Source organism: Neoarius graeffei, chromosome 9 (genome assembly GCF_027579695.1).
Source record: "Neoarius graeffei isolate fNeoGra1 chromosome 9, fNeoGra1.pri, whole genome shotgun sequence".
Classification (NCBI taxonomy): Eukaryota; Metazoa; Chordata; class Actinopteri; order Siluriformes; family Ariidae; genus Neoarius; species Neoarius graeffei.
The window spans coordinates 15,907,078-16,188,580 of record NC_083577.1 but is presented as its reverse complement, the minus strand read 5'-3'; the positions used below and the strand labels follow the sequence as shown (position 1 = coordinate 16,188,580).

Genomic DNA, 281,503 nt, shown 5'->3' with positions numbered 1-281,503 from the left:
TAGGATGCATTGACATGTAGGACAGTTTATCAGAACATCTGCCCCTCCAACCTCACAGCACGGCAAAAAAAATAAAAATACAAAAAATAAAAAAAACCCTCCTGAACAGAAACGGTAGCCTATAAAGCTGAAATAAATGTATTATTTTTTTTTAATCAAGTCATCTTATATTGTCATTTGTAACTTACGCTACAAGCCCCATATTTGCAACATGTTGGGCCACGCCCCCATCAACAGCGCAAGACACAAACCAACGTGTCTGCATTCGGATAGCGCTTCAATGGAGACTAGCAGCTAACCACTGGATACCGCTGTAACTAACAGGTGAGTAAGTTGGTGACACTTGAAAGGATCATTGAAATGATAAGATCATATAGTTATCTTCACACTCAATTTAATGTGTAAGAATGTGTCGACATTGAGGAAATGTGGCAGAGTGAGTTGAGTTAGGCGGCCGCTGTTTTTTTGCAAACTTGTAAGATTATCTCTGGCTAGCGAGCTAGCTCCAGCTAGTTAGCTTAAGTTCATTCCCAGGTGTCACTTAGTCATAGATAACACACTGTCGCTAGTTTACACTTGAAATTGAAATAAAAGCAGTCTATAGTTAATGTTGTGTAAAACTTTTCTTTAAAGATGACACAATGAAAAGGATAAGTGCCTCAGAGGGAGACAGGAAAATCCATGCTTTTTTTGCTAGCATGCGCACGAGAGACCCACAAGCAGCAACTAGCACGACAGAATGTCGCAGAAAGAGATGTAAGGGAAACAGAAGGAGCTAATGGAGAAAGCAGAACAGGGGCAGAAAGGGAAGAAGCCAGTGAATGTTCAGGAGACAAGTTGTCAGAGACAGAGCAGGAGGAGGAGATTGATTCTGGGAGAAGAGAATTGAATGATAAACAAGTCTGCCCTCCAGGTGAGTGGTTATCAGTAGCTGAAGAATGGGACAGGGTCAGTCGGGTTATGGCAAACAAATAATTTTAAGGCTGGCCATATAATAAACATATATTTATTCAATCTGTAAAATGTTAATGATTGCATGTTTAGTCTTAAAAAACAACAAAAGAACAACATGTAATTGGAAGTGGATAGCATTTATGTTAAAAGCTGATACTAATGGGATTCTCTGGTGTTTTACAGACATTTCCAAGTCCGGGGTGAAACTCCAACGCAACCTCAACTCAATTTCCCCAAGACACTCCAGGGAGATCGAAACAGGAGCGTCAAGAGTGAGTGGTATGCAGTCCACCCTGGTTGGAATATTCCATAAGTGAAGACTCTACCTTTTGCTATGCTTGCAGGCATTTCAGTTTACCTGGCCATGTTGAGTCTACATTTACTTCAGGTTCAGGTTTCAAAAACTGGAAAAAAAAAAAAGCTGCCTATACAGACGGAGGGTATGCTGCACATAGTACATCTGAGCATCACAAGAATGCCATGCTAGAATGGAAAGAACACCAAATCGCAGAAAAAAATCAGTGATCTCTAATGGGACAATTAAATAAAGAGTACAACAAAACTGTAGAAGAGAACAGGTGGTACATCAAAACTCTTGTTGAAGTGGTTCTTCATTGTGCAACCGAGAACATTGCTCTGCGAGGGCATCGTGAATCTGTGGCCTCAAGCAGGAAAGGGAACTTTTTGGGTATGTTGAATATCATAGCAAACCATGATGAAAAGATTTTTAAAAAGATGGATGGTCCCAGAAATGCTAAATATACAAGTCCTGACATACAAAATGAGATTTTGTCATGCTTAGCAGAGATGGTGCGCACATCAATAATAAAAGAAGTCAAGGAAAGTGGTTCTTTTAGCATACTTGTGGATGAGACTAAAGACAAAAAAATGGAACAAATGTCTTTTGTTTTGAGATACTATTACAATGGTGAAATCCTTGAAAGTTTTTTGGAATTCGAGGTAGCAGAGAAGCTAGATGCGGAGAGCTTGACAAAAAAAATAATTCACCTCTTGTCAAGATATGGTCTAGAATATAAGAGTAACCTTGTTGGGCAGTCTTATGACGGGGCTGCAGTCATGAGTGGCAAGCACAGCGGTGTGCAGGCCCGAATTAAGGAAGTAGCAAAGCTGGCTTTCTACATTCACTGTAATGCGCATTGCCTTAATCTGGTGCTTATGGACACTGTGAGAGGGATCCCAGAGGTTGAATGCTTATTTTCCTTGTTAAAACAGCTGTACATCTATATGTCTGGATCTGCAGTGCATCCCAAATGGTTACAGGTGCAACAGGAGATGTATACAGGTGCACCCAGAGAGTCGCAAGTGTTGAGTGACACACGGTGGGCCTCCAGATATTATGCCTGCCGTAATTTGTGGGATAGGTTGCCAGCAGTTGTAAAAGTGCTTGAGGAACTGGGTGATGAGAACAGTGGCGAGAGGTCAGTAGGTGCTAGAGGCCTTTTGCCTCAGACTGATTTCCAATTCATTGTATTTCTTGCCATATTTAAGAAACTTCTGGGAGATGCAAAATTACTGTCAGACATGCTCCAGTCTTCCTCTCTTGATTTGGCCAAAGCAGTGGATCTTGTGGAGGCACTTATTAGTACTTTTGAATCTGACAGGAGTGAGCAGGTGTTTGGTGATTTGTGGGTGTGGCAGCGGGGGCGTGGTCAAGCGCCGGTCTGTGACAGGAGGGCGGAGTTGGGGAAGGTAAGTGGCAGAATCGCTACACCTGAGTGTGATTAACCTATGTTTTGTGTGTGTTCTCCCCAGTAAACTGCGCCCTACTTAAGGAGGGACAGTGAGAGCGGAGGGGAGCATTGAGAGGAGACTACAGTCTGCGTGTCCGCGAGTCAGTCTCCGGATGTTTAAATTAAATGTTAGACTGAAAAGTTTGGCAATAAAAAGCCGTTGTGCATCCTGATCTCTGTCCTGCCGTCTTCTGTGCTCCACCCACACATTGAACTCGCTACAGTGGTGCTGAAACCTGGGAAGGTGGAGCACCGGTCCCGCAGCCCCATGGAATCCTCCCCGTTCGTGGACTTGGTCCACGCCCTCGCCACGGCTCAGCAGAGCCAGCACCAGGCACTCGTCATGCTCCGGAAGGAGCAGGAACGCCGCTTCGAAGCCCTGGTGCTGGCTCAGCAGGAAGACCGAGAGGCGTTCCGGTGCCTCCTCGCGTCGGCGGGGTCCACCAGCGCCCCGGCCGCGGGCCCATCTCCCATCACCTTGACTAAGATGGGCCCGCAGGACGACCCCGAGGCGTTCATCGCATTATTCAAGCAGGTCGCCGAAGCCTCGGGGTGGCCGATGGAGCAGCGCGCGGCGCGCCTCCTCCCCCTCCTGACGGGAGAGGCGCAGTTAGCCGCACTACAGCTCCCTGCCGACCACCGGCTGGCCTACGCCGACCTTCGCCGGGCTGTCCTCCAGCGCGTGGGGCACACGCCGGAGCAGCAGCGCCAGCGCTTCCGCGCGCTGTGGATGGAAGAAGTCGGCAGCCCGTTCGCGTTCGGCCAGCAGCTCCGGGACGCCTGCTGGCGGTGGCTGAGGGCCGAAGATCACGACGCCGAGGGAATCATCGACCAGGTGGCGCTGGAACAGTTCATCGCCCGCCTGCCCGCCGGAACCGCGGAGTGGGTCCAGTGCCACCACCCGGCGTCGCTGGATCAGGCCATAGGACTGGCGGAGGATCATCTGGCGGCTGTCCTGGCGGCAGGACAACGGATGGCATCATCATCTCTCTCCTCTTCTCTCTCTCTCTTCCCCCTCCTCCCGTGTCCCGTCCTCGCCCCATTCCCCCACCACGGAGGCGGGGGCCGGCTCCACCCCAGCCGGCCCGCCGCACCCGTGGTGCCCTCCCGTTTCTCCCTTCTGTGTCTGTCTCTCCCCCCCTCAGGTGAGTGACCCTCAATCCACAGCTGCAGAGGGGAGGCCCGGGCCGGTTTGCTGGCGTTGCGGGGAACCGGGCCACCTGCAGCAACAGTGTGCCGCGATGGAGGTGGGGGCGGTGGTGCGGATCCCCGATGCGCCAGAGGCTGCCCTCGATCAGGCCGGAGCGTATCGCATACCGGTAAGTGTACAAGGGGCGACATATCAGGCGTTGGTGGATTAGGGTTGCAATCAGACCTCGATCCGCCAAAGCCTGGTGCAAGACGAGGCATTGGGGGGAGCACAAGGGGTGAAGGTGTTGTGTGTGCACAGGGATATTCACTACTACCCGTTGGTGTCGGTCCACATACATTTCAGAGGGGACAAATCCATAGTGAAGGCGGCGGTTAATCCTCGCCTTACCCACTCTTTGATCTTGGGGACTGATTGGCCGGGATTTCGAGGGTTGATGGCACGCCTAGTAAAGAGTGGGTCCTGCCGGTTATCAGGGGAGGGTCCCGGTGTCGCTTTGGCTTTTGCGGTCGCAGAGCCGTCTACGTCATCTCCGCGACAGAGTGAGGAGCCCCCGGCCCCTCCTCTTTCTACTGGGGAATCCCTCACGGATTTCCCACTGGAACAATCGCGAGACGAAACTCTGCGACACGCGTTTGACCAAGTGAGTGTAATCGATGGTCAAACGCTCCAGCCGAACGCCACCCCGCCCTTCCCCTATTTTTCCATTTTAAAGGATAGGTTATACCAAGTGACGCAGGACACTCAGACGAAGGAGCGTGTCACCCAGTTGACACCCAGTCGAGCTCCAAAGAGCCGCCGGGAATTGGTATTCCAGGCGGCTCACTTTAATCCCATGGCGGGACACCTCAGGCAGGATAAAACACTCGCCCGGATAATGGCCCGATTCTATTGGCCGGGGATTCGCGGTGACGTCCGTAAGTGGTGTACGGCGTGCCTCAAATGCCAGTTGGTAAATCCAGCGGCCATTCCAAAAGCGCCCTTGCGCCCCCTACCATTAATCGAGACCCTGTTTGAAAGAATTGGGATGGATCTCATCGGGCCATTAGATCGGTCAACACGAGGGTACCGCTTTATATTGGTTCTGGTGGACTATGCAACGCGATACCCGGAAGCAGTGCCTCTTCGCAATATCTCCGCACGTAGTATTGCAGAGGCCCTCTTCCACATCATCTCCCGGGTCGGAATCCCGAAAGAGATTCTGACTGACCAAGGCACCTCGTTTATGTCACGAACACTGGCCGAACTGTATGGGCTACTGGGTATTAAGCCGATCCGCACCAGCGTGTATCACCCACAGACGGACGGTTTAGTCGAACGGTTCAATTGCACCCTCAAGAATATTATCAAAAAATTCGTAAGTGAGGACGCACGTAACTGGGATAAGTGGTTCGAACCCTTGTTGTTTGCAGTGCGAGAGGTCCCCCAAGCCTCCACGGGGTTCTCCCCGTTTGAATTATTGTATGGGCGTAAGCCGCGCGGCATCTTAGATGTACTGCAGGAAAATTGGGAGGAGGGACCTTCACAGAGCAAAAATGAAATTCAATACGTTATGGATCTGCGCTCAAAACTCCACACGCTCACCCACCAAACTCAGGAGAATTTGCAGCAGGCCCAGGAACAGCAAACCCGCCTGTACAACAAGGGCACGCGCCTTAGAGAGTTCACTCCGGGAGATAAGGTACTCGTCCTGTTGCCCACGTCGAGCTCCAAATTAATCGCCAAGTGGCAAGGGCCCTTTGAGGTCACACGGCGAGTCGGGGACATCGACTATGAGGTGAGGCAAATGGACAGGGAGGGGGCGCTACAGATCTACCACCTCAATCTGCTAAAGCTCTGGAATGAGGAGGTCCCCGTGGCGTTGGTGTCGGTAGTTCCGGAGAAGGCGGAGCTGGGGCCGGAGGTCCAAAAAGGGTCATTGGCATCTCGCACCTCTCCGGTCCCCTGTGGAGACCACCTCTCCCCGACCCAACTCACGGAGGTCGCCCAGTTGCAGGCCGAGTTTTCGGATGTGTTCTCGCCCCTGCCCGGTCGCACCAACCTCATAGAACACCACATAGAGACGCCCCCGGGGGTGGTAGTGCGTAGCCGTCCTTATAGATTACCCGAACACAAAAAAAAGGTGGTTCGGGAAGAATTTCAGGCCATGCTCGAAATGGGCATCGTCGAGGAGTCCCACAGTGACTGGAGCAGCCCGGTGGTCTTGGTCCCCAAGGCCGATGGCTCGGTCCGGTTCTGTGTGGACTATAGAAAAGTCAACGCGGTGTCTAAATTTGACGCGTACCCAATGCCTCGTATTGACGAGCTGCTCGATCGACTAGGCACGGCTCGCTTTTACTCGACACTGGATTTGACGAAGGGATATTGGCAGATCCCCTTGACTCCATTATCCCGGGAAAAAACGGCCTTTTCCACACCGTTCGGCTTACACCAGTTCGTCACACTTCCGTTTGGGCTGTTTGGGGCGCCCGCTACGTTTCAGCGGCTGATGGACCGGGTCCTCCGGCTCCACGCCACCTATGCGGCCACGTACTTAGATGACATCATCATTTATAGTAATGACTGGCAGCGGCACCTGCAACACCTGAGGGCCGTCCTTAGGTCGCTGAGGCGGGCGGGGCTCACTGCCAACCCGAAGAAGTGTGCGATTGGGTGGGTGGAAGTACGGTATCTGGGCTTCCACTTGGGTAACGGGCAGGTGCGTCCCCAAATTAATAAGATGGCAGAGATTGCGGCCTGCCCGAGGCCCAAGACCAGGGGTGAGACAGTTCCTGGGGCTGGCTGGCTATTATCGTAGGTTCATACCTAATTATTCGAACGTCACCAGCCCGCTGACTGACCTCACTAAAAAGGGGGCGCCAGATCCGGTCCAGTGGACGGAGCAGTGCCAGCGGGCTCTCTCTGAGGTAAAGGCTGCACTGTGTGGGGGGCCACTTTTGCACTCCCCTGACTTCTCTCTCCCCTTTTTGTTACAGACGGATGTGTCGGACAGAGGGCTGGGGGCCGTTTTGTCCCAGCAGGTGGGGGGAGAGGATCGCCCAGTATTATACATCAGCCGAAAGCTGTCAGTGCGTGAGGGGCGCTACAGCACCATTGAGAAAGAGTGCCTGGCGATCAAGTGGGCGGTCCTTGCCCTCCGTTACTACCTGCTGGGGCGCTCTTTCACCCTCTGTTCGGACCACGCGCCCCTCCACTGGCTCCACCACATGAAGGATGCCAACGCGCGGATCACCCGTTGGTATCTAGCGCTCCAACCTTTCAACTTCAAGGTGGTCCACAGGCCGGGGGCGCAGATGGTCGTGGCGGACTTCCTCTCCCGTCAAGGGGGGGGGGAGTCGGCCGCGGGCCGGACGGGCGCCCGGCCTGAGTCGGGCAGTGGGGGTATGTGGCAGCGGGGGCGTGGTCAAGCACCGGTCTGTGACAGGAGGGCGGAGTCGGGGAAGGTAAGTGGCAGAATCGCTACACCTGAGTGTGATTAACCTATGTTTTGTGTGTGTTCTCCCCAGTAAACCACGCCCTACTTAAGGAGGGAGAGTGAGAGCGGAGGGGAGCATTGAGAGGAGACTACAGTCTGTGTGTGCGCGAGTCAGTCTCCGGATGTTTAAATTAAATGTTAGACTGAAAAGTTTGGCAATAAAAAGCCGTTGTGCATCCTGATCTCTGTCCTGCCGTCTTCTGTGCTCCACCCACACATTGAACTCGCTACAGTGGGACACTGTTTTGGAGCTTGCAAAGCAATGTGATGTCTCTATAGACACTGCTCCAAAACGCAAGAGAACATTAAGTTCAAAGCTACAGGGATACCATGTTCTGTCTACTGTGGGCAGCCAAGAAACAGGCAATGGCAAAGATTATTACAGGACAGGAATCTTTAATCTGGTTTTGGACCGAATGCTCAGTGAGCTCAGGAACAGATTCTCCAATCAGAATTGTGACATAATGCGTGGAATACAAGCTTTAAATCCAAGTAGCAAAAGCTTCTGTGACAAAGATAGCCTTTTTGCATTTGCCAAATTGTATGGGTGTGACCTTGTCGACCTTGAGCATGAGCTCTACCAAATTAAAAGAGTTTTAGATCGTAAGGTAAAACAAGGGATGCAGAGACCACCTACAATTGTAGACCTGGCAGCTTTTATTGAACCATACCAGGAGGTCTTTGATGTTTTCTCCAGGCTTTGTAAAATTGCACTGGCAATACCTGTCAGCACAGCTGCTTGTGAATGCAGTTTTTCCTGCTTGAAGCTTGTCAAAACACACCTGAGAACTACAACGGGAGAGGATAGGCTGAGTGATCTTGGGGTGTTGAGCATAGAACACAGGAGGGCAGCGTCTTTAAATTTAGATGAGTTTGTTGATCGATTTGCTAGAAATCATCACAACCGTAGAACACAGCTGCTGTAAACTAACAGCTAAGTAACCAGCATCTGTTTGTTATATCTGCCAGTTCTGGATCATAAACAGCCTCAACAATAAAGAGGTAGTGATATTGTTCATCTTACATCTTTAGTTTTTCCTAGAGTGTATTATGGGACATGGGTATTGCAATGTTAATACATGTCTGTTCTATTTAGACATATCTAGATTCCTATTTAATACTGTAGCAAAATTAACCAGGAATAAGTCCACTATAGACACATGCACACCTGCAGTATGTAGTAGCAACGACTTCATGAATTTTTTTAATGACAAAATTGAGAATATCCAACAAAAAATTCAAACTACTAATTTAAGGTCAGACAATGAAAGTGACCTTGTAGTTAACTATATAACTGTATCAGATCATCAGTTAGAATGTTTTACTCCCCTTAAAGAAACTGAATTACTTTCATTAATCTCAGATTTATTTTATTTCACACACACCATTATTTAACTTTCAATTGCACGTAATGAAAAAAATTTAACAGCATGGAGAAAAGGGTCCCCAAGTGAAGCTAAGAATAAGCTTATAAGCTGGGGCCCATGGTACAGTAAGTAATAGGTATTACAGCAAAGAAAAATAGTCAGGCATACAATATGCAAAACAGTTATGACAACCTGCATTTAGTCATCACCATACAACATATCTAGGTCCATAAGACATTTGGCACAATTATGAAATACAAAACCATCCACATACACCCACAACCACACCCACAACATATACACACAGGCACACAGATACACATTCACATGCACACACACAGACACTCAACCCAGCTAACCATGGAAGAGGAAATTTTAGCTATAGGTTTGTAATAGATGACTAAGAAGATGTTTTTTGAAGTTGGAGATAGATGGCATCACCTTCAAAGCTTCATCAATTTTGTTCCAAATCTGTGGCCCCCTATCTCGGCATCAAAAGCCTCAACTTGCGTACTAGATCCCTATGTCTATTCAAACAGATAATACCTGAAGTAATTGAACCGCTTCTAAAAATAATAAATTCTTCTCTTACAATTGGCTATGTACCCAAATCCTTTAAACTAGCAGTTATCAAACCCCTGATTAAAAAACCTGACCTTGATCCCTGTCAGCTGTCCAATTATTGGCCAATATCAAACCTCCCCTTTATCTCCAAGATCCTTGAAAAAGCTGTGGCACAACAGTTATGCTTATATTTACATAGGAATAACATCCATGAAATGTATCAGTCAGGATTTACACCTCATCATAGCACAGAGACAGCACTGGTTAAAGTAGTAAACGACCTACTGTTGGCGTCTGATCAGGGCTGTGTCTCGCTACTTGTGTTGCTTGACCTTAGTGCAGCATTTGATACCATTGATCATTGCAGCATTTGATACCACTGATACCATTGACCATTCCATTCTTCTGGATAGACTAGAAAATGTTGTGGGAGTTAAGGGAATGGCCCTCTCCTGGCTCAGGTCTTATTTAACTGATCGTTATCAGTATGTTGATATAAATGGTGATATTTCTAGACGTACTGAGGTAAAGTTTGGTGTTCCACAAGGTTCTGTCTTGGGTCCACTGCTTTTTTCTTTATATATGTTACCTCTGGGTGATATTATTCGTAAACATTGTATTAGTTTCCACTGTTATGCTGATGACACACAGTTGTATGTCTCTGCAAAACCTGATGAGAGACAGCAGCTTTATAGAATTGAGGAATGTGTTAAGGACATTAGATACTGGATGCTTATTAATTTCCTTCTGCTTAACTCTGACAAGACTGAAGTACTTGTACTAGGACCACATACAGCTAGAAGTAAGTTTTCTGATTACACAGTGACTCTGTATGGCCTTTCTGTTTCTTCACGTGCAGCAGTAAAAGACCTCGGAGTGATTATTGACCCCAGTCTTTCATTCGAAACTCACATTGATAACATCACCTGGATAGCTTTCTTTCATCTCAGAAATATTGCTAAGATAAGAAATGTAATGTCATTACATGACGCGGAAAAACTAGTCCATGCTTTCGTTACCTCCAGGTTGGATTATTGTAATGCCTTACTGTCTGGATGTTCCAATAAGTGCATAAACAAGCTCCAGTTAGTTCAAAATACAGCAGCAAGAGTCCTTACTAGAACTAGAAAATATGACCACATCACGCCTGTCTTATCCACACTGCATTGGCTCCCAATCAAATTTCGTATTGATTATAAAATACTACTATTGACCTTTAAAGCACTAAATGGTCTCGCACCACAGTACCTGAGTGAACTTCTGCTCCTCTATGACCCGTCACGCCTACTTAGATCAAAAGGTGCAGGCTATCTGCTGGTACCTCGTATAGTGAAGGCTACATGAGGGGGCAGAGCCTTTTCTTACAAAGCTCCACAGTTATGGAACAGCCTTCCAAGTAGAGCCCTGCACTCCCGCGGGACCCGACGCAAAGCAGTGCGGCGCGGGACAAATTTTGAAAGCTCATTGCGGGCGCGGGCAGGAGGGGGAGTGCACAATGCGGGCGGGAGAGGTGATAAGCTGCAATCCCGCTAACTAAAAACATGTTTAAAATAAAATTTATAAGTTATTAATTTATGTCTATCGTATATAATTTGTGCTGGATATTTTATTTGGCATTAATAAAAACATTTTAAGATGCCTAAATTTGCAGATGTGGTCTAATCTCGCGTACGTTTCCGATTCCTTTCCGCTCTTCTGTGTTTGAGATCTCCGATCATGGCAGAAGAGCAGAGCTCCTCTAGTGAAGCTAACAGTGCTTCAGAAGTAAGTGCTGCTTTAAAAAGAGGTACATTTACCGTTAAAAAGTCAAGAGTATTAGTCCTAAGTATTAAAAAGTATTAAAAAAAAAGTATTAACTAGTATTAAAAAGGACTGTGTATCGCACAGATTGTTCAATTTAAAGCTAGAAATAGACAATGTATAATCTGAGGAGCTGGTTGTGGTTGCGCAGCACTTCATATGAGAGGAGAATGAAATTGCGGTTGGAATCATAACGCCACAGACTCGGAAGTGGGAGTGCGCAAAGCGAGAGCTGTCAATCAAAGCGAGAGCTGTCAATCATGAGCGCATGCAGTGCTCAACTTGGAATGTGTCAGCAGAATGTCAGAGTCTAAACAATAAATTTACAATAAATGAAGGATCGGTCAGTGGAGAGCTCAACTAAGCTCAGCATGTTTAATTCCCCAAGCTAATGACAAGAACTTTCGTGAGAAATAACGCGAACGTTCGCATCACGCGGGATTTGCGGGCGGGAGCGGGACAAAATATGGCAGGCGCGGGCGGGAGCGAGACTGAAAATCATAATTCTTTGCGGGAGCGGGCGGGAGCGGGACTGCACAATGCGGGAGCGGGACTGAAAATTCTGTCCCACGCAGACCTCTACTTCCAAGTAATGTTCGGGAATCAGACACAGTCTCAGCATTTAAGTCTAGGCTGAAAACATATCTGTTTAGTCAAGCCTTTTGTTAATGGTGTTTATGAGGTAAAGGTGTAGATCTAGAGGGTCCTCAGACATAGAGTGTTTTGGTAAACTGGGATGTATGGATGCTGTCAGTCCCCACTCGCTTGTTCACTCGAGTTTGTTGACGGTGTAGTGGCTGGCTGCTTTATGTCCCGGGGCTCCCTCATGCCTGTTACCTTCTGGCTCTCCCCTTTTAGTTATGCTGTCATAGTTAGTTGCCGGAGTCCCTGCTTGTACTCAGTGCAATATGTATACTGTTCCTACTTATTCAGGTGACATTGGGCATACCTAACAACCCGTGTTTCCCCCCCAAAAAAAAAATCTGTCCGTCTGAGTTACATGGAGTCAACAGGAAATCTTTTGGTGGAGAAGGTGGAGACCTCGACTAGCTATCGTAGCCTGCAGGGAATCAGCCGTCAGACATTCTGTCGCATGTTCCAGACCTGGTGAAATGTAACTGTAACTCAGAGGGACAGATTGGGGAGGGAGGGAGAGAGAGAAAACACAGGTTGTTAGGTATGCAGACAATTGTCTTGGCCAGCCCTAAGGGTCCCATCTGCGTCTCATCATTGCTGAGGAGTGTGCTCCCATCACCCAATCAAGCATCCAGCCAGAGCAGGTCATGATATTTTTTAACCATATTAACATGCCATTGTTGTGTATTATGCCTGATGTCAAGACTCTCGTCTCTGCGAGCCTACCACACAGATTTAATATTTGTGTCATTTTTAGGGCATACCTAACAACCTGTGTTTTCTCTCTCTCCCTCCCTCCCCAATCTGTCCCTCTGAGTTACATGTTGGTCCTGGGACTGAGATGCTGGCCTCTTCTGCCCCTCGGACCTGCTTGATCCATCCTGGTGCCCTGTGTCTGTTCGGAGTTTTATCGCATCGCTCCTGTGGAGGACTGCCCCATGAGGACAGTTGAGGGTTACACCTGGAGGATGCTCTGGACTCTTACAGTAATGCTTTTATGGCTGAGGACTACAGTTGACTTGCTAACTTTAGGACTGCAGTTGTCATGAACAGTTTTGCACTCAAGTTTCCATCAATGAAGAGTTACAACATCAACGAAACTGTCTTCATGTTAAAACTATTAACGTTATAGTCATGCTGTCTGTTGTTGCCCAAATGAGGATGGGTTCCCTTTTTAGTCTGGTTCCTCTCGAGGTTTCTTCCTCATGTCGTCTGAGGGAGTTTTTCCTTGCTACCGTTGCCACAGGCTTGCTCATTGGGGATAGATTAGGGACAAAATTAGCTCATGTTTTAAGTCGTTCAAATTCTGTAAAGCTGCTTTGCGACAATGTTTATTGTTAAAAGCGCTATACAAATAAACTTGACTTGATATCTGGTCAGCTTCCCAGACACACACTCTCAGATATGTTCTCAAGAATAACAAATAAGCTAAGAAACACAAAAGACAATTATGTAAAATTATTTACATGGATCTATCTACTCGCGCTCTCTCTCACACACACACAGAGTGCCCCTTCTAGACCTGGTTTGTCAGTGCTCTGTTTTCATTCAGCACCACAATCTGTTTGATGTAGTAAGCTAGTGATATTGTTCACTGTTTGTAGTGATACTGTTCAATGTACATTGTACATATTGTTGTTTTTCTTTATGTATTATGGGACATGTGTGTGATATATGTTTTTGCTTTTCTCTCCCTTTATATATACATATGTACATATATGTATATATTATCGCAAATGAATGGAATATTGCACTTAAAATGCTACAGTTTACCTAAATAAATTATCACCTAAAATGACAATTCATATTGTGTCTTTCTGTCATTTGCACTAAAAACATCCCCATCTCATGTTAAGGTCCCAAACCCCCTCACATAATCATGACACATCGCACTCACACATTATCTAAGCACCCATTCCAATAACATGGGATTATCAATCAGACATCATTAGTGTCCATAAGAAGGTTCAATCCATTGTTTATGGCTAGATGAGCCGTTAGAAAACTGCTGCTCTGAGTGATGCAGTGTGTGAGTTTTAAAATAGTAGTTTTTGGCAATCAAGTGCCACCCCAAATAAAAGACAGGCCAGAGCTGGCCACCCCAGAAATAATGTCCTTGCTACGCCCCTGGGTAAAGGACCTCGGTATCAAGTCTCTGCCGAATTAATCCTGTATTGTTTTTGCCTATGCAAGTATGGTTTTTTTTAAAGCTTTTCATTAGCGTCTTTACAACGAAGTGCTGCAAGTTGAAGTGTAAACAAACAGTTTGCTTGATTCTCACTTGTTTTCGCGCTCATCTCTCAAGTAAATCATTCACAAAGATCAGAAATCCCTTTAAAGACCTGGATCTTAGTTAAACAAGACAGAGAAGTGATCATGGCGCATTGTAACTGTATGGCTGGGTAAGAATTTTGTCGCAACCTTCATGCGTATGAACTTTGTGAGGAGTAAACAAAGAAACAGCTGGGGACTTTAGCACTTCGTGACTAAAAAAGTACCATAAAATAACGACACACAGCAAGAAAAGTACTTGGAAAACACTAACGACATAGTTGAGAGGGATACACAAACCTTTCACAAAGTGATCACTGCAAACTTGAGCATGCTTTGACTCGGCTCCCTTCGATTTCAGAGAGAGGTTCAAAAGCCACCTTTCTTGACGTCTTGTGAAATCCTGTGTTCGTTCACCCTTTTTTATTAGTTCACAGGAAACCCTGAAGAAACTTTTATCAGTTTTGTGATTTGGTCAATTTGAACAACCTAAAACATAAGGCATTTTTCATGCGAGCAAGGCACTTTCCTTGTACAAACGCTTTGTCAGCTGAGCTTTGGTAGACCACCAGCTAAAGTTTTGAATAACTAATGAGGCGGATATGTCGTTACATGAAACCCAGCAATAGACTTCTTCTTCTGTCAGGTTTTATGGCAGTTTACAAGCAAAGTGTATTACCACCATCTACTGGACTGAGGTGCAATCAAATGGAGGTCATTTCAAAGAAAAATTGAATAAAAAGGAAAAACACAAAACAACAAACTAAATCCTATTTGCTAATTTTGTTTCTTTAATAAATGTTATCATAGCATAAGTGATGTTTTCTAATCTAGGCTCACCTAATAAGGTGTCTAAAGAAAAGGCTTTCTTGACTGCGTTCACTTCCCTCTTCAGTTTTTCTCGTTGTCTGTAGAATTTTAAGCACCTTAAAAGAACATGATCTACATCCTCTCTCACTCCACAAAGTTCACATTTTCCAGATGGATGTTTGTTTACAACATACACACACACACATATATATATATACAGTATATATACACACACACACACACACACACACATATATATATATATATATATATATATATATGTGTGTGTGTATATATATATATATATATATATGTGTGTGTGTGTGTGTGTGTGTATACACACACACATACACTGTGTTCCAAATTATTATGCAACAAGTGTTTAAGAGTGGTAAGGTAAGATATTTTTTGTTTGTCAGTTAAACTCATGAATGGTAATGTGTATCAGGGCTCTGTATATCACTGAAACCAATTGAAGACACCTGTGCTAATTAGTTTGGCAGGTGAGTCCAATTAAAGGGGAAACTACTAAAGAAGGTTGTCCCACATTATTAAGCAGGCTACCATTTTCAACCAAAATGGGCAAGAAAAAGGACCTGTCGGCTGCTGAAAAGCAACAAATAGTTGAATGTTTGGGTCAAGGCATGGCAACAATCAAAATTGCCAAGAGACTTCATCGCGATCATCGCACTATCAAGAAGTATGTAGCTGATTCAGAGCACACACGTGTGCATGCTGATAATGGAAAATCCAGGACTCTTTCCTACAGGCAAATACGTTGGATCAAAAGAGCAGCTGTAAAAATGCCCTGTCATAGCAGCAGACAAGTTTTTGAAGCTGCTGGTGCCTCCAACATGCCCCGAACAACAAGATGCAGGGTCCTCCAGGGTTTTGCAGTGGTGCGTAAGCCATCGTTTCGACCTCCCCTATCCATTGGACACAAGCAGAAACGGCTCCAGTGGGCCAGGCAATACATGAAGACTGACTTCAAAACTGTTCTGTTCACCGATGAATGTCATGCAACCCTCGATGGTCCAGATGGATAGAGTGGTGGATGGTTGGTTGACGGCCACCCCATGCAAACAAGGCTACAGCACCAACAAGGAGGTGGTGGAGTGATGTTTTGGGCTGGAATCATGGGGAGAGAGATTGTCGGCCCTTTTAGGATCCCTGACGGTGTGAAGATGACATCCATAACGTATGTGGAGTTCCTCAAAGAACACTTCCTGCCATGGTTCAAAAGGAAGAATCATGCTTTTCGAAACAAGATCATTTTCATGCATGACAATGCACCATGTCATGCTGCAAAGAATACATCTGCATCTCTGGCTGCAATGGGCATCAAAGGAGACAAACTTATGGTGTGGCCCCCATCCTCCCCTGACCTCAACTCTATTGAGAACCTTTGGAGCATCATCAAGAGAAGTGTTTATGATGGTGGGAGGCAGTTCACATCTCAACAGCAGCTCTGGGAGGCTATTCTGTCCTCATGCAAGGCAGTTCCAGCAGATACTATCCAAAAACTGACAAATTCAATGGATGGAAGACTTGAGAAGGTCCTTTTCAACAAGGGGTCCTATGTTCAGATGTGACTTCACTTGTGATAATGTTTTGATTTAAATTGCGTTTGATTTCAGTTACATTTCAGTTAGTCATGACCTGCTAATGTTTCTAATTTCACACATGACCATTTTTTGTTCTTTATGACAATAAAATGTTTGGAAACTCAATTGTGCGTAATAATTTGGAACATGCATTTTGGGTGCATTTGTGTTTTTTATTTCTTAAAAATTTACTGTTATTATTGGGAGGTTCGTTCAAAAACATTTGAATTGTACTCTAATGGTTGATGACTGGAAAATCATGATGACTCCCATTAATATAGGTAATTTAGGAAAATCTGAGAAAATATGATTTGCATAATAATTTGGAACACAGTGTATATACACACACACACACATATATATATATATATACACACACATATACACACACACACACACACACATATATATATATATATATATATATATATATATATATATATATATACACACACATATATATACACACATATATATATATACACATATATATATTAGTGCTGTCAAAAATGTCGCGTTATTAACGCGTTAACTTGACTCAATTTTAACGGCAATAATTTTTTTATCGCGAGATTAACGCTCTGTGACATGATGTAGGTTTTTCATAAGCTTTTGAAACTGCCAGGAACTTGGAACAGAGACTTTGCTTAGAAAAACGATAGCGGCTAGACTGTAATGCCATGCCCCGCACAGCCAGAGTCCTCTGCCCTCCCCCCAAAGAACCAGCGCGGGCAAGGCGCGCTCGCCCTGCGCCTCTGGACGAAGAGCCACGGTGCTCGGCTTAGGTTTCGTTTTCCCATCGGCGGCTCCAGCCCGACTTTGCAGTGGCTGTGACAAGACGTGTTATGCTCTGCAATAAAAAAAAAACATTGGTACAACCAGTGTTCGAACTATGCCGATATTTTCGGGGGGGTCCCTTTTTTTCCCTTCGGGGTGTGTGTGCTTGCACTTGTATCAGAGCGCGGATCTCCATCGCGCGCTCTGAGACAAGCGCGCGCTCCATCGCGGATCTCCATCGCACAGATCTCCACTGTTGGCACACTTCCTTTCTACTAGTTTGTGTCCCCAACCTGGCAGCAGCAGTCGTTGTCATATCGGTTTATTTTATCTTTGATGTAAACACAACACTTCGGATATGCAAATGCTTCCCGTTACACACGATTGCTATGTCAATAAACATCATTTTGCCAATATTTTAGAGACCATCCAACATTTCCCAAATCATGTTTTCAAGGGATCTCATGTCTGTTTCAGGGGATCTCGGATCCCCTGAGTACCCCCGTAGTTCGAACGGTGAGCAAGCCCATTCACTTTTTTATGCTGATAAGAGAATTACAATGGTTTTTCATGTGACAAAAATGTGTGATTAAATTGCGATTAATCGCGAGTTAACTATGACAGTTGTGACATTAATCGCGATTAAATATTTTAATCGCTTGACAGCACTAATATATATATATATATATATATATATATATATATATATATATGTGTGTGTGTGTGTGTGTGTGTTACTTACCAGCTGGGTGGTCCGTATCGTGAAATACCGTGACCGAGTCAGTATTCAAGGCCGAGGTCACGGTATTTTACCATACAGACCGACCTTAAACTGGTAAATAATTTTTTTTCTTTACCAAATTCTAACAGAAAACGAGAGCGCCCGAAAGGGAAAGCCGAGCTGAACCGGCATTTTGAGTCCTCATTCATGGCTGTAATGCAAATTGCTTCCTCCTCAGTATACAAGTGCACTTCCATGGCAGGAAAAACTACATTTTGCCGCCTATGTAGTCCCCTATTTATACAAAATTGAGTCATTCAGGATTCAGACATGTTTTTGCTCGACCAAAGTTTTACTGTATTATGACCTTTATATTGCATAAATAAAGCCATTTGGTGAAACTTTGAAGAAGATATTGTACTGGTTTAAAGTTTTTACCTAACGTAATATTATGTATTAGGATAACATGGTCCAAAATGGGCCTCATTAACAAATGGCATCAAACTGTTGGCAAGTTAGAGGTTTTCAGCTTTCTCCTGAAATGTTTTCTTTATTATTTTCTTCCTCAGGGTAGTAAAACTCGCTTTCGCTGTGAACACTGTAGTTATCACTATCCTTGATGTAAAATTAATGCTATTTTGAATCCTCATTCACGACTGTAATGCAAATTGCTTTCTCCCCAGTATACAAGTGCACTTCCATGGCAGGAAAAAAAAAAACTACATTTTGCCGCCTATGTAGTCCCCTATTTATACAAAATTGAGTCATTCAGGATTCAGCCATGTTTTTGCTCAACCAAAGTTTTACTGTATTATGACCTTTATATTGCATAAATAAAGCAATTTGGTGAAACTTTGAAGAAGAGATTGTACTGGTTTAAAGTTTTTACCTAACGTAATATTATGTATTAGGATAACATGGTCCAAAATGGGCCTCATTAACTAATGGCATCAAACTGTTAGCAAGTTAGAGGTTTTTAGCTTTCTCCTGAAATGTTTTCTTTAATTTTTTCTTCCTCAGGGTAGTAAAACTCGCTTTCGCTGTGAACACTGTCGTTATCACTATCCATGATGTAAAATTAATGCTATTTTGAATCCTCATTCACGGCTGTAATGCAAATTGCTTTCTCCCCAGTATACAAGTGCACTTCCATGGCAGGAAAAAAACTACATTTTGCCGCCTATGTATTCCCTTATTTATACAAATGGGAGTCATTCAGGATTCAGCCATGTTTTTGCTCGGTGTTAGCAGATTACAGGTTTTTAGCTTTCTCGTAAAATGTTTTATTTCTTTTCCTCAGGATAATAAAACTCGCTTTCGCTGTGAAGACTGTCGTTATCGCTATCCATGCTGTAAAATTAATGCTATTCTCCTGAGAAATGCTGGCAAAAAATTATAAGATTTTTGATAATTTTATAAATAAATCTTTTTTTATAAGATAAATGTTGACAAAAAATGCTACTATGTTTGTTGTTGTGAACGAACGAGTCGCCAGAGGTCCATAACCTGGGGTCTGTAACTGGGGTCCGTACCGTAGGATATGGACCTGCTCGCCAGCCAATCAGAGCGCAGGATTTGGACTGCGAAAAAAATAAAAGCTGTTATTTAATCCAGTATGGCCTATTCTCTTGTAAACCAAACCTCCTCCTGTCTGTTTGGGTAACTAGATTTGCTTCTTGAGATATCTTTTTGTATATTATATAAGTGTCTACCTTTCTTCTCCTTATCCCATTCAGCTTGCTATATTATGCTAACTTTATGTTTAATGAGTACCTTAACTTCTGATCTACTGAGTGGAATACTTAACTGAACCTCCTCTTCTTTGGTTGTCTCTTTTGCCAGCTTGTCTACTTCCTCATTACCACCAACTCCTTTATGGGCTGGAACCCATACAAACTGGACTGATATTCCCTGTTGACTGATTGCAAATAAGATATTATTAATTTCATTCAATAAGTCCTGTGGGCATGATGATTCTCTACTTTGAATGGATGTGAGAGAGGACATAGAATAAGAACAAATAACTGCTTTAGGGGGCCTAGCCTCTTCTATCCACTGTAATGCAATAATAATGGCTGTCATCTCATCTCATTATCTCTAGCCGCTTTATCCTGTTCTACAGGGTCGCAGGCAAGCTGGAGCCTATCCCAGCTGACTACAGGCGAAAGGCGGGGTATACCCTGGACAAGTCACCAGGTTAATGGCTGTCATTTCAACTGCAAATATGGACAGATTATCTGATGTCTTTTTAATAGAGATTTTGTAATCAGGGATATAAACTGCAATACCTGTTTTACCCTCTGAATCTTTAGATGCATCTGTATAAACCTGTGTTGTATTATAGTACCTACTTCCTAAATATTGCTCTACGTTCTGATACACTCCTCCAGATTTAACTATCTCTTTGGTTTCCATGATCACCTTAGGGGAGCAAAACAACCAAGGTGGAGTTGTTACCAGGGGCACAATCTTGCTACAAATGCTACATCTATTCCCAATTGATTTTGCTAATTTGTTACCATCCCATCCAAAGCTACAAATCTGGGATCTACCATACTCCCAACACTCATTGAGAACTTTTTTAGTAGGGTGTGATGCCTCATGTCCATTTAAATAATCCAGTAAGCCATACTCAACTTAAGACGTCTGAGGCTTAAGGGCATTTCTCCTGATTCTACTTGAATGCTGGTATGGAAGAAGTTCTAAATGCACCACAACATATCCTCAGACTTTTAGCCTGCATTCTATTGTGTTCATTAAGCAATGTCTTAGATGCTGAAAGATACGCAGTACAGCCTTAATCTAAGGCTACGTTCACACTGCAGGCTGAAGTGACTCAAATCCGATCTTTTCGCCCATATGTGACCTGTATCCGATCTTTTATTGACAATATGAACGACACAGATCCGATTTTTTCAAATCCGACCCAGGCCGTTTGGATATGTGGTCCTAATTCCGATTCCTATCTGCTCTTTTCATATGCGACTTCAGTCTGAACCGCCAGGTCGCATTCATCCGACTTACATGTCATCAACAAGCCACAAACGTCACTATTCTGCGCTGAAGTAGGCGGCGGGTCTCTCAAAAAAAGTTACAACAACATGGCGCATAATCACGGGCGCAGATAGAGGGGGGGACGGGTGGGATTCGTCCCACCCAGATTTAAATTCACTTCGTTCGGTTCCCCCCACTTATAGGGAGGAAAAAACGTCTATGCTGTCTTTCTTTGCATAAGGCAAACCTCACGGAAAAATCAAAAGACTAATTACCATTCGGTTTATTGAGGTGCACAGCAGTGTATACATAGTTGCAACAACTCACATAAAACAAAACAAAGACTGATATTCGGTTGGTTGAGCTGCGCAGACTGCACAGGTTGTGAGCTCGAGCTTGGTTGCTATGGTAACCCACAACAAGTTTGACAGGCATATCGGGGTTGGGGTTGGTTTGCTGGCAGCTTTGTCCCCCCCAGTTTTTTGTCCCCCCCAGTTCAAAAAACGTATCTGCGCCCCTGCGCATGACATCAATGCGAGGGACGCTTCGGGCTGTGAAGGTTCTGAATCTTCTCAATGGAAGGACGCAGAGGTTAGGGAGCTGATTTCCATTTGGGGGGATGCAGCTATTCAAGCTAGATTGGATGGGTCATACCGCAACCGGGCCGTTTGACTTCCGTAAACACTGGCCATGCTCACTGCGTGTGACGTCGTCGTATCCTGCAATGCGCATGCGGAACACTTTTAGGTCGTTTTTCGTTCATACTGAGGATCACATACAAGTCGCATATATTTGTTAATGTGAACGACCTCACAAAAAAATCGGATTTCACAAAAAAATCGGAATTGAGCATTAAGCCTTGCAGTGTGAACGTAGCGTAAAACTGATCTTATCAGTGCAATATACATTCTTTTAAGGGACATCCCTGAGGCTCCCCAGTTGTATCCTGATAAACATTTCAAAACATTAATGCCCTTTTTGCATTTCTCAATTATTTTCTGAATATGTTCCTTAAATGTTAACTTGACATCAAACCAAACTTCCAGGTACCTAACAATATTAACTTGCTCTAAGGACTGGTTATACAACTTAAGCTCTAGTGTGGGACTTACTCTTTTCTTTGAGAAACAAATAAATTGAGTCTTTTCTACAGACAAATGAAAACCCCACTCACATGCCCATTTTCCTACCTTGTTGATAGCTAATTGCATTTTAGTTCTAGTATTATCAATATTTCGTCCTTTTATCCACAAAGCTCCATCAGCAGCATATAATGCTCTATTGATTCTAATGTCATCTATTTTATTAAAAACATCATTAATCATAATGTTAAACAGTACTGGACTGCATACACTACCCTGAGGTGTTCCATTTTCTATTGAATAGATGTTAGAGAAGTTAACGCCAACTCTTACTTCTATTGTTCTATCCTTTAGGAAGTCTCTAATCCAGTTAAACATCTTGCCACCAATACCTATCCTATTCAGCTTAATTAACAACCCATCCTTCCATAGCATATCATATGCTTTCTCCAAGTCAAAGAATGTTGCTAAAAATGATTCTTTATTGACTTCTGCTTTCCTTATTTCATTTTCTAAACATACAATAGTGTCCATTGTAGTACATCCACTACGGAACCCACTCTGGTATGGGGAGACAAGACCTCTTTTTTCAATTTCATACACTAGCCTTCTTGTGATCATTCTTTCCATAATCTTACATAAATTAGATGTTAATGCTATTGGCCTATAACTTTTAATTTCAGTTTTATCCTTCCCTGGTTTTCCAATCAGAACCATTACAGAATGTTTCCAACACAAAGGCAATTTACCTTGCTCCCAAATCTTATTAAAAAGACTTAAAATTACATATTTAGCCACGTCATTGACTTCATTAATCATTTTATAACATATATCATCTTTCCCTGGTGACGTGTTCCTAACCCCATTTAACGCTCTCCTAAGCTCAAATAATGTAAAATCCTTATCAAGTACACTCACTTACATTGCCTTGAAAAAGTATTCATACCCCTTGAACTTTTTCACATTTTTCCACCTTTCAACCACGAACTTAAAAGTTTTTATTGAGATTTTATGTGATAGACCAACACAGAGTAGCACATAATTGTGAAGTGAAATGAAAATGATAAATGGTCTTCAAAATTTTAAACAAATAAAAATCTGAAAAATGTGGTGTGCATTAGTATTCAGCCCCCTGTACTCTGATACCTCTAAATACAATCCAGTGCAATCAATTGCCTTCAGAAGTCATCTAATTAGTTAATAGAGTCCTACTGTGTGTAATTTACTCTCAGCATAAATACACTTGTTCTGTGAAGGCCTCAGTGGTTTGTTAGAGAACACTGAAGAACAAACAGCATCATGAAGACCAAAGAACTCACCAGACAGGTCAGGGATAAAGTTCTGGAGAAGTTTAAAGCAGGGTTAGGTTATAAAAAAATATCCCAAGCTCTGAACATCTCAAGAAGCACTGTTCAATCCATCATTCAAAAATGGAAAAAGTATGGCACAACTGCAAACCTACCAAGACATGGCCGTCCACCTAAACTGACAGAGCGAGCAAGGAGAGCACTGGTCAGAGAAGCAGCCAAGAGGCCCATGATCACTCTGGAGGAGCTGCAGAAATCCACAGCTCAGGTGGGAGAATCTGTGCACAGGACAACTATAAGTCGTACACTCCACAAATCTGGCCTATTTGGAAGAGTGGCAAGAAGAAAGCCATTGTTGAAAGACAGACATAAGAAGCCATGTAGGGGACACAGCAAACATGTGGAAGAAGGTGCTTTGGTCAGATGAGACCAAAGTTGAACTTTTTGGCCTAAATGCAAAGCGCTATGTGTGGCGGAAAACTAACAGTGCTCATCACCCTGCACACACCATCCCCACTGTGAAACATGGTGGTGGTAGCATCATGCTATGGGGATGCTTTTCTTCAGCAGGGATAGGGAAGCTGGTCAGAGTTGATGGGAAGATGGATGGAGCTAAATACAGGGCAATCCTGGAAGAAAACCTGTTGGAGGCTGCAAAAGACTTGAGACTGGGAAGGAGATTCACCTTCCAACAAGACAATGACCCTAAACATACAGCCAGAGCTACAATGGAATGGTTTAGATCAAAGAATATTCATGTGTTAGAATGGCCCAGTCAAAGTCCAGACTTAAATTCCATTGAGCATCTGTGGCAAGACTTGAAAATTGCTGTTCACAGACACTCTCCATCCAATCTGGCTGAGCTTGAGGTATTCTGCAAAGAAGAATGGGCAAAAATTTCAGTGTCTAGATGTGCAAAGCTGGTAGAGACATACCACAAAAGACTTGCAGCTGTAATTGCAGCAAAAGGTGGCTCTACAAAGTATTGATGCAGGGGGGCTGAATACTAATGCACACCACATTTTTCAGATTTTTATTTGTTTAAAATTTTGAAGACCATTTATCATTTTCGCTTCACTTCACAATTATGTGCTGCTCAGGTGGCTAAGGCGCCATACCATAAATCTGGGGACCCGGGTTCGATTCCGACCTGATGTCATTTCCTGCTCCCTCCCTGTCTCTCTCTCCCACTCACTTCCTGTCCTGTCTCTACACTGTCCTATCCAATAAAGGTGAAAAAAGCCCAAAAAAATCTCCACACAATATTAACTTTCCATTTATCCCCTCACACATACCATCTAGCATCTCTCTAAAGATTCTTTTACCAGGGTTATAAAAGTTGATAATTTTAATCTTAGTTTTACCTACCCAAATCTCAACCAGAATTGCTTCAACCTCTTTATCTATATTTAAAGCTCTGTAATTAATCCCCTGCTGAATAAATGTGGCCACTCCACCTCCTGCAGTATCCCTGTCTTTACGCACTGCTACGTATCCATATATTATTAAATCAAGTGATGGTTTTAACCAGGTTTCCTGTATACAGATAATGTTTGGTTTAACAACTTGTTCCTCAATAAAGTGTTTTAGTTCCTGACCATTAGCAATTAAGCTCCTGGCATTCCACTGTAGAATAGATAAAGTCATTATTAACTACCACATGGTGCTTGATTATCAGATACCCCTAATACCATATTGTGAATGGAATCAACTGACAATTCATGAATCTCTAGATACTTTTCCGCTGATTTTTTAATTATTTTAATTCTATCAATTCTACTTGCTACTTGGGCTGAGCAATTAACTACTTCCACCATAAAAGCAATGAATTTTTTCTTATCCACAATTAAAGTCTACTCAGTTACTTTACAGCATTTCAAGTCAAGTTTATTTGTATAGCGCTTTTAACAATAAACATTGTCGCAAAGCAGCTTTACAGAATTTAAATGACTTAAAATATGAGCTCATTTTATCCCTAATCTATCACCAATGAGCACGCCTGTGGCGATGGTGGCAAAGAAAAACTCCCTCAGACGACATGAGAAAGAAACCTCGAGAGGAACCAGACTCAAAAGGGAACCCATCCCCATCCGGGCAACAACAGACAACATGACGATAACATTAACAGGCCACATTTCAGAATCGTTTGAGTTTGACTAGGGGGTAAAACTACAGGAGTCATACCTACTTTAACCCTTGATTTTCTTTGTCAGCCTTTTTAATGGCTTCAGCATAAATAACGCTCTCTTTCACCTTAACATTTTGCACTTGAATTGCTCTCTTATGCATCTCGCACCCTTTATAGGCCGCACTGTGTTCACCTCCACAGTTACAGCACTTGATTTTTGTTCCTTCCTCACATTTACCATATTCATGTTTGCCTCCACATCTAGTACACCTAGGTTTTGACTTGCACACAGAAGAAATGTGCCCATATCACTGACATTTAAAGCATCTAATTGGTGGGGGGATATAAGGCCTCGTCATATAACTTACATATCCAATCATGATCCGCTCAGGCATCATAACCTCATCCAACACTAACAAGACAGACAAACTTGGTCCTTTAGTTCCATTCCTAAGTACTAGCAAACGTTTGACTTTGTTGATTTTAACTCCTTTAACATTCCTTTTAATATCGTCCTCTAACAAGTCAGTCGATACACCTGATATCACCGCCATTACTTTACCTCTTTCTTCCCAGTCTTGGGCTTTAACGTTTTTCCCCAGTAAAGTTTTAAGCTTCATTAATTCCATTCTCCGATCTTTATCTTGACAAACAACTAACAGGTTACCATCTTTTCATGTTCTAACGGAGCGAACTTCACCTACTTGTCTATAAATGGCTTCACTTTCAATGGGTTTAGTATACAAGGGGTTTGAAATCGGATCACAACTTTAACATCAGTCCTCGATCTTTTCACTTTATCTTGTTGAGCTTTCACCTTTCTTTTCTTCGATGTTCTTTGAACCAAATTCCATTTACCTGACTTACCTTCACCTTCACTTATAGTACTCCCACTGTCATTCTCTTCTGAAAACTCCTCCAAATCATTAGTTTCACACTCATCTAGAACTCCTTTCAATCCATGATCGCACCCCAGTCCACCAAACACCAGTTGCAATAAATCTGGCAGGTTTTTCGCATTCCCGCTAGCCACGCAGCAACGCCACCCACCTCCCCAGCAATAGGCTGCTTCTTCTTCTTCTGTCAGGTTTTATGGCAGTTTACAGGCAAAGTGTATTACCACCATCTACTGGACATATTCATGGTCGCCTCCACATTTAGCACACCTAAGTTTTGACTCCATCTACTGGGCTGAGGTGTGATCCAAGGGATATTAAATCACAGATCTCATCTCATCTCATTATCTCTAGCCGCTTTATCCTGTTCTACAGGGTCGTAGGCAAGCTGGAGCCTATCCCAGCTGACTACGGGCGAAAGGCAGGGTACACCCTGGACAAGTCGCTAGGTCATCACAGGGCTGACACAGAGACACAGACAGCCATTCACACTCACACCTACGGTCAATTTAGAGTCACCAGTTAACCTAACCTGCATGTCTTTGGACTGTGGGGGAAACCGGAGCACCCGGAGGAAACCCACACGGACACGGGGAGAACATGCAAACTCCACACAGAAAGGCCCTCGCCGGCCACAGGGCTCAAACCCGGACCTTCTTCCTCATCTCTCTTTCAGTAGAAGACTGTCTGCAGTGTAAAAGAACATGCTCCACTTTTTCCATTTCTCCACAGTGTGCACAGGCCCCAGACTGATGTTTCTCTATGGTATACAACCCACAATTTAGACTTGTGTGCCCAATCTTCAGCCTAGTCATCCATACCTCCTCCTGCCATTTCAGTTCACCACTCCTTCTTATTATTACCTCCTGTGGCAGTTCGTATAAGTGGGAGGAGCACAGAAGGACGGGAAGCCAGGATTAAGTTAAAAAAACTCTTTTATTTTGCACTTTTCAGTCGCAATATAACTCTCCCAGCCACACACACACGCACACGCACAAGTCGTCTGGTTGGGGAGAGAGCTCTCCCTCTGCTCTCGCTCTCTCTTTAAATAGGGCGCAGTCACTGGGGAAGACACACAAACACACGTTAATAGACCTCAGGTGCAGTGATTCTGCCACTTACCTTCCCTGACTCCACCCTCCAGTCACAGACCGACGCTTGACCACGCCCCCGCTGCCACATACCCCCACCGCCTGACTCAGGCCGGGCGGCTGTCCGGCCTGCAGCCGACTCCCTTGACAGGAGAGGAAGTCTGCCACGACCATCTGCGCCCCCGGCCTGTGGATCACCTTGAAATTAAAGGGTTGGAGTGCCAGATACCAATGGGTGATCCGCGCGTTGGCATCCTTCATGCGGTGGAGCCACTGGAGGGGCATGTGGTCCGAACAGAGGGTGAAAGGGCGTCCCAGCAGGTAGTAGTGGAGGGTGAGGACCGCCCACTTGATCGCGAGGCACTCTTTTTCGATGGTGCTGTAGCGCCCCTCATGTACCGACAGCTTCCTGCTCCACCTCCTGGGACAAAACAGCCCCCAGCCCCCTGTCTGACCCATCTGTCTGTAACATAAAGGGGAGAGAAAAGTCAGGGGAGTGTAACAGTGGCCTCCCACACAGTGCAGCCTTCACCTCAGAGAAAGCCCGCTGGCATTGCTCCATCCACTGGACCGGATCTGGTGCCCCCTTTTTAGTGAGATCAGTCAGTGGGCTGGTGACGTCCGAATAATTAGGTATAAACCTACGATAATAGCCAGCCAGCCCCAGGAACTGTCTCACCACCTTTTTGGTTTTGGGCCTCAGGCAGGCCGCAATTGCTGCTGTCTTGTTAATTTGGGGACGCACCTGCCCATTGCCCAAGTGAAAGCCCAGATACCGTACTTCCACCCACCCAATTGCACACTTCTTCGGGTTGGCTGTGAGACCCGCTCGCCTCAGCGACCTAAGGACGGCCCTCAGGTGTTGCAGGTGCCGCGGCCAGTCATTATCTATAGTAATGATATCATCGAGGTACGCGGCCGCATAGGTGGCATGGGGGCAGAGGACCCTATCCATCAGCCACTGGAACATAGTGGGCACCCCAAACAGCCCAAAAGGAAGTGTGACAAACTGGTGTAAGCCAAACGGTGTGGAAAAGGCCGTTTTTTCTTGGGATAATGGAGTCAAGGGGATCTGCCAATAACCCTTTGTCAAATCCAGTGTCGAGTAAAAGCGAGCCGTGCCTGGTCGATCGAGCAACTCATCAATACGAGGCATTGGGTACACGTCAAATTTAGACACCACGTTGACTTTTCTATAGTCTACACAGAACCGGAACGACCCGTCGGCCTTGGGTACCAAGACCACCAGGCTGCTCCAGTCACTGTGGGACTCCTTGACGATGCCCATTTCAAGCATGGCCTCGAGTTCTTCCCGAATCACTTTTTTCTTGTGGGTAGCCTATAAGGGTGGTTGCGCACTACCACCCCCGGGGGCGTCTCAGTGTGGTGCTCTATGAGGTCAGTGCGGCCGGGCAGGGGTGAGAACACGTCCGAAAACTCGGTCTGCAACTGGGCAACCGCGAGTTGGGTCGGGGAGAGGTGGTCTCCACAGGGGACCGGAGAGGTACGTGATGCCAATGCTCCCTTTTGAACCTCCGGCCCCAGCTCCACCTTCTCCGGAACCACCGACACCAACGCCACGGGGACCTCCTCATTCCAGAGTTTGAGCAGATTGAGGTGGTAAATCTGTAGCGCCCCACCCCTGTCCGTTTGCCTTACCTCGTAGTCGACGTCCCCGACTCGCCGTGTGACCTCAAAGGGTCCTTGCCACTTGGCGATCAATTTGGAGCTTGATGTGGGCAACAGTACGAGTACTTTATCTCCCGGTGCGAACTCCCTAAGGCAAGTACCCCTGTTGAACAGGCGGGTTTGCCGTTCTTGGGCCTGCCGCAAATTCTCCTGGGTTAGGTGTGTGAGTGTGTGGAGTTTTGTGCGCAGGTCAATAACGTAGTGAATTTCATTTTTACTTGGTGAAGGTCCCTCTTCCCAATTTTCTCGCAGCACATCTAGAATGCCGCGCGGCTTATGCCCATATAACAATTCGAACTGGGAGAACCCCGTGGAGGCTTGTGGGACCTCTCGCACTGCAAATAACAAGGGTTCAAGCCATTTATCCCAATTGCGTGCGTCCTCGCTTACGAATTTTTTAATTATATTTTTGAAGGTGCGATTGAACCGTTCAACTAAACCATCCGTTTGTGGGTGATAAATACTGGTGCGGATTGGCTTAATTCCTAATAACCCATACAGTTCATTCAGTGTACATGACATAAACGAGGTGCCTTGGTCAGTCAGAATCTCTTTCGGGATTCCAACTCGGGAGATGACACGGAAGAGCGCTTCTGCAATACTGCATGCTGAGATATTGCGAAGAGGCACTGCTTCCGGGTATCGTGTTGCATAGTCCACCAGAACTAAAATAAAGCGGTACCCTCGTGTTGACCGATCTAATGGCCCGACGAGATCCATCCTAATTCTTTCGAACAGGGTCTCGATTAATGGGAGATGGCGCAAAGGCGCTTTTGGAATGGCTGCTGGATTTACTAACTGGCATTCGCGGCACGCCGTACACCACCTACGGACATTGCCGCGAATCCATAGCCAAGAGTACCGGGCCATTATTCGGGCTAGTGTCTTATCCTGCCCTAAGTGTCCAGCCATGGGATTAAAGTGAGCTGCCTGGAATACCAATTCCTGGCAGCTCTTTGGAATCAAAATCTACGTGACTTGCTCTTTAGTCTGAGTGTCCTGCGTCACTTGGTATAATCTATCCTTCATAATAGAAAAATAGGGGAAGGACGGAGTGGCGTTTGGCTGGAGCGTTTGACCATCGATTACTCTCACTTGGTCAAACACATGCTGCAGAGTCTCGTCTCGCGACTGCTCTAACGGGAAATCCGCAAGGGATTCCCCAAGAGAGGGAGGAGGAGCCTGCTGCTCCTCACTCTGACGCGGAGATAACATAGACGGCTCTGTGACAGCTGCTCCCACCAAGGCGACACCGGGACCTCCCCCTGCTGAACTACGGCAGGACCCACTCTTCACTAAATGGCTCATTAACTCCCCGAATCCCAGCCAGTCAGTCCCCAAAATTATCGAGTGGGTGAGGCGAGGATTAACCACTGCCTTTACTCTAAATTTTTTCCCCTCAGAAAAGAATGTGGACCGACACTAAAGGGTAGCTGTGAACATCCCTGTGCACACACAACACCTTCACCCCCTGTGCTCCCCCCAATGCCTCGTCTTGCACCAGGTTTTGGTGAATTGAGGTCTGATTACAGCCAGAGTCCACCAACACCTGATATGTATCCCCTTGGATACTCACCGGTATGCGATACGCTCCAGCCCGATCGAGGGCGGCTCCTGACGCGTCGGGGATCCGAACCACCGCGCCCACTTCCATTGCTGAGCACTACTATTGGAGGTGGCCCGGCTCTCTCCGCAGCACCAGCAAACCGGCTCGGGCTTCCTCTCTGCACCGGCGCTCTGGGGCTCACTCACCTGGTGGGGGGGAAGAGACAGACACAGAAGGGAAAAACAGGAGGGCACCGCGGGTGCGATGGGCTGGCTGGGGTGGGGCCAGCCCCCGTCTCCGTGGTGGGGGAACGGGGCGAGGAGGGAAGAAGAGGATGTCCGCTGTCCTGCCATTGGAACAGCCGCCAAATGGTCCTCCGCCAGCTCGATGGCCTGATCCAGCGACGCCGGGCAGTGGCACTGGACCCACTCCACAGTCCCCTTTGGTAGGCGGGCAATGAACTGCTCCAGTACCACCTGATCGGTGACTCCCTCAGCGTCGCAGTTGTTGGCCCTCAACCACTGCCAGCAGGCGTCCCGGAGCTACTGGCCAAACGCAAACGGCCGGCCGACTTCCTCCAGGCGCAGAACGCGGAAGTTCTGTTGCTGCTGTTCGGGGGTGCGCCCCACCCGCTGGAGGATGGCCTGGCGGAGGTCCGCGTAGACCAGCCGGCGATTGGCGGGGAGCTGTAGCGTGGCCAGCTGCGCCTCACCCGTTAGCAGGGGGAGGAGGCGCGCCACGCACTGTTCCACCGGCCAGCCCGAGGCCTCTGCCGCCTGCTCGAAGAGCGTGAGGAAGGCCTCGGGGTCGTCATGCGGGCCCATCTTAGTTAGGGTGAGGGGAGAAGGGCCCGTGGCGGCGGTGGTGGTGGACCCCGCCGACGCGAGGAGGTGCCGGAACGCCTGACGATCTTCCTGCTGCACCAACACCAGGGCCTCGAACCGGTGCTCTTGCTCCTTCCGGAGGACGACTAGCGCCTGGTGCTGGCTCTGCTGGGCCGTGGCGAGGGCGTGGACCAGGTCTGCGAAGGGGGAGGACTCCATGGGGCTGTTCTTTTCCTGTGTGCTGTTCCCGGGTTTCGGCACCACTGTGGCAGTTCGTATGAGTGGGAGGAGCACAGAAGGACGGCAGGCCAGGATTAAGTTAAAAAAAACTCTTTTATTTTGCACTTTTCAGTCGCAATATAACTCTCCCAGCCACACACACACACACACACACACACACACACACACACACACACACACACAAGTTGTCTGGTTGGGGAGAGAGCTCTCCCTCTGCTCTCGCTCTCTCTTTAAATAGGGCACGGTCACTGGGGAAGACACACAAACACACATTAATAGACCTCAGGTGCAGTGATTCTGCCACTTACCTTCCCTGACTCCACCCTCCGGTCACAGACTGATGCTTGACCACACCCCCGCTGCCACGCCTCCTTTTGTAAATTATACAGATGTCTTCCTTTCTCCTCTGTATTCCATCTATCCTGCCATATTCTATTGATGTTGTCTTTAATTATTACTTTAATTTCTGCTTTACTTAATGGAACCTTAAGTTCAACCTCACTTGCCTTGGTGGCTTCTTTAGCCAGTCTGTCCACCCTTTCATTTCCCTCAACCCCCTTATGTGCTGGAACCCATGTGAACTGAATAAGTAGCTTTTGCTGATTTATATTAAATATGAGGTGATTTATTTCATCTAAGAGGTCTGCATGTGGATTTTCCGCTTTGGATACTAGTTAAGGAAGACATTGAATCTGAACAGATGACTGCTTTACTAGGCTTCACCTCCTCCACCCACTGCAGGGCCAGTATGATAGCCATCATTTCTGCTGAGAAAACTGACAGATGATCTGACGTCCTTTTTTGATATTAATATTGTAGCTGGGGATATGTACTGCTGCTCCTGTTTTACCAGTTTCGTCTTTTGAAGCATCTGTATATATCTGTGTTGTATCATCGTACATTATTTCTAAATACTGCTGTACATTCTGATAAACACCTCTAGATTTTACTATCTTCTTTTTTTCCATGTTTACAACAGGGAAACAGAATAACCAAGGGGGAATGATTGACCTTACTATTGTTTTACCGAATGGAATGTTGTTGATCCCCACTTGATTTGCCTGCTGATTACCATCCCACCCAAAGCTACGTATGAGGTGACCATACTCCCAGCATTCCGAGTACCTGTTTGGTCGGGTGATTGTCCTCATGACCCTGTAGATTAAGCCAATAGGATACTGATAATTTCAGCCGCCTGAGGTCCAGTGGCATCTCCCCTGTTTCCACCTGAAGTGCTGGGATTGGAGAGGTTCTGAAGGCACCACAGCATATATGAAGGGCTTTGGCTTGTATCCTGTTCAGCTCTGATAAGGAAAACTTAGCTGCTGAATTATAAACTATACATCCATAATCCAAGACTGGTCGAACTAAAGCCCTATATATTCTTTTCAAGGATATGCTTGATGCCCCCCATTCATTTCCTGTTAAGCATTTCAAAATGTTAATACTCTTCTTACACTTATCAATAATCTTCTGTATGTGTACTTTAAAAGAAAGTTTAACATCAAACCATACACCTAGGTATCTTAAATTATCCACTTGCTTGAGTGGCTGCCCATATAGTCTGAGGTCCATTGTAGGGTTAGCTCTTTTTTTTGAAAAACAGATAACTTGTGTCTTCTCAACAGACAAATGAAACACCCACTCATGTGACCATCTTTCGACCTTGTTTATTGCTGCTTGCATTCTGTTCCTCAAATTATTAGTATTTTGGCATCTCACCCACAGTGCCCCATTATCTGCATAAAGTGCTTCACTGATTCTGGAGTCTATGTTGTTAAAAACACCATTAATCATTATATTAAACAGTATGGGTCTGCATACACTTCCCTGCGGGGTACCATTCTCTACAGTGTAAATATTTGAATGGTTTACTCCAACTCTTACCTTTATTGTTCCATTCTTTAAAAAATCCCTAATCCAATTGAACATTTTACTGTTTATTCCCATTTTATTCAATTTAAATAAAAGACCCTCTTTCCAGAGCATATCATATGCTTTTTCAATGTTGAAAAACGTTGCTAAGACCTTGTTTACTTGAGCTTTCCCAATTTCATTTTCCAGACAGACTATTGGGTCCATAGTTGTATGACCATTTCTAAATCCACTCTGATGAGGAGAAAGAAGACCTCTTTTTTCTATCTCGTATACCAATCACTTAGTTATCATCCTTTCCATTAACTTGCATAAGTTGGATGCTAAAGCTATAGGCCTATAGCTTTTGACCTCTACCTTATCCTTACCTGGCTTAGCTACTGGTACAGCTATTGAGTGTTTCCAGCTAGCGGGCAGCCTACCTTGTTCCCGAACTTTATTATATACGGTAACTTTAAAACCACTTTTTTAGCCACATCACATAACTGGTGAATCATCTTTTAGCATATTCCGTCTTTACCTGGAGATGTATTCTTAACACCTATGATTGCTCTCTTCAGTTCAAACAATGTAAAGTTTTTATCAAGGGCACTCTCACTTACGTCTTTCCTTCCCAGTATGTTACCATTATCCTCAATCTTTTTTGTTCTCCATAATAACTCTTAATTTGATAAGTTTTGAGAGCTATGTACCTTAACAAAAGCCCTAGCAAGCATCTCTGCTTTTTCTTCATTAGTTACTGCTTCGCCATCATTGTCTTTAATTACTGGTAAAGAGAGATCCCTTCGTATTCCTCCCATCTTTCTAATCATTCCCCATACCTCAGTAACCTTTATTTCTGCCCCAATAGTACTACAGAAATTCCTCCAGTATTTCTTTTTGGTTTCTCTTATGACTCTTTTAACTTTAGACCGTGCTTTTTTATGAGATATCGAGTTATTAAGGGGTGGCACAGTGGTATAGTGGTTAGCGCTGTCGCCTCACAGCAAGAAGGTCCGGGTTTGAGCCCCGTGGCCGGCGAGGGCCTTTCTGTGCGGAGTTTGCATGTTCTCCCCGTGTCCGCGTGGGTTTCCTCCAGGTGCTCCGGTTTCCCCCACAGTCCAGAGACATGCAGGTTAGGTTAACTGGTGACTCTAAATTGACCATAGGTGTGAATGTAAGTGTGAATGGTTGTCTGTGTCTATGTGTCAGCCCTGTGATGACCTGGCGATTTGTCCAGGGTGTACCCCACCTTTCGCCTGTAGTCAGCTGGGATAGGCTCCAGCTTGCCTGCGACCTTGTAGAACAGGATAAAGCAGCTAGAGATAATGAGATGAGATCAAGTTATTAAAAGAATGATTTGTTTTCACCATTCTAAATGCTTTATTTCTGGCTTTGACTGCTTCTTTACATTCGTCTGTCCACCATGGAACCATTTTCTTTTCCCTTATCCCAGAAGATTTGCCTATAGCCTCCTCTGCTGATTCATACATTATTTTTGTAATTATAGAGTTTAACTCTTCAATATCATCACTTAAATTTGACATAATCTCCATAAATTTACCACTTGCTCTCATATTATAAAGTCCTCAGTTGGCCTCTCTCATTTTCCATCTAGGGTACCAATTTTCTTCCAAACTTGCATCTTGTTTTTGTATCTTGGTCCAAATAGGGTAGTGATTGCTTCCTAATGGAGTATTGTTAAAAACTTCCCACTGACTGGTTCCTGCTATTTGTTCTGATGATAATATAGTAAGGTCAATGGCTGATTCTGCTCCATGAACTACATCAAATCTGGTGCCTCTTCCATCATTTAAACAGACTAGTTCGTGATCATCCATAAATTCCTCAATTGTACTCCCATTTTCATCCGTTCGTATGCTTCGCCATAGTGCATTATGTGCATTGAAGTCTCAACAAAAAATAATTTTACCATTTCCCTCCTCACAGATGTTTTCAAGCATCTCTCTTGTTATTGTTTGGCAGGGGTTATAGAAATTAATTATTTTAAACTTAGATTTACCAACCCATACTTCAACCACAATCACTTCAATTCCTTTATTTATATTTAGAGCCAGGCGGCACGGTGGTGTAGTGGTTAGCGCTGTCACCTCACAGCAAGAAGGTCCGGGTTCGAGCCCCGTGGCCGGCGAGGGCCTTTCTGTGCAGAGTTTGCATGTTCTCCCCGTGTCTGCGTGGGTTTCCTCCGGGTGCTCTGGTTTCCCCCACAGTCCAAAGACATGCAGGTTAGGTTAACTGGTGACTCTAAATTGACCGTAGGTGTGAATGTGAGTGTGAATGGTTGTCTGTGTCTGTGTGTCAGCCCTGTGATGACCTGGCAACTTGTCCAGGGTGTACCCTGCCTTTCGCCCGTAGTCAGCTGGGATAGGCTCCAGCTTGCCTGCGACCCTGTAGAACAGGATAAAGCGGCTAGAGATAATGAGAGATGAGATGAGATATTTAGAGCCCCTATAATTAAGACCTTGTTGAATAAATGTGGCTACTCCTCCCCCTATTCCTGGGTTTCTATCCTTGCGTACTGCTATATATCCATAGGGGAGAGCGGGGTAAGATGAGCCACTTTTTACATTTTTCATCATAACTACATATTAAAGCCATTTTTGCTTCCAGTCTACACACCATACCAAATTTCAAAGTGTACTGTTACTATCTGAGCAAAACATAATTGATAAGCTCTTATGGTTAGAGTGATATTACCTCTTGAAAAAAAAATGTCAAGTGGCTCAACTTACCCCATGCACGGGGTAAGATGAGCCACTGTGTGGGGTAAATTGAGCCAACACAAAACATGTTAGGTTAACAAAGTAAACAACTTTTATTATTAGAAATGCAATCAGTGAATCAAGTCAAGTCAATCAAGTGGGGGATAGGGCCGTTGCATAGAGAAGGGGGGATGAAGAGAGAGGTGATAGAACGAGATGGGATAGGGAGGGATAGATAGATGGATAGAGAGAGAGATATGCGTAGATAGATAGAAAGAGGGATGGTTAGAGAGGGAATGAGAGATATACTATATTATAGAAATTACTAAAACAGTAGAACAGTGCCAAAAAATCTTATTTCTTTCAGTAGGTTAAAACATTGCTAAAACATGCAGCAATCATTCCATCAATCATTTCATCATTATTCAATGTTCCAAGCGTTCAAATTGCAAGGGAATACCATTTGCCTCTCCCTCCGTGCTGTCCCACCAACAGTAAAGGGGCGGGGCAATTTTTTCACAATATCCTGTCTTGACAGGACAGCCTCATCTTTCTCTTTGAAGACAAAGGTTGGCTTTCTTGCAGAGCCATGGCATGACCGGCTTCTTTTGAGAAATCTTGCCTCTATTTCGAAGACATCCAATTTGATTATCTGGCCAATGAAGAAATGCACTTTCTTCTTCCCCGTGAATTTTGCCACAACATAATCCCCCACATCTAACAACTGGTCTTCCTCATCTGATGTCATATATATATGTTGTTGTCATATATGACCAGTAAATGTGAAAACTTAAGTGTCATCCATATTGGGTAAGCTCAGCCACCAATGGGGTAAGTTGAGCCAGTGGCTCAACTTGCCCCACATCTAATGGCTCGTCTTACCCCGTGGCCACCATTTTGTAGAAAAATGCTAATAAAGGGGATTAGGCTAATCAAAATTATTTTTATTAGCATTCATATCATAGCTTAGAAAGCCACTAACTTAACCCTAATGTGTCTAAATATTATTCTACTTTTGTCTTCTCTAAATCATCTTCACTGTGGACAAACATGGAATTGACTTAGAAAGCACAAAAACACATTTTTATAAATATCCCCCTCACCTAGTTTGACATGTGGTGCTCCTCTCCACAAGTGTAAGTAAATGGCCACGCCCCCCTTTGAATGTGGTCACATGGTCACATTTGTTTACTGTTTCTTAGAAACAGGGGGTGGCTCATCTTACCCTCTGGCTCATCTTACCCCGCTCTCCCCTAAATAATAAAATCAAGTGATGGTTTTAACCAGGTTTCTTGAACACAAATAATGCTTGGTTTAATATACTGCTTTTCAATAAAATAAAAGCACAATTTTATTCATCACACACTTGTGAAATTTCCTCTCTGCATTTAACCCATCTGAAGCAGTGAACACACACATGTACACACACATGAGCAATGAGCACACACACATAGCAGTGAGCAGACACACTAACAGCACCCAGGGAGCAGTTGGGAGTTAGATGCTTCGCTCAAGTGCACCTCAGCCCAAGGCCGTCCCATATTAACCTAACCGCATGTCTTTGAACTGTGGGGGAAACCGGAGCACCCGGAGGAAACCCACGCAGACTCAGGGAGAACATGCAAACTCCACACAGAAAAGCCCTCGCCAGCCGCTGGGTTCAAACCCAGAACCTTCCTGCTGTGAGGTGACCGTGCTAACCACTTACACCACCGTGCCACCCAATGTTTAAAGTCTTGTCCATTAGCAATTAAGCTCCTGGCATTCCACTGTAATATGGACAGTACCATCAAACTCCACCACCACATGATTGCTGACTTTCAAACATCCCTGCGATTAATACTGCATTGGTTGACTCAAATGATAGTTTCTCTATCTCAAGGTACTTTTCTGCTGCTTTTGTGATGATCTTGATTCTCTCTGTTCTGCTGTCTGTCTGTGCTGAGCAATTAATAACTTCCACTATAAAAGCAACAAATTTCTTCTTCTCTACAATCAAGGTATCTTCAAAGATTTTGCAGTTCAAAGGTTGTGCAACTATTTGAGCTGAAGGTTGAGACACAGAAACTGCTTTAGCATTAGGGCATCCTTTACTATCTACCTTTTTGATTGCATCAGCATAGGTAAGTTTCTCCTTCACCCTTACATTTTGAATCTGCACTGCTCTTTTATGTGCCTCACATCCTTTATAAGCAGCACTGTGTTCTCCTCCACATTTACAACACTTTATTTTAGTTCCTTCGGCACATTTGCCACAATCATGCTCCCCTCTGCACTTAGCACACCAGGCTTTAGCCCTACAGGCTGCAGCAATATGCCCAAACCTTTGGCATTTAAAACACCTTGTTGGTGGAGGAATGTATGGCCGTACTAAGTAACTAACTTACCCAATCTTAACCCTTTCAGGTAATCTATCCTTGTCCAGAGATAGCATAACCGACATACTTGGACCTTTAACTCCATCTCTTGTAATAGGCAATCGTTTTACTTTGGTTACTCGAACCCCTCTCACATTAACTCTGATCTTGTTAGGGTTTTGCTGGGATTCGAACCTGGTTCGTTGGTGTGATAATCCAGCAAACCCCCACTAGGCCACCAGGGGGATGACTCAAATGCAGAGGCGTGAGGCGGAAGTAGAAAAAGAATCAAAAGGTTTATTTAAACTATATACACTATATACAGGGCAAAACAAAAGACAAAAAAAAAACCAAAGAGTATAATCCAAAAGAAAAGCAAAGTGCAAAAATTCAAAAGCTAAGAAGATCAAAAAACACAGTACAAAGGAAACTGGAGATAAACATAACAGCACAAAGACTCCGTGACAAGAGGACTGAACTCAGGGGTATAAATAGACAAACTAATTAAGGACACAGGTGAAGATAATTAGGCAATTAACACAAACACAAAACACAGGAACAGTGGCGGCCTCTAGAGGCCAAAATAAACACGACATGAAAAGGAAATAACAGCGGCCTCTAGAGGCCAAAACAGTCCTAGTCCTAACAGGACCCCCCCTCTAGGAGCGTCTCCTGACGTTCCCAGGGCGATCCGGATGGGCCGAATGGAAGTCCCGACATAGTTCTTTATCAAGGACATCCCGAGCAGGAACCCAGCAGCGCTCCTCAGGACCATAGCCCTCCCAGTCCACCAGATATTGCAACCCGCCGCGGACCCGGCGGGAGTCAAGCAGGCGATTCACAGTGAACACAGTCTGCCCCTGGAAGATGCGGGGGGGTGGGGGGTTCCTAGGGGCAGGGGCATACGTAGACATCAGTACGGGCCGTAACAGGGAAACATGGAAAGTGGGGTTGATCCTCAGAGTCCGGGGCAACTGGAGCCGGTAGGAGACAGGGTTCACCCTGCGCACCACCTTGAAGGGGCCAATGTAGCGAGGAGCAAGCTTGCGGTTCTCCACCCGCAGTGGAAGGTCCTTAGTGGACAGCCAAACACGCTGCCCAGGGCGGAAAGCGTGTGCAGGTCTTCTATGGCGGTTGGCCTGAGTCTGGTTGGTTCTGGAGGTCTGTATGAGGGTCTTCCTGACCTTGCTCCAGGTCTTGCGACACCGTCTCACATATTGGTTGACCGAGGGCACCCCCGCGTCCTCCTCCTGGTCCGGGAACAGAGGTGGCTGGAACCCGAATTGGCAATGGAATGGCGACAGCTTGGTGGCCGATGACTGCAGGGTGTTGTGGGCGTACTCCGCCCATGGCAGCCAGGTGCTCCACGATGTCGGGTTATCCATAGCCAGGCCTCGCAGGGTGGTTTCCAGGTCCTGGTTGAGCCTCTCCGTCTGACCATTGGACTGTGGGTGAAACCCAGAGGAGAGGCTGGCAGTGGCTCCGATGACCTTGCAGAACCCGTGCCACACTCGGGAGGAGAACTGGGGCCCTCGGTCTGAGACGATGTCCTGTGGAAGACCAAAGACTCGGAAGACATGATTAAACAAAAGTTTCGCAGTTTCAAGAGCAGAGGGGAGTTTGCACAGTGGTATGAAGCGGCAGGCCTTGGAGAATCTGTCAACTAAGACCAAAATGACCGTGTTACCTTGTGACTCAGGGAGACCCGTGATAAAGTCGACTGCCACGTGGGACCAGGGACGCCGGGGAATGGTCAGAGGATGCAGGAGACCCTGGGGACGCTGTCGTGGGTTCTTGGTTCTGGTGTAGACCTCACAGGACAGGACAAATGACCTTACTTCCTTCTCCATGTTAGGCCACCAGAAGCGTCTTTTCAGGAAGTCCAGGGTCCTCCGAGCTCCCGGGTGGGCGGTGAGAGGGGAAGAGTGACCCCACTGGAGAACCTTGGCCCGGGCTTGATGTGGGACGTACAAGAGGCCTGGTGGCCCCGTCCCAGGACCGGGGTCCTGGCGTTGGGCTCGTCGGACAGCCTCCTCAATACCCCAGCGGACAGGGGCCACAATCCGGGACACAGGGATAATAGGCCCGACTTCATTCTCCCTGTTAGTGGCAGAGAACAGTCTGGACAGTGCGTCAGGTTTGGTGTTCTTGGAGCCGGGGCGGTATGAGAGGGTGAAGTCAAACCGACTGAAAAACAGGGCCCACCTAGCCTGTCGAGGGTTCAGTCTCTTGGCTTGCTGGAGGTACTCCAGGTTCTTGTGGTCAGTCCAAACCAGGAATGGATGTTGTGCTCCCTCCAGCCAGTGCCTCCACTCCTCAAGGGCCAGTTTGACCGCTAGCAGTTCTCGATCCCCCACATCGTACCGGGACTCAGCAGGACTCAGGCGGTGGGAGAAGTAAGCGCAGGGGTGCAGCTTTCCTTCCGAACGTTGAGAGAGCACCGCGCCGACACCACTGTCCGAGGCGTCCACCTCCACGATGAATGGTTGGGAGGTGTCCGGGAGAACCAGAATGGGTGCCGTGCAGAAGCGGTCCTTGAGGTCTTTGAACGCCTTTTCTGCCTGAGGAGACCAGCCATAAGATCCACCTGTCCCTTTAGTGAGGTCTGACATGGGTGCTGCCACAGAACTGAAGTTCCTGATGAACTTGCGGTAGAAGTTAGCGAATCCTAAGAACCGCTGAACCTCCTTAACGGACTTGGGAGTAGGCCAATCCCGGACGGCCAGGGTCTTGGCAGGGTCCATTTGGAGTTGGCCTGTCCGTACAATAAATCCCAGAAAGGAGACCTCGGGAACATGAAATTCGCATTTCTGGGCCTTGGCGAACAGATTGTTCTGTAGCAGCCTCTGGAGAACCTGGCGGACATGGTGGCGGTGCTCCTGCACGGTCTTGGAAAAGATAAGGATGTCGTCGAGGTAGACAAAAACGTATAGGTTAATCATGTCCCTTAAGACGTCGTTGATTAGGGCCTGAAAAACAGCTGGTGCGTTGGTGAGTCCGAAGGGCATCACCTGGTATTCGTAGTGCCCAGACGGGGTGTTAAAGGCAGTCTTCCACTCGTCTCCCTGTCGGATACGGATGAGGTGGTATGCGTTCCGTAGGTCCAACTTGGTGAAGACGGTGGCGCCTTGGAGCAGGTCGAAAGCTGTGGACATCAGCGGAAGGGGATATCGGTTGCGCACAGTGATCTTATTCAGGCCCCTGTAATCAATACATGGTCGGAGCCCCCCATCCTTCTTGCCGACAAAGAAGAAGCCGGCTCCAGCAGGTGAAGTGGAGGGTCGAATAAACCCAGAGACCAGGGCATCTTTGAGGTATTCCTCCATGGCCTTGCGTTCTGGCTGAGAGAGTGAAAACAGTCTGCCACGAGGAGGGGTAGTCCCAGGGAGCAAGTCGATGGCACAGTCGTAGGCCCGGTGCGGAGGAAGAACGGCGGCCCTGCTCTTGCTGAATACCTCCTTGAGATCCCAGTACTCTGTGGGAACTTGAGATAACTCGGTGAGATCAGGGGGCTCGGCAGGAGACACAGGAGAGCTAGAGAGCAGACAAGAGGCATGGCATGCAGGGCCCCATTCCACAACCTGGCTTGTTACCCAGTCTATGCGAGGGTTGTGGCGAGTAAGCCAAGGAAGGCCTAGAATAACTGGGAACTCAGGTGAAGGAATCAGGTGCAGGGATATTTCTTCCTTGTGACCTTGAGACTGGAGGAAGACTGGAGAAGTAACTTGGGTGACTCTTCCATCACCTAACGCTTGGCCATCGAGGGCAGACACAGACAGAGGGACTTCAAGAGGTGCAGTAGGTATATTGATGCTTTGGGCGAAGTGAATATCCATAAAGTTCCCAGCTGCCCCTGAGTCTATCAAAGCTTGACAAGAGTGGACAGACTCACCCCAGGAGATGGAGACTGGGATGTAGATTCCTTGGCCAGGGAGTCCGGGAGAGAGGGTAGGCCCCGTCACAACCCTCCCTCGGCTGGACGGGGCGGTCCTTTTCCCAAGAGTTCGGGACATGATGCTCGGAAGTGACCAGGCTTGCCACAGTAGATGCAGCACTTGTCCCTCCTTCTGCGCTCCCTCTCAGATGCGGAGAGGCGAGTACGACCCACTTGCATGGGTTCTGGACAGTCACTGAAGGAGGTAGACGGTCTCCAGGTAGAGGTAGGGAGGCTGGGGGGGCTCAAGGCTTGGTGGCGTTCTCTCATCCTGTTGTCCAGACGAATAGCATGTGAGATGAGGGTTTCGAGGTCACTTGGGCATCCAATAGAGGCCAGACCGTCCTTGATGGGGTCAGACAGACCATGGTGGAAGGCTGACACCAGGGCAGTCTCGTTCCATCCACTTACTGCTGCGAGTGTTCGGAACGAGATGGCGTAATCTGCGACGCTTCCTCCTTGCCGGATGGACATGAGCTTTCGGGCTGCGTCGGTACTGATGTCTGCCTGATCGAAGACCCGAAGCATCTCTTCAGAAAACAGCTGGAAATCAAAGCACTCAGGTCCCTGTCTTTGCCAGATAGCAGTAGCCCAGGCTCGCGCCTTACCAGCTAATAAGGTGATCACAAAGGCAATCTTGCGGCGATCCGTAGTGTAGGTGGTAGGCTGAAGCTCAAAGGTGAGTTGACACTGGGTAAGGAACTCTCGGCACTCACTGTGCTTGCCGTCATACCTCTGTGGTGCAGGAAGGCTGGGTTCGCGAGGTGAAGAAGGCAGCATTGCAGGAGGCACTGGAGCAGGAGTGGGAGCTGGAGCAGGAGTGGGAGCTGGATCAGGAGCAGGAACTGGATCAGGAGCAGGAGATGCAGGCAGAGATGTCAGCTGTGCCAGGGTTTTCCCAATTTGCTGAAGCAGTTCCTCGTGGCGAGCGAGGGCCTCACGTTGGCTGGTGAGCGTACGTCCATGAGCGTCCATGGTCGCTCCGAAGCGTGTCAAAGCTGCCATAATTCCCTGAAGGTTGGCCGGGTAGACAGTTGAAGCAGCCTCTGCTGAGTCGGTCATGACGGAGTCTTTCTGTTAGGGTTTTGCTGGGATTCGAACCTGGTTCGTTGGTGTGATAATCCAGCAAACCCCCACTAGGCCACCAGGGGGATGACTCAAATGCAGAGGCGTGAGGCGGAAGTAGAAAAAGAATCAAAAGGTTTATTTAAACTATATACACTATATACAGGGCAAAACAAAAGACAAAAAAAAAAACCAAAGAGTATAATCCAAAAGAAAAGCAAAGTGCAAAAATTCAAAAGCTAAGAAGATCAAAAAACACAGTACAAAGGAAACTGGAGATAAACATAACAGCACAAAGACTCCGTGACAAGAGGACTGAACTCAGGGGTATAAATAGACAAACTAATTAAGGACACAGGTGAAGATAATTAGGCAATTAACACAAACACAAAACACAGGAACAGTGGCGGCCTCTAGAGGCCAAAATAAACACGACATGAAAAGGAAATAACAGCGGCCTCTAGAGGCCAAAACAGTCCTAGTCCTAACAGATCTGTTCTTCAGTCAATTCTGTGGATACTCCAGAAATTACACCCATAGTCTTTCACATTTCCTCCCACACTTGTGGCTTGATCGCAGGCCTAGTTAATTTCTGACAATCCAGAGCCAAGGCCAGGGAGCAGACGAACAGGCTAAACCGACTGTCTGCTAGCTGCACAGAGTCGTCACTCAGGGCCCACTACATCGAGACTGTGTCTGTTCCCCGAGCTCAACAAAAAGGTAGAAATTTTCAGAGAGTTTGTTCCAGTAACCTAATCAATATAAAATTAGATCAGACTGACTGTACAGCTGCTGCCAGCACCTTTGATCTAAAGGTGGGGCTATTAAATATTAGATCTCTTACATCTAAAGCGCTAATGGTTAATGAACTCATTACTGATCAGGAGTTTAATGTACTGTGTTTAACAGAAACATGGATTAAGCCAAATGAATATATAGCATTAAATGAAGCGAGTCCTCCTGGATACAGTTATATACACCAGCCTCGTCTAACTGGCAGAGGAGGAGGCGTCGCGGTTATTTATAACGATTATCTAGGTGTAACACACAAACCTGGTTATAAATTTAATACATTTGAAGTTCTTCATACTCATATAATGTATGTAGCCTCGAAAAATAAGTCTACCCAGTTAATTCCATTGCTTATTATTTACAGGCCCCCGGGGCCATATTCTGAGTTTCTTTCTGAATTTGCAGATTTTATCTCAGATTTGGTTATTTCCTTAGACAAAGCTTTAGTTGTCGGAGATTAATATTCACTTCGATAACCCAGAAGACCCTTTAAAAACAGTGTTTGTGTCCATCTTAGATTCAGTCGGGATTAAGCAGAATGTCATAGGACCGACCCATAATGGTGGTCACACCCTTGATCTAATACTAACATTCAGATTAAACGTAGACAATATAGTCATACTTCCAGAGTCTGAAGTTATCTCAGATCATTGTCTCATCTCATTCAAAATATGTCTGAGTAATAATATATGCACCTCACCATGCTACTGTATTAAACGTACTTTCACGTCAACTACTGCACAGAGCTTTATAAATGATCTCCCAGAGCTGTCAACTTTGATTGGGTCACTGTCAGCCCCTGCAGAACTTGATCAGGCAACTGAATGCTTAGAGTCAACATTCCGCCATACTTTAGATAATGTAGCTCCTCTAAAAAGGAAAATGGTCAGAGACAAAAAATTAGCACCCTGGTATAATGATGACACTCGCACATTAAAACAGACCACTCGAAAATTGGAACGTAAATGGCGTCAAACAAAATTGGTAGTGTTCAAATTAGCTTGGAAGGAGAGCTTCCTGAAGTATAGAAAAGCTCTTAGTGCTGCGAGATCAACATATTTCTCCTCCCTAATAGAAGATAACAAAAATAATCCTAGATTCCTATTTAATACTGTAGCAAAATTAACCAGGAATAAGTCCACTATCAACACATGCACACCTGCAGTATGTAGTAGCAACGACTTCATGAATTTTTTTAATGACAAAATTGAGAATATCCGACAAAAAATTCAAACTACTAATTTAAGGTTAGACAATGAAAGTGACCTTGTAGTTAACAATATAACTGTATCAGATCATCAGTTAGAATGTTTTACTCCCCTAAAAGAAACTGAATTACTTTCATTAATCTCTACATCAAAAGCCTCAACTTGCGTACTAGATCCCTTACCGACACATCTATTCAAACAGATAATGCCTGGAGTAATTGAACCGCTTCTAAAAATAATAAATTCTTCTCTTATGATTGGCTATGTACCCAAATCCTTTAAACTAGCAGTTATCAAACTCCTGATTAAAAAACCTGACCTTGATCCCTGTCAGCTGTCCAATTATCGGCCAATATCAAACCTCCCCTTTATCTCCAAGATCCTTGAAAAAGCTGTGGCACAGCAGTTATGCTCATATTTACATAGGAATAACATCCATGAAATGTATCAGTCAGGATTTAGACCTCATCATAGCACAGAGACAGCACTGGTTAAAGTAGTAAACGACCTACTGTTGGCGTCTGATCAGGGCTGTGTCTCACTACTTGTGTTGCTTGACCTTAGTGCAGCATTTGATACCATTGATCATTCCATTCTTCTGGATAGACTAGAAAATGTTGTGGGAGTTAAGGGAATGGCCCTCTCCTGGCTCAGGTCTTATCTAACTGATCGTTATCAGTATGTTGATATAAATGGTGATATTTCTAGACGTACCGAGGTAAAGTTTGGTGTTCCACAAGGTTCTGTCTTGGGTCCACTGCTTTTTTCTCTATATATGTTACCTCTGGGCGATATTATTCGTAAACATTGTATTAGTTTCCACTGTTATGCTGATGACACACAGTTGTATGTCTCTGCAAAACCTGATGAGAGACACCAGCTTAATAAAATTGAGGAATGTGTTAAGGACATTAGACACTGGATGCTTATAAATTTCCTTCTGCTTAACTCTGACAAGACTGAAGTACTTGTGCTAGGACCACATACAGCTAGAAGTAAGTTTTCTGATTACACAGTAACTCTGGATGGCCTTTCTGTTTCTTCACGTGCAGCAGTAAAAGACCTCGGAGTGATTATTGACCCCAGTCTTTCATTCGAAACTCACATTGATAACATCACCCGGATAGCTTTCTTTCATCTCAGAAATATTGCAAAGATAAGAAATTTAATGTCATTGCATGATGCAGAAAAACTAGTCCATGCTTTCGTTACCTCCAGGTTGGATTATTGTAATGCCTTACTGTCTGGATGTTCCAATAAGTGCATAAACAAGCTCCAGTTAGTTCAAAATGCCGCAGCAAGAGTCCTTACTAGAACTAGAAAATATGACCACATCACACCTGTCTTATCCACACTGCATTGGCTCCCAATCAAATTTCGTATTGATTATAAAATACTACTATTGACCTTTAATACTAAATGGTCTCGCACCACAGTACCTGAGTGAACTTCTGCTCCTCTATGACCCGCCACGCCTACTTAGATCAAAAGGTGCAGGCTATCTGCTGGTACCTCGTATAGTGAAGGCTACATCAGGGGGCAGAGCCTTTTCTTACAAAGCCCCACTGTTATGGAACAGCCTTCCAAGTAATGTTCGGGAATCAGACACAGTCTCAGCATTTAAGTCTAGGCTGAAAACATATCTGTTTAGTCAAGCCTTTTGTTAATGGTGTTTATGAGGTAAAGGAGTAGATCTGGAGGGTCCTCAGACATAGAGTGTTTTGGTAAACTGGGATGTATGGATGCTGTCAGTCCCCACTCGCTTGCTCACTCGAGTTTGTTGACGGTGTAGTGGCTGGCTGCTTTATGTCCCGGGGCTCCCTCATGCCTGTGTTACCTTCTGGCTCTCTCCTTTTAGTTATGCTGTCATAGTTAGTTGCCGGAGTCCCTGCTTGTACTCGGTGCAATATGTATACTGTTCCTACTTATTCAGGTGACATTGGGCATACCTAACCACCTGTGTTTTCTTTCTCTCCCCCCCACCCCAAATCTGTCCCTCTGAGTTACATGGAGTCAACAGGAAATCTTTTGGTGGAGACGGTGGGGACCTCGACTGGCTATCGTAGCCTGCAGGGAATCGGCCGTCAGACATTCTGTCGCATGTCCCAGACCCGGTGAAATGTAACTGAATTGTCTTGGCCAGGCCTAAGGGTCCCATCTGCATCTCATCATTGCTGAGGAGTGTGCTCCCATCACCCAATCAAGCATCCAGCCAGAGCAGGTCATGATATATTTTTTACCATATTAACATGCCATTGTGTGTTATGCCTGATGTAAAGACTCTCGTCTCTGCGAGCCTACCACACAGATTTAATACTTGTCATTTTTAGGGCATACCTAACAACGTGTTTTCTTTCTCTCTCTCTCTCCCCCCCCCATCTGTCCCTCTGAGTTACATGTTGATCCTGGGATTGAGATGCTGGCCTCTTCTGCCCCTCGGACCTGCTTGATCCATCCTGGTGCCCTGTGTCTGGTCGGAGTTTTATCGCCCCACTCCTGTGAAGGACGGCCCCATGAGGACAGTTGAGGGTTATATCTGTTAAAACTGTTAATATTATAGTTAGGCTGTCTGTTGTTGCCCAAATGAGGATGGGTTCCCTTTTGAGTCTGGTTCCTCTCGAGGTTTCTTCCTCATGTCGTCTGAGGGAGTTTTTCCTTGCCACCGTCGCCACAGGCTTGCTCATTGGGGATAGATTAGGGATAAAATTAGCTCATGTTTTAAGTCGTTCAAATTCTGTAAAGCTGCTTTGCGACAATGTTTATTGTTAAAAGCGCTGTACAAATAAACTTGATTTGATTTGATTTTCCAAATAATGTCTTACACATCATTAGCCGGGCAGCACGGTGGTGTTAGCGCTGTTGCCTCACAGCAAGAAGGTCTGGGTTCGAGCCCCGTGGCCGGCGAGGGCCTTTCTGTGCGGAGTTTGCATGTTCTCCCCGTGTCCGCGTGGGTTTCCTCCGGGTGCTCCTGTTTCCCCCACAGTCCAAAGACATGCAGGTTAGGTTAACTGGTGACTCTAAATTGACCGTAGGTGTGAATGTGAGTGTGAATGGTTGTCTGTGTCAGCCTTGTGATGACCTGGCGACTTGTCCAGGGTGTACCCCGCCTTTCGCCCATAAATCAAATCAAGTTTATTTGTACAGCGCTTTTAACAATAAACATTGTCGCAAAGCAGCTTTACAGAATTTGAACGACTTAAAACATGAGCTAATTTTATCCCTAATCTATCCCCAATGAGCAAGCCTGTGGCGACGGTGGCAAGGAAAAACTCCCTCAGACGACATGAGGAAGAAACCTCGAGAGGAACCAGACTCAAAAGGGAACCCATCCTCATTTGGGCAACAACAGACAGCCTGACTATAATATTAACATAGTCAGCTGGGATAGGCTCCAGCTTGCCTGCGACCCTGTAGAACAGGATAAAGCGGCTAGAAATAATGAGATGAGATGAGACATCATTAGCCCCTGCTGCTGGTTTTTATCCCTACATACAGTCATCAAGTTGCCATCTCTTAAGGTTTTGACCATATGTACCTCGCCTACTAGCTTGTAAACAGCCTCGCTGACTTTTAAAGGATTCAGAATACACAGGGATTGGAATCTAAGTATTGCTTTAATTTCATTTCCTTTACTTTCCTCTCTCCTCTCTTCATCAGGTTCTATTATATAGGTTCTAGTTCTTTCCTTTTCTTGCTCCCTCGGTTGATCGTCTGCCATTCTCCTGTGTGTGTAATTCTCTCACTATGATCATTGCTTAGATCTAAATCATCGGCATCGTCTGCCTCCTTAAACTCTTCCATCTCACTTCCTGTGAATCCCGGCTCACACCCTGTGAGGGACCAGGTGGCCACTTCACTCGCAGGATGCCGATATGGTTGGAAGTCAGGGGTACAAGGAGTAAAACAAGGTGTCCAAAATCGCAAAAATAGGTTTCAAAAATAGGCGTTTTTTTAATTTATAAATGCACTTTCCACCAGCAAACCAAAATGTCCAAAAATAATAAAGCTCGGGAAGTATTTAAAATAACAATACAAAAATACTAAACACAAAATCAAAACACTAGGCTTCAAAATCACTTGGCGACAAGCCTACACAGCTCTCGCCGGTAAACAGCTCCTCCCTACACACCCCCCAACTGCAAAATGAGCGGAGTTTAAATACACCCATCCATTCCCTCAAAATTGGACCAATCATTGAGTAATAGGATGATTGGCCCATATCACTCTAACTGACAGGTAAATACACTCAGTTAAACAAAATCTAACACATACAAAACAATACCATATAACCCAAACATAAACCACACACATTATAAACATTATTTACAAATGTGGTACATATTTTGACACACCAGAAAAGACTACAAACACAACATGCACTTTCACACCCCCTTCACAAACATTTCCCCCCTTACCCAGAGTCACGATGATTGGAGAAATACTACCAATGCGGCGCACGCTTCCGTTTGGCAGTACAGCTATGGTGACAGAGCACGGAGGAAACATGAGGCGAGTATGGCGTTTGTGCACATGAATGAACCGGAGATTTAGACGGCTATATGGGTGTAAAGTGTTGCATGAGAGTGGGTACCTCACCCTAATGCCGGAGATGTTAGACTAAATGCTTGGCACAGAGATATCTGTGTTATGGCTGGTTTGTTTGTTAGCGCGACAAGTGCTAATTGTTTTTAATGACAGGGGTAACGCAACATGATGAACAATGAGTTTGGGAACACATACCTGAGGGTTGTAGGTCAACTGGAGACAACTTTCATGCTGCAAATAGTGTAGGCAAACTTTAAAGGCTGTGTGTATGCGGGTAGCATGTGTGTAATGTGCGTGTGTATGCATGCGTGCAGGCGCTCAATGTCTCTCGTAGCCTCTCCTTGTCTCGCGGTGCTACTGTGATACACACAGTTAATTAAAGAAGGAAAAAGTCCACAAATGTCCATAATTCACCATAAAATCATATAAAATCTATAAAACACTATAAAACAACCATAAAAACAACAACAATCTATAAAACAAGCATAAAATCTATAAAACACTACACTCGTGAGAAGGGCAGAGCTACCCTTCTCACGAGAGCTACACATTTCCCCCCCCCTCTGCAGTCTCGGAACCAGGGGTGGAGAGACAGGCCCTCTGCCTCTGGAATCACCCACACGGGTGACGGGACAGGAAATCAGCCACAGTGTTGTACTTGCCAGTACGGTACTTCACTGTGAACCGGTATGGCTGCAATGCCAAAAACCAGCGAGTAATCCTTGCGTTTGTGTCTTTCATGCGCCCAAGCCATTGCAAGGCGTGATGATCAGTCTCAAGCGTGAAGTGCCCACCAAGCAGATAATACCTGAACGAATCAAGAGCATATTTCACTGCCAGGCACTCTAGCTCCACTGCAGCATACCTGGTTTCTCTTGGAAACAATTTGCGGCTAATAAAAGCCACTGGTCGTTGGTCCTCCCCCTCACCCTGGAGAAGGACTGCACCAATACCGACACCCGAGGCATCAGTATGTACAGTGAAAGGCTTGGTGAAGTCGGGACTCTGCAGCACTGGACCCCTACACAGAGCCCCCTTTAAATCCACAAAAGCCCTCTCCTGATCCTCCCCCCACTGCACTTGAAGGTTGCTGCCCTTCCGGGTCAGGTTAGTGAGGGGAACAGCCCGACTGGCAAAATCCAGAATGAACTTCCTGTAGCAGCCCACCAGGCCTAAGAATGACCTGACGTCCTTCTTCGTCCGAGGTCTTGGGCAGTTCTGCACAGCCTCCACCTTGTCCTGTTGTGGCCGGATGACTCCCCGGCCCAACACATGCCCCAAGTAGCGCACCTCGTCCTTGGCAATGGCGCACTTCCGGGGATGGATGGTGAGGCCTGCCTGCTTAATCCTGTGAAGTACCTCCTCCAGATGTTCCAGGTCAGGGGTCGGCAACCTTTTTGCCATGTAGTGCCAATTAGAAATTTTCTTGTTAGTTAGTGTGCCATTCAAATAGGTGTTGTTAACTATGTGTAATTAGACACCACACATTTTAGACGGATACGGATATTTAATGCATTGAGCAAATGTAAAACACCACTGCACTTGTTTTATGCCATTAACCTCACACACAAGGTTTAAGAATACCCCCCCCCACACACATTGGATAACAACATTGCAAGCAGCTTATACAAATTCACAAAATAACATCCAAAATCTTTCAGTAGGTAACAGGCCCAAGTTATTCACAATAAAGACATAGCAGCCTAATGGAAATGGAACTGATGAATAATAAAACTACAGAAAAAAAAATTAAATAATGAGTGTCAGAGAACATTGACAAGTAGCCTACATAAAGTGGCTTAACAATAAACTGCAAATTTGAAGTAGCCTTGTTACAAAATAAATGTTTTGCCTATCAGTCAATGTGATCCCTGGCCCTGCTTCCCCTTACTTAGCTCCGAGATGTGGGGATGGTAATTGGTCACTTTGAGTTGGACGCATGCTTCTGAATGGCCCGTTGTCAGATGACTTTGGGAGGGGCAAAGTACATTCTTCATGTGCGAAAATATCTGTTCACACAGATATGTTGATCCGAACACTGACAATAAAGCCAGTGCGATATTGCGAAGACAGTTGAACTTTTCGGGTAAAGATGCCCAGCAGGATTCATTGGCTTTAAACAGCAGAGCTCCTCTCTCACAGTCACATCACAATATCTTGCCATCACTGCCAAACGTGCCACATCATTCACATCTATGCTTTTGTCAAGCACAATGCTAAATACCGCTGCATCTTTTATGCCAGTTATTTGCTGCACCCTTACGTTTTCTGCCATTTCACCAATTCGTCGCTCAACAGTTCTGGCTGATATGAGCATGTCTTTTATTCTTGATTTTATTGTCTCTTTATTTGGCAGCCCCTCAAAAAGACTATCCGAGCCGGAGAGAAAGGCCTCCTTAATGTATTCACCGTCTGTGAATGGCTTTCCATGTTTAGCTATGCAGTGAGAATTCTGAAGCAAAGACTTATAAAGTGTGGGCTTGCTTCCCATATCTGCACACTGCGCGTGAGATTGATTCATCCCTATCTGCCTGATCTTTGAAAGTCTTTTCGTGCTTTGCCTCGAAATGACGTTTAACACTGGATGTTTGACACATAACAGTTTCAAAACATAACGTGCACACAGCACAGTCCCTCTGAGAAACGAACCCATAGTCTTTGGTCCACAAGGAGAGGAAAGCCCGAACTGTCGGCTTCTTTGCCACCTTAGCGCAACTGCTGCATCAAGTGGGCCCATCTCGTGAGAAATATGGGGAGGGGGCAGTGTTGCCAGATTGGGCAGTTTTAAGTGCATTTTGACGGGTTTTGAATATATTTTGGGCTGGAAAACGTCAGCAGAATCTGGCAACACTGGGAGGGGGGCAATATATTGTTGTGTAGTCATGCTAAAAGAGCAGGCTCACCATGCAACAGCCAATGACAGTTCAAGATGACGTTTGAACATTTTTAATGTGTTGAATAATTAGGTTTGTGTATCATCGTCAGTGTGCCACCGGAAATTCCTCGGTGTGCCAGTTGTGGCATGTGTGCCTAGGGTTGCCGACCCCTGTTCCAGGTGTTCCGTCCAGGTGGCACTATAGACCATAATGTCGTCCAAATAGGCTGCTGCAAACGACTCTGTACCTGAGAGCACAATGTCCATAAGCCTCTGGAAAGTGGCTGGAGCCCCCTGCAGCCCAAAAGGCATAACATTGAAATGGAACAATCCTTGGGGAGTACGAAATGCTGTGTAGGGCTTGGTCTCTTCTGTCAAGGGAACTTGCCAATAGCCCTTACATAAGTCCAGGGTTGTGATGTAAGTGGCCTTTCTCACCCGCTCTATTAAATCCTCTAGACGTGGCATGGGGTATGCATCAAATTTCGACTGGGCGTTAACCTGCCGAAAGTCAATACAGAATCTCAGTGAGCCGTCTTTCTTGGGAACCAGCACCACGGGGTTACTCCACTCACTGGTTGATCTCTCAATCACCCCCAGTGCCAGCATATCCTCCACCTCAGCCCTGAGGGAAGGCAGCAGACGCTCTGGCACACGATACATTCACTGTCGCACCGGGGTTGTGTCATTCAAAGTGACGGAGTGCTCCACCACTGTGGTGAAACCTGGCCCCTCCTGGAACAGGTCTGGTGGGATGATCTTAGCCAGCTCTGCTTGCTGCTGTGAGGACAAGTGTGACACATCCAGGGCCATAGCTGGTTGGCTGCTAGGGAAGAACTGCTCCAGTCTATTGTCTTCCTGCACCACTGTCTGCACCCTGAGCTGTAATCCTGGGGTAGCTGTTGACTCCTTCCATTCTTTCAGCAGGTTCACATGGAAGGTCTGCCTTGGCTTCCTCCTCCCTGGTAGCTCAATCTCATATGTTGCTGGACCCATCTGCCGGACAACCCTGTACGGGCCTTGCCACTTGGCCAACAGCTTGCTCTCTGACGTGGGCAGAAGAAGCAGCACTTTCTGCCCAGGCACTAGAGTCCTCTGCCTGGCCGTCTGGTCGTACCAGGTCTTCTGCCTGGTCTGTGACTTCTCCATGTTAGTCTGCACAAGCTCAGTCATCTGCTCCATCTTCTCCCTCATCTTGAGGACATGTGCCAAAATTGACTGAGTATCTGCAGTCTGAGGACCCTCCCAGGCCTCCCTCAGCACGTCCAGAGGCCCCCCTCACTGGCCAGCCAAACAGCAGTTCAAATGGCGAGAAGCCAGTAGACACCTGGGGTATCTCCCTGTATGCAAAAAGGAGGTAGGGCAGCCAACGGTCCCAGTCCTTTCTGGTCTCAACAACAAACTTCCTTAACATGTTTTTCAAAGTTTGGTTAAAACGTTCAACAAGGCCATTGGTCTGAGGGTGGTAGGGGGTGGTCTTAATGCCCTTAATGCCTAACACACCATAAACCTGCTTCAAGCTTTTGGAGAGGAAAGCTGTGCCCTGATCAGTTATTATCTCTTTCGGGATGCCTACATGGGAAAATAACTGCAGTAAAGCCTGTGCAATGGGTCTTGCAGATATCTTGCGAAGTGGGAATGCCTCAGGGTATCTGGTTGCATAGTTGCACACCACTAGAATGTATTTAAAACCAGTCTGTGTTTGTTCTAGGGGGCCTACAATGTCCATGGCTATGCGTGTGAACGGTACATCAATACAAGGAAGTGGCTGAAGGGGGTAAGGGCTAGCTTTGTGCTTACTGGTGACCTGACACACTGAGAAAGCTTGGCAAAACTCCTGCACCTCTTTGTACATCCCTGGCCAGAAAAATCTTGCTACAATGTGAGCATATGTTTTCTGGAGACCAAGGTGACCTGCCCAGGGAATGCTGTGCCCCATGGCTAACACCTTGCTACGTAGCTGTGTGGGTACTACCAGCTGCTCTTCTCTGCCCCCCTCTGGCTGATGGTAGAGTATTCCCCCTCTTAGGACATACCCCTCCCCAGCTAAAGTAGGTGGAACCCCTGTCTTGACCCCATCTTCCTCAATGACTTTCTCAAAAGCCTTCTTAAGTGACCCATCCTCCTGCTGCAACTGTTTAATGTCAGTTATCAATTCCTCCCAGTCTTCATCTGGCTGAGTGATCTGCATTTCTTTGATTCTTTTAACAGTGCCCTCTAGCCTGTCCTGCCGTCTCTGTTGCCGGGACTTTCTGAGTCTACCCCTACTAACACACTCCACATCACTGCTAGCAAAAGGTAACTCATGTAACATGTTAGCACCATTTTGCTCTGCACTTCCTGTAACTGTCTGGGACCTGGTTATTACCATGTTAACCACTCTACTGGACTGTATGAGCTCTGGCAACACTAACACATCCTGACCAATTAACACTGGGTGACTCAACCTTTCTACCACCCCAATTGTCAACTGATAAATCTGACCATTAACTTCAAGGTACACCTCTGCTGCTGGGTAATCATGGGCATCTCCATTAACACAAACAATAGAAACCTTACTACCAGGTAACAGGTTTCGCCTCTCTACCAGGTGTGGCTGTACTAGTGTCTGGTTGCTCCCCGTGTCCAACACTGCCATGGCCTCCTTCCCATTAACCAAAACCTGCACTGTCTGCAACCTCCCCAGGACCCCCACTGTTTCCCCCTCTGGACGCAGAAGACAGCTATAACTAGCTCCTTTGGGTTTTCAGGCTGGACAGTCACGCATAATGTGTCCCCCCTTATTACAGTGATAACACACTATCAAGGTGGATGCTCTGGGACCAACAGGGTAACTCTGGGTAGGTGCTCTAGGACCTATGGGATAACTAGGCCTTATGGGGAGAGTACCGTCTCTAGGGCGACTGCTAGGCTGATGACCACCACCCTGACCAAAACCATCAGACCTACCTCTGGCCGCTGGTCTGCTGTCATGGTTCAGGCGAAAGCTGGTGTGTCTCTGCTGAGCTGCCACACAGTCCTCAACCAATTCCGCCGCCCTCTGGCCACTCTTTGGGTGACATTCCTTGACCCACACTCTGATATCCGGGGCCAAGGTGCGCAGATACTGTTCCAGTATCATCTCCTCACAGATTTCTTCAACCGACTTAATCGCTGGTCTAATCCATTTATGGAACAGATCTTTCAGTCGGTTGTAGAGCTCTCTAGGTGTCTCACCGGGCTTTATGTCAGGCTCTTGGAACAGGCGTCGGTATGTCTCCTCATTAATTTCATATTTTTGCAGGATGGCTTCTCTCACCTGATCATAATTCATGGCGCAGTCAGAGTCCATTGCCACATATGCCGCCCTGGCTTTCCCTGTAAGGTGGGGGACCAGAATCACCGCCCATGCATCTCTTGGCCAATGTTACGCCCATGCTAGCCGCTCAAATGTAGTAAGATATTGCTCAATGTCCTCCCCTTCCTCCAGTTTAGGGATGGCGTGCCTGGACCACTCAGGTACTGCTGCCGCCGATGCCACTCCCCCGGATGACTGGAGTGGTAGTGTCACTGACGCTGATGGTGCTGCCACCGCTGCTGCCCCTGATGGTGGTGTTGCCACCGCTGCCGCTGGTGGTGATACTGGTGCTGCTGCTACTGCTGCTGCCGGTGGTGGTGGTGGTGCTGCTGCTGCCACCACCGATGGTGGTGGTGCTGCTGCCGCAGCTGGTGGTGGTGCCCGCTTCTCTGCTTCGAAGTCATCGCGGAGCTGGTTCAACTGGACCTGGATGTCCCTCCAGCGCTGCTCTTGTTTGAAGGCCTCCCTTTCCTGGTTCTGCAATGACCACTCCAGGAGCCGTTGCAGAGCAGCCAGCTCTGACTCCTGCGTATGACTCCCACCTGGATCCATGGCTCCAGTGTCCTCATGGTCCTCTGCTGGATCTGCATCCTTGTCCAGGTCATCTCTAATCAGTCGGTGGTAGGCCATCTCTTGCCTTGTCAAATACCACTTCCCCTTTGACTCCAGTGTCTCTTGGGGTTTGAAACCACTTCAGGACACCAAATGTGAGGGACCAGGTGGCTACCTCACTCGCAGGATGCCGATACAGTTGGAAGTCAGGGGTACAAGGAGTAAAACAAGGTGTCCAAAATCGCAAAAATAGGTTTCAAAAATAGGCTTTTTTATTTATTTATAAATGCACTTTCCACCAGCAAACCAAAATGTCCAAAAATAATAAAGCTCGGGAAGTATTTAAAATAACAATACAAAAATACTAAACACAAAATCAAAATACTAGGCTTCAAAATCACTTGGCGACAAGCCTACACAGCTCTCTCCGGTAAACAGCTCCTCCCTACACACACCCCAACTGCAAAATGAGTGGAGTTTAAAGGATATGGGACATGAAACATAAAAGCACGCTATATCAGTTTCTTTCCATTAAAAATATGAATTAATTGCATCAACAAATACAAAATCATCTATTAAATTCAGCAAAATCGTTATATTCGTGATGATTATATGGCATTTCTGCTCTACTTCCGATATGCATTTTTTGCAACCGGAAGAGCCGCTGTCACGTGATCATACATCACAAAAACTTTCGGGTACAGCACAAGCGGGTAGATGAATGGAGAAGTGGATGACAAGAAAATTGTTTTTATAGTCTTTAAAGTACATTGGACATCATACATTGGACATCATGGTGTATTGTGCTGCTTATGGTTGCAATAATTCCAATGGGAAATGCCCTGGAGTAAGTTTTTTTGCATTCCCCAAGGACCCGAAGCTGAGGAAAGTGTGGGCTCACCTGCGCATGCGCAGTAGGCTTCGTGCATGCGCAGTAGGCTTGGTAGGACAACTTTACAGAACACCTGTTGAAAAAAACTTTGCACCTACTGTTTCCCACAAACTGTATTCGGACCATTTCACTGAGGATTCTTTCAACATTAATACTCAGGTACTGAGCGATATTAATTCATGAAACAGGAAGCATAAGGATGAGAAAAAAAAAACAGTTCAAATCGGGAAGCCGCGCACACCTGCGCCAGGCTGCACAAATGCGCGCAGCTTCCCGACCCAAACCACCTCTCTCTCATCCTTACACTTCGTGCCTCATGAACCAACATCGCTATTTTTTTTTTTTAATCGGATCTGCGCGATTCAGCTGTGGAAAAGGCGGCATCCGCCGAAAGGTGCGCTGTTTGCATCCCTGCACGGAGGCCAGGGGACAGGGCAGGAATATTTTTGTTGATATGAGTGATTCGGTGCGATTTCGCGACCCCCCTGTTGAAGACCTCTGCGCTAAGCGACTGAAAGCCGAGGTAAGGATTAGTATTATAATTTTGGGTGTATCAATTATTGATTATCATAATTCTGACTCGTTTTGCCATTTTGAATGTTTTCATCTCGGACTCTGGAAGCATTGTATCTCAATCAATCTCGAAAAATATCAGCAAAAAAAAAAAACTAGCTTGCAACGGACTTTAGCTAGATCTATGATGAACTTTCAATGTATGATACAAAAATAATACTTCTTTCAACAGATCATTAGCCTTTGAGCAGAATTGTTTTTAACTTACCAGGAAGTGTTATCGAGCCGACCGATTTCAGTTTCATGAGGGCTGAATGAACTCTCACTCTCAGAATCATCTGACCCGTCAGAGTAAAGACAAGATCCATGTTCATGTGAATTTCCAGCTATCGGTTCGAATTGATAGGGTCTAACTTCACATCTCTGTGAAACATCGGGAATATCACTGTCGATGGTGTCCATTTCGGTAACCTGTTTACATTAGATTCCCAAGCGCTGGCTCCTTGGAAAGTTTTTGTGACGTCACGGGTCACGTGACCACCTAGCTCATTAACGAATCCTTGTTTTACGCTGATGTATAGAAAAAGTTGAATAATGTGATGATTTTCACATTTTTGATGCCCTGCAGTGATTTAGATGGCATTTCTTATGTCCTTTATACATAATTATGCCCAGGTAAAAATCCATGTCCCATATCCTTTAAATACACCCATCCATTCCCTCAAAATTGGACCAATTATTGAGTAATAGGATGATTGGCCCATACCACTCTAACTGACAGGTAAATACACTCAGTTAAACAAAATCCAACACATACAAAACAATATCATATAACCCAAACATAAACCACACAAAATTTAAACACTATTTACAAACGTGATACATATTTTGACACACCAGAAAAGACTACAAACACAACATGCACTTTCACACCCCCTTCACAAACATTTCCCCCCTTACCCAAAGTCACGATGATTGGAGAAATACTACCAATGCGGCGCACGCTTCCGTTTGGCAGTACAGCTATGGTGACAGAGCACGGAGGAAACATGAGGCGAGTATGGCGTTTGTGCACATGAATGAACCGGAGATTTAGACGGCTATATGGGTGTAAAGTGTTGCATGAGAGTGGGTACCTCACCCTAATGCCGGAGATGTTAGACTAAATGCTTGGCACAGAGATATCTGTGTTATGGCTGGTTTGTTTGTTAGCGCGACAAGCGCTAATTGTTTTTAATGATGGGGGTAACGCAACATGATGAACAATGAGTTTGGAAACACATACCTGAGGGCTGTGGGTCAACTGGAGACAACTTTCATGCTGCAAATAGTGTAGGCAAACTTTAAAGGCTGTATGTGGGTAGCATGTGTGTAGTGTGCGTGTGTATGCATGCGTGCAGGCGCTCAATGTCTCTCGTAGCCCCTCCTTGTCTCGCGGTGCTACTGTGATACACACAGTTAATCGAAGGAAAAAGTCCACAAATGTTCATAATTCATATATAAACACCATAAAATCTATAAAACACTACACTCGTGAGAAGGGCAGAGCTACCTTCTCACACACCCCCAGCCCTCTCCGGTCCCGAGAGTCGAGTCCAGAAAAATCATTCAATTTATCGAGTTCAAAAAAAGTTTTCAAAAAGCCAAACCGCACGCGCTACACGGAGGACCGTGTCGATCATCCAATCACCTCGCGTCACTAGTTTGCCCAGCAATAGGCTATGACAGGGCTTTTCAAAGTGTGGGGTGCGCCTCCCCTAGGGGGCGCCAGAGTTCTTCAGGGGGGGCGCAACGTGAGGAAAAATAAACCAGAATAAGTTACTATTGCGGACATTTAGCGAACTTCAGCTAGCCTTTGCCAGAGACAAAATGGATCGATTTTTAGTACCTAAAGCTACAGTGAGTGAGGAGACAGAGTCTGGGCCAAGCAAAAAAAGAAGGAAGTATGACTATGATTATTTAAAGTTTGGATTTTCATGGACTGGATCTGAAGATGCTCCACTGCCACAGTCAGTGCGTTTACATGCACATAGAGAAAATTGAATTTCTGCCGTAGCTCGACTGAAATCGAAGTTCTAAATGCCATAGAAACACCTTAGCTCGGCTGAAATCGAACCGAACTGGATTTCTTGTAATCGAGCTACGCGACCTAGATTATGCGATTGTAGCCGAGCTACTTAGTGCATGTAAACCCTATCGAGCTACGTAGTCGAGCTACTTACAGTACTTCAGCACTGCCCCTTCCGGAAGTGATGAGACCACAAGCGGGAAACACAACAGCCTCGGTCGGCATGACAACAGTGGTAGAAACGTGCACTTCTGGAGCAATGAGGAGATAGAGTTCATGCTCATTCAGCTTAAGGAGTTGAATATATATATATATATATATATATATATATATATATATATATATATATATATATATATATATCAATGTTGCTGTCAGTGCTTAATATGTGAAGTGGGAGGTCCCGGAACGCAGGAGGTGGGTGGGTCCGGCGACTCAAAAAAAAAAAGGCGGGGGTTGGTTTACTATAACTTTACGCACACATGCCTATTGTGTGTAAAAAAAAAAAAAAATAATATCAGACATTATGATCTTAGAAAACGCTTTAGTGATGAACAGTTACAGACTAATATGTCGTGATATTATGTTATAAAATATTTTTTTTTTTATTAGGCTATATATTAAATTATATATTAAATTTATCTTCTAGGGTGGCACGGTGGTGTAGTGGTTAGCGCTGTTGCCTCAGCAAGAAGGTCCGGGTTCGAGCCCCGTGGCCGGCGAGGGCCTTTCTGTGTGGAGTTTGCATGTTCTCCCCGTGTCCGTGTGGGTTTCCTCCGGGTGCTCCAGTTTCCCCCACAGTCCAAAGACATGCAGGTTAGGTTAACTGGTGACTCTAAATTGACCGTAGGTGTGAATGTGAGTGTGAATGGTTGTCTGTGTCTATGTGTCAGCCCTGTGATGACCTGGCGACTTGTCCAGGGTGTACCCCGCCTTTCGCCCGTAGTCAGCTGGGATAGGCTCCAGCTTGCCTGCGACCCTGTAGAACAGGATAAAGCGGCTAGAGATAATGAGATGAGATGAGATTTATCTTCTAAAATAACAGACTGTACTCATATCACAACCGGTTTATTTCACCATTGGAGATCAGATCACACAAGACATGAGTTAAATGACTCATTTTAATGATTTAAGTAGGGTATTTAAGAGCAGTACCAGCAGGCCTTTGTGGCTCAGGTGGATAAGGTGCCATACCATAAATCCGGGGACCCAGGTTCGATTCCAACCTGCAGTCATTTTCCGAGCCCTCCCTGTTTTTCTCCTGCTCATTTCCTGTCTCTACACTGTCCTATCCAATAAAGGTGGAAAAAGCCCAAAAAAGAGAATAATTTAAAAGCAGTGCCAGCAAACATAAGTGCAATCAATTCAAGTAATAGTTAAGAAATAAAGGGTTTACAAAACAAGTTGGAGAATTCATTTAAAAAATTTTAGTAAGCTTTCTTGTTTTTTTGCCATTTTTTCCACAGCGCAAGCTAACGGCTACAAAAAACCCGGTGTTCTATTGAGTGGAAGTATACACCCCATGTCCCTCCCTCTTCCCCTTTCGCATAGATTTTGTGGATGTCATAGGAGAGAAATCAACAACAGATATCAAAATCAAAACCGAACACTCAACAAATTTTTATTTACTTATTTAATTTATTGTTTGATTTTTTTCCCTTTGTGATGGTCACGGAGGTGATCTGATCCATTTAAATAGTTGCCGGAACCAGTGGCGGCTGCTGGTTTTTAAAACAGGGGAAGCCCATTTTACGCATTCATCGTAAAACCTGTAGGCCGGATATCAAAGCATAGAAAGGTGTGCCCCATTAGCATAGTGAACTAGACAACCCCACCTAGTGGCAGAAAGTATTTTTGCTTGTACATTTCATGTTATAGTCTGGCTTGCCAGGCTAGTGCCTCATATCCTTAATCAAAAATATCAAACATCCAAAAATCACTGGCTATTCAACGAAGAGCCTTGAACATCATACCCTGATATGCAACACAGAGTCTTTAACACAACACCCAGCTGTGCAACACATCCTTGAACATCTTCTGCAACACAGTCTGGAAATTCATAACCAGGTAGGCTATGCAACACACAGAACCTTGAATATTATACCCAGGCATAACCTATAACACAGAGCCAACCATGCTCTTAACATTACTGAACAATATACACACTTCAGATTCATGAACATTATATGATGCACACTATTTAGGCTATACACAAATTCTGCCCTCCGCTCCTTTTCCAGAAAATGGTCTGTGACCCCAGACAGCTAAGTCTTGCACATGAAGTGACATGCTCATTGCTCATTTCATGCCTTTTGCAAGCCGTTTTGAAATTCACCAGGTCCCCAAACCCATCTTTTGACCAAACTAAATTTCCCTGAGAGGGCTTCATCAAAAGACATGGCCAACAGTACATTTTATTAGTCACAGGAGACCCAGTCAACCAGTTCACATTTTCATACCAAGACACCTGAAAAGACCTGTTATGACCTGCTGATTTTTGAATGAGATTAAGCTTGGGCTTTGGTCTGCCTTGCTCTTTAATTCTCACTTTCTCCTCATATGGCAGAGTGTCAAAACGTTTTGACAAAAGCATGTCCATGACGTTTGCCATTATAGCAGCTAGCACTGCAGATCCCAATAAGGCTCAAGCTAGCCTACAACCACGTTGATTGAACTACAAATGAAATAAACGAGTGAATTCACGAATGATCAAACTGATAGAATGGATGAAAGTTAACGGAGCACAACGAGTAATATTTACATTTATTTACAGAGTAATGTACAGAGACATCAATGAGAATAAACGTTTATATGAAAAGAAATTCGGACAGCACTTTGGCACACGACTACACTTTCTTGACATCTGCTAGGGACTGACTGATCATGCTTCCGTGTTCCTCGCCGATGCCGAAGTACCGCCCTCCTCATGTCTTTCAAACACCACCTCCAATAATTCTTTATCAGCCCAGCTTCTGGCCCTCCCAATGTCTCGTTTACCCCCAGAGATACCCGGCTTCCCCGGAAGTGATGATTTTGTCGATTTTAACCAATAACAACTAGCCGAAATTGGCTGTTCAGAGCCATCTCGTAGACTGCAACGGATACCCGGCTGCCAGTCCATAGAGCCAATTGAAATAAGAAAGGTTACAGCCTGGCAGCAAAGGTGATTCTCGTAGCGAACTGCAAGTTCGTCAGACATAAGTCAAATAAGTTACAGGATGACATAGGGATAGTTATGAACGTAAATACAATCTTGGGCATATATTATGTTATGCAAGTTATTGTTTTAATGAGAATTCAATGTCGTAGACGCCGCAGTTTGGGGAGAGAATTTTAGGGGAAGTTTGGCTTCCCTTGTTGTCTCTGAGAAATCGCCCCTGGCCGGAACACCGAAAGAAATGAAAATAGCTGCCGGATCCGACAACGGAGGTTACGGATCTTGTTCCGTCATGTTCCGGCTCAAATTAAGCCCTGGTTGCTGTCCTCATCGTCGTTCTTCTTGTGAACACGGAACTGATAACTTTGTTTATACTCTTGAATAGCTCTTCTTCATGACGACAACCGGAAGTGTACCAACACGATGGGGCGTGTAGCGCCACCTGTGGCTCGGGTGCACAATGTACCTCACACAATAGCTCGATTTCCTTGTGTGCATGTAGGATTGGATTTCTCTGGCACCCCTGCTGGGACCCTTAGCTCGATTACCGACAGTAGCTCGATTTGGATGTGCATGTAAACGCACTGAGTGTGTTGTCCGCCAAGAGGTGCTAGCTAACGATGCTATGAGATGTTTAAAATGTGTAAAACAAGATGTTTTTTTTAAAAAAGCACAGATGTTTAAAATATGTAAAAAAAAAAAAAAAGATGTTTTAAAAAGCACAGATGTTTAAAATGTGTAAAAAAGTTTTTAAAAAAGCACAGATGTTTAAAATGTGTAAAACAAGATGTTTAAAAAAGCAGATGTTTAAAATGTGTAAAAAAGATGTTTTAAAAAAGCACAGATGTTTTAAATGTGTAAAAAGATGCTTTCAAAAAGCACAGATGTTTAAAATGTGTAAAAGAAAAAAAATAAAAATGTGTACAACAACCATTTTTTAAAATACGAAGGGAACATTAAGTATAGCAACAACAAAAATTGTAAGGGGGGCGCTGTTGTTTATTTGCTCTCTGAGGGGGGGCTGACTCTCCTACACTTTGAAAACCCCTGGGCTATGAGCTCTCCAGATTTTATATCGAGCTCAGTAGTCTATAACCGCTTTAGTCACACCATCACTAGGTGGCGGTAACGCGCCAGTAGTTGCTTCTCTAACCATCAGAAAACATTGTAGAAAAAAAAGCCGCTGCTCGTTTGAACACCTTCATCCGACTGAGCTAATCATCAAATTAACATATGCTATTCTGCAGTAGCGCCTTCTGAGGAAGACCTTGCTCTGCTTTAAAACTTGAGGTGAGTTCAAGTGAATTTGCGTGGCCAATCCTAAATGGATCTTCACAGTTTAAGTGCACTGCATACAGTATGAAATAATACGGTGTACACGTTAGGTAGTACACTATTTATGCAATAAGGAGAGATTTGTAATTTGGCCTTAGCAATGTGTTTGGTGTGACGAATCTGTTTTTGTACGTTTTAAATGTTTAAATTATTTTAACTTGTTCTAATGCTGCCTTCACGTGCTAGTCGGAAGGTCCTGCGTCCCAGCTGTGAAGTCGGAATTACGAGTATGTTATGTTGAAGTGCTTTGTTGTCATAGCGAAATGACAAATGGCGGACGCGAGATTCCTTCTTATCTGTTTCTTGAGGAAATCATATTTTGATTCCGTAGCCCACGTGCTACATGAGGATAAGGATGCAAGAAAACGCACACGGTAAGTAATGCATGTAAATATTTTGAAAAGACAGAATGAATCGAGTCCCAAATCGGATATTAGTGTGCAAAAGGGACCTGTTGGCCTTCTGTACCTGATATAACGTTATGGCTATTATATTGTCTTTATTATTTATTAACACACAGGTAAGATGTGCTACAGTTTGTCGCCTACTGTATGAGGTATGTGTTATTTCCATAGACTAAAAATAATGGACAAAACCTCTGTGGCGTCACTCAGAATTTCTGAAGAGCGGGTTTGAAGCTCAAATAAGGAGGCTACGGGCGCCGCCATGTTGGTCGCGCCTAGTCCATAAATGAAGGAAGGGGCGGGGAGAGTGAAGCCTGGCCGTTGGAATAGTACGGCTGGAACACGCCTATTAACCTCGAAGTTAACAAGCTACTGGCTAAACAAGCTGCTCCAGAAGATACAGACCGTAACCTCAATGGCTAGTTTACAAAGACATACATGTCAATCAAACCTGTATAACCAACCTCCAAAATCCGTATTTCCCTTATAAAATCCGTATAAGATGCAAATTAAAATAATTTACCTAAAATTTGAATGATAATTATATCCCAGTTACTTTTTATTCAATATTAATAACAATAAACCTTCAGAATGAATACAAAGCTCCAATGTTTGACAAAAACACAAAGTGTCACTCTAATGTTCTGAATTGTACTCCATGACAGCTTTTTTTAGCAGTCTGCACCAATACCTCACTAGGCTGCATGTCACAGCAAGTGTCTGTGTTGATCTTGCCGGAGTGCCCATTCAGAATCTTTTCAGTTGCTATTGAAAGTTGCTCAGGTGGAAATACGCGTTTCAAACAAAATGTTACCGTACTTCCCGGTTGGCGGGATTCTCGCTATGCGGTGTGCGCATGATCAGAAGTGGAACGAAGTCTCGCTACCACAAGATAACGTGCGATTTCATAAGACTCTTTACTGGCTGTCAGTGCTTTGTGTGGTGTACAGTACGTTTGTAAATGTTATGCGCTCTATCATCGTGGGAATTGATTATAGCTCTAAATAAATATTGAAGTTTTTTTACAGAATCCGTATAACTTTATTTGTACGCCTGTATACTACGTTTATTGAATCAAATCCGTATAAAATACGGACATTCCGTATAGGTTTACATGTATGCAAAGGGGAAAAAAATCACCGGGCGTGTAACCATCCGATAACATATTTGATCAGGGAGTGTCGTCTTTTAGGCACTCAAGCTGTCAGTCTGAGCCTAATTTACTGAAGGGGAGACCCCGGTAAACATCAGCAGTGACATCAAATATTGAAAGGTAAGTACAATGTAATAAAGCAAATTAACTTGCAGGTGTAGTAGTGTGTAAAATGGGCCTTTTCCACTACCCTTTTTCAGCTCACTTCAGCCCAACACGGCTTGCGTTTCGACTACCTCAGAGCAGCACGACTGAGCTCACTTCAGCCTTACTCAGCACCCAAAACTCGCACGGTTTAGGAGTGGGGCTGAAGTGAGCCCAACCGAGCCAAGTGGGGCTAGGGGCATGAGGAGACACTCCCCTGCAGGGTTAGATCTTAACGCTAGCCCGTGGCTAGTGCAGATAGCCACGGGCTAGTGCAAAATCTCTGCTACTAGCCCGTGTTGGCTAGTGCAATAACTTGACATGGGTGTGGCCATCTTGAATCACGCAAAATCTGATACAAAATCTTTTAGCTCATTCTATTTATTGTACATGGTGTAATGCATTGTTGCTGAACGTTACTGTCACAGTTCATTGACACAGGTTGTAACTGTGTACCATGATGAGTGCCTAATTTGCCAGACCTACCACAAGGTGGCACCACCATTCAGCACATTTAATATTCTGTAAGAGTAGGTGGCAGGGCAGTGGGGGCTGATGTCAGCCATGTTTGAAAAGTTTTGAGATGTGAGTAAGAGGAGATTTGCACTGAATTTGCAAGACAGCATAGTTTTTAACTGGCCTATCCATATGGCCAGTGATTCTGAGTGAATGAAGCATAACCTTGTGAGTATGAAAATTCAAGATGACTCCAAATCAGTCAGTTTTTAGAATTGAAATACGTCACATTGTGCTTGTATGGCAAAGCATTAATGCCATAACATACAATTTAAAGCAATGTATTGTTATCAGTAGTTTATCATTTTGTATTTTGAAGAGTGCATTCACAATGTTTGCTCACTTGTAATTTCATTAATTTGCAGGAATGGAACAGAATTTTTTAAAATTGTGGCTGTTAAATTTTAGTTATTTTATTTTATTACCTATAAATTGTCAGTATATTATGAGCATAGAGGTAAATATCAAAGTTGATATGCCTGATATGCCTGACATGTTAAGGCCAGCTTTCTTTACCAGATTTTTTGTTGTTAATTTACTGCAGTTTTGGTTCCAGGTCCACCACTAGCCAATGCGCATAGAGCAAATAAAGTCTGAATAAAGCAGAATTGTGTTGTCATCCTCTACACACAACAGTTGCAGCATGTGGCTTAAATTGAATTGGGCTTAAAATAGCGGGCTAGTGCAACACACTGCGGGCTAGTGCAATTTGCAAGCCACTAGCCCGGCTGGCTAGTGCAGAAAAACCTTAAGATCTAACCCTGCCCTGTGCACTGATTGGTGAGGAGGAGTGTCCTCACATGCCCCCACACGCCCCGCGAGCACGCTGGGATCTGTAAACCTGGAAGAAGAAGAATTACGACAAAGAAGAAGAAGATCAGAAAACTAGAAGATGGAAGACCAACCCAACTCCATGTCTTCCATGTTTATTGTTTACTATCCGGGTCGTGAGACTACCGCTTAAAGGTCACTGATGTCACTGTTTGCGCCGCCTAACGACATCACGTGACGTCCACCCACTTTCGCTAACTCCACCCAATGTGTCCACCCACGTGTTGAGACCTAAGTATGTGTTTATTATTATTTGTAAGGTAATCAGTTGCAGTAAATGGGTAACCTAAATGTTTTCAGTTTTGGGGTTTAACAAGGGGTTAATGTGGTGACGTCACCAGCAGGGCGAGAGATATAGTGGTTGCCGTGGAGACGAGTCGGGGGGCTCGAGCTGGTGAAGTGAAGTGAAGAGTTGACATCGGTTTTTTTTTTCTTGCGAAGTGAAGTTGTTTGTTTTGTTTGACTAACTCTAAAACGCCGTGGCAAATAAAGTTGCCCATGAAAAGAAGGCCTGCCGTGTCCGTGTGATGTCAAGGGGGCAACATAAAACTGGTGTTCCCGCCCGGTTTGGAGTTTGTGAAGCAAGCAAGCAACGGTAGAATTCTAACCTACGAACCAACTGTCACCGGCTATCCAGCGGTAACCCACTGCAGTGCCCGAAGTGAATGCGACAGTGAAGGTAAACGTTTTCTATCATGTCCAAAGCACAATGAATGTCACCCGAGTGGGAGAAGGTTGTTAGGGATATTGAAGAAAAGTTGTTAACACTGTCAGCATCGGATTTGAATGACATCTGCACAGCACTCGGTTTGACAGTGGATGAGAATGACAAGGAGCTACCTCGTAAACTGAGGAGATTTATTCTCCAGTATTTAGAAGGAGATGATGTTGTTTCTCGAGAAGATGAAGGCATGTCTGTGTTATTGGACTTAAATGACAAAATTGGCGATCTCACAGGAATAAATAGTCACGCGAATGAACAAGTAGCTGTTCAGTGGGAAACACAAGCGGCAGGCGATGCTAACGTCAGAACTGCTAAGAATAACAACACTCATTCGAGCGCAGTTGTACCGAAAGCCACTGAAATACCCGCTCAAAGTGTCTCATTCGCCCATCCCATGTACCGGAGGGACTTAAAAATAATCGGACAGATAGGAGAACCAAACCAGAGTGATAAATTAACATACAGCAGTCTGGAAAGGCAAATTCAGAGGGCACTGAGAAAAGGCTATGACGAAGGTGAAGTTGTTGAAGCCGTCATTCAAGCGATTGTCCCAGGAACGCGACTAAAAAGTTATCTTGAAAGCAGAATTGATTTGACATTAGAAGCATTAAAGGCGTCACGCAGTGGCGATAAAAGTCGCATTATTCTGCACCAGAATGCTTTCGAGATTCGAAATAAATTGACCGTCGATTTTTCAAAAGCTTCCCGCGGTTGTAATCGGTCCTTATTTGATCATGCCCATCACTTGAAATTTTCCGCGTTCGCAGTGCCCCCTCTTGGTCAATGGAACAGCTGCGTGACGTCATACCAGTAACCACTCGGTGCAGTTGCAATGACGGACACACCAGAAAATAGGAGCGATGCTGAGGAAATTAGCTTTGATTTTACCGATACAGAAGAAGAAAATGGCCCACTTCGCCCGGCGAAGGTCCGCGTAGGCCAGCCGGCGGGGAGTTATAGCGTGGCCAGCTGCGCCTCTCCCGTCAGGAGGGGGAGGAGGCGCGCCGCGCGCTGCTCCATCGGCCACCCCGAGGCTTCGGCGACCTGCTCGAACAATGTGAGAAACGCCTCGGGGTCGTCCTGCGGGCCCATCTTGGTCACGGTGAGGGGAGACGGGCCCGCGGCCGGGGCGCTGGTGGACCCCGCCGACGCGAGGAGATGCCGGAACGCCTCGCGATCTTCCTGCTGGGCCAGCACCAGGGCTTCGAAGCGCCGCTCTTGCTCCTTTCGGAGCGTGACGAGCGCCTGGTGCTGGCTTTGCTGAGCCGTGGCGAGGGCGTGGACCAGGTCCGCGAACGGGGAGGATTCCATGGGGCTGCGAGGTTGGTGCTCCACCTTGTCCCGGGTTTTGGCACCACTGTAGAGCTCTCTGAAGTGTGGGTGGAGCACAGAGGACGCCAGGACAACGCTTCAGATGCAAATAGGCTTTTTTATTGCCAGACTTTTCAGTATAACCGCCAGTTTTAATCTGATAGTGAAACACACACGCACTGTGTTCTTGTCCTGGGATGAGCTCTTCTCTACTCCCCCTCTGCCTCCTTAAATAGGGCGCGGTGACTGGGAAAACACAGGTTAATTACCGTCAGGTGTAATGATTCTGCCACTCACCTTCCCTGGCTCCGCCTTTCTGTCACAGACCGGCGCTTGACCACGCCCCTGCTGCCACCGTGTGTTTTAAAAAAAAATAATTTTTTTCTATCAATACCTAGCCATGACCTTGAAATCAGATCCATTGATAACAGTCACAAATAGCGTTCAGTGTTCGTTGTTACAGCCAAACAATACACCGATTAGGCATTTTGTATCACAGAATATTAATACATCATTTCATAGTGTTTTGAGTGTTCAAAACTATCCACAAACTGAATAAATCCACAAAATCCGCAATGTAAACAACTCTGGTAAACGCACGCTATAGAGAAAACATGGGGACAGGCCAGCATCACCCAAGGGAGGTTACTGGTATGACGTCACACACAAGTTGACCTAGTTAACGGCTGGCTGCCTAAATTTGGCTGTGCGCGTCAACTTTAAATGCTTGTAGCGGGCGCATCGTGACACTGAGATCGCGGGAAACCGAGGGGCTTGAATAACCCACCAAACCCGACATTTTGACACATGATATAGCCTGATCGCTGAAATTACCGCACGACGCCTTTAAGACAAATCCTACGAACCCATTACATTGAGAAAGACGCCACTGAGTTATATCACTCCCTCACACGCGCTGCGCAGGAGCCAAGAGAAACACCCATTCAGTTTTTAATGCGCGCTATGGACCTGAGACAACAAACTGTCTTTGCCTCCGAGAGAGTCCGATCTGGTTTGAAATACAGCCCAGAACTAATTCAAAATCAGTTCCTCCAAACAGTTCTCACTGGCCTTCATGATGACACCATCCAAACTGACATGAAACCATACTTACAAGACCCAAATGTTACAGATGAGTCACTACTGGAGAAAATTACTGCTACCTTCAACCTAGAAAGCGAACGGAAAAATAAGCTGTCAGTAATGTCAAAATCAAAACCAATTAGAGTTACTGCTATAAGTGAGGAGAATGATGACATAGACGGAGAAAGCTGTGCACACAGTTCACACAGTAAGAGCAAGCAATGTAGAACGGTGAAACGAGATACACTAATGGAAAAAGTTGACCAAGGAAATAAGGCTATATGTGAAGCTATACAGAATCTCACCACTCAAATTGCCAGTCTTCAGCAGACCCCCAGGTCCCAGCAAGCAAGAGTGAGTGAACAGCCAAGTCAAAGATATCCACCACAGGCTAGAAATACAAACAGTAGACGATGTCAACAATGTCAAGTGTCTAATCCAGATGGGCAGTGTAATCACTGTTTCAAGTGTGGCAGCACAGAACACTGGGCACCAGGTTGCCGTCAGAGAAATGTGACAGCGAACACTAGCAAGATCGAAATCCAGTCTCAGCCAAGCCAGGTAGACCTGTTCAGCCTTGAAGCACCCCTCACTGGTAAGCAGAGACAAACAGCTAAGCTGGTAGGAAAGCGATGCCTGGTTCGTGCGTCCTTAGGGGGCGTGAACACTACTGTACTGTGGGACACCGGCTCTCAAGTGTTAATAGTGGGAACGAACTGGAGGAAGATACACCTGCCCAATGCTGTGGTGAGACCAGTGACGGAGCTTCTGGAGGAAGGAGCGTTGCACCTCTCAGCTGCCAATGGCACAAGCATTCCCTACGAAGGATGGATGGAAGCTGAATTCACGCTGTCGAAGAACGCTGTTGCTGGAATGAGTGAACAGCCTGTCCGTGTCCCAATCCTAGTTGCCAGTGGTGACATTGAACGCCCCATCATCGGCTTTAATGTGATTGAAGAACTAGCACTGAGAAATGACTCACGTGAAGACAGCATTCCACCAGCCCACATGGTTAAGAACTTGTGCTCAGCGCTAGAGGTAGGCCACAAAACGGCCAGAGCTGTGTTGACTGTGTTAAAGAAACAGAAGCCAGACATTCAGCCTCACATAGCCAAAGTAGGCAGGAATCCAGCGACCATCCCCCAAAACACAGCAATCACAGTGCATTGTAGCTGGTTGGGTCAGAGTGCATCAGGCACACACCAGGTAGTGTTGGAGCCACACCACGAAACACCATGGCCAGCAGGCCTCACCATCAAAGATCAGTTAATCCAGCTGACTCCTGAAGATTATGGCAAAGTTGCAGTGACAGTTGAGAATACAACTAACCATGACATCACACTCCACAGTCGCACTACATTGGGCTGGTTACACAGCGTCGATGCCGTCTACCCACTGCAGACAAAGTCTGTTGTCGATGTCACCCCTCAGCCAACACACTGTAGTGCCTCTTCGCCTGGCCCACAGTTCAATCAGACGACACGAGCAGAGTGCTGGGACCCACCAGTGGACCTGAGTCACCTGACGGCTGACCAACAGCGGCAAGTGAAGCAAATGCTCAGGGAGGAATGTAATGTGTTTGCAAAAGATGAATGGGATACAGGATGCATAAAAGACCTTGAAATGGAGATACAGCTTAAAGACAATGTGCCTGTGCAAAGAACATACAATGCAATCCCTAAACATCTATACCAGGAAGTGAAAACACACATACAAGACCTACTTACCAGGGGATGGATCCAGAAATCGTGTTCCTCATACTCCTCGCCTGTGGTATGTGTCAGGAAGAAAGATGGTGGTCTTCGGCTGTGTGTCGACTACAGGTTGCTGAACGGGAAGATGTTACCTGGCAGGCACCCAATCCCAAGAATACAGGAGATCCTGGAGAACCTGGGAGGAAATTCTTGGTTCACGGTGTTGGACCAGGGGAAGGCATATCATCAGGGCTTCATGAGCGAGAAGAGCAGACCATGTACAGCATTCGTGACACCATGGGGGCTCTATGAATGGCTGAGAATCCCTTTCGGCCTCACCAATGCGCCAGCAGCTTTCCAACGCTACATGGAGGGATGCCTAGGTGACCTCAGAGATGAAGTTTGTGTGCCATATTTGGACGATGTATTGGTCTTCAGCTCAAGCTTTGAACAACACGTCCAAAATGTCCAAAAAGTTCTGCAGAGGCAAAGAGAATGTGGCATAAAGCTGAGACCGAAGAAATGTGACTTCTTCAAGCGTGAGGTCTGTTATGTGGGCCGAGTCATCTCTGCAGAGGGATACCAGATGAACCCCAAAGAGGTAGAGGCAGTGCAGGCGCTGAAGCATGAGACACCAGCTACTGTGAGAGAGGTGAGAAAGCTGATGGGTTTTCTGAGTTACTACAGAGCCTATATCAAAGACTTTTCACGCATAGCCAAACCCCTCTATGACCTGCTAGCTAAGCCCAAGTCAGAACAGAAGCAGGGCCCAAAGAGTAAGGGGGGCAGCCGCAAGCCAGCACAGCTGTCACCGTCCCACCCAGTACAGTAGTTACCAGTTCACAGAGAGATCATGAACAGACTTGTAGATCAGCTGACCAACCCACCAGTAATGGCATATCCAGATTTAGAGAAGCCCTTTGTGCTGCATGTCGATGCGTCAGAAGACGGCCTAGGTGCAGTGCTGTACCAGCGTCAGGAGGGTGTTCTGAGAGTCATAGGATATGGGTCACGAACATTGTCAACTGCAGAGAGGAACTACAACTTACATTCTGGCAAGCTGGAGTTTCTGGCACTCAAATGGGCTATAACTGAGCGCTTTCGTGACTACCTGTTTCATGCCCCCCACTTCACAGTGTACAGTGACAACAACCCCTTGACATATGTCACAAAGTCAGCGAAACTCAATGCAGCTGGACACCGCTGGGTGGCAGAGTTGGCAGACTACAGATTCACCATCAAGTACAGGCCCGGGTCAGTGAATCGAGACGCTGATTTCCTGTCCAGAAGAGTAAAGCCCATTGAAGAAGTCATGAGAGAATGTACAGAGGAATGCCAACAGGATGCCATCGAGTGTGTAGGAGAAGCTGCGGAGCGAGAGGAAACAGGGGGAGTTACCTGGATCTCAGCTGTCACCTGTAATGAAGATGTGCTGTCAGAAGTGTGTAATATCTCAGAGTCCATCCAGCCCCTGGCAATTAAAGACATCAGAGAGGCCCAGCAGGCAGACCCAGTCATCAGCAGAGTGTTGGCGCTGAAAAGAACACATGCCCATTTAAGACACAGAGAAAAGACGGCAGAAAGTGAGACCGTCAGACACCTTCTCAGAGAGTGGCCCCGCCTGCAGGTGGATGGAGATTGAATCCTCAGGAGGGAGACAACAAGAAGAAAACAGCTGGTTGTTCCTGATTCCCTAAAGGCCATGGTCTACAAACACCTGCACGAGGACATGGGACACTTAGGCGCAGATCGAATGGTTGCTCTTGCAAGAGAACGCTTCTTCTGGCCTAAAATGAGACAGGAAATGGAACTGTATGTCACACAGGCATGTCGCTGTATAAAAAGGAAGAAACCAAACCGAATAACGAGAACGCCTATACAAAGCATTGAGACATCTGCACCTTTTGAAATGATCTCCATTGACTACCTGCACCTTGACAAGTGTAAAGGAGGCGAAGAGTACATACTCGTAGTAGTGGACCACTTCACAAAGTACGCACAGGCCTATGCAACAAGGGATAAGTCTGGGAAGACGGCAGCGAGAAAACTGTTCGACGACTTCATCATGCGATTCGGCTTCCCGTCGAAGATCCATCATGACCAAGGAAGAGAGTTTGAAAATGCACTGTTTCGTAAGCTGCAAGACTACTGTGGTATTAGCCATTCTCGCACATCCCCATACCACCCACAAGCCAACCCTGCAGAGCGTTTCAACAGAACTCTGCTGAGTATGCTGCGCACGCTTGAAGAGTCCCAGAAGTCAAGGTGGAAGGAACATCTGAACAAAGTGGTGCATGCATACAACTCGACTGTGCATGATGCGACAGGGTTTTCCCCATACTTCCTGCTCTTTGGGCGCGAGCCAACCTTACCTGTTGACCTGATGTTCCCACAGGGAGGAGACGGAATGACCCAGTCTCACACAGGCTATGCAGAGAAGTGGAGAGAGGTCATGCAAGAGGCTTACGCCATTGCGATGCAGAACATGCAGAAAAGTGCAAGAAGAGGTCCGGAGAATTACAACCGACGTACATGGAGTTCTACCCTTCAACCAGGTGACCATGTACTGGTGAGAAACTTCACACAAAGAGGGGGCCCTGGGAAACTCCGCAGCTACTGGGAAGATGCTGTTCATGTTGTCAAGGAAAGAAAAGGCCCTGAGAGTCCAGTGTATGTAGTCGAACCACTGCAAGGAACGGGAAAAAGACGAGTGCTACATCGTAACCTACTCCTACCATGTCCTTACCTTGTCGAGGGTCCTGAAGTGTGTGAACATAACCTGCAACAGAAAAACAGTAAAGACAAACCAAGACATAGAACAAGAAGACATCAAACAAAACCTGACACTTACCAAACAGAGACAGAAAGTTCCAGTGAAGAAGAGTACCACCTGTGGACAGCAGACAGACATGTCAATCTATCCCTCAATGCAGAAGCAGAAGAATTCCAGCCGAGGAGGGAAATGCTGAGAGGGGAACCCAGCGTGGCGTTCATGCCCGAGGAGCAACCCCAAGTGGAGCAGATGGAGGAGAGACATGGCACGGAGAGGGAGACTGAAGGCCCAGCTGCGGAACCCGACAGTGAGTGAAGTGATGCTGAGGCGTGGGGGGACAGGCCAAGGAGGACCAGGCAGCCCAGGCGTTTTTACACGTATGACCGGCTAGGCGAGCCAACCACCCGGCAGTTGAATGCCATCCCCGTCAGCGTGAGCAGCTCAGGTGCCAGGCCCAGAGTGAGCAGCCGAGGCTATGACGTCCCTGCCAGACCATCATTTATGTATCCTTTTCAGTTCTAAGTAGACTTAGAAGACACACTTAAATCAGTTCAATGTTTATTTTGTAGATATTGCACATTCTTGATAGTATATTACAGACATCACAGTTCACACATATTAACACACATCACCAAACACAACAGGAATTCTGAACAGTTACTTCAGTAATTAACAGAGTGAAGGGCTTGTCATTATTAGTGCAGTATAGTATTGAAGTAGTTACAGCAGTGTAATACAGTTTAAGATGCATAAAGTTGGGTGTAGATGGTAATTTCCTTGTCCCATTGTGAAGATCGGGGGACCCACCAACACCTCAATGGACTACTCCCCTGATAAGACACAAGGAACTATGAACACTTAGTGTGTGTGTTGCAATAAGAGACTTGGCTTTGCCATGAGAGACTGTGTTTTGCCATGAAAGATTTGACTTTTGCCACAGGAGATGAACAGAAAAATGACAGAGACATTAAAACAGCCTAACTACCTTGCAGTTTGAAATTGTGTGTGTGTGTGTGTGTGTGTGTGTGTGAATGTGTCCGATAGCTTTGTTTACCTTTTTCCAGAATGTTATGTTAAAATGTTCTGCCAACATTTTTTTTTTAGTGGGGGAGGGTGTTGAGACCTAAGTATGTGTTTATTATTATTTGTAAGGTAATCAGTTGCAGTAAATGGGTAACCTAAATGTTTTCAGTTTTGGGGTTTAACAAGGGGTTAATGTGGTGACGTCACCAGCAGGGCGAGAGATATAGTGGTTGCCGTGGAGACGAGTCGGGGGGCTCGAGCTGGTGAAGTGAAGTGAAGAGTTGACATCGTTTTTTTTTTTCTTGCGAAGTGAAGTTGTTTGTTTTGTTTGACTAACTCTAAAACGCCGTGGCAAATAAAGTTGCTCATGAAAAGAAGGCCTGCCGTGTCCGTGTGATGTCAAGGGGGCAACACACTTCCAGCCAGCACGGTTCAGCGCGGTTGTAGTCGAAATGCAACCCCAACAGCCCCACTCAGCTCGACAGCCCAACTCAGCACCGCACGGCTCAGCCCAACTCAGCCGTGTTGGTAGTGGAAAAGCCCCAAAAGTTGTTTGCATGGAAAAGCTCTGAGACGAAATGTTGAAGGACCTGAAGGGAGCAGTTCATGTGAAGAAACCCATCAACATCCCAGAGTTGAAGCTGTTCTGTACGGAGGAATGGGCTAAAATTCCTCCAAGCTGGTGTGCAGGACTGATCAACAGTTACCGAAAACATTTACAGGGGTGATAGCGTTCCGGCGCCGCACCGGATTTCCGGCGTACCGTGGCTGGGGAAAAAAAAAATCTAGTTTGCCCATTGTCCTGTGTCATTCTGAGATGCGCAGATAGACAGTAAAGGGAATTCACATGATATGGAACTAGTGGGAAAAAAGTGCCGGCACGGCACGTCACGGTCTAATTCGTGCCGTGACGGCACTTTTTTCCCACTAGTTCCATATCATGCGAATTCCCTTTACTGTCTATCTGCACATCTCAGAATGACACAGGACAATGGGCGAACTAGATTTTTTTTTTTTCCCCAGCCACGGTACGCCGGAAATCCGGCGCGGCGCCGGAACGCTATCACCCCTGCATTTAGTTGCAGTTATTGCTGCACGGGGGGTCCCACATCAGATACTGAAAGCAAAGGTTCACATACTTTTGCCACTCACAGATATGTAATATTGGCTCATTTTCCTCAATAAATAAATGACCAAGTACACGGAGTGCAGAATTATTAGGCAAGTTGTATTTTTGAGGATTAGTTTTATTATTGAACAACAACTATGTTCTCAATCAAACAAAAAAACTCATAAATATCAAAGCTGAATATGTATGGAAGTTAGAGTGGGGTGTTTTTAGTTTTGGCCATTTTAGGAGAATATGTATGTGTTCAGGTAACTTTCACTGTGCAGAATTATTAGGCAACTTAATAAAAACCAAATATGTAGCCATTTCACTTATTTATTTTCACCAGGTACACTGATATGACAACTCCAGATTTGCAAATAAACATATCTGACATTCAAACACAAAACAAAAACAAATCAGTGACCAATATAGCCACCCTTCTTCATGAGGACACTCAAAAGCCTTCCATCCATAGATTCTGTCAATTTCTTTATCTGTTCACAACCAACATTGTGTGCAGCAGCAACCACGGCCTCCCAGACGCTGTTCAGAGAGGTGTACTGTTTTCCCTCTTTGTAGACCTCACGTTTTATAATGGACCACAGGTTCTCTATGGGGTTTAGGTCAGGTGAACAAGGGGGCCATGTCATTATTTTTTTCACCTTTCAGACCTTTACTGGCTAGCCATGCAGTGGAGTATTTGGACGCATGAGATGGAGCGTTATCCTGCATGAAAATCATGTTCTTCTTGAAAGATGCTGACTTTTTCCTATACCACTGCTTGAAGGTTTCTTCCAGGAACTGGCAGTAGGTCTGGGAGTTGAGTTTGAGTCCATCCTCAACTCGAAAAGGTCCAACAAGCTCGTCTTTGATGATACCAGCCCATAGCAGTACTCCACCTCCACCTTGCTGGCGTCTGAGTCGGAGTGGAGCTCTGTGCCCATTACTGATCCAGCCACAGGCCCATTCATCTGGCCCATCAAAAGTCACTCTCATCTCATCAGACCACAGCACCTTAGAAAAATCAGTCTTAAGATATTTCTTGGCCCAGTCTTGACGTTTTATCTTGTGTGCCTTACTCAGTGGTAGTCGTTTTTCAGCCTTCCTTACCTTGGCCATGTCCCTCAGTATTGCACACCTTGTACTCTTTGACACTCCAGGAATATTGCAACTCTGGAATATGGCAGAACTGGATGCTAATGGCTGCTTGTTAGCTTCACGCTTGATTTTCCGCAGATCATGTGCAGTTATTTTGCGCCTTTTTTTTCCCCACACGCTTCTTTCGACCCTGTTGACTATTTGCAATGAAACACTTGATTGTTCGGTGATCACGTTTCAACATCTTCGCAATTTCAAGAGTGCTGCATCCGTCTGCAAGACATCTCACAATTTTATACTTTTCAAAGTCTATCAGATCTCTCTTCTGACCCATTTTGCCAGAGGAAAAGAGGTTGCCTAATAATTATGCACACCTGATATAGGGTGTTGATGTCATTAGACCACACCCCCTCTCATTACACAGATGCACAGCACCTGATATACTTAATTGGTAGTAGGCTTTCAAGCCTAAACAGCTTGGAGTGGGACAACATGCATTAAAAGGATGTTGTGGTCAAAATACTCACTTGCCTAATAATTCTGCACTCAGTGTATAATTTGTCTCATTTGTTTAAGGGCAATTCCATGTAAATGTCAACCTCACCATGCAAAAATAAAGCAACATGTAATACATCAAAACCACTCCCAGAGATATCACCTAGGCCTGTATTTTACAGATGTGAATAAGTTGAACCAATTTGTAACCAACCTAATATGTCACTGTCAGTCTTTTTCTTATAATGTAAAACCCAAGCTAAAATCAACTATGATCATGTACAATTCTATATTATTGCCACAAGCCACAGAAATGTATGCTAAAATCCACAAAACAGCAAAGCAATAGCCATCCTAAATATTATTTAAGAACTTTGATAGTTTTAGCTGATATTTAGAGAGTTTTTCAAAGGGTTATGGTGGTTAAATTGCTGATTTTCTAAACATATGCCATGTCTATTTCAGACGCGTCACATCCATAACGGAATTTCGTCACATCCATAACGCTGACTTTTCCTTCCGAAACTCTGCATGAAATACAAAATATTTTAAACAAAGATTTTTTTAATATTCACCTTGGACCCCTCTATCAAATGGATATCTCCATTTCGACATTAGGTTTACAATTTCACAGAGTTTGATAAAAACGTACAGTCACCCAAGAAAAGTGATACTTTTTCTGTCACATCCATAACGCATCTTTTATTGGCATTTTCTGGCATGCCCTAGATGTACTATGGGAATTGTTCTTGTTCTATCACTTCTCCAGTATGGTACAGCCTTAAAATATGCAACACCTGTTTAAATACTGGGAGACAATAAAACATGCACTGGGTCATTTGTTGCCATTTTGAGTTCAAGTGTCACGTCCATAACGCTGGAATTGCTCTTAACTGGGTTCTCTTTATCTACTTTTAAGACTTGTGTGAAAATCTGATGATGTTTTAGGTCATGTTGATGCAGAAATATAGAAAATTCTAAAGGGTTCACAAACTTTCAAGCACCACTGTATATGAAAATGTTAAATATATAGGCAATAAGAAACAACTTGCATTAAGTCACAGAAGTATTCCTTGTCTTTGAAGTTTGACATGCAGAAAAATATTCAGTATTGCAACACTGTGCTGCATCATTTTCTAGCCATGGACTGGAAAACCCAAAATTAAAATCTCAAGTGCTGACAAACTTAAGTCAGAATTTTGTGACATTTTCTGATCGATGCAGGTCTGTTGTTGCGGAGTTGAGTGACCTTTGGCATGGCCAGATTTTCAAAGGAAATTACCAACAAATTCAGCCAGGTTGTTCATCAGATGCAGGGCTCTACACTAACTTTTTTTTTTTTCAGGAGCACACGTGCTCCTCATCTCATCTCATTATCTCTAGCCGCTTTATCCTACAAGGCAAGCTGGAGCCTATCCCAGCTGACTACGGGCGAAAGGCGGGGTACACCCTGGACAAGTTGACAGGTCATCACAGGGCTGACACATAGACACAGACAACCATTCACACTCACATTCACACCTACGGTCAATTTAGAGTCACCAGTTAACCTAACCTGCATGTCTTTGGACTGTGGGGGAAACCGGAGCACCCGGAGGAAACCCACGCGGACACGGGGAGAACATGCAAACTCCGCACAGAAAGGCCCTCGCCGGCCACGGGGCTCGAACCCGGACCTTCTTGCCGTGAGGCGACAGCGCTAACCACTACACCACCATGCGGCCACACATGCTCCCAAGTTAAAAATTTTAGGAGCACAGGGAAAAAAATGGGGGCACAAGTAGGTTTTCATTTTAAAGGTTTATTGCAGCGCACACCTTAGACACACCAACACATAAAACGCAAAATTCAATTATGAATGAATGAATGAATAAACAAATGAATAACGAACAACTGAATGAATGAACAAACAGTAGCTAAACAGAGAGCAGAGCTAACAACATCATCAAGGACAGCTTCCACCCTGGCTCTGAGTTCTTTGACTTGCTGCCCTCAGGCAGGCGTTACAGGTGCATCAAAGCAAGGACCAACCAACTCAAAAACAGTTTTTTTCCCCACAGGCCATAACCACCTTGAACAATTAGCCTTTTTCACATTATGTCACTTGCAGGGGAACTCGTATCCGTTTTCAGCCTTTTGAATGGAAGAAGAGGTATATGGCGGCAACACATGTTAACAAAACTGTGTCATTCACAGATAAGACTGATAATAATATTGTGCATTGTTGTTTATCACTACGTATTGTTAGCGACCATTCCAGTCACCTATCTGCCTTGTTTTGGAAAGGAAGTTTACTGACTTTCTATTGTTGCTACTTGTTAGCCAGCAGATTAGCATGCCGCCTCTTCCATTTAAAAGGCTGAAAACGGATGTGAGGTTCTTCTGCAAGTGACGTAATGTGAAAAAGGCTAATTACATGCACTGACTGATGCCACTTCTGGCAGGTGCAACAATGCACCAACAAGGACCTAAAAGGGCAATATTCTCACACTTAGCTGATACAGTGCAATACTTATTACAGTGACCTCACAGAGCAACTTTTTAGTTTTTATAGCTTTTGTATATTTTATATTTATATTTCTACACTTTTACATCCATACCCAATACAGTGCAATATCCTGAGTTTTGTAGCTGAACTGAGTTTCTATAACTAATGTGCAATTAACATCTGCAACTCAACACGCCCAGTTGTATATATATTCTTTGTTTTTCTGCTGTGTTGTGACATGCACCATTTGTATATACTGTATATTATTTGTTTTTCTGCTGTGTTGTATGTTCCCATCTAAATGTTTGCACTGGGGTGTGTGCTTTCCATCTCATTATATAATTTTCCCGCACCTTCTCCCATCGTTCTAGCTTTCTTCACTACACTTTCTTCCTCGTCCGTTCTTTTATTCTTGTTTCCACCATCATTGCTTTTAAAAAACGCCGTTATTCTCTGCATAGCGAATATATTTCTCAGCTCGGTCCGAACCAGCTCTCAGTTATCTCTCAGTTGAATGATCTGATGAATCCCTAAAAAGCACTTTTCCCACCTAATGCCACACCCACAACATACAACCGTGGGAAAGAGGGGCAATCACAGAAAGATGGGGCAGAACAGCAAAAAAAAGTAACTTTTTCACTCCCCCCCCCCCCCCCCCCCCCCCCCCATGGCTGCCATGGGAACCACCGCAGGTGCAAGACAGGGGCAATGCACGCACACAACACTGAACACACACACAATAATACAGGCCGTTACTCGTTACACTATATTAGGTAGGGTATCCAGCGCTGGATTTACATACTTTGCAGTTTAATGTTTGATACATTTTAGAATGTTAAACTCGTCGCGTCTGTGCTCAGTGCTTTCCTAAATTGTCGGCCGCAAGAAGCCCTCGCATGAATGCGCGTTTTGGTTTTTTTTCGTCGTTCGCATGCTGAAAAATTCGCTCGCAAATGCGAGTGAAACGTGGGCACTGTACAGCCCTGATCAGATGCTCACCAAATAAACATTAAAGGAATAGAAAATGTAAAATAAATATATGCATGGGTTGGTAGCTTGTAATATTGAGAGCCCGTAAGAAAAGTTTCAGGTATGTTTGACCTAAGAAAGTTGTGAGTGTTTTTCACTTCAGATTTTCATTTCTGTTGACCAGGTTTCTGCCACGGAAGAGGCCCGAGTGAGTGAAAAAAGTGGAGGAAGTGTACAAAAACCTGCAGAGTGCTGTAAGTGATTCAAATGGCTATTTACTTCTGAGATACAGCAAGTGTACTACATAGGGTGCAAATTATAGTAGTGTAACTGTAGTGCAGTACATGGGGTGTGAATTATAGTGGTGTACTGTAACTGTAGTGCTCTACAAAGGGAGTTAAAGGAATAGAAAATGCAAAGTAAATACGTGCATGGGTTGGTAGCTTGTAATATTGAGAGCCCCTAAGGAAAGTTTCAGGCATGTTTGGCCATTTATAAGAAAGTTGTGAGCGGTTTTGTATCGCTGCACTAATGCCACCAGGAGGCTGCCATGTTGCCTGTTGGAAGGGCAGTGCGTGACGTCATTTGGGCGCAAGGCTGAGTGTGTACTGAAGGGCCAAAGCGAAAGGTCTACTAAGGTGACAATGTCGTGGGGTATTTTTTCCCCCCTCCTCTCCACTATACATCTGAAATGGTTTATTAATGAGCTACAAACCTGAACTCTACCTGTAAACTATGTTATGTATCTATGTTTTACTACTCATTAGCATGCTCTTGACTCACTCATGAAAAACTTCAAGACTTCCCCAGGCTAGCCTACCATAATTACTGTAGTAGGCAGTCCAACCCCTGAGGCAACACAGAAAGAGGGTAAACAAACACTGCTTTACTATACAGGATTCATGTGAACATTACAGCAGGATGCACTTGTACGGAAAAAGGTGGAAATATTGCCAGAAACACCCGAGCTGCTGGTATGGTATGGATTTATTTGGTAAAATTCATACATGTAAAAGATGCACGATAAATGGCACCAAGGACAACACAAAGTATAAAATGCACTTATTTCCAATGTGGTCCCCTTGATGACAGCAGAAAACAATAAAATATAAGAGACAATAATAAATTGACAAAATTGTATAAACAATGATGAAAGTCATAAACAAAAAAAATATACTAACTGTAATTATCACAGAGTATAACTAGATTACGGAAATGGCACCAAAATGATTAAAAATTAGTTATATACACACACAACTGGGTTTAGAATTTACTCCATAAAAACTGTTTCACCTGTTTCTTAAAATTATCACGTGTTTGACTAGATTGCAGTGATTGAGGTCGGCTGTTCCACAAACAAATTCCTGTATACCTAAAAGAACTCCGAATGGTTTCCGTAAAGTGTGATGTCACTTACAATATACGGCAAAATTTGACAAAATGGACCATAGTGCCAATGACATTTCCTCGAGTATTTCGGACAATGACACGAATAACGATGATCATGAAAAATAAGCATTACCATGTCAATTAGATGCACACAAGTGAACAATGTTTATAGGGTTGTTTTAGTTAGTAATTACTGAGGCTTTTCTGACAACACTGAATCAAGGCAAGACACCCAACAAACATCAGGCTGGTTAACTGCATCAGCAATTATTACGTTTATGCCCAAAGGAACTCAAAATAACATCACGCTTAATAAAAAGTTAGGGAAGCCATAAAAAGTGTTTTCTTACCCTTGGAACTTTTGCGGACAACTGACCATGTTGTTTCGTTTGTCTTGTCCTCTTTTTGGCCGAAGATTGTGGATCTGGATTCAGCGCTGGTTTGTACAGTGTTCCTAATGCTGGTGCATCCGAGTTGTTTGAGTGAAACAATTTTCTTCAAAATGTTCCAAGCACACAAGCTGCGCAAAACAGTGTTTGTTTACCCTCTTTCTGCGTTGTTGTGCATGTTGGACACACTACTACGGTAATTACAGTAGGCTAGCCTGGTGACGATGAGGAAGTTTTTCATGAATGAGTCGAGAGCATGCTAACGAGCCCTTATGCTGCCAGGAACGTGTAGAAACTCACACACTTGCCTCTTCAACGTATTTAGGTAAGTCATTGTATGCAGATCTGTTTATAGGTTGTCTAGCAAGGTTACAGTCCGCAGAATGAGGCTGTCATGGCAGCACTACTTGTACCGAGGATATAAATATGGAAAGTTACCTCCTGCATTCAGTCACATAGAAATGCATCAGCTGTTCACTCTTCCCTTGCTGTTTATCAGTGACATCAATATTATCTTTCCCCCTCCACTTTTTTGTTAGAGAAATGGAATTTTGATTTTTTTTTTCATATAAACTTTTAATGAAATCATCTCCAGCCAGGGGCAGCTTCAAGTCTTACTCGCTATACAGAGCTTCTGTGTCTTGCGCTCAAAAATGATGTCAGAGCACTCCCGGAAACGATCGGGGGGGGGGGGGGGGGGATTTTTCTGATTGGTTAAAATATTTGCAATGGCAGCCTCCATGAAATCGTCCATTCTGCATAGAAACTTGACTTTTGGAGATGGATATCTTAGTTGTGTGAGCTCCATATTTTCAATTATTCACATGAATCGTTAGTTTATATCATCTTTCTTCATAACTATTTTAAAAATGGGTTTTCTTTTTTTTTTATTAAGTACATAAAATATAGGGTTGAATGCTATTCATCTCATCTCATTATCTCTAGCCGCTTTAACCTGTTCTACAGGGTCGCAGGCAAGCTGGAGCCTAGCCCAGCTGACTATGGGCGAAAGGCGGGGTAAACCCTGGACAAGTTGCCAGGTCATCACAGGGCTGACACAGACAACCATTCACACTCACATTCACACCTACGACCGTCACGAGAGTCACCAGTTAACCTAACCTGCATGTCTTTGGACTGTGGGGGAAACCGGAGCACCTGGAGGAAACCCACGCGGACACAGGGAGAACACGTAAACTCTGCACAGAAAGGCCCTCGCCGGCCACGGGGCTTGAACCCGGACCTTCTTGCTGTGAGGCGACAGCGCTAACCACTACACCACCGTGCCGCCCCAATGCTATTGATGGGATAGAAATGTTTTTTGCTTTTCTTGAATGTGAGCTGTTTGAAAATAAAAAAATGGCATTGTTTACAAATGCATGTTAAAATTCAAGTCCTAGATTTGGTGATGCCATTTGAAGTTATTTCATAGGGGAGCTCCATGAATAATGATAAATCATTTCATTTGGGAAGAATCAAGCTACAATGTAAAAATTAAAATCATGAACAAAATTTATTCATTTTGAGCAAGTATTTATTCATGGAAATGGTAGGTTTCTAAGGTTTTTATAGAACTGCACAGGTAAAATATCTAGATAAATATTTACTGAATACAAGTATAAATTTAGCCGCAAGCAGCGATGAGGGGCCCTCACACCTCCGGGTCCATGACCTGTCACGTTTGCTCATCAAACAATGCCTGGGTATCTGATGTATGCACCACCAGTGATGAATTTTTTGGCAGTGGAGTCATTACTGTCCATGTGGAAATGGTGGTGCTGTACCAGAGGGTCACTTTGGGCATGTGCTGATCATCAGGACCATTATATCCTATAACCTGTGAAGTTTGAGCCATATTAGGCAATGCATATCGAATTTATGACACTCTTCCGGTTTGTGTGGTGTCACATATAAATTTATTGGTTTGCCATTTCAACATCTTGCATGGTATCACAAATCCCTTCAGGCAATGCATGGTGAATTTTTGACACACTTCCTGTTTGCATGGTGAAACATATAAATGTATTGTTTCGCCATTTCAACATCTTGCAAGAGATCACAAATCCCTTTGCAATTTAATATCAGCATCGTGACATCCTATACACCAAATATTGTATGAACACTCCAAACTGCCTTGGAGGAGTACGTCAAAATGTAATGTGTCAAAACGCACAAAACAAAAATAACTCCCTTCCTGTTGAGTATGGCTGATGCAATGTACATTGCAATTTTGTTCGTCTAAGGGCACTCCACACACCTACCAAATTTGACACAGATAGGTGAAACTATATACCAGGGAGGAGTCTCAATGACTTATGGGGGCTCTGTGGAGTCCCCCGGACACAACCGGTGCCATGCCTCTATCCCTGAGTAGTGGTGGCCAGTACTGATGTGTGTACAAAATTTCATGAGTTAATTTTTCAGCAATGGAGTCATTACTGTCTTGGTCCAAAACCAGAGGGTCAGTTTGGGCATGTGGATGTCCTCAGAACCATTATGGTTTATAATTTGTGAAGTTTTAGATATATCGGGCAATGCACAATGAATTTATGACACACTTTGCGTGGCATAACACACATTTATTGGCTTGCCATTTCAATAAATCTTGCATGATGATGCAAGATATTGCAAATCCCTTTCCAGTTTACCATCTGCAACATCTTGACATCACGTATACCAAATATGGCATGAATCCAACAAACTGCCGAGGAGGAGTACGTTAAAATGTAACGTGTGAATGCAAAAAAAAACTCACTTCCTGTTGAGTATAGCTAATGCAATGTATAGGCTATTGAATTTTTATTTGTCTTGGCAAGGCAAGTTTATTTACATAGCGCTGTGGCAGTTCCTATGTATGGGCGGAGCACAGAAGACAGCAGGCCAGAACTGAGTTCCCAAAACTCTTATTTTCAGCTTTTCAGCTTATTTAAACACAGACACACGCACACACATCAGCCGTCTGGTTCGGGAGAGCGCCCCTTGGCTCTCGCTCTCCCTCCTTAAGTAGGGCACGGTCACTGGGAAGACACACAAACACAGGTTAATTGCTCTCAGGTGTAGTGATTCTGCCACTTACCTTCCCTGACTCCGCCCTCTTGTCACAGACCGATGCTTGACCACGCCGCCACTGCCACATATCCCCCACCGCCTGACTTAGGCAGGGCGGCCGTCCGGCCTGCAGCCGACTCCCCCCCACCCCACCCCTTGACGGGAGAGGAAGTCCGCCACGACCATCTGTGCCCCCGGCCTGTGGACCACCTCGAAATTAAAGGGTTGGAGTGCCAGATACCAATGGGTGATCCGCGCGTTGGCATCCTTCATGCGGTGGAGCCACTGGAAGGGCGCGTGGTCTGAACAGAGGGTGAAAGGGCACCCCAGCAGGTAGTACCGGAGGGCAAGGACCGCCCACTTGATGGCCAGACACTCTTTCTCTATGGTGCTGTAGCGCCCCTCACTCACCGACAGCTTCCTGCTGATGTACAGGACAGGGCGGTCCTCCCCCTCCACCTCCTGGGACAAAACCGCCCCCAGCCCTCTGTCTGATGCATCAGTCTGCAACACAAAGGGGAGAGAAAAGTCAGGGGAGTGTAAAAGTGGCCCCCCACACAGTGCAGCCTTTACCTCAGAAAAAGCCCGCTGGCATTGCTCCGTCCACTGGACCGGATCTGGTGCCCCCTTTTTAGTGAGGTCAGTCAGCGGGCTGGTGACGTCCGAATAATTAGGTATAAACCTACGATAATAGCCAGCCAGCCCCAGGAACTGTCTCACCCCCTTTTTGGTCTTGGGCCTCGGGCAGGCCGCAATTGCTGCGGTCTTGTTAATTTGAGGACGCACCTGCCCGTTGCCCAAGTGGAAGCCCAGATACCGTACTTCCACCCGCCCAATTACACACTTCTTTGGGTTGGCTGTGAGACCCGCTCGCCTCAGCAACCTAAGGACGGACCTTAGGTGTTCAAGGTGCCTCGGCCAGTCATTACTAATATATGATGTCGTCGAGGTAGGCGGCCGCATAGGTGGCATGGGGGCGGAGGACCCTGTCCATCAGCCGCTGAAATGTAGCGGGCTCCCCAAACAGCCCAAACGGAAGTGTGACGAATTGGTGTAAACCAAATGGTGTGGAAAAGGCCGTTTTTTCTCGGGATAGTGGAGTCAAGGGGATCTGCCAATATCCCTTCGTCAAATCCAGTGTCGAATAAAAGCGAGCCGTGCTGAGTCGATCGAGCAACTCATCAATACGAGGCATTGGGTACGCATCGAATTTAGACAGTGCGTTGACTTTTCTATAGTCCACACAGAACCGGACCGACCCGTCGGCCTTGGGTACCAAGACCACCGGGCTGCTCCAGTCACTGTAAGACTCCTCGACGATGCCCATTTCGAGCATGGTCTCAAGTTCTTCCCGAGCCACCTTTTCTTTTTGTGTTCGGGTAGCCTGTAAGGGCGGCTACACACTACCAAATCAAATCAAATCAAGTTTATTTGTACAGCGCTTTTAACAAACATTGTCGCAAAGCAGCTTTACAGAATTTGAACGACTTAAAACATGAGCTAATTTTATCCCTAATCTATCCCCAATGAGCAAGCCTTGGCGACGGTGGCAAGGAAAAACTCCCTCAGACGACATGAGGAAGAAACCTCGAGAGGAACCAGACTCAAAAGGGGTCCTTTTCAGACACTACCACCCCCGGGGGCGTCTCTATGTGGTGCTCTATGAGGTTAGTGCGACCGGGCAGGGGCGAGAACACATCCGAAAACTCGGTCTGCAACTGGGCGACCTCCGTGAGTTGGGTCGGGGAGAGGTGGTCTCCACAGGGGACTTGAGAGGTACGTGATGCCAATGCCCCTTTTTGAACCTCCGGCCCCAGCTCCACCTTCTCCGGAACCACCGACACCAACGCCACGGGGACCTCCTCATTCCAGAGTTTAAGCAGATTGAGGTGGTAAATCTGTAGCGCCCCACCCCTGTCCGTTCGCCTCACCTCGTAGTCGACGTCCCCGACTCGCCGTGTGACCTCAAAGGGTCCTTGCCACTTGGCGATCAATTTGGAGCTCGACGTGGGCAACAGTACGAGTACCTTATCTCCCGGTGTGAACTCCCTAAGGCGCGTACCCTTGTTGTACAGGCGGGCTTGCCGTTCTTGGGCCTGCCGCAAATTCTCCTGGGTTAGGTGGGTGAGGGTGTGGAGTTTTGCGCGCAGGTCCATAACGTATTGGATTTCATTTTTGCTTTGTGAAGGTCCCTCCTCCCAATTTTTCGGCAGCACGTCTAGAATGCCGCGCGGCTTACGCCCATATAATAATTCGAACGGGGAGAACCCCGTGGAGGCTTGGGGGACCTCTCGCACTGAAAACAGCAAGGGCTCGAGCCACTTATCCCAATTACATACGTCCTCACTTACGAACTTTTTAATTATATTCTTGAGGGTGCGATTGAACCGTTCCACTAAACCATCCGTTTGTGGGTGATACACGTTGGTGCGGATCGGCTTAATCCCCAATAACCCATACAGTTTGTGCAGTGTCCGTGACATAAACGTGGTGCCTTGATCAGTCAGAATCTCTTTCGGGATTCCGACTCGGGAGATAACACGGAAGAGCGCCTCCGCAATACTGCGTGCTGAGATATTGCGCAGAGGCACTGCTTCCGGGTATCGCGTTGCATAGTCCACCAGAACTAATATAAAGCGGTACCCTCGTGCTGACCGATCTATTGGCCCGATGAGATCCATCCCAACTCTTTCAAACGGGGTCTTGATTAATGGAAGAGGGCGCAAAGGCGCTTTTGGAATGGCCGCTGAATTCACTAACTGGCATTCGCGGCACGCCGTACACCACCTACGGACATCCCTGCGAATCCCCGGCCAATAGAATCGGGCTATTATACGGGCTAGTATCTTATCCTGCCCCAGGTGTCCAGCCATGGGATTAAAGTGAGCCGCCTGGAATACCAATTCCCGGCGGCTCTTTGGAATTAAAAGCTGCGTGACTCGCTCTTTAGTTTGAGTGTCCTGCATCACTCGGTATAATCTATCCTTCATAATCGCGAAGTAGGGGAAGGACGAGGTGGTGTTCGGCTGGAGCGTTTGACCATTGATTACTCTCACTTGGTCAAACGCATGTCGCAGAGTCTTGTCTTGCGACTGCTCTAATGGGAAATCTGCGAGGGATTCCCCAAGAGAGAGAGGAGGGGCCGGCGGCTCCTCACTCTGACGCGGAGATGACGTAGACGGCTCTGTGACAGCTGCTCCCGCCAAAGCGACACCGGGACCTCCCCCTGTTAAATGGCAGGACCCACTCTCTACTAAGTGTGTCATTAAACCCTGAAATCCCGGCCAATCAGTCCCCAAAATTAAGGAGTGGGTAAGGCGAGGATTAACCGCCGCCTTCACTATAAATTTTTCCCCCCGGAAAAAAATGTGGACTGACACCAAAGGGTAGCTGTGAACGTCCCCGTGCGCACACAACACCTTCACCACCTGTGCACCCCCCAATGCCTCGTGTTGCACCAGGCTTTGGTGAATTGAGGTCTGATTACAACCAGAATCCACCAACACTTGATATACTATTCAAAAAAAGTAGGGGATATTTTATTTTGAGATCCAAATTTTCACATATACAAAGGGATACAAAAGCATGTTGTATAGTTCCTTACTGAGGAAGCATTTCCAAAGAAATTCATCACCCAAACACATCAATGACACTCTCATGATCAGCACGGGATGCTAGTGATGATCAAGGGGGTCGTGCCACAAATTTGCATGACTCTGAATTGGAAGGTTAGAGCCACTCCAAAGGAAGATTTTGAAGAGAAAGCATCAGATTATCAGTGGTTGAAGTCGTTAATTAAACAGAGACCATGCGCCGTCTAACACAGGATGAGAGGTTACGTGCCCTTGGCATGCTACAAGTTGGCACAAGACAGGTCGTTGTGGCAAGAGCATTGAATGTTTCCTAGTCTGTCATCAGCAGATTATGGTCCAGACATCGTGCTACAGGGTCTGTTCAGGAAAGACCACGATCCGGTCGACCAAGGGAAACAACTCCGGCTCAGGACAGATTCATCCGCACTATTGCCTTGAGAAATCATATGGTAACAACAAATCAGATAAGGTCTCAACTTCGAAGGGATACTGGCTTGGTAGTGAGTGGCCAGACCATCAGGAATCGACTGCACAGATTTCACTTACACGCCCGACATCCTCGTGTCATTCCCTGTTTGAGGGATCGTCACATTAGGGCCAGACTCCAATGGTGTCGTCATCATCAACGCTGGGATAATCGCCGATGGAACCACGTAATGTTCTCAGATGAGTCGAGGTTCACTGTGGACTTCCTGGACAGACGCAGGAGGGTTTGGCGCCGACGTAACGAACGTTTCCATGACGTTAACGTCATTAGACATGATCCATATGGGGGTGGCTCTGTAATGGTGTGGGGAAGCATCACTGCTGCCGGCAGAACAGACTTGCATGTTGTTGCTGGACGTGTCACAGGGCAGTACTACCGGGACAACATCTTGGCACCCCATGTTGTGCCGTTTGCACGTCGTTATGGCCGCCGTTTCATTTTCCAAGATGACAATGCCAAATGTCATAGGGCCAGGATCATTACAGATTACCTCCAGCAGCAGAATATCACCAGATTACCATGGCCAGCACTCAGTCTGGACCTTTCCCCCATCGAGCATGTCTGGGACATGCTTGGACAGCGGCTACGCCAACGTCAACAACCTCCTGCCAATGTCCAAGAACTTGCTGCAGCATTGCAACAGGAATGGAATAACATTCCCCAAAATGACCTGGGACGTCTCGTTAGGAGTATGCCACGCCGAGGGGGTTTTACCCGCTACTGACTCGGTTTCAAAATGGTGGTAAATTTGCTGTGTGACCCTGTGTTTGTGTTGACCCTTATTCTGGAGAATCTGTCCTTTACTGACTGTACACAGGGTTTCGAATAAATTGACAAATGTTTCCTTAATGTTTTTCTGTCATTTGTTTCCTTCCTGACCTCATGATCTGCATTTAATTCTACTTGTAAATCCAATATCCCCTACTTTTTTTTTGAATAGTATATGTATCCCCTTGGATACTCACCAGTATGCGATACGCTCCGGCCCAATCGAGGGCGGCTTCTGGCGCGTCGGGGATCCGAACCACCGCGCCCACCTCCATTACCGTGCACTGCTGTTGGAGGTGGCCCAGTTCCCCTCAGCGCCAGCAAACCGGCCCGGGCTTCCTCTCTGCACCGGTGTTCTCGGGCTCACTCACCTGGGGGGGGGGGGGGGGGGGGGGGGGAGAGAGACAGACACAGAAGGTCGAAACGGGAGGGCACCGCGGGTGCGGCGGGCCGGCTGGGGTGGCGCCGGCCCCCGCCTCCGCGGTGGGGGAATGGGGCGAGGACAGGACACAGAAGGAGGGGGGGAGAGAAGAGAAGAGACTGTCTGCTGTCCTGCCGCCGGAACAGCCGCCAAATGGTCCTCTGCCAGCTCGATGGCCTGATCCAGCGACGCCGGGCGGTGGCACTGGACCCACTCCACGGTTCCTGTGGGCAAGCCCACGATGAACTGCTCCAGCACCACCTGATCGACGATCTCCTCGGTATCGCAGTTGTTGGCCCTCACCCACTGCCAGCAGGCGTCCCGGAGTTGCTGGCCAAACGCGAACGGGCGGCCGACTTCCTCCAAGCGCAGAGCGCGGAAGCGCTGGCGCTGCTGTTCGGCGGTGCGCCCCACACGCTGGAGGATAGCCCAGCGAAGGTCCACGTAGGCCAGCCGGCGATCGGCGGGGAGCTGTAGCGCGGCCAGCTGCGCCTTCCCCGTTAGCAGGGGGAGGAGGCGTGCCGTGCACTGATCCATCGGCCACCCCGAGGTCTCCGCGACTTGCTCAAAGAGCGTGATGAAAGCCTCGGGGTCATCCTGCGGGCCCATCTTTGTCAGGGTGAGGGGGGACAGGCCCGCGGTGGAAGCGTTGATTGTCCCCGCCGACGTGAGGAGGTGCCGGAACGCCTGTCGGTTCTCTTGCTGGGCCAACACCAGGGCCTCGAAGCGCTGCTCCTGCTCCTTACGGAGCGTGACGAGCGCCTGGTGCTGGCTTTGCTGGGCCGTGGCGAGGGCGTGGACCAGGTTGGCGAACGGGGAAGACTCCATGGGGCGGTTCGGCGTTCTGTGCTCCAGATCCCGGGTTTCAGCACCACTGTGGCAGTTCCTATGTATGGGCGGAGCACAGAAGACGGCAGGCCAGAACTGAGTTCCCAAAACTCCTTTTTATTTTCAGCTTTTCAGCTTATTTAAACACACTCAGACGCACGCGCACACACATCAGCCGTCTGGTTCGGGAGAGCGCCCCTCTGCTCTCGCTCTCCCTCCTTAAGTAGGGCACGGTCACTGGGAAGACACACAAACACAGGTTAATTGCTCTCAGGTGTAGTGATTTCTGCCACTTACCTTCCCTGACTCTGCCCTCCTGTCACAGACCGGCGCTTGACCACGCCCCCGCTGCCACAAGCGCATTTCATACACAGTGTCAGTTCAATGTTGCTTTACAGAAGTAAAAGCAAAACAGTAAGCAATAGAAAATAAAATTACATAAAATAAAGGGGGAAGAAGAGAGAAAAAAATAAGAATTAAACAATAGTAGAAATAAAATAATAAAATGAAGTAAAAGTTCAGTAAAAAACAGCAGAATAAAAGAATAAAAGTTAAGTAAAGTTTACAACATGCAGAGACTGTAAAAGTTAAGTAAAATTTAAAACATGTAAAGATGATATTTATCAGTTAGCAGAAAACATCTGAAAACAGCTTGGTCTTTAATGTAGATTTAAAGCTGCCAACAGCAGGAGCATTTTTAATTCTTTGGACACACAAAATTTGACCCAGATAGGTGAAACTATATATACCAGGCAGAAGTCTTAATGACGTGAGGGTGCTATGGAGTCCCACAGACACACCTGGGGACACGCCTCTGTCCCTGAGTAATGATGGCCGGTACTGAGGTGTCTACCAAATTTCATGAGTTTTAATTTTTTGGCAATGGAGCCATTACTATCCATGTTCAAACAGTGGCAGAGGGTCACTTTGGGCATGTGGATATCATCAGAACAATTATATCCTATAACCTGTGAAGTTTTAGCCATATTAGGCAATGCGTATCGAGTTTATGACGCTCTTCCTGTTTGTGCGGTGTCACCATATAAATTTATTGGTTTGCCATTTCAACATCTTGCATGGTATCACAAATCCCTTCCCAATTTAAAATCTGCAACATATTGACTTCATGTGCTGTATACCAAATATGGCATGAATCCAACAAACCGCCTAGGAAGAGTATATCAAAATGTAACATGTTTTGCAGTGGAGTCATTACTGTCCATGTCCAAATGGTGGCGCTGTACTAGAGGGTCACTTTAGGCATAGGGATATCATCAGAAACATTATATCTTATAACCTGTGAAGTTTGAGCCATATCAGCCATATCACATATTGAATTTATGACACTTCCTGTTTGTGTGGCGTAACGTATAAATTTATTGGTTCACCATTTCAACATCTTGTGAGATCGCAAATCCCTTCGCAATTTAAAGTCCGCAATGTCTTGAAATCACGTACACTAAATATGGCATGAATCCAACAAACCCCCTAGGAGGAGTATGGTAAAATGTAACGCGTGTCAAAATGCACAAAACCAAAAATCTCACTTCCTGTTGAGTATGGCTGATTGTAATGTATTTTGCAGTTTTGTTCATCTAGGGGTACTCCACACACCTACCAAATTTGACACGGATCGGTGAAACTATATATTGGGGAGGTGTCTCAATGACATCTGGGGGCGCTATGGAGTCCCCCAGAGACACCTGGGGTCAAGCCACTATTGCTAAGTAGCAGTGCGCATGACTGACGTGTATACCAAATTTCATGAGTTTTTGCCCATGGGAACCACCTCCAAAATGGCAAAGTGTTGAAGGGAAAAAAAATAAATAAATAAAAAGAAGAATCCTTATGAATACAGTAGGGCCTTGCACCTCGAGTGCAGCGGCCTCTGGTGGATACCAGAGGCCTTGCACCTCCGGTGCTCAGGCCCTAATGAAAAATAGAATATACATAAGATCGCGGTATAATTTTTTTCTGAATAGAGGCCTACAGTTGTAGTTTTCCTACACACCATCGTAGACGTGAATGTTATGGCAATATTGGGCTTTTCAGTGATTTCTTTGAAGTATTTTTTTTTTTGCTGGGTGTAGGGATTCAAATCTCTTATGGCTCTGTTAACTCAGTCCTCCTTTTTGTTGGGTGTTGACTGCTTGGAGAATGAGAAAACAATGCACACACATGTACCAAGATTGTCACACAAAGAACAGAAAAAGGAGGGAAGAAAGGGGAACAGCTGAGGGTCAGTTAGACCAAAACATCTTGTTGAGCATACAAGAATATACAACAGTTAAAACATTATGTGCAAAGAAAACAAGATGCTATTCTAACACTGGGATCGAATGATTATACATTTTCAATAGAAAAAAATAATTCGGTCCACATTTTAATATATTTTGGGTTTTCTGAAATCAACACAGGGCCAAAATTATGCATGCAGCAGTGGGGATTGCTTTAAGACTATATGGGAAGCCCAGCTTCCCTGAACATTTTCTTAAAATGTAGCAGTGAAACATTTCTCAGTGTCCATCAGTCTTGGTGTAATTCAATATTTTTAAAAAATCAAACAATTAGGTATCTCACTGCAGTGTTGTGCTGTTCATTCATTAAACTCCAACTGTGTTTGGTGCACAGTGTATTTCATGTCCCTGATGCAGAACTAATAGACATCCATTGAAGCCTGTGCATCCATTACTATCTATTAGGTCTTTATTTTGAGGCCCACCCAGACACATGGATTCACTGGGAGTGAATGAAGTGTGCGTGGGTGCATTTTGCACGGGGTGGGGAAATCACTGCAGTAATTCTTATTAAAACCTAAACAGCAACACACTTAAATTTATTTTATTTTATTTTTTTGCCTGTGTGTGTGGATGGATAGAGTGGGCATCCATAATTGAAACTTCCCCTATTTTAATAACCACCAGCTATCACTGACTTACTAAGCATCGATTTGCTCCCTTAGTTTCACCTTGACTAGACTCGTTTGGTAGCCGTCAACAAGCTTCTGGCAGAATTCTGGTTGCGCATATGACCACTCTTCTTGGCAGAATTGTTGGAGCATGTATATGTATGTGTTTTTTTTTTTTTTAATTATTATTTTTTGAGGGTTGTGGTCAGGACTTTAGGAAGGCCATTTTTAAAGCCTGCATTGTATATTATCAAATTTGATGTGTTTGGGGTCAGTGTCCTGTTGGAACACCCAATTGTGTCCAGGTTTCAACTGTCTAGCTGATGGATTGAAGTTATGCTGATGAAATACTGAGGTAATCCTCCTCCTTCAATATTCCAGTTATTTTTGTTCAATGCACCAGTTCTACTGGCAGCAAAACGGCACTAGACCATGATGATACCACCAGTGTTTAACAGTTGGTACCCTGGAATTGAATGCTTCACCTTTACTCCTCCAAACATACATCTGGTCATTGTGGCCAAACAACTCAGTTTTTCCTCTCATCTGGCCATAAAATGTCCTCTAGAAGGCTTTTTCATGGTACATATTGCCAGCTGCAGACTTTTCTTGAGCTTAAAGGTGTTGATTTTTGGAGCTGGGGCTTCTTCCTTGAACAGCAGCTTCTCAGTCTATGGTGATGTAAAACTTGCTTGACTTAGACAGTGACATTGGTGTTTAAAGGAGATACGCAGAGCCTTTATTTTTAAATAAATTTCTGAATGGATAGTATCTCCATCCTTGACTCTTGTATGCTGCATAAATGGGAATTAAAAAAATATATTTTTGAGAGTTAAAATCGACCGCAAAGTTGGCATTTGAGCTGCCTTGCTGGGCCAGCCAGCCCTGAGTGCGTGACGTCACAGCAGGAACCGGTTTTAAGGCAGAGGCCTTTTACAGCTATGGACCAAAGTCATACTGTTACTGACTTGCTCAACTAAGACTGATTTGACTTCATTGATTGTGGGTTGACTCTCATTAAAACAGGATAGGTGTTATAACTTATGCAACATACATGTACATGCAGGCATTTTCACTAATAAAACGTAAAAGGCTAATTAAATAATCAGATGGACTGAGACAATCACATTCTGAAGCAAATTAAATAATCTTATACTGGTAACTTGCACACAATACAAATTACATGTATTAATCTAAATGGAGGCAAACATGGTTGGTTTGTTTGTTTGTTTGTTTGTTTGTTTGTTTGTTTGTTTGTTTGTTTGTTTTTGTTTTTGTGCCTTGGTTGTTCCTGACCATCCAAAACCAGTTTCTCTCAGCTGACTGAGTCTTATTCCAGACCTCGGCTAAGTGGCTGCATCTCTCAATAACTTGTACTTGCATCGTGTCATTTTAACTAATGATCTTGAAATCTGCTGGGTTATTTATTTTTAAAGAAATGACTCAGAGAAACCTTTGAGTTGTGTAAATCTACAGTCCTCATTCTCAGGTCTGCACTCAGCTCCTTGGACTTTCCCATTGTACTGTGTGTTGGTCAATCCACTGAGTGCTGTCTTTTATTATTATTATTATTATTATTATTATTATTACACACACACACACACACACACACACACACACACACAAGCTACCAGCTGTAGTCAATGATGATCATTAACAGGAAGTTACAAGGCCTTGGCCTTGACAATTTGAGGCATTTTGGAACTTTCAGCACTACTAAATTAATAATTTAATTTGTTGTATGTATATTTTTTAGTTTGTATGTATAATGTTGACTCTCTTGATTTCAGAAAACCTAAAGTTAAATAAACTTTTTTTTTAATTAAAGATGTATAATCGTTTTTTTCCCAGAAAAAGAACAGATTTGAAGAAATAATTGAAAGCCCAATATGTCCATGATGTAGGTGTCTGACAGCAAATGGAACAAAAATAAATTGTATTTTACATGTGGATAATCTTAGTGAGTTGGAGTTTTGCACAACATAATATTAATGTGTTCCTTACCTCAATATGTCACATTTGCTAGAAAACATGTTTTACAGGTTTATGTTGTACAAGGGGCATGTCGGTGGTGTAGTGGTTAGCGCTGTTGCCTCACAGCAAGAAGATCCGGGTTCGAGCCCCGTGGCCGGCGAGGGCCTTTCTGTGTGGAGTTTCTCCCCGTGTCCGTGTGGGTTTCCTCCGGGTGCTCCAGTTTCCCCCACAGTCCAGAGACATGCAGGTTAGGTTAACTGGTGACTCTAAATTGACCGTAGGTGTGAATGGTTGTCTGTGTCGGCCCTGTGATGACCTGGCAACTTGTCCAGGGTGTACCCCGCTTTTCGCCCATAGTCAGCTGGGATAGGCTTCAGCTTGCCTGTGACCCTGTAGAACAGGATAAAGTGGCTAGAGATAATGAGATGATGTACAAGCTTATGTGCCACTCTAACATTTCTTGGAAAATTTGCAATGTGAAAGTCTACAGTCGTGTGTGTGTGTGTGTGTTTTGCAAAACATGTTACTCAAACAAGTCCCTCATGATAACATGAATGAAAAAGTGTCAGCATTATTTTTCCATGAACATAAGTCTCATTTAATTAAAAAGCCTATAAAATCTCTTGAATAAAAGTCTCTTTAGTACATAAACCATACAACCCCGATTCCAAAAAAGTTGGGACAAAGTACAAATTGTAAATAAAAATGGAATGCAATAATTTACAAATCTCAAAAACTGATATTGTATTCACAATAGAACATAAACGTATCATATGTCGAAAGTGAGACATTTTGAAGTTTCATGACAGCAACACATCTCAAAAAAGTTGGGACGGGCAATAAGAGGCTGGAAAAGTTAAAGGTACAAAAAAGGAACAGCTGGAGGACCAAATTGCAACTCATTAGGTCAATTGGCAATAGGTCATTAACATGACTGGGTATAAAAAGAGCATCTTGGAGTGGCAGCGGCTCTCAGAAGTAAAGATGGGAAGAGGATCACCAATCCCCCTAATTCTACGCCGACAAATAGTGGAGCAATATCAGAAAGGAGTTCGACAGTGTAAAATTGCAAAGAGTTTGAATCATCATCTACAGTGCATAATATCATCAAAAGATTCAGAGAATCTGGAAGAATCTTTGTGCATAAGGGTCAAGGCCAGAAAACCATACTGGGTGCCCGTGATCTTCGGGCCCTTAGACGGCACTGCATCACATACAGGCATGCTTCTGTGTTGGAAATCACAAAATGGGTTCAGGAATATTTCCAGAGAACATTATCTGTGAACACAATTCACCGTGCCATCCGCCGTTGCCAGCTAAAACTCTATAGTTCAAAGAAGAAGCCGTATCTAAACATGATCCAGAAGCGCAGACGTCTTCTCTGGGCCAAGGCTCATTTAAAATGGACTGTGGCAAAGTGGAAAACTGTTCTGTGGTCAGACGAATCAAAATTTGAAGTTCTTTATGGAAATCGGGGACGCCATGTCATTTGGACTAAAGAGGAGAAGGACGACCCAAGTTGTTATCAGCGCTCAGTTCAGAAGCCTGCATCTCTGATGGTATGGGGTTGCATTAGTGCGTGTGGCATGGGCAGCTTGCACATCTGGAAAGACACCATCAATGCTGAAAGGTATAGACCCTTTTCACGTGACGTCACGACAAACGCGGCCGCCATTTTGGACATGTACTACCAGTAGTTTACCACAGCCAACATTGAGGAACGGCAGCAAAGAAAGTTTTTACTTTCAGCAAGACTTCCATCATGCCACTATATTGTTGTGCCCCTGGATGTAGTAACCATCAACAAACAAGGCAAGGTTTATCATTTTATCGGATCCCTACAGAGAAGCTGGATAGCGGCCATTAACAGGAAAGATTGGCAGCCCTCGGCATACCAACGCTTGTGTAGTGACCACTTTGTTGGAGGTAAGATGAATAAAATTAGCCAGAAAAGGCATTACATTGCTGTTAACATTCTGTGGCGGTGAGTGTGTAACCAAATAGGTTAAAATAACCCATTGTAACCTCTTTGTTCTTCTGTAGTAGCTATTGTTGACTAGCTAATGTCAACAACATAGTAGCTAGTATGTTACTGTAGCAATGTTTACGTTCAGTCATTTGGATGACTGTTAAAACCTTTCAGTCTCAAGTTTTTCCTTTACTGTATTTACTAGTTTACTGTAATTATGATCCGGCAGCTATTTACACCGGATCCAGTGTAAATAGCTGCCGGAGCCAACGTCCGAGGTTCCGGCGCGCGCTCCGGCTTGCTCCCCCTCAAATTAGGCCCTTAATTTGAGGGGGAGCAAGTCGGAGCGCGCTCCGGAACCTCGGACGTTGGCTCCGGCAGCTATTTACACTGGATCCGGTGTAAATAGCTGCCGGATCATAATTACAGTAAACTAGTAAATACAGTAAAGGAAAAACTTGAGACTGAAAGGTTTTAACAGTCATCCAAATGACTGAACGTAAACATTGCTACAGTAACATACTAGCTGCTATGTTGTTGACATTAGCTAGTGCTAACAGCTAGCTGCTAGTACACTGCTACAACACAGACACCGACCCTAATAATACAGTTCTTGGTCATTGCCTGGTAACAGCAAATTTATAACGGGCCATGTCTCAACAGACTAAGAAGTTATTTCAACGACATTTAATAACATTTTGTTTATCCTGAGGACCGAAAGTAAATGAAAATGTGAACAAACCTTAGCTGTAATAAGATGGCGACCACCGGCTCCAGGGACGACCCACTGATGTAGGCATGTTACCCAGCCTGACACAAAATATTTGTAGGCATCCAAACTCTTATATGCTTTCAGATCAATACCTGTGTATGGCGATGGGTTTTTAACAACACAGGTATACAGATCATGTGGGCCGAAGACCGGTAAAGACGAGGGCTTCGTGTACTTCCGTACGTCAGTGAACAGTCCTGGTGGAAGCAGGTAAACGTTGTTCTCTAAGCCTGCTAACCTCAATTTTTGCAAATACCTCTCCCTCTGCTCGCCCTGTAAATGCCCTACGTCGCTGGATAGTGAAGGTGTTTTCTGCATCTCGCTCCTTTTTCTTTTATGTTTTTCGTTTGTCGCCTTCCTCGCATTCAAACCGATTCGAGCCGAAGTCCACTACATGTCCAAAATGGCGGTCGCATTTACGAAGGTCACGTGACTGAAAAGGGTCTATATCCAGGTTCTAGAGCAACATATGCTCCCATCCAGACGACGTCTCTTTCAGGGAAGACCTTGCATTTTCCAACATGACAATGCCAAACCACATACTGCATCAATTACAGCATCATGGCTGTGTAGAAGAAGGGTCTGGGTACTGAACTGGCCAGCCTGCAGTCCAGATCTTTCACCCATAGAAAACATTTGGCGCGTCATAAAATGGAAGATACGACAAAAAAGACCTAAGACAGTTGAGCAACTACAATCCTACATTAGACAAGAATGGGTTAACATTCCTATCCCTAAACTTGAGCAACTTGTCTCCTCAGTCCCCGGACGTTTACAGACTGTTGTAAAGAGAAAAGGGGATGTCTCACAATGGTAAACATGGCCTTGTCCCAACTTTTTTGAGATGTGTTGTCATGAAATTTAAAATCACCTAATTTTTCTCTTTAAATGATGCATTTTCTCAGTTTAAAAATTTGATATGTCATCTATGTTCTGTTCTGAATAAAATATGGAATTTTGAAACTTCCACATCATTGCATTCCGTTTTTATTTACAATTTGTACTTTGTCCCAACTTTTTTGGAATCGGGGTTGTACTTTAATAGGGTGTTTCTCAATCTATGGGCCGTGGACTGGTACTGGTCCGTGAGAAGATTACCATCGGTCCGCAAGCCTGCCTCTGCACTCGTAGTCAGTATTATAATTTCAAACTACTGGTCACTGTCAATTAGATTATGTAGAAAAGCGATTGGCTGGCTCTGCTCTCAGTGCTTTTGTTACTGTGTGCCATGTAGCGTAAGTCCCGCCCCCCATTCTAGAATGTTAAGTGCTCCCGCCCGCGCGAGGTTGCACACTTGCACTTATTCATTCATTCTGTCCCAAGTCCAGTCATTCGCGCGCACACGCTTTATGAGAGCAATATCATGGCATGTTCAAAGCAAGCTACTCTTGACTCTTTCTTTGGAAAGCGCCCATCTGACAGTGCAGATACACAACATGAGCCAGAGGCAAAAACATATCGCTCATTCACTCGCAATTACGACCCTTCATACATACAATTCGGCTTTATTTCAAGTGATAGTTGTCCCTCGAAACCAATCTGTGTTATCTGCCATTATGCTAAGCAACGAAGCTATGAAGCCATCCAAATTACACCGGCATTTGGAAACTAAACATTCGCATGTTAAGGATAAATCAGAGGATTTTTTTTCAGAAGAAAACATGATGAATTGGCCACCCAAACTAAAGTGTTGAAAAGTAATTTAACTGAGAATGAAAAGCTAACAAAGGCATCACACATGATTTCACACCGCATTTCCAAATGTCAGGCACCCTTCACAATTGGGGAGAAGCTAATTATGCCTTCGATTGTTACTGCTTGTAGTGAGGTGTTGGGTCCGGCTGCTGCAGCCAAAGTAAAAGAGATTCCTCTGTCAAATGACACGGTCTGTCTTCGAATTGACGATATGGCGGCAGACATCAAAATGTAAATTTTAGAAAGGGCTAAGTCATCTGACTGGTTTGCCATTCAATTGGATGAGACCACGGATCTCTCTAACTTGGCTATGCTTCTGGTCTACATCAGGTATGCTCATGAGGGCTGGTTTCATGAGGATTTTTTGCTTTGTGAGGTGCTTCCAGGGACCACAACCACTGGAGAAATATTCCGTATGCTTGATGGGTACATCTCTGGGCATGGGTTGATATGGGGGCATTGCGTTGGTGTCTGCACAGATGGGGCAGCGGCTATGACCTGCAGGCACAACAGAGTTGTTGCTCGGGTAAAAGCCGTTTCACCATCAGTGCAGGCAACGCACTGTGTTATTCATCGAGAGGTATTTGCCTCTAAACGCCTGTCCACAGAGCTTCATGAAGTTTTAAATCAAGTGGTCAAAATAGTGAACTTCATTAAGGCCAATCCGACAAATTCCCATCTATTTACAGCTCTGTGTGATGAGATGGGTGCAGATCATGTTCATCTGCTCTTGCAGTCTGAGGTTCGTTGGCTGTCACAGGGTAAAGTGGTGAATAGAGTGTATGAGTTGAGGCATGAGGTTGAGGCATTCTTGACAAACAGTGCAATCTTGCCGATCACCTGCGAGATCTGTCTTGGCTTATAAAGGTAGCTTATCTTTCTGCCATCCTGGACCATTTCAATATGCTAAACCTGTCGATCCAAGGCCAAGCATGTGACATTTTTCAAGCCAATGATAAAATCATGGCTTTCAAAAAGAAGCTCTCAGTCTGGACCAATAGAGTTAATAGAGGTGTGTTTGACATGTTCGGCTGTCTGTCGTCTCTGGCTGATGAAGGTGTGGATTTGGGGCAGGTGCCGGCAGTGATCGTGCAACACCTTACCGAAACACTGCGTCATTTTGATTCATACTTCCCCTCAAAATCCCGTCTCACGGAAAAGCAATGGGTAAGAGATCCGTTCACCAACCCAGAAACGAGCGCTCTGCCACCTGTGGTGCAGGATAAACTTCTGGAGCTTTCGTGCGATGCTGGTCTGCAGTCGAGATTTGGCCAACTTTCTCTGTCTGAATTCTGACTGTCATGCTGCGATGAATATCCCCAGCTGAGTGAGATGGCAGTGAAAACACTGATGCCTTTCCATTCAACATACCTCTGCGAGACCGCATTTTCACATTTGACAGCCACAAAGACAAAATACCGAAACAGGCTCAACTCAGAAAACACGCTCCGAGTGGCCTTTCACCCTGTCTTCCTCGTTTCGACCTGTTAGTGGCGAGAAAGCAGGCACATCCTTCGCATTAGAATGCTGACTTTTCTTTTACCAAATCTCTGTGGGTGACTGGGCCTGTCATTTGAGGTTAAAAGTCAGCACGTAGCCTACGTTCAGTTCTCCCTTCATACTGGGACTGTGTAGTCAGTCAGTATTAGGGCTACAGTGGGTCTTTAGGTTTCTTGGTTTGAGGTCCCATGTTTCTGGTAGACTTTTTTATACTGTGTGTGTATGTTATTGAGGCACTGTTTGGCAGTGCTTCAAGTTCAAAGGTGTAGTTAAAAAAAAAAAAATCTAAAACGTAAGTAAAAAAAAATCTTGGTTTAATGGTTCGTATGCAAATGGTAATAATAATAATAATGGCAAATTATTGGGCCTACATATCAGTATATTTATGTAATTTGGCAATAATCTCAAAGCCAAAGCACTTCTGTTAGTTTCCCTTGTTTAATAATAGTTTAGGCCTAAGCAGTAATAATAATAATAATAATAATAATAGTAGGCCTACTACTACTACTACTACTACTAATAATAATAATAATATTATTATTATTATTATTATTATTATTATTATTATAATGGCATATCTTTGGACAGTTACTGGTCATTTGGCAATTTTCTACAATTCAGCCAATACACTCCTGTTGGATCTTATTTAGCCAAAATATTGTTATGCAGGTATAAGCCTGCTACTTGTAACAAGTACTACTAACAAATAAAATAAATAATAATAAACATATGTATCTATCTATCTATGGAGGCGCACATAGATAGATGTGTGTGGGGGGGCGCACAGAGGCGTAGGCCTATGCAGGGCCTTGCAGTACCAAGGCTTAACATTACTGGGCCCCTGAGCAAAGAAGTTTGAGAAACCCTGCTTTAATAAACTTATGAACCCTAATGAAAATAATGGTCTCTAAGTAAAATAAAACTTGGTTAATAAAATATTCTTAATAGGCTGATTCCATTTCTATGAAATCGCCTTCGTTTAAATGTCAGGAAATGCGAAACAACGTTGGCAGGCGCCCCCCCCCCCCCCCCCCCCCCCCCATAGGATTTGGGTCTGTTGAATTTATTAAATTTAAGTATTACATTCTTTATTTTACAGTATCTTGATCTACTGAAATTTGAAAAGACTGGGTTTTCTTGTTAACATCTTTTGTCATAAAATTTTACCAAATGTTGACATTATTGACATAATAAACAATTTCGGTCAAACTGTTTCTCCTTACCCATTCCTTTTAAAGGTTTAAATTTTAGTAAGATAAAAACAGATATAAATTTTCAACAAGTGTGAAAATGATTGCTGAAATGAAATATTTTTGAATTACAAATACATGTTTTAAGTTTTTACTTTATGTAATTTCTGAGACTTTTCCTTTGATTTGGAATGGGTCAATGAATTAATTATTAGTATTCACCTAATAGTCTGTCAACTGTGTTGGAAAATGTTGATCAGCTCATATATAAAGTAATTGCCAATTATAACTCCTCTTTCTGCTATTTTCGCAACATAATTTGAATGTACTGTAGGTACGTATGGGTACTGAAACAAGAAAACAATCCAGGCACTCCAAATATCTCATCTCATCTCATTATCTCTAGCCGCTTTATCCTGTTCTACAGGGTCGCAGGCAAGCTGGAGCCTATCCCAGCTGACTACGGGCGAAAGGCGGGGTACACCCTGGACAAGTCGCCAGGTCATCACAGGGCTGACACTTCACACTCACGGTCAATTTAGAGTCACCAGTTAACCTAACCTGCATGTCTTTGGACTGTGAGGGAAACCGGAGCACCCGGAGGAAACCCACACGGACACAGGGAGAACATGCAAACTCCGCACAGAAAGGCCCTCGCTGACCACGGGGCTCGAACCTGGACCTTCTTGCTGTGAGGCGACAGCGCTAACCACTACACCACCGTGCCGCCCACTCCAAATATCTCATCTCATCTCATTATCTCTAGCCGCTTTATCCTGTTCTACAGGGTCGCAGGCAAGCTGGAGCCTATCCCAGCTGACTACGGGCGAAAGGCGGGGTACACCCTGGACAAGTCGCCAGGTCATCACAGGGCTGACACATAGACACAGACAACCATTCACACTCACATTCACACCTACGGTCAATTTAGAGTCACCAGTTAACCTAACCTGCATGTCTTTGGACTGTGGGGGAAACCGGAGCACCCGGAGGAAACCCACGCGGACACGGGGAGAACATGCAAACTCCGCACAGAAAGGCCCTCGCTGACCACGGGGCTCGAACCTGGACCTTCTTGCTGTGAGGCGACAGCGCTAACCACTACACCACCGTGCCGCCCACTCCAAATATATAAAGTGAAAAAAAAAAAAGTAAAAGCCTCTATTATAATGGCTAAATCATAGCAAACCCAACATGTTTTCATCACTGTCGGTCTTCAACAGGGCTTTTAAAAAAACAGCCAAACTGGATGTGGTCTTTGCATACATCATTATTTGGGCTAGGTGACTTGTAATGATGTAACAAGTGAAACAAAAACATTAATGAAGGAGAAATTGAAAAGGAAAAACATCATTAAATGAGATTACTCAAAACACAAACATGGGTAATGCCTCACACATGGAAAATAGGTCCCCATATATGAGTGATTCCACGCTTATGGGTACTGAAATGGGGACATGAACTTATTTTTAAAAATTCACCTAAAACCATTTCTTTTTTTACCATCAGGTCACAAAACATGTAATCTTTAATGAATGATATGTTAAAAGATAACTTTAATTTTCTGAGATGTAATAACATATTTATATGCCAAAGTCAAGCCTATGAGTTCCAAAATGATGTCTGTTACATTACTTCTGTTACAATTGTCCATCTCGCGTCTGTTACAAATTAATTACAATCTAGCTATATACCATGTTAATCTTATTGAAAGAATGTGTATGTTTATTCTACTACACATGTTTATTAATTATATTTGCTAAAACATCACCTTCCTATGTTTCAAAAAGTAATTCTACATTGTTAAAATTGAGAATATATATGTCCACAACACTTCTGTTACGTTCTGACTTTGGCATATAAATGTTTTTATTACATCTCAGAAAATTAAAGTTATCTTTTAACATATCATTCATTAAAGATTACATGTTTTGTGACCAGATGGTAAAAAAAAGAAATGGTTTTAGGTGAATTTTTAAAAATAAGTTCATGTCCCCATTTCAGTACCCATAAGCGTGGAATCACTCATATGTGTTTTATAAATTACAGAAAATGTGTAAGATCTATATTTTCATTAAGACCAGGATACTTTAAAGCATCTACATGAAGAATCCAAAGAGCTTCCCTTGAAGTTTCAGTGTTCTATTGCCTCCCTTAACTCAAGGTTTTGTATGCTCCATGCCTTCTATACACAGTAAAGAATCATGTTCACTAAAGTGTCAAGCCATTGGATAATCATGATTCTTAATTCTCATTGCATATTTACTCTTGGCAAGGCGATCCCTCAGACACCTATATAAAAACAGTTCCTTATTGACCAAAAGAAAAAAAAAAAGTTACGAGAACACATTACTTTAACGTGTCTGACCAGTGCTTTTATTTACAGTGTACTGAATTCTAATTCTGCAGCAAAATCACATTTGTTTTTCTGAAACTGATTTCAGTACATCTCCAGAAAATTGAGTCAACACACATTTTAGTTGTATGAACTTGGTGCACTTAGTACAGTAATAATGACATGAGCCAGTGAATGCAATAATTCAGTCAGAAGAAGAATAATGCAACTGTTCATTCAAGCTTATTTCTGAAGATGTGTCCACTTGTCTTTGTGGCAGTGGGGGCATGGCCAAGCAGCAGTCTGTGAATGGAAGGCGGGGTCGGGGAAGGTAAGTGGCTAAGTCATTCCACCTGCTGTCAATTAGTGTGTGTGTGTGTGTGTGTGTGTGTGTGTGTGTGTGTGTGTGTGTGTGTTTGTTTGTTACAGGGATGGAGCATAAAAGGAGAGAGCATAGAAAAGGGGCTCTCTCCCTGACCATAATGCATGAGTGAGTGAGTGAAGGAGAATGTGAGCAAAAGCAAGCTGAAAAGCTAAAATAAAGTTTGTGGAATCATCAACTCTCTCCTGCCGTGCTTCTGTGCTCCACCCACATCAGGGTCTTACTACAGTGGTGCTGAAACCCAGGAGTGCAGAAGGGAACAACCCCATGGAGTCCTCGCCATTCAGAGACCTTATCCATGCCCTCACCACAGCACAGCAGAACCAGCATCAAGCGCTGATCGCCCTCTGAAAGGAGCAAGAACAACGGTTCGAAGCCTTGGTGCTGGCCCAACAAGAAGACCGCCAGGCGTTCTGGCACCTGCTCACGTCGGCAGGGTCCACGACTGCCACCGGAGCGGACCCTCCCCACCTCACCCTAACAAAGATGGGTCTGCACGACAATCCAGAAGCCTTCCTTGCGCTCTTTGAGCAGGCAGCGGAGGCGTGGGGTTGGCCGGTCGAACAGCGCGCCTCTTCCCCCTGCTGACTGGCGAGGCGCAGCTTGCCACGCTACAGCTCCCCACCGACAGCCGGCTTGTGTAGGAGGACCTCTGAAGAGCTATCCTCCAGTGTGTCGGCTGCTCCCCAGAGCAACAGTGGCCGTGCTTCCGCTCACTGCGCTTGGAGGAGGTCGGCCTGCCGTTCGCATTCCCGCAACAATTCCGGGACGCCTGCTGGCGGTGGCTGAGGGCAGACGACTGCAACGCCGAGGGAGTTATCAACCTGGTGACACTGAAGCAATTCATCGCGAGGCTTCCAGAAAGAATGGCAGAGTGAGTCCAGTGTCATCGCCCGGCGTCGCTGGATCGAGCTGGCAGAGGACCACATGGCGGCAGTTCCGACGGCAGGAAGACGTGTTTCCTCTTTTCTCTCTCTGTCTCTCGTCCCCCTCTCCACCCTGTTCCCCTGCCACGGAGGCGGCGGCTGGCTTCTCCCCAGCCGGCCTGTTGCACCCGTGGTGTCCTCCCCTCTCCCTCTTCCGTGTCTGTGTTGTCTCCTCCTTAGGTGAGTGACCCCCATAACAGCAGTGCAGAGGGAAAGCCTGGGCCGGTGTGCTGGCGCGGCGGGGAATCGGAGCATCTCCAGGGTCAGAGCTCCGCAAGGGAGGTGGGTGCTGTAATCCAGATCCCCGACGTGCCAGAAACCGCCCCCGATCAGGCCGGAATGTATCGCATACCGGTGAGTATTCAAGGGGATACATATCATGCTTTGGTGGATTCCGGTTGTAATCAGACCTCAATTCACCAACGCCTGGTGCAAGGTGAGGCATTGGGGGGAGCACAAGCGGTGAAAGTGTTGTGTGTGTGTGTGTGTGTGTGTGTGTGTGTGTGTGTGTGTGCGCGCGCGCACAGGGATGTTCACCAGTACCCTCTAGTGTCTGTCCATATTCTATTCCGGGGCCAAATGCATAGAATAAGGGCAGCGGTTATTCCTCATCTCACCCACTCGTTGACTTTGGGTACTGATTGACCAGGGTTTAAAAACCTGATAGAATATTTAACATGTAGTTAAATATAGTAGTACTATAGTACTACTATAGTACTAAGTAGCACTAGTAGGTCACGGGAAGATCCCGGTGTGGCATTGACTGGAGAAGCTGTTACAGAGCCGTCAACGCCGCGTCAGAGCGAGGAGCAGCCCTCTCCTCCTCCCTCTCTTGGGGATTCCCTTGGGGATTTCCCATTAGAGCAGTTGCAAGACGAGACTCTGCGGCATGCGTTTGACCAAGTGAGAGTAATCAATGGTCAAATTCTTCAGCCAAGCGTGGCACTGACCTCCCCTTATTTTGCTATTATTAAAGATAGATTGTACCGAGTGACGCAGGACACTCAAACTAATGAACGAATAACCCAGTTGTTAATCCCAAAGAGCCATAGGAAACTTTTATTCCATGCGGCTCACTTTAATCCCATGGCTGGACACTTGGGGCAAGATAAAACACTAGCCCAAATAATTGCCCGGTTCTATTGGCCAGGGATTCACGGGGATGTCCATTGGTGGTGTGCGGCATGCCGTGAATGCCAATTAGTAAATCCCGCGGCCACTCCAAAAGAGCCATTGCGCCCTCTCCCTCTAATCAAGACCCCGTTTGAGCGAATTGGGATGGATCTCATCAGGCCATTAGATAAGTCAGCACGGGGATATCGCTTTATTTTAGTTCTGGTGGACTATGCAACGCGATATCCAGAAGCAGTGCCTCTCTGCAATATCTCAGCACACAGTATTGCAGAAGTGCTCTTCTGCTTTATCTCCCAGGTCGGGATTCCGAAAGAAATCCTGACAGTCCAAGGCGCTTCTTTTGTCACGCGCACTGCGCGAACTGTATGGGTTACTGGGGATTAAGTCTATCCGCACCAGTGTCTATCACCTACAAACGGATGGCGTAGTAGAGCGATTTAACCAAACACTCAAGAACATAATCCGAAAATTCGTAGGTGAAGATGCAAGTATTTGGGATAAGTGGCTCAGGCCCCTGTTATTCACAGTACGAGAGGTCCCGCAAGCCTCCACGGGGTTTTCTCCCTTTGAATTATTATATGAGCATAAGCCGTGTGGCATTCTGGACGTACTATGGGAAAATTGGGAGGAGGGACCTTCACCTAGTAAAAACGAAATCCAGTACGTTCTTGATCTGCGCGCAAAACTCTACACCCTCACGCACCTAACCCAGGAGAATTTGCGGCAGGCACAAGAACGTCAAAGCCAGCTGTATGATGGGCACGTGCCTTAGAGAGTTCACGCCAGGAGACCAAGTGCTCGTATTATTGCCCATGTCAAGTTCTAAATTAGTCGCCAAGTAGCAAGGGCCCTTTGAGGTCACACGGCGAGTCGGGGATGTTGACTATGAGGTGAGGCGAACGGATAGGGGTGGGGCACTGCAAATCTACCACCTCAACCTTTTAAAACGCTGGAATGAGGGGGTCCCCGTGGCGTTGGCATCGGTAGACCCAGAGACGGCAGAGCTGGGGCCGTAGGTGAAAAAGATAACATCTCTGACCACTCCGGTCCCTTGTGGAGACCACCTCTCACTGGCCCAACTCACGGAGGTAGCCAAGTTGCAGAAGGAATTTTCCGACGTGTTCTTGCCCCTTCCTGGTCGTACCCACCTCATAGAATAACATATCGAAATGTCCCCGGGGGTGGTAGTGCGTAGCCGCCCTTACCGCTTGCTCGAACACAAGAAAAAGGTGGTTCAGGACGAACTCAAGGCCATGCTCGAAATGGGCATAATCGAGGAGTCCCCGCAGTGACTGGAGCAGCCCAGTGGTCCTGGGTCCCAAGACCAACGGGTCGGTCTGGTTCTGTGTGGACTACGGAAAGGTCAACGCGGTGTCTAAATTTGATGCATACCCAATGCCTAATTAATCGATTAGGCGCTGCTCACTTTTATTTGACACTGGATCTAACAAATGGATATTGGCAGATCCCCTTGACTCCTCTGTCCCAAGAGAAAACGGCCTTTTCCACACCGTTTGGTTTACGCCAATTCGTTACACTCCCTTTTGGGTTGTTTGGGGTGCCCGCTATGTTCTGGTGGCTTATGGACAGGGTCCTCCGCCCTCACGCTGCCTATGCCACCGCCTATCTAGACGACATCATAATTTACAGTCATGATTGGTCGCGATACTTGGAACACCTGAGGGCTGTTCTAAAGTCGCTGAGGCGAGCGGGCCTCACAGCCAACCCGAAAAAGTGTGCGATTGGGCGGGTGGAAGTACGGTATCTAGGGTTCCACTTGGGCCATGGGCAGGTGCGTCCCCAAATTAACAAGACTGCAGTGATTGAGGCCTGCCCGAGGCCCAAGACCAAAAAGGAGGTGAGACGGTTCTTGGGTCTGGCTGGCTATTATCGTAGGTTTCTACCTAATTATTCCAACATCACCAGCCCGCTCAACGATCTCACTAAAAAGGGGGCTCCAGATCCAGTCCAGTGGACGTAGCAGTGCCAAAAGGCCTTCTCTGAGGTAAAAGCTGCACTGTTTGGGGGGCCACTTTTACACTCCCCTGACTTCTCTCTCCCCTTTGTTTTGCAGACTGATGCATCGGACAGAGGGCTGGGGGCCGTTTTGTCCCAGGAGGTGGAGGGCGAGGAGCGCCCCGTGCTGTACATCAGCCGGAAACTAACTGCATGAAAGTAAGTACAGTACAATTGAGAAGGAGTGTCTTGCCATCAAGTGGGCGGTCCTCGCCCTCCGATACTACCTGCTGGGGCACCCTTTCACTCTCTGTTCATACCACGCGCCCCTCCAGTGACTCCACCGCATGAAGGATGCCAATGCATGTTTCACCCGTTGGTATCTCACCCTCCAGCCATTTAAGTTCAAGGTGATCCACAGGCTGGGGGCACAGATGGTGGTGGGGGACTTCCTGTCCCGTCGGGGGGGGGAGTGTCAGCTGCAGGCTGGATGGCTCCCCGGCCTGAGTCAGGTGGTGGGAGTATGTGGCAGCGGAGGCGTGGCCAAGCAGCAGTCTGTGAATGGAGGGTGGGGTCAGGGAAGGTAAGTGGCTAAGTCATTCCACCTGCTGTCAATTAATGTGTGTGGATGTAGCATAAAAGGAGAGAGAGAGCAGAGAAAAGGGGCTCTCTCCCCAACCACAATGCATGTGTGACTGAGTAAAAGGAAAGAGAAAGTGAGCAAAAGCAAGCTGAAAAGCTAGAATAAAGTGTTTGTGAAACCATCAGCTCTCGCCTGCCATGCTTCTGTGCTCCACCCACATCAGGGTCTTACTACAGTCTTGCATCTACATGCAGCAGTACATGGAAGCTTCATCTTCATTAACTGTAGTTGGCCCTTCTGCACTATGTGGTACAACTGCCCATGATCAGCTTGGCACATGACTCGGGCATTGCGGGTAGGGAGTTTCCGTGTAAGGATGAGCACCATTCTCAATTTTCCATCCCATAGTCTCTGGTGGCGGTATTACAGGATGCTGCTTGTCTACCTCTTGCCATACTGTTACTTGGTAGTGTGCCCGCTTGATGTGAAAGGACATTGTGCATTGTCCAGAAGGTCCCTAACAGGTGAGCTTGAATGAAGAGGGTTGATCTAGTACTGTCTACAGAAACCCTTGAGTCAGGTTTGATTTTGCAGATGAAGAATCCACACAAGCACAGTCACTGAGATCATGTTTGCCAAGGATGCTCTGTGAAGATTTTCCAGCAGGATTTCTTGGTGTGCCCAAGAAAGACAGATAGTAGATGCTTGGCTCTTGACACAGTGGGGTCAAATTCAAGTGTCTGCTTCTTTGTACTGGGCCTCAAGCACAAAGGAGGTTGACATCAGGCGTTAAGGACTGTGTACATGTTCATTGCTGAAACTGCTGATGACGATGGTAGCTCTTTGTTTGGTGGCACCTGTAGCACCAGCTGTTGGGCCAAAAAGTCCTCTTTCTTTTGTGCATGTGCAATGAAATTCTCCAATTTCTGAGGTCATGGGGCATGCCTTTCCTGAATTTCTTGTCTCACAGGTGTTGTCTTCTTTCCATGTTTCTTCTGCATGACACTATTGATCAGCAGATCATATCTGTTGAGGATGTCTTTGTCATTGAACATAGCCCCAACCTGCACAATCGACACAACGAAAGTGTCTGCCAAATCACCAAAGGTTTTCACCTTTGGTGGTTTTCCAGCTGCAACATGTGCTTGGCTGTCGATTAGAGGTGTTCCCTTTTCATGAATGTCTGTAGGCTGCAGGATTGTGGGGCAAGGCATGTCTCCGATCAGTGACTGTCAGGAGAAATATTTTACTTGATTGTATATTGCTGTTGATTTCTGCAAGAGGTGCCTGCATCAGCTTGTGCATCAATATTCGTTCAAGACTGACATCCCTTCCAGCCGTGGACACAGCGCAGGAACTTTTTTCATGTTTTCAGGCGACTGTCCTCATCCTTCAAGTTTCTGCCAGGCTCAGTAGCCTTTGAGTGAATAGATTGTCTTGCCCTATCCCATACAAAAGCTTGGCTTCATTTGCCAGATGAGCTCTCAGATTGAATGATGGGGTCCACCTGCTCGAAGCTGATGTCGTCTTTGCAATACCATCACCCTTCTTCCCGATGCCGTTCAGTCACTGCTGGCTCTGATCCAGGTCGACTTGGTTGAAGTCTCAGATTTCACTTCATCTGGGACTTGATTTATCTTGCTGATGTAGACGGTGCCCAATTTTGCAGAGTTGATTTGGTTGTGCCAGACCTGACTGATCTAATATCCTAACAATACCCATTCAAACCACTTCGTGTCCACCTTTTGGCCATATTGTTCATGTTGATATTAGCAACTGAGGCAATAGAGTCTGACCAATTAACACTGTGAAACCGACTGATGCAAATTGCAGCCAAATTCACATCTGTTTCATGGTTGAGTTGCTCACGAAGTCTTCATCAAAGCGATGTAAATCACATAAAACAGAATGACTTGCCCTTTCTAACAATGCTGCTTGCGGTTTGTGTGACAGCAAGAATTTCAGCAAATTTGATCCTGGGTACAATCTGTATACAGCTCTGTGTCTGTCTCCAAATGCATTTCTATTTAAATTATTCATGAACTCATCATACCATAGATATGATGCACACATCACAAGAAAGAGCAGAAGATGCAGGAAAACAGGCCAGACCATGGTACTTCCACCATCATGTTTCATAGATGGGACAAAGTTCTTATGCTGGAATGCAATGTCTTCCTTTTTTCAAACATAATGCTTCTCTTTGAAACCGAAATGTTTGTATTTTGGTCTAATCTGTTCACAGAATCTTTCCAGTAACCTTATGGCTTGTCCATGTGATGTAGTCAAGCATCAGTATTCTTTTTGGAGAGCAGGCAAATAATGTTTTTACAATGGTGCTCGAAATCTTTGAAACCTTTAGAATTTTTTATATTTCTGCATAAATATGACCCTAAACAATAGTTGTATTGCTGAAAAAATAGCTATGTACCATCCATGACTGAAACTGTCCTTCTCTACCATGTTGAAAATCATTCCTAACACAAACTCAGGTATCAAAATTATTTTCTAAGTTCCCACTACAAGATTGAGTTGAGAAGGCGTTCACGTGCAACTTCCACATCGGTACCTCCTATTTACTATAACTCTGATAGCACGTGAAGGCAGCTGTAGAACCAGAGCTGGTGGGTGGAGCACAGAAGCACAGCAGGCCAGAACGGAGTTCTCAGAAACTTTTATTTTTTTACTGTATATGTGGCTTTTCAGCTCATTCACACTCTCACACACACACACACACACACACACACACTCACACACACACATGCATTCTGGTCGGGAGAGAGCTCCCTTCCTCTGCTCTCTGCTCCCTTCCTCCTTTTATAGGGCGTGGTCACTGGGGAAAAAACACAAACGGGTTAATTCACGTCTGGTGCAGTGATTCTGCCACTTACCTTCCGTGACTCCGCCCTCCATTCACAGACCGCCGCTTGACCATGCCCCCGCTGCCACATACCCCCACCGCCCGACTCAGGCCGGGGAGCCGTCTGGCCTGCAGCTGACACCCCACCCCACCCCCCCTTGACAGGAGAGGAAATCTGCCACAACCATCTGCGCCCCCGGCCTGTGGACCAACTCAAACTTAAACAGCTGGAGTGCCAGATACTAACAGGTGATCTGTGCATTGGCATCCTTCATGCAGTGGAGCCACTGCAGGGGCGCGTGGTCCGAACAGAGGGTGAAAGTGCACCCCAGCAGGTAGTAGCGGAGGGCGAGGACCGCCCACTTGATGGTGAGACATTCCTTTTCTATGGTGCTGTACCGACCCTCGCGCACCAACAGCTTCTGGCTGATGTACAGCACTGAATGGTCCTCTCCCTCCACCTCCTGGGACAGAACAGCCCCCAGCTCTCTGTCCAACACATCCGTCTGCAAAACAAAGGGGAGAGAAAAGTCAGGGGAGTGTAACAGTGGCCCCCCACACAGTGCAGCCTTTACCTCAGAGAAAGCCCACTGGCATTGCTCTGTCCACTGGACCGGATCTGGTGCCTCCTTTTTAGTGAGATCAGTCAGCGGGCTGGTGATGTCCGAATAATTAGGTATAAACGTACGATAGTAGCCAGCCAGCCCCAGGAACTGTCTCACCCCCTTTTTGGTCTTGGGCCTCAGGCAGGCCACAATCGCTGCTGTCTTGTTAATTTGGGGATGCACCTGCCCATTGCCCAAGTGGAAGCCCAGATACCACACTTCCAATCGCACACTTCTTCGGGTTGGCTGTGAGAACCGCTCGCCTCAGCGACCTAAGGATGGCCCTTGGGTGTTCTAGGTGTCGCGGCCAGTCATGACTATAAATAATGATGTTGTCCAAGTATGCGGCCGCGTAGGTGGCGTGGGGGCGGAGGACCCTATCCATAAGCCACTGGAACGTAGCGGGCACCCCAAACAACCCAAAAGGAAGTGACAAACTGGTGTAAGCAAAACAGTGTGGAAAAGGTCGTTTTCTCTCGGGATAGCAGAGTCAAGGGGATCTGCCAATATCCCTTTGTCAAATCTAGTGTCGAATAAAAATGAGCTGTGCCTAGTCAATTGAGTAACTCGTCAATACGAGGCATTGGGTGCGCATCGAATTTAGACACCGTGTTGACTTTTCTATAGTCTACACAGAACCAGACCGACCCGTCGGCCTTGGGAACCAAGACCACCGGGCTGCTCCAGTCACTGTGGGACTCCTCGAGTTCTTCCCGAACCACCTTTTTTGTGTGTGTGTGTGTGTGTGTGTGTGTGTGTGTGTGTGTGTGTGTGTGTGTGTGTTCGGGCAGTCTGTAAGGGTGGCTGTGTGCTACCACCCCCGGGGGCGTCTCAATGTGGTGTTCTATGAGGTGGGTGCGGCCAGGCAGGGGCGAGAATATGTCAGAAAATTCTGTCTGCAACTGGGCGACCTCCGTGAGTTGGGTTGGGGAGAGGTGGTCTCCACAGGGGACCGGAGCGGTGGGCGATGTCAATTTTCCTTTTTGAACCTCCAGCCCCAGCTTCGCCTTCTCTGGAACCACTGACACCAACGCCATGGGGACTTCCTTGTTCCAAAATTTTAACAGATTGAGGTGGTAAATCTGTAACGCCCCACCCCTGTCCATTCGCCGCACCTCATAGTCCATGTCCCTGGCTCGCCGTGTGACCTCAAAGGGTCCTTGCCAACTGGTGATCAATTTGGAGCACGACGTGGGCAATAATATGAGTACTTTTATCTCCCAGTGTGAATTCCCTAAGGCGCGTGCCCCTGTCGTACAGATGGACTTGACGTTCTTCTGCTTGCCGCAAATTCTCCTGGGTTAGGTGCGTGAGTGTGTGGAGTTTGGCACGCAGGTCGATAAGGTATTGAATTTCATTTTTACTTGTTGAAGGTTCCTCCTCCCAATTTTCACGCAGCACATCTAGAATGCCACGCGGCTTACGCCCGTATAATAATTCAAATGGGGAGAACCCCGTGGAGGCTTGTGGAACCTCTCGCACTGCGAATAACAGGGGCTCAAGCCATTTATCCCAGTTGCGTGCGTCCTCGCTTACAAATTTCTGAATTATGTTCTTGAAGGTGCGATTGAACCGTTCAACTAAGCCATCCGTTTGTGGGTGATAAACACTGGTGCGGATAGGCTTAATTCCCAGTAACCCATACAGTTTGCGCAGTGTGCGTGACATAAACGTAGTGCCTTGATCAGTCAGAATCTCTTTGGGGATTCCGACTCAGGAGATGACACGGAAGAGTGCTTCTGCAATACTACATGCTGAGATATTGCAAAGAGGCACTGCTTCCAGATATCGCATTGCATAGTCCACCAGAACTAAAATAAAGCAATATCCTCGTGTTGACCGATCTAATGGCCTGATGAGATCCATCCCAATTCTTTCGAACGGGGTCTCGATTAATGGCAGAGGGCGCAATGGCTCTTTTGGAATGGCCGTGGGATTTACTAACTGGCATTCGCGGCACGCTGTACACCACCTACGGACATCGCCGCGAATCCATGGCCAATAGAACCGGGCCATTATTCGGGCTAGTGTCTTATCCTGCCCCAAGTGTCCAGCCATGGGATTAAAGTGAGCTGCCTGGAATATAAATTCCTGGCGGCTCTTTGGGATTAAAAGCTGTGCTATCGGTTCCTTAGTCTGAGTGTCCTGCGTCACTTGGTATAACCTATCCTTAATAATGGAGAAATAAGGGAAGGACAGGGTGGCGTTTGGCTGGAGAGTTTGACCATCAATTACTCTCACTTGGTCAAATGCGTGCCACAGAGTCTCGTCTCGTGACTGCTCTAACGGGAAATCTGCGAGGGATTCCCCGAGAGAAGGAGGAGGAGCATGCTGCTCCTCACTCTGATGCGGTGATGACATAGACGGCTCTCTGACAGCTGCTCCTGCCAATGCCACACTAGGACCTCCCCTCGCTAAATTATGGCAGGCCCCACTCTTCACTAAATGTGACGTTAATTCCCTAAATCCCGCCCAATCAGTCCCCAAAATTATCGAGTGGGTAACGCGAGGATTAACCGCCGCCTTTACTCTAAATTTCTCCCCTCGAAATAGAATGTGGACTGACACTAAAGGGTAGTTGTGAACATCCCCGTGCATACACAACACCTTCACCAATTGTGCTCTCCCCAATGCCTCGTCTTGCACCAGGCTTTGGTGAATTGGGGTCTGATTACAGCCAGAGTCCACCAAAGCCTGATATGTATCTCCTTGGATACTCACTGGTATGCGGTACGCTCCGGCCCGATCGAGGGTGGTCCCTGGTGCATCAGGGATCCGGACCACTGCGCCCACCTCCATCCCCGAGCACTGATGCTGGAGGTGCCCCGGCTCCCCGCAGCGCCAGCATACGGGCCCAGGCTCTCCCTCTGCACCGGTGTTTCGGAGCTGGGGGGGAAGACACGGAAGTAGGAAACGGTAGGGCACCGCAGGTGTGGCGGCCTGGCTGGGGTGGAGCCGGCCCCCGCCTGCGTGGTGGGGGAATGGGATGAGGATGAGAAACGGAAGGGGGAGAGAGAGAAGAGAGGGGAGGAGACGCTGTCCTGCTGTCGGAACAACCGCCATATGGTCCTCCGCCAGCTCGATGGCCGGATCCAGCAAGGCTGGGCGATGGCACTGGACCCACTCTGCTGTTCCTTCCGGAAGTCGGGCGATGAATTGTTCCAGTGCCACCAGGTCGATGATTCCCTCGGCATCGCGGTTGTCGGCCCTCAGCCACCGCTGGCAGGCGTCCCGGAGTTGCTGGCCAAACGTGAATGGCCGGCCGACTTCCTCCAGGCGCAGCACACGGAAGCGCTGCCGTTGCTGCTCTGGGGTGCGCCCCAGGACGGCCCTGTGGAGGTCGACATAGACCAGCCAGCTGTCAGAGGGGAGCTGTAGCACGGCCAGCTGCGCCTTGCCCGTTAGCAGGGGGAGGAGGTGCACTGTTCCACCGGCCAACCCCACGCCTCTGCTGCCTCCTCAAAAAGAGCGAGGAAGGCTTCGGGGTCGTCATGCAGACCCATCTTCGTTGGGGTGAGGTGGGGAGGGTCCGTGGTGATGGTGGACCCCGCTGACACGAGCAGGTGCCGGAACGCCTGGCGATCTTCCTACTGTGCCAGCACCATGGCTTCGAACCGTTGTTCCTGCTCCTTCCGGAGGGCGACCAGCGCCTGGAGCTGGCTCTGTTGGGCCAAGGCGAGGGCATGGATCAGGTCCTTGAAGGGGGAGGACTCCGTGGGCCTGTCTCCTTCTGTGCTCCATCCCAGGTTTCGGCACCACTGTAGAACCAGAGTAGTTGGGTGGAACACAGAAGCACGGCAGGCCAGAACGGAGTTCTCAGAAACTTTTTTATTTTTTACTGTATATGTGGCTTTTCGGTTCATTCACTCCCTCATGCGCGTGCACACATGCATTCTGGTCGGGAGAGAGCTCCCTTCCTCTGCTCTCTCTCTCCTTTTATAGGGCGTGGTCACTGGGGAAGACACACAAACACAGGTTAATTCACATCAGGTGCAGTGATTCTGCCACTTACCTTCCCTGACTCCGCCCTCCATTCACAGACCAACGCTTGACCACGGCCCCGCTGCCACAGCAGCATAAGTCACTTCCTACAACCAGCTTGCACTAACCAGGATAAAAACAATTTGTGTAATTCAAATTACAACAAAAATATAACCGTTCATATAAGCGAACTAATATAGTAGTTAAAGCAGGTATTTTTGTAACTTTTTTTTTTGTTTAACTTTTTAACAAAATTAATTACAATTGAAGTTTAAAGGTTTGTGAACAACTTTACATATTACTTTTTATAGGCATGACATTTTTGTTTTTATTATTAATCTTTGTTTAGACCTGTTATGAGTTCAGCAGGAGACAGACCGTCCTCCTCCAGGACACCTCAGGCTGCTGATCCCTCACAGGTAAACCTGAATCGTGTGTTACAAAATCAATAATATATTAACATTTGACCAGGATTTGTATTTTAGTGCCTCGCTTCACTGCTAGCTTTACAAGCTGTCCTGCTAATTACACACAACCTCATAACACCTAATGAGGGGTGAAAGTCTTTTTTTTTTTTTTTGAACAAGTGTTATTGTTTTGATCTTTAGCTGTGTGAAGACATAAAAAGAGAGACTTCAGCTAGAGGTACACCTGAAGCTTTAAAAGTCTGTGTGAAGAAAGAGGAGACCCTGGATCTGAATAACTACAACCTTGAAGACAACCTTGACAACCCACCGGAACGTCTCTCCATTAAAGAGGAAGATCCTGACAATAAAGACTTCCTCTGTAAGACATCAGGCCACTCTGGAGTTCAGTAACACACTCTGATTATTCTACCCTACACACTATCTAGTGCACCAAAAAGTCCAATAGGGGCCTTTCACTGATGTCACAGATTTTTGTTTATCACGCAGCGTCCGCCATATTGCCAGGCAAACAAAGAAACATAGCCGTGACAGTTAATGATTTAAAATTGAGATGACTGCAATCAGTACAATCTCTCTGAAGCAATTAAAAAAACTTATACCAGCAGATTGTGTCACATTGAAAAGCTGAAATATGCAGGCAACACAGATCCATATAATTTACCCACAAATGTGCTTGTTTATTAATTATTCTGCACACTGCTATGGGCGTGTGCTCATTGCTCACTTGTGTGTGTGCTCACTGCTTCAGATGGGTTAAATGCAGAGGAGGAATTTCGCTGTGCTTGAGAGTAAAGACTGCTTCTTAATTTACCCATAAATGTATTTATTCCACTTGAAAAATGTACAGCAAACCAGCTAGCAGATTTGGGACACTGTAACATCCTGAACTATTTAGTATTTGGGACTTCTAAATACACCGGAGTTGCTAAAGGTACAGATGCCTAGCGATATTTCGAGGCAAGTTTTGCGCATGCCGAAATGTTATGGGAAATTCCTGATAAAGAAAAACACCTTATTGTGACAAAAATAAGCTCTTAATAGTAATAAACAAGCCAGGGCCTAGAGCTAGCATATTTTATGGTTTAGCCAAGTCTACCTTATCAGTGCATAACATGCTGCTAGTCTAGCCAATTATTAGGTCTAATAAAATATATCGCGTCCAAAGCCCACATCCAGATATGCATTTTAATGTTCATACATTTGCCATTTGGCATCTTTTTTTTGGATAGTGCAGTACAGCTGCTAAATATGACACACTTGTGTATGTACAAGTAGACTGTACGTAGTGCCAGACCATGCAACACATTAAAAACTTTCCTATCTTGACCAAAGTTTTGTCCCTGTTACACCAACTTATGGACTTGAGTAGCCAAGGCTAGATCTATGGAATTTATATGACTGAATGGGCTTGAGCTAGAAAGAGTTTTTTCTCCTAACAGGTGCATAGAGCTTTCACACTAACCTGATATAAAATGTTCTCCACACACATGGGAATGCTTTGTTGTCATCCAGTCTTCCTGTTTAATTGCAGTTTGCCATGTTTCTCATCTTTCTGGGTTCGCCGGGAAGCAATGAAAAGTTAAGCCAGGCTTATCTCCACATCTGTTATTACATCCAAAAGCACTACAGGTCTCTGGCATTGTTCTTTTAGATGTAACTTCTACAAGTATTAGAAATATCTTCTAATGTAAGATATTTGCTGACTTGGGCTTAGTCACTTGTGTACATTTGTACTGGTCATTTGTCAAATGCACAACTTGCCGGACAACATGGTCGCATAAACAAATCTGCAGTTACGATGATGTCATGTGAAAGGCCTCTATAGGGGGTCATTTGGGATGTAGCCTCGGTCTCAGATTATTTAGTCATCAAATTGGGTTAAATGTATTGTAATTAAATTTTTTTAAATTGGTAAAGTGTGAACTTTGTTCATTGTTTAGTATCATTTATTTAATTTTATATATATATGCGTGTGTGTGTGTGTGTGTATATATATATATATATATATATATATATATATATATATATATATATATATATATATATATATAAAATGAGAGAAACTAAACCTTCAATTCATGCATTTATTTTCTTTAAAATGTTACCACTACATTCTCTCCAAAATAACATTTGCTACACCCAGCAAAGGACTACTTTTAATCCACGCAACTTGATGGTATCGCACTGTGTTACCAAGAGTGTCTGGATGGTTCTCAAAATAAGTGGGTTTCCCCCCTCCCACTATATGGCTAAAGTTTGTTGACCCTTGACCATCACACCCATTGATGGAAATGCATGTTTGGCATGCTTCAACTGGTTTGTTCTATTTGTTTTTGTTATCCCCTACTGGCCAAAAGGTCCTAAGCGGGATTATGTCGTGGCGATGTCCGTCCATCCGTCCCGTTTCTGAAATCAACTCCCCTCTCAATTTTTGGAGGAATTTCACGAAACTTGGCAGGATTCTTTGTTATATGTCGGTAATATGCATACTGCAATTTCGTTCAATTCAGTCACATTGTACCAGAGTTATGGCATAGTTGCCAGCGGGGGATATTGTGCTCTCAGAGCACTTTTGTTAGTTAAATCCTTGAGCTTTATCTTCGCTCATGCATTCTGCTCTCTGCTTAATGAAGATTATGTTGACCAGTAATGGCTGTCATATTTTCATAAGACTATGATCTTGATGGGTGGTGTAATGGTACATAATGTTTCTCTTCTTTCATACAGTAGTGTCGTCTAAACCTTCATCACCCATTTACGTTATACGTTGATAACTTGGCTTCGTCAATTAAATCATCCAATCACATCACTACAACACACTCTTGAATGTGAAAAAAATATGTACACTCATGTTTGTTCTACAGTAAACTGAGAAGTAGCTGTGTCGGTGAGCAGGCCTTTCAATTAAATGAAACCTGCGACAGATGACGTCGTAGGCGCCCAAATTAAGGTCAAGCACCCAAAATATGCTACCAAAAGTTTAAAAAAAAAAACCCGAAATGTTGATGATTAAATTGATTGGCTGCATAAAACCCGATGTCTTGACTTTCTTTAAAAACACAGAAATTGGCGAGAATTAGCATGTATTTCTTGTAATTGGTGCGAAATCTGCACCATTCCCATGTTGTTCCGGGTTCGTTGAACTAGCCGTAAGCCTCACGCAGAGCATGAATTCTCCATCAACGGCGGCCAGCACCCCATGATTTCGTGGAGGAGCGAGACTCGCATACCAATGACCAGAGCAGGATTTCCACATTAGGTAAAGCTTCTTTCTTCTTTTTTTTTTTTTTTATTGTTTTATGGTGGTTGGCAAACAGCTTTTAGGTGCATTACCGCCACCTTCTGGACTGGAGCGTGAACAAGAATATTTACTACCCTATTATGCTAAATTCTCCTAATAATTCCTGTATCATTTAAAAAACTAAAAATAGCCCTATATCCCACATTATCTGACCTCAACTGCAATATCTCTCTGATACCTAGTTTCATATGATTTTAAATCAGGTAAAAGACTGAATAAAAGAGACCTATTCAGGACACAACTGTGTATTTAAGATACAGCTTGCATCTTAAATACACACAGTTGTGTAAGTGTGGGTGGAATCAGGGACTTGGAGCTTGGTCCTCTTGTTGATGATAGTCTTAGACACTGGCCTTTCATTTAAACTAAGATCTTTTACCTGACTACATACTGCGAATTGCACTGCCAATTCTTGTGATGTGACTGAAAAACCTTTTTGTGTCACAGGTCTGGTACAGGTTTGTCTCTTTGATGGCAACAGTGCCTAACTTGTTTTTTCATTCACAGGCTCCTTTCCTCCAGGCCCTTCTCAGGCCCCAACACAAATTTCAAATACTAACTGTATTCTAATTCTTTTTTTTCATGTACATCAAGAGGGATTAATGCTGTAGACATTTTACAATAAAGATAAAAATAACATTCATAGATTTCTTTATTCATAACTTTGTAGCTAAAAAAGCAGTAGCAGGTTTAAACACAGCACTGGGAAAACCACGCTTTGCACATGTAGAAAAGCCCAAATTACCCTGTATCACGACAGAAAAAGCCTAAATTCAGAAATATAGGGTGTAGCCCAAATTATGTAATTGAAAGGCCTGGTGACTGTTTGCTCTTGGATCCATGAGGCAGAATCTCTTAGAAGCACACAATTTATAAAATGTCTTTGTATGCTGTATCATTAGTTTGCCTTCACTGGAACCAAGAGGTTCCTCAAATAGCTCAACAAGGGGTGTGCATGGGACTTTTTTCTGTGTGCATAATTGTTTGTACCTGACTGTGATTTCCTAACAAATTTAATTGGTAATATTTCTCAAAATATTAACAAACAAGTAGCCGTAAATCAACCGTGATCCTGACCATGCTGATACTAAGGAAGCTGTAAATTACATCATGCAGTGCAACACAGCTCATGTTAATGAACATGGTTTTCTTACTGACCACTTTGTGTTTGCATGAAGGTAAAAATTCATACTTGTAAATTTTTGTTGTAACTTGAGATCTTGGTCCTGATTGACACCTCTGATCTCAACCAGATGCTCTTTGAACCTTTCTGACAATCTTTTGTGGACTAAATTTGATACAATTTTAATGTAAGAATTTGTATAATTTTCATATTTGTTTATTTATTTACTTACACATTTGGGCATCATTTCTTCCTGTTGTGTTTTTTGTCTACTCTCAGACTGTGATGTATGCAAATCCTTTTTCTTCAATAAGTGTGAGGTTCACGGACCGCCTCTCTTCATCCCTGATACTCTTGTTCCCATGGGAGTCCCTGATCGAGCCAGACAAACTCTTCCTCCTGGACTAGAGATTTGGGAGTCCAGTATTCCTGATGCAGGCCTGGGAGTATTTAATAAAGGGGAGACTGTTCCACTAGGTGCACACTTTGGACCCTATGAAGGAGAACTGGTAGATAGAGAGGAAGCCATTAACAGTGGATACTCTTGGGTGGTGAGCTTATTATGCATTATAAAGATTACTTATTTTTAAGCAGCAAAATCTCACCGTTGGATGAAAGTAACTCCAATTACAACCCCAAATCAGAAAAAGTTGATGGTATGTTGAAATTAAAACAAACAATAATTTGTACATTTTTTTACCTGTATTGTACTGAAAATAGAACAGCACATTCTTTGATGTTTTACCTCATGAATTTTTTTCCCCCCTAAAATAAACACCTTTTTTTGAAATGTGTTGCAAGAATCAAATTGAAATAAAAGCTGGGACAGTAAAGCCTTTACCACTTTGTAATCTTTCCATTCCTTCTCACAACCCTTAAGATGTTTAGGGGCTGAAGACACCAAGTGATGAAGCATTTCACGTGTTTTGTCACATTCTTCCTGCAAACAGGTCTGGAAGTCTGCAACAGTACAGGGTTGTCATTTTTCATTTCAAAATTTGCTACATATTCTCTGTTGGAGGCTGAGGGGACAGGCACCCTCTTCTTATGTTGCCATGCCGGAAGCGTGCAGACCTGGAATACTAAATTGTCTGATCACAATACACGTTTCCACTGAATGATGGTCCATTCCAGATGCCTCAGAGCCCAGAGAAGTCGATGGTACTTCTGGACACAATTAACATAAGGCTTCTTTTTGCATAGCAAAGTTTTAACTGGCATTTCTGGCTGTAACTCCGTACTGTAGTGATTGACAAAGGTTTGCCAAAGCAACCCCAATCCCATGTGGTTACATCAGCTTTCGATGAATGATGGTTCTTGATGCAGTGCCATCTGAGGGATCTGAGATCATGGGTATTCAGCTAAGGCTTGTGCCCTTGCCCTTTTACGCACCAAAATTCATCCAGATGATTTGAATTGTGTAATTATATTATGCACCATAGTGGGTGAATAAGCCATATTCCTTTGTATCTTTATTTGAGGACCATTTTGTTTTTAAACATTTCAATAATTTCCTCAAGAATTTGTTGACAAACTGGAGATCCTTTGCCCATGTTTTCTCCTCAAAGACTAGGCCTTTCCTGGATACTAATTTTGTACCAAATCATGATTACCATCACGTTATTTTACCTCATTATGAGCCCTACATTCCCCCGTATCAGCCTTTTCTGGAATGTGTTGCAGGCCTGAAACACAGGAATGGATGTATGGTTTCATGTTAATGAAGTTGACCAGACACAATATGAAATATCTTGGGTTCATACTGTCTGCAATGAACTACAAGTCAAAGTATAGAAATCACTGCATGCTTTTATTTATTAATTTTTTTTTTTTTGCGGTTTCCATACCGTCCCATTTTTTTCTGATTTAAGGTTGTAATGTCAATTTCCTCTTGCCAATGATATGTGGAGACACTTTATTAAACACATGTTCAGGTCAATCAAACTGCTTATAACTTCAGGGTTCTTGTACAGTTCACTCTAAATGCTATCCAGACTTTTTTTTTTTAAATAAGATGAGTTGCTGATTAATTTGCGTGAATGAACTACAGGAAACCAAATGTGTGGGCTTACTGTGAGGATTGTTGCCTCGGTGAAAGATTTCATGTAAAATAAATTATTGTCTATAAAACAGTGCAAAAGGCAAGGCTTACAGAGAGCTGAAAATTACAAAATGACTAAACCAATAAGAGTGCCTCCTAGGCATAAATGTAGTAATGGAGCTCAGCCTTTGCAGCACACTTTCCCTTCTTTTATAGGGCATCATTTTTGTCCTAGTTGAACAGCTAGCCTTATTTGTCTTTATTGGCTTTCTTTCAAGTCATTTTATATGGAACATCTGAGTTTCACCAGATTTTTGATGTGTGTAATTAAGTTTCATTTTATATATAATGTAGTAGAACTTTGCACGGGTGGGTGGAGCACAGAAGTACGGCAGGCCAGAACTGAGTTTCCAAAAACTCTTTTTTTATTTACACTTTTCAGTGTTTTCACTCTCCCAGACACTCGGACACACGCGCGCACACATCAGCCGTCTGGTTGGGGAGAGAGCTCTCTGCCTCTGCTCTCTCTCTCTCCTTATATCGGGCGTGGTCGCTGGGAAGACACACAAACACAGATTAATTGACATCAGGTGTAGTGATTCTGCCACTTACCTTCCCTGACTCCGCCCTCCGGTCACAGACCGACGCTTGACCACACCCCCGCTGCCACATACCCCCACCGCCCGACTCAGGTCGGGCAGCTGTCCGGCCTGTAGCCGACCCCCCCCCCCCAACGGGAGAGGAAGTCCGCCACAACCATCTGCGCCCCCGGCCTGTGGATCACCTTGAAGTTAAAGGGCTGGAGTGCCAGATACCAATGGGTGATCTGCGTGTTGGCATCCTTCATGCGGTGGAGCCACTGGACGGGCGCGTGGTCCGAACAGGGGGTGAAAGTGCGTCCCAGCAGGTAGTAGCGGAGGGCGAGAACCGCCCACTTGATGGCTAGGCACTCCTTCTCGATTGTGCTGTAGCGCCCCTCACGCACTGACAGCTTCCTGCTGATATACAGTACGGGGCGATCCTACCCCTCCACCTCCTGGGACAAAACAGCCCCCAGCCCTCTGTCCGATGCTGCTGTCTGCAACATAAAGGGGAGAGAAAAGTCAGGGGAGTGTAACAGTGGCCCCCCACACAGTGCAGCCTTCACCTCAGAGAAAGCCCGCTGGCATTGCTTCATCCACTGGACTGGATCTGGTGCCCCCTTTTTGGTGAGATCAGTCAGCAGGCTGGTGACGTCCGAATAATTAGGTATAAACCTACGATAGTAGCCAGCCAGCCCCAGGAACTGTCTCACCCCCTTTTTGGTCTTGGGCCTCGGGCAGGCCGCAATCGCTGCTGTCTTATTAATTTGGGGACGCACCTGTCCATTGCCCAAGTGGAAGCCCAGATACCGTACTTCCAATCGCACATTTCTTCGGGTTGGCCGTAAGACCCACTTGCCTCAGCGACCCAAGGACGGCCCTCAGGTGCTGCAGATGCCGCGGCCAGTCATTACTATAGATTATGTTGTCCAAGTATGTGGTCACGTAGGTGGCATGGGGGCGGAGGACCCTGTCCATGAGCCGCTGGAATGTAGCGGGCGCCCCAAACAGCCCAAAAGGAAGTGTGACAAATTGGTGTAAGCCAAACAGTGTGGAAAAGGCCATTTTTTCTCAGGATAATGGAGTCAGGGGGATCTGCCAATAACCCTTTGTCAAATCCAGTGTCGAATAAAAGCGAGCCATGCCTAGTCGATCCAGCAACTCGTCAATGCGAGGCATTGGGTACGCGTCAAATTTAGACACTGTGTTGACTTTTCTATAGTCCACACAGAACCGGACCGACCCGTCGGCCTTGGGAACCAAGACCACCGGGCTGCTCCAGTCACCGTGGGACTCCTCAATGATGCCCATTTCGAGCATGGCCTCGAGTTCTTCCCGAACCACCTTTTTCTTGTGTTTGGGTAGCCTGTAAGGGTGGCTGTGCACTACCACCCCCAGGGGCGTCTCAATGTGGTGTTCTATGAGGCAGGTGCGACCGGTCAGGGGTGAGAACACATCTGAAAATTCGGTCTGCAACTGGGCAACCTCCGTGAGTTGGGTCGGGGAGAGGTGGTCTCCACAGGGGACCGGAGGGGTAAGCGATGTCAATGTAACTTTTTGAACCTCCGGCCCCAGCTCCGCCTTCTCTGGAACCACCAACACCAATGCTACGGGGACCTCCTCCTTCTAGAGTTTAAGCAGATTGAGGTGATAAATCTGTAGCGCCCCACCCCTGTCCGTTCGCCTCACCTCATAGTCAATGTCCCCGACTTGCCGTGTGACCTCAAAGGGTCTTTGCCACTTGGCGATCAATTTGGAGCTCGACGTGGGCAACAGTACAAGTACTTTATCTCCCGGTGTGAACTCCCTAAGGCGCGTACCCCCTGTTGTACAGGCAGGTTTGCTGTTCTTGAGCCTGCCGCAAATTCTCCTGGGTTAGGGGTGTGTGTGTGTGTGTGTGTGTGTGTGTGTGGAGTTTTGCGCGCAGGTCAATAACGTATTGAATTTCATTTTTGCTCGGTGAAGGTTCCTCCTCCCAATTTTCCCGCAGTACGTCTAGGATGCCACGCGGCTTACGCCCATATAATAAGTCGAAGGGGGAGAACCCCGTGGAGGCTTGGGGGACCTCTCGCACTGCGAATAACAGGGGTTCGAGCCATTTATCCCAATTGCATGCGTCCTCGCTTACGAATGTTTAAATTATATTCTTGAGGGTGCGGTTGTACCGTTCAACTAAACCGTCCATTTGTGGGTGATAAACGCTGGTGCAGATCGGCTTAATTCCCAATAACCCATACAGTTCGCGCAGTGTGCGTGACATAAATGAAGTGCCTTGATCAGTCAGAATCTCTTTGGGGATTCTGACTCGGGAGATGACGTGGAAGAGTGCTTCCGCAATACTGCATGCTGAGATATTGCGAAGAGGCACTGCTTCCGGGTATCACGTTGCATAGTCCAAAATAAAGCGATACCCAAAATAAAGCGGTACCCTCGTGTTGACCGATCTAATGGCCCGACGAGATCCATCCCAATTCTTTCGAACGGGGTCTCGATTAATGGTAGAGGGCGTAAAGGCGCTTTTGGAATGGCCGCTGGATTTACTAACTGGCATTCGCGGCATGCCGTACACCACCTATGGACATCAGCGCGAATCCCTGGCCAATAGAACCGGGCCATTATTCGGGCTAGTGTCTTATCCTGCCCCAAGTGTCCAGCCATGGGATTAAAGTGAGCCACCTGGAATATAAATTCCCGGCGGCTCTTTGGGATCAAAAGTTGTGAGACCGTCTCCTTAGTCTGAGTGTCCTGCGTCACTCGGTATTATCTATCTCTCATAATGGAGAAATAGGGGAAGGATGGGGTGGCGTTTGGCTGGAGCGTTTGACCATCGATTACTCTCACTTGGTCAAACACATGCCGCAGAGTCTCGTCTCGCGACTGCTCTAACGGGAAATCCGCAAGGGATTCCCCGAGAGAGGGAGGACGAGCCTGCTACTCCTCACTCTGACGCGAAGATGACGTAGACGGCTCTGTGACAGCTGCTCCCGCCAATGTCACTCCGGGTCCTCCCCCTGCTGAACTACGGCAGGACCCACTCTTTACTAAATGAGACATTAATTCCCGAAATCCCGGCCAATCAGTCCCCAAAATTATCGAGTGGGTAAGGCGAGGATTAACTGCCGCCTTTACACTAGATTTCTCCCCTCGAAATAGAATGTGGACCGACACTAAAGGGTAGTTGTGAACATCCCCGTGCACACACAACACCTTAACCAATTGTGCTCCCCCCGAAGCTTTGCCTTGCACCAGGCTTTGGTGGATTGAGGTCTGATTACAGCCAGAGTCCACCAAAGCCTGATACGTATCCTCTTGGACACTCACCGGTATGTGATACGCTCCAGCCCGATCGAGAGCGGTTCCTGGCACGTCGGGGATCCGGACCACCGCGCCCACCTCCATTACCGAGCACTAATGCTGGAGGTGCCCCGGCTCCCCGTGGCGCCAGCAAACCGGCCTGGGCTTTCTCTCTGCATCAGCGCTCTGGGGCTCACTCACCTGGGGGGGGGAGAGACAGACACGGGAGGGCACCACGGGTGTGGCGGGCCGGCTGGGGTGGAGCCGGCCCCCGCCTCCGCGGTGGGGGAACGGGGCGAGGACGAGACATAGAAGGGGAGGGGGAAAGAGAGGAGAAGAGGAGATCTGCTGTCCTGCCGTGGGAACAGCCGCCAAATGATCCTCTGCCAACTCAGTGGCCTGATCCAGCGGCGCCGGGCAATGGCACTGGACCCACTCCGCTGTTCCTTCGGGAAGCCGGACAATGAACTGCTCCAGTGCCACCAGATCGATGATTCCCTCTGCGTAGTGGTTGTCAGCCTTCAGCCACCGCCAGCAGGCTTCCCAGAGTGGCTGGCCAAACGCGAATGGCCGGCCGACCTCCTCTTGGCGTAGAGCGCGAAAGTGAGCGAGCGAGAGCACAGGCGAGAGAGTGAGAGCGAGTGCATCCTGATTGCTCTGTCTTGTTAAGTAGACCAGTCAGTTTTCTATTGGGGCGGGCTTTACGCCTTCTCTCCCAGACAGAGTGTCCATCAGTTCAGTTTATCCAGGAGTGCCCTAAAAAAAAAACGGAAATACAAAACCCACTTCACCTCAGACTACGCACACGTTTATCTTTGCCTAATAGGAGTAAAAATAATGGTGTTGCGCGCTGTACTGTTTGTAATGGTGACTTTAGCATTGCCCATGGCAGGGTAAACGATTGTAAAAGACATGTTCAGGTGAGTTTATCGGGTGTCTTTGTTCATGTGCATATCATTTATACTAACTGGCTCACTGCTAAGGTTACATGATGATGCCAAACTCTTTGAAGGCTTGCTTAACCTCCTAAGGCCCAAGCTGTTTTTTTTTTTTTTACATGCAGTTTTTATTTCTCTTTGCTATTTGGGCTTATTAGAACCTGATTAGAATAAAAACTAAGCATCATCTTTTGATAAGATGTACTTTTAGAGAAAAAGTATGTCCACATATGTGGATTCTTGTTCCGAATTTCCATAAAGTGCTGTCCACACATGTGACCGCTAAGCCCTAGGAGGTTAAAGTTGCAATAGAATATACAAAATTAGTTAAAGTAATAAGCAGTTTACATAAATAGTACAAGTAGTCTGCATTCAGTGGTGCTTGAAAGTTTGTGAACCCTTTAGAATTTATATTTCTGCATGAATATGACCCAAAACATCATCAGATTTTCACACAAGTCCTAAAAGTAGATAAAGAGAACCCAGCTAAACAAATGAGATAAATATTATACTTGGTCATTTATTGATTGAGGAAAATGATCCAATATTACATATCTGCGAGTGGCAAAAGTATGTGAACCTTTGCTTTCAGTTTCCGGTGTGACCCCCATGTGCAGCAATAACTGCAACTAAACATTGATCAGTCCTGCACACTGGCTTGGAGGAATTTTAGCCCATTCCTCCATACAGAACAGCTTCAACTCTGGGATGTTGGTGGGTTTCCTCACATGAACTGCTCGCTTCAGGTCCTTCCACAACATTTCGATTGGATTAAGGTTAGGACTTTGACGTGGCCATTCCAAAACATTAACTTTATTCTTCTTTAACCATTCTTTGGTAGAATGACTTGTGTGCTTAGGGTCATTGTCTTGCTGCATGACCCACCTTCTCTTGAGATTCAGTTCATGGACAGATGTCCTGACATTTTCCTTCAGAATTTGCTGGTATAATTCAGAATTCATTGTTCCATCAATGATGGCAAGCCATCCTGGCCCAGATGCAGCAAAACAGGCCCAAACCATGGTACTACCACCACCATGTTTCACAGATGGGATAAGGTTCTTATGCTGGAATGCAGTGTTTTCCTTTCTCCAAACATAATGCTTCTCATTTAAACCAAAAAGTTCTATTTTGGTCTCCTCCATCCACAAAACGTTTTTCCAGTAGCCTTCTGGCTTGTCCACGTGATCTTTAGCAAACTGCAGACGAGCAACAATGTTCTTTTTGGAGAGCAGTGGCTTTCTCCTTGCAACCCTGCCATGCACACCATTGTTGTTCAGTGTTCTCCTGATGGTGGACTCATGAACATTAACATTAGCCAATGTGAGCGAGGCCTTCAGTTGCTTAGAAGTTACCCTGGGGTCCTTTGTGACCTCGCCGACTATTACACGCCTTGCTCTTGGAGTGATCTTTGTTGTGGGTGGTAAAAGAGAGCAACTGGACTTGCTTGAAGATTCTTGAAGACGTTTCACCTCTCATCCGAAAGGCTTCCTCAGTTCTGTCTGACTAGTAGGGAGCATCAGGTATTTATCCTCTCATGGATGAAAAGCTCATCTAAGGTGTCGTTGAGTCACCCTGTTGGTGTGGGTCACTGGGGGCTGGATGTGAACGGCCTCGAGAGTTGTTAGGGTGATCAATGGATTGCCCGTTAAGGTGATCAGTGGAATGCTGATTCTCTCTGTCCTCTTGTGACTCACTGAAAACAGCTGGGTTTTGGTGTGCATTCAGTTGTCTGGGAAGTGTGCCAAGGACTGCATTGTAGGTGGCTGATAAATGATGTCTTAGACCCCCACCTCTGTTCAGTGATGGCCGTTCCAGGTTGACAAAAATGGCTTCTTTAACTCCTCGCTCATACCAACGATCCTCTCTGGCTAAAATGCGTACGTTGCAATCCTGAAATGAGTGTCCTTTGTTGTTAAGATGAAGGTAGACAGCAGAGTCCTGGCCTGAGGAACTGGCTCTCCTGTGTTGAGCCATACGCCTGTGAAGTGGGTTTTTTTTCCCCAATATACGTGTCCGTGCATTCCTCACTATTGACTGGCTATTCTGTTACATTGTTTCAAAGAGACCGGGACATCACCATCCTTCCTGCTGACAAAGGGAGATGCACAGTGGTGCTAAATACAGCGGACTACCACTCAAAGATGACCAGTCCCCTCAGCGACACAACCACCTATGAAACCTTAAGGCGAGACCCCACCAGTTGTTACAAAAAGAAAGTTGTTAGCTGCCTGCAACAACTAGAAGAGGACCAAGCCATCAACCAATCTCTGTACTACAGATTGTACCCTGGGGAAACCGTTCCTCTCATATGCGGACTCCCCAAGATTCACAAGGAAGGAGCTCCACTCAGACCTATCATCAGCAGTATAAACTCTGTCACCTATAACATTGCCAAACACCTAGCCACCATCCTGGCTCCTCTTGTTGGGAACACGCTACATCACGTCAAAAACTCCCAAGATTTTGCAACTGAAGTTGCAGACCTCAAACTAGACTTAGATGAAACCATAGTTTCTTACGATGTCACTTCTCTTTTCATCTGCATTCCCACCACAGAAGCAGTCGAATCTATTAGAAAATGACTCCTTCAAGACAACACCTTACTGGATAGAACGAACCTCACCACGGACCAGATTTGCACCCTGCTCGACCTCTGCCTGACTACCACTTATTTCCAGTTTAATGAAAGTTTCTACAGACAGAAGCATGGATGCGTCATGGGCTCATCGGTGTCCCCTATTGTGGCCAATCTTTATATGGAGGAAGTGGAACATAAAGCTTTGACCACTTTTTCAGGAGTTGCTCCCAGCCACTGGTTCAGATATGTGGATGACACCTGGGTTAAAATCAAAACCCATGAAGTAGAAGCCTTCTCTAAGCACATCAATGCAGTGGATATCAACATCAATTTCACTCGGGAGGACGTCAGTGGGAATAATCTAGCCTTCTTGGATTGTGATGTACACATTAGACAAGACAGAAGCCTTAGCATCGAGGTCTACCGGAAACCCACACACACAGACCAGTACCTACTCTTCGACTCTCACCACCCACTGGAACACAAATTGGGGGTCATTAGGACCTTGCAACACAGGGCTCAGAACATCCCTACAACGGTAGAGGGGAAAGAGAAGGAGCAGAATCACATCAAGAAAGCACTTCAGAACTGCAGATATCCCAACTGGTCTTTCTTCAAGAGCAGAAAAAGGAACATAACGGACAAGGAGGATAACAGGAACAAACGCAAGAACATTGTCATTCCCTACATTTCTGGTCTATCTGAGAAACTCAGGAGGATCTTCTACAAACACAACATTCCGGTACATTTCAGACCCAGTAACACCCCGAAGCAGAAACTGGTCCACCCTAAGGACAGAATAGCCAGACACAAACAGGACAACGTAGTGTATGCAATTCAGTGCAGTGAGAAATGCACGGACTCGTATATTGGGGAAAAAAACAACCGCTTCACAGGCGTATGGCTCAACACAGGAGAGCCAGTTCCTCAGGCCAGGACTCTGCTGTCTACCTTCATCTTAACAACAAAGGACACTCATTTCAGGATTGCAACATACGCATTTTAGCCAGAGAGGATCGTTGGTATGAGCTAGGAGTTAAAGAAGCCATTTTTGTCAACCTGGAACAGCCATCACTGAATAGAGGTGGGGGTCTAAGACATCATTTATCAGCCACCTACAATGCAGTCCTTGGCACACTTCCCAGACAACTGAATGCACACCAAAACCCAGCTGTTTTCAGTGAGTCACAAGAGGACAGAGAGAATCAGCATTCCATTGATCACCTTAACGGACAATCCACTGATCACCCTAACGACTCTCGAGGCCGTTCACATCCAGCCCCCAGTGACCCACACCAACAGGATGACTCAATGACACCTTAGATGAGCTTTTCATCCATGAGAGGATAAATACCTGATACTTCCTACTAGTCAGACAGAACTGAAGAAGCCTTTCGGATGAGAGGTGAAACGTCTTCAAGAATCTTCAAGCAAGTCCAGTTGCTCTCTTTTACCACCCACAGTTACTATGACCTGGATGACTGAGAATCTTCACAGACGGTGATCTTTGTTGGTCGACCACTCCTGGGGAGGGTCTTGAATTTCCTCTATTTGTACACAATCTGTCTGACCGCGTATTGGTGGAGTCCAAGCTCTTTAGAGATGGCTTTGTAACCTTTTCCAGCCTGATGAGCATCAACAACGCTTTTTCTGAGGTCCTCAGAAATCTCCTTTGTTTGTGCCATGATACACTTCCACAAACACGTGTTGTGAAGATCGGACTTTGATAGATCCCTGTTCTTTAAATAAAACAGGGTGTCCACTCACACCTGATTGTTATCCCATTGATTGAAAACACCTGACTCTAATTTCACCTTCAAATTAACTGCTAATCCTCAAGGTCCACATACTTTTGCCACTCACAGACATGTAATATTGGATCATTTTCCTCAATAAATAAATGACCAAGAATAATACTTTTGTCTCATTTGTTTAACTGGGTTCTCTTTATCTATTTTTAGGACTTGTGTGAAAATCTGATGATGTTTTAGGTCATATTTATGCAGGAATATAGAAAATTCTAAAGGGTTCACAAACTTTCAAGCACCACTGTATTTTGTCACATTTTCTACATGTAGGCCCATCTCATTTGGTTTACAGACTAGTCAAAATTACTCAACAAAGTATTGCATATAATCGCCCCAGACAATATAATAATGATACTTTTATGCTTTTATATCTTTTTAGGGATTGTTGAAAATCACCATTTTTATAGTAATTATTCAATAAAGTTCCAACAAAACTGGTCTTGTAAAATCGACTGCAAAGTTGGCATTTGCGCTGCCTCACTGAGCTAGCCATGCCTGAGTGCGTGACGTCACTGCAGTAACCGGTTTTAAGGCCAAGGCCTTTTACAGCTATAGACCAAAGTCATATAAATCAAAATTTATGGTGAAAGTAAGAAATACCGTTACCGACTTGCTCAACTAAGACTGATGTGACTTCATTGATTGTGGGTTGATTCTCATTAAAACAGGATAGATGTTATAACTTATGCAACATACATGTACATGCATGCATTTTCACTGATAAAACGTAAAAGGCTAATGAAATAATCAGATGAACTGAGACAATTACATTCTGAAGCAAATGAAATAATCTTACGCCGGTAACTTAAACACACAATACAAGTTACATGTCTTAATCCAAATGCAGGTAAACAACGTGGTGTTTTTTTTTGTTGTTGTTGGTTTGTTTTTTAATCCAAATGAGAGTCGGAGCTTACCCATCTGTGTTCTTGCTTCTTGAAGGCCGATCTTGTGACTGATTGTTTTTGAAACAATCTGACTTTCAGTTGTTCGTTCAGTTCTCCGTTCATTCGCTTCTTCCACGTAAGGGCGAGCTGGCAGCAATATCCAGTTTAGAAATGAGACGGCTGCTCCACTCATTCACTGTTTTCTTCATACTGTGTATTCCACCATTACTGCTCGGCTTAGGCAATTACTAAAACCTGGGATGAAACGCGATGTCACCGGTTTTAGCAACAACTGCGGGGAGGTCACTGCCCGAGCGCTATGTCCCGTTCCATCCCAGGTTTTAGCAACTACCCTCGGCTCACGCTCCAGGAGGACTGGTGCAACTGAACTCACTTTCCTTTTAAAATAAAATAAATACTTTTTTCTTTTAGTTTTCTTCTTTAATTGTTGATGCTTTACCCTCTTTCAATACGGGCTTATAGCCAACGCTCCTAAACAGATCAGAGGTCTCGTACAAGTCTTCAGTAAAATATGCAGAGGAGAGACCACTTCATAGGCGCCCAATGTGCCCGTGAACTTCTCACAAAATGCGTCCAAATCTTTGCAGTTTGAACATTCTTGGACCATGAATGCAATGTAAATCCAGCTTCTGTCATGTTGCTGAACCGGCCAGCAACACATCTACTGTATGTGGCATGGTGATAAATTAGCTCAAAATGGAGGATGGGAGTTGTGGTCAGCTGTGTTTTAGTATAGCGGAAGTGGCGATGAGACCGACAGACTTCCTGTTGTGACGTCACGGACGTCAGGGTCATTCACTCAGACCACTACCTATATAAATCACTTTAATCATAAAAATTACTATATTAATTTTGTTAACGATTAAAACTATTCCTGTGCCATTCTTGAGGTCTCAAGGCAGTTATAAACGAAAGTGAGGCCATGGCTCTGTGTATATGCTTTAAATTAATTTATACTTCAAGTTTTACTGGATTAATCAAGATTTAACTTTATTTCCTCCAGAAGCTTTGAATTTGGGTGAGTCTGACTCTTAAAATTGCAGAGTGAGGTGGGTTATAACAACACATCCACCATAATGGGGCTTTAGATAGTTTTTGTTTATCATTACAGTTAATGTTTGAGATTTGATTAATTAAAAATCATTATAAAGTATAATGATTTAACATAACTATACCTGCTTTTTTTTGTTAACTTTGATAATCACTTTCATTTCACTGAACTAGTAAATACAAAGTAATAAAAAGGTTATGGTCAGGACAAATGAAAAATCTTGCTTCTTGTCTGACTGTACAAGTGGATTAAAACTTTGTCAAGCCCTGATGTTACCTGCCAGTTCTACCTGACTCCTCACTATCCACAGCCAACACTCGATTACACTCCCCCCACCCCCACACACTTATACATAAGTAACATTTCCTAACTATAATATTTTGGATTTGTGCAAAAACCCATTTAATGACAGTACTGACCATTAAAGTTGTGCATTTTTGTATCTGTCTGTTTAGAGGACAAAACACAAGGGTCAGATAAGGTCTGGTTCAGCAGCACAGCTTTTCCATGTCAAAGATATGAGTCCTTTGATGAGGAAAAACTCCCTTCTAAATTCTGATGAAAAGATAATGAAGTTTTGCCTGTGTTTTCATAAGGTTGTAAAATTCAGCTTAGTACTCATAAAATGCAGCCTAGTGGTCTGTGAAACTAAAGATACAGTCAAGAACCTTAAATTCTGCCTTCATGATAATATAACAACGTTGGCATTGAGCCTTCGTTCTTATTTCTGTGTACCTCATTTAAATTGAAGGCATAGATTGATTTAATGAAGAAAATGTGAATGTATAATTTTTCTGCAGATATACAGAAGCAGACAGTGTGAAGAATACATAGATGCCAAAAGAGAAATGCATGCGAATTGGATGAGGTGAGGAATACACTAGTTGTGGAGTTTTTTATTAGTCCTTTGATTTTACAGCACTGAATCTATGAGAAGAACTTGATCTTCCTCTTGTAACTGATGTCTTTGCCATACTTTTGCATGATCTGTAACTTTGATCTGATGTTTACCTTTTCTGTCACTTTGCCTTATTCTTTTAGGTATGTGAATTGTGCTCGTAATGATGAAGAACAGAATCTTGTGGCCTTTCAGTATCAAGGGGAGATTCTGTATCGTTGCTGTCGACCCATTAACCCTGGACAGGAGCTCTTAGTGTGGTATGAAGAGGACTATTCCAAAGAACTCAGTCCTGTGTTTGACTACCTCTGGAACAAAAAGTGCTCTGTGAATGGTAAAGTCTATCCATACATACTGCAAATCATTTCAGTTCCATTACCCTTAAAACTGTTCAACTGCTTCCTTAAACAACAGAAAAAAAAGATGGCAGACTGAATTTCATAGAAAAGTGATTTCATGTACAAATGTACACCAATCAGCCATAAATTTAAAAACACTGACTGGTAAAGTGAATTTCATTGATTGTTACAATGGCACCTGTCAGTGGGGTGGGATATATTAGGCAGTAAGAGAATAGTCCGTTTTGAAGTTGATGTGTTGGAAGCAGGACAAATGGGCAAGCATAAGGATCTCGGCTTGGCACAAAATGGCACATCTTATGGGTTGTTCCTGATATGCAGTGGTTAGTACCTACCAAAAGTGATCCAAGGAAAGACAACTGGTGAATCAGTGACAGGGTCATGGGCAGCCAAGGCTCAAGGATTTGTATGGGGCATTAAGGCTAGCCTATATGGTCCAATCCCACAGAAGAGCTACTGTAGCACAAACTGCTGAAAAAGTTAATGCTGACACCTTTCTGTTTCAGCCAGCATTAACTTTTTCAGCAGTTTGTGCTTGTCAAAGTCGCTTTTTTGTTTAAATTTTGATGATTATGGCTTCTAGCTCATGGAAATCAGAAATCCAGTATCTCTTTGGAGGGTAAGCTAAAGAAGGTCATTGCTAAAAAGGCTGGCTGGAAAAGGTGCACAAGCAATAGGGATGACTTGAGAGGATTGTCAAGAACAGTTGATTCAAGAACTTGGGAGAGCTTCCCAAGGAGTGGACTGAAGCTGGTGTCAGTCCATCAAGAGCCACCACGCACAGATGTCTTCAGGAAAGGGGCTACAACTGTTGCGTTCCTAATATCAAGCCACTCCTGAACCAGAGACTATGTCAGAAATGCCTTACCTGGGCTAAGGAAAGAAAGAACTGGACTGTTGCTCAGTGGTCCAAAGTCCTTGTTTCAGATGAAAGTAAATTTTGATTTATTTGGAAATCAAGGTCTTAGAGTCTGACAGAAGAGTTGAGAGGCACAGAATCCAAGGTGTTTGAAGTCCAGTGTGAAGGTTCCACAGTCTGTGATTTGGGGTGCCATGTCGTCTGCTGGTGTTGGTCCACTGTGTTTTATCCGGTCCACTGAGCAACAGTCCAGTTCTTTCTCTGCTTAGCTCAGATAAGACTCTTCTAGCATTGCTCTGGTTCAGAATTGGCTTGATATTAGGAATGCAACAGTTGTAGCCCCTTTCCTGAAGACGTTTGTGTGTGGAGGGTGTCAATGATTGATTGTCTTCTGGATAACTGTCAAGTCAGCAGTCTCTTCCCCATGATTGTGGCTGCGTGTACTGAACTAGACCAAGAGATACATGGCATTTATGTTGTTTTGGTCAAACTTGAAATTAAATATTCTAATATTTTGAGATACTGGATTTCTGATTTTCATGAACTATAAGCCATAATCATAAAAAATGAAAACAAAAAAGCCTTGAAATATTTCACTTAATGTACTGAATATAGAATATATGAAAGTTTATCTTTTTGAATTACAAAAAAAACAACTTTTTACGATATTCCAATATTTTGAGATCCAGAATCTCAAATGTTTTTATTTAACCTCAAACACTCCTCTACATTATCCCAATGTTGTTGCACCTTATTTTCTTGCATTTCGTGTTCAGTTTCTGATATTTTTGTCCTTTCACGTCTCCAGAAGTAAACAACGCTCTGTTGCAAGTCTTTTCCTGCTCCCAGTGTCCTCTTTCTTATGCATCTCAAATTTACCTAGAAAAACACATCCAGAGATGCCACTATGAAGGGTATGTGAGACTGTGGAAAGCAGGAGAGATTCAATATGAGCTTCAGATCCACTCCAAAGGCTCCAGTAATCAGCCAACATCATCTGATACGTTCAGTGCTGACACTTTTCAGAAAGATATACAGAAGGAAAATCACCACTACTCAGATTGTAAGAAAAGTTTCTCTTATCAGAGTGCTCTCCAACGAAACCAAAGAATTCACACAGGAGAGAAGCCGTATCTCTGCTCACAATGTGGAAACAGTTTTACTCATCAGCGTAATCTCCAACGACACCAGTACATTCATACAGGAGAGAAGCCGTATCAGTGCTCACAGTGTGGAAAGAGTTTTAATCAACAGGGGACTCTCCTACTCCACCAGCGCATTCACACAGGAGAGAAGCCGTATCATTGCTCACAGTGTGGAAAGAGATTTACTCAACAGGGTCATCTCCTGGTTCACCAGCGTGTTCACACAGGAGAGAAGCCGTATCACTGCTCACAGTGTGGAAAAAATTTTCCTGACAAGAGTAATCTCCAAAAACATCAGCGCATTCACAGAGGAGAAAAACCATGTCACTGTTCACAGTGTGGAAAGAGATTTACTCAACAGGGTCATCTCCTGGTTCACCAGCGCGTTCACACTGGAGAGAAGCCGTATCACTGCTCACAGTGTGGAAAGACTTTTCGTCATCAGGGTGATCTCCACCGCCACCAGCGTGTTCACACAGGAGAGAAGCCGTATCATTGCACACAGTGTGGAAGGAGTTTTACTCAACAGAGTAATCTCCAGCGACACCAACACATTCACACAGGAGAGAAACCTCATCACTGCTCACAGTGCAAGAAGAGTTTTACTAACCAGAGTAATCTTCGAAAACACCAGTGCCTTCATACCAGAGCAAAGATACATCACTGCTCGTTGTGAGGAAAGCGTTCTAATCAGCAGAAGCATCTTCAAACACACAAGCACATTCACACAAGAGAGAAGCCATATCTTTGCTGACACTGTGGAAAAAAACAATTTATTCAGTAACTTTTAAGACTCAGCAGAGCAGTGAATTAGATGGTGAGTTTGTGAAATAGATCAATGACTTAATAATTTGTCTTCACCTAACAGTCTGTGCACTGTGTTGAAAAATGCTGAACAGCTACTACATAAAGTAAAAAAAAGATTATCTCTGCTATTTTCACAGCATTATTTCAATATGTATGTTAGATTTTGATCGGTCTGTACTGAAGGAGGTTGAATTGACAAAGTATGATCTAGGAATGTAGACCTCTGCTGCCTAAGAGATTCTGCCTCACGGATATCTGGGAAATTCTGCCTCCCGGATATCCGGGACAAACATGAGCATATATTCACATTCAAGAGTGTGTTGTGGAAGTCTGTACCTCAAAAGTAGCCAAAAAATATACTTGCACAAAAGAAGTTGCCTTAAATGCTTTTATTGTACAAAAGCAATGCAAGCGTGAGTGATTCCCGGAAAAAACCCTGCCCTCTGAACTTCTATTAACAGTTTTTAAATTGGGTCCCTTTTTGGGAAACCCACCCTCAGACTGCCCCAAAACAAAACAGTGGCTCCTATTAAAATAATTGTGAAAGGGCTTTCTTTGTTTGAAACACGGACTTCGACTTGGCTGCCCAATATGGGACTTCTCACTGGCTAAAGTATATTCCCTACTATTTTTCAAAATAAAACTAGCATTTACCATATGGCATTCTAAGAGTTTTGCTACTTAATGACATGTCTGTGTTTGTCACGCAAAATGCCTTTACAATGATAGTCAGTGGTGAGAACACAGTGATCACATGCACACACTAAACTCTGTGTACTTAGGTTCAGCTTAAAGGAGCTTAATGTTAAAATCCCTCCCAATCATAAATTCATGGTAATACAACAGTTTCACCATGATCTCAATTTCACAGTGATCTCAAAAATAATTGCCGTAAGCTAAAACAGGTGTGTCTGGGGGTGTATGAGGCCCAGAAAATATTGAAATGGGAGAGCAGTCTTGGAGGCTTCACACTTCCACCTAAGAAAGGTGGATTCTACTGTCTGGCCCTCGCTGCCTTGGAGCCATGCAATCAAGATAAAAAGATAACCATGGTAAACCTAGCACCTACTGATGCCCCAGAGACTATGGAAATCCTAACACATTCTGAAGCTCTAAACAGCAAGCCAGAGTCAAAATTCTCTCACAGTTGTAGCTCTGTGATTGGATGATGATGAAGCTGAGTTATCTATGTATAACTTAAATGGGTGATGAAGCATTACATTACTGGTTTAGACTACACTATTGTATGAAAGAAGAGGGACATTATGTACCATTGCATCACCCTTCAGGATCATAGTCTTACGAAAAGAAGAAAGACATTACTGGTCAACATAACCTTCATTAAGCAGAGAGAAGAATGTGCAAGCGAAGATAAATCTTAAGGATTTAACTAACCAAAACAAGTAGCAATTAGACCAGCCTGCCCTGCCTGTTCCAGATTCAAGAACAAGTAGCAATCAGACCAGCCTGTACCAGTTTTAAGCATGCCAAACACATTTCTATCAATGTGTTAAATGAATTGGCCAAGGCACTAATCTATGCATTTGTTTTGGAAATATTTACCAACAAATAAATTCCACTCTATTTTATAAATTCCAGTTTATTTTAATTAGTTACATGAGTTAGTGAACTTTGACTTTGCTGATAACATAGCAAAGCACTATCAACCAACTGATAAGCATGAATGTTTACACATCTGGGCATCTACCAAACTCTTATCAAGCTGTTATGAAAAAGTCAAATAACAAACCAACAAACATGGTTGAATTTCATCTGTACAGATGTTACATGCAGGTTAATGTGAATTCAATGTATTTTATGTCCAGCTGTCTGTTTTATAAAATTTGGTCATAACTTTGAAATACATTGAAGAATACTGTTGGTAAATGTAGTATGGTGCAGTGTTGAGTGCATTCTCTTCAGATCTTCAAAATTCAGACAGTCACCTGAATTAGGACATAGCAAGACAGACACATTTTACAGTTTGGTTCATCTTTTATTCAGTAAGACAGAGTTGCCATTGCAGATCACTGCTATTTCTGTCATACTTGTTATTCCATTATTATGTTGAGTAAAATTAGGTCACAATAGGTGGTAATGTGTAAAATGTGGGTTACATGTAACCTAAGGCATATAGATCCGTGTTACATGATTTAGTTATTCTCTTGTCATTCAAACAATTCATTCTAACATAATAATAATAAAAATAAGTTTGAAAAGCCTGGATTCTCTTATTTTACACTAAATGTCTGTACTATTAGTTTAAATGGGTTCAGTAAATTAAGTTCTTGGTGAATCTGTCTTGTAACATATGTGTGTGGGGGGGGGTTTGTTGTTTTTTTGTTTGTTTTTTCTTTGCTTCCATACCCACACTTATTTGTCAGGGTTATTAATGACCATTCTGTGTATTAAAATGAATCATATAATGCTGTTTGGCTGTGAAAAGAAATGTAAATAATCAAATGTGCAGGACTGGTAAAAGTTAATTTTAATCTATGTATTTCCAACTTTTAAAATGTCTCGTCAGTGGTATAGACTGTTTTTTTTGTTTTGTTTTGTTTTTTTTTTTGGAAACGGTTATTAAATATGCCACAGATTGTTTCAGTCTCTAACATATACTGTATGTACTTTAGTAATTGTTAAATGATTTTCTCCAAAGATATACATCCTAGTTATGACAGGTGTATTTTAGTTCCTGAAATAAATAAGAATAAGGTTTGTAATCTTCAGTGTTTTACTGAAACTAGGTGTGCACCATTATCATTATATACAAGTATATAAAAGTCTGTGACTTCTGATTTTCATATAGCTCTAAAGCAAATTATGAGCCATAGATAAATACAATCTTCCCAACACTGTAGATGTTGGTAGGCAGCACACTATGGAATATACAGTATGCCGCATTTCAGCTTGAGACGTACCAGATCAGTCACCTATCGGTCACTTGGTGCAAATGGAACTGGCTTGCATGCCATCAGATCATTGCAGCAGATTCCTTTTTTAATATGCCTGCATTTCTTTTTAGTTAAATGGCTGGTCTTATGGCTGTCAAGTTTAAGTTCAGTTCAGACCCAAATGCAGACTCTGGACATGAATAAAAGTGAAAATTTATTTACAATGACAGGAACAGGAGTATGGTTGCTTAGAATGGGGACACAAACCCTGTTTACCATGGGGAAAGCAGAGTGCAGATCAGGCGAGCCAGTCAATCAGTGGACTGAAGGGATCATGGCTGCTGGTATGGCCTGAGAGTGGGCATAATGACGGGTGGAAGGGCAGCTGCTGGATTCCACAACAACTAGAGTTTTCCTGTAAGCAAAACAATGGAAGAAACAGGAAAAACACTTGCAATACGGAAAAGTTTTTGGAATGAGAAACAGGTGGGCTTTTGCTCATCATTAGCAGACTCCGATTGCTGGTGGTGATGGACTTGAGTTGGGATACCTGGAATGTGGGGTGTATGCACAAGGATTTGGGCACCTACAGGCAAACAAAGGAAGGGTTGATGATGCTCTCAACTTCAAAGGGGCCCATAAACTGGGGGGCAAGCCTCTTGGTTTAGGCCTTGAGAGGAGTTTCCTTGGCAAAGGGCCAGACTTATTGATTGGGCTGGAAATCTGGTGGTGGTCTGACAGGCACCGGTTGCAACCTCACACCTTGCAACATCTTTGGTGTTGCCTCAATCCAGACCCATTTATGTACAACCCCAATTCGAAAAAAGTTGGCAACTGTGTAAAACACAAAAACAAAATGCGAAGATTTGCAAATCATGGAAACCCCATATTTCATTAAAAATAGTACAAAGACAACATATCAAATGTTGAAACTAATTTTTTTTTTTTGAAAAACATGCTCATTTTGAATTTGATGTCAGGAACACATTTCACAAAAGTTGTGACAGGGGCAACAAAAGACTGAAAAAGTTGTGTAATGCTTAAAAAATTGATTAATTGGCAACAGGTCAGTAACATGATTGGGTATAAAAAGAGCATGCCAGAGAGGCAGAGTCTGTCAGAAGTAAAGACGGGGAGGGGTTCATCATACTGTGAAAGACTGCATGGGCAAACTGCAACAATTTAAGAATAACGTTCCTCAGTGTAAAATTGCAAAGAAATCACATTATCTATGATACATAATATCATTAAAAGATTCAGAGAATCTGGAGAAATCTTTGTATGCAAGAGACAAGGCTGAAAACTGACATTGGATGCCTGTGATCATCAGATTCCCAGGCAACACTGCATTAAAAGCAGATACATGTCTGTAGTGGAAATCACTGGATGGGCTCAGGAACATTTCAGAAAACCATCGTCTGTGAAAGTTCATTACTGCATCCACAAATGCAAGTTAAAACCATATATAAACAATATCTGTGATTTTATATCCTTAATGTAACCATGCACACATGCTTGATGTCATCATATAAGCAATAATTTGGTTTATGATGAATGTATTTTGAGCCTTGTTTGGATACAAATGTCATTTAGCACAGGTGGTCTGTTTTAATATTATTGGAATGACCTTGAAAGCCTTGTTTGGATACATATTTGTCACTTAGCACAGGTTTTTTGTTTTAATAGTAAGAACAATCAGGGAGGTCTGTCCTTGAATTAAGAACAGTGCAGTCCATTTTGGAAATATTGGGAGAGTGAGGCTGAAATGCATTCTTATATAGTGCAAGTCTGGCACTGGTGGAATACTATAAAAATGGATGATTTTGAGATTTGGAACCAGTTCACTCTGCAGACTGTATTCGGCTTTTATTAATTGATTTAATAGAGGTCTAAACTTTTCTGCAACCTCTTTGAATATTTTTGCTTGAGAGAGTTTCCACGATATACAGTATTACTGGTGACCTCCATGTAATTTGGAAAGAAGCCTCCTGCCTGACTGCACTTGGGTGTCTGCACTGCACAAACAGTGGCTGCAACAAAAAGGTGAGCAATTTTATTTTATTTTTTTGCTAACTAATATTTATAAGGTTTGTGCAGTTGTGGTTTTGGCTCCAAGTGTGGTGGAAAGAGAACTAAATTCTCCAAATTTGAACAACTTAGTGGAAACTTTTTTTTTTAACACAGTAATTCTGAGATTGAAAGTTGGCACAGGTGTTGTCTTTTGTTATGTATGTTCTACTGGCTGAATTTCCCTGAAAATCTTTTTAGTCTTAAGAGCTGCAGAAAAATTGCTAATGAGGAAGAGAAAAAAAACTAAGGAAGACAGGTTGCGCATAAAATCCGGTGGATACCACTTTATTTTGGTATAAATAAAGGGCTGCATAGGCAGGACACATTGTGAGAATGTGTTGTGAGGTGAATACTATGTATGCCTGTGGATACTACTTTTGAGTTAAAATTGGCTCAGATATTGCCTGTTTGGCGTATGGTACCTGTGAATGCTAATTTGCTTAAAGCATATACACAGAACTATGGCCTCACTTTTTGTTTATAAATGCCTTGAGACCTCAAGAATGGCACAGGAATAGTTTTAAGCGTTAACAAGATATCTAATATAGTAATTTTTACAATTAAAGTGATTTCATATAGGTAGCGGTCTGAGTGAATGGCCTTGACGTCTGTGACATCACAGCAGAAGTCTATCGGTCTCATTGCCATTTTCTGCTATACTAAAAAACAGAGCTGACTGCAACTCTGATCCTCCATTTTGAACTAATTTACCGCTATGCCACGTAGATGTGTTGCTGGTGGGTGCAGCAACACGACAGAAGGTGGATTTACGTTGCATTCATGGCCCAAGAATGTTCAAACTGCAAAGATTTGGACATGTTTTGTGAGAAGTTCATGGGCACATTGGGTGCCTACAAAGTGGTCTCTCCTCTGCTCTGCACATTTTACTGAAGACTCATACGAGACTTCTGATCTGTTGAGGAGTGCTGGCTATAAGCCCATATTGAAAGAGGGTGCAGTACCAACAGTTAAAGGAAAAGAAAACTACAAGAAAAGGAAAGTAGTTTTTATTTATTTATATATTTAGCCCTGTGATGACCTGGCGACTTGTCCAGGGTGTACCCCGCCTCTCACCCATAGTCAGCTGGGATAGGCTCCAGCTTGCCTGTGACCCTGTAGAACAGGATAAAGTGGCTAGAGATAATGAGATGAGATGAGATATTAAAAAAAAGGAAAGTAAGTTCAGTTCCACCAGCCAAGGGTTGTTGGTAAAACCCGGGATGGAACAAGACAGGACGTGACCTCCCTGTGACCTCCACCGGTTGCTAAAACCGGTGACGTCCCGGGTTTTAGTAATTGCCTGAGCCGAGTAGTAATGGTAGAGTACTCAGTATGGAGAAAATGTAGAATGATTGGACTAGCCGTCTGATTTCTCTGCTGGATATTGCTGCAATCTCGCACTTATGTGGAAGAAGCGAATGAACTGAACGAACAACTGAAAGTCAGATTGTTTCCAAACAAATCGACCACAAGATCGGCCTTCAAGAAGCAAGAACACAGATGGGTAAGAAGCGACTCTCATTTGGATACAAAACAACAAAAACACCACATTGTTTACCTGCATTTAGATGAATACATGTAACTTGTGTTTTTAAGCTACCGGTATAAGATTATTTAATTTGCTTCAGGAAGTGACTGTCTTAGTTCATCTGATTATTTAATTAGCGTTTTACATTTTATCAGTGAAAATGCATGCATGTACATGTATGTTGCACAAGTTATAACACCTATCCTGTTTTAATAAGAGTCAACCCACAATCAATGATTGTGGGTTGAGCAAGTCCTTACGGACTTGGTATTGGTATTTCTTACTTTCACCATAAATTTTTATTTATATGACTTTGGTCTATAGCCGTCAAAGGCCTCGGCCTTAAAACCGGTTACTGCTGTAACATCATGCACTCAGGGCTGACTGGCTCAGCAGGACAGCTCGAATACCAACTTTGCGGTCGATTTTAACTCTCAAATATATATATATTTTTATTCCCATTTATGCAGCATACAAGAGTCAAGGATGGAGATACTATCCACTCGGAAATTTATTTAAAAATAAAGGTTCTGCATATCTCCTTTAAGAGGTCTGAATGGACAGGTGTGTGTGTGTGTGTGTGTGTGTGTGTGTGTGTGTGTGTGTGTGTGTGTGTGTCTAAAGAGGTATTGTACTGTCTTTGTATTGTTTGTGTGTGTGTGTGTGTGTGTGTGTGTGTGTGTGTGTGTGTGTGTGTGTGTGTGTGTGTGAGAAGAAAAAGGCACCAGTCTTTGTGAGTGAAGGCCTCCACCTTGTGAAGCTCTCGTCTTTTTGAATCTCACTCTCGGAATTTCTCTCCATCTTTTTTCCTCTCTCTCTCCCTTTTTCTGCCTCAGTAACGAAATTTTTTTCTTTATCTCTGTAAGGTTGTAAAATTGTGAATTACTAAGTAAAAGAGAAATGTGTATATGGAAGAATTACAGGCAGCAAGGGTTTTAAAAGACACTCAAGGTATAAGAACACATTTTTGAGAAGTTAGGATATGAAGATATCTTAGGAAGAAGATTTCCTTTGACAGCAGAAAAGAAAGATACACTGTTAAGAGCTTTAACTGAAATAATAAATTTACAAGAGGTGGGTGAGGAGTGGCCGTAAGTAAATTTGGTTGCACTTTTAGGGAGACTTTGGACAGTAAAAAACTTTAAAGGTACACAAGTGCAGCAGATAACTGAATATTTCAGGAAAATCTTTCACAAGTGGATACAAGCACCAAACTTGGCACAAATACTCTTTGGGGATTACTTTTTTTGAAAAATCCCGTTAGCCATTCAAATTCAAGATGGCGGCCATGGTTCTCATCTCATTATCTCTAGCCACTTTATCCTGTTCTACAGGGTCGCAGGCAAGCTGGAGCCTATCCCAGCTGACTATGGGCGAAAAGTGGGGTACACCCTGGACAAGTCGCCAGGTCATCACAGGGCTGACACATAGACACAGACAACCATTCACACTCACATTCACACCTACCGTCAATTTAGAGTCACCAGTTAACCTAACCTGCATGTCTTTGGACTGTGGGGGAAACCGGAGCACCCGGAGAAACCCACACAGACACAGGGAGAACGTGCAAACTCCGCACAGATAGGCCCTCGCTGGCCACAGGGCTCGAACATGGACCTTCTTGCCGTGAGGTGACAGCGCTAACCACTACACTACCATGCCGCCGCTGCCATGGGTGTCAAAGGAAATTCATTTTTACAGTAAAGTTGCAAAGATTTATTACAGGTGAATGTTTTTGGTATCAAATCATACATATGTGGACCCTTAGAAATTAAAAATACTAATATCTAATTGCTGGTTACGTTTCAAGATGGCACCACGGACGGTCACCTCGGAGTTTTGATGCGCTCTGTGTTGTCTTGTTTTGGTTGTAAATAGTACTTCATGTAACCCTTCCTGAATTTCTTTCACGGGAGAAGAATTCCTGAACATCAGGGAAACGACTTCAATGGACTTATTTCCTACATTAATTTCACGATTTATTGTCCATTCTGGTCAAAGGTGCCCTCACCTGTGCTGCTACTGCTAGAGTGAAATGCCGGAGGAGAGGTAAACGAGCTGGAGCACTTGTGTGCCTTCGCCAGCACAGACACTGCACACTGCTGCCTGGAATATATCTCTCCAATGTGCACTCATTGAGCAATAAAATGAATCAATTCCAGCTATTTTTTGGGGGAAAAAAATGGAGACTTTTCTTCATCAGCAGTTCTGTGCTTTATGGAGACGTGGCTGTGTGGATCAATACCTGATTCGGTGCTGCAGCTGGCAGGCTTCCAATTCTTCAGAGCGGATCATAACACAGAACTCTCCAGCAAAACTACAGGTGGAGGAATCTGAATATCCTAATCAGGAATCTTTTTTTTCATTAACTGCAACCCCTTTTACTCTCCCTGTGAGTTTGCTTCATTCATTCTGGTCAGTGTTTTACATTCCACCACAAGCTAATGTGCAGGAGGCACAGCGCTTACTCTCTGACCAGATACTGCATGTGGAGCAGGCTAACCCATTGTCCATGGCGACTTTAACAAAGGTAATCTCTCCCCTGAACTCCACAAATACAGTTTATTAAATGTCCGACCAGAGAGGAGAATGTTTTGGTTCACTATTACACAACATTTAACAATGTTAACTGTTAACCCTTGCGCTGCACTGGGCCACTCTGACCAGGTCATAGTCCACCTAATTCCTTCATATAGACAGAAGCTAACGCTTAGCAAGCCTGTTGTGAGGACATCAAGGAAGTGGAACAAGGAGGCTATGGAGGACCTTCGGGCGTGTCTGGACTCAACAGATGGACGTTTTCAGGACTGCCACAAACAGTTTGGAGGAGTACACAGAGGCAGTGACTTCATGCATCAGCTTCTGTGAGGACAACTGTATACCAGCTCACACCAGGGTGAGTTATAACATTGACAAGTCCTGGTTCACAGCTAGACTCAGACAGCTGAGACAGCAGAAGGAAGAGGCATTCAAGAGTGGGGACAGGGACGCGTTTAAAGAGTCCAAGTACAGGTTTAGCAAGGCGGTGAGAGATGCTAAATGGCTGTATGCTGAGAAACAACACCAGTTCTCGACTAACGACTCTGTATCTGTCTGGAGAGAGCTAAGACGAATCACAAACCCAAACTCCCTCACTCTGTCAACAACCTTTGCCTTGCAAACAACCTTAACACCTTCTACTGCCATTTTGAAAAACAATGGGACAGTCCTGATACCTCCCTCCACAATCACCACCTTCACCCCAACACCCCCACCTCCCCCCTCTCTTCAGGAGCCCACTCCTCCTCATCTCTGTCCACACCAAAGGCCCCCTCCACCTCCTCCCCCACTGCACCTCTCACCATTCAGGAAAGGGATGTTAACAGACTGTCCAAGAGACACAACCCCCGTAAATCAGCTGGGCCTGACTCTGTCTCTCTATCCACCCTGAGAAACTGCACCGACCAGTTGTTTCCAGTGTTCACAGACATTTTCAACACCTCACTGGAGACATGCCATGTGCCAGCCTGTTTCAAGTCCTCCACCATCTTACCCATCCCCAAAAAAGCAAGGACCACAGGACTAAATGACTACAGACCCATCACCCTCACCTCCGTGGTGGTGAAGTCCTTTGAGTGCATTGTTCTCTCCCACCTCAAAGCCATTACAGACCCCCTTCTGGACCCCCTGCAGTTCACCTACAGAGCCAACAGGTCTGTGAACAACGCAGTCAACATGGCCCTCCACTTTATCCTCCAGCACCTGGATTCCCCAAAAACATATGCCAGGATCCTGTGTGTGGACTTCAGCTCTGTGTTCAATACCATCATTCCAGCTCTGCTGTAGGACAAACTGTCTCAGCTAAATGTGCCTCATCCCACCTGCAGGTGGATCACTGACAGGAAATAGCAAGTGATGTTAGGGAAGCATGTCTCCAACACTCATGCCCCTTTTCCACCAAATCAGTTCCAGGGCTTGTTCGGGGCCAGTGCTTAGTTTGGAACCTGGTTTTCTGTTTCCACTGACAAAGAACTGGCTCTGGGGCCAGAAAAACTGGTTCCAGGCTAGCACCAACTCTCTGCTGGGCCAGAGGAAAGAACCGCTTACGTCAGCGGGGGGGCGGAGTTGTTAAAACCAACAACAATAACAAGACCGTGAAAGATCGCCATTTTTAAGCGACGAGAAGCAGCAGCTGTATAAACGCGAAGTCATCCATTATTATTATTATTATTATTATTATTGTTGCCACTGCTGCTTCTTCCGTATTGTTTTTGCTTTGATATTCGTGCCAAGGTTTATGTAAAAGTAGCGCCGTAACTTCCGTATACAGCGACGTAATGATGTGGCTCCGTTTAGCACCGCGAGCGATGGAAAAGCAAACTGGTTCTCAGCTGGCTCGCAAGTTGAACGAGTTGTGAACCAGCACCAGCACTGGCCCCGAACCAGCCCTGGAACTGATTTGGTGGAAAAGGGGTAACAGTTAGCACCGGATCCCCCCCCAGGTTGCGTTCTTTTTCCTCTGCTCTTCTCCCTGTATACAAAGGGCTGCACCTCCACCCACCAGTTCGTCAAGCACCTGAAGTTTGCAGATGACCCCACCCTCATTGGACTCATTTCTAGTGAGGACGAGTCCGCCTACAGGTGGGAGATCAACTGTCTGGTGACCTGGTGCAGCCAAAACAACCTGGAGCTAAATGCTGAAAAAACAGTGGAAATGATTGTGGACTTCAGGAAGAACCCAGCTCCTCCTCTCCCCATCACCCTGTGTGGCTTACCAGTGGACACTGTGGAGTCCTTCTGCTTCCTGGGCACCATAATCACCCAGGACCTGAAGTGGGAACTGAACATCAGCTTCCTCATTTCAAAAGCACAGCAGAGGATGTACTTCCTGCGGCAGTTAAAGAAGTTCAACCTGCCAAACACAATGATGGTGTACTTCTATACAGCCATCATTGAGTCCATCCTCACCTCCTCAATCACCAGCTGGTATGCTGCTGCCTCTGCCAGGGACAAGGGTAGACTGCAGGGTATTGTTCACTCAGCAGAGAAGGTGATCGGCTGCAGCCTGCCTTCACTTGAGGACCTGTTCACCTACAGGACACTGAGGCGGGCAGGAAAAATTGTGGCTGATCCCTCCCACCCTGGACATAAACTCTCTGAGACACTCCCCTCTGGCAGGAGGCTGCGGTCCATCAAGACCAAAACCTCACACCACAAACAGTTTCTTTCCTACCACTGCTGGCCTCATAAACATGACTAGTGACCCCCCCTTACTCTGCCCTCCCCAATAAACAAGACCAGTAACCCAATTTACTCTGCCCCCCAGTTGTTTACCTGATTTGCACGTTTATTTTATTGTTTACCTAATTTGCACATTTGTTTACCTGCAGTTTATTTATTTTATCTTATTTTTATCTTATTTACTTAGTTCTTATTTCTTAATATCTTAGACTTTTTATGTAGCTCCTTGTGGCAGCGAGGGCGTGGTCAAGCGCCGGTCTGTGACAGGAGGGCGGAGCCAGGGAAGGTGAGTGGCAGAATCGCTACACCTGACGGTAATTAACCTGTGTTTTGTGTGTTTTCCCAGTAGCCGCTCCCTATTTAAGGAGGCAGAGGGAGAGCAGAGGAAAGCGCATCCCGGGACAAGAACCCAGAGTGTGTGTGTGTGTGTGTGTGTGTGTGTGTGTGTTACGCCGCAGGCTAGGAATTGGCGATTTAACTGAAAAGTTGGGGAAATAAAAAGCCTTTTCTGCATGTAAAGTGTTGTCCTGCCATCCTCTGTGCTCCACCCACACTTCGTAAGCACTACAGTGGTGCCGAAACCCGGGATTAAGGTGGAGCACCAACCTTGCAGCCCCATGGAATCCTCCCCATTCGTGGACTTGGTCCACGCCCTCGCCACGGCTCAGCAAAGCCAGCACCAGGCACTCGTCACGCTCCGAAAGGAGCAGGAGCGACGCTTCGAAGCCCTGGTGCTGGCCCAGCAGGAAGATCGTGAGGCGTTCCGGCATCTCCTCGCGTCGGCGGGGTCCACCAGCGCCCCGGCCGCGGGCCCGTCTCCCCTCACCATGACCAAGATGGGCCCGCAGGATGACCCCGAGGCATTTATCACCTTGTTCGAGCAGGTCGCCGAAGCCTCGGGGTGGCCGATGGAGCAGCGCGCGGCGCGCCTCCTCCCCCTCCTGACGGGAGAGGCGCAGCTGGCCACACTACAGCTCCCCGCCGACCGCCGGCTGGCCTACGCGGACCTTCGCCGGGCCGTCCGCCAGCGCGTGGGGCGCACACCCGAACAACAGCGCCAGCGCTTCCGCGCGCTGCGGTTGGAGGAAGTCGGCCGGCTGTTCGCGTTCGGCCAGCAGCTCCGGGATGCCTGCTGGCGGTGGCTGAGGGCCGACGATCGCGACGCCGAGGGAATCATCGATCAGGTGGTGCTGGAGCAATTCATCGCCCGCTTACCAGCCGGAACCGCGGAGTGGGTCCAGTGCCACCGCCCGGCGTCGCTGGATCAGGCCATAGGACTGGCGGAGGATTATTTGGCGGCTGTTCCGGTGGCAGGACGGCCGACGACTTCGTCTCCTCTTCTCTCTCTCTTTCTCCCCCCTTTCTGTGTCCCGTCCTCGCCCCATTCCCCCACCACGGAGGTGGGGGCCGGCTCCACCCCAGCCGGCCCGCCGCACCCGTGGTACCCTCCCGTTTCTCCCTTCTGTGTCTGTCTCCCCCCCCCCCCCCCTCAGGTGAGTGAGCCCCAGAGCACAGCTGCAGAGGGAAGGCCCGGGCCGGTTTGCTGGCGCTGCAGGGAACTGGGCCACCTGCAACAACAGTGCGCAGCAATGGAGGTGGGCACGGTGGTGCGGATCCCCGACGCGCCAGAAGCTGCCCTCGATCGGGCCAGAGCGTATCGCATACCGGTGAGTGTACAAGGGGCTACATATCAGGCGTTGGTGGATTCTGGTTGCAGTCAGACCTCGATCCACCAAAGCCTGGTGCAAGACGAGGCATTGGGGGGAGCACAGGGGGTGAAGGTGTTGTGTGTGCAAGGGGATGTTCACAGATACCCTTTGGTGTCGGTCCACATATATTTCAGAGGGGAAAAATCTATAGTGAAGGCGGCAGTTAATCCTCGCCTTACCCACTCTTTAATTTTGGGGACTGATTGGCTGGGATTTCAGGGTTTAATGACGCGCCTAGTAAAGAGTGGGTCCTGCCATTTGACAGGGGGAGGTCCTGGTGTCGCTTTGGCTGGAGCTGCGGTCGCAGAGCCGTCTATGTCATCTCCGCGACAGAGCGAGGAGCTGCCAGCTCCTCCTCTTTCTGTTGGGGAATCCCTCGCGGATTTCCCATTGGAACAATCGCGAGACGAGACTCTGCGACACGCGTTTGACCAAATGAGAGTAATCGATGGTCAAACGCTCCAGCCGAACGCCACCCCGTCCTTCCCCTATTTTTCCATTATGAAAGATAGATTATACCGAGTGACGCAGGACACTCAGACGAAAGAGCGAGTCACACAGTTATTAATTCCAAAGAGCCGCCGGGAATTGGTATTTCAGGCGGCCCACTTTAGTCCCATGGCTGGACACCTAGGGCAGGATAAGACACTAGCCCGGATAATGGCCCGATTCTATTGGCCGGGGATTCGCGGCGACGTCCGTAAGTGGTGTACGGTGTGCCGCAAATGCCAGTTAGTAAATCCAGCGGCCATTCCAAAAGCGCCCTTGCGCCCCCTACCATTAATCGAGACCCCGTTCGAAAGAATTGGGATGGATCTCGTCGGGCCATTAGATCGGTCAACACGAGGGTACCGCTTTATATTGGTTCTGGTGGACTATGCAGCGCGATACCCGGAAGCGGTGCCTCTTCGCAATATCTCAGCATGCAGTGTTGCAGAGGCCTTCTTCCACGTCATGTCCCGGTTTGGAATCCCAAAAGAGATTCTGACTGACCAAGGCACCTCGTTTATGTCACGAACACTGAGCGAACTGTATGGGCTACTGGGTATTAAGCCGATCCGCACCAGCGTTTATCACCCGCAAACGGACGGTTTAGTTGAACGGTTCAATCACACCCTCAAGAATATAATCAAAAAATTCGTAAGTGAGGACGCACGTAACTGGGATAAATGGCTCGAACCCTTGTTATTTGCAGTGCGAGAGGTCCCCCAAGCCTCCACGGGGTTCTCCCCGTTTGAATTATTATATGGGCGTAAGCCGTGCGGCATCTTAGATGTACTGCGGGAAAATTGGGAGGAGGGACCTTCACAGAGTAAAAACGAAATTCAGTACATTATGGACCTGCGCGCAAAACTCCACACGCTCACCCACCTAACTCAGGAGAATTTGCGGCAGGCCCAGGAACGGCAAGCCCGCCTGTACAACAAGGGCACGCGCCTTAGAGAGTTCACTCCGGGAGATAAGGTACTCGTCCTGTTGCCCACGTCGAGCTCCAAATTAATCGCCAAGTGGCAAGGACCCTTTGAGGTCACACGGCGAGTCGGGGACGTCGACTATGAGGTAAGGCGAACGGACAGGGAGGGGGCAGTACAGATCTACCACCTCAATCTGCTTAAACTCTGGAACGAGGAGGTCCCTGTGGCATTGGTGTCGGTAGTTCCGGAGAAGGCGGAGCTGAGGCCGGAGGTTCAAAAAGGGACATTGGCATCACGTACCTCTCCGGTCCCCTGTGGAGACCACCTCTCCCCGACCCAACTCACAGAGGTCGCCCAGTTGCAGGCCGAGTTTTCGGATGTGTTCTCGCCCCTGCCCGGTCGCACTAACCTCATAGAACACCACATAGAGATGCCCCCGGGGGTGGTAGTGCGTAGCCGCCCTTATAGGCTACCCGAACACAAAAAAAAGGTGGTTCGGGAAGAACTTCAGGCCATGCTCGAAATGGGCATCGTCGAGGAGTCCCACAGTGACTGGAGCAGCCCGGTGGTCTTGGTACCTAAGGCCGACGGGTCGGTCCGGTTCTGTGTGGACTATAGAAAAGTCAACGCGGTGTCTAAATTTGACGCGTACCCAATGCCTCGTATTGATGAGCTGCTCGATCGACTAGGCATGGCTCGCTTTTACTCGACACTGGATTTGACGAAGGGATATTGGGAGATCCCCTTGACTCCATTATCCCGGGAGAAAACGGCCTTTTCCACACCGTTTGGCTTACACCAATTTGTCACACTTCCGTTTGGGCTGTTTGGGGCACCCGCTACGTTTCAGCGACTGATGGACAGGGTCCTCCGGCCCCACGCCACCTATGCGGTCGCTTATCTGGACGATATTATAATTTATAGTAATGACTGGCAGCGGCACCTGCAACACCTGAGGGCCGTCCTTAGGTCGCTGAGGCAGGCGGGTCTCACTGCCAACCCGAAGAAGTGTGCGATTGGAAGTACGGTATCTGGGCTTCCACTTGGGCAACGGGCAGGTGCGTCCCCAAATTAATAAGACAGCAGCGATTGCGGCCTGCCTGAGGCCCAAGACCAAAAAGGGGGTGAGACAGTTCCTGGGGCTGGCTGGCTACTATCGCAGGTTTATACCTAATTATTCGGACGTCACCAGCCCGCTGACTGATCTCACTAAAAAGAGGGCGCCAGATCCGGTCCAGTGGACGGAGCAGTGCCAGCGGGCTTTCTCTGAGGTAAAGGCTGCACTGTGTGGGGGGCCACTTTTACACTCCCCTGACTTCTCTCTCCCTTTTATGTTGCAGACGGATGCGTCGGACAGAGGGCTGGGGGCCGTTTTGTCCCAGCAGGTGGAGGGGGAGGATCGCCCCATCCTGTACATTAGTCGAAAGCTGTCGGTGCGTGAGGGGCGCTACAGCACGATTGAAAATGAATGCCTGGCGATCAAGTGGGCGGTCCTCGCCCTCTGTTACTACCTGCTGGGGCGCCCTTTCACCCTGTGTTCGGACCACGCGCCCCTCCAGTGGCTCCACCGCATGAAGGATGCCAACGCGCGGATCACCCGTTGGTATCTGGCACTCCAACCCTTCAACTTCAAGGTGGTACACAGGCCGGGGACGGAGATGGTCGTGGCGGACTTCCTCTCCCGTCAAGGGGGGGGGGGGGGGAGTCGGCTGCGGGCCGGACGGTGGGGGTATGTGGCAGCGGGGGCGTGGTCAAGCGCCGGTCTGTGACAGGAGGGCGGAGCCAGGGAAGGTGAGTGGCAGAATCGCTACACCTGACGGTAATTAACCTGTGTTTTGTGTGTTTTCCCAGTAACCGCTCCCTATTTAAGGAGGCAGAGGGAGAGCAGAGGAAAGCGCATCCCGGGACAAGAACCCAGGGTGTGTGTGTGTGTGTTACGCCGCAGGCTAGGAATTGGCGATTTAACTGAAAAGTTGGGAAATAAAAAGCCTTTTCTGCATCTAAAGCGTTGTCCTGCCGTCCTCTGTGCTCCACCCACACTTCGTAAGCGCTACACTCCTTTATTAGAATAGACTGTCTTTATTTAGCATTTATTTATTGAGCACCTTAACTTCAAGCCAAATTCCTTGTAGTTGCAACAATTACTTGGCAATAAAGCATTTTCTGATTCTGATTGTGTCACTATAATTAGCAAATAACATAACATTTGAAGCTTTCAGTATGCTAACTAGCATATTTACATAGGGGTGTTGCAGTAGAGGTAGTACTTTTGTTTCAACAGTCAGCCACTTCCTCTGGATGGACTTCTGGTACTAGTCCTTACTACAAACCCAACTCTCACCCATGGCTCCAAGAAGCTGCCTGGGCACAGCAGCAGCCACACCCTGGAACACCACGTTGGCTCGCGGGCTAAACTAGATGAGGGTAGCACACAGAAAGGCTCTGTGTGTGATGGAATGTGTCATACTCCAATACTGTGTGTGCATGAAGTCATCACTCCTCCTTAACAATATGAGCAGTATTGTGGATAAACACATACATGTACAATTCAACAGAGAGGATGTCAAGGCACAACCAGGGCACACTGGTGACATTGCTGCTGTGAAACTCAGCATGGGATTCAGTGTCAGCTATCTAATTTAATATTACCTTAATTGATCTAGTCAGAATAGTATCACCAGTGGTAGTGTAGTTTAGTGTAGTGTCCCAAATGCTATCTAATAAGCCACCATCATATAGTTAGCATACTAGGTTAGTTAGACCATAGTTAGACTTGGATGTAGTTAGAGAGCCATGCCTGAATTGACAGGGTGTGCCAGTGCAGGAGAACCAAGCCAGGGGTAACAGGGCTTCATGTTCTATTGCATGCATTTACCTGGATGGTGTACAGATTGCACGGGACTTAATTGACACTGGATGAACGATCGGGCTAGGTGTAGTCCATTTTAAAGTTCGAACCTAGTTTTATCCCACACTGCAAAAAATGATATCTTAGCAAGTGAAAATATCTTGAAAATAGTTGAAACGATCTAGCATTTCATACAAGACACCAATTCTGAGATTATTAAACCTAGTTCTAGATTGCAACCAACTTATTTTAAGATGTCTTATCATGTAAAAATATCTGTCCATGCAGCAAGATAATTTCACTAGTATTAAAGGGATAGTTCGGGATTTTTGACATGAATCTGTATGGCATCCCCATCAATAGTGTCGTGCAAACACACTGACTTACCCCTGACAGCATCCTGTGAGTCCAGTTCTTGTCCAGTTTTGGTCCAGACGAAAGTAGTCCGGCAAGTTTGTTGGGGTCACGAAAGTAAAACGTTTTTCGTCTCAAAACAGTACGTGTTCAAAAGAGTGATATATTTGCATCACAAAACCGTTGCCAAATAAAAAGTCAGACCTCGAAGTCGCTTTGCACTATTTTCTCTCCCTTCTTATCACTGCGCGCTGCCGGCTTCATCCAGCTGTGGCTCCAGCTTCAAGGATAAGCTGGAGCCGCATAAGTAGGAGTCCTGGCGGGTGGTTTGTATTCAATTCGTTTATATCCCGACCTTGTCAGCTGTCAGATTTATGTTCATGGACCCGGTAAGCTGGTAAATAATATATATATTTTTTTTCTTTACCAAATTCTAACAGAAAACGAGAGCGCCCGAAAGGGAAAACCGAGCCGAGCCGCCTCACGGCTGTAATGCAAATTGCTTTCCTCCTCAGTATACAAGTGCGCTTCCATGGCAGGGAAAAAGAAACTACCACTGCTGCCTATGTAGTGCCCTATTTATACAAATAGGAGTCATTCAGGATTCAGCCATGTTTTTGCTCCGTGTCATGGCTGAATCCTGAATGACTCCTATTTGTATAAATAGGGCACTACATAGGCAGCAGTGGTAGTTTCTTTTTCCCTGCCATGGAAGCGCACTTGTATACTGAGGAGGAAAGCAATTTGCATTACAGCCGTGAGGCGGCTCGGCTCGGTTTTCCCTTTCGGGCGCTCTCGTTTTCTGTTAGAATTTGGTAAAGAAAAAAATAAATAAATATTATTTACCAGCTTACCGGGTCCATGAACATAAATCTGACAGCTGACAAGGTCGGGATATAAACGAATCGAATACAAACCACCCGCCAGGACTCCTACTTATGCGGCTCCAGCTTATCCTTGAAGCTGGAGCCGCAGCTGGATGAAGCCGGCAGCGCGCAGTGATAAGAAGGGAGAGAAAATAGTGCCAAGCGATTTCGAGGTCTGACTTTTTATTTGGCAACGGTTTTGTGATGCAAATATATCACTCTTTTGAACACATACTGTTTTGAGATGAAAAACGTTTTACTTTCGTGACCCCAACAAACTTGCCGGACTACTTTCGTCTGGACCAAAACTGGACAAGAACTGGACTCACAGGATGCTGTCAGGGGTAAGTCAGTGTGTTTGCACGACACTATTGATGGGGATGTCATACAGATTCATGTCAAAAATCCCGAACTATCCCTTTAAGTAACTTTCTCCTCAAATTCAGTTTAAATTTTTTTTGCAGTGCATACCTGAATGTGCCTAATCACTACTAAAATCAAGGTGGTAAAAGGATAGCCCCTCGACCTTGATAAATGTATGTTCAACAAGATGGCACAGTCATTGCAAGTATTGTGTAAATGGAAGACTGATTGGAGTGTTGTCTATGCCAAAAAGTGACAAATGAAACTCTTAAATCACCACCTACACATTACCCACATGAGCATGATAGGTACACCATGTTTGCAGCTAACGTCCCTCTATTTCATGCCATCAGTGAGCTTCCGACTGCTCTCGATCCAGCAAGATTAGATGAGGGGGGTGGCATCTCTGTGATCTTCTAGTAGATAAAGAGAATTAGATAAAAAGAACCCAGTTAAACAAATGAGACAAAAATATTATACTTGGTCATTTATTTATTGAGGAAAATGATCCAATATTACATATCTGTGAGTGGCAAAAGTATGTGAACCTCTAGGATTTGCAGTTAATTTGAGGGTGAAATTAGAGTCAGGTGTTTTCAATCAATGGGATGACAATCAGGTGTGAGTGGGCACCCTGTTTTATTTAAAGAACAGGGATCTCTCAAAGTCTGATCTTCACAACACGTTTGTGGAAGTGTATCATGGCACAAACAAAGGAGATTTCTGAGGACCTCAGAAAAAGTGTTGTTGATGCTCATTAGGCTGGAAAAGGTTACAAAACCATCTCTAAAGAGTTTGCACTCCAACCAATCCACAGTCAGACAGATTGTGTACAAATGGAGGAAATTCAAGACTATTGTTAGCCTCCCCAGGAGTGGTCGACCAACAAAGATCACTCCAAGAGCAAGGCGTGTAATAGTCGGCAAGGTCACAAAAGACCGCAGGGTGGGGGGCGCTAGTGAGCACCAGATGGAATAGCCATGTTTTTCCTAAGCTCCTCTCCATGTTCTGAATTATTCGGTCATTAATTCATTATTTGCCAGTTCAGTCGTCTACTCTTTATTGTTACCGTTTCTTGAAAGATTGAAGATGCCAAAACCATCAAAACCCGCCATTCCACCCAAGTCAGAATGTGGGGAAACTGTCAGGCAAGGATCCTGGAGAGACTGAAATGCTATCAGAGCTAGCTGAGCACGAGGCTTCTCCAGACACAGTCACCGATGATATAGAACCAACAAATATCCTTTTGGCGATACAAAATATGAGCAAGACGATGACTGATCGATTTGATATGTTAGAGGCAACTTTGGCATCCACCCAGCCGTCTCTATTGAGTCTGGGGAACCGTCTGACAGAAGTTGAAGATGCTAACTCTGGCTTCGATCGCCGCCTGTCCAATCTCGAACAGACATGCATGAAAATGCGTGTGGAGAATGAAGCACTTTGCTCTAAAGTGATTGATCTAGAAGCTCGCTCAAGGTGTCAGAGTATCAAAATTGTTGGCTTACCCAAGAAGTTCGAGAATGGACGCCCGACGGAGTTCCTGACAGAGTTTTTGCCTGAGCTGCTGGGTGCTAGTAATTTCCCCAAGCCAATTCTAGCAGACCGAGCTCAACGCCTTGGAAAGCAGCCCTCTGATGGAAATGCTCGACCGTGCGTAATGATAGCCCAGATTCATCACTACCAAATGAAAGAAAAGATACTACAGCTGGCTCGTCGACAGTTCCCTCTGAATTACAGGGGCAAAGCAATTCACATCTTTCCCGACTTTCCAGAGGAGGTCATGAGGCAATGACAGGATGCTCAAGGATGCATCAACAGGCTCAAGGCAACGACAGGCTCAAGGATGCTGGCGCGAGGATTGGTTTAGTCTATCCGGCTTGGCTCCGGGTCACTCTGAATGAATCGGAGGAGGTATTCTCTTCCCCACAAGAAGCGTTGCCTTTCGCCAATGCTTAAACTGGTGGACAAGCATTGTCTGGTATGTGACTCTTAACTAATTGCGTAGGTCAGGACATTTTCATGACCATGCTTAATCATTTTGGACTATTGGAGAGGGAGCACCAGGGCCCTTGTGTGAGCATAGTTGAGTTGTAACTTAGCATTTCCTATGGTCCGGCTGCCTCTGCGAGTTTGTGGGGATTGTATTCTCACTTTGTTTGGGAAAGTGGGACGGGGGGAGGGGGGCAGTGTTCCTAACGTTCCGTTTGGAATGTTTCACTTTTTGTTTTTATGATTGTTTTGCTGGAGTGTCATGTGTGCAATTTTTCATTACTTTGATTAGTGATGCATCCTAGTATTTCTCCGCGAGGTGGTGGCATTACATTCGCCAGCTGGAATGTCCGTGGATTGGGCCATGCCCTTAAATGAGCAAAAGTTTTCTCCCATTTTAAATCCCTGTCTGCAGATATTTTATTCTTGCAGGAAACGCATATTAAGCCCTCTAGTGCAAAATTGCTGAGATGCAGTTGGGTTAATCAGATATTTCAGTCTACATTCTCCAGTAAAGCCTGGGGTGTGGTGATTTCGGTTCGTAAAACTATCCCATTTAGACATATTTCAACTGTGTGTGACCCAAATGGCAGATATATCTTGGTAACAGGTCATATATACTCATTTCCTGTTACACTTTTCAGTCCCCCCAGGATTTCGTGGGCCTTTTTTGTGATTGTTGCGGGCTAAAATGTCTGATGTTGTGGGGGGGTTTCCAAAAAATTGCGATGAAAGTTGTGGTGTTTTTTAGGTTTTTGTTGCGAGAAATTGTTGCGATTTTCTCTTTTTGTGATTAAAATTGAGTGATATGTTAAATATTAAGTTATTACTGAAAAACTATTGATTAAAAAACAAAGACACTGAGAAATGGTCCTATAAACATCTTTACCAATATAAAAGATTACTAGGACTACAAAAATGCAGAAAATTAGGCTTTACTTATCCAAATGCACCTGTTGGTTCAAAAGTTAAAGTGCATAGAACCTCACAGCACAACATGAAGTTACCTTAAAATATAAATGCCTCAGCTTTCATGTAAGAAAAAAAAAAATATTAATACTAGTACTGTGTGCAGGCAGTCTTTCCTGAAGACTAAATTAAACAATAATTATAAACTAATAAAATAAATGGCTCAGGCTTCATAGAAGAAAAAAAACAATGATGCTGAAGCTGCCCAAACAATGGAAAATAAAATACCATTTTGGCAAAAATGTTGGCATCCACTAATTTTTGTATTAAGTAAAAAAAAAAATGTAAAGTGCACACAGTCCTTCACTGTAAACATAACACACTTTCAGTAACAGAATTTAAGCCTATATAAACACTGACTCGCACATGCTGCTTCTCTTGAACGTATACATGGAAGTAAGGTGGAAGGTAGTTTGTCAACGTCACCTCAAGACGACACCAACGATTGGTCAAATTTGCGGGAAAGTTGCGGTGATTGGATATAATTGCAACACCGCCCTGAATTCACGGGGATTGGTTGAATTTGCAAATCGCAACATTGCGAAATCCTGGAGGGTCTGACTTTTGAATGTGTATGGACCAAATTTTGATGACTCTGATTTTTTTAGTAAATTATTTAACTTGATCCCTAGTCTTTCTGATATGCATGTGATTGTAGGAGGCGATTTCAACTGCGTGCTTGATAACTTTTTGGATAGGTCGGCCCAGACAAATCCTTTACTTTCAGCTGCTTCTAAGGTTCTACATAACTTAGTAGCCTCCATGAATCTAGTGGCTATATGGAGGCTTCAACATCCCACAAACAGGGATTATTCATTCTTTTCACAAAGGCATACATCTCTCTCAAGAATTGATTACTTCTTAATGCAACCCCGATTCCAAAAAAGTTGGGACAAAGTACAAATTGTAAATAAAAACGGAATGCAATGATGTGGAAGTTTCCAAATTCCATATTTTATTCAGAATAGAACATAGATGACATATCAAATGTTTAAACTGAGAAAATGTATCATTTAAAGAGAAAAATTAGGTGATTTTAAATTTCATGACAACACATCTCAAAAAAGTTGGGACAAGGCCATGTTTACCACTGTGAGACATCCCCTTTTCTCTTTACAACAGTCTGTAAATGTCTGGGGACTGAGGAGACAAGTTGCTCAAGTTTAGGGATAGGAATGTTAACCCATTCTTGTCTAATGTATGATTCTAGTTGCTCAACTGTCTTAGGTCTTTATTGGCACTTTTCAATGATCTTTAACCTCTCCCAGCCACACATGCACGCACACACACAGGTCGTCTGGTTGGGGAGAGAGCGCTCTCCTCTGCTCTCTCTCTCTCTCCTTATATAGGGCAAGGTCACTGGGGAAGACACACAAACACACGTTAACTCACATCAGGTGCAGTGATTCTGCCACTTACCTTCCCTGACTCTGTTGTTTGTGGACGGTTGAGACCAAAATAGAACTTTTTGGTTTAAATGAGAAGTGTTATGTTTGGAGAAAGGAAAACACTGCATTCCAGCATAAGAACCTTATCCCATCTGTGAAACATGGTGGTGGTAGTATCATGGTTTGGGCCCGTTTTGCTGCATCTGGGCCAGGACGGCTTGCCATCATTGATGGAAAAATGAATTCTGAATTATACCAGTGAATTCTAAAGAAAAATGTCATGCAGCAAGACAACGACCCTAAGCACACAAGTCGTTCTACCAAAGAATGGTTAAAGAAGAATAAAGTTAATGTTTTGGAATGGCCAAGTCAAAGTCCTGACCTTAATCCAATCGAAATATTGTGGAAAGACCTGAAGCGAGCAGTTCATATGAGGAAACCCACCAACATCCCAGAGATGAAGTTGTTCTGTATGGAGGAATGGGCTAAAATTCCTCCAAGCTGGTGTGCGGGACTGATCAACAGTTACCGGAAACATTTAGCTGCAGTTATTGCTGCACAAGGGGGTCACACCAGATACTGAAAGCAAAGGTTCACATACTTTTGCCATTCACAGATATGTAATATTGGATCATTTTCCTCAATAAATAAATGACCAAGTATAATATTTCTCATTTGTTTACCTAGATTCTCTTTATCTACTTTTAGGACTTGTGCGAAAATCTGATGAGATTTTACACATATAATATATAAGGAAGAAGAAATATATGAAAGAGAATGGTACACTGTATAAGAGATGCTGAAATAATCTCCGTAAAAATAATTATTGACCGTCCATAATTCTCGACAACTTTTCAGATTTACCAATAGAAAACAATTTTACAAAAGGTGAGTTTCAGTTACAACAGTTATTATTGATTAATCAATCAACCAGAAGACCCCCCCTTGCCCTTTGATCTTGTCGTCTGATGACACAGCTCATTACCTGAGACGGAATTTTTTTTCGCACAATCAGCAATTTGAGGAAAACCCAGATGTTATCATCACAGGTAAGCATGGTGGAAAGATCATGGACATATTTTTACTTATCAAATTCACTGATATTTCATGATATCCTTGTCGAAACCTACTTTGTTTCTTACTCTTTCATTTGACATTCACCATTTTGTATCTAAACACGTGTTTGAGAAGTAACGTGAGGTGTCAGTAATGGTGATCACTTTCACTGGTGTCCACCATTATCGACACCCTGTGGAATTAAGTGACATTTACAACTGTTATGTATCGATCTTTGTGTAACATTGTTGAAGTGGATGAAGTACTTTAAAAAAATAAAAGTGCTGTGATTTTATCTTTTTTTTCTGGTTCATAACAGAATAGAATGCTGATAGAGTATTTGGAGTCCTCTTGCAATAAATAGAATTAGACCAGAATTAAATCCTAGCATATAAAAAATGACATGCTTGAAATATTCAGATTTTTCTATTCTATTCAGAAAATATATATTTTTTGCAGTTTGTTGTAAATATCTACCACATATTACAATATCAGTAGACATTTTATATTTTAGTTCAAGGAATGACATGCAACCTTTGACCTGGATTTTCATGTGGTTACAATGTCAATTGCCTGTTGACATTTACTGGTAAACTACAAAACTAGAAATTAATACAAACGACAACAAATGATGAACAAAATGTGATCTATGAAAATACTTAGAAAGTAGGTAGAAAGTGGAGCAAAAAGATTTTCTGACACAGGTTAAACATTATCAGCTCATTTGTTAACAAACATTAGAATTACTTCATTTATATAAGCACCAACATTGATATTTATATAAAAGATATTTTGTACTAAATATAAGTCTACGTAAAACAAATTTTAAATAAAAGCTGTTTTGTTAACTCAATACTGCATACTGATTTATTATATAAAATCTGGATGTGGGCGGCACGGTGGTGTAGTGGTTAGCGCTGTTGCCTCACAGCAAGATCCGGGTTCGAGCCCCGTGGCCGGCGAGGGCCTTTCTGTGCGGAGTTTGCATGTTCTCCCCGTGTCCGTGTGGGTTTCCTCCGGGTGCTCCGGTTTCCCCCACAGCCCAAAGACATGCAGGTTAGGTTAACTGGTGACTCTAAACTGACCGTAGGTGTGAATGTGAGTGTGAATGGTTGTCTGTGTCTGTGTGTCAGCCCTGTGATGACCTGGCGACTTGTCCAGGGTGTACCCCGCCTTTCACCCGTAGTCAGCTGGGATAGGCCCCAGCTTGCCTGCGACCCTGTAGAACAGGATAAAGCAGCTAGAGACAATGAGATGAGATGAAATCTGGATGTCGATAATTGTGGAACGGTGTCGATAACTGTGGACAAAGGTGTCCATACTTGTGGAACGGTGTCACATGATCTGATACGTTCAGTAACCGGGAATCAACTAATTTTTTTTCCAGTGGAAGTTCGAGTAATTATTCATGCACAATTTACGCATTGAAAGTCTTTTCTACTTTTGCAATGGCCAAAAGATCGTTAAGGTGTCGATAATTGTAGCCACCACTCTAGTAAAAAAAAAAAGAGCCATTTAAAAAAAAATGATCAGAGACTGAACTGGAAAAGGGAAAAACAATAACAGTGAAGGGGAGCGCTATAAAGATATGTAAGGAATGTGGGTAAATTTGAGAAAATAAGAGGAGGTAATTAAAGTGGGGGGAAAGTCAGGAGACACTTCTTGGGGCAAATTTGATCAAGTACCAAGGTTTAACACACAAGCCAAATACACGCGATGGGAGTGGCAAAATGGCGATCACATGGCTATGAGCTCTCCAGATATTATATGGAGCTCAGTGATCAGACCCAAAGGCCTCCCTCCTTTGTCATCGGTCACGTGGTTTTCTGATAAACGCTACAAAGCCTCGAAGCGGCGCTTCATCTGCCCTTCCACACGAAGTAGTTTTGATTTATTCTTACCTGAGTTGTTTTTGTTATATTATTACTACTACAGCAGCAGTAGTCTTTAAACCATGGGAAAATACACGGATAGGAAGGGGGAAAGCTGCAAAAGTCCCGTCATTGGGAATTTACTTCCGTTATCGTCAGTAACGTCATTGCCAACTTCGACCCTATCCTGCCCTTATTTGTCTTTAGTTCATTTGATTGGCAGTACGCGCTGCACGATGAACCACTGTTAAAACTCCTTATATGGTCAGAGCGGACGTTGGTACGCCCCGTATTATTGTCCCGTATTGTCACATTCTCCTTTGGTCGTTTTTTTTCCCCTCTTCTCCACAGTATTGCCACAACAAGGTGGTATATCCGTACGTTTTTCAGTATTGTTAAACGTGTCACAAAGTCGTTATACTAAGGAAATGTTAAAAATAATAGAAAGCTGTGTGTGTTAACGTGTGGATGTCTTTTCCAGTCGGACCGAAATCACCTGCGCTCTTTCTCATTTCGTGTCAAGGAGCAGCTACAGGACCGCAGTTGTGACAATATGCAGGTTTGTATTTATTTCGTATTATTTTCACTTAGTTAATTTTAATCAACTTAATGATAAATAAAGCGCTTTTAGTTTGTTTGTCTGTGTTAGACTGGATTGTTGGACCGAACAGATCGTTTTTAATAAACTAGATGAACCCACACACAGAGAGAAGTAAGTAAAGCCATGCTTTCAATCCAGACATTGCAGTCTCTCTCTCTCTCAACGGATTTTATGAAATCAGCAAAACCAGTAGGTTGAAAATCCTGTACTCTACTGAGGGAGCAGCATCTCCCACCTTAAATAGAATATGGAAGCCATGGTTTGAGTTTCTGCAGTGACCAAGCCTAAATCCCAACCATCTACTTCTACGGTATCTGTGGTTCAGCCCCGCCCCCAGTGTATTAGCCCCATGTTTAAATGTGAATAAAGTTGATCAAACATGTGTCTGATTGGCTGAGGTGTTATTGGTGTTTTAGAAGTCAAAATTGGATCAAACTTAATTCAGTTCAATGATTGGGCTAAAACGCCTGAAGATGGGGCTAATACACTGAGGGCTAAACCACCATAATTCCTCCCCACTGTAGGACCCAAATGAAGACACAGAATGGAATGACATTCTTAGGAAGAAGGGCATCCTTCCTCCTAAAGAAACTCTGAAGGAGGATAAGGAAGAAGAGCAGATCATTCAGCAACAGTCTATTGGTGAGACTTTACAACAAAAAAAAGTCTGAAAGTGAAATTTATTATTATTATTATTATTATTATTAATAATAATAAAATCAAAATGCAGTTTTTTTTTTCCCTTCCAAACTACACCCCTTGTTTCCTTCAGTAAAAACCTATGAGAATATGACGCTGGAGGAGCTGGAGGAGAATGAGGATGAGTTCAGCGAGGAGGACGAGATTGCCATCGAGATGTACAGGTGAATGTTTCGCCTGTAAATAGCCTTGTTTTATAATGGGTCCTTAAAGGTGCATTAGGTAAGATTAGTCTTGGCCTCTTTTTTTTTTTTTAAAATAAGATTGCTTCTAACAGGTAGGTAGGGTAGGTTTGACATTTGAATGATTCCTGCCCATGTTCATGAAGCTCTGCTCCCAGACTGTATGGTAGCCCACAGATTGTCTGTAAAATGATTGACAGGAAACCTATCTTGACAGGAAACCTATCTAAACACAAACATTCTTCATCCACGGTCAGTTTTCGAAATTAGTTTTCTCAGCAGCTTAATACAGTTTTGCTCAGGTCACAGTTTTGTTTTTTTTAAATCAGGTTCCACGTATCTTCCAGGTTATTTGTACAAGTGAGGAATAAAAATAATCAACTATTGCACTTATAAATATTCTGCAACCTGTTTACTCCTTAAAGTTTTGTCCAAGTTAAATAAGGAAAAGGACAGGAAGAGAAGTATGTGTTTAACACAAATATCTTAAATTTGGTATTGGGTTATGTTATGGCACTGCTTACTCCAACATTTTAAAAAAAATTTAAATTAAAAAAAAAAAAATCTTAAGTTGTGTTTCACACCAAATTTGGGATTTTGAATGAAAACCTGGTGTTGCAGAAATAATTTCAGTCAACTTCAAGTTCACATTAATTACTTTGTTTTAACTGTAACCTGTAGCTTTCTCGATTCCAGGTATCATTTTCTTGTCTTTGTCCAAAAGTGTTTACTTTTCTGTAAATCAAAAATGTACAAGACCTGTAATGAGGACCAAAGGCTTTAATAAATGCTTTTAACTAGCTGAACAGTTCAGCAGATTTTGGATGATGACAAACCCCCCCAGAAAACAAAACAAAAAACCCTTTTCCACTATTTAAAGTGTTACAAAATGAAATGGCCTTTCTGATGCTTTCTTTCAGGTAGCATTTATCATAATTACTTGTTTTTAATTTTCTGTCCATCATGTGCGTAGCAATTGTGCCAACTCCATAGCTGTGTGGCTTGGTACATGTACAGTTTAACAGGTCTTATTCTTACCCCTTTAGCTGTCTTTGAGAGGGATAGCAGCCTGATGGTCTCCGAGGGTTGTTACTCAAAAAGGCATATCAGACACTTGCTCAGGGCTCTACATTAACTTTTAAACCCGATTGCCCAATATTATCACTTGCCCTCTATTTTGTGAGTCCAACTTTTTTTTTTTTCGGAAAACCATAGAATAGTTGTGAATTGCAACATAAAATTATCACACATTTGAGTTGAAGTTTAATTATTGATTAAGTTTATTATTAAGTTTTATTGCTTACTTTTTATTTGTAACAGACAATAACAATTTTATCCAAAATAATTTTTCCTGCCTTAGTTGATTTATTTCCATTTCACGTGCATGTAGCTGATATAAAGTTCAGTGTTTGTGTAGAACTGACTGTAGGTTCATTACTCGTTAATGTAGAAATCATAAAATATAAATCTATAACAGTTTGTATGAAGAAAACGATAGGGTGCCAAGACTTTTGAACAGTACTGTTTGAGAATATTTAACCTTTTTTTTTGGGGGGGGGGGCTATATCATCCATCTCTAGGTTTAAAAGGGAAAAAAAAAAACGTGCTACGTCATGACAGACAGGATAATGTTTGAGTTTAAAATTATGGCCCTTTTCCACTACCCTTTTTCAGCTCACTTCTGCTCGCTTCAGCTCACTTCAGCCCGACACGGCTTGCGTTTCGACTACCAAAAACCAGCACGACTCAGCTCGCTTCAGCCCTGCTTAGCCCCTAAAACTCGCACCGTTTTGGAGTGGGGCTGAAGCGAGCCAAACCGTGCCGAGTGAGGCTGGGGGTGTGAGCAGACACTCCCCTGTGCACTGATTGGTGAGGAGGAGTGTCCTCACATGCCCACACACGCCCCGCGAGCGCGCTGGGATCTGTAAACACCGTAAACCCGGAAGAAGAAGAATTACGAATTACGAGAATTTCTGAAGCCTTATGCGCCTCGCCTCATCTATACGCTCTTGCCAGTATCTGTCCGCGTTGTCGGTGACAACAAGCCACAGCACCAAGACCAGCAACACTAACGACTCCATGTCCTCCATGTTTATTGTTTACTATTCGGGTCGTGAGACTACCGCTTAAAAGCTCACTGATGTCACTGTTTGCACTGCTTAACGACATCACCTGACGTCCACCCACTTTCGCTAACTCCACCCAATGTGTCCACCCACTTCCAGCCAGCACGGTTCAGCGCGGTTGTAGTCGAAATGCAACTCCAACAGCCCCGCTCAGCTCGACTCAGCACGGCACGGCTCAGCCCGACTCAGCCGCGTTGGTAGTGGAAAAGCGGCATTAGTGTGTAGGTTGTGGGTGTTTTTATACAGACCTGGCAACCTGTAACTGAATCAGTGCAAGCCGGTGTGTCCTGACGCAGCGCGGTGTTTATTTATTTTTTAAATAAACCTAGAGGTGGATGATTTTAACAAAAATAAAATAAAAAATATATATATTTTGCACAGGACTGTGTTCCTGTGATAACAGAAACAAAGCTCCAGCTCTCTGCTCTTAACTTGTGTTCTTTCAGGATATATCGCTCATGTCGCTCCTTATTGAGGTTTTTTTTTTTTTTATGATTATTCCAGAGTTGTTTGAAACCAATCTGGGTTTTCTGTGTTGAATAAGTTAGCTGCTTCACCTTTAAAGAAAATCAAACACTTTCATGAAGGAGCTAACTCGAATGCGAGCAGAAAAAAATAAAACAGGATTCTTAAGCAAACTCTTCCATACTCACTCCTGACTTTGTTTTTGTAAAATACATTTTTAATACGATTGTGAAATTTCTCTGGAGTTTTCAGGCTGAGCTTCTCTCGTTGTATTCTTTAACCACTCATCTCCTCGTTGTTCTTGAAGCATTTGCTCCTACTTGTTCACATTTTTCTTGATAGCAGGGAGACGGTAATGCGTTTTATCTATTTCTCTGTTTGAACAAGCAAAAACAGCACAAAAGTTAACCATATTGAAGACCGATTAAGCCTTGCTTGCATGAAAGATGGTGTCTGTCTGACCCCAGCTGTAATTATCCGTGATGCGTGACGTCATGCACCAGAGGTCTATGAACAGTATACGTACCATACTACAACAGCGGGAGTATATAAAATAACTTGCCGAGACTAAGAAAACAGCCAAGACATAATGGCGGATACATAGTGAGGGCCGCTTTTAGGAACTGGAATAAAAGATCAAAAAGCCTAATTTTTTATACTGTCGCTTTCATTTTTGTACTTTTCACTTTCGCTTTCCTTTTTCCGGTTTTTTTTCCCGGTTTTTTCTCTTTCTTTTTTCGGAAGAACGCCGAGACCGGAAGCTTTCTTTTTCTCTCCTCCTGTGTAAAGTCCACAAGCGGAGGCCATCTGATCTGCTTTAATATCAACAGATCTTCATTTAAGGTACGTGAATCTTTTCATCATGGCACACCTTCAGCCTGTTCAGTGTGCTGAGTGCAGGATGTTTAGTCATTCTTCCTCCATCACTAGCGATAGCTCTATTAGCTTTACTTGTGATAAGTGCAGATTAGTTAGCTCTCTGATGGAGAAGATTACAGTGCTAGAAGCGCGTGTCCAGGCTTTAGAGCAGGTTAGTGAGCGTGAGAACAGTGTAGTTTCTGTTAGGGAAAGTCTGGACGCCCTAGGTGGAGTTAGCAATCCCCCAACTCCGGCATTAGAGCCCTTACAGCGGGGCGAATGGGTGACGGCTCAGCGGCATAAGCGTAGAGCCAAAGCTACCGCTGAGGCTCGCCCACGGGAGCACCACTCCTCTCCGTGTCACGTGTCGAACAGGTTTGCTCTCCTTAGTGATGCACCCACTGAGAAACCTGAAAGAGCTCTGGTTATAGGGGACTCTATCATACGGCACGTGAAATTAGCTCAGCCTTTAGGGGCACCAGCAGCTTTAGTCAGGTGTATACCGGGAGCCAGGGCGCCGGACATAGCAGGTAATCTTAGGGTCCTAGGCAAGCACAGGTTCTCAAAGATAGTTATCCATGCAGGAGCTAATGATATACGCCTTCGTCAGTCTGAGGTTACTAAGAGTAACTTTGTAGAGGTGTTTAAATTAGCGAAGGCGATGTCCGATGCTGTAGTATGCTCTGGCCCCATCCCAATGCGGCGTGGCGATGTAGCTTACAGCAGGTTATGGTCGCTGAACTGCTGGCTGTCCAGGTGGTGCTCTGAAAACAGTGTGGGCTTTATAGATAATTGGGCTAATTTTGAGGGCACTGCTGGCCTGTTAGGGCGGGACGGTATCCATCCCACTCGGGAAGGTGCTGCTCTCATTTCCTGCAGCATAGGTCATAGTCTCAGAACAGGCCTAGTTAATTTCTGACAATCCAGAGCCAAGGCCAGGGAGCAGACGAACAGGCTAAACCGACTGTCTGCTAGCTTCACAGAGTCGTCACTCAGGGCCCACTACATCGAGACTGTGTCTGTTCCCCGAGCTCAACAAAAAGGTAGAAATTTTCAGAGAGTTTGTTCCAGTAACCTAATCAATATAAAATTAGATCAGACTGACTGTACAGCTGCTGCCAGCACCTTTGATCTAAAGGTGGGGCTATTAAATATTAGATCTCTTACATCTAAAGCGCTAATGGTTAATGAACTCATTACTGATCAGGAGTTTAATGTACTGTGTTTAACAGAAACATGGATTAAGCCAAATGAATATATAGCATTAAATGAAGCGAGTCCTCCTGGATACAGTTATATACACCAGCCTCGTCTAACTGGCAGAGGAGGAGGCGTCGCGGTTATTTATAACGATTATCTAGGTGTAACACACAAACCTGGTTATAAATTTAATACATTTGAAGTTCTTCATACTCATATAATGTATGTAGCCTCGAAAAATAAGTCTACCCAGTTAATTCCATTGCTTATTATTTACAGGCCCCCGGGGCCATATTCTGAGTTTCTTTCTGAATTTGCAGATTTTATCTCAGATTTGGTTATTTCCTTAGACAAAGCTTTAGTTGTCGGAGATTAATATTCACTTCGATAACCCAGAAGACCCTTTAAAAACAGCGTTTGTGTCCATCTTAGATTCAGTCGGGATTAAGCAGAATGTCATAGGACCGACCCATAATGGTGGTCACACCCTTGATCTAATACTAACATTCAGATTAAACGTAGACAATATAGTCATACTTCCACAGTCTGAAGTTATCTCAGATCATTGTCTCATCTCATTCAAAATATGTCTGAGTAATAATATATGCACCTCACCACGCTACTGTATTAAACGTACTTTCACGTCAACTACTGCACAGAGCTTTATAAATGATCTCCCAGAGCTGTCAACTTTGATTGGGTCACTGTCAGCCCCTGCAGAACTTGATCAGGCAACTGAATGCTTCGAGTCAACATTCCGCCATACTTTAGATAATGTAGCTCCTCTAAAAAGGAAAATGGTCAGAGACAAAAAATTAGCACCCTGGTATAATGATGACACTCGCACATTAAAACAGACCACTCGAAAATTGGAACGTAAATGGCGTCAAACAAAATTGGTAGTGTTCAAATTAGCTTGGAAGGAGAGCTTCCTGAAGTATAGAAAAGCTCTTAGTGTTGCGAGATCAACATATTTCTCCTCCCTAATAGAAGATAACAAAAATAATCCTAGATTCCTATTTAATACTGTAGCAAAATTAACCAGGAATAAGTCCACTATCAACACATGCACACCTGCAGTATGTAGTAGCAACGACTTCATGAATTTTTTTAATGACAAAATTGAGAATATCCGACAAAAAATTCAAACTACTAATTTAAGGTTAGACAATGAAAGTGACCTTGTAGTTAACAATATAACTGTATCAGATCATCAGTTAGAATGTTTTACTCCCCTAAAAGAAACTGAATTACTTTCATTAATCTCTACATCAAAAGCCTCAACTTGCGTACTAGATCCCTTACCAAATCTGAGATAAAATCTGCAGATTCAGAAAGAAACTCAGAATATGGCCCCGGGGGCCTGTAAATAATAACCATCTATTCAAACAGATAATGCCTGGAGTAATTGAAACGCTTCTAAAAATAATAAATTCTTCTCTTAAGATTGGCTATGTACCCAAATCCTTTAAACTAGCAGTTATCAAACCCCTGATTAAAAAACCTGACCTTGATCCCTGTCAGCTGTCCAATTATCGGCCAATATCAAACCTCCCCTTTATCTCCAAGATCCTTGAAAAAGCTGTGGCACAGCAGTTATGCTCATATTTACATAGGAATAACATCCATGAAATGTATCAGTCAGGATTTAGACCTAATCATAGCACAGAGACAGCACTGGTTAAAGTAGTAAACGACCTACTGTTGGCGTCTGATCAGGGCTATGTCTCGCTACTTGTGTTGCTTGACCTTAGTGCAGCATTTGATACCATTGATCATTCCATTCTTCTGGATAGACTAGAAAATGTTGTGGGAGTTAAGGGAATGGCCCTCTCCTGGCTCAGGTCTTATCTAACTGATCGTTATCAGTATGTTGATATAAATGGTGATATTTCTAGACGTACCGAGGTAAAGTTTGGTGTTCCACAAGGTTCTGTCTTGGGTCCACTGCTTTTTTCTCTATATATGTTACCTCTGGGCGATATTATTCGTAAACATTGTATTAGTTTCCACTGTTATGCTGATGACACACAGTTGTATGTCTCTGCAAAACCTGATGAGAGACACCAGCTTAATAAAATTGAGGAATGTGTTAAGGACATTAGACACTGGATGCTTATAAATTTCCTTCTGCTTAACTCTGACAAGACTGAAGTACTTGTGCTAGGACCACATACAGCTAGAAGTAAGTTTTCTGATTACACAGTAACTCTGGATGGCCTTTCTGTTTCTTCACGTGCAGCAGTAAAAGACCTCGGAGTGATTATTGACCCCAGTCTTTCATTCGAAACTCACATTGATAACATCACCCGGATAGCTTTCTTTCATCTCAGAAATATTGCAAAGATAAGAAATTTAATGTCATTGCATGATGCAGAAAAACTAGTCCATGCTTTCGTTACCTCCAGGTTGGATTATTGTAATGCCTTACTGTCTGGATGTTCCAATAAGTGCATAAACAAGCTCCAGTTAGTTCAAAATGCCGCAGCAAGTGTCCTTACTAGAACTAGAAAATATGACCACATCACGCCTGTCTTATCCACACTGCATTGGCTCCCAATCAAATTTCGTATTGATTATAAAATACTACTATTGACCTTTAAAGCACTAAATGGTCTCACACCACAGTACCTGAGTGAACTTCTGCTCCTCGATGACCCGCCACGCCTACTTGGATCAAAAGGTGCAGGCTATCTGCTGGTACCTCGTATAGTGAAGGCTACATCAGGGGGCAGAGCCTTTTCTTACAAAGCCCCACTGTTATGGAACAGCCTTCCAAGTAATGTTCGGGAATCAGACACAGTCTCAGCATTTAAGTCTAGGCTGAAAACATATCTGTTTAGTCAAGCCTTTTGTTAATGGTGTTTATGAGGTAAAGGAGTAGATCTGGAGGGTCCTCAGACCTAGTGTTTTGGTAAACTGGGATGTATGGATGCTGTCAGTCCCCACTCGCTTGCTCACTCGAGTTTGTTGACGGTGTAGTGGCTGGCTGCTTTATGTCCTGGGGCTCCCTCATGCCTGTGTTACCTTCTGGCTCTCTCCTTTTAGTTATGCTGTCATAGTTAGTTGCCGGAGTCCCTGCTTGTACTCGGTGCAATATGTATACTGTTCCTACTTATTCAGGTGACATTGGGCATACCTAACAACCTGTGTTTTCTTTCTCTCCCCCACACCCCAAATCTGTCCCTCTGAGTTACATGGAGTCAACATGAAATCTTTTGCTGGAGACGGTGGGGACCTCGACTGGCTATCGTAGCCTGCAGGGAATTGGCCGTCAGACATTCTGTCGCATGTCCCAGACCCGGTGAAATGTAACTGAATTGTCTTGGCCAGGCCTAAGGGTCCCATCTGCATCTCATCATTGCTGAGGAGTGTGCTCCCATCACCCAATCAAGCATCCAGCCAGAGCAGGTCATGATATATTTTTTACCATATTAACATGCCATTGTGTGTTATGCCTGATGTAAAGACTCTCGTCTCTGCGAGCCTACCACACAGATTTAATACTTGTCATTTTTAGGGCATACCTAACAACGTGTTTTCTTTCTCTCTCCCCCCCCCGTCCCTCTGGGTTGCATGTTGATCCTGGGATTGAGATGCTGGCCTCTTCTGCCCCTCGGACCTGCTTGATCCATCCTGGTGCCCTGTGTCTGGTCGGAGTTTTGTCGCCCCACTCCTGTGAAGGACGGCCCCATGAGGATAGTTGGTTATACCTGTTAAAACTGTTAATTTTATAGTCAGGCTGTCTGTTGTTGCCCAAATGAGGTTGGGTTCCCTTTTGAGTCTGGTTCCTCTCAAGGTTTCTTCCTCATGTCGTCTGAGGGAGTTTTTCCTTGCCACCGTCGCCACAGGCTTGCTCATTGGGGATAGATTAGGGATAAAATTAGCTCATGTTTTAAGTCGTTCAAATTCTGTAAAGCTGCTTTGCGACAATGTTTATTGTTAAAAGCGCTGTACAAATAAACTTGATTTGATTTGATTTTTGTGGTGCTAGTTCGTAATGTATGCCTATTCCAACTTGCCCGATCGGGCATGTCGGGGACGTATCCCATTTGCCCGAATGCATGCTTCACTTGCCCCGGGCAATTGGGCAGTCCTAAATGTCAAGTCCTGTTGCTGGCCATGTTGTGAAAATTGTGCATGCAGACGCTCATCTAAGTTTCCAAATCTGTTATTGCTTAACTCTTGAATATTTTCGATCATGAATACTATCAGTAAAAAGCTTATTTCTGCTTTCCAAAGAAATCCATCTTGTTAAGATCTGTTCAGTACTTTGGGAGTAACAGCAGGTTGAAGTTGGTACAACAGAGTGCACTTTCTGCTTGCATGATGTCAGGGAAACTGCCAGTACTTTCTGAGTCACTGTCAAGTGGTCAGGCTCTTTTCTGATCGGTTTCCGACTGGATTATTCGTGAATATCAATCGGACAAATTTTATAGGGATGTTCTCTAGCTCTCAGTGATGAAGAATTCAGCAAAATTTTCGATCTTCATGGTCAGTATGGCATTTTAAAAACCAGAAGTCAGAAATGCAAGTGTCAATTTCAGTTCACTGGAATTGTTTATTGGATGTGACTCACGGTTTTTTCAAGGTTAGCCGTGAAAGCTGTGAATATTATCATTTATATTCTTTAATATAAACACTAGTAGGCCCTACTTTTGAGAAATACAAAGGCTTACAGAGCACAAAGAGGAGATTAGAAATCTTTTATTACTCTTGAGTGTACCGATTTAACGTTTTACCTAATTAGCATAATATTAATTTGCATAATTTTGTTTTTATTAATTTTTCAGACTTTGTATTCAATATATAACCATCTATGTGCCTGCCAATTTCTATGTAAACATCTTGGAAAATTAGTTATTAAGAAAAAAAATTTGACCTCATCTGTTAGAGGCCCATTTTGGACCATGTTATCGTAATACAGAATATTATGGCAGTTTTCTAAAAATTAAGCCATTTCTTCAATCTTTGATTTGTAATATCTCAAGAATGGATAAACATATTTTAATTCTATAAAACGTACATGTTCTGAATTCAGTGAGAGCAGTTTCAAGCTATTTGGATTGAATTTGAATTTTCACCTGATATGCCTAATATTAGGCAATACCCATTCAGACAGCTGGGCTTTGATCAGCATTATACAGTTGGATCCAAAAGTCTGAGAGCACTACTAGTGAAAATGCTTAGATTTTGCATTCTTGTCCAATTGACTACAACAAATTACATTATTGACAACTTCAGTGAAAAGTAGAATTTTTGAAATATTTACATCAATCCAACTTTATATAGCACCATTTCAAACAAATCAAATTGCAATTACAAGTCATTGACAATGTTAAAATGGATTTGGAGACTAATACATACACACATGCACCCAGTTGAATAAGACAACAATAAAATACAGGCATTTAAGATAAGAGATAATATAAGCAACAAAAAGATAAAATAATGATACTGACACATTATGGTAGAACAGAAAAATGTTAAATAAATAAGGAACTCTAAATTAGTATTTGGTTCATCCCCCTTTTTGCCAGTGTGTATTGGATTCCACAGGTTTATCCATTTTTTTTCCATTTTTTCCACAGGTTTATTCATGATTTTGATCCATTTTAGATCAAAATCATCAGATTGTCATCTGATCACATGCTATAGTAGGGGAGTTTAGACATGAGGAAAATCTGATGTTTTGTACAAAGCGGTTAACATGATCAATATCGCGCATTTTGCTTACTTTTAAATAGGGACATGGAAATGGTGCAGAATCTTTTATTTAATATTAATTTTTTTCAAAAATTCTAAAACCTGTTTATGTCCATTTTAAATCCCAGATTTTCAATGTGATCTCAGACTTTTGGGACCCACTGTATCTATACTGTACCATATCTATATTGTACTTTGTCACTTCTCAGGCAGAAAAGGCTTGCGGAGTGGAAAGCAAAGCAACTGAAGAATGTATTTGGCGAAGTGAAGGAGATTTCGGGTCAAGACTATGTTCAAGAGGTTAACAAAGCCGGAGACGGCATTTGGGTGGTGCTGCACCTCTACAAACAAGGGTGTGTGTGCACGCACTTGTTAGTTGTCTTGAGCTACAAAACTTCTCTTTAGCACACTACCATAAATAGTTATATATTTATTGTGGATTAGTCTGATTCATGTACAGTGCCTTGCAAAAGTATTCATCCCCCTTGGTGTTTTGTCCTGTTTTGTTGCATTGCAAGCTGGAATTAAAATGGATTTTTTGGGGGGGTTAGCACCATTTGATTTACACAACGTACCTACCACTTTAAAGGTGCACATTTTTTTTTGTGACCCAAACAATAATTAAGATGAAAAAACAAATCTGGAGTGTGCACAAGTATTCACCCCTTTTGAATACTTATGCACACTCCAGATTTAAGTATTCAAAAGGGGTGAATACTTGTGCACACTCCAGATTTGTTTTTTCGTCTTAATTATTGTTTGGGTCACAAAAAAAAAAAATGTGCACCTTTTTAAAGTGGTAGGCATGTTGTGTAAATCAAATGGTGCTAATCCCCCTCCCCAAATCCATTTTAAATTCCAGCTTGTAATAGCGGAGCACCATACCTAAGAAAAAATGGTAAACCCATCGAGTCGATATTTTTATTTTTATTTTTTTTTGTGTGGTTTGTACGTGTACCACCACTTATACACACCGCCTAGTGGCCAGTGTTAGTAATTACCAGTCATACACACCGCCTAGTGGCCAGTGTTAGTAATTACCAGTCATACACACCGCCTAGTGGCCAGTGTTAGTAATTACCAGTCATACACACCGCCTAGTGGCCAGTGTTAGTAATTACCAGTCATACACACCGCCTCGTTGCATGTTCTCCCCGTGTCCGTGTGGGTTTCCTCCGGGTGCTCCGGTTTCCCCCACAGTCCAAAGACATGCAGGTTAGGTTAACTGGTGACTCTAAATTGACTGTAGGTGTGAATGGTTGTCTGTGTCAGCCCTGTGATGACCTGGCAACTTGTCCAGGGTGTACCCCGCCTTTCGCCCGTAGTCAGCTGGGATAGGCTCCAGCTTGCCTGCGACCCTGTAGAGCAGGATAAAGCGGCTAGAGATAATGAGATGAGACACACCGCCTTGTGGCCAGTGTTAGTAATTACCAGTCATGCACACCGCCTAGTGGCCAGTGTTAGTAATTACCAGTCATACACACCGCCTTGTGGCCAGTGTTAGTAATTACCAGTCATGCACACTGCCTAGTGGCCAGTGCTAGCCAGTAGAGAAATAAAACAAGAGACTGGCTATGATATAAGAAAATTCTACAACTCAGAAACAGATGGGAGCTCCGCTTTTAGGCAGTGCCTAAATCTATATATTACAACAAAACAGGACAAACACCAAGGGAGATGAATACTTTTGCAAGGCACTGTAAATAACTCTTTTAGAATATAACTGTAGTTGTTTTGATGATGATTTGATAATTGTAATTTTTCCAGAATCCCATTGTGCACACTGATCAATCAGCACTTGTCCTTGTTGGCACGGAAGTTTCCAGACACTAAGTTCCTGAAGTCAATCTCTACAACATGCATTGCTAACTATCCAGACAGAAATCTGCCCACCATCTTCGTTTATCATGAAGGGGAGATGAAGGCGCAGTTCATCGGGCCACTCATGTTCGGAGGAATGAGCCTCAAGTGCGATGGTGTGTTTGTGTGCATCTTGGTGTGTCTGTGGTTTAATTGTCCCTCCTGTTTTCATTCAGGATAAAGAAATGTAATTTTGTTTTGTTCCTTAGAGCTGGAATGGCGTTTGGCTGAATCCGGTGCTGTGAAGACAGACTTGGAAGAAAATCCGAGGAAACAGATCCAGGACCAGTTGATTTCATCCATTCGCTGCTCAGCGCCGAACCACAAAGACAGTGACGAATCTGATGATGACTAATTTTGGTACAATTTTCTGTTTTATTTTTCAGGATCATGTTTGAACTTTTTTGGTTCTCATGGACTCTTCTTTTCAGGTTTGAAAGGTTAAAATGTCAATGCTGTTAACACGCCCATACCGACTTCCCATTTGTAACTCCATAGTACATGTCCTCCACATCGTGTGTGTGTGGGCGCGTGTATACACTTTCAGCCTACACACAGGCATGTGTGTGTAGTGGAGCTGATGAACCTTGTGTAAATTGTCCTCAACTCAATCCCTTGTCTAACTCCTCTGTTCTAATGAACTTCACTCAAGCTGACGCACTTAAGTGTCTTTGTGATGGTGGTGTGGATTCATCCAAGGGGAAGTGCTCATGTGTGCATTAAAAACAGGACTGAAACACACAGCTGATGAGTAAGAAGTTCACTGACTCATAATGCAGCATTTTGGATTTAAACAAAATTTTAAAGCCATTTTATAAGCAATAAAATGTTATTTATGCCATAACATTTTTATATGACCATGTTTTTTGGCCATCATAAAAATAAACTTGTAGATTTATGCTGTTTGTTTTAATTACTATATTTTAACCATTTTTGTTTAAAAAGGAGAGAAAACAATTATGCGTGCCTTCATTGTAATATTAGATGGACTGATATTAGCATGCAGCTTTTACACCCTGACAAGTGTAGTAGCCTACACACACAAGTGGCTGTGAGAGAGCAAGAGAGAACTCAAACACATGAGATTGAATTTATTTACAGAATTGGGTGTGATTTTACAGTCCACCTGAAGTTATCATCCCAGTGAATATCCAGTCAAATCTGTGTATGGAAAGATACAAAAATAAACATTTTATTGAAACAATACACATACACCTGCACTGTAGACTAGAAAAAAAACTCTGCACTTATGACCACTCATGCTGGGGTATTGTACTCCTCTATGTGTTCTTATCTCTACTGTCAAATGAACTGCTGCTACATCAATGGAACAGCCATGAAGATATCGACAAGGAGTCGAACGAGAGGAGGAAGGGCAGGCTGACTAATATTTATAACATGGGTCAGAAACCCATGTTGTGCCATGCAATGTACTTTTAAATATCCAAGTCCCTGATTGTCAGCTGAGCTCACTTATCTTTAGTGATCACTTTGAGATAAATGCAGGCCTGTGCGTTGCTCTCCAGGGGCTGAGAATGGGCAGTAAGTGATCTAAGAATGAATGAAGGCCTTCCCAATACAATGAATGGGCAAACTTATCTTTGAACATCTCACTTAAGGTTCTTTGTATGTTGATGTTGAACCTTAAGTGAGCTGTTCAAAGATGATATTTAAAAAAAAAAAACAAACAGTAGCACCTCTGACTTTCAGGATTCCTTCTCACGTAATAATGATAATGAAAAAATTTAAAACAGGATTTTGAGTAATCCTCGAATTTGTATGTCAAACATTATTACTTTAATACCACAGTGATGTGCCAATGAGCAGACTTTAATTTAATGAAATGAATGAATGAAACATTGCACTTTTTCTGGAAAAGTCTATGAGACTGGAGTTTCCATTGCAGATTTTGTGCTTTCCATTTTCTCAGTAATATTAGAAACTTAATTTTTTTGTCTCCTTTACTTCAAGAGAGAGAGAACAACGTGGATCTAGGTGAGGGAATGGCTGCTATAACTAAGCTGTTCAGGAAATGTACTGACTTTTACACTGGAAACTCCCTCTAGAAATGTTAAATAAATGCTTTCTAAACAAGAAAAAATAATTCACCTTAATTATATGTTGATTGTGCTGTTACTATAAGAATAAAAATGTATTAGAACGAGTACATTAAAATAATCCAATCTTTTACAGTTATACCTTGTGTTATAGTTGTACCTCGTGTCAGATCCATGCTCTACACCTTCTGGTTCAATAATTTGACTGCGCTGAGGTATGATTATTTTAATCAGCACAAATTCTCTGTTAAAGAAAAATTATCTGACAATTATTCGGGTGTGATGTAGCACGATACATGTATGCTGCATAAAATTCTAGCACTCTCAATGCAAAACATCTTCCCACCTCCGTGGTGTAGACCACGCCCTCAAATAAAAGACAAGATGATTTGAACTTGGTAAAGACTGTTACGTAGGAGTTGAAAAACAGTATGGAGGAGACAGAAGTGGTGAGTACAGAAACTATCAATAGTGAATAGTGAAGGAGAGAGATGGGAATATTTGGAAAGTCCTTCATAAACAGGACCTACTTGTGCTAAAATAATAGCAATTAATAAAGAAAGCAAGAAAACAGGTAAAGGAATTAGCTTATCCAATCAATCAGCATGCCTATTTGCTAACCCTCTACTTAGTAAGGAATAAACACTTAGGGGCGTGCTGTTATAGGAAAATCAGTGGCAGGGAGGTGTGATCCAGGCTAAGCCTGAAGAGGTTTATTTTCTTCTAATAGCAAGTTGTTTATTCCTATTATATGGAGGTGATTCACAAATTATGATATTTTTTTTTGTTATTGAACAATGTCATACTTCTTATTTATTTATATTTGTGGAACATCCATGAAAGAGTTACTTTTCTCACTTACAGTATGTTATAGCAAACAGACGTTCTCTAACCAGTTTCTCATTTTTTCCTCTCTTGTCAAATAAACACAGCTTGTCATGTTACATCATGGAGGAAAATATATTGTTACAAAGCAGTGAAGAGTTTTCCATAAATGTTAAATGTCTCCTCACCAAAAACTTCACCATATCATTGATTACACACATTTTTTGTTAAACTAAAAAACAGTTTTAAAAATCGGTCCCTGTGAATGATCTGTTAGAATAGAAACAAAAGTATTTAGAATAAGCACATTAATGTAAACATGACATTTGAATTATAGCTGGAACTGTCTGAGCTGCTGGTATGGAATATTAATCAATCAATTTCATTAATATTATTTACTTATAAACTTCTATTGAGGTAGCACTGTGGCTAGTACCACCTACCTCAAATGAATCTATCCGAGCAACAAGTCTTCTTCAGTGTCTCTAAAAGAAAGACAAGGTCACTCAAACAGACTTTAGTGTATTTTAGGAGCGTTTATATTTGGGTTGCACCAATTCTGGTTTTTTGGCATCACTTCAGATAATGGATGCTCCATAATGCCTTTATTCTCTTTCAGCCAGTGATGAGCTGAAGATGGAAATAATGCTTCAGATTGAGCTACAGGAATTTATCTAAAAAGGTGAAAAAACTCAATCAGTATCACCTGCTCAGGTCACAACTCAAACACTTCAGTGGCATAGAGAGTCTGTCGCATGCTAGACTGGACATTTGGATATCTGGAAGCAACCGATGTATTAATGAGCATCATGAACAGGTGATGACTGACACCAATCCAGGCAGGAGTAGAATATAGTTGAATAATTTATACTTTATTTGCATGAGTGTGTGGATGAAGGCCCACAGGCAGGGTCAGTCACAAGCCCACCCATCCAAGCCGCAACAGCACAACAGGGCGTTGTCCAGGGTGCTGAAACACTGGTGGGGGTTTTTTGGACATTTAAATTTATGGCATTTAGCAGACACCCATATCCAGAGTGACTTACACCAATCTGATTTTTATATAACTGAGGAGTTGAGGGTTAAGAGGTTTGCTCAAGGGACCAGCAATGACAGCTTGGGTACTGGGATTTGAATTCATGACCTTTCAGTCAGAAGTCCAGTGTCTTATCTCCTGAGCTACCGCTGGACTTCACCAAAGGGATGGGGTTGGCTAATCACACCTCTAAAAAGCCTCACATTCCAAGACAAAGAAGAGCACAAGGGTGAGATACAGTAACCGTTTCTCTTTGTATTCACTGAAGGCCCAGCGAGGATGAGGCAACACCAGACCGATGAAAGGATCACTGCCACGGCCCAAGCAGACCCCACAGGACCCCATAACCACTAACAGCCCTTCAGTGTTAACTCACAAAAGACTCAATTACTCTATTTTAAATTTAGATCCCCAATTCCAAAAAAGTTGAGACACTGTTAAATGTAAATATAAACAAAATGCAATGATTTCCAAATCATGGAAAACCTATAGGTTTTGGGAATTGGGGATTTCATTGAAAATCGTACAAGGACAACATATCAGATGTTGAAACTGAGAAAGATCTGTTTCTCATTCAATTTTGACATTAATTGTTAACAGGTCAGTAACATGATTGGGTATAAAAAGAGCATCCCAGAGAGGTGGAGTCTCTCAGAAGTAAAGACGGGGAAAAGGTTCATCGCTCTGTGAAAGACAGCATGGGCAAATAGTACAACAATTTAAGAATAACATTCCTCAATGTAAACTTCTAAAGAATTTCAGGCTCACATAATCTGTAGTACATAATACAGGGATGTGAGTTTTCTGCGAATTCGCGGAATTCCGCTTTTTTCACCTCAAAATTAAAAAAAATTTTTTTTTCCGATTTTTCGCTCAAAAATCCGCATTCATATCCTATTCGTTCCGACTTTCAGTAATTCCGTCATTGAGATGAAACGAGGTACGTGATTGGCCCATCGCTCTGTAACAACCAATGAACGCGCTTGTTAGATAGCTGTACGTAAGCTCGCTTCAAACAAAGAGTTGAAAGATGGCAGCCTCCATGATCGAGCGTAAAGATGCACCTGATCATCAGTTTGGTGTGTGTTTTTAAAGTAAATAAACATGGGGAAGAAGAAAAAACAACCCAGCTCATTTCTTTCCCCATAATAAGCCTGTGAGTGGTGATGGTGTCACTGCACGTGCGACGGAGTGACGAAGGTTGCCGTGGCAACGGGGCCTCGCGCCACCTGTTGCTTCCTGGATGCGCATGCTATGAAAGCTGTGGCGAAAAGGTTAGCATCGGAGGCTAAACCTTCTGAGGAGAAAAGAAGGGGCGGTTTTTATTTCAGTTTGTTTTAGTTACGTCCGAAGAAACAGCAGTTTAAATCACAGCTCTAGTTTACAAATCAAAATGGTTACTCAGTGAAAACAAAACAAAAGCTAGAGAGAGGGGGAGTGGTGGGAGTTTAACCCGGGAAAGTGAGTCTGTGAGGCGGCAGTGATGCTTGACCCCTCCCGCCTCCTCTCACTTTACCTCAGAGTCTCTGCCAACTTCATCACAGATTATTTCACCTTTTTCACTCAAAGTTAGTTTTAATTTTCGCTCAAAACTTTTCCCACAGCGTGGATGTAAGGTAATTATACACAATTTTGATTTGTTTATTCAATATTAAAATGTTAGTGCAAATAACACATACTTGCCAACTTTTCAAAATTCTCATGAGGGAGAAAAGTGCATGAAAGACATTTTCAACTGGCCGAGGGTCTGATGCGCGGTTGAAATGATAAAAACAGTGGATCCCAATTAATTGCAAACACATTTTTTGTGAATGTTGTTTAGTGAAAAAGTGATTTTTATTCTTGCATATGAAAATCCTCAAGTGAGTGAACACTGTACATTTTTGTATATGAGTCAATTTCACAGAAAACGTATTTTTTTTTGTCCGGACGTGTTTTGTTTACATTTTGAGATTTCTAAAACCTTTTTATGGTCTCATATGATAAAACATTATCAGTTCTACCTTGCATTTCAAAATTTGACTACTTTGGTTCATAAATGTGCATTTTGTAGCAAATTTTAGGGTCGAAAATGAGCAAAAATGGCTGTTCCACTGAAAAGAGACTTTTTTTCAGACATGATTCTTAATGTTAGACAAAGGTGGAATTGAAACTTTTTCATGTTCAACGACAAGACTGTGGAAACCACAATGGACATATGATGTCACAAATTGAAAATGCCATTAAGAAAAGATATTTTTCGATTTTTTGTTAATTTTTCTACCTGTCCCAGAGGTTTGTGTCAGTTCTGTTACCGTGATTAATCACATAACAAAAATAAATGCTCCCAAAAGCTATTATTGAAATTATTTGTTGCCAAGGATCTACATATTCTCACCTTTTATATGGATGGCAGAATGAACTGAATCTGAGAATATTTACTTAAAAATTTCAGTTTTGGTAAGTAGTCTATGCATGACTAATTTTTTTGTGTCAATCCTGTTACCCTGTCTAAACGGGGTGTGCAGTAACCTAATCAAATATTAGAAGTTGCCATACATAAGAAGCAAACCGGGAGACTACCAGGAGCAATAGAGTTTAATAAATAATGGTGGATGAATTCTTATGTTGCATCATGTTTGTTTGAAAAGGCACATTTAGGTATGTTCAACTTCTACAGTAATTGAAAGTATAAATTTTGTTTTTCCTTATACAATTTTCTATTTATTCTAATGTAGATGATTTAATTTAGAATGACATTTTTAGGTTTCATGTTTTGGCTTTTTGTCAGTTAAGAATCATTGAATTTACTATAGGGGCTCAGAGTTGCATGTTGACCATTAAATTGGCTTGAATTTGTTAATCATGACAAGTTTTTCTTGTGTGTTTGCTTGCCATTTTAGTACAATTTTTAAGTCAGAAAACCCCAGAACCCAGGAGCTTCGGGGGGCTTCGCCCTCCCTTGTCCCCCCACCAGGGCACTGCCCTGGACCAGCTGGGGGCCTGCGGCCCCCAGACCCCCGGCTAAAATTTTCAGATAATTTCACCAGCCCCAAATCACATCCCTGATAATATCATTAAAAGATTCAGAGAATCTGGAGAAATCACAAAGGGGAAGGCGAAAAACCAACATTGGATGCCTGTGCTCTTCAGGCCCTCAGGTGACTGCATTAAAAGCAAACACGTGTCTGTAGTGGAAATCAATGTATGGGCTCAGGAACACTTCAGAAAAGCCATCATCTGTGAAAACAGTTCATTACTGCATCCACAACCATATATAAACAATATCCAGAAACACCGCCACCTTCTCTGGGCCTGTGCTGGATTGGTGGATTGAGGCGAAGTGGAAGATTGTCCTGAGGTCTGACAAATCAAAAGAAGAAATTCTTTTTCAAAATCATGGACACCACATCCTCCAGGCTAAAGAGGAGAGGGACCATCTGGCTTGTTGTCAGTGCACAGTTCAAAAGCTAGTATCTGTGATGGTATGGGGGCATGGTATGAGTAGCCTGAACATCTGGGAAGGCATCATAATGCTGAATGATATATACAGATTTTGGAGCAACATGCTGCCATCCAGGGGATGTCTTTTTTTGGGGAAGGCCTTGCTTATTTCATAAGACAATTCCAAACTGCGTTCTGCACATATTACAACTGCATGGCTCTGGAGGAAAAAGAGTCCAGGTGCTAAACTGGCCTGCCTGCAGTCCAGACCTGTCTCCCATTTAAAACATTTGGTTACCCCGAACTGTTGAGCCACTGAAATTGTATAATCAGGCAAGAGTGGGACAACATTTCACTTTCAAAACGACAGCAATTGATCTCCTCAGTTCCCAAACATTTACAGAGTGTTGATAAAAGTAGAGGTGATGCAACACAGTGGTAAACATGCCCATGTCCCAATTTTTTGGAAACTGAAAATTTGCTGGCATCAAATTCAAAGTCAGCATATTTTTTCCACAAACAAATACAAATTTCTCAGTTTCAGCATTTGATATGCTTTCTTTGTATTATTTTCAATGACATATAGGGTTTCCATGATTTGCAAATCATCACATTCTTTTTTTATTTTTCATTTTACACAGTGTCCCAACCTTTTTTTTAACTGGGGTTGTAGTCTGTCTTTTTTTCCTTTCACTCTTCTCTCACAGTCCCTTCCTCTTTTATATTTCTTAATTATTTTTTCCACATTACACTCCTTTACACAATAATTCCTAGTCAATGGTCTTTTGAGTGATTGTTTTAGTTCTCACAACTTCAGTAATACTGAAATTGAATCCTTGTACTACTACCGAATTACATTTCCAAGAAAAAAAAAAAGTTACTTTGTACTCCTGGCATTTTTATTTAGACCTTTAAATTACTTGTGAAAAATCTCATCTCTTCTTCTCTGACCCAGCTACTGATTGTGTATTTAAAATTCCACTTTTAATTAAGGGTGGCAAGGTGGTGTAGTGGTTAGCGCTGTCGCCTCACAGCAAGAAGGTCCGGGTTCGAGCCCCATGGCCGGCGAGGGCCTTTCTGTGCGTAGTTTGCATGTTCTCCCCGTGTCCGCATGGGTTTGCTCCGGTTTCCCCCACAGTCCGAAGACATGCAGGTTAGGTTAACTGGTGACTAAATTGACCATAGATGTGAATGGTTGTCTGTGTCTATGTGTCGGCCCTGTGATGACCTGGCAACTTGTCCAGGGTATACCCCACCTTTTGCCCGTAGTCAGCTGGGATAGGCTCCAGCTTGCCTGCGACCCTGTAGAACAGGATAAAGCGGCTAGAGATAGTGAGATGAGACTTTTAATTAAGTAAGATTTTCACACATGTTCTATACTTTCACTGACATAATTTCTCAGTACCTTTTGAAACCCTGGATCCTATACTCCCTATTAAATTGGTGCATCCTGAGTAGATTAAAATTATTTAAAATTAATGACCCCTTACTTAGAGTTCAATCTGCTCTAAGGAAATTTAACTGGTGGAAAACAAAATGGAGCTTACAGGCAAAATCTGCTGTTTCTTCCTTCGAAGAGTAAACTTAGGTGAAAGACGCATCAACGGGTGGACGGAGTGAGACTAGAAAAAAAGTTGCAATAGTTAGGTCTGAGTGAAAAACCTTTCCCCAAAGAATTCACTAAGCATTATCTTTACCTCTCTTGCTACAGTGCCAACTGAATTCCGGGCCTTCGAGTAGTGAAACAAGAACTGGAAAGAAGACAGCTCCATTAGCAGTCCACTTGATATATACCAGAGCTGTTATTGAAAAACTCATAATAAAGTTCCCAAGTCACAGACTAACCCGTTTAAAGACGTTCTGAATCTGCTCCTGAAAGATGAAGGCACAAATATTAATATACAGTGTCTTGCAAAAGTATTCATCCCCCTTGGTGTTTATCCTGTTTTGTCGCATTACAATCTGGAATTAAAATGGATTTTTGGGGGGTTAGCACCATTTGATTGACACAACATACCTACCACTTTAAAGGTGCAAATTGTTTTCATTTTATTTTTTATTGTGACACAAACAATAATTAAGATGAAAAAAAAAACAGATATCTGAATTTAAACAGAAATTACAGCTTGTAATGCAACAAAACAGGACAAAACACGAAGGGGGATGAATACTTTTGCAAGACACTGTAATATCATTAACATTTTCAGTGTATTAATTACATCAACATAGCAGGTTCTTGATTGAACATGTATATTGAATACATGTTCAAGATTCTAGCACCAGACAATCTAATATCTTAAAACTGGTGATAGTGTATGCTAATCTACAAATAACAAAACACAAATCTTGAATACTACTCCCCTCACCTTGTTCTGGTCTCCCCACATGAGTCCACACATAGAGCTCTGCACAACTGTACCCTGAAAGAAAAAGAAAAAAAATCATCCAGATTAATCTGGCGACTTTTTCTGTAAGGTGATGTTTGGTTAACATTTCTGGAAGGAGTCTCCAGTGTCAGTGCTTTGTAAAAGTCAGAGGTAATACAGCAGATCAAAAGGTGCAGGCTATCTGCTAGTACCTCATATAGTGAAGGCTACATCAAGGGGCAGAACCTTTTCTTACAAAGCCCCACAGTTATGGAACAGCCTTCCAAGTAGTATTCGGGACTCAAACGCAGTCTCAGTGTTTGTCTAGGCTGAAAAACATATCTGCCTTTTGTTAATAGTTTTTATTAGGTAAAGGAGTAGATCTGGAGGGGGCGGCACAGTGGTGTAGTGGTTAGCGCTGTCGCCTCACAGCAAGAAGGTCCGGGTTCGAGCCCCGTGCCTGGTGAGGGCCTTTCTGTGTGGAGTTTGCATGTTGTCCGCGTGGGTTTCCTCCGGGTGCTCCGGTTTCCCCCACAGTCCAAAGACATGCAGGTTAGGTTAACTGGTGACTCTAAATTGACCGTAGGTGTGAATGTGAGTGTGAATGGTTGTCTGTGTCTATATGTCAGCCCTGTGACGACCTGGCGACTTGTCCAGGGTGTACCCTGCCCTTCGCCCACAGTCAGCTGGGATAGGCTCCAGATTGCCTGCGACCCTGTAGAACAGGATAAAGCGGCTAGAGATAATGAGATGAGTAGATCTGGAGGGTCCTCAGGCATAGCATGTTTTGGTAAACTGGGATGTATGGATGCTGTCATCCCCCCACTCACTCGCTCACTCGGGTTCGTTGGCTGTGTAGTGGCTGGTTGCTTTATGTCCCAGGGCACCCTCATGTCTGTGTTACCTTTTGGCTCTCCCCTTTTAGTTATGCTATCATAGTTAGTTTTGCCAGAGTCCCAGCTTGCACTCAGCGCAAAACGTATCCTGTTCTTACTCATTAGGTGACATTGGACATACCTAACGACCTGTGTTTTCTCTCTCTCTTCCCCCCCATCCCTCCCTCTGAGTAAGATACTGCTCCTTGGACCTCCTCTTCTGTTCCGCGGCTCTGCCTGATCCATCCTCATGCCCTACGTCTGGCTGGAGTCTCATCATGGTGCTCCTGTGGAGGATGGCCCCATATGGACAGTCGAAAGTTGCACTTGGGAGATGCTCTGGATACTTAGTAATACATTTATGTCTGAGGACTACAGTTGACATGAACAGTTTTGTACTCAAGTCTCCATCAGTGAGGCATTGTTTTTTGTTTTATTAACTTCAAGAAAATGTGAAGGGACAATTGTTTATAGCTCCTACAATGCTAGTAATAACAGGAACTAACTTGTTGAATCACAACATTAAATCTAAAAATATATACATCTTTAGTGAATTGCTGTGGTACAAGAGGAATACAAGAAGATCTACAATGTTGTCCTCATCCTCAGTGATTTCTTCACCAATTTGTTCTGGTTGTTGCTGGTTCTCTGTGACATTACGAATGATTTCTTCATCTGACATTGTTTTTTGACGTAGAGTCATCATCGTCAATGGTGAGCCATGTTTTAATGAGTTCATTGCTAAATTTTTGAAAGCCATGAGCTGACCATGTTACAATGGTTTTCGTGTAATAGCGATCCGTATTATAATGGCACTCCACTGTAACCCACTTAGTGCTGTTATAGAAAAATACCCAACTCCAGGGAGGTAGTAGTAATTTTGCACCATCTACTTCAGAGGAATGATAACTCTACAGTATTACAGCCACTCCATCTTTTAACAGTTCAAACTGTTTTCTTGGTGTTATTCCTCTTTCCTGTCCATAAAGTTCTGAAAGAAATTCTGGAATGACTGGTTGAGCTGAGGCTAGGAAAGCACAGGTTGAAGATGTAAAAGTATGGGGTGCTAAGCTTGACATAGCTGTTCATACATAGCATTAATTCTTGGATTTTATTTCCAGATGATTTGAGGACAGCCTACATGGTAGCAGGAGCTATCATTCAGTTACATCTGTCAGTCTTTGGGTGGTGATGGCTGTGTTCAAGTTGCATTTGGATTGAAATTTAACAGGGTATAAATCAGGTTTGAATTCAGACTTTGGGGATGTGAGTTGGTTCAAGATCAAATTGGCTAAGCACACAGGGTCATGCTACTTTTACAATCCTGCTCCTCTTTCCTGTTAAAACTACTGTGACCAGTTAGGCTGAAGCTGGACTTACTGTATATTAAGGATGTGAGGTTGAAGATTCTTTGCTAAATAACATGAAATTTCTCCTTTACAACATCAGGATCCAGCCATTTCTATGTGAGTTGAGTCTGTGAGGTGACGGATTCATGACAAAGCATGCCAGTTCAGCTCAGCCAGTCAAAGTAAATCCGTTTATGCTACACCTAACAAAGAGATGAACGCTCTCAGAAATAAGCACATACATTCACAGAAACAGCTGGACTCTGGATATCTGGATCTTTTTGAAAGGCATTTGTCTTTAAAACAAAAGCTCCATCCATACCAACAAGGTTTTGGAAAATATCATTAACAGTTAAAATGAATTCCCCCTGCAAATAATTTTCCAAAAGCTCCATCTGTAGTGACTTAATACACTGATTATGTGGAAGGGAGGCCAAACTAAAATACCATCCATCCATCCATTATCTGTAGACACTTATCCTGTACAGGGTCGCAGGCAAGCTGGAGCCTATGCCAGCTGACTGTGGGCGAGAGGCGGAGTACACCCTGGACAAGTCGCCAGGTCATCACAGGGCTAACACATAGACAAACAACCATTCACACTCACATTCACACCTACGGTCAATTTAGAGCCACCAATTAGCCTAACCTGCATGTCTTTGGACTGTGGGGGAAACCGGAGCACCCGGAGGAAACCCATGCAAACACGAGAACATGCAAACTCCACACAGAAAGACCCTTGTCGGCTGCTGGGCTCAAACCCAGGACCTTCTTGCTGTGAGGTGACACTGCTAACCACTACACCACTGTGCCCAAACTAAAATACAATTTTTAAAAATAATCATATTGAGGTATTTCACTCACGTGACCAAGTCATGTGATGCTGCCATTTTGGACGGCACGGCTCGAATCAGTTTGAATGCGAGGAAGGCGACAAACGAAAAACATAAAAGAAAAAGGAGCGAGATGCAGAAAACACCTTCACTATCCAGTGACGTAGGGCATTTACAGGGCGAGCAGAGGGAGAGGTATTTGCAAAAATTGAGGTTAGCAGGCTTAGAGAACGATGTTTACCTGCTTCCACCAGGATTGTTCACTGATGTACGGAAGTACACGAAGCCCTCGTCTTTACCTGACTTCGGCCCACAGGATCTGTACACCTATGTCGTTAAAAACCCATCGCCATACACAGGTATTGATCTGAAAGCGTATAAGAGTTTGGATGCCTACAAATATTTTGTCAGGCTGGGTAACATGCCTACATCAGTGGGTCGTCCCTGGAGCCGGTGGTCGCCATCTGATTACAGCTAAGGTTTGTTCACATTTTCATTTACTTTCGGTCCTCAGGATAAACAAAATGTTATTAAATGTCATTGAAATAACTTCTTAGTCTGTTGAGACATGGCCCGTTATAAATTTGCTGTTACCAGGCAATGACCAAGAACTGTATTATTAGGGTCGGTGTCTGTGTTGTAGCAGTGTACTAGCAGCTAGCTGTTAGCACTAGCTAATGTCAACAACATCGTAGCTAGTATGTTACTGTAGCAATATTTACGTTCAGTCATTTGGATGACTGTTAAAACCTTTCAGTCTCAAGTTTTTCCTTTACTGGATTTACTAGTTTACTGAGCTAGCGCGCTCGGCCAAACCGGGAGCCATCGCGCACTCTCCGCCCAGGCCGGGAGCCATCGCGCGCTCTCCGGCCGAGCCGGGAGCCATCGCGCGCTCTCCGGCCGAGCCGGGAGCCATCGCGCGCTCTCCGGCCGAGCCGGGAGCCATCGCGCGCTCTCCGGCCGAGCCGGGAGCCATCGCGCGCTCTCCGGCCGAGCCGGGAGCCATCGCGCGCTCTCCGGCCGAGCCGGGAGCCATCGCGCGCTCTCCGGCCGAGCCGGGAGCCATCGCGCGCTAGCTCAGTAAACTAGTAAATCCAGTAAAGGAAAAACTTGAGACTGAAAGGTTTTAACAGTCATCCAAATGACTGAAAGTAAATATTGCTACAGTAACATACTAGCTACTGTTGTTGACATTAGCTAGCTTGCCGTCCAAAATGGTGGGCGTCACGTGACCCTGTGACGTCAGGTGAAATACCTCAATAGAAAAGAGGAACACTGAGGAGCTCATTACTCTCTCCTTCTCAAAGTCGCTCTGATTGGTCCTGCAAGATGTGTCAATGTTTGGAGCCTACTAGAACTCTTAAAGCAAGAGTCTATTTGTAAGGATCTGGAGCCATGTACCTTTACAGCTTTAGTATTCCAGTTAAGAAACCCTTACCCTATTTGAAGGAGAGAGTAATGACCCCATGGTGTTTGAGACCCCACATGCAGTAGCTTTAACCTGGACACAGGTGTTGTGAAGAAGACCATAAAGATATCAGGGATAGTGATTTAGTTTCTTTACTACTGACAAGGTTCATGCCTTAGTATCAGAATGTCATGCCCTTGAGCAAGGACCTTAACTCTCTCTGCTCTTTGCGTACCATATATTGGCTGATGCTATGTTCTGACCACAGCTTCTGACCAAGCTGGGTTATGCAAAGAAAATCATTGTTATTGGGATGTTTTGCCTTCTGCAAGTGAAATTCAGCTTATTTGGATTCAGGTCAGGTGACTGACTTGGCCATTGCTGAACATTTTACATCTTTGCTTTAAAAATAGCTTCGGTTGCTTTTGAAATATGCTTTGGGTCATTGTCCATCTGCAACATGAAGTGCTATCCAGCGGGTTCTGAAGGATTTGGCTGAATGTGAACAGACAGACAATACAGATAATACACTTCAGAATTTATCCAGCTGCTTTTATCAGCAGTCACGTCATCAATAAAAACAAGGGAACCAGTTCTACCGTACATGACCACACCAAAAGAGAGATGGTGGTACGCTTCAGATCATAAGCCTTCTCCATATTCTGAGGATGTTTTTTCTCAGAAATGTATAGGCTTTATTTAGATACTTTGGCAAGCCCTAATGTGGTCTTCCTGTTTCTTCCTGTTTTTAAGGCTTACCAGTGGTTTACAGCTTCTCTTGATTGTTGACTTTGACACAGATCATGCCTACCTCCTACAGTATGGTGTTCATCTGACCAACTGCTATGAAGGGGTTTTTCTTCAACAGGAAAATAATTCTTCTGTCATCCATCATAGCTGCCTTCTGTGCCTTTTGATGTTCACAAATGTGTTCTTTCTTTTTAAATATGTAACAAATAGTTGATTATTATTCTCAAGAAAGTTCATGACTTAATTTCAACTCCAATATACTATGGTAGACAGCTAAAGTAAAAATGTCGTTGTCCAAGCTAAAGTAACTTTACAGCTAAAATAACTTTGTCGTTATCCAAATATTTATGAACCTGTAAAATTTTGTTCTCAATAAATAAATAAAAGTTTCTTGGAAAAAGAAGGGCTAACAGAACTGTTCAATTATATGCACTATTAGGCCTAGGCACTAACATTTATTAAACTGGTTAAAGTTTTTTTTTTTTAAATACACACATATACATCCATTGTCCGTAACCGCTTATCCTGTTCTACAGGGTTGCAGGCAAGCTGAAGCCTATCCCGGCTGACTATGGGTGAGAGGTAGGGTACACCCTGGACAAGTTGCCAGGTTTTCGCAGGGCTCACAACACACACACACACACACACACACATATATATATATATATATAGTGTGTATATATACATATATATATATATATATATATATATATATATATATATATATATATATATATACACACACATATAATATACACACGTACATATATACACATCTCAATGAACACAAACAATTTCCAAAACATTGACAAGTTTAATATAACATCTGTTTAACTTATAATATGAAAGTAAGGTTAATAATATAACTTGGATTACACATTTTTTCAGTTTTGCTCAAATTAGGGTGGTGCAAAAATGAGTACACCCCACAACAAAAACTACTACAGTGGTGCTTGAAAGTTTATGAACCCTTTAGAATTTTCTATATTTCTGCATAAATATGACCTAAAATATCATCAGATTTTCACACAAGTCCTAAAAGTAGATAAACAGAACCCAGTTAAACAAATGAGACAAAAATATTATACTTGGTCATTTATTTATTGAGGAAAATGATCCAATATTACATATCTGTGAGTGGCAAAAGTATGTGAACCTCTAGGATTAGCAGTTAATTTGAAGGTGAAATTAGAGTCAGGTGTTTTCAATCAATGGGATGACAATCAGGTGTAAGTGGGCACCCTGTTTTATTTAAAGAACAGGGATCTATCAAAGGGATAAAAAGAACAGGGATCAAAGAACAGGGATCTTCACAACACATGTTTGTGGAAGTGTATCATGGCACGAACAAAGGAGATTTCTGAGGACCTCAGAAAAAGCATTGTTGATGCTCATCAGGCTGGAAAAGGTTACAAAACCATCTCTAAAGAGTTTGGACTCCACCAATCCACAGTCAGACAGATTGTGTACAAATGGAGGAAATTCAAGTCCATTGTTACCCTCCCCAGGAGTGGTCGACCAACAAAGATCACTCCAAGAGTAAGGCGTGTAATAGTCGGCGAGGTCACAAAGGACCCCGGGGTAACTTCTAAGCAACTGAAGGCCTCTCTCACATTGACTAATGTTAATGCTCATGAGTCCACCACCAGGAGAACACTGAACAACAATGGTGTGCATGACAGAGTTGGAAGGAGAAAGCCACTGCTCTCCAAAAAGAACATTGCTGCTCATCTGCAGTTTGCTAAAGAGCACGTGGACAAGCCAGAAGGCTATTGGAAAAATGTTTTGTGGACGGAGGAGACCAAAATAGAACTTTTGGTTTAAATGAGAAGCGTTATGTTTGGAGAAAGGAAAACACTGCATTCCAGCATAAGAACCTTATCCCATCTGTGAAACATGGTGGTGGTAGTATCATGGTTTGGGCCTGTTTTGCTGCATCTGGGCCAGGACGGTTTGCCATCATTGATGGAACAATGAATTCTGAATTATACCAGCGAATTCTAAAGGAAAATGTCAGGACATCTGTCCATGAACTGAATCTCAAGAGAAGATGGGTCATGCAGCAAGACAACGACCCTAAGCACACAAGTCGTTCTACCAAAGAATGGTTAAAAAAGAATAAAGTTAATGTTTTGGAATGGCCAATTCAAAGTCCTGACCTTAATCCAATGGAAATGTTGTGGAAGGACCTGAAGCGATCAGTTCATATGAGGAAACCCACCAACATCCCAGAGTTGAAGCTGTTCTGTATGGAGGAATGGGCTAAAATTCCTCCAAGCCGGTGTGCAGGACTGATCAACAGTTACCGCAAACGTTTAGTTGCAGTTATTGCTGCACAAGGGGGTCACACCAGATACTGAAAGCAAAGGTTCACATACTTTTGCCACTCACAGATATGTAATATTGGATCATTTTCCTAAATAAATAAATGACCAAGTATAATATTTTTGTTTCATTTGTTTAACTGGGTTCTCTTTATCTACTTTTAGGACTTGTGTGAAAATCTGATGATGTTTTAGGTCATATTTATGCAGAAATATAGAAAATTCTAAAGGGTTCACAAACTTTCAAGCACCACTGTACATCTAGTACTTTGCATGGCCTCCATGATTTTTAATGACAGCAGCAAGTCTTCTTGGCATGGAATGAACAAGTTGGCGACATTTTGCAACAAACTTTTTCCATTCTTCAACAATGACCTCTTTTAGGTGACTGGATGCTGGATGGACAGTGATACTCAACTTGTTTTTTCAGAATTCCCCAAAGAAAATAATTTCTTTCCACCACAAAGGTGAAGGCTACAAGAAGATCATCAAAGCTTTACTTATCAGTCAGAATACTGTAGCAAAAGTGGTACAAAAATTTAAGAAAGATGGAACTGTAACCATCTCACAGAGGCGTCCAGGTCGTCCATGGAAGTTAACACCTCAGCAGGAGCATCTTCTGATGAGAAGGGTTGAAGAAAATCGGCATGCAAGTTCACTGCAGTTATCTAAAGAAATAGAAAGCCAAACTGGGGTGACTATTTCCCGTGACACAATACGGCGTCCTCGGCGATCACTCGTAACGTGTATGATTGTCCTCCTGACGGTGGGTCTGGTCACTTGTGGGTCGTCAGGTGGCAGTTGAGGCCAATCCTTGATCCGCAGTCTCTATTGCAGTGGGGGCATATGTAGATTGTTGTCCTGGAGGTGGTGGTTTGGGTTTGGGGAGCCGTTTTGGTGGTGGTTCTCTCCTTCCTCAGTTGCCTTTTAGTTTCTGCAGCACAGTGGAGGTCCTCTTCTAGGTGTGCTGTACCTTCATGGACCATCCTTCTCCACTCATCTCTTTTGAGGGCAGCCTCCTCCCAGTTACTGAGATTGAAGTGACACTTTCTGAGGTGTACTTTGATCATGTCTTTGTACCGCTTCTTCTGCCCTCCTTGGGTACGCTTTCCTTCCTTTAGTTGGCCATACAGAATCTGTTTTGGAAGGCGGTAGTTGGGCATGCGTACTACATGACCTGTCCATCGTAGCTGGTGCCTAGCAATAGTTGAGGTGATGCTGGCAATGTTGGCTTCCTTTAAAACATTGAAATTAGTCCATCTATCTTCCCAGCTGATCCTGAGAATCTTGCGTAGGCATCGCTGGTGATACTGCTCCAGGGCTTTCAGATGTCTACTGTAGGTAGTCCAGCTATCAGCTCCATAGAGCAGGGTGGGAAGAATGATGGCTTGATAGACCAGGAGTTTGGTTTTGGTCAGGATTTCGCGGTTGTCAAAGATCCTGTCTCTCAGCCTAGCAAAAGCTGCACTGGCACACCCTGTGCGGTGGTGGATTTCTGCATCAATGTCAGCTCTTGTGGATAGAAGACTGCCAAGATACATGAATTGGTCCACATTTTCCAGGGTATTGTCCACATGGATTGCTGGAGCCTTGGAGGGTGTCAGGGGCTGGTTGGTACAGTATCTGAGTTTTCCTGATGTTAATATCAAGTCCCAGGAGTTGGTAGGCTCTGGCAAAGGCGTCCATGATGCTCTGGAGGTCCGCTTCAGAAAGAGCCACTAGGGGGTTATCGTCAGCATATTGGAGCTCCATGATGGGGGATGTGAGCACCTTGCTTTTTGCCCTGAACCTGTTGATGTTGAAGAGCCCGCTGTCTGTCCTGTATATGAACTTAAGACCCTCAGGTAAGTTTTGGCTGGTGAGGTGGAGGATGGTGGCAATGAAGATGGAGAAGAGGGTTGGTGCAATGATGCAGCCCTGCTTGACACTGGTGTGCACTTTGAAAGGGGCTGTTTCACAGCCACCATTTCCAACTACGGTTGCGGTCATGTCATCATGTAGTAAGCGCAAGATCTTCAGATACTTGTCTGGACATCCGATCTTGGATAGAGCACACCAGAGGGCAGGTCTGTTCACGGAATCAAAGGTAAGATCGATGAATGCCATGTACAGGGGTAGGTGTTGCTCTCGACATTTCTCCTGCAGCTGGCGAACTGTGAAAATCATGTCAGAGGTTCCTCTGGCAGGGCGGAAGCCACACTGTGACTCTGGGAGGATCACTTCTGACAGTGGCAGTAGTCGGTTGGCCAAAATATGGGCCAGTACTTTGCCTGTGGTGGATAAGAGGGAGATGCCCCTGTAGTTGCCACAGTCCGCTTTATCTCCCTTCTTGAATATGGTGACAATCAGGGCATCCCTGAGTTCGGCAGGGATTTTCTCCTCCTCCCAGATCTTAGAAAGGAGGATGTGGATGTGACTGAGGAGTTTGGGCCCGCCTTGCTTGAGGATTTCTGCTGGAATCCCATCTGGTCCAGAGGCCTTGTTGTTACTCAATCTCCTGATGGCACCCAAGACCTCACTTTCAGTGGGAGGGTCATCCAAATGCTCCATGATGGGCCGCTGAGGAATTTGGTTGATGGTTTCTGAGTCAACTGTGGTGTTTCGGTTCAGGAGCTCCTGGAAGTGTTCTTCCCATCTGGAGCTGATCCCTTCCTCGTCCTTCAGCAGGGTTTGCCCATCTTTGGAGCGGAGGGGATTGAGGCCTCAATAACTTGGGCCATACACAGCTTTGGTGGCATTGAAGAAGCCTCTGGTGTCACCCAAGTCAGCAAGCCTCTGGATCTCCAAGGCCTTCTCTGTCCACCACTGGTTCTTTAACTCTCGCACCCTGCACTGGACAAGTGCCTTTGCCTTGGAGTGGGCCTGTCTTTTAGCCTTACAATTGATGTCATTCTGCCAAGAACAAAAGGCTTTCCTTTTGGCATCGATTAGCTGTTCTATTTCGGTGTCACTGTCGTCAAACCAGTCTTGATGTTTCCTGGTCTTGTAGCCAAGGGTGTCCATGCAGGTCTCGAGTAAGATGGTCTTAAGGGTCTTCCAGTGTTCTTCCACGTCCTCAAGATATTCTTCAGGGAGTCATTCAAGTAGGGTCTTCTGAAGTTGTTGCACTCTTTCTGCATCCCCAAGCTGTCAATGTTGAATTTAGGACATGTTTGCTTCCTTTGGGTCCTCCTTCTCTGATGTAGCTGGATGTTCATTGTGGAGCGGATTAGGCGATGGTCTGTCCAACAATCATCCGCACAGGTCATGGCCCTGGTGATGTTAACATCCTTGCGATCTCTAGCCCTGACAATCGCATAGTCAACGAGATGCCAGCGCTTTGATCGAGGGTGCATCCAGGAGGTTTTGAACCTGTTTCTCTGGCGGAAAAGGGTGTTTGTTACGACCAGCTCATGTTCAGCACACTTTGACAGTAGGAGGGTTCCATTGGAGTTGATATTTCCAACACCCTCTTTGCCTAGGGTGCCTTTCCAGAGCTTGTGATCCTTGCCAACCCTGGCATTGAAATCCCCGAGTAGGAGGATCTTGTCTTCCTTCAGGATGTTCGATAGGACCTGGTCAAGGGATGCATAGAAGGCCTCCTCATCTTCGTCCTGTGAGTCCAAGGTTGGTGCGTAGGCACTCACAGCAGTGGCCATCTGGTTGTTTGAGAGCCTCAGGCGCAGTGTCATGAGACGTTCATTGATGCCTACTGGAGATTCAGATAGTTGGGAGATGAGGCGGTTCTTGATGGCGAATCCCACTCCGTGGATTCTGGCTTCATCAGCTGGCTTTCCCTTCCAGAAGGTGTATCCACCTTTCTCCTCCTTCAGTTGCCCCTCATCGGCCAGGCGGGTTTCAGACAGGGCAGCAACGTCGATGTTAAACCTTTTCAGCTCCCTAGCAATTATTGCAGATCTTCTTTCGGGGCAATCGTTGGGGGCCCTGTCCATAAGAGTCCTCACATTCCAGGCTCCAATGTTTATTGTTTTTTGTTTTCAACCGCTATGAGGTGAACCCACTGGGTGCGGTATCCCAGCCAGGTTTGAGAGGCAGGCTATTTTTAGGGCACCTTTTCTAGCCCCTTCCCCATTGTGGGGTGAGCAGAGCGGATCCTTAATAGGATTGCTCAGACGTGAGTGCTGCTACCGAGATGCTCTCTCTGCCTCAGTCCGAGAGCAAAACGACTGAATCAGACACCCACTGCCTATGTGCCAGTGCATGACTAGGAGCTCCCAGACTTCACTGTCCTGCTCCCGTTACCATTTTCTGATTGCCATAGGACTTGAAGAGGGGTTGGGTGTTTGGGGGGGGGGTCAGGAGAACGCCTGTGCGTGAAATCGTTTAGAGTGGGGACAGTGGTGCACTGGCGGCCACCACACTGTTCTTGGCAGAGAGAGAGCCAGACTCCAATGGCATGAAGATCAAGACGATCGGTGGCCTCTCTTTGCTGCAGCCTTCTTCTGCCTTTGTGACCATTGTGGTGCACTTCTGCCACCTTCCTCCGCCCATTCCGCCGTTGAAGGACTTGTTTGGGTCGCTCTTCGTCTGGAACCTCCCCTTCGACCTTACCGCCATGGGTGACCCTACCAGGAGCTTAGGCTCCAGACGGCTTTGCTCTCAGGTTCATCGGAACACACAAGGCTCTCCACCATGGCAAGAATCTTGGGTCGCCACAATCCTGGGTCGGCAAGAATCTCCCTGGGTCGCCACAATACGGCGTACACTGCAGAGGAATGGCATGCATGGATGCCATCCACGAAAGAAGCCTCCCCTAAAGCCCAGGCACAAAAAAGCCCACCTAGAGTTTGCCAGGGCCCATGCTGACAAAGACTCTACTACTGGGACTCTATACTCTGGAGTGATGAGACCAAGATAAATGTTTTTGGAACTGATGGCTTCAAAACTGTATGGTGCCGCAAAGATGAGGAATACAAAGAAAAATGCATGGTGCCTACAGTGAAACATGGTGGTGGCAGTGTCCTTATGTGGGGCTGCAGGAGTGCTGCTGGTGTCAGGGAGCTGCATTTCATTGATGGCATCATGAATTCACAGATGTATTGCTTTATACTGAAAGAGAAGATGCTACCATTACTCCGTGCCCTTGGTCATTGTGCACTTTTCCAACATGACTAAACACACATCTAAGGTCACTGTTGGATTTCTGAAGAACAGGGTGAAAGTGATTCAGTGGCCAAGTATGTCTCCTGATCTGAACCCAATCAAACACCTATGGGGAATTCTGAATAGACAAGTTGAGCATCCCTCTCCATCCAGCATCCAGTCACTAAAAGAGGTCATTGTTGAAGGATGGAAAAAGTTTGATGTTGCAAAATGTCGCCAACTTGTTCATTCCATGCCGAGAAGACTTGGTGCTGTCATTAAAAATCATGGAGGCCATGCAAAGTACTAGATGTAGTAGTTTTTGTTGTGGGGTGTACTCATTTTTGCACCACCCTAATTTGAGTAAAACTGAAAAAATGTGTAATCTAAGTTATATTATTCACCTTAAGTGATCTTGTTTAAAATGTTACTTTTCAAATGGGATTTTATATATATATATATATATATATATATATATATATATATATATATATATATATTAGGGGTGGGCAAACATTAAAAATCTTAATCGGATTAACTCAATGACTTCCTGTGATTAATCATGATTAATCGCATGGTACGTGCGAAACCCAGAAATGAATTCAAAGCCACTTACAGCACAGTTTTATTTGAAAATATAAATGAATGTTGCATACATTTGTAAATGTAAATTTCAACTGAAACAATCTAATGAAATCAAATACAAAATTGAAATATACCACCACGGGCAGGTCATTAATGTTATCCTGCTTGATATAAAAATGAGAATCTGTCAAAAAAAAAAAAAACAGTAACCAGTACATAAAAAACAGTCTTTCAGTCTTTTGTCAATTACTAAAGGTCCCTTTTCTTTTCTCTTTATAACTCCTCTGCACAAAGCCTGTTGCTAAGGTACAAAATTATTCACATTTTCAGAGGATAAAGTAAAATAAAAGGCTATTCAGTCCAAATCTCAACTCATCTCATCTCATTATCTCTAGCCGCTTTATCCTTCTACAGGGTTGCAGGCAAGCTGGAGCCTATCCCAGCTGACTACGGGCGAAAGGCGGGGTACACCCTGGACAAGTCGCCAGGTCATCACAGGGCTGACACATAGACACAGACAACCATTCACACTCACATTCACACCTACGGTCAATTTAGAGTCACCAGTTAACCTAACCTGCATGTCTTTGGACTGTGGGGGAAACCGGAGCACCCGGAGGAAACCCACGCGGACACGGGGAGAACATGCAAACTCCACACAGAAAGGCCCTCGCCGGCCCCGGGGCTCGAACCCAGGACCTTCTTGCTGTGAGGCGACAGCGCTAACCACTACACCACCGTGCCGCCCCTCAAATCTCAACTGAAACAAGAAAATCAAATATAAAACTGAAATATAACACCACTGCAAGGTCATTATTGTTATCTTGTTTGATGTAAAAATGATAATCTGTCAAGAAAGTAAATAAAACCAGAAAACACTTTTCAGTCTTTTGTCAGTTCCCAGAAGTCATTTTTCTTTTCTTTTTTAAACTTCTCTACAAGAAGCTAGTTACAGGATTTTTCACGTAAATCTCAACTGAAAAGAAGAGCTAATTAAATTCAAAACTGAAATGCATCACCGCTTGCAGGTCATTAAGGTTATCCTCCTTGATATAAAATGAGAAAGTGTCAAAAAACAGCAACCAGTACATATCCTATACTAACCAGAACATACTTTAAGCTTTTTGTCAATTCCTAGAACTTTTTTTACTCCTCTGCACGAAGCCAGTTGCTAAGGCATACAAGATTATTCACATTTTCAGACGACAAAGACGCTCTTTTCTTCTGCACAACATGACCAGCAAGAGAAAACAACCATTCACAGGGAACAGACGTTGAAGGTGTACCTAAGTACTTCCGTGCATGGGGGGCTAGCACATAGATTTACATAGAAGACTAGATTCCTCACCGCGTATTCCAGAACGTCCGCACAGGGCGGACATCTTACCACAGACAAGGGGTATGAAGACTTACAGTACGCAAGCACAGCACAGCCCAGCACTCACATTATGATTTACAGGAAATCAAAGTACTGACTTTGATGACAAGATTATGTGTGTGTCTGTGTGTGTTTTAATTGTAGATGTTTATATCAGTATGTTTAGTTTTATTTTAACTGCACATTGGAGCCTAGTCAAATGAAATTTCAATCTTCTGTGCTAACATATATTGACTTTGACATGATAATCAGCTTTGAATGTTCTTTTTGTAAATGTAAAGATATCTTTTTATCCTTGGAAGTATAACCACATGTGATTAATTAAATGCTTTTTTTGTCACAAACTACCGTGAGTCACTGTCACTGTTTTATACTATTACTTACTCGGACAGTGCATTTGTTATTATGCTATGATGTGAGTTTACATTTGTTATTATGCTATGATGTGAGTGCATTAGGTTTTTGAGGTGGATGAAGTATTTCTGAAGTTTCAGAAGTGAGTAAGCTGTTTATTTAACTTTAGCTTCCCCTACAGCCCTATCACACGTAAAAATATTTTCACTAAAAATTGGAAATAATTTGTAGTGTTGGGCTTCTCACAGCATAGGAATTTCAGCATGCATCCTGTCTTACAGTCTGTAGTATACTGAAATATTTTCGCCAAGCTATGCGTATTTTTTTTTAAACATAAAACGATTATTCATCATTAATATCATAAATACATACTTCCGTTTGTTTTTTTATATAACAAACCAAACCGTTTGAATATCGATTGAAATTTGAGGAAGTTACGGTCATCTGAAAAGTACATATCGCTACCAACACAATGTAATGGGTAAGCCAGCTGTCTGAGGTAAGATGGCCGCCATGTGCGGACGTTCGACTTTGTTGACGGGCAACGGGGACGAGGCATCTAGTCTTCTATGTAAATCTATGGGCTAGCATGCTGCTTCTCGTGTCGTTTCCGGTGTGAACTCAGCCATCAGCAAGAAGCAGCAACATAAGCTCGCTCCCGACTGACGTTTTCAAAATAAAAGGCAACGAACAACAGTCATTTACAATTAGTTAACAATAACAGGCTAATAACAATAATAATAAAAAAAACCCAGCGTTAATGGGAGGAACAAAATTGTCGGCGATAATGAACTCAACAATTAACACAACGTTAACGCGATAACGCCTTCATAGCATTACTCTCACTATTTTTAATTTCAGTCTTCACAGATCCTTCTCTGCAGCAAAGTTATCATTCCATGATACCTCCACAGGTCTTTCATCCCCCTCGTCCTGACACTACGGGCTACTACAACTTGAAGTATACCAACTAATTCATAAATGTACTAGGTATCACACCCACACATTATCCTTCCACACAACATACTAATAAAGGTATCACCACAATAAAAAAAAGAACACAACTGTTCTTCAAGAAACAAAACATTCATTTTCATGTTACATGTCATGTTACATTTTGTCAAGCTTAAGTTTCTAGCTTGAACAATAGATTGTTACCCAAAATGTACTTCATTCATAGTGTTTGCATCTGCAACCTGTAGTTTTAAATTGAAAGCAAGGTTTCAATTCTACACTCTGTTGCATCTTACGATGATGCAAAGAATTGATGCCATGAAGGAATAAAACCCAACTGGCAAATGGAAAGACGTTTGGGTTCATTGTGTTTGCCTGGCTTCTAAAGTGCAAGGTCATGAACTGAACTGAGAACTACTGCAGGGGCTTCACTGCTCTAAACTAACAACAGAGAACTGGGTACAAACTAATCATGGCAGAACTAAGAACTACAGAACTACTGAGAGCTACAGAACTGAACCTATGAGCTTTGTCTTACAGGGCAACTGTTTTACTTTGTGCTAGTCTGCACCACAGGCAAGACAGCACTAGTTAAAAAAAAAATAGAACATGTACACAAAACATGTATTAGTGTAGTTTGGTATGAGAAAACAAAATACTCAAAAGTATCAATGAATAAAGGTAAAATACTGTTGCTGTCTTCAAAAGGGATATAATATCAGTATAATTTTGCATGATTCAATAATACAATATATACAAACCTATACAATTTACCAATATATATGTATGCAACTATAACAGCAACCGTCTTCATTTTTGTCCCCCTCGCAGACGCGCGATCTGTCGCTGTTGTTGGAGTCACGCTGGCTGCCGGTTTTGCCGAGATACGACAAAATTGTCCTTGTTTTCTTGGCGTTTTTGTCGGACTCTTGCCCCGAAGAAACAGTCCTCTTCTTGGGAGCCATGTTTGTTGTTACATCGGAAAATGGCAACTGCCCTTATTTGGTTGTCGTCGCCTTTCGTCGGTATTACGTAAATATTGCTCAAAGGCCCTGGGCAGACACACCCCCGAGGCCCCACCCCCACCTGTTGTCAACTGCGCTCAGCAAATTCACCCCCTCAGACATGCCTGTCTAACTAGACACAGAAACTTAAATAATGACAGTGGCACAATTAGAAATACTATTGAACGCTAAAACTTTATCCATCAACACCTATTTAATCGAGAAAAACCAATGGTGAAATAGGCAATTGCATGGTGAAAAAAATCCATCAGACATCACGGTTAACAAGTCTGGTTAACTAAAGTTTAGCCTCAAGAAGCCTTTGAATGAGTGAGTCAATGAACAACATGTCAAGAACATATAACCTAGGCCTACAACAGTTTCTTTAGTATTCAGAACAAGAACATTCATTTGGTATATAACCGTTCATTTTCATTTTGGAATCCAGGCGACTTTTAACTTGTGAAAGCAAAGAGCGATAACAAAGAAAGAAAAATATCTTGCTTCTCAGAAAAAATCTCAAAATGTTAGGCTATGTGAAACATTTCATCCTTTCACACACGTAATGTCCCAAACAGCAGTGGCACACAGCTTTGCGCATTCAGTTTGACAGCCATGGGTCAACTTACAAGGGCACGTTCCTACTTTTCTGGGAAGCGAAGTCATTAATTAAATCATTGAACTCAAGCTGGCATAGCGTGTGAAGACATGGTGGACAGTGATCATATTGACAATGACGGGTGATTTATGCGATGGGACAAGGTGGGCTTCCTTACGGGTGGCGAAATGCATCAAAAATGTTATCAATATGATCAAAACTTCTGAAAATATTGTTTCATATTTTCTGATCTTGCTACCTCCGAGGCCCCCTAGTGGCCGAGGCCCTGGGCAGCTGCCCATGAAGCCCATTAGGATAATGCGTCCTTGACGCCGTCAGGTTCGCGCGCCGCTAGTTTGCTAAATTAAGAACCACTGTATCCCGAGCCTGATTTTTTTTTCATTCTGCGAAATTGCAGGTTGTTGAATTTTTCTTCTGCAATCTTGAAAATCATTCTGCAAAATGCAGACTGCAGACGGGTATAGAGTGCTCCGAGATGATGCTAAAAATAGTAACACTGCGGTCTACGCGGCCATCTTGGAAGTCACTCGCTCCAGAGCGCTCATAGAGTACACAACATAGAGTACACATTCACCGATTCGTTTCCGCGTTAGAGGGCTTAGAAGCTTGGATTTTTTAAGAATTTAGACATCTGAAGTGATGGAGCACTACTGTGAAAGTTTGGATAAGCAGGCATGGGAGCGTTATGCTGAGAAGGTACGTTTCATTGGGAATGTAGATCCATACACTGTTAGTGAGAAGGAATGGAAAGCTGACCCCAGCTTGTTGCCGCATGTGACATACATCGATCTTGTGAACTATCTAGTGTTTCACCCAAGTCCATTTTGTGAACTAAAGCATGTGTACATAAACATTACTAGGCCTAGATCTTAAATGCCATTTATGCAACAATGCACTGCAGTAGACATAAGCTACCTAATGTGACAAATATATCCATTAATCATTGCTGAAAGTACATAGAAAAGATAATAGTTTGTTTTAGTCATTAATTAATTAATTTAGTCATTAATTAATTAATTAATTAATTAATTAATAATAATTATTATTATTAATTAATTAATTAATTAATTTATTTATTTATTTATTTATTCATTACTTAATGACATTTATTTTAGTAACTATGAAATTCAAGACAATTTAACCTACCTGTCACAAAGTGATCAGAACAAATCCGGATACAGTCAAGTTGTCCTAAATTTGATCGGTTAATAGCAGCCAGCCACTGTCGTCTCCTCCGCTCGCTTTTCTCCTGTGCTGCAATTCCCTGGTTAGTCACGACTTTAGTGAGTCTGTGGAAGCTTTTGCCACCCTTTTCCCCCCGGCTACTACAGCCAATAATGACACACGTATTCGGCATTGTCAGCCCTTTTTGCTTCGCTGAACAACAACAATGCACTGACACAGCGACCTTTGACTTCCAATATGGCCACCGCTGGGTTCACGCTGACCTCGAAGCACTCTATTTCGAACACTGTGATGTCTTTGACACCTTGACATGTAATCATGAAGGGGGGGGGAGAAAATGAAGTCCACTGATGTTTACAAACTCCTGTCCAGCATTACTTCAGCATGGTAGAGTTTTTAAATGCAATTAAAATTATTAGAAGGTGTCAATTAATTTTCTATTAGCAGCAGAGAATGTTCTCATTTCTATAGTACCAGCTCATTTACAGGGACAGACACTCCAAATAATCTAAGCCTAATGTAAATAGTTTAAAACTTGTGTAGTTATTTAAGGATTACAGTGAGGGAAATAAGTATTCAAAACAACTATTTTTGTATTAAACATATTTCCAGGGTGGCACGGTGGTGTAGTGGTTAGCGCTGTCGCCTCACAGCAAGAAGGTCCTGGGTTCGAGCCCCGTGGTCGGCGAGGGCCTTTCTGTGCGGAGTTTGCATGTTCTCCCCGTGTCCGCGTGGGTTTCCTCCGGGTGCTCCGGTTTCCCCCACAGTCCAAAGACATGCAGGTTAGGTTAACTGGTGACTCTAAATTGACCGTAGGTGTGAATGTGAGTGTGAATGGTTGTCTGTGTCTATGTGTCAGCCCTGTGATGACCTGGCAACTTGTCCAAGGGCGTACCCCGCCTTTCACCCGTAGTCAGCTGGGATAGGCTCCAGCTTGCCTGCGACCCTGTAGAACAGGATAAAGCGGCTACAGATAATGAGATGAGATGAGACATATTTCCAGTGCAACAATTCACATGAAATTTTGAGCAGACATTTGTTAGTAACACAATAAAATTACACAGAAAAGAATTAATAATATTCCAATCCATAACAAAAGTGTGGCAGGGTGGCATGGTGGTGTAGTGGATAACACTGTCACCTCACAGCAAAAAGGTTCCCGGGTTCGGACCTCATGGCCGATGGGGGCCTTTCTGTGTGGAGTTTACATGTTTTTTCCCCCATGCTTGCATGGGTTTCCTCTCTGTACTCTGGTTTCCTCCCACAGTTCAAAGATATGCAGATTAGGTAAAATACCCAGCCACTGGGGTTGCACAAACCAGTGCATACTTAGTGTTGGTCCCAAGCCCGGCTAGATTGGGGAGGGTTGCATCAGGAAGGGCATCTGGTGTCAAAACCTATGCCAAATCAAATATGCAGAACAGATCCACTGTGGTGACACCTAACAGGAGCTTCCAAAAGAAGAAGAAAGTAATGTGCAATAAAGCGTTGTGACACAGGAAAAACATATTGAAAACAGTAAGAAACCCAGCTAATTTCACTAATTAGATCTCAGCTGGGTTAATGCATGTTAATAGGTTGTTACTTCCAACTCTGTGAAAAAGGGGAACCCACCTCTGAATACAAGTAAACAAATTATTTGTCTCCAAGCTTTATTGAAAGAAACATCTCATAATGTGTAGAGCCCAAGAGACCTTCACAACAATGTTGTTGAGAAGCATAATAATGGCACTGATTCCAGACAGATTTCTCAACTCCTAAATGTTCCTCTAAGCACCATCATGACCATTATCGGCAAGTGGAAGGAACATCACTCAAGCATCACCTGACCACCCACAGGAGGTCCTCGCAAGATTTCCAACTGGGCAGTCAGAAAAGTAGATCAAGCGCGAAGGCCCAGTTGAAGAGAGCTGTAGAAAGTGTTGGAAGCAGTGGGTACAGTGGTCACAAAGAAAACAATAGGCAATGCACTCCACAACCATGGTCTCCATTCTCCCTCCATGACCCCAGAAAGCTCTGTTACTGAAGAACATTTGGAGAAGCCTGTAGATCACTGGGAGAATGTAGTGTGCTCAGACAAGACAAAAATTAAAAATTTTCCCCAAATGTCATGTTTGGCTCTGTATATGACCCTAAAAATATCACACCTTCAGTAAAGTTCAGAGGTAGAAACATCACAGTCTGGGGCTGTTTCCCTCTACATGGTACCAGCGGAATCCAACTTATCAAAGAGAAAATGAAGAGTTTCTTAAAATTCTTAATTTCAGAATATTTGGAATCCTCTGCCTGATGGAGAAAAATGGTGTGTATGTGCCCACAGTAACATCCTTCTGTGTTAAAAAATGTTTTGAGAAGGAGCTTTTTGTTGTGAGAAACCAGAGTGTGAGTGAGTGAGTGAGTGAGTGAGTGTGTTCTTTTTTTGGGCATTCTGAGAGAGCATCTCAGGCAGAGAGGGTGTCTTGGACAATACTGGTGTACCTAAATTAAGCTTCTTTAATAAAATCCATCTTCCTCTCTCATCAAGTCTTTGTGCCTGCCTGGAATATTTATTGAAGGGGAAACAGAAATTTATTGAAGGGGAAGTAGAAATTGTGAACAATTTAACAGCGTCATGTACTGGAAGATTGTTGAGAAGATTCTGTTTCCTTCCACTAGGATGAAGATGAGGCGTAGGTGGACTTTCCAGAAGGACAATGATCCAAAACATACTGCAAAGTAAACTCTCAGTTGGTTCCATAGAAAGAAAATAAAGGTGTTGGAACAGCCCAGTCAATCAGCACATGTAAACCCAAACAAACATTTGTAGACTGAACTGAAGATCATGATTCAGCATTTCATTTCAAGACTGTGTAGAGGATTGAGCCAAAATTCCACCTGAACACTGAGGGATTCATTTCTTCATACAGGAAGCATCTTGAAGCTTAATTTCATGCTAAACAAACACTTCTCTACCAATTATTAAATATTTTTCAGTTAGCGTGTTCATCTTTTATCCCCATGTCATTCCACTTTATTACACGTAACTGTTTTATGGATTAGAATATTAAGATGTCTTTTTCTGTGTAGTTTTATTGTATTAATACCAATATCTGCACAACATTTCATGTGAATGCACTGGAAATATGTTTACTAGAAAAACAGTTCACTTGTTGAATATGTATTTCTCCACTATATAATCACTTGATATGGCGAAGTTTTCTGTAAGAAGACATTTAGGTCTAGTATTTAACATTTGTGGAAGGAGTCTCCAGTGTCAGTGCTTTGTAACAGTCAGTAAGTTTGCTAACATCTTCAGGACAGAGGAGTTTACTCTATACATTTTCTCAGTAACATGATCAGCTGCAGATTTTTTTGTTTTAATCCTATTACCTTCGAGAGAGAGACAGAGAGAGAGGCTGGTGAGACTGTTTATAACTGCTATAACATGGGTGAGAACAGGAACTAACTTGTTTTGTGGACGTTTCACAAAATTAATTGTAACTATAAATAGATGAAAAGCATGACCGCTGTGGTAAAAGAAGAAGAAAATACTCCCAGATGTGCTGTATTAATTTCACAACAATATCAACTTCAGGGTGGTAACAGTAATGCCGCTTTGTATTAGTCACATCACACCACCCCATCTTTGGTTACTATTAGAGCATGCCCCAAAATGTTTCATTCCATACTTACTGCACCATCACAGAACCAATGAAAAAAAAATCCTTTAACTAATATTAGGAAAAGTGAGTTCAATTAATTCAAGTAATAATTCAATTAATTTAAATCAAAATTTGCAATCTACTAGATTTATTCTTTCTTCCAAAAAGTCCTGAAACAGACAGCCTGTTGAATTTACAAGCATACTGGATCAGCAGAAGCACACAGATGCTCCCATCTCATCTTCCTTCTTTTCTCTAAAATGCCACATCACACCATCCCCTTGTTGATTATTTTCCCATTACAGCATAACATGCAACACTGTTGAATGCCTTTTGCAATCCAAAGACAGCAAATGGAAGTCATCCACGTCAGCTCTGCCTTAATATCAATAAATCTTCGACTAAGGTAGGCAAATCATTCATCATGGCACACATTCAGCTTGTTCAGTGTGTTGAGTGCAGGATGTTTAGTCATTCTTCCTCAGTCATTAGCTTTATTTGTGATAAGTGTATATTAGGCCCTGTCCACATGGCAACGGATTCAGGTGAATCTGATAAAATTGTTTATCGTTTCGGCCTGGCATCCACATGGCACCGGCGTTTTGGGTGCCCCAAAACGAAATCTTTTGAGAACGGGTTCCAGAGTGGAAAAATCTGGCAACGGCCCCGTTGCGAAGTCGTCTGGATGAGTAGAACGGATTTGTTTACGATGACGTCACAACCACATGACTGTCAGTGCTTCACGCCGGGTAGAAGTGTAACGAACTCGATGCGAGTTGTCAACAAATCCTATAACTTGGTTCATGAAACGCGCTTACAAAATATTTTCACTGTGAATATTTATTGTGTAATGGTGCAAAGTGAGAGAGAGAATAGCCCTTAGGGCAGAGTCTTTAGTCCAAACACTGCGGAAGTAGAGTATAACCAAACCGCGCACCGCCCGTGCGCGTTCCAAAAACAAAAACAATCCCGCCAGCAAAAACAGGAAAAAAAAAAAAGGAGCGATCTCACCTCTTCAGATGTTGGTTTAAGTCCGACAATACATTCCTCAAAAAAGGCGTAGAAGAACAAAGTAATCCATCAACGTGTAGCATTCAATTTATTCCGGACCATTAAAGAATTCTGGAGGATATCAGAATGTTGGCGTACCGGCTTCCATCTACCCCCATTCATTCCTCTTTCTGCATCTTTCATTTTACGCTACTGATTAATAATCAAAACTTTGTGGCTGATGCTACAGAAGAAGGGGTTTATGCGCATGCGTCTACTTCTTCTATTGTTCTGGTGTCTCCGATGGGACAGTCTTACAGCGCACGTAGAGGTGTGGCATGTGTATTGCATCGTTTTCAGCAAGAGTTGCGTTGCCATATGAACTTGATATTTTATTGATCCGTTGCCCATGTGGACGCGATATTTAAAAAAAAAAAATCTCGTTGCCGTTGTCGTGTGGATGTAGCCTTAGATAGCTCTCTGATGGAGAAGACTGAAGCTTCAGAGGTGCGCATCCAGACCTTTGAGAGGGTTAGTGAGAACAAGAGCAGTATAGTTTCTGTAGGGGAAAGTCTGGATGCCCTAGGTGGAGTTAGCAACCCCAACTCTGGCATTAGAGCCCTCACAGCAGGGTGAATGGGTGATGATTCAGCAGTACAATCGCAGAGCTAAAGCAAATGCTCAGGCTCACCCACAGAAGCACCACTCCTCTTCACTTCACATGTCGAACAGGTTTGCTCTCCTCAGTGAAGCACTCACTGAGAAACCTGAAAGAGCTCTGATTATAGGAGACTATCTTATGGCATGGGGCGGCACGGTGGTGTAATGGTTAGCGCTGTCGCCTCACAGCAAGAAGGTCCGGGTTCGAGCCCCGTGGCCGACGAGGGCCTTTCTGTGCAGAGTTTGCATGTTCTCCCCGTGTCCGCGTGGGTTTCCTCCGGGTGCTCCGGTTTCCCCCACAGTCCAAAGACATGCAGGTTAGGTTAACTGGTGACTCTAAATTGACCGTAGGTGTGATTGTGAGTGTGAATGGTTGTCTGTGTCTATGTGTCAGCCCTGTGATGACCTGGCGACTTGTCCAGGGTGTACCCCGCCTTTCGCCCGTAGTCAGCTGGGATAGGCTCCAGCTTGCCTGCGACCCTGTAGAACAGGATAAAGCAGCTAGAGATAAAGAGATGAGATGAGAATGAGATCTTATGGCATGTGAAATTAGCTAGGCTTTTAGGGGCACCAGCAGCTTTAGTCAGGTGTATACTGGGAGCCAGGGTGCCAGACATAGCAGGTAATCTTAGGGTCCTAGGCAAGCACAGGTTCTCAAAAGATAGTTATCCATGTAGGAGCTAATGATATACGCCTTCATCAGACTGAAGTTACTAAGAGTAACTTTGTAGAGGTGTTTAAATTAGCAAACGTGATGTCTGATGCTGTAGTATGCTCTGGCCCCATGGCGATGTAGCTTACAGCAGGTTATAGTCACTGAACTGCTGTTGTCCATATGTTGCTTGGAAAACAATGTGGGCTTTATAGATAATTGGAGTAGTTTTTAGGGCAAGGCTGGCCTAGGGCGGGAAGGTATCCATCCCATGCGGGAAGGTGCTGCTCTCATTTCTTGCAGCATCAGTCATATTCTCAGAACAGGCATAGATAATTTGTGATAAATCCTGACAAAAGGCTAAGGAGCAGACAAACAGATTAAACCGACTGCCTGCTAGCTGCACAGAGTTGTCACTCAGGTTTCACTATATCAAGACTGTGTTCCAAGCTTAACAAAAATTCTCAGAGAATTTGTTTTAGTAATCTAACATAAAATTGGATCATACCGACTGTGCAGCCACTGCCAGCACCTTTCACCTAAAGGTAGGATCATTAAATATTAGATCTCTTACATCTAAAGTGCTAATTTTTAATAAAATTATTACTGATCAGGAGTTTAATGTATTGTGTTTAACAGAAACCTGGATTAAACCAAATGAGTATGTAGCATTAAATGAAGTTAGTCCTCCTGGATACAATTATATACACCAACCTCTTCTAACTGGCAGAGGAGGAGGTGTCACGGTTATTTATAATGATTATCTAGGCATGACACAAAAAACTGGACATAAATTCAATACGTTTGAAGTTCTTCATACTAGCATAATATACATAGCCACAAAAAAACAAGTCTACCCAGTCAATTCCGTTACTTATTATTTACAGGCCCCTGGGGCCATATTCTGAGTTTGCGGCTTTCATCTTGAATCTGGTTGTTTATTTAGACAAAGTCTCCCAGTGCTCTGGTAGCCCCGCACCTTTCGGCACATTGCAGAATGTGCTTAAAATCAAGCTTACATCTATTCAGAGACCTTAAATAGTTTCAGATGGAGATACTTCATTATTATGGATGCTTTTAAAATCAATCCTAAAATATTATTGATAGTGTACGTGTTTACTGATGAACAAATGGCTTTTGTGCAAATTTCAATAGCTGTATGTCTTTAATACAGAAATAATATAGCTATCATGGTGCCTATATGCACTAGTGTTTGTTTGTTTGTTTGTTTGTTTTCGTTTATTGCCAGTTAAGCAGCTGTGGCTATTTCATGGCAAATACAGGTAATAAATTTAACTTGACATATTCAAAACCAACAATCAAATAAATAAATACATTAAGTTTGTTCACATCAATACGCTTTAAAAAGTTTAAAAAATTTAAAGGTGGGACCTTATTAAAAATATCAAATATAGTATCTTTAAAAAATTTCTGTCTTTTTACTCTAAGGGCAGAGCAAGATAAAATATGCTTAATTGATAAGAGACTACCACAAAGATCACAAAGGGGAGGTTCACCTCCAGTTAATAAAAAACCATGGGTGAGTCTAGAATGTCCAGTTCTACACCTTGTGTACACAACTTGATCATGTCTGCATGAAAATGACTGGGTTATCACTTGTTTCACTGTATTACATATGTCATGCAGCTTATTTCCAGCACATTCATCCCATTCGACTTGCCATATATCACTTATGTAAGAACAAAGCACAGGTTTAATGTCAGAGACAGGGATTTGGCATTGAGAAATGTCTTCATTCAGGGCTCCTTTAGCAGCACTGTCTGCCTTTTCATTACCACTCAGGCCCACGTGACCAGGGACTCAACAAAAAAGAATGTCCATGTTAAGTTTAGTTAGGTGATCCACTTTTTCAAGTATTTTGGTAATCAGGGGGTGATCAGTCTTTAAAAATTCCAATGCCTGAAGGCATGACCTAGGCTACATCCACACAACAACGGCAACGAGATGTTATTAAAAAAAATATCGCGTCTACATGGGCAACGGATCAGTAAAATATCAGGTACATATGGCAACGCAACGCTTGCTGAAAACGATGCAATACACATGCCACACCTCTAGGGGCGCTGTAAGACGGTCCCTTCGGAGACACCAGAACAATAGAAGAAGTAAGGACGCATGCGCATAAACTATTATGCACGAGACTTCATATTAGCCACAAAGTCAGAAAAATCTGTTCGTAAAATTACATTATAATGACCAAATACAATGAAAAGTATTTTTCCAGTCTCACCTGTGAAAGGTAATCCCATGTGATCTCGTTTGGACGGCAAACCTGTTGGTACAGTTAAACGCAGCACATGAATGAGGCATCTTTATTCTCCGCTTTGACCCATCCAATATGGCGGCGAGGATGACGTATGATTCTACGCGGAAGGCGGCGTCTTTAATGGTCCAGAATAAATTGAATGCTACACGTTGATGGATTAATTTGTTCTTCTACGCCCTTTTTGAGGAATGTATTGTAGGACTTAAACCAACATCTGAAGAGGTGAGATCGCTCCTTTTTTTCCTTTTTTGCTGGCGGGATTGACTCTGCCCTAAGGGCTATTCTCTCTCTCTCTCTCTCTCTCTCTCTCTCTCTCTCACTTTGCACCATTACACAATAAATATTCACAGTGAAAATATTTTGTAAGCGCGTTTTATGAACCAAGTTATAGGATTTGTTGACAACTCGCATCGAGTTCGTTACACTTCTATCCGACGTGAAGCACATGTGGTTGTGACGTCATCATAAACAAATCCGTTCTACTCATCCAGATGACTTCGCAACGGCGCCGTTGCCAGATCTTTTCACTCTGGAACCCATTCTCAAAAGATTTCATTTTGGGGCACACAAAACGCCGGTGCCGTGTGGACGCCAGGCCGAAACGATAAACAATTTTATCGGATTCACCTGAATCCGTTGCCGTGTGGACAGGGCCCTAGAGTCTGCGCAAATTAAAGATTTTTGTTGATTGGACTCTATGTATTCAAGGCTCAAGAGCAAGGCTTGGGCTTGGGCTGTAAAAATAGAGCACAGGTTTGGGATGCGTATTCCACGCTGGTTAGAAGCGACTACCATTGCTGACAACACACAAGTATCCGTTTTTGAGCCATCAGTATAGATTGGGATGTGCAAAGGGAAGCGCTGTCTTACATCAAGGAAACAGCTCTGGTACTCGCTTGGATGTGTGCTAGATTTCTTTCTGTGACTTAGGTCCTGCACAATTACAGGTTGTCTCAAGGTCCAAGGGGGGGTGGAACAGACATGTGAAGATTGCAGACTGTCCAGATCAATGTTCAAGTCCTCCAGGAAGGGTTGTATGCGTATTCCAAAAGGTCTGATAAACCTAGGTTTAGCTTCATAAAACTGCAAAAACTGGGGGTGAAAGACAGCACAGTAAGTGGGATTATTTTTGTTTGCTTTGAGTTTGATTGCATACTGCAAGTTTTAAGCGCCTTAACTGAAGGGGGGGTTCTCTTGCCTCCACATACAGGCTCTGAACTGGTGAGGTTCTGAAGGCTCCCAAGACCAGTCTTAAGCCTTGATGATGCACAGTGTCCAGTGTCTAGATGTATGATTTCCTTGCTGATCCGTAGACAATTCTCCCATAGTCCAAACGGGACCTCACTAGTGCTCTGTAAAGACGCAGCAGCACAGTCCACTCTGCTCCCCACTTTGTCTTTGATAGAACTTTTAAAATATCCAAAGTTTTAAAACATCTCTTCTTGAGACATTTCATGTGTGGAATGAAGGATAATTTGTTATCAAAGGTAAGTCCAAGAAATTTAACTTCTTTCACCACTTGGATTGGTGCACCATCCATGTAGAGCAGAGGATCATGATGTAATGATCTAAGTTGACAAAAATGACTACAGACAGTTTTAGATTTAGAAAACTTGAAGCCATTTTGAATCGACCAAGTACTGATCTTGTTTATGCATAATTGGAATTTTCTCTCAATTGTACTCATATATTTTCGTCTGTAGCAGATACAGAGGTCATCGATATAAAGGCTGCAAAACAAATGTGGGCTGATTGCTTGTACAATACTATTGATTTTGACACTGAATAGAGTGACAGAGAGAATGCTGCCTTGAGGGACTCCTAGCTCTTGAAAATGTGGAGTTGAAAAAGTAGTACCCAGTTGGACCTGGAAACGTCTGTTGGACAAAAAGTTTGAGATAAAAATGGGCAGATGGCCTCTGAATCCCATGCAGTACAGATCCTTTAGAATACCATATTTCCACGTTGTATCATAGGCATTTTCAAGGTAAAAAAAAACTGCTACCACATGTTTTTTCCTGATGAATCCATCACGTATAAAGGACTCCAGTTGAATAAGGTGGTCCACTGTACTCTTCCCCTTCCTGAAGCCACATTGATATTCAGTCAGATGTCCTGCTGTTTCAAGCATCCAAACTAGTCTATTATTCACCATCCTTTCCATGGTTTTACATAAACAACTAGTTAAGGCTATTGGACGGTAGTTTGTGGGGTCAGTGTGATCTTTGCCTGGTTTGGGAATGGGGATAATAAATGCTTTCTGCCAAGATGGTGGAACATTTCCTGATTCCCAGATCGCATTAAATATTGTCAGGAGATGGGCTAATGCACTGGATGGCAGTTTTTTTAAGAACTGATAGTGAATTGCATCAGGGCCCACTGCAGTATCATGGGAGTTTCTTATGGAGCAGAGTTGTTCATCCATTGAGAAAGGCTGATTGTACGGTTCTGAATTATCTGACAGGAAATTCAAGTCCTTTCCCTCCTCTTTCCTGCGTAGAGCTTGAAATTCAGGTCGACAATTTTCCACAGAGGAGTTATTTTCAAACGTTTCAGCAAGTTTATCAACAATGTCCTGCTTTGTTGTCAGAAGACCTTCTTGACATTTCAAGTGCTGAACTTGTGAGGTTCCACCTTTTGCCTTCATCTTTTTAATAAAACTTCACACCTTTTTAGAGGATGCATCGGATGTAAGACTGGAAACATATTGTCTCCAGCTTTGTGCTTTAGACTTATTGATAGTCCTACATGCTTGAGCTCGGCAGATTTTCAATCTGGTGAGATTTTCTGTTGTTGGATGTTTGTTAAAAATTCTCTCTGCTTTCTTCCGGGAGTCAATGGCCTTTTTGCAGTTGTCATTAAACCATGGGTTGGACTTACGGTGGGGCTTTCCTGAGGTCTTAGGGACAGTTTCCTCCGCAATTGCTATCAATGTTTCAGTGAAGTGCTCAACAGGATTTTCAATATTTTGGGGTAAGTGACCAAGTTGGGCGTCATAAAGGTGTTGGAAGACATTCCAGTTAGCTTTTTTAAGTTGTCATCTAGGAGGTCTTAACTGTATATCCGCTTCAGTAGATGTCATGATCAAGGGGAAATGATCACTCCCACAAAGGTCATCCAAGGGTCGCCAAGAGAAGTCAAGCAAGATGTCAGGATCACATATTGATAAATCAATTGCTGAGTAAGTACCATGGCCTGGATGTAAATAGGTAGAAGATCCATCATTCCACAGGCATAAGTCATTTTTAGAGATAAAATCTTCCAGAGTCTTGCCTTTAGCGTTTGAATGATTCCCACCCCATGCAGGGTTATGTGCATTAAAGTCCCCTAAGAGGAGGTATGGGGTAGGCAGTTGGTCAGTTAAGTCATCCAGGTCGTGCAAAGTTACAGTGACATCAGGAGGAATATAGACGGAGCACTTTATGAAGTGTTATATGGACTGCCACCACTTGCAGATGAGTAGTAATTACAAGGTGGCTGTGAATTATGTCGTTCTGTACCAGGACAGCTGTCCCACCTGAAGGACGATGAACATTTGGGCCATAGGCATTAAACATTGTATAATTTTTTAAGGACATAATATTATTTGGCGATAGGTGAGTTTCTTGAAGACAGAAGACTAGAGGATTGAAAAGAGCAGTTCAGAGAAGTTTGCTTTAAAACCACGACAGTTCCATTGAATAATATGGTTAGCTATTGTCATGTGGGTAGAACAGGAACAGACCCTTGCTCCTACTTTTGCGGGAGGAGCTTCGGCTACGAGGGGTTAAGGGTTCCTTCATTTCCACATCCTTATAGTTTCCAATCCTATGTTCTTGAATTGATTTAGACTGAGAAGTAGTATTTGTCGATTTCTTTTTCTCTTTTGATGGTTGGGAAGGTTCAATCATGACAGACGTTTGACTGGCAGAAGACTGGGAATTCATGTTTTTGTTTTTATTGGAAGTTGAAGATGTTTTGTTTCCACTAATCAATTGTGGCTTATCTTTGTTCAGCCAGGTAAAGTCTGTTTGACAATCAGTTGACTTCATAGGGGGTTTTGCAATAGAAGCAAAAGATTGCTGGAACTTGTACAAGGAAAATCCTTCCACCTGTTTCCTTGCCTGTGGATAGCTTATTTTCTTAGTGACCCTAATCCTTTGAATTTCTTTCTCTTTAATCCATACAGGGCAGTCCTTTGATGAGGCTGGATGGTTCCCTTGGCAGTTGCAGCATTTTTGTGGTCTTGTACAGATTAGTTCGTGCCCATCTTCTCCACAGGTACAGCAAACTGATTTATTTTTGCAACTAGCAGAGCCATGGCCAAATTTTTGGCAATTGAAGCATCTCAAAGGGTTAGGGATGTATTTATCCACCTGCACACTTAAGTATCCGATTAGGATTCTTTCAGGATGGTCATGTAGATTGAAGGTCAAGATGTAGGTACCAGTTTTTATGATTTTATCATCCCTTTTCAAGGTAATTCTCCTTACATGAGTCACGCCTTGCTCTTTCAATTCAGTAGCTATGTCAGCTTCTTCCATATCATGGAGGTCTCTAGTGCAGATTACTCCTTTGCAGCTATTCAGATGTTGGTGAGGGAAAGTCCGCATAGGTACTCCTGCTAAACTATTACAGTGTAATAAATTGTCTGCATGAGACTTTCTTGAACATTCAACTAAAATCTGACCAGATTGCAGTTTCTTAACATCTTTAACAGCCCCCGCTATTCCTGAGATTCCTTTCTGAATCGCAAAAGGGAACAACTTAGCGAGGGGCATGTCTGGTGTTGCAGATTCCAGAACTATAAATTTGGGCCAGTTATTTATTTTAGGGGGGGTATATCAATGTCATTTCAGAGCCGTCATCCAAGTCTTGATCCATGAATCTTCTCTTATTGGGTTGATTAGTAGCCATATTTGTGGATAAAAATTCATCATCTCTGCTCCTCAGCCACCTCGGAGCCCAACTAGGGGATGCACAGAGTTGCGGTTCTCCTCCAGATATGCATCAAGGATACAGGGATGGTATACTCGAGCAATTTAAACAAAAATGTTCATATCACTCGATTGACCCTCAGCCAAAGTCTTTAAGGAAAAATAAAAGACTTTGACAAGCCGATTGATTGGATCGGGCCCTTCCAACCTCCCGTCTAAATGAAGTAGGAGCCAAAGCACTGTGTTGGACTTGTGGGAGCCGCAGCCAGCCACATTCCTCAAGTACCAGGCAATCGTCTTCCACTGACACGGGTAGCAACTTATGGCAAACAAGTCGCCCCATTTGTCGCCTCTTACGATCAGCAAGGGGGTGCTAGGGACCTATTCTACCCCGGGTCCCCACGGGGCATATGCACTAGTGCAATTAAGCTAACACAATTAAACTAGCCTATTTCCTATTAAACCTCTTGATGTTTCAAACGGTTTTAATAGAAATGGCTTGTATTTTTTTTCACCTCCTAGAACTGCCACCTTATTGTGGTGGAGGGGTTTGTGTGCTTGAATGATCCTAGGAGCTATGTTGTCGGGGGCATTATGCCCCTGTCAGGGTTTCCCAAGGCAGACAGGTCCTAGGTGACAGGCCAGACCAAGAGCAGTTCACCAAAAACCCCTATGGAGAAAAAAGCAAGGACCATGATGTCGCCCGGTATGACGCAGCCGGGGCCCCACCCTGGAGCCAGGCCCGGGGTTGGGGCTCGTATGCGAGCACTTGGTGGCCGGGCCTTTGCCCATGGGGCCCGGCCGGGCTCAGCCCAAAGAGGTGACGTGGGCCCGACCTCCTGTGGGTTCACCACCCACAGAGGTAGCAGTAGGGGATTGGTGCAGTGTGGATTGGGTGGCAGTCGAAGGCAGGGGCCTCGACGACCTGATCCCCGGACACAGCGGCTGGCTGTTGGGACATGGAATGTCACTTCGCTGGGGGGGAAGAGCCTGAGCTTGTGCGGGAGGTTGAGAGGTACCGGCTAGAGATAGTCGGGCTCACCTCCACGCACAGCTTGGGCTCTGGAACCCAGCTCCTCGAGAGGGGCTGGACTTTCCACTTCTCTGGAGTCGCCCGTGGTGAGTGGTGGCGGGCTGGTGTGGGCTTGCTTATAGCTCCCCAGCTCAGCCGCCATGTGTTGGAATTTACCCCAGTGAACGAGAGGATCGCCTCTCTGCGCCTTCGGATTGGGGAGAGGGCTCTTGTTGTTGTTTGTGCCTACGGGCCAAATAGCAGTATAGAGTATCCGGCCTTCTTGGAGTCCCTGGGAGAGGCACTGAGGGGTGCTCAGACTGGGGACTCCATTGTGCTACTGGGGGACTTCAATGCTCACGTGGGCGACGACAGTGACACCTGGAGGGGCGTGGTTGGGAGGAACGGCCTCCCCAATCTGAACCCGAGTGGCGTTTTGTTATTGGACTTCTGTGCTAGTCACGGTTTGTCCATAACGAACACCATGTTCGAGCATAGGGGTGTCCATAAGTGCACGTGGCACCAGGACACCTTAGGTCGGAGGTCGATGATCGACTTTGTAGTCGTTTCATCTGATCTCCGGCCCTATGTCTTGGACACTCGGGTGAAGAGAGGGGCTGAGCTGTCAACTGATCACCACCTGGTGGTGAGTTGGATACGCTGGCGAAGGAGGAAGCTGGACAGATCTGGCAGGCCCAAACGTATGGTGAGGGTCTGCTGGGAACGTCTGGCCGAGCACTCTGTTGGGGAGGTCTTTAACTCCCACCTCCGGGAGAGGCTTTTCCCAGCTTCCGAGGGAGGCGGGGGACATTGAGTCCGAGTGGACCATGTTCTCTACCTCCATTGTGGACGCAGCTGTTCGGAGCTGTGGCCGCAAGGTCTCCGGTGCCTGTCGTGGCGGCAATCCCCGAACCCGGTGGTGGACACCGGAAGTAAGGGATGCCGTCAAGCTGAAGAAGGAGTCCTATCGGGCCATGTTGACCTCCGGGACTCCTGAGGCAGCTGACGGGTATCGGCAGGCCAGGCGTGCTGCAGCTCGGGCAGTTGCGGAGGCAAAAACTCAGAACTGGGAGGAGTTCGGGGAGGCCATGGAGAAGGACTATCGGTCGGCCTCGAAGAAATTCTGGCAAACCATCCGGCGCCTCAGGAGGGGGAAGCAGTACTCTGCCAACACTGTTTACAGTGCGGGTGGGGAGCTGTTGACCTCGACTGGGGACATTGTCAGGCGGTGAAAGGAATACTTTGAGGATCTCCTCAATCCCACCGTCATGTCTTCCACTGAGGAGACTGAGGCTGATGACTCAGAGGTGGACTTGTCCATTACCCAAGCCGAAGTCACTGAGGTGGTTTGCAAGCTCCTCGGTGGCAAGGCACCGGGGGTGGATGAGATCTGCCCTGAGTATCTCAAGTCTCTGGATGTTGTGGGGCTGTCTTGGTTGACACGCCTCTGCAACATCGCGTGGCGGTTGGGGACAGTGCCTCTGGAGTGGCAGACTGGGGTGGTGGTCCCTCTTTTTAAGAAAGGGGACCGGAGAGTGTGCTCCAATTATAGGGGAATCACACTTCTCAGCCTCCCAGGGAAGGTTTATTCCAGGGTACTGGAGAGGAGAATTCGACCAATAGTCGAACCTCGGATCCAGGAGGAACAATGCGGTTTTCGTCCTGGTCGCGGAACACTGGACCAGCTCTATACCCTTCATAGGGTGCTCGAGGGTTCATGGGAGTTTGCCCAACCAGTCCACATGTGCTTTGTGGATCTGGAGAAGGCATTCGACCGTGTCCCCCGTGGTATTCTGTGGGGGGTGCTTCGGGAGTATGGGGTTTGGGGCTCTTTGCTAAGGGCTGTCCGGTCCCTGTACGAACGGAGCAGGAGTCTGGTTCACATTGCCGGCAGTAAGTCAGACCTGTTCCCAGAAACAGTTAATTTCTGACAATCCAGAGCCAAGGCCAGGGAGCAGACGAACAGGCTAAACCGACTGTCTGCTAGCTGCACAGAGTCGTCACTCAGGGCCCACTACATCGAGACTGTGTCTGTTCCCCGAGCTCAACAAAAAGGTAGAAATTTTCAGAGAGTTTGTTCCAGTAACCTAATCAATATAAAATTAGATCAGACTGACTGTACAGCTGCTGCCAGCACCTTTGATCTAAAGGTGGGGCTATTAAATATTAGATCTCTTACATCTAAAGCGCTAATGGTTAATGAACTCATTACTGATCAGGAGTTTAATGTACTGTGTTTAACAGAAACATGGATTAAGCCAAATGAATATATAGCATTAAATGAAGCGAGTCCTCCTGGATACAGTTATATACACCAGCCTCGTCTAACTGGCAGAGGAGGAGGCGTCGCGGTTATTTATAACGATTATCTAGGTGTAACACACAAACCTGGTTATAAATTTAATACATTTGAAGTTCTTCATACTCATATAATGTATGTAGCCTCGAAAAATAAGTCTACCCAGTTAATTCCATTGCTTATTATTTACAGGCCCCCGGGGCCATATTCTGAGTTTCTTTCTGAATTTGCAGATTTTATCTCAGATTTGGTTATTTCCTTAGACAAAGCTTTAGTTGTCGGAGATTTTAATATTCACTTCGATAACCCAGAAGACTCTTTAAAAACAGCGTTTGTGTCCATCTTAGATTCAGTCGGGATTAAGCAGAATGTCATAGGACCGACCCATAATGGTGGTCACACCCTTGATCTAATACTAACATTCAGATTAAACGTAGACAATATAGTCATACTTCCACAGTCTGAAGTTATCTCAGATCATTGTCTCATCTCATTCAAAATATGTCTGAGTAATAATATATGCACCTCACCACGCTACTGTATTAAACGTACTTTCACGTCAACTACTGCACAGAGCTTTGTAAATGATCTCCCAGAGTTATCAACTTTGATTGGGTCACTGTCAGCCCCTGCAGAACTTGATCAGGCAACTGAATGCTTAGAGTCAACATTCCGCCATACTTTAGATAATGTAGCTCCTCTAAAAAGGAAAATGGTCAGAGACAAAAAATTAGCACCCTGGTATAACGATGACACTCGCACATTAAAACAGACCACTCGAAAATTGGAACGTAAATGGCGTCAAACAAAATTGGTAGTGTTCAAATTAGCTTGGAAGGAGAGCTTCCTGAAGTATAGAAAAGCTCTTAGTGCTGCGAGATCAACATATTTCTCCTCCCTAATAGAAGATAACAAAAATAATCCTAGATTCCTATTTAATACTGTAGCAAAATTAACCAGGAATAAGTCCACTATCAACACATGCACACCTGCAGTATGTAGTAGCAACGACTTCATGAATTTTTTTAATGACAAAATTGAGAATATCCGACAAAAAATTCAAACTACTAATTTAAGGTTAGACAATGAAAGTGACCTTGTAGTTAACAATATAACTGTATCAGAACATCAGTTAGAATGTTTTACTCCCCTAAAAGAAACTGAATTACTTTCATTAATCTCTACATCAAAAGCCTCAACTTGCGTACTAGATCCCTTACCGACACATCTATTCAAACAGATAATGCCTGGAGTAATTGAACCGCTTCTAAAAATAATAAATTCTTCTCTTATGATTGGCTATGTACCCAAATCCTTTAAACTAGCAGTTATCAAACCCCTGATTAAAAAACCTGACCTTGATCCCTGTCAGCTGTCCAATTATCGGCCAATATCAAACCTCCCCTTTATCTCCAAGATCCTTGAAAAAGCTGTGGCACAGCAGTTATGCTCATATTTACATAGGAATAACATCCATGAAATGTATCAGTCAGGATTTAGACCTCATCATAGCACAGAGACAGCACTGGTTAAAGTAGTAAACGACCTCCTGTTGGCGTCTGATCAGGGCTGTGTCTCGCTACTTGTGTTGCTTGACCTTAGTGCAGCATTTGATACCATTGATCATTCCATTCTTCTGGATAGACTAGAAAATGTTGTGGGAGTTAAGGGAACGGCCCTCTCCTGGCTCATGTCTTATCTAACTGATCGTTATCAGTATGTTGATATAAATGGTGATATTTCTAGACGTACCGAGGTAAAGTTTGGTGTTCCACAAGGTTCTGTCTTGGGTCCACTGCTTTTTTCTCTATATATGTTACCTCTGGGCGATATTATTCGTAAACATTGTATTAGTTTCCACTGTTATGCTGATGACACACAGTTGTATGTCTCTGCAAAACCTGATGAGAGACACCAGCTTAATAAAATTGAGGAATGTGTTAAGGACATTAGACACTGGATGCTTATAAATTTCCTTCTGCTTAACTCTGACAAGACTGAAGTACTTGTGCTAGGACCACATACAGCTAGAAGTAAGTTTTCTGATTACACAGTAACTCTGGATGGCCTTTCTGTTTCTTCACGTGCAGCAGTAAAAGACCTCGGAGTGATTATTGACCCCAGTCTTTCATTCGAAACTCACATTGATAACATCACCCGGATAGCTTTCTTTCATCTCAGAAATATTGCAAAGATAAGAAATTTAATGTCATTGCATGATGCAGAAAAACTAGTCCATGCTTTCGTTACCTCCAGGTTGGATTATTGTAATGCCTTACTGTCTGGATGTTCCAATAAGTGCATAAACAAGCTCCAGTTAGTTCAAAATGCCGCAGCAAGAGTCCTTACTAGAACTAGAAAATATGACCACATCACGCCTGTCTTATCCACACTGCATTGGCTCCCAATCAAATTTCATATTGATTATAAAATACTACTATTGACCTTTAAAGCACTAAATGGTCTCGCACCACAGTACCTGAGTGAACTTCTGCTCCTCTATGACCCGCCACGCCTACTTAGATCAAAAGGTGCAGGCTATCTGCTGGTACCTCGTATAGTGAAGGCTACATCAGGGGGCAGAGCCTTTTCTTACAAAGCCCCACTGTTATGGAACAGCCTTCCAAGTAATGTTCGGGAATCAGACACAGTCTCAGCATTTAAGTCTAGGCTGAAAACATATCTGTTTAGTCAAGCCTTTTGTTAATGGTGTTTATGAGGTAAAGGAGTAGATCTGGAGGGTCCTCAGACATAGAGTGTTTTGGTAAACTGGGATGTATGGATGCTGTCAGTCCCCACTCGCTTGCTCACTCGAGTTTGTTGACGGTGTAGTGGCTGGCTGCTTTATGTCCCGGGGCTCCCTCATGCCTGTGTTACCTTCTGGCTCTCTCCTTTTAGTTATGCTGTCATAGTTAGTTGCCGGAGTCCCTGCTTGTACTCGGTGCAATATGTATACTGTTCCTACTTATTCAGGTGACATTGGGCATACCTAACCACCTGTGTTTTCTTTCTCTCCCCCCCACCCCAAATCTGTCCCTCTGAGTTACATGGAGTCAACAGGAAATCTTTTGGTGGAGACGGTGGGGACCTCGACTGGCTATTGTAGCCTGCAGGGAATCGGCCGTCAGACATTCTGTCGCATGTCCCAGACCCGGTGAAATGTAACTGAATTGTCTTGGCCAGGCCTAAGGGTCCCCTCTGCATCTCATCATTGCTGAGGAGTGTGCTCCCATCACCCAATCAAGCATCCAGCCAGAGCAGGTCATGATATATTTTTTACCATATTAACATGCCATTGTGTGTTATGCCTGATGTAAAGACTCTCGTCTCTGCGAGCCTACCACACAGATTTAATACTTGTCATTTTTAGGGCATACCTAACAACGTGTTTTCTTTCTCTCTCTCTCTTCCCCCCCCCATCTGTCCCTCTGAGTTACATGTTGATCCTGGGATTGAGATGCTGGCCTCTTCTGCCCCTCGGACCTGCTTGATCCATCCTGGTGCCCTGTGTCTGGTCGGAGTTTTATCGCCCCACTCCTGTGAAGGACGGCCCCATGAGGACAGTTGAGGGTTATACCTGTTAAAACTGTTAATATTATAGTCAGGCTGTCTGTTGTTGCCCAAATGAGGATGGGTTCCCTTTTGAGTCTGGTTCCTCTCGAGGTTTCTTCCTCATGTCGTCTGAGGGAGTTTTTCCTTGCCACCGTCGCCACAGGCTTGCTCATGGGGGATAGATTAGGGATAAAATTAGCTCATTTTTTAAGTCGTTCAAATTCTGTAAAGCTGCTTTGCGACAATGTTTGTTAAAAGCGCTGTACAAATAAACTTGATTTGATTTGTTCCCAGTGCATGTTGGACTCCGGCAGGGCTGCCCTTTGTCACCGGTTCTGTTCATAATTTTTATGGACAGAATTTCTAGGCGCAGCCAGGGGCCGGAAGGAATCCTGTTTGGGAACCACAGGATTTCATCTCTGCTTTTTGCGGATGATGTTGTCCTGTTGGCTTCTTCAAACCAGGACCTTCAGCATGCACTGGGGCAGTTTGCAGTCGAGTGTGAAGCGGCTGGGATGAGAATCAGCACCTCCAAGTCCGAGGCCATGGTTCTCGACCGGAAAAGGGTGGCTTGCCCTCTCCAGGTTGGTGGAGAAGTCCTGCCTCAAGTGGAGGAGTTTAAGTATCTCGGGATCTTGTTCACAAGTGAGGGAAGGATGGAGCGTGAGATCGACAGGCGGATCGGTGCAGCCTCCGCAGTGATGCGGTCGCTTTACCGGTCCGTCGTGGTGAAGAAGGAGCTGAGCCAAAAGGCGAAGCTCTCAATTTACCGGTCGATCTACGTTCCGACTCTCACCTATGGTCATGAGCTTTGGGTAATGACCGAAAGAACAAGATCGCGGATACAAGCGGCCGAAATGAGTTTCCTTCGCAGGGTGGCTGGGTGCTCCCTTAGAGATAGGGTGAGAAGCACAGTCACTCGGGAGGAGCTCGGAGTAGAGCCGCTGCTCCTCCACATCGAGAGGAATCAGCTGAGGTGGCTCGGGCATCTTTTTCGGATGCCTCCTGGACGCCTCCCTGGGGAGGTGTTCCAGGCATGTCCCCCCGGGAAGAGGCCCCGGGGAAGACCCAGGACACGCTGGAGGGACTATGTCTCTCGGCTGGCCTGGGAACGCCTCGGTGTTCTTCCCGAGGAGCTGGCCGAGGTGTCTGGGGAAAGGGAAGTTTGGGCTTCCATGCTTAGACTGCTGCCTCCGCGACCCGGTCCCAGATAAGCGGAAGAAGACGAGACGAGGCTTGTATTTTTTGTGTCCAGAAAAGTTAAAATCAGTAGGTACATGATGGTAAATTCTGTGATGAAGTTAGCTGGCTGGCTACAGCCAGTCTCTTCAGGGAAATCTGTCAGTCAATCACCTCATTCCCAAGTGTATCCACACCTTCTTACTTTAAGTGAAAAACATCTTAAAACCTAATTTCTTGGGGGGAAATTAAAAAAAGGGGGGGCATACATTAGCATAGGGAAAACTAACTATTTGACACTGCAGATGGAAACAGTTTAGAGGAGAAAAGTGACACTGAAAACAGACTTTATAGATTGAAACTCATGGGGATAGGTGGGGCTAAAAATTGCACTGCAACCAACCAGCTGGGGTGCTAGACCTGTGTTGGCTTCACTTTAGAGAATGATATGCTGTCCATTTTTATACAGTCGATGGCACCAGTGAGCAGATATTACTGGTGGTAGACCTCAGTAATGCTGACATGGCAGTGTGTGTGGTGCTGGTACAAGTGGATTACTGCTGCCTCTTTAATAATTAAAAAAAAAAAAAACACACACACCTCACTTTATTGATGAGCCTTCTATTCATAGTTTAAGCTAATTTACCTGACCACAGGATGCTTCTGTCTGGAAATGGTGGATTGGTGCATGATTCTCAACCAAATCACAAGCAGTAGAGACATGGAGGTGTTTAAGAGTCCCAGCATTGCTGTGCCTGATCTACTTATACCAGCAGGACACACCATCAGTATAGGGTCACTGCTGCACTGAGAATAAACCACTGCCTGAATCATATCTGCTCAGCAGTGCTCCTTTTCCACTGATGGATAAGGCAAAGCAGGGGCTTTGTGCAGCACAACAGATGTATGGTACAATCTGAATTTAATAAATGTACAACTCCATATGAAATCATAATTATCATCCTATTAATTACTACAAGAGCTCATGAACCACTGATGCTGTGAGAACGAAAGAAAGAGTATAAGAAGAAAAGAAATTGCTATAGCTATTAATAAGTGCAGTGTAAAATCCAACACTTTGCTTACCTGTCTGTAGTTTCCATCTTCTCCACAGTCCATCAGTGGATAACACTCTGACAAAAGAAATAACATTGAGTAATATTTCAGTAATGTCATTATTCAGTTTCATAGCATCATTTACTTTGGAGCTTTGTATACAGACAGGAATACAGAAACAATGATAAAACAGGTTCCTATGAGATTTACTCATGACTAAACCGTAATTAAACCAATAAATTGTACTTTTGGTTTTTAATGGTCTTAGAAAGGATTGGAACCCCAGGAGCTTTTGTGATGTGTGGGGGCAGCATTGCTGTCTCACAGCAAGAAGGTTCTGGGTTCAAGCCCAGTGGCTGACAGGGGCCTTTCTGTGTGGAGTTTGTATTTTCTCCCAATGTCTGTTTGGGTTTCCTCCAGGTGCTCCAGATGTCCCCACATGCAGTTAGGTTAACTGGCTACTTTAAATTGTCCATGTGTGTGAATGGTTGTTTCCCAAGCCTGAAAACGGGGGGGGGGGGGGGGTTTCCAGCATAAAACTATGCTCTAATTAATAGGACATGTGGATCAATAGTGTCCACATGGCAGCGACCCCACACATAAGTGGGACAAGCTGGAAGAATTGAGTGAGAGCTTTTGTGACGTGTGTTAATCGTCTGAGCTGTCTGTACAGTGTTTGGGTATCAAGTGTGAAAATGTGTGAATGAGAATGGATGATGACTATTGCAAACCAAATCTGCCTACAGGTACAAATAAAGGAACCTGAACCTCATAACCAAGTCCACAAACTTTGGTCATTTAAGAGTTACACTACTCAAACACAGCCTAACTACTTTCCCTTGAATATTAGAACCAAATCATATCTGTCTGCTGACTGACACAAAAACTGGATGTCTTGCTGTAATTCTGAGAAATAAAAACCATGTAAAGAAATGTTTTTAAAATAATTTATTCTTTAAAAAAAAAGGTTAATTTTAACAATAGTTGTAAAAAAAAAATTAACGTTTTAGATGGTTGTAGAGTGGGGTAATATGCCCCCGTGGGGTAATACACCCCCGGCCTGTTTTACCCAAAATAACCACCAGATGGCGCAAAGTTACATTTCTATTGTTGCTATGGACTGGCTTGACAACGGGGATATACAAATATCCACTGTGGATCGCATATCAGCAACGCAGCGGAGAGAAATCAAATTTCATGGTAAGTGATATAATTTTCAGATATCAGTAAAACTGTATTTAGATAGCTGCTATTTCATCAGATATCACAGCTGTGTATGTGGTATGAGTAGACAAGTCAGTACATTAAAAAAAATACATTAGGTATAAAAAGTTGAATCACATTTTGAAAGTAAGACCCTTTTTTGTAAAAGTGTAGTCTGTGGGGTAAAACGCCCCCTTAATGGCGGGGTAAATGGCCCCCAGGGGGCACTGTTTCCTTTTATCATAATTACTGTATTTCATACATTTCTGAATAGCAGATACATAGTTTTTAATAACATCTCGCTTACCTGGTTGAGTAAAGCAAGTAATTTTAATAGATTCTCTTTCACTGTCCAATTACAGACCCATTTCAAATCTCCCTTTTCTAGCTAAAGTAATGGAGAGAGTTGTAGCCTCTCAGCTTCATACTTTCCTTGCTCAAAATGATCTCTATGAACCCTTTCAGTCAGGCTTTCGTAATATGCATAGCACTGAATCTGCTCTCTTGAGAGTTGTTAATGACCTCCTGCTCTCAACTGATGCTGGTCATCTCAATGTCCTTGTTCTCTTGGACCTCACAGCCGCCTTTGACACCGTACATCATGAGAGACTCATTTCCAGACTATCTTCTTTTGGTATTACTGGCTTAGCTTTATCCTGGTTTCAGTCATATCTAGCAAACAGGCAACAGTTTATTTCTATTGGTGTTCATAAATCATCCACTGCTACTGTTGCTCAAGGTGTGCCTCAGGGTTCTGTCCTTGGTCCCCTTCTTTTTATATTATATGTTTCTCCTATAGGCCAGATTATTCGTAACCATGGCCTTAACTCTCATTGTTATGCTGATGATATTCAAATCTACATCACTATCACCCCTTCCATAGCCTCTGTTCAGCTGCTAAGGTCTTGCATCACTGACCTTAAGCAATGGCTGTATAAGAACTGCCTTAAACTTAATGCTGGCAAAACGGAGGTTCTATTAGTAGGTACCAAAAGACAGGTTCAGAATTTCTCCAGTTTTACTATTGATGTAGATGGTGTGTCTATTCATCCTTCCCAAGTTATAAAAAACCTTGGAGTTATCTTTGACTCCACCCTTACGTTTGAACCCCATCTTAAACTAATTACTAAGAATGCTTTCTTTCACCTCCACAATATTGCTTGTCTCCGCCCTTTTCTTTTGGAAACTGATGCCAATATGTTGGTCAATGCATTTATTTTTTCTCGTCTTGACTATTGCAATTCTCTCTTTTATGGTCTCCCTGCCACATTGCTCAATTGCCTCCAGTTCATCCAAAACTCAGCAGCAAGAGTCCTCACACTCACCAAGCGCACTGCTCACATCACTCCTGTTTTACAGCAACTGCATTGGTTGCCAGTTATCTCCCGGATCAAATACAAAATCTTGCTGTTAACCTATAAAGCTCTTCATGGTTTCGCTCCTTCCTATGTCTGTGTCCTATGTCCGCTCCCTCAGATCTTCTGTCTGTGGACTTCTGACTGTTCCTCGTTTTAAATTGGCATCTATGGGTGGCAGATCATTTAGTGTTGCTGCTCCTAAACTTTGGAATTCGTTACCACAATCGCTTCGTGACTGTTCCACACTCTCTTCCTTCAAAGCCAACTTGAAAACTTTTCTCTTTACCTCACACTACTCTTCCTAATTTTTTTTTTTGGTGGTAACTCTTTTGTAAAGCGTCCTTGGGTTTGTGAAAGGTGCTATATAAATTGAACTTATTATTAATAATAATAATAATAATAATAATAATAATAATAATATTTTAACTTAATATTAAAAATAATTGAAATTAAACAAAAATTGAAATTAAAATGTGAAATATAATAAAATAATGCATCTATTCATTAATTCAGGGATATTTTCTTGTTTCTTTCACATTATAGGCTTAAGTAAACACTTTTGCTATCCAAACAGCTTTTTTTGAGTGAGGGGGCCCATTTCCCCACCTCAGGGGGCCTTTTACCCCACTGGGGGGGGGGGGGGGGGGGGGGGGGGGGGTAAAAGGCCCCCTTGGCACAATGTTTGTTTTTGTTAAAAAAAAATTAAGTATTAACTTTAGGCAAACTTTAGATGGCATTATTGTTCATGTCACTGTTGTCAAAAACTATGATTAAAACTAAACACATGGTTCATTTCAACTTGGAGAAAAACTGAATTTTCCTTAAGGGGGGCTTTTTCCCCCACTCTACTCTATTTCTCAGAATTACAATCAAATTTGAATAGAAATAGTGCAGAACCTTAAATATCAAACAAGATATTTAGCTTTTTTCTTTCTTTCTCTTTTTTTTTTTTGCTTTTTGTTTATTTTTAAAATGACTTTCTTCTTTTTTTTTTTTGTGGTTTCAGACTTTTTGACCCCACTTTCTGTAAGTGTGGACACTTTTCCTGATAATAAAAAAATAAAAATAGTAATAAAAAGGAAAGAAAGATACTCACCAACATGAGAATAAAACCCGGTGAGACACCAGAAGAGCAAATACAGGAAGTAAACTTTTCTAAAACACGCCTCGCGCATCTTTAAAGCTTCCGGTAAAACTCAGGTAGAAACGAGCTCGTGTGAACTGACTTGAGTACCCGAGGAAAAGTAACGCAGCACGGTTTATTTATACGTGACGGAGGGTCCGCTCCGTCAAAATGACGTAATCAGCCCCACTCTCTCCACCCACGCGAGCTCCATTGTAAACACAGTGTATCTAATACACAGTCGATGATTAGTAATGATGAGTGAGGGATAGACAGCACAGGGAGAGTCAGTCAGTCTAATAAATATCACTCAGACACGCAGTGATTAAAAGCTGAAGTAATTAAGTGAACTAATAAACTATAAATCAATTACTACAACACAAAATATACTGGGACACTTTCTGAATTTGTGTCTAAGCATTCTTAATAATAACATACATGTCAACCTTTGGTCAATCAAACCTGTATAACCAACCTCCAAAATCCTTATTTCCCTTATAAAACCCTTATAAGATGCAAATTAAATAATTTACCTAAAATTTGAATGATAATTAACAATGATATATCCCAGTTACTTTTTATTCAATATTAATAACAATAAACCTTCAGAATGAATACAAAGCTCCAATGTTTGACAAAAACACAAAGTGTCACTCTAATGTTCTGAATTGTATTCCATGACAGCTTTTTTAGCACTCTGCACCAGTACCCAGGGATGAGAATGGGACATTTAAAAAAAACTCTGAAATGCCTGGCCGGTCTAGGGGGCATTTGCCCAATTCACAATCCCCCTTTCCCACACACACATATACATACATATATACATATACACATATACACATATACACACACACACACATATATATATATATATATATATATATATATATATATATATATATATATATATATACACACACACATATATACATATATATACACACACACACATATATACACACACACACACATATATATATATATATATATATATATATATATATATATACACACATATATACATATATACACACACACACATATATATATATATATATATATATATATATATATATATATATATATATATATGTGTGTGTGTGTGTGTATATATGTGTGTGTGTGTGTGTGAACATTTTGGATGGGGAAGCCCAATAGACCCTTTTCACTGACGTCACCAGAAACCGGAAGTAAACAAACCCTGCGCCATATTGGAAGACCAACAAACTCGTGATTAGGGGGAAATAACGGCAGCACGCGAAATTTAAACCCACGAGGCACTTGATTCATCATAAACCTACAATGGTAAACTTTTGTGCTGTGTTAGGGTGTTCCAACAAAGCTGATGGGAAAGGTGAAAAGAAGTCTTTCTACAGAATACCAGCTGTGATTGAGACACAAGCAAACCAAGGAGCTTTCTGCCAGGAGACAGAGAATAAGTGCATTACTGAGTGTCTCTGAGCAAAGGAGAGCCTGAATGTTGCAACCTCCCTATTGGCTGTTTATTGGTTGTTTGTAAAAATGTATCAACTGTTGCCCTTCCCACGGGAATCATCGCGGGCTCGAGAGACGAGACCTGACGAGTTAGTTCGTTGGTAGCAGAACAAAATGTCTTGACACAAATCAGGTTTTCAGAAAAGGAAAGAAAATAAACGGAGGGTCGAAAATACAAAAAAGGAGGCAGAAAATGCAAAACGAGTTTTAAGGTAGGATAAATGGTTACTTTTCTGAGGCAGCCCGCCGTGGCTGCAGGCTTTCAGTTGTGTCATTGAATGGTTACTTTTCTGAGGCAGCCCGCCGTGGCTGCCTGCAGGCTTATTTATTATAGCCCAGGGCTTTTCAAAGTGTGGGGCGCGCCCCCCCTGGGGGGCGCCAGAGTTCTTCAGGGGGGGCGCAATGTGAGAGACAAAATGGATCGATTTTTAGTACCTAAAGCTACAGTGAGTGAGGAGACAAATGGCCCTTTTCCACTACCCTTTTTCAGCTCACTTCAGCTCGCTTCAGCTCACTTCAGCCCGACACGGCTCGCGTTTTGACTACCAAAAACCAGCACGACTCAGCTCGCTTCAGCCCTGCTTAGCCCCTAAAACTCGCACCGTTTTGGAGTGGGGCTGAAGCGAGCCAAGCCGTGCCGAGTGAGGCTGGGGGCGTGAGCAGACACTCCCCTGTGCACTGATTGGTGAGGAGGCGTGTCCTCACACGCCCCGCGAGCGCGCTGGGATCTGTAAACACCGCAAACCCGGAAGAAGAATAATTACGAATTACGAGAATTTCTGAAGCCTTATGCGCCTCACCTCATCTATACGCTCTTGCCAGTATCTGTCCGCGTTGTCGGTGACAACAAGCCACAGCACCAAGACCAGCAACACTAACGACTCCATGTCCTCCATGTTTATTGTTTACTATTCGGGTCGTGAGACTACCGCTTAAAAGATCACTGAATCAGTGACATACAGAGCATCGTGGACGAGTTCGCGGAGCGCAAGGCTCGTCGTATGCCCTTCAAATAATGCGCGCAGTAGGCTATTGATGTTTTATTATGAGCCATGTACAGTATGTCGCCTAATGTTTTTTTGTTTCTGAGTTACATGTTCGTTTGAAGGACTTAATGTACAAAATAACATAGTTGCACCCCGTAGTGTTGAAATTGGTAAACACAGTGCATTCAGTGAGGTTTGCACCGCCCTCCTTTTATTTCTGACTCTTCCCGTCACCGTTGCAACCTCTGAGCGCTCATTCGTATGCCCTTCAAATAATGTGCGCAGTATAGGCTATTGATGTTTTATTATGAGCCATGTACAGTATCCTAATGTTTTTTGTTTCTGAGTTACATGTTCGTTTGAAGGACTTGATGTACTAAATAACATAGTTGCACCCGGTAGTGTTGAAATTGGTAAACACCGCAGTTGCGGACATTTTGTAGCCTAAAATGATGTTATGATAAGCTTTAATAAAGGGCCCGGTCATTTGCCCCGCCCCGGCTCTGACTTGTTCCGCCACTGTCACTGATGTCACTGTTTGCGCTGCTTAACGACATCACATGACGTCCACCCACTTTCGCTAACTCCACCCAATGTGTCCACCCACTTCCAGCCAGCACGGTTCAGCGCAGTTGTAGTCGAAATGCAACTCCAACAGCCTCACTCAGCTCGACTCAGCTCGGCACGGCTCAGCCGCGTTTGTAGTGGAAAAGCGGCAAAAGTCTGGGCCAAGCAAAAAAACAGAGCCTCCAGGATGTTGCGATTTGCAACTTCAGCGCAAATTCAACCAATCCCCGCGAATTCAGGGCGGTGTTGCAATTATATCCAATCACCGCAACTTTCCCGCAAATTTGACCAATTGTTGGCGTCGTCTTGAGGTGACGTCGACAAACTACCTTCCGCCTTACTTCCGTGTGTTCAAGAGAAGCAGCATGCGCGTCGTGTTGCCAGATTGGACGATTTTCAAGTGCATTTTGACGGGTTTTGAACATATTTTGGACTGGAAAACGTCAGCAGTATCTGGCAACACTGAAAGTGTGTTATGTTTACAGTGAAGGACTGTGTGCACTTTATTTTTTTTTACTTAATACTAGAAGTTAATGGATGCCAACGTTTTTGTCAAAATGGTATTTTATTTTCCATTGTTTAGGCAGCTTCAGCATCATACTGTGAGATTCTGTTCAAATTGTTTTTTTCTTCTCTGAAGCCTGAGCCATTTATTTTATTAGTTTATAATTATTGTTTAATTTAGTCTTCAGGAGAGACTGTCTGCACACAGTACTAGTATTAATAGTTTTTTTTCTTACATAAAAGCTGAGGCATTTATATTATATTTGAAGGTAACTTCATGTTGTGCTGTGAGGTTCTATGCACTTTAAGTTTTGAACCAACAGGTGCATTTGGATAAGTAAGGCCTATTTTTCTGCATTTTTGTAGTCCTGGTAATCTTTTATATTGGTAAAGTTGTTTATAGTTGTTTATAGGACTCTTTGTTTTTTTAATCAATAGTTTTTCAGTAATAACTTAATATTTAACATATCACTCAATTTTAATCACAAAAAGAGAAAATCGCAACAATTTCTCGCAACTTTCACTTCCTCCCGCAATGTAATCGCAACAAAAACCTAAACACCTCAACTTTCATCGCAATTTTTTTGGAAACCCCCCGCAACATCAGACATTTTAGCCCGCAACAATCACAAAAAAGGCCCGCGTAATCCTGGGGGACTGGAAAAAGAAGGAAGTATGACCACGATTATTTAAAGTTTGGATTTTCATGGACTGGATCTGAAGATGCTCCACTGCCACAGTGTGTTGTCTGCCAAGAGGTGCTAGCTAACGATGCTATGGGATGTTTAAAATGTGTAAAACAAGATGTTTTAAAAAGCACAGATGTTTAAAATGTGAAAAAGAAAAAAATAATGTGTACAACAACCATTTTTTAAAAATACGAATGGAACATTATAGCAACAACAAAAATTGTAAGGGGGGGCGCTGTTGTTTATTTGCTCTCCGGGGGGGGGGCTGACTCTCCCACACTTTGAAAACCCCTGTTATAGCCCATTTAGTTAAAATAGTTGATATAAAATGTTTATAGTTATAGTTATGTGATGGTTGTCCTGATTTAGACTGGTTTTTTTTTTTTTTGGGGGGGGGGGGGTTGCGCAACATCGCAACATTTACCCGGGTCCAGATTAGGGCAGAACCGGTCCTGGCTACATTTCAGGTGTAGTTTGTTTTATGAATGTATGTACTTGCATAGATGTGTACTTGGTCTTCCAATATGGCGCTTAACAAAATCTCGCGGCTCGGTGACGGCATGCGGTAGCCCTCGATACCAAAGTTGCGCAGGTGACGTCATCAGTGTGTGTGTGTGCCTAACTTGTCGTAGCCCCATAATATGCACAATCCCACCAGCGGAACGTTGTACTAGTCATCAAAAAGACTTTACTACCATAGTACTACACTACTATGACATTACACAGAGTCTTAAGTAATACATTACGACTTGATCATTGCCATTCTGGTAACAGTAAATTTATAACGGGCCGTGTCCGCGACGTACAACACATGACGAGAAATGTTTAAATGACCATGTAAAGCTGTTAACATTCTGTTGGCTAATACAGAGCCCAAAGCGGGGGGGCACGAGCGCGGGCGCGAAAAAAAAAAAAAAAACGGTCCCCCAAAAAAAAAGGTCCCCCCAAAAAACCCCCCGAAAAAAAAAAGACGGGCGGGGGGCGCCAGCAGGGGGTTTCGCCCGGGGAGTTAAATCACTCTAGGATCGTGCTTGCGTGAGAGAGGTGTGTGTGTGAAGGTGTGTGTGCGCAAGCATCACGGCTCACTCCGTGACAGGCTGTCTGTGCTTTCTGTGGTGTACAGTACGTTTGTAAATGTTATGTGCTCTTTTATCATCATGGGAATTGATTATAGCTCTAAATAAATATTGAAGTTTTTTTTAAAGAATCCGTATAACTTTATTTGTATGCCCGTATACTACATTTATTGAATCAAATCCGTATAAAATACGGACATTCCGTATAGGTTGACATGTACTATGTAATAATAATAGACACTTATTTAACATTTATGAAAGGAGTCTTCAGTGTCAGCGATTTGGGAACATGGGAACGTCTTTGAGACAGAGCGGTTTGCATTTTCAGGTTTTTCGATAACTAGCTGCATTTTTGTTTGTTTGTTTGTTTGTTTGCTTGCTTGTTTGTTTGTGTTTTATTAACTTCACGAGAGAGAAAAGCGAGAGAGTGAGTGATGAGGGAATAACTGTTTATAGCTGTTATAATGTAAGTGAAAACAGGAACTAACTTGTTTCATGGATGTTTAATAACATAAAATGTAACTATAGTTAGTTAGTTTATTTTTTATTTCTGTGTCATGCCAAACATTTGGCCCATCCTATTTGGCATTACAAGACGCACATTTTGCAAAACATACATCTTCTTCCGGTATTGCACATATAAAGCATGTATACTACTACTACTACTACTACTAATAATAATAATAATAATAATAATAATAAAAGAAATACACAGAAAACAGAAATTCTAAATACAGTACTGTTCCATATTTACAAATTGGCTCAATAAAGAGCTTTTTGCCTCTTTGCCCAGGCCTTCTCCAGATACCTGGCTAATTTATGTTTCATATGTAAACAGTCAACTAAGTTTTAGTGCATCGTCCATATTTACAAGATCAATATCAGTTTTTATCTTACAGAACAGAGCATCTATAACTATAAACAGTAAAGTCTGACATTATTTGTTAACAAATGTAAAATAATAATAATAATCTCATCTCATTATCTCTAGCCGCTTTATCCTGTTCTACAGGGTCGTAGGCAAGCTGGAGCCCATCCCAGCTGACTACGGGTGAAAGGCGGGGTACACCCTGGACAAGTCGCCAGGTCGTCACAGGGCTGACACATAGACACAGACAACCATTCACACTTACATTCACACCTACGGTCAATTTAGAGTCACCAGTTAACCTAACCTGCATGTCTTTGGACTGTGGGGGAAACCGGAGCACCCGGAGGAAACCCACGCAGACACGGGGAGAACATGCAAACTCCACACAGAAAAGCCCTTGCCGGCCACGGGGCTCGAACCTGGACCTTCTTGCTGTGAGGCGACAGCGCTAACCACTACACCACCGTACCGCCCTAATAATAATAATAATAATTGTAGGCAAATTGCTATGGTTTAAGCGGAATAACAATCCCAGCTGACTTCAGGTGAGAGGCAGGGTTCACCCTGGGCATGTCACCAATCTGTTGCAAGGCTACCACAGGGATGAATAGCCATCACACTCACACCTATAGGCCAGCTGACCTAATCTGTACATCTTTGGACTGTGGGAGGAAACCAGGGCACCTGCTTCGAACCCTGAGCCTTCTAGCTGTGAGGCAACAGTGCTGACCACTGCACCACCTTATTTTCGCACATTTGAGATTAAATTTATATTTCTGCAGAATACACAGACTAAGGAAGAAGATGCAGGAAGCGAGGCTGGACCTGATTTCTTCCCGGCCCAAACTGTAGATTCATTCAGCCTATCAGTGATATTTGGGTGAGGTGATTTTGTAGCATGACATCAGCAGCAGGGGCGGAGCTAAAAGGGGGCTGGCGGGGCCATTGCCCCTGGGCCTTGGGCCCTCCCCCTAGCTGTACAGGGCCCCACCCTTTGATATTCAGGCCCTCCCAATAAATGTGCCTTACGTGATTTAATTGGAAATTCCTTGAAACCTACAAGTTTTACAGACTACAGATTACAGACTAGTTGACCCATATATCTCTCATTTTTGCTACACATTCTTATCATGGTTAAATTAAAAAAAAAAACAAAACTATGAAATCAGGATAGTTGAGGCTTTTCTTGGATTCGAGATAACTGTGAACGCATCCGCTTCTGAACTGGAGGGCCAAATTATTAGCTGCATTGAAGGGAATGGCTTAGATCTCTCCAGATGCCGTGGACAGGGTTATGACGGCGCAGTGAACGTGAGCGGAATTTATTCTGGTGTTCAAGCGAGAATAGCGGAGCGGGAGCCCCTTGCTTTGTACCTGCACTGTACGGCTCATTGTCTGAATTTGGTACTGAATGATTCTGTCAAAACTATCCCAGAGATTAGACAGTTTTATGATGTGGTTGCCAACAGTGTTAAGAGATGGGCATTACTTGGCGACTTATTGAGCCCAGAGAGCAGGGACATAACCTTGAAACACCTCTGCCCAACCCGCTGGTCCTCCCGCTACGATGCGCTTGTTGTGTTAAAGTATAAATATGGAGACGTCATTAAAGTGCTCACTTACAAGTGAGAAAACAAATGAACGAGATGAGGCAGATGCACTTAAAAAGGCCATTACTAAATTTCAGTTCATATTTTTAATCAGCCTTCAGACAAACATTTTGGAGTGCACTAATGCCATCTCAAAGTTACTGCAGGAGAAGACCATTGATCTCCTCAAAGCATCTGCATTATTGCAGAATGCTGTATGAACTCTACAGGAGTACAGGGAGCAGTTTGATGAGGCAAAGGCTTCCACTCTGGCATTGGCTGTGAAATGGGGCAGTCAAACGCAATTTGTAGCCACCAGGTTGAAAAAAGTGAAGCGCCACTTTGATCACCTTAGCGAAGACAGTCGGCTTTCCGATGCAGAATATTATTTTCGGGTGAATGTGTTCTATGCGCCCTGTGATGACCTGGCGACTTGTCCAGGGTGTACCCCTCCTTTCGCCCGTAGTCAGCTGGGATAGGCTCCAGCTTGCCTGCGACCCTGTAGAACAGGATAAAGCGGCTAGAGATAATGAGATGAGATGTGTTCTATGCATGCCTTGATGTAATCATTCAGCAGCTGTCACAAAGGTTTGTCAGTTTAAATCGGACTGCTCATTTGTTTGAGGCTATTCATCCAAATACGCTCCAGCATGCCAAGGACGAGGAGTTATACAAAGTGGCCCATCGACTGTGTGATCACTATAGTCGGTATATTGACTCCAGCTTTCCTGGTCAACTAGTGTCATTTAGGGCTTGTTTCAAGGAGCAGATAGCGAGACACACATATGTGCTTAGCCTGGCCAGGTTGCTGGTAGTAGATCATCCAGCAGTAACTTCTACATTTAGTGAGGTGTGCACGGCCTTCTTGCTTTTTCTCACTCTCCCCGTCTCAGTTGTGACAGCAGAGCGCTCTTTCTCTAAATTAAATTTGATAAAAAATTATCTCAGTAGCGCAATGAGTCAAGAGAGACTCTGTGGATTGGCCATTTTATCAATTGAGAATGAGTGAGCAAGAGCACTTAGCATCCCTCAAATAGTCGACGAATGCCTTTTTAATGACGAACGCAGGTTTCCGTGTCGGCTTTGTAGTTGAAGATGTGCTTACACAATGAGGGTGTATCATTCATGATTGCTGGATTTTTTTGTTGTTGTTGTTTAGTGTCTATTTGGAACATAATAAAAATGAATGGAAAATACAGGCTATGTAGGCCTATAAAAAATAATAAATAAAATATAATAATAAAACTTTGAGCAAGTTCTGTTCTAATATAGCCTGATTATATGCCGCAGGCCTTCTGTTTGTTTGCAATTTCGCCATGGCTAGGTCCAAAGGCTACGTTCTTAAAAACTGCTTTATGTTAGATATAGCCTGAGTAGGCCGCAAGCTGGGTGGCACAGTGGTGTAGTGGTTAGCGCTGTTGCCTCACAGCAAGAAGGTCCAGGTTCGAGCCCTGTGGCCGGCGAGGGCCTTTCTGTGCAGAGTTTGCATGTTCTCCCCGTGTCCGTGTGGGTTTCCTCCGGGTGCTCCGGTTTCCCCCACAGTCCAAAGACATGCAGGTTAGGTTAACTGGTGACTCTAAATTGACCGTGAGTGTAAATGGTTGTCCGTGTTTATGTGTCAGCCCTGTGATTGCCCTGTTTATGTGTCAGCCCTGTGATAGCCTGGCGACTTGTCTAGGGTGTACCCCGCCTTTCGCCCGTAGTCAGCTGGGATAGGCTCCAGCTTGCCTGTGACCCTGTAGAACAGGATAAAACGGCTAGAGATAATGAGATGAAGCCGCAAGCCTTCTAATTTGTTTGCTTGCAATTTCGCCGGGGGGGCTGATTGGTGTTTTGCCCCAGGGCCTTGCGTGCAGTTGTTCCGCCACTGATCAGCAGTGATTGAGAAGGCACATGTGAAATACAGTCATGTTTGTAATGAAGAACAACAAGGTGGATTATTTACTCTATCTTTTTTTTCCCAAAAAATGCTTTTGAGGAGAAACTACATGTAAAGAGACTAAGCAGAGGAAACATGGCATGAACCTAGACATTAGGTTCCTAGACATTAGGTAGACCTAGGCATTACAAACCTAAAACACTTTAAAAAATTCTGAATCATGAATGCAACAGTCTAACTGTCTGTGTGTGTGTGCGTGCGTGCGTGTGTGTGTGTGTGTGTGTGTGTGTGTGTGTGTGTGTGTGTGTGATATAATCCATTACTCAACATTAATAATTTCACTGTAGATAGACTTTAACTCCTTTCTAATATCACAAATCAGTCATCACTGAACGCACAGTTTTGTACTCTACATCAAGTGCAAAAAACTTGGAGCAGTCAAAGACTCGAGAGGAAATTCAAAATATAGTAATAAAGATTTAATTTAAATCTTTACATATTTTTAATTAATAATAAAGATTTGAATAAATTAATGCATTATTAAATCAAGACTGTGATGTCAGTACAAGTAAACAGTGGCTGTGTACAAAATAAACTAGTTTGAATAATAGTGTGGAAATAAACTGTTGAATGCAGCTTTTTTGGGGGAAAAATAATCACACAAGTTCTGTTTATTGTGTCGATTTTCTTTGGTAGACGTGAGGGGACACTGATGTACTGTATGTGCAGAGTTGCCAGGTCAGCTTGACAAAAGAATCCCACATGACACCTAGTTTACCTGAATAGTTCTTTCAAGGTCCTAAAATATGATGTATCTATGAGAAAAAGTGTGCTTTCATTTATTTTGTGGCTGCTGGTGTTCTGACAAATTATGCAACCCATCAAGACATCTGCATGCACACTTCCCTTTTGCCCACACACAAATTCTTGCCCCATCTTATAGCTTTGTGCTGAAAGCAGTTTCTGATAAAGTCACAGTAATAAAGTTGACAAAAAGAGTGCAAAATACTTGATATTGTTTTATAAAGACCTATTAATATTGTCTATGGAAGGTGGGACAAATAATTTGAAGACTGGTAATTTCACAATGTTTAGTACCTTAAATGAAGTATGTAATCAGTGGCACTTTCTTTATCTCCCCATGTTTTTGTGCCAACTTTTCTCCCAATCCTCACTCAAGTGCATGAGGGTATGGACATTGCTTAAAAAATTGTGTTGATAAGTGTTTTGCTCAAATGTTTAGAAAAACGTGCGTTCACAGTAAGAACTGTGCTCGTGACAGATCTGTGTTGCAAAAAGTCATGCACCAGAACTGCAAAACGTTTTGAAGCACTGAGAACGTGTTTAGGGTTGCAAATGGCAAATGATTCTGCTTGAAATTGATTAAGGATTGGTGCATTAATTCAGTTACAGTGTCTACCCAAATAACGGAAACACTGTATAACTTGGATAGTGGAAAAAGCCACATTGAATGTTTCCTCTTCGAACAGTCTAACAGACGTGTGGCGCCAATAGCAGGAAGTTAAATTGCCTAAAAATAGTGCAGCTGAATTATGGAGCCAATTTAAGTGCCAGATTGCCTTTATCAAAGCAAAATACAAGGAAGCAGACAAGATCAAGGCCACATATATTTTATTTTAATATTCAATATTCACCACCTCTTTTTAGATTTCAGGTTGCAGGTTAGTGTGTGTTATTTCACACAAAAAAATGTGTTATGTCTGTATTAAATTGAATGACCTCTTCACAGATCTACAGATTTGAGTTTAATAGGAAAGGTCATCATGAAGCAATCAGGTTTCCAAATGTTATTTACCTGCAGAAGAAATAAACAAACTCATTAGGACAAGGCTGGATAAAGCATGGAAGCAAGCAGCATAAAGGAGAAAAAAGTCTTATCAGTACAATTTTTTTTTTATTTCAGTCTCTGGAGCATCTGGGTAAGGAAATGTGTTTGCCATGGCACTACCATGTGCTTTAACCTGTGATCCACCGCCTAACTCCAGCTTAGCGTGAGGGTGGGAGTCTAAAACAGCACACATGCTTGCGCTCCCCAGGTCATTTTTAAATAATGCACCTGGATGAACAGGATTAGGTGCAGCATGGACCTGAAGGATGTTTCAGTGGTTAGTACTTAAGTTATAGCCATTAGGATGTAGGTATAAATATCCATTTTAAAAAATGAGGGTACCAGGAGCAGTGGTCAAACAGCTGTCAGGCAGATAACATCTCCTTTCACAATCCCCTGGAAGCCTGACGATGGGCATGAGCTAAAGATGTCCACTAACTTAGACATCTTCTGTGCTGACTGGGTGGTGATACTGATGCCAACACCACATGCTCCGTTGGCAGATTCTAAATCAAATATGACCCAAACACAGCAGTCTAAACAGCTCGCTAGCTGCAAACTTCTGCATCCAGCGATGACTGATAAGAATACTAAAAAGCTCAGAAAGCAATTTGATGTATTTTCTTGGTGATTTAACAAGCTGGTGGCAGACTTACCAGTCATCCTTCACACTCCTGAGGACCACTCTAAGGCTTTGTGTGTTATCTGGAGCAAACATGATCTTGACATGGGGATGTTTCTCCTGAAATGTACAGCAGTGCAGTGTTCCTGGGATTTAGTTTCAGCTGATGAGATGCCATCCATGACCAAATGTCTGCCAGACATGCTGAAGTCCAAGCATGAGTGTCTGAAGGAGGAAAAGAAAGGACAAGTTAAGTGTCATCAGCATAGCAGTGTAATGATGATCAGAAAAGCCATGTAATGATATGACCTCTCTACTACCACTTTTCAACCAACAGGGAACAGGTTCTTCAATGGTTCTCTTCAGGATTCTTTGAACCTTGGTGCCGGCTAGAGACCCAACCTGCTTTTCCAGCAGTTTTGAGTGAAACCATTGTAATAAATGATGCATCATCAATGGAGGATGTTGCATAATGCACAACAGAAGTAAACAGTAGTAGCAAGATGGCAGATCTTATTGATTACCTGCAAGCTTTTGTTCTGTTATTGCAGATATTTCTTTTCATCCAAAAAATAAGCATAGACCAATTACTAATGACATGAAGACAGAAAATATCCAAACTAAATGACACACCTGTAATGGTTGGATATGACCAGCATTGGGGGCTGGGTGTAGCCATGTATAAGGTGGATGGTATAGGAATCAGGCAGAAAAATAAAAAGTGTTGAGTAACATGCATCCTGACTGTTGGTCCTGAATTGTTATGCACACACGTAAGGAACAATACATGGTGTCAGAATTCAACAACCCACGACAGGAAGAGTCTGCGGAAGAACTGTGACAACTATCTTGTGCAGTTTATAGTGGATGATGTGCGAGTTGTGACTCTGTGACGGTGAAAGAGGAGCGAAGTTGGCGAAAGCTTAGAAGCTAGCGACCAGCTAACAACACCAACATGGACCACATATTCACAATCACACCACCCGGAGCTTTTGACTTCGGGCCAAGCTCGTGGCCTGCCTGGATTAAACGTTTCGAGCGCTTCAGACTTGCATCCGGACTGAAAGATAAGGACAGTGCTTACCAGGTGAATTCTCTGATTTACACAATGGGCGAGAAGGCTGACGACATTTTGAGTTCATTAAATTTAGAGGCAGATAAAGTGGACAATTATGATGAAGTAAAAAAGGCTTTTAATGACCACTTTGTTGGTGTCCATAACGTCATTTATGAACGAGCCAAATTTAATAAGAGATGCCAAGAAGTCGGCGAATCAGCTGAGAACTTTATCACGTCAGTGCATAAGCTTGCCGAACACTGCAATTTCGGCATCCTGCATGAGGAATTGATCCGAGACAGGATTGTTGTTGGCATATGCGACGCTAAATTGTCTGAAAAAATGCAGCTCAATGAAAAGTTGGATTTAGCGATGGCCATAACACAAGTGAGACAGCATGAAGAGGTGAAAAAGCAACAGGCAGTTCTACGGTCAGCCAATGCACCAGGGCAAATGAATGCGATATCCCATAACAGTAAGAGAAAGACGAGCGGGAAAAAGTCTGCACATGGATTCAGCCCCTCTCACCCGCAGCATACAGCCACCAAGGCGAAACAGTGTGGGAAATGCGGCAAAATCCCAAAACATTCCTGGAAGGACTGCCCAGCAAAAGACGTTGAGTGCAGAAAATGTTTAAAGAAGGGACACTTTGCTGCAGTGTGCAGATCTGCTCAAAAATTAGAATCCATAGAGGAGGACGATTCAGCAGCTTATTTGGGAGCTGTGAACCACCCACAGTCGTCTACATGAAACTGAGACACTTACTGTAAATGGTGGGCCTGTACATTTTAAAGTGGACACTGGTGCTTCTGTGACTGCCATTCCTGAAACGGAATACGATGAACACAAACATGGCACTTACACAGCAGCACTCAGGCCTCTCCTGGGGCCTGCAAGCCAGCCTCTGAATGTCATAGGGCAAGTGACTGTAGTTATCCAGAGGGGAGACAGAAAGATTGAGGAGGAGGTCTTCATCATGAAGGACCTCACCACATCTCTGCTGGGCCTCCCCGCCATCCGGAGACTTCACATGATCCCTCAGCTAAACAGCATAGACGACACAGAGGCATTCTTCTGCTCAACGTACCCAGATGTCTTCCAAGGGCTAGGCCAGCTCCAGGGCGAATACAAAATCAAGCTTAAAGAAGATGCACTGCCCTACGCACTCTCAGCACCACGGAGAGTGGCCATTCCTCTCCACACCAAGGTGAAAGAGGAGCTAGACAGAATGGAGAAGTTGGGGGTCATAGCCCGTGTGGAAGAACCTACAGAATGGTGCGCGGGCATGGTGCCTATCGTGAAACCCTCAGGAAAAATACGCATATGCGTAGATTTGACTCACCTGAACGAAAATGTCATCAGAGAGAGACATATCCTACCGGCGGTGGATGAAACGCTGGCCAAGCTGGAAGGAGCCAGATTCTTCACCAAGTTGGACGCGACATCAGGCTTCTGGCAGGTGCCACTATACAAGGAGTCGATGCTGCTGACAACGTTTATCATGCCAGAGGGCCGCTACTACTTCAAAAGACTGCCCTTTGGCATATCGTCTGCCCCTGAACATTTTCAAAAGAGGATCTCTCAGCTCATTGATGGTATAGATGGAGTCCTCTGCCACGCAGACAATGTCCTCATCATTGGACAGGACCGGGCAGAGCACGACAGCAGGCTACACAGAGTGCTGCAGAAGTTCAGAGAGGCAGGACTCACTCTCAATGAAAAATGCCAGTTCGGTCTGACCGAGATCCGGTTCCTGGGTCATGTCATCAACTCCCAGGGTATCAGAGCAGACCCAGATAAGATCAAGGCGATCCTCAACATGCCTGAGCCAAAGGATGTGGCAGATGTTTGCCGTTTCATGGGTATGGTGAATTTTGTTGGCAAATTTTCACCCCGCCTGCCTGACCTCACAAAGCCCACCCGCGACCTGCTGAAGACGGAGAACAGTTGGACATGGGGGCCACCCCAGCAGAAAGCGTTCAGAGAGACGAAGAAAGAACTGGGGTCAGAGACTGTGTTAGCCCAATACAGCCCAAACCATGAAACCATGGTGTCTGCAGATGCCTCCTCATATGGGCTGGGGGGGTGTCTTGACACAAAAACAGCCAGACGGTGAGTGGAGACCTGTTGTCTTCATTTCACAAAGCCTCACCAAAGCTGAATCAAGATATGCCCAAATTGAAAAAGAGGCATTGGCGTTGACTTGGGCATGCGAGCGCCTGCGAGGATACCTAAGTGGTCTGGACTTTACCATTAGAACTGACCACAAGCCACTCCTCACACTCCTGAAGTCCAGGACATTGGATGACCTGTCGCCAAGGATTATCAGGTTCAGACTCAGGGTGCTCAGATTCAACTTCAGTATCATCCATGTCCCAGGTAAAAACCTAATATGTGCTGACGCGCTGTCGAGGGTGCCTCTTCCAGCCACAGGCACAGAGGTGGAGCACAACCTGGAAAAAGAATGTCAAGCTTACCTGGACAGCGTGGTGGAAAGCCTGCCACCCACACCTACAAAGCTGGACCAGATTAAAAGTGCCCAACTCTCTGATGACACCTGCAAACACCTCAGTCGTTACATTGCAAATGGCTGGCCTGAACACAGACGCAACGTGCATGAACTGCTGCTACCCTACTGGCTGGACAGGTCATGCCTGCATGTAGGGGGAGGACTGCTCATGAAAGGTGAGAGACTGATAATCCCAGAGCACATGAGAACCGACATCCTTCAGAGACTGCACCAGGGACATCAAGGCATCAACAAATGTCTAGCTAGGGCCAGAGAATCAGTTTGGTGGCCTGGCATCACGTCCGCTGTGAAGCAGATGGTGGAAAGATGCGAAACGTGCACGTGAAGCTCAGGCACCTGTTGAGCCCCTCCTCACTACTGAGCTCCCAAGCAGACCCTGGCAGAGAGTCGCAGCAGATCTTTTCCAGTGGCAGAATGGGAACTATTTAGTCCTGATTGACTACTTCTCTTGCTACATCGAAGTCTGCACGCTGCCAAGCACCTCAGCAAAACAGACTATAGCAAGATTCAAAGCTGTGTTTGCCAGACATGGGTGCCCTGAAGTGCTAGTCACAGACAATGATCCCCAGTTTTCCTGCATGGAATTCTGTCAGTTCGCACAGGACTATGATTTCACCCATGTGACAAGCAGTCCCCATTATCCTCGTAGCAACGGGGAGGCGGAACGGGCCATGAGAACGGTCAAGTCTCTCTTGGAGAAAGAGGGAGACTTTCACAAGGCTCTGCTGGCCTACAGGGCCACTCCACTGGCCCATGGATTCTCCCGGTCCCAGCTGCTGATGGGCAGAAGAATCAGAACTTCGGTTCCAGTGTCTCCAGCACAGCTACAACCACAGTGGCCAGATCTTCAAACGTTCAGAACAAAGGATGCTGCGTTGAAGCTGCAACAACAACAGGCGTACAACCGGAGACATCGGATTCAAACCCTGCCACCTCTTCAGCCAGAACAGCAGGTGTGGGTCAGACCTACAAACACCAGAGGGACCATCGTGGGGCCGACACATACACCTCGCTCATACGGAGTGGAGACAGCAGAGGGAGGACAGCTGCGACGCAACCGCTCTCATCTCAGGGAAGTACCAGTACCTCCAGCACCAGGTGAGACTGTAACAACTAGGTCAGGGAGACCATCTAGGCCTCCTGAAAAACTGGACCTTTGAACATTGGACACATACTAAAAAATGAAAAAAAAAAAAGAGAAAAATACTTGAGATGTAAAGAAAAAAAAGTCATGTTTCTGTTCTGTTTGAAAAGTAATGTTCAGATTTATTAAATTTACAGTATACAGAATAGTCAATGCAGTAATACAAGATGGCTATAGTAAAATATTATTTCTTTATTAGGTTCTATGATATAAAGTTGGAGCTTAAAGTTTTGAACTTAGAGATTTGAAATGGATTAAAGTGAATTCCTGAGTTTACATGATAAATTAAAATATGAAAGTAGCCATACTGCTGAAAGATTGTTGTTATGTTAATGGTTTGCCTGAAACAGTTAAACTGCCAGCTAAAAGGGGGAGATGTAATGGTTGGATATGACCAGCGGGTGGGGGGGGGGCTGGGTGTAGCCATGTATAAGGTGGATGGTATAGGAATCAGGCAGAAAAATAAAGTGTTGAGTAACATGCATCCTGACTGTTGGTCCTGAATCGTTATGCACACACGTAAGGAACAATACAACACCCACTGATGTCATCATGCTTTCCACTGGAAAAAAAAAACGGCTATCTTTTTGTTCCGGCTGGGAACCATTTTTTTATGTTCTGAACCAATTTATTTTTGGTCAAAATTCTCCAAATTATTCAAAATTTGGTGCATGAACCAGAATGGAACCCGTTCACTGTTGGTAGAAATGGGGATTGAGAGAACAGGTAAGAGGGAGAATAGATGAAGACCAAGCAGGACTGAGCTTTGTGGGACACCAGTGGAGAGTCTGCGTGGAAAAGATGTGAGCCAAAGCAAACCACTGCCACACTGTACCACAATTTCCAAGATTCATGAGGGTGAGCAGGAGAGTCTTGAGATTAACCATGTCAAAGGCTGCTGAGGGAACAAGAAGAACCATGACCAATGCTTGTCTGGCTGATCTAGCAATATGAAGCTTCTCAGTAACAGCCACTGGGACAGTTTCTGTGGACCATGGAGGTTATTCTGGGAAAGAGAGATAACAGATTGTAAACAGCACATTCAGGTATCTTGGAGATAAAAGTGTAAGTGAGACCATGGCTAATGTCTGAGGCATCTAGTGCTGCCTTTGTTTTTTTAAAAAGAAAACTAACCCTTGCAGTCTTGACCAGATGTTATGGAACTATTCACTGTCAACGAGCTGAAAAGAATGAGGTCTTGAGAGATGGTCTAACATTGTGGAAGGGATGGTGTCCAGCAGGCAAGAGAAGCTGCAGAATTTCCTCTTTAAGAGGAGAAAAGTGTGTTACACAGATGAGAGGAGAAGATGAAGCAGGAAGTGGCAAATATGAAGTGGCAAGGAATGATTTGGAGACCTTGTTAACCTTATCTTTGAAAAAATAATTAAAAAAAAGGTGTCAAAGTCGGACTTTGCATGTTCTCCCTGTGTCTGCGTGGGTTTCCTCCGGGTGCTCCGGTTTCCCCCACAATCCAAAGACATGCTTGGTTAGGTTAATTGGTGACTCTAAATTGACCGTAGGTGTTAATGTGAGTGTGAATGGTTGTTTGTCTCTGTGTCAGCCCTGTGATAACCTGGCGACTTGTTCAGGGTGTACCCCGTCTCTCATCCCATAGTTAGCTGGGATAGGCTCCAGCTTGCCTGTGACCCTGTAGAACAGGATAAGCGGCTACAGATAATGGATGGGTTCCAAAGTCATCAGCAGTGAGGGAAGATGGAGGAAGTTTGAGGGAGCTTGCATGAATAGAAATAGAGGTTTTCTGCTTTCCCTTTGTAGAAAAATGTCTTGACAGTAGTCACATCAGAGTCTCCTCTGATGAGACTTTGAGAAATGTGAGTGGAGATCAGCATCTCTTAGCAGAACTCTTAGGCCAAGTTTACATTAGACCGTATCTGTCTCGTTTTCTTCGCGGATGCACTGTCCGTTTACATTAAAACGCCAGGAAATGGGAATCCGCCAGGGTCCATGTATTCAATCCAGATCGTGTCTGGTCCGGTGCTGTGTAAACATTGAGGATACGCGGATACGCTGTGCTGAGCTCTAGCTGGCGTCGTCATTGGACAACGTCACTGTGACATCCACCTTCCTGATTCGCTGGCGTTGGTCATGTGACGCAACTGCTGAAAAACAGCGCGGACTTCTGCCTTGTATCACCTTTCATTAAAGAGTATAAAAGTATGAAAATACTGCAAATACTGATGCAAATACTGCCCATTGTGTAGTTATGATTGTCTTTAGGCTTTCCATCCTTCCACTTGCAAGTGGTAAGTGACGCGCATGCCCGATATGCACTGAGATCACACACACAGCGGCTCAGTCCCAAATCACTCCTCGTGCGCTATATTCGCGCGCTCTGTGAGCTGCGCAGGGCCGGAGTGCGCACCCTCCAGAGGGCACTCGCTGTTCAGGGCGGAGTGATTTGGAGCGCAGAATGCCTGCGGAGCCGAGCGTATCCATGTATTGGCGTTGCTATGTGCACGCGAATCGTGTATTGGCGTTGCTGTGTGCACACTAATCGTTTTAAAAATGTTAATCTGATGATCCGCTGATACGGTCTAATGTAAACCCCACCTTAGTTGTTTTTAATTCTCTCCCATTGCTGCAAAGGACATCAACAGCCAAGCAGCAGGATGAGAGTGCTCAGATAATGTTCAAATGTGCGGACACTGAATCTTAATGGGCTCTTTTGTGTTGTAGCTGAAATTGTGTTTTGGTGCTGCTTTGAAATTTTAGTACATAAATGTCTGAAGATGACCTGCCAGATATGTTGTTTAGCATGCTTCTTACATGAAAATGGACACATAATACTGAGATATTCTACCAAATACAACCTGCTTTCTCAGACAGAGTGTCATATGTGCAGCAAGTTACATGATTACATCGTTTACTCAAAACAATCAGTTTCAATCTTACAGCAGTCAGACATCATGCGTAGGCCTCCAGAACCCAAAGGCCATCCAAGGCAGCTTTTAACACACTTTTAACATTTGAAAACACACCTCCAGAGGGTATTCAAAGCTGAGCACGAATTTCATTATCACTGGTTAGGAAATTAAGCTAATTGTGAGTTTCTCCCAGAATATGCATTACATAAGTACACAGATTGTGCTGCCACTTTCCCTGGTGCCTCATTGTGTAGAATAGCCTCAGCTGTCTTTCCTGCATACTGTTTGAGCACGTATATGTGGGTGGGGTGTAGATTTACAAGTTTAATCAGTTCAGCATTGACCAAAAACAAGCTACAATAAATGAAATTGATAAAACAGTAAAATCAGTTTTTATTAGGGGTGAGGCATCGTATTTGATGAGTTAGCCTACCTATTGATCTCACACACACCATATAAAATAAGCAGTTTTGTGTTTCTTGTAAAACAGTTCAAGCTGGTTTAAATGCTATTGGACATGACATGAGGTGAGGATCCACAGAGATGACGTTGTGATGACATAATTACAGGAATTGTGATCTTTATGACTCAAACCATTCATAGCTCTTAATCCCAGACTGGTAGTGGTCATGTGACGGGGAGACTCAGATACCATGTGGTTCTTGCCTATGACTCACTATTAAAAACAACAAGGCATGCGAGTTCTGTCCATTATCTGATGCGAGCTCCTTCCTTTCAGTTCTGTGGTGAGACAGGTTACTGCCCAAGTATCCTGTCCACCTTTGGTTTGGCAAATATAATCCATCATCTGGCGCCTTGGTCTTTTTACCGTAGAACATTTGTTTATATTTTTCAGTGTGAATACACAATACAGTTTAGCAGTTATAGCTGTAGGTCATGATTTAGCATGATTTTTTCAGGCATGATGCTTCCAGTAATTGAATTAATAATTTGTGTGTGTAATTTATTTATTTAATAGTTATTCCATGAAATTGAGTTGTACATGAGCTGATGAGGCATGTAGCACTGAGTTGGCAATAAGCAATGTACGATGAGATTGAGTGAAATAACTGTTTTATTCTATCCACATTCATTGGATTTTGAGAGAGCATTTTTAGTTTTTTTTTTTTTTGCAAATTCGATCAATAAAAACTTTATACAAAACATCCAACAAAATCATTTATGGTTAGAATGTAAACAAACTGGCAAAATGACAGAAGCAATTTGTGGAAAAATGCTATATTAATTCTTGAAAAATAAATAAGATACATTCTTGCCATGAAATACTTTATTTCCATATTTTGTTGCTTTTTTGTATTTTTGGGGTTTTATTTTCAAGTAGAGTTTTTATTTTGTCCTCAGTTGGTTCAGTAACACACACTGTCATTTTCTTCTTCCTCTTTAGGGTTTTTTTGGCAGTTGGCAAACCAACTTAAAGGTACATTACCGCCACCAACTGGGCTGGAGTATGGAACGGAAGCTCCATCCATCTATTATCTGTAGCCGCTTATCCTGTCCTACAGGGTCGCAGACAAGCTGTACTATGCTGACTATGGGCGAGAGGCGGGGTACACCCTGGACAAGTCACCAGGTCATCGCAGGGCTAACACATAGACACAGACAGCCATTCACGCTCACATTCACACCTACGGTCAATTTAGAGTTACCAATTAGCCTAACCTGCATGTCTTTGGACTGTGGGGGAAACCGGAACGCCCAGAAGAAACCCACGCAGACATGGGGAGAGCATGCAAACTCCACACAGAAAGGCCCTCGCCGGCCGTTGGGCTCAAACCCAGGACCTTCTTGCTGTGAGGCGACAGTGCTAACCACTACACCACCGTGCTGCCCGAAACAGAAGATATTGGGGGGGAAAAAAACTATATTCTTTTAGCTATTTCTGTTTCTTTTAAATACTTGATAACAAAGTGATATATCTGACTTGCTGTGCTCCACCATTTTGTTTTTCTCTACTCACGGTATATGAGCTGATATCCTTGTAGTAGAGTAGCCAATCAGAGCATGCAATTGCTCATATCCAGTGAATGTGGATAAAATAAATTTTATATAAGAGAGAGAAAGAGAGGATATTACACAGGTGCACAAAGATATCAGATTTATCTTTGAGTGGTGAACATATTCATGGATAAGCAAAGCGAACGCATCCACAAAATATGAACACACACACACAAATACACAAGTTAATCAAAAGAATTTTAAATATGAACCGGTTCACCATTTTGACAACATGCATCTAGTCAGCAGGAAAACACTGGGAGTGACGTCATTGGAGTGAAATATCAGAAATTATTATACATATGGGACATTTTTACTTGGCGACTTGTCCAGGGTGTACCCCGCCTCTCGCCCGTAGTCAGCTGGGATACGGTAGGTTCCAGCTTGCCTGCGACCCTGTAGAACAGGATAAAGCGGCTAGAGATAATGAGATGAGATGGGACATTTTTTCGATGGAATAAAAACACGTATTCTATTCCCTTCTAGCCGGTTTCATTCATTTGGTTTGATAGTATGCAATATTGTTATCATATCGCTTATCCTATGTGTATTACGCCACTCTACCCAATGGAGAATGGCCATACAATATTACAATATTGCATGTTGTCAAGACAACACAATGTCACACATTGGAGATGTAAAACTTTGTAAACAAACATGGCCGGCAGGTTAAAAACGGAAGATTTTGAGAGAATTTTGGCTGCCAGGTAGCTCTGTTGTGTGTAGCTGTCGATGTTGATTTTAAAAGTAACTAAGTAAATTACACTGGGAAATGAATACTTAAGTATGAGTAAAAATAATGTGTAGAGTGTGCGTGGAAGAAGAGTTTGGAGGCAGAAATCTTAGTTTCTCGATCGTTAGCCTGTGCTAGTAGTTCTCAGTAGCACTGGCTTGACTGCGCTAGCATTGGCCTTTGTTAACACTATTGAGGAACACCAGCTGCAAGGTAACTGGACTGCCATGCTAACAGCACCGAGTCAGGGGTAAGCTAGTGTTGGCCTTTGAGAATGCCAATGTATGAAGAGAGTGTGTATGTATAATAATAATAATAATAATATTGGCTGTTTTTTTTTCGTGGTCTATCTTGAAAACTTGTCTTCAACTCATTCAGTATCATGCTAGTTGAATGGAATATATCTGATAGACCACTCAAAGCCAGCCAATATTATTTAAATATGTCACTCAGATCCATCATGTATTTCATATGAAAAAATACAAGTTTTTCAGCATGAGAAGATAAACTTCATATCTTCAAGCCAACATGTGATTTTCTTTTAATTATATAGACACATTCACAAAAATGGTCTCTGACTGTCATTTGTGCTTCTGTGCCAAGTGGTACAAACTAGTTCATGCTTTCATTACCTCCAGGTTGGATTATTGTAATGCCTTACTGTCTGGATGTTCCAATAAGTGCATAAACAAGCTCCAGTTAGTTCAAAATGCAGCAGCAAGAGTCCTTACTAGAACTAGAAAATATGACCACATCACTCCTGTCTTGTCCACACTGCATTGACTCCCAATCAAATTTCATATTGATTATAAAATACTACCATTGACCTTTAAAGCACTGAATGGTCTCGCACCACAGTACCTGAGTGAATTTCTGGTCCTCTATGACCCGCCACGCCTACTTAGATCAAAAGGTGCAGGCTATCTGCTGGTACCTCGTATAGTGAAGGCTACATCAGGGGGCAGAGCCTTTTCTTACAAAGCTCCACAGTTATGGAACAGCCTTCCAAGTAGTGTTCGGGAATCAGACTGTTAGGACTGGGGACTGTCTTGGCCTCTAGAGGCCGCTGTCATTGCTTTATCTTGTCATGTTTGTTTTGGCCTCTAGAGGCCACCACTGCTTCTGTGTTTTGTGTTTGTTTTGATTGCCTGTTTCCATGTGCCTTTTACAACCACCTGTTTCTTTATTTCCTGCCCCGCCCAGTTTCTTAATTTCCCTGTGTATAAATACTTCCTCAGTTTGGTCCCTAGTCACGGCGTCTTTGTGCTGTTATGTTATCACCTGAGATCTCTGTTCCGTGTTCCTTGCCTTTGTCTTTGTGGTCTTTTGTATTTTGTTTTCTTGTGGACATTTTGGACTTTGTATTTACCATTTTGGGATCTTCTGAGTGTTGGGATTTTTGTCTTTTCTTTTCTTATCTTTGGCTTTTTGTTTTGACTTTGAACTTTTGGATTTTTTATTTTTTCTCGTATATCTTCTGAGCGTTGGGATTATACTTTTGTTTTTGGTTTTTTTTGCCTTTTTGCATTGTAAATAAACTGTTTTTTCCTACTCTACTTTCGCCTCACTCCTCTACACTTGAGTCATTCCCCTGGTGGCCTAGTGGGGGTTTGCTGGATTACTACACCTGGGTTCGATTCCCAGCAAAACCCTGACACAGTCTCAGTGTTTAAACTGAAAACATATCTGTTTAGTCAAGCCTTTTGTTAATGGTGTTTATGAGGTAAAGGTGTAGATCTGGAGGGTCCTCACAGCACTCGAAACTAACGGTGTCCCGATGTCCCGGGGACCATAAAAAATGTCATCGGGACACAACATTATCATATCTGGGACAATCCCGGGACAATGGAAAAAAATAGATCTAGAAAAAAGTTCTACATTAATATTATTTACAAAGCCGTAACACATACGTAGACATTCACCTAATTTGTCAATTTTAATTTTAAAACGTTAACAGCGAAAAATACATAGTAGCTACACTTTCGATGCACCTGCATCCGTAGGCTACAGAGCAGCGCATTCTGTTCTAGAATCTTCGGCCGGAGTCCGCATTATATGGACTTGGAATGGAATTGCTACCGCACACGCTGCGCCGACTCTTGCCAGAACAAAAATGCTTAAGTGGTTGAAGCGGACCGACCGCGGGGAAGAAACTGAAAGCCCAGACATACTGTAACGTCTCCGGGACCTTCAGGATCCAAAGTGTCATCGCCTGGTCTGCAGGCAACGCTAGCAACTGAATGAACTTAATAAACACTGTTAGACACGTTATAAAATACAACAGGAATGATGTGGATGATATTGACGGAAGATACCGTTCAACAGAATAAGTGAGTTTTCTTGGTGTCTTTCTAGTTCAGAAAGTTTAGTCAGTCAGCAGCACAACTAGGCTAGGACCTGCTGGCACTATGTTGATGTTGCTAACATTTGCACCCGGCAGCGAAAGTTCATAAAAATGGATAACGGAAAGTTCATAAAAATGGATAACGGAAAGTTCATAAAAATGGATAACGGTAATGGATAACGGTAATGGATAACGGAAAGTTCATAAAAATGGATAACGGTAATGGTGAAAATTATAAGTTGGCCTTATAAGTGCCAACAGATATTCAAGGTATAAGTAGATGAAATGAACATAAAAGGGGTCTTATTTTCAACTAAAGTGTACTGCAGATGTCGGGAGTTGAAACATTTTCTGAATGAGCTAGTTGGCCCCTTTAAATAAACAGGTATCTATTCATACAGTGAGATCGCCAAAGTTTAATAAACTGAAAATGCAATAACTGTAATTTTGAAGTAGATGATGTACAGGACATGTGTCGCTTGTGTCTTGTGACTTATTGTAAAAATGATATAAAGGGTTCAAAATCGCATAGTTACAAATATAATAGTAACTTCATATGATGGGCGGCACGGTGGTGTAGTGGTTAGCGCTGTCGCCTCACAGCAAGAAGGTCCTGGGTTCGAGCCCCGGGGCCGGCGAGGGCCCTTCTGTGCGGAGTTTGCATGTTCTCCCCGTGTCCGCGTGGGTTTCCTCCGGGTGCTCCGGTTTCCCCCACAGTCCAAAGACATGCAGGTTAGGTTAACTGGTGACTCTAAATTGACCGTAGGTGTGAATGTGAGTGTGAATGGTTGTCTGTGTCTATGTGTCAGCCCTGTGATGACCTGGCGACTTGTCCAGGGTGTACCCCGCCTTTCGCCCGTGGTCAGCTGGGATGGGCTCCGGCTTGCCTGCGACCCTGTAGGGCAGGATAAAGCGGCTAGAGATAATGAGATGAGATGAGACTTCATATGATAATATTAACCACTGGTTATTTCAGAGAGGAAAAAAATGGGGACACTATTGCTTCCATTCGGGACAATACAACACAGAATTCGGGACCACTGGGGGACACAAAGAAAAAAAGTTAATTTCGAGCCCTGGGTCCTCAGACATAGAGTGTTTTGGTAAACTGGGATGTATGGATGCTGTCAGTCCCCATTCACTTGCTCCCTCAAGTTTGTTGATGGTGTAGTGGCTGGCTGCTTTATGTCCCGGGGCTCCCTCATGCCTGTGTGACCTTCTGGCTCTCCCCTTTTAGTTATGTGGTCATAGTTAGTTGCTGGAGTCCCTGCTTGTACTCAGTGCAATATGTATACTGTTCCTACTTATTCAGGTGACATTGGGCATACCTAACAACCTGTGTTTTCTCTCTCTCTCCCTCCCCCCAAATCTGTCCATCTGAGTTACATGTTGGTCCTGGGATCGAGATGCTGACCTCTTCTACTCCTCAGACCTGCCTGATCCATCCTGGTGCCCCGTGTCTGGTTGAAGTCTCATCGCATCGCTCCTGTGGAGGGCAGCCCCATGTGGACAGTTGGGGGTCATGCCTGGAGGACATTCTGGACTCTTGCAATGGTGCTTTTGTGGCTCGGGACTGCAGTTGACTTGCTGACTTTGGGACTGCAGTTGACTTGCTGACTTTAGGACTGCAGTTGACTTGCTGACTTTAGGGCTGCAGCTGCAGTTGATTTGCTGACTTTTGGACTGCGGTTGTTGTGAACGGTTTTGCGCTCGGGTTTCCATCAGTGGCGGGTTTATAGCATCAACGAAGCTAACTTTATGTTAGGACTGTTAATGTTATAGTCATGTTGTCTGTTGTTGCCCAAATGAGGATGGGTTCCCTTTTGAGTCTGGTTCCTCTCGAGGTTTCTTCCTCGTGTCGTCTGAGGGAGTTTTTCCTTGCCACCATTGCCACAAGCTTGCTCATTGGGGATAGAGTAAGGATAAAATTAGCTCATATTTTAAGTCATTCAAATTCTGTAAAGCTGCTTTGTGACAATGTTTATTGTTAAAAGCGTGATACAAATAAACTTGACTTGACTTGGTAGTTCAGAGTACCCAGCCTTCTTGGAGTCCTTGAGTGGGGTGCTAGACAGTGCACCGTGAGGGGCCTCCATTGTTTTACTGGGGGACTTCAGTACTCATGTGGGCAATGACAGTGAGACCTGGAGGGGTGTGGTTGGGAGGAACGGCCTGCCTGATCTGAATCCAAGTGGTGTTCTGTTGTTGGACTTCTGTGCCATGCACAGTTTGTCCATAATGAACATCATGTTTAAGCATAAGGGTGTCCATAAGTGCACGTGGCACAAGGACACCCTAGGTCGTAGATCGATGATTGACTTTGTAGTCATTTCATCTGATCTGTGACCGTATGTCTTGGACACTCGGGTGAAGAGAGGAACGGAGCTGTCAACTGATCACTACCTGGTGGTGAGCTGGATCAGATGGTGGGGGAGGATGCCGGACAGACCTGATAGGCACAAGCATGTAATGAGGGTATGCTGGGAATGTCTGGTGGAGGCTCCTGTCTATCGGATCTTCAACTGCCACCTCCAGCAGAGCTTCAACTGCATACCAGAGGAGGATGGGGACATTGAGTCAGAGTGGACCATGTTCTGTATCTCCACTGCTGAGGCGACCATGTGGAGCTGTGGCTGCAAGACTGTTGGTGCCTGTCGTGGCGGTAATCCCTGAACCCAATGGTGGACATCTGTGATGAGGGGAGCCATCAAGCTGAAGAAGGAGTCCTATTGGGCTTGGTTAGCCTGTGGGTCTCCAGAGGCAGCTGACAGGTACTGATGGGCCAAGCGGGACGCGACTCTGGCAGTCACTGAAGCAAAAACTCGTGTGTGGGAGGAGTTTGGTGAGGTTATGGAAAGCAACTTTTGGTTGGCCTCGAGGAGATTCTGGCAAACCATCCAGCGGTTCAGGAGGGGGAAGCAGTGCTCTGTTCTGATTGTCTACAGTGGGGATGGAGTGCTGTTGACCTCAACTGGGGATATCATCTCCTCAATCTCACCTTCATGTTGGCCGAGGAGGATGCAGAGTCTGAGGGCTACTGGCAGGACTCACCCATCACGGGAGATGAGGTTGCCGAGGTGGTTAAAAAGCTCCTTGGTGGCAGGGCTCCGGGAGTGCATGAGATTCGCCCCGAGTTCCTGAAGGCACTGGATGTTGTTGGGCTGTCTTGGCTGACACGCTGCTTCAACATTGCATGGAGGTTGGGGACAGTGCCTCTGGATTGGCAGACTGGGGTGGTGGTCCCCCTTTTCAAAAAAGTGGACCGGAGAGTGTGTTCCAACTGTAGGGGTATCACACTTCTCAGCCTCCCTGGGAAAGCCTATGCTGGGGTGCTGGAGAGGAGAGTCCAGTCAATAGTCGAACCTTGGATTCAGGAGGAACAAAGTGGTACACTGGACCAGCTCTTTACCCTTGCAAGGGTGCTGGAGGGTGCATGGGAGTTTGCCCAACCAGTCTACATGTGTTTTGTGGACCTGGAGAAGGCTTACAACCGTGTCCCTCATGGTACCCTGTGGGGGGTGCTTTGGGAGTATGGGGTTCAGGGCCCACTGCTGCGAGCCATTCGGTCCCTGTGTGACCAGAGCAGGAGTTTGGTTTACATTGTCAGCAGTAAGTCAGGCTCGTTCCTGGTGCAGGTGGGACTCTGCCAGGACTGCCCTTTGTCACCGGTTCTGTTCATAACTTTTATGGACAGAATTTCTAGGTACAGTCAAGGGGCAGAGGGTGTCCGGTTTGGTGGCCTCAGGATCGTGTCTCTGGTTTTTGTGGATGATGTGGTCCTGTTGGCTTTATCAATCTGTGACCTCCAGCAGGCTGGGACAGTTTGCAGCCAAGTGTGACGCAGCTGGGATGAGGATCAGCACCTCCAAGTCCGAGGCCATGGTACTCAGCTGGAAGTGGGTGGAGTGCCCACTTCAGGTCAGTGGGAGTTGCTGCCTCAAGTGGAGGAGTTTAAGTATCTCAGGGTCTTGTTCACGAGTGAGGGTAAGGGGGAGCAGGAGTTAAACAGATGGATCAGGGCAGCATCAGCAGTGTTGCAGACACTAAACTGGTCTGTTGTGGTGAAGAGAGAGCTGAGCCAAAAGGCAAAGCTCTCAATTTACTGGTCCATCTACATTCCCACCCTCACCTATGGTCACGAGTTATGGGTAGTGACTGAAAGAATGAGATCATGGATACAAGCTGTTGAAATGAGTTTTCTCCACAGGGTGGCTGCTCTCTCGCTTAGTGATAGGATGAGAAGCTCAGTCATTCGGGAGAGGCTCAGAGTAGAACTGCTACTCCTCCACACAAGGATTCAGTTGAGGTGGTTCAGGCACCTTGTTAGGATGCCCCTGGACATCTCCCAAGGGAGGCTCTCTGGGCATGCCCCACTGGGAGGAGATCCCGGGACAGACCCAGGACACACTGGAGAGATTACATCTTTTGGCTGGCCTGGGAACGCCTCGGTATTCCCCCAGAAGAGCTGGTGGAGGTAGCCAGGGAGAGGGAGGTCTGGGCAGTTCTGTTTAGGCTGCTACCCCTGCGACCCAGACCCGGATAAGCGGTAGGAAAATGGTCAAACAATAAATAAATGGTAAATATAAATTATGTTTTCAGAATCTCACTTACTGACGAAGAGTGTCTGTGATAGCATTTTTTTTTAAATTAGCCTATTCATCTAGAGTGCATTACTTTAAGCATGATTATGATGTAGGGATGATTTATTATCTCATCTCATTATCTCTAGCCGCTTTATCCTGTTCTACAGGGTTGCAGGCAAGCTGGAGCCTATCCCAGCTGACTATGGGCGAAAGGCGGGGTACACCCTGGACAAGTTGCCAGGTCATCACAGGGCTGACACATAGACACAGACAACCATTCACACCTACGGTCAATTTAGAGTCACCAGTTAACCTAACCTGCATGTCGTTGGACTGTGGGGGAAACCGGAGCACCCGGAGGAAATCCACGCATACACGGGGAGAACATGCAAACTCCACACAGAAAGGCCCTCGTTGGCCACAGGGCTCGAACCTGGACCTTCTTGCTGTGAGGCGACAGCGCTAACCACTACACCAGTGTGCCGCCCATGATTATTATCCATTCAATAATTTTATTTTATATATACACAACCCTAATTCCATAAATTTGAGACACTGTGTAAAACGTAAATAAAAAAACACAACATGATGATTTGCAAATCTTGGAAACCCCATATTTAATTGAAAATAGTACAAAGACAATATATCAAATGTTGAAACTGAGAATTTCTTTTTTGAAAAATATATGCTCATTTTGAATTTGATGTCAGGAACATGTTTCAAAAAAGTTGGGACAGGGGCATGCTTACCACTGCATTGTATCACTTCTAATTTTAACAACACTTTGTAAACATTTGGGAACTGAGGTGATCACTTGCTGTAGTTTTGAAAGAGACAGGCTGTCTCATTCACTCACTCACTATCCATTTTGAGTCAGTTGACACATCAGACGTATGTATGACTAGTAGTCTTTAGCAGAGCTCTCCATTCAGCACGGTCTTGAGTTGCCTCCTCTGCGATATTCCATAGCTTCAAGTCAACACTGACAGATTCTTTCCAGCTTTTTTGAGGTCGGCCACGGTTGTTTGCTCCTTCAACAACCGTTGAACAACAACATCTGTTGATCCAAGAATTACTGCATTGAATGTGTCCAAACCAACAGAGACGATTGCATCTGAGGACAGTGTCAAGGTGATGGAGGTTCAGCATCCGCAGAAGAGAAGACGTCCTAATTTGTGTTCCTCTTTTGACATTGCACATCCATAAAAGCATGGCTTTTTCATTATGTTCAAGCCGTTTTTGGTCATCTCTTTGGAGTGCCCAGCATTCAGAACCGTATAACATGGTGCTACGCACACAACTGCTGTATAGTTGACCACGGGTTTGAAGTGAGACAGCTTTGCAGGTTAACAATGGCAGCAGCTCTCTAAACTTTCTCCAAGCAGAATGAGTTCTGATAATTGTTGCCAATTCACAACCACCTCCTGAGCAGATACCATCACCAAGGTATACGAAGCTATCGACAACCTCTAGTTTGCTACCTGCCAACAGTATCTCACTGCATGGTCTTGCATCAATCGGCCGAGCTCCTCTGAGACAACGCTGACACTTGTAATCTGGGTTTTCAACTAACCTCCCTTGTACACCAGAACATCTTTTGCGTACCCACATTTTGCAACCACTACAGAAAATTGAATTCTGGCCAACCCCTTTTCTGCACACACCACAAGGGTATTTTCCAGAGATTCTCAGTGTGTTTAGGTCATTACCAGAGATCATGACTTTGGTCTTCCCCATGTCGACTTTCAGGCCCTTTTCCTCAAGACCAACCTTCCAGCGGTTCAGCTTCTCAAGTAGTTCATCCAAGGATTCTGCGATTATGACCAGGTCATCCACATAAAGCATCTCCCAAGGACAACCAACCCGAAACTCTCTTGATAAGCTCTCTAACACAATTATAAACAACTGGGGGCTCAAGACAGATCCTTGATGGACCCCAACCTTCACCTCGATCTCTTCACTGAGTGAGTTGTTGACCCGCACCCGACTCTTTGCACCACTGTACATGGCTTGTACCAGTTTGACAATCCATTCAGGCATCCCAGCCACCTGCATCGCCCACCACAGCACTCTTCGGGGAACCCTATCAAACACCTTTTCGAGGTCTACAAATGCGAAGTACAAATGTTTTTGCTTGGCCAAATACTTTTCTTGTAGCTGTCTGAGGATGAAAACAGCATCAGTGGTACCTCATCCTGGACAAAACCCAAACTGCATTTCATCAATGTTGACATAACCTCTGATGAGTTTCTCCACCACTCTCTCAATGATCTTAAGTACCTGTTCTGTAAGCTTCAGGCCTCTGTAGTTGCCTCGAATCAATGCATCACCTTTACCTTTAAACAGACTAAGGATTATGCTTTCATCCCAGTCTGTAGGGATCCTTTCCTCTCTCACAATAGCATTGACCAAATCCGCAACAACTTGGCAACACACCTCAGGGGATGCACGCAACATTTCGGCAACAGTGCCAGAAGGATCAGCTGCTTTGCCCATTTTCATTTTCTTCAGTGCATCGAAGACCATTTTATGAGTGACATAATGTGGTGGTCCAGCGACAGGATCTGCTGGGGACTGCTGTTTTGAGACCAAGGAAATTCGATGTTAAGTAGCAGTTCATAGTGTTGTTTCCAGGCCTTCTTTTTAGCATCCTCATCAAATGCCATGTTGCCATCATCATCAAGAATACAATTCTCACCTACTACATCTTGGTTCTCTCTGCGCATTTGTTTTGCCACATGGTAGATGCTGTCAGTGCTTGAATCTATGCCAGCAAAGGTGATCTCTTCGGCATTCCTCTTGGCAAAATAAACTGCAGTTCCAGCCCAGCATTTAGGTGCCAGGTAATCCTCTTTGCTACCCCCGTTCATCCAGGCTTTCCACAGCTTGTGTTTCTCTTTCACTGGGCCGCTGACATCCTCATTCCACCACCAGGTTTGTCTTCTCCATAACCCCTTCTTTGTCCAGCCACAGGTCTTATCAACAACATACAGGAGGCTGTCTTTGAGTTCCATCCATATACATTCAACATCACCACCTACAATGTAGGTGTAGTGGTTAGCATGGTCACCTCACAGCAAGAAGGTTCCGGGTTTGAACCCAGTGGCCAGTGAGGGCCTTTCTGTGTGGAGTTTGCATGTTCTCCCCGTGTCTGCGTGGGTTTCCTCTGGGTGCTCCGGTTTCCCCCACAATCCAAAGACATGCAGTTAGGTTGACGTGAGGTGGCCTTGGGCTGAGGTGCCCTTGAGCAAGGTAACTGACCCCTGACTGCTCCCTGGGTGCTCTGGTGTGGCCGCCCACTGCTCTGAGTGTGTGTGCATGTGTTCACTGCTTCAGATGGGTTAAATGCAGAGGATGAATTTCACTGTGCTTGAAGTGTGCATGTGACAAATAAAGGTTTCTTCTTCTTAACACACTCCTGCAAACAGGTCTTAAACTCATTGCATATGTTGTCCTCTTTCAGCTTCCAGACATGCCTTTTAGGCACAAACTCTTTCTGCTGACTTACCGAGTATGATAGCTTGACATCGCATACCACTAACTTGTGCTGGGTAACACATTCCTCATTTGGAATCACTTTTGCATTGTGCACCAGTTTGAGGTTGTGTTGCTTGACCAGGATGTAATCCACTTGATTACAATTGCCCCCAGACTCGTACGTCACCAGATGATTATCTCTCTTCATGAAATGGGAGTTGGCTACAACTAGGTTATTGGCAACAGCAAACTCAAGTAACCTTTCGCCTTCTGTGTTTCAAGTGCTATAACCCTTTCCTCCATGAACACCATCATATCCAGCAGCCATCATTCCAATGTGTCCATTGAAGTCACCACATTGAAAGAGGATCTCCAAAGCACCTATCTTGGCTACAGTTGCTAGTAGATCTTGGTAGAAAGAGTCTTTCTCATCATCACTGAAGCCAGCTTGTGGAGCATAGGCTAATAGCACGGTCACAATACATTTTCCAACAATGAGTTTGATGAGCATGATTCGATCGGATACACACTTCACATCATAGACATTTTCCACCCACTTTTCAGAATCCCAACACCACCAATGCCCTTCTCATTACCAACCCAAAATAACTTATACCTTGAATCTTTCCCTGCTACCATTCTGACGGATGCTCCTCTCCACCAGATTTTCTGAATGCCACAAATGTCAATGTTCCACCGGGACAACACTTCCACTACTTCACCTGATCTCCCTCTCATTGTTCCGACGTTCCATGTGCTAACTCTAAAATTCTGATGTGGTCACTGACTATCGATCTGACTGGGCCCACATCTAACACCAGTCCTACCGGGAGTGACACCTTCAACCATATGGTTTTCAGTCCCTCTCTTATGAACTTTACTGATAATTGCCATAAGAGAAAAACTGAAGCAATATTTTACAGTTGGATGCCCTTCCTACCACCAATCCCCAACCTGGAGTACCAGGATATCACACTTAGTCTGGCCTCTACCCTTCGACCTGTATGGCATGGGTGGCCCTACCAGGAGTTTAATACTCCAGCTGACGTAGCTCTAGGGGTCACTGAAGCACACAAACTACCCCACCACGATAAGGTAGTGATCTGTTTGGGGTAGCTAGTGATCTCTTTGGGGTAGTCATTCTTGCCTGAAATACAATTTCAGTTGCTCAACAGTTTGGGGTTTCCTTTGTTGTATTTTGCGCTTCATAATGCGCCAAATGTTTTAAATGGGTGACAGGTCTGGACTGCAGGCAGGCCAGTTTAGCATCCAGACTCTATTACTATGGAGCCATACAGTTTTAATACAGTATCTTGCAAAAGTATTCATCCCCCTTGGTGTTTGTCCTGTTTTGTTGCATTAGAAGATAGAATTAAAATGGATTGGGGGGGATAGCACCATTTGATTTACATAACATGCCTACCACTTTAAAGGTGAAATTGTTCTTTTATTGTCACACAAACAATAATTAAGATTAAAAAAAAGAAATCTGGAATGTGCATAGGTATTCACACCCCCCCCCCCCCCCCCCCCAAAGTCCTTTCCGTTTTAGAGCTACCTTTTGCTGCAATTACAGCTGCACGTCTCTTGGGGTATGTCTCTATTAGCTTAGCACATCTAGCCACTGGGATTTTTGCCCATTCCTCAAGGTAAAATTGTTCCAACTCCTTCAAGTTAGATGGTTTACATTGGTGTACAGCAATCTTCAAGTTATGCCACAGATTCTCAACTGGATTGAGGTCTGGGCTTTGACTAGGTCATTCCAAGACATTTAAATGTTTCCCTTTAAACCACTCCAGTGTAGCTTTAGCAGTATGTTTAGGGTCATTGTCCTGCTGGAACGTGAATCTTCATCCCAGTCTCAAACCTCTAGCTGACTCAAACAGGTTTTCCTCCAGAACTGCCCTGTATTCAGTGCCATCCACCTTTCCTTCAGTCCTGACCAGCTTTCCTGTCCCTGCAGATGAGAAACATCCCCACAGCATGATGCTGCCACCACCAGGCTTCACTGTAGGAATGGTGTTCTCAGGATGTTGGGTTTGTGCCACACATGACATTTACCATGATGGTCAAAAAGATTCATTTTAGTCTCATTTGACTAGAGAATCTTCTTCCATGTGTTCAGGGAGTCTGCCACATGCTGTTGGGCAAACTCTAAACATGTTTTCTTAAGCAGTGGCTTTTTTTCTGGCCATTGCTCCATAAAGCTCCACTCTGGGGAGTGTATGGCTTAAAGTGGTCCTATGGGCAGATACTCCCATTTCTGCTGTGGATCTTTGCAGCTCCTTCAGTATTACTTTTGGTGTCTTTGTTACATCTCTGATTAATGCCCTCCTTGCCTGGTCTGCGACTTTTGGTGGGCAGTCTTCTCTTGTCAGGTTTGTAGTGGTGAAATATTCTTTTCATTTTGCTATAATGGATTTAATGGTGCTCCCTGGGATATTCAGAGTTTGGGATATTTTTTATAATCCAACCCTGATCCATACTTCACAACTCTTGTTTTTGACCTGTTTGGAGTGCTCCTTGGTTTTCATGTTGCTTGCTTAGTAGTGTTGCAGAGTCAGGATCCTTTCTTCTTCTTCTTTTTTATTGCTTTATGGTGGTTGGCAAACAGCTTTTAGGTGCATTACCACCACCTTCTGGACTGGACTGTGAACCAGAACATTTATTACACTATTGTGCTAAATTCTCCTAATAATTTCTTTATCATTTAAAAGCCAAAAAATAGCCCTATACATTATCTGACCTCATCTACAACATCTCTCTGATATCTAGTGTCATATGATTCCTTTGAAGTGTCCTTTTAAGTGTCTGTCTCTCTTATTGATATCTAGGACAATCCAACATCACATTCTTCACCATTTCCTGTAGTCCACAATGTTCACATCTACCAGTAGCATGCTTATTCATTATGTTTAATGTACTGTTCAGCCCAGTGTGACCCAACCTCATACTTGCTATAATATCTTCCTCCTTTCTATTGCTTCCTCTCATTTCTCCTACTTTCTTTTGAATGCTGTAGTAGTATCAACACTTATTTCCTCTATCCCACTCTTCCTGCCATTTCTTTCTTATTTCTGTTTTGATTATCCTTTTAACTTCAGCTCTACTATATTTTACAACCATACTTTATTTCTCTGGGTGGCACGGTGGTGTAGTGGTTAGCACTGTCATCTCACAGCAAGAAGGTCCGGGTTCGAGCCCCGTGGGCGGCGAGGGCCTTTCTGTGCGGAGTTTGCATGTTCTCCCCATGTCCGCATGGGTTTCCTCCGGGTGCTCCGGTTTCTCCCACAGTCCAAAGACATGCAGGTTAGGTTAACTGGTGACTCTAAATTGACCGTAGGTGTGAGTGTGAATGGTTGTCTGTGTCTATGTGTCAGCCCTGTGATGACCTGGCAACTTGTCCAGGGTGTACCCCGCCTTTCGCCCGTAGTCAGCTGGGATAGGCTCCAGCTTGCCTGCGACCCTGTAGAACAGGATAAAGCGGCTAGAGATAATGAGATGAGACTTATTTCTCTTTTTCTTGTTGCTCCTTTTGCATATTTGTCTGCCAGCTCATTTCCCTCCACACCAATATGTACAGGAATTCACATGAATTTAACTTCCACTCCTGCTCTTTTAATTCTGAATATTGTTAGAGTTACCGTATGTCAAGTACTGTGTCTTGTCTTGTATTTGACTGCATGTATTTAATACTTTTTAGTGCACTACTGGAATCAGAACTTATCAAAACTTTGATTGGTTTTACTTCCTCTACCCAGCTTAGAGCAAGTTGAATAACTAACAGTTCCCCTGTATATATTGCTAAATTATCACTAACCCCTTTATTCAACATGACATTTACTTCTGGAATGATAAACACAATTCCTACTCTATTGTCCAATGTTTTAGATGCATCTGTCAATACTTTTACATATTCTGGATAATTTTCTTTGATGTATTTACCAACTTCATTTTTGCTTATATTCCCTTTCTCGTTCTTTAGCAGATTCAAATTGACCCTTGCTTCTTCTAGAATCCATGGTGGGACAACACAGAGTGGCACAGTGGGATTTACCATTTTATCAGCTATTCCAATCTCATTTACCTTAATCTCTATCATCCAACCAAAACTCTTTATATGTTCTTTTTCTTTTCCTGGCATGGTTTTAATACATTCTGAGCCAGATGACTTTTGTTATGACCCCTTAAATTTGCCCAATACATTAGTGCTATCTGAGTTCTTCAGCTTTCCAAAGGCATTTCACCCATTTCTACTTGTAGAGCTGGTATCAGAGTAGTCTTTATGGCCCCACAGCACAGTCTCAAAACTTGACTCTGGATTGTGTCTAATTTTTTAAGTAATGTCTTTGATGCCGATTCATAGATTATACATCCATAATCAAGAACTGACCCGATTAGACCTCTGTAGCTAGCTTTCAAGGCTGATCTATTTGCTCCCCACTGTCTACCCCTCAAACATCTAGTAATATTCACTGTCTTTCTACTATTCTACTTTCTACTATTCTTTCAATATGTGCTTTCCAAGTGAGCTTCTTGTCAAACCAAATCCCTAAATATTTGAAACAATCTACTCTTTCTAGGTTTTCTCCATATAGTTTAAGATTAATTTGATTATCTACTTTCTTTTGAGTAAAAAAACCCTTTATCTTTACAACTGCAAATCTGAACCCCCATTCTTGTGCCCATGCCTCTACATTTTCTATTGCTTGTTGTAATTTATTCACTATAAACTCTATATTTTGTCCCCTTCTCCACATTACCCCATCATCTGCAAACAGTGAGACTCCAATAAACCTATCAGAATAATAATAAGAATAATAAGAGAAACCTTTATTTGTCGCATGCACTTCAAGCACAGTGAAATTCATCCTCTGCATTTAACCCATCTGAAGCAGTGAACACACGCGCACACACACCCAGAGCAGTGGGCAGCCACACACAGCACCTGGAGAGCAGTCATGGTACCTTGCTCAAGGGCACCTCAGCCCAAGGCCGCCCCACGTCAACCTAACTATCACTGCTAAATATTTCATTTATCATAATTGAAAACAATATTGGACTTACTATACTACCTTGCGTGGTTCCATTTTTTCTAAATAATTCCCACTATACTCTTTTCCTATTCTTACTGAGATCATCCTATCAGTTAAAAAACTTTTAACCCATCTATACATTCTCCCTCTTATCCCCAATAGATGCAACCTAATTATTAACCCCTCTTTCCACATCATATCATATGCTTTTCCAACATCAAAAAATACAGCCACTACACTGTCTTTATTAACCTGAGCTTTCCTAATTTCATGTTCTAGATACAGAGCAGGATCTATAGTGCTTCTTTCTTTCCTAAATCCACTTTGATAACATTTTATGCCACCTTTGATTTCTAAATAATAAACTAACCTTTCTTTAATCATTTTTCCATAATTTTTCCTGCATGTGATGTTAGGGCTACAGTGTCTTGCAAAAGTGTTCATCCCCCTTGGTGTCTGTCCTGTTTTGTCGCATTACAAGCTTGAATTACAATAGATTTTTGGAGGGTTAGCACTATTTGATTTAGACAACATGCCTACCAATTTAAAGGTGCAAATTGTTCTTTTATTGTGAGACAAACAATAAGAAGGATGAAAAAACAGAAATCTGGAGTGTGCACAAGTATTCACCCTCCAAAGTCAATACTTTGTAGAGCCACCTTTTGCTGCAATTACAGCTGCAAGTCTCTGGGGGTATGTCTCTATTAGCTTAGCACATCTAGCCACTGGGATTTTTGTCCATTCCTCAAGGCAAAATTGCTCCGACTCCTTCAAGTTAGATGGTTTACATTGGTGTACAGCAATCTTCAAGTTATGCCACAGATTCTCAACTGGATTGAGGTCTGGGCTTTGACTAGGTCATTCCAAGACATTTAAATGTTTCCCTTTAAACCACTCCAGTGTAGCTTTAGCAGTATCTTTAGGGTCATTGTCCTGCTGGAACATGAATCTTCATCCTAGTCTCAAACCTCTGGCTGACTCAAACAGGTTTTCCTCCAGAACTGCCCTGTATTCAGTGCCATCCATCTTTCCTTCAGTCCTGTCCAGCTTTCCTGTCCCTGCAGACGAAAAATATCCCCATACCATGATGTTGCCACCACCATGCTTCACTGTAGGAATGGTGTTCTCAGGGTGTTGGATTTGCGCCACACATGGCATTTCCCATGATGGCCAAAAAGATCAATTTTAGTTTCATTTGACCAGAGAATCTTCTTCCATGTGTTCAGGGAGTCTGCCACATGCTGTTGGGCAAGCTCCAAATGTATTTTCTTCAACAATGCCTTTTTCTGGCCACTCTTCCAGAAAGCCCCCCTCTGTGGAGTGTATGGCTCAAAGTGGTCCTATAGACAGATACTCCCATCTCCTCTGTGGATCTTTGCAGTTCCTTCAGTGTTATCTTTGGTGTTATGGTTACATCTCTGATTAATGCCTTCCTTGCCTGGTCTGTGAGTTTTGGTGAGTGGCCTTCTCTTGTCAGGTTTGTAGTGGTGTTGTATTCTTTCCATTTTGCTGTAATGGATTTAATTGTGCTCCCTGGGATATTCAAAGTTTGGGATATGTTTTATAACCCAACCCTGATCTATACTTCACAACTTTGTCTCTGAGCTGTTTGAAGTGCTCCTTGGTTCTCATGTTGCTTGCTTAGTAGTGTTGCAGAGTCAGGGTCCTTCCAGAACAGGTTGATTTATACAGACATCATATGACAGATCATGTGACACTTTGATTCCACACAAGTGGATCTTAATCAACTAATTGTTTGACTTATGAAGTGAATTGGTTGGACTAGCTCTTATTTAGAGGTTTCATATGAAAGCGGGTGAATACCTATGCACACTATAGATTTCTGTTTATTCATCTTAATTATTGTTTGTGTCAAAATAAAACAACAATTTTCACCTTTAAAGTTGTAGGCATGTTATGTAAATCAAATGGCGATAACTCCCCCAAAATCCATTTTAATTCCAGCTTGTAATGCGACAAAACAGGACAAACACCAAGGGGGATGAATACTTTTGCAAGACAAGTCTATAATTTGATGCCAAGCGCGGATCTTTACCTGGTTTGCAAACAGGAACAATTATGGATTCCTTCCATTGATTGGGCAATGCTCCCTCTTCCCATATCTTATTATACATTTTTAATAGTATTTCCTTACTTCTATCACTAAGATTTTTTAACATTAAGTAACTTATTTGGTCTTTCCCTGGAGTTGTCTTTCCAGATATCTTCAGTGCTTTATTCAATTCTGTCACTGAAAACATCATATTAATTGTGTTTCCATATTTCTTTTTGTCCTGAAGTGCTTCTATGTTTTTAGCTATTGTCCCTTCCCTCCCTCTTTTTTCCGCATCTCTCAAATTACCTGTACTATGTACTTTAACAAAGGTCCTTGCTAATAATTCTGCTTTGTTCTTATTGTCTATTATATCACTACCATCTTTCATTATCAGATATCCATATTCTTTCCTATTCCCAGATATTCTTTTAATCATACCCCACTCTATCTAATGGTGTATTTCTACCTAGTGATTCACAATATTTCCTCCAATACTCTCTTTTAGTTCGATTTAATATACACCTCACGACTGCTTGCTTTCTCTTGTCAATCAAATTTTGAACACTGTGGTTTTTTTTCAAAACTTTGAAAGCCTTATTTCGACTTTGTATTGCCTTAGTGCATTTTTGTGTCCACCATGTAACTAACTTTTCCTTTCTTTTACCACTTCTTTTTGGTATAGACTCTTTTGCTGCTCCTATTATAATTCCAGTGATTTCAGAATTCAAGTAATTAACCTATTGATTTATAGTTACACCTTTCAGTTTCTCCTCACATAATACTTCAAACTTACTCCAATCAGCTTCCTCAAATTTCCATCTTCTTTCTCTTTCATCCCATTTTATATCATATTCTATTCCTATATTAACAAATATTGGGTAGTGATCACTTCCTAGAGTACTTCCTTTCAGTGCCTTCCATCTACTTTTTCCAGCCAGCGATTGTGAAACCAGTGTGATATCGATTGCTGATTCTGTACCTCACACCACATTCACCCTTGTGCCTGAACCATCATTTAAACACACCAATTCCTTTTCATCCATTATTTCTTCTATAATGTCTCCATTTGGGTCTTCTTGGTTCCCCCATATTGTGTTGTGTGCATTGAAGTCTCCACACCAAACTACTTTCCCTCTCCAATGCTCCAAAATTGATTCTAATTTTCCTTTCTCTAACTGTTTACAACCCCAATTCCAAAAAAGTTGGGACAAAGTACAAATTGTAAATAAAAACGGAATGCAATAATTTACAAATCTCAAAAACTGATATTGTATTCACAATAGAACATAGACAACATATCAAATGTCGAAAGTGAGACATTTTGAAATTTCATGCCAAATATTGGCTCATTTGAAATTTCATGACAGCAACACATCTCAAAAAAGTTGGGACAGGGGCAATAAGAGGCTGGAAAAGTTAAAGGTACACAAAAGGAACAGCTGGAGGCCCAAATTGCAACTCTTTAGGTCAATTGGCAAAAGGTCATTAACATGACTGGGTATAAAAAGAGCATCTTGGAGTGGCAGCGGCTCTCAGAAGTAAAGATGGGAAGAGGATCACCAATCCCCCTAATTGTGCGCCGACAAATAGTGGAGCAATATCAGAAAGGAGTTCAACAGTGTAAAATTGCAAAGAGTTTGAACATCTCATCATCTACAGTGCATAATATCATCAAAAGATTCAGAGAATCTGGAAGAATCTCTGTGCGTAAGGGTCAAGGCCGGAAAACCATACTGGGTGCCCGTGATCTTCGGGCCCTTAGACGGCACTGCATCACATACAGGCATGCTTCTGTATTGGAAATCACAAAATGGGCTCAGGAATATTTCCAGAGAACATTATCTGTGAACACAATTCACTGTGCCATCCGCCGTTGCCAGCTAAAACTCTATAGTTCAAAGAAGAAGCCGTATCTAAACATGATCCAGAAGCGCAGACGTCTTCTCTGGGCCAAGGCTCATTTAAAATGGACTGTGGCAAAGTGGAAAACTGTTCTGTGGTCAGACGAATCAAAATTTGAAGTTCTTTATGGAAATCAGGGACACCGTGTCATTTGGACTAAAGAGGAGAAGGACGACCCAAGCTGTTATCAGCGCTCAGTTCAGAAGCCTGCATCTCTGATGGTATGGGGTTGCATTAGTGCATGTGGCATGGGCAGCTTACACATCTGGAAAGACGCCATCAATGCTGAAAGGTATATCCAGGTTCTAGAGCTGCATATGCTCCCATCCAGACAACGTCTCTTTCAGGGAAGACCTTGCATTTTCCAACATGCCAATGCCAAACCACATACTGTATCAATTACAGCATCATGGCTGCGTAGAAGAAGGGTCCGGGTACTGAACTGGCCAGCCTGCAGTCCAGATCTTTCACCCATAGAAAACATTTGGCGCATCATAAAATGGAAGATACGACAAAAAAGACCTAAGACAGTTGAGCAACTAGAATCCTACATTAGACAAGAATGGGTTAACATTCCTATCCCTAAACTTGAGCAACTTGTCTCCTCAGTCCCCAGATGTTTACAGACTGTTGTAAAGAGAAAAGGGGATTTCTCACTATGGTAAACATGGCCTTGTCCCAACTTTTTTGAGATGCGTTGTCATGAAATTTAAAAATCACCTAATTTTTCTCTTTAAATGATATATTTTCTCAGTTTAAACATTTGATATGTCATCTATGTTCTATTCTGAATAAAATATGGAATTTTGAAACTTCCACATCATTGCATTCCGTTTTTATTTACAATTTGTACTTTGTCCCAACTTTTTTGGAATCGGGGTTGTACATGGGTTATAGAAGTTTATAATTTTCATACTTCCTTCTCTAGTCCATACTTCAATCACTACTATTTCTAACTCTTGTACTGTCATTAGCTGTCTGTATTTCATTCCTTGTCTGATAAATGTTGCATATCCTCCACCATTTCCATTGACCATACACTGCAAAAAAATGATCTCTTGTTGAGAGAAAATATCTTTAATATGGGTGAATTTATCTATTATTTCTTATTAGAAGTTTACTAGAACTCAAATATAAGATTATTTAGCTTACTTTGAGACACTTTTACTAATTTCAAGCCTTAAATTTTCTTATTCTATTGGCAGATAATTTTGCTTCTTTCTAGAATTGAATGCTTAAAATAAGCAAAATTATCTGCCAATAGAATAAGAAAATTTAAGTTTTAGTTATATACTTCGAGTCCCTATTTTTAGTTTATTATTGTATACTTTAAGTATACTGTTATAAACGTTGGTTATTTCACTAGTTTACTTGTTATACTTTAAGTTTGCTTGGCATATTACTTGTAGCTTACTATTTATATACTGGAAATATACTCCTTAAAGTAATCTTAAAGTTTACTCATACTGTATGTACACAAGAGTGTGATGCATTTACAAAATCACAAGACAGAATGTTAAAAACAAAGACCTATGAAATCAAGTCCTTCCTTACTGGAGAAATTGATCAATAAAGTCAAGTCAAAAGTTTTTCTGTTTTTGTGTATGATTTTAAGGTACATAAAAATAATGCAATTGAGCACACATACTATATACTGTAAAGTTTTAAACTCCAGCATTATATTAATATATAAATTAAATGTTAAGCATGAGTCAATGACTTGATCTTATTATGCACTTGGAGCAAGATATACTAAGTATTAGTACTTTGTGGCAGAAAAACGTAAAAAGTATACTAAAGTATAAGTTTTAGTATTAAAGTATAAGTGTAAGTCTTAGTATTAATGTACTTAGACTTTTGTTTATACTTTTCAGTAGAAGCCAAGTATACTTCACTATATGTAGCGGTTCTACCAAGGGGCGGAGCACAGAGGACGGCAGGACAGAGATCAGGTTGGTAAAGCTCGGGTTTTTATTACCACACTTTTCAGTGAACATAAAGTCAATACCACAGACACACACACACACACAACCGGCGTCTGGTTCGGGGATGAGCTCCTCTGCTCTACGCTCTCCCTCCTTAAGTAGGGCGCGGTCACTGGGAAGACACACACAAACACAGGTTAATTGACATTGTGGCCTTGGGGGAGCAAAAGCAAGTGTTGACTAAATTTGACCTTAAGCAGAAGAGCAATTACTGACTACGCCACCAGGGGATTTTCACCCCAGGAATATTAACCAGAAAACACTTCACAATGTTGACACACAAGGTTCGTTTGACTAAAGACACCAGAGACCAAAGTTATGACAATACAAAAAGGTTATTTTATTTTATTACAATATGTACAATATAAAAGTTCTTTCCTTTACTTCACAAACAATCACTTTCATTCACACTCACAATCCAAAGATTTCACTGACATGTATGTGGGACAAGGGTAAGGGAAAAATCAATATTAACAGGGCTGAGGCCTACCAGCAGGGGGCAAGATACCAGGAGACAGAGGAGGGATCCAAGGAGGCA

At 44.0% G+C, this 281,503-nt stretch overlaps 3 protein-coding genes across 22 annotated transcripts; 2 read left to right on the top strand and 1 right to left on the bottom strand.

Moving 5' to 3' along the window:
• The first annotated feature begins 64,695 nt into the window (after positions 1-64,695).
• Positions 64,696-145,219, top strand: LOC132891479 (zinc finger protein 501-like). 11 transcript variants are annotated; one of them, XM_060929080.1, is made up of 11 exons: positions 65,071-65,258; positions 82,886-82,955; positions 108,248-108,298; positions 108,566-109,629; positions 112,484-112,584; positions 120,744-120,813; positions 121,003-121,180; positions 125,526-125,797; positions 139,249-139,316; positions 139,490-139,680; positions 141,373-145,218. In XM_060929080.1, exons 6-11 carry the CDS (start codon positions 120,751-120,753, stop codon positions 142,383-142,385), a joined length of 1,785 nt encoding a protein of 594 aa, XP_060785063.1. In that variant the 5' UTR covers positions 65,071-65,258; positions 82,886-82,955; positions 108,248-108,298; positions 108,566-109,629; positions 112,484-112,584; positions 120,744-120,750; the 3' UTR covers positions 142,386-145,218. The 11 variants fall into 11 exon arrangements, with proteins under 11 accessions (XP_060785068.1, XP_060785061.1, XP_060785069.1 ...); XM_060929085.1 differs by lacking the exons at positions 108,566-109,629; positions 112,484-112,584 and adding an exon at positions 64,696-64,839 and having other exon boundaries at positions 141,448-145,219; XM_060929082.1 differs by lacking the exon at positions 108,566-109,629.
• A 24,086-nt stretch (positions 145,220-169,305) lies between these two features.
• On the top strand, positions 169,306-198,081 carry pdcl3 (phosducin-like 3). 7 transcript variants are annotated; one of them, XR_009655324.1, is made up of 9 exons: positions 169,306-169,425; positions 169,541-169,618; positions 170,185-170,302; positions 170,433-170,523; positions 181,106-181,249; positions 182,664-182,872; positions 182,966-183,116; positions 186,258-186,320; positions 197,682-198,081. XR_009655324.1 is itself a non-coding variant. In XM_060929061.1 (8 exons), exons 1-7 carry the CDS (start codon positions 169,321-169,323, stop codon positions 183,109-183,111), a joined length of 891 nt encoding a protein of 296 aa, XP_060785044.1. In that variant the 5' UTR covers positions 169,306-169,320; the 3' UTR covers positions 183,112-183,116; positions 197,682-198,081. The 7 variants fall into 7 exon arrangements, 6 of the variants coding, with proteins under 6 accessions (XP_060785044.1, XP_060785045.1, XP_060785046.1 ...); XM_060929061.1 differs by lacking the exon at positions 186,258-186,320; XM_060929062.1 differs by lacking the exons at positions 186,258-186,320; positions 197,682-198,081 and adding an exon at positions 193,535-194,288.
• Positions 183,730-237,213, bottom strand: nms (neuromedin S). Of its 4 annotated transcripts, none has more exons than XM_060929067.1 (8): positions 237,065-237,213; positions 233,438-233,484; positions 192,464-192,517; positions 191,943-191,969; positions 191,795-191,848; positions 191,645-191,719; positions 186,082-186,123; positions 183,862-183,917 (listed from the first exon to the last, which is right to left on the bottom strand). In XM_060929067.1, exons 1-7 carry the CDS (start codon positions 237,141-237,143, stop codon positions 186,115-186,117), a joined length of 345 nt encoding a protein of 114 aa, XP_060785050.1. In that variant the 5' UTR covers positions 237,144-237,213; the 3' UTR covers positions 183,862-183,917; positions 186,082-186,114. The 4 variants fall into 4 exon arrangements, with proteins under 4 accessions (XP_060785052.1, XP_060785050.1, XP_060785051.1 ...); XM_060929068.1 differs by lacking the exon at positions 183,862-183,917 and adding an exon at positions 185,850-185,908; XM_060929069.1 differs by lacking the exon at positions 186,082-186,123 and having other exon boundaries at positions 183,730-183,917.
• Positions 237,214-281,503: the final 44,290 nt, after the last annotated feature.

What these genes read in the sequence shown, in the direction of transcription:
- LOC132891479 (XM_060929078.1), top strand. Translation starts at nt 108,255, where the DNA reads ATGGCCAAGCAGCAGTCTGTGAATGGAAGGCGGGGTCGGGGAAG. An exon ending in AGGCTGCTGATCCCTCACAG is followed by an intron (nt 120,814 to 121,002) that starts GTAAACCTGAAT and finishes TTTGATCTTTAG; the next exon opens with CTGTGTGAAGACATAAAAAG. An exon ending in ACAGTGGATACTCTTGGGTG is followed by an intron (nt 125,798 to 139,248) that starts GTGAGCTTATTA and finishes ATTTTTCTGCAG; the next exon opens with ATATACAGAAGCAGACAGTG.
- pdcl3 (XM_060929061.1), top strand. Translation starts at nt 169,321, where the DNA reads ATGGTCAGAGCGGACGTTGGTACGCCCCGTATTATTGTCCCGTATTGT. An exon ending in ATTGCCATCGAGATGTACAG is followed by an intron (nt 170,524 to 181,105) that starts GTGAATGTTTCG and finishes GTCACTTCTCAG; the next exon opens with GCAGAAAAGGCTTGCGGAGT. An exon ending in AATGAGCCTCAAGTGCGATG is followed by an intron (nt 182,873 to 182,965) that starts GTGTGTTTGTGT and finishes TTTGTTCCTTAG; the next exon opens with AGCTGGAATGGCGTTTGGCT.
- nms (XM_060929066.1), bottom strand. Translation starts at nt 237,143, where the DNA reads ATGCGCGAGGCGTGTTTTAGAAAAGTTTACTTCCTGTATTTGCTCTTC. An exon ending in AAGATGGAAACTACAGACAG is followed by an intron (nt 192,518 to 233,437) that starts GTAAGCAAAGTG and finishes TTTTTCTTTCAG; the next exon opens with GGTACAGTTGTGCAGAGCTC. An exon ending in TGTGGGGAGACCAGAACAAG is followed by an intron (nt 191,970 to 192,463) that starts GTGAGGGGAGTA and finishes TTCATCTTTCAG; the next exon opens with GAGCAGATTCAGAACGTCTT.